The sequence below is a fragment of the Lepidochelys kempii genome, chromosome 20 (assembly GCF_965140265.1).
Source record: "Lepidochelys kempii isolate rLepKem1 chromosome 20, rLepKem1.hap2, whole genome shotgun sequence".
Classification (NCBI taxonomy): Eukaryota; Metazoa; Chordata; order Testudines; family Cheloniidae; genus Lepidochelys; species Lepidochelys kempii.
Genome location: NC_133275.1, coordinates 3,434,757 through 3,664,756, shown reverse-complemented (window position 1 = coordinate 3,664,756; position 230,000 = coordinate 3,434,757). Strand labels below are relative to the sequence as shown.

Here is a 230,000-nt window from a genome sequence, read left to right as displayed (position 1 = left end):
ACTCCTGACCTGCAGCCCTTGCTAGCCCAGCCCTGGGTTCCCTCCACCCGCCAGCCCTGCCCCCGCCCCCCCCAAGCTCTGCCGGTGCCCCTCACTCCCGACACGCAGCCCCTGCTAGCCCAGCCCTGGGCTCCCTCTACCCCCCAGCCCTGCCCCCCTGAGCTCTCCCAGTGCCCCTCACTCCCGACCTGCAGCCCCTGCTAGCCCAGCCCTGGGCTCCCTCCACCCCCCAGCCCTGCCCCCTGAGCTCTCTCAGAGCCCCTCACTCCCGACCTGCAGCCCCTGCTAGCCCAACCCTGGGCTCCCTCCACCCCCCAGCCCTGCCCCTCTCTGCCAGCTCTGCCCGCCCCCATCCCTCTGCCTCCCGGGGTGAAGCTTGAGGGCATTTTTCCCTCAATTGTGAGCATTTTTCCAGATGGCGCAGCCCCGCCACGACAGGGTTAAGGGCCCCCCCCCAGCCCCACTGCTGGGGGACCTGACGTCAGGCTGGATTAGGCCAAGATCCCAGGGCCTAGACGGCTGCTGGCCCGGCAGCCACAGCCCCCCCCCCCCACCCAGCAGCCGCTCAGTGACCCGGGGTCGGCCAAGTGCCCGATTGGTTTAACCCTGCGCGGCCTTAGGGAAACCACTGCTCCGGCTCCTGCATGGATCGGCCTCCCCCCGCCCACGGAGAGCCAGCCCCAGGGCTACCCCCCACTCCGCAGGGCGTGCCCCAGGCATGGCACCGCCCGGCCTGCCAGCCGCACGCATCCAGTGCCACTCCCCAGCCACGCTGCTTGCATAAGGGACGGGAAGATGGGGGCAGCCCCTGGAGAACGAGCTTCCCCGGGCCCCCCCCATGGGTTTCCCGCGCCCAGAAGTCACTGAACGACCGGCCAGGGGCCAGATGGGAGCCAGAGCCCCCTAGAGGGGAAAGGTCCCATTTCCCACCCTCCTGAGCCAGCCCCTGCCCCGGCGGCAGACCCCCCCCTCCCTCCCCCACATGCTGATACAGGCTGGGGCTGGGTCACGGAGAAAAACGAAATCACCAGTGAGCTGGGGCTGGGGGACACTATGGCCAAAAGCCTCCGAGGTTCCCCGGGAAGGGCCACGCCGGCCCCTACTCTCCCTGCCCCGAAAGAGGCCTTGTGTCTCTGTCCCAGCACCCCCCCCCCCGCGCCTGACCCCTCCGTGGGGCCGCCCGCCTCATTCAATCCACGCTGCTAATCTGCCCAGGCCAGACAGCTGCCTCAAAGCCCCTTGCTTCAGGTTCAGGGGCTCTGAAAGGAGCTTGATCCCCATGCCGGGGGAGGGCCGGGCACCGGTTCCAAGGTGGTCCGCTGGCCCGGAGGCTGGGAGAGTCGAGGATGGGGCTGGGGCCGGGTCAGCCAGGCCAGCGCCGGGCCCCGGTGTCTGCAGGCACCTTCCCCTGGACTCCCCTCCAGCAAAGCCTCTGGGGCTCCCCACTGCTTTCATAGGAGACGCCCCCTCCCCCACCGCCCTCCTTGCTGACCTGCAGAGCTGTCGGGGGGACCGCCAGCATCCCACACGCTGGCTGGGACAGGGCCGCCCATGAGTCTGTCCCCGCCCCAGCTGCGGAGCCCAGCTGCTTGAATGGGGAGACTCAGGCCCCTGCTCCAGAGACCCTGGTTCAGTTCCCAGGCGCCGGGCACGCACCCCGCTGTCCTAGCGACGCCCTGCACTGGGGGCTGGGGCCCCCGCGGCTCTGAGGGGCTTTGCCCCTGGCCCTTCACCCCTCCATTATCCTCCTGGGCAAGCCGGTAAACCCACGTGGGGCCGGCCAGCTGAGCTCCCGGCAGTGCCCAGTAAGGGGGCCTGGGTGGGCTGGTACCGAGCTGGGGGGCGGCGCCCCTCCCTCCCCCCGGGCCACCTGACAGCTGGAACATCTGGCTTTGCACCCACATGCAGCGACACATGGGCACGTGGCAGACGAGACCTGCGCACGCGGAGAACTGCACACACCCAGAGACCTGCACGCCCCCCCCTACACACCCAGAGACCTGCACGCCCCCCCTGCACACCCCCCTACACACACCCAGAGACCTGCACGCCCCCCCTGCACACCCCCCTACACACACCCAGACCTGCACACCCCCCCTGCACGCCCCCCCTACACACCCAGAGACCTGCACGCCCCCCCTGCACGCCCCCCCTACACACCCAGAGACCTGCACGCCCCCCCTGCACACCCCCCTACACACACCCAGAGACCTGCACGCCCCCCCTGCACGCCCCCCTACACACCCAGAGACCTGCACACCCCCCTACACACACCCAGACCTGCACACCCCCCCTGCACGCCCCCCCTACACACCCAGAGACCTGCACGCCCCCCCTGCACGCCCCCCCTACACACCCAGAGACCTGCACGCCCCCCCTGCACGCCCCCCTACACACCCAGAGACCTGCACGCCCCCCCTGCACACCCCCCTACACACACCCAGACCTGCACACCCCCCCTGCACGCCCCCCTACACACCCAGAGACCTGCACGCCCCCCCTGCACACCCCCCTACACACACCCAGAGACCTGCACGCCCCCCTGCACGCCCCCCTACACACCCAGAGACCTGCACGCCCCCCCTGCACACCCCCCTACACACACCCAGACCTGCACACCCCCCCTGCACGCCCCCCCTACACACCCAGAGACCTGCACGCCCCCCCTGCACGCCCCCCCTACACACCCAGAGACCTGCACGCCCCCCCCTACACACCCAGAGACCTGCACGCCCCCCCTGCACACCCCCCTACACACACCCAGAGACCTGCACGCCCCCCCTGCACGCCCCCCTACACACCCAGAGACCTGCACGCCCCCCCTGCACACCCCCCTACACACACCCAGACCTGCACACCCCCCCTGCACGCCCCCCCTACACACCCAGAGACCTGCACGCCCCCCCTGCACGCCCCCCCTACACACCCAGAGACCTGCACGCCCCCCCTGCACACCCCCCTACACACACCCAGAGACCTGCACGCCCCCCCTGCACGCCCCCCCTACACACCCAGAGACCTGCACGCCCCCCCTGCACACCCCCCTACACACACCCAGAGACCTGCACGCCCCCCCTGCACGCCCCCCTACACACCCAGAGACCTGCACGCCCCCCCTGCACACCCCCCTACACACACCCAGAGACCTGCACGCCCCCCCTACACACTCAGAGACCTGCACACACCCACACCTGCCTACACACACACACACACAGACATACACACACACACACCTACACTCGCACAGATGTGACGGGCGCCGGCCGAGCTGGGGGGGCAGAGCCCAGGGCTGGGCTGGCAGGGGCTGCGGGTCGGGAGTGAGGGGCACCGGCCGAGCTGGGGGGGCAGAGCCCAGGGCTGGGCTGGCAGGGGCTGTGGGTCGGGAGTGAGGGGCACCGGCCGAGCTGGGGGGGCAGAGCCCAGGGCTGGGCTGGCAGGGGCTGCGGGTTGGGAGTGAGGGGCACCGGCCGAGCTGGGGGGGAGCCCAGGGCTGGGCTGGCAGGGGCTGCGGGTTGGGAGTGAGGGGCGCCGGCTGAGCTGCGTGCAGAGGACCCCGGGACCATCACCTGCCCTGTCTGGTCTCCGCTCCTGCCCACCCAGCCGCCCGGCTCAGCCCAGGACCGGCCCGTTGCAGGGCCGGGAGCCCTCAGGCCGGGTGTGCCAGCCGGCAGGGCCGCCTGCTCTTGCTCGGTGGTCCGGGGGCTGCGGGGGGACAGCCACGCTGCACATGTGGGGCTAAGCATCCGCCTGGCTGGGAGTCCACCCGCCGGGAGCCCCTGCTGGCCCAGCTCCCTCCCACGCGGCCACGGGGGCGGGACCTCGCTCAGCGTTGCCCCTCCCCTTGCCCCAGACCCTCACGGGCGAGGGGCCTGGCTCGCAACAGGCCGGCAAGCCAGGAAGTCCCGCCTTGCTGAAGGCAGGACATCCAGGTAGGGTCACACAGCAACCAATCAGCCTTGCCGGGGCAGTGACAACACCTCAGGTCTCGTGGGATGATGGCCAAGGGGTGGGTGTCTCCCCCCACAGGGAAGACAAGGGGGTGGGGATCAAACCCCGAAATCTCAGCGCCCCCTATGACGGATCACCATAAATATCCCAGTTTCTCTGTGGTCAGCAGCTCCTCCGCCCCCGCTCCGAGAGGCGCCTGTCACTGACGCTAACGAGCACCAATCTCGGGAGCTCCAGACCACATCCTCCTCAGAGCCAGAGAATGGGGAGAGACTCTTGGGGTTTGTGGTCTGTTGGACCGGTCCAAGTCCCCGACTCTTACTGTCCGCATCTAATTCACAACGACTTCCCCCGTTAGCTTGTGGAACTCATTGCCACAAGAGTGGGATGCAACCGAGGATGGGGAAGGACAGCGTGATGCTGGGAAGGGGGAGGGGGAGCATGGGGGAGGGATCAAACCCCTCCTGCTTCGGGGCAGGAAGCCTCCTATCGGCAGTTCACCCCACAAGCGCCTCCTGCAGGAAGCCACTGGAGGAGACAAGAAACTGGGCTTGAAGCCCCTGGGTCTGAGCCAGGAAACACTGCCTGGCCGTTCCTACGTCCCTAGACACCAGCCTCCCGGCCATGCCCCAAGCCCGGGTCCCACGAGATCCGTACCAAGGAGCCCGCAGAACCAAGCAAACTGGCATCGCCATCACAGCCGCTCGGCTCCGGAACGCCCGGCACCGAGGGATGATAGTGGGTCGCTGGGTGTAGTCCTGGCCTGAGTCTTGAGATCCTGGGAGGGGGGAGCCCCAAACCCCCCCTGACTCCGCCTCATCCCCGGATGTGGAGCGGCCAAAACCCGGTTCTGTTTTCGCTGCTTCTTCCCCCTCCTCTCAGCTGCTCCTCTCGTTACTCTGCAGCTGGGTGGGGGTAGATGGTGAGGCGACACCCCCTTGCTGGGTGCCCTGCGGGGGGCTCTGCAGCCCCTCACCTCCGCCAGGAAGCCATCGCTGCAGCCTTCTGGCACTGGGGAAACTGAGGCAGAGCGCAGGCAAGTGACTTCAGACCCACAGACACGCCACATGTCCGAGTCAGCAAGAGAACCCAGCTGCCCCCACAGGAAGGAGCTGGGCAGAGACGCTCATAAAGCCAACTTGGAGGGGATATTCCCCCTCCTTCCCGGCTGATTCAGGGGGAGACGCGCCAGCTGGGATGCCTCAATGAGGCCCCAGAGCAAGAACAGGGCTGGAGAGACGCCCTCAAGGGGATGGCGGGGGGGACGACGACTGTGATTTAGGGACAGTTGCTCCCATGCGGCTGCCCTCTGCATGGGAGCCCACGGCACAATGGGGCTGGGCCCCTTAGAATGTAAAAGGTCACCCAGCTGCCACCAGGTGTGGGCTGTTCCCAGCCCCCACCCACCCTCCCAGCGGGCATCGAGTTACGGGATTCTCCAGCTCCGGGCTCAGCTCCAGCTCCCAGCCTCTCCCTTCGTGCCCCATGGCCCCGACATGTTGCAAGGTGTCTACAATGAATCACTGCACGGGACGGAGGCTTCTCTGAAGCGGGCAGCCTCGCCTGGCTCGGCGTGCCACATTACCAGCGGGCCAGGTGCCCGCCTCTGCCAGCGCCCCTCATTCCTGACCCGTAGCCCCCGACAGCCCAGCCCTGGGCTCCCCCACAGCTCTGCCGTTGCCCCTCACTCCCGACCTGAACCTAACTGTACCAAGCATGTGATGGAAATACCCCGCCCGGTTGAGCCACGGCCAGTTCACGGGCTGTGAACCAGCAGCCGCCCTGAGTGCATGTCTGAGACACCGGGAAGGGCTGTGATCAGAGGCAGCCTCCCCCATAGCTCTGGAGCTGAAGACCCCACGCGGCCTGGGGTCCCCGGGCCCAGCGGCCCCCCGCTCGCGGAGGGCTGGCGCAGAGCTGACGGGAGCCTGCGCTGGGCCGGGGCCGAGGGCTGAGCCGCATGGAGCCAGATGCACAAATAAACAAGGAGCAAATGCAGATGGACGGCGGGTGGGGGCTGTGGGGCCCCAGCCTGAAGCCCTCACCCCTCATCGGGCAGGGTCCTCGCACCCCATTGGGCGCACCCGGCACCCAGGGCGCAGCACCGAGATCAGCTGGATCCGATGGGGCCGGGCCCCCTGCCCTGTGCCCAGCCTGGGACCCACCCCGGCTCCCACTTCTTCAGCAGCCAAAGACCTGCAGGGACCAACCAGGGATTAAGTGAAGCCTGAGTCACTGGCTCAGTGTCATTACCCCAGAGGGGCGAAGGGACTTGTCCTAATTCACACCCAGAGTCAGTGGTGAAGGCGTGAGCAGAACCCAGGCGTCCTGGGGCTCCCCTTCCCCCCGGCTCAAACCCACTAGTCCCCACTGGCCTCCAGACCTGGTGATAGGACCCAGGCATCCTGGCTCCCAGCCCACCCTCCCCACGCCGCCCCGCTCTACTTTTCCACCCCCCCAGCTCTTACTGCACTGTCAGAATAGCTACAGGTTTCTCAGTCCAAACGATGAGATTATTTTAAATTGACATTTTACCTTAAAAAACCCAGCCACCCTCAGCCAAGCCCTGCCCAGCCATCCTGCCCAGAACCCCAGGCCCCCCAGGACAGCCGTGACCCCCCCCACAAAGCAATAACTGCCCCATCCCTGCAGGTAGCTGGGGCAGGCCCCACCGGCTCCTGGATGCCATGGGACAGACCCTTCAGCCCGGATTCTCCAAAGGGCGCAGCGCAGATGCGTTACTTGGGGAGTGCCCGAGCAGGGGGCCCACGTCGGGCCCCAGAAAATGAGGCCCATGGAGCCGAGCCCGGTGGCAGTTACGCCCAGGGAGCCGGGAGCCAAGCGGGGGCCTGGGTGCGTTCCTGTCCGGACATGAACTCGCACTGGGTTAGTTAAATGGGAGCAAACCCATTCCTCAGCGACTTTAGCTCAGAGGGTCTAAACTGGTTTAACAAGGGTCTTGTCTACATGACTTAATTTCAAGCCATTTCAGAGTTGCTGCCCTGCTTTGGGTTTCAGCAGCGGCAGTTCGCATCCCCCCGGTTCCCAGTCGAAGTGGGTGCGAAGCTGGACAAAGCTGCTCCTCCGCACCAGGTCCCTCTGTGTTCACCTCTTAGGGGGTCCCAGCCCAGTTTCCCCATGGAGATGGGGCCTCGCGAGGTTTGGTGAAACGGGGGCAAATGGAGGGGTCAGCCAGCATCAGCTCAATCGAAATAAGGCAGGTACAGGCTGAAATCAGAGCATCCGCACCGCACCCCAGCGTTGGCTGCTGTGTCCGAGGCCTTAGACCCAAATGGATCAGCTGCCCAGTGTTACCTCCCCCGGACCCTTCTCCCTGGAGAGACAACGACCCGCGTGGGAGCTGGCTCCCCTCCACTGAAGCTTTGCTGCCCGCCTGCAGTGCGTCAGCGGGGCCTGCCCGGTTCCTAGCAGATCGGTGTCTGCAGTGCCAAGGCCGCCCGTGCCCCTGGCCCTGTGGCAGAAGGCTTAGCAGAGAGGCCGAGGACTGGGTGGGCTACGGTGTGTGAGCTCCCATCAGGGTGGAGACGCTTGGGCAGTGTTTGTAGGTAGTGATCTCGGGTGGGGTCTGTGCAGCGCCCGGCCCGGCGGGGCCCTGATCTCGGGTGGGGTCTGTGCAGCGCCCGGTCCGGCGGGGCCCTGATCTCGGGTGGGGTCTGTGCAGCGCCCGGCCCGGCGGGGCCCTGATCTCGGGTGGGGTCTGTGCAGCACGTGGCCCGGCGGGGCCCTGATCTTGGGTGGGGTCTGTGCAGCGCCCAGTCCGGCGGGGCCCTGATCTCGGGTGGGGTCTGTGCAGCGCCCGGCCCGGCGGGGCCCTGATCTCGGGTGGGGTCTGTGCAGCGCCCGGTCCGGCGGGGCCCTGATCTCGGGTGGGGTCTGTGCAGTGTCTGGCCCGGCGGGGCCCTGATCTCAGGTGGGGTCTGTGCAGCGCCCGGCCCGGCGGGGCCCTGATCTCGGGTGGGGTCTGTGCAGCGCCCGGCCCGGCGGGGCCCTGATCTCGGGTAGGGTCTGTGCAGCGCCCGGCCCGGCGGGGCCCTGATCTCGGGTGGGGTCTGTGCAGTGCCCGGCACATTGGGGCCTGGATCATGGGTGGCACCTCCAGGCGTTACCATAACACACCTCCTGATGAGCCACAACAGAGGGATTCTCCCCTCCCCGCCCAGTCACGTCACAACTCTGTGGCAAGCCCAGGAATTGCTGATGCAGCAAAGTGGGGCTCAGGACCCCTGGGCTAGGTAGCAGGATTCCCCGGGTGGGGCAATGGTTGGGCACCTCCCGGCCTCCGGGAATGCTTCCCGGTGGCTTCTGGGAAGCTCATCCAGGGAGAGCGAAATCCTCGGCCTAACCCTGAACGGGCAGTGCCAGCCTGACCGGCAGCCAGCCAAGGGAGCCGTGTCCCAGGGGTGCGGCTGGTTTGCGCCCGGGATCCACCTCCCACTGCCCAGGGAGTTCAGGCTCTGGCCGTCACGCTGGAGATGGGCCTGCAAAGACCCTCGGGCAGGGCATGGGCCGTGGGCAGCGGCAGGGGGGCCCCGCGTCTCTCCAGGTGCCACCCGGCTATGGATGGGGTGGGGAGAGGCTGGGCCTTGCCCAGTGGAACCGATGGGGGCTAGATGGCACCTGGGTGGGGCTCCTGGCAGGGCCTGGGGCTCTGCTGGGGCTGGGCAGGACACAGGGTGCCACGAACGAGCGGGATGGCGCCCTCCTGGCACCAGGCGCATCGGGGCTTGCCACTGGCGACAGACGGGCTGCCCCAAGGGTGCCCGCTTATCACCCCGGCCCCATTGCCCGATCCGCCCCAGACGTGTGTCCCAATCTGGACGCAGCGCCGGATCCGTTGCTCCCACGCGGCCTCGGCAGCCACCCCGCTCCCTTCTCCTGGACCTCGGGCTGGAGAACGGGGGCCTCCCCACCCACCCCCAGGGCCCAGCACAGCCTTTGCCTTCGCTTGCTGCCTGCACCTGTCCCTGGAGGCTCCACCCCCCACCCCCTTCCTCCATCAGGTCGGTCCCCGCGCCGCCCACCCACCCAGCCAGCTCCAGCGCCAGGGTCTCCCTGGGTGATCTCGGCCCAGCCACCAGGCGTGCGTGCGGGTCTCTCCACATCACAATAAAGAAACGCGCGATGTCACTTCCCTTGCGCGGAGCCCTCCACCGGCCCCTTCCCCCCCGGGATTTTCTGAACCTAATCTGAGCCCCCAGCCAGCTGCAGGAACGGGGCTCTCTGGGCCGCTCAGTACATCAGCACCGCTGGGTGAGCCGGGAGCGGGACGGACGGATGTGTCAGCCAGTCAATCCGGGCCTGCTGGGGGTGGGAGTGCCCCAAACAAACCCTCAGCCAAGCTCCACGGACTGGCACCCACTGGAGACCTGGCCCGACTTGTGGCGAAGAAGGAGGGGGAGGCCGCCCCCAGCCCAGGAATTGTTTCGCCCAGTTCACAAAGCAAAGCAAATTGCAGTGGTGCGAAAAGCAAACGCAGTAAAAGCCGGGGGGAAAAGCACCTACTTGGGCTGCGTAATCCCTGCCTGACAAATTGCAATTTGGCAGAGTAATTTCCCCCCTTCCCCCCACTCCCATCTGATTTAATTGGATCTGATCCGATTCCAGAAGTTGGGAGCCTCCTGGATTGTTTTGCCAAAAGGAGAGGGAGGGAGGAGGGGAAAAAAGCAACTTGGTAACTTTGCAAAATTAGACTTGGATGAAGGGAAATTTACTGTCAAGTCAGCTGGGTTTTGTTGGCCATGGGGCACTCGGGAATTCTAGCTACGGTTGTGTTTTCCCCGTAGGCGCAGAAGTTTGGTGTCACAGAATAGCTACTCCCGCATCTTGTGGAGTCGAGAAAGGATCAAGTCTTTCTAAAGGTGTGTGTGGTTTTAAAAACACCAAAATTAAAGTCATTCCAGCAGGTCCTGAGACAAAGCGTCCCATAAGCAAAACCATCCCCTTGAACCAGAAACCGTTCAGCTGGGCAAAATTCCTGCTCCCCCTCAAAACTGCAGTTAATATTTTTTTAAAGAATTATTTTTTTAAAATGCAGCGTACCTTTGGGAGCCGGAATGGGCTGGTGACTTGCGCTCCAAGGGAAGGATCCTTTTCTTTTCCTTTTTGATGTTTTCTCCCCCAAAATCGCACCCTTTGGTGCCTCGACGCTGAAATTCCACTTTTCGGGGCACTTCGCTTCTTTCCAGGAGAAAAACGTAACATCCAGAGAAACGATTAAAAACAAAATCCCAAACCAGCGGCGACAAAGATCATTCGTCTTCCCCTTCACAAAACTTTCCCCATCTTTCTTTTCCCTTGAAATCCACCAAAAGAAAAAAAAATGGTTAAAAAAAAAGTGATTTTTGTCTGCCCGACGCAGGCCGGGTTATAAATATTCCATTCTCAGACTGGAGCCCAGGACCACCTTGGAGAAGGAAGTCTTGTTTTTCTTTAAGAAACTTTCCCGATGATTTCTTGAGTCTTTCCACATGGGAGAGCGACTCAGTGTTAGGCTGCTGGGCTTTGATGCAGCGCTGGGGATTTGGGGGAAGTGTCAGGACAGACAGACACACACACAAAATTCTCTTTCTTTGCCCCTTTCAAGTTGTGGAGCAGTTTTTTCGAAGCTTTTTTTTTTTTTTTTTTAAAGAAAAACTTTTAAGGCTGAATGTGGAGGAGGGCTGAGCTCTGTGTGAGGCTGTGTGAGGGAAGACCCTGGGACTGAATTCACACAGCATGCTGTCTACAATTTCAGAGACACTTTGAAAACCTGGGATGGATCTGTGCACACACACACACACACACACACACACACACACACACGCACACGCACAAGGCAGCAGGAAGCCAAACCCTGCGGCAAACTCACAACTTTCCCCACCCAAGTGCCATCTCCGGGGGGGGGGGGGGGGGGTTTCACGCCCACCGCCTGCCCGCCTGGCCCTAGAAGGCCGTTTGCGGTGCTAGGTGTTGCGCTTTGGACCCATCCAGCTCCCTGGGGCTGTACAGGAGCAGAGGAGTTCATGGGAAGAGGAAAGCGGGAGGGGGCATCAGGGCCACGCAGAAGTTTTGGGGAGGCCCAAGGCAAAATCTGAACCTGAGGCCTCCCACCCCTCCAAAAAAATACCCTGGAGAGGAAGAGGCCAGGGCAGGGCACTGGGCCTGGCTCCCAGTTCTGGGCAATGCCCCTGGCGCACATGGTCACAGCGCCACTTGGGTTTGGGGGCAAACGGGGGTCTCTTCTCCCCGCCGTGGGAGAAGTTGGCATGTGGAGGGGAGCTGTGGGTTGGAGCCAGTTCTCGAAGGACTGGGGTGCCCCCCCCAAGCGTCACGGCAAAGGGCATCCCCAGCGAGTGGTTCGCAAAATCGGGGTCTGGAATGAAACATCTCCAGGGGCCGAGGTTTTCCAAAGCCTCAGGTTTGGGCAGATTTTCAGGGGGGGCATCCCTGGAGCAATGAGTCGGGGCAGCGACAGGAAAACCTCTGTCCACCCCCAATGCCCCAGCCCTGCCATCTGGGGGGACGGGGAGCCGGGGGGGTGCACCTTCCCTCTCTGGCCTCTCCTCTGGGGCTGCCAGCAAAGGGTCCCCGGGAAATGGTGTCGCATTTGAAGTTTAAACTCCCTGTTTCTTTGGGGGTCTCGGAGTGGGGAGGAGACTACAGCTGGGGGGGACCTCCCTTTGGTTGGCTGTCAGTCTGACAGTGACGCGTGTCATTTGGGACATGCCCGTGGCGTGAGCCGGCTCTGGATCGTGCCCATCCCAGGCCTCGGCAGGGCTCCAAGTGGCTGGGCCTGGCAGAGCAACTAGGGAGCCACGAATCCAGCCCAGGCTGCAAGGGCGAGGTGATGTCACCCCACAGCGGGATGACCTCACAGGGCCCACAATGATGTCAGGCCACAGGGAAATGATGTCACGCTCTGGGGGGTGGGAGCCAAGAGCCCATGTGATGACATCATGCCCTCAATGAGTGAGGTCACCTCATGGGGTGGGGTCATGCTGCGGTGCCCTGTCGCTGCGGGATGTCACGCGGTGACATCATGCTGGTGTCAACTCATCATGTGATGTCATGCGGTGATGTCACGCCGTTGTCACCTCGTAGTGTGATGTCACGCTGCGATGACGCAATCTCATTGCGTGCTGGGGATGTAAACGCCGGGCTGGTGTCAGCTGAGGGGCCGGACACACAAAGGCCAGTGACCCCAACCGACCGCTGGGCCTGGCCTGACCCCACATCCCCATGAGAGCTGGGGCACAGCTCTCCCCGCCCCCAAGGCTCCCCCCCGCACTGCGTGCCCCCCCAAGACTCACCCTCCCACAGCTCTCCCCCCGCCCAAGGCTCACCCCCCTCCAGCTTTCCCCCCCAGCTCTCCCCCCCACAAGGCTCACACCCCCCAGCTCTCCACCCCCCCAGCTCCCCACCCCACAAGGCTCACCCCCCCAGCACCCCCCAAAGGCTCACCCTCCCACAGCTCTCCACACCCCCCCACAGCTCACCCCCCCAGGCTCACCCCCCATAGCTCTCCACCTCCCCAAGTCTCAGCCCCCCCATAGCTCTCCGCCCCCCCAAGGCTCACCCCCCACGGTTTCCATGCCTCCATCCCTTCTCATGTTCTCTCCCATCTCCCCACAACCCTCCTCATACAGGTCCCCTGCCCCCCACACTCCCAGCTCCACCACTCTTAGGGCCCAGCCTGCCCTCCCGGGGGTAACTCCACTCACCGCAGTGGGGGGTTGCTGGATTCCCGCTGGGATCCGGGGGGTGGTTTGCCCGGCGGGGCTCCTGGCCTGTGGGAGATGGGCTGGCTGAGCCAACATGGCTCCTTTAGGGCTTGTGATGGGATCGGGAGCCTGAGTCCTGGTACAAGTGGAACGGCCTGGAGCAGGGACCGTGGTGGGGTCAGTGAGGCCAGGGATAGAACCCAGGAGTCCTGACTCCCAGCCCTGCCCCCGCTCCCACCATGAGACCCCTCCCCCCATCCCCCAGCCAGGGATAGGACCCAGGAGTCCTGACTCCCAGCCCTGCCCCCGCTCCCACCACGAGACCCCTCCCCCCATCCCCCAGCCAGGGATAGGACCCAGGAGTCCTGACTCCCAGCCCTGCCCCCGCTCCCACCACGAGACCCCTCCCCCCATCCCCCAGCCAGGGATAGAACCCAGGAGTCCTGACTCCCAGCCCTGCCCCCGCTCCCACCATGAGACCCCTCCCCCCATCCCCCAGCCAGGGATAGGACCCAGGAGTCCTGACTCCCAGCCCTGCCCCCGCTCCCACCACAAGACCCCTCCCCCCATCCCCCAGCCAGGGATAGGACCCAGGAGTCCTGACTCCCAGCCCTGCCCCGGCTCCAACCACGAGACCCCTCCCCCCATCCCCCAGCCAGGGATAGAACCCAGGAGTCCTGACTCCCAGCCCTGCCCCGGCTCCAACCACGAGACCCCTCCCCCCATCCCCCAGCCAGGGATAGAACCCAGGAGTCCTGACTCCCAGCCCTGCCCCCGCTCCCACCACGAGACCCCTCCCCCCATCCCCCAGCCAGGGATAGGACCCAGGAGTCCTGACTCCCAGCCCTGCCCCCGCTCCAACCACGAGACCCCTCCCCCCATCCCCCAGCCAGGGATAGAACCCAGGAGTCCTGACTCCCAGCCCTGCCCCGGCTCCAACCACGAGACCCCTCCCCCCATCCCCCAGCCAGGGATAGAACCCAGGAGTCCTGACTCCCAGCCCTGCCCCCGCTCCCACCACGAGACCCCTCCCCCCATCCCCCAGCCAGGGATAGAACCCAGGAGTCCTGACTCCCAGCCCTGCCCCCGCTCCCACCACGAGACCCCTCCCCCCATCCCCCAGCCAGGGATAGGACCCAGGAGTCCTGATTCCCAGCCCCTCCCCCTGCCCTCCGGCCAGGGATAGAACCTAGGAGTCCTGACTCCCAGCCCTGCCCCTGCTCCCACCACTAGACCCCTCCCCCCATCCCCCAGCCAGGGATAGAACCCAGGAGTCCTGGTTCCCAACCTGCCCTTCTTTGACCACTAGACCCCACACCCCTCCCAGAGCTGGGAGACTTTCACCTGCCAGGGCCCAAGTACAGGCTCATGCAGGTTCCCGGACACAGGGTACTCTCCCCGTATGGCGGGGGCGGGGGGGGAGAGGGGCAGAATTGCAGCAGGTGGGGTGTGTTGGGGACAGGAAGGGGGGGGTCTAGTGGGATAGAGCGGGGACTGGGAACCGGGACTCCTGGGTTCTCTCCCAGCTCTGGGAGGGGCATGGGGTCTAGTGGTCAGAGCAGGGCGGGTTGGCAGCCAGGACTCCTGGGTTCTGGAAGGGGCATGGGGACCCCTAGAGCATATGCACACGCAGCCCCCAGTGCTGCCCATATCAGAGATTCCCGGCACGGGGGATTTTAGAGGCTGCCAATCCAACCTCGCTAGCATCCTCCCTCTCCAGAAGCTGCAGTACAACTGGGCCTTGAATCAGTGTCCCTGGATTGTGCCAGGCGATAGTTTGGCTCGGGAACAGGGCCGGGTCTTGTCTACACTACTCATTGCAACTGGGTGGAAACGGGTCTGGCTAATGGGCCAGGCAGGGCCTGAGAGCTCGGATCTAGGACCCAGCTCCTGTAAAGTGAGGTGGGACATTTCCTCTCCCCTCCTGCGGACCCTGCCCTCATCCCGCGCACACCCAGATCCCAGCTGCTCCATCAGGGCTGGGCTTGGACCAGAACCCCTGGCCCAAACAGCCCTGCCGTGCCAGCCCCACCCCGCTTCCTCCCAGACTCAGGGCATTAGGGGGTCGTGCCCATGGCGGCTACGCTGCCGGGATCCGGCTGGTCCCTTTGCCGAGACGAGCCCAGGATGGAACGAAAGCCCCCAAGTGCAGGGATGTTCCCGCTGGGCACTGGGCACACCGGGCTGAGGCCGCGCTGTCTGGCATCACCGCCGGGCATGGGTCTCCTATTCCCCTCCTGCCGCCGAACCGTCGTCCCCCTTGCTGGTGCCCCCCACTGGAAGGGACTGCCCCCCCCGTCACTCCCCTGCACGGCTCCGCCCTGGCTCACTGCTTCCCCCACAGCCCCCGCGCCTCCCTCTTGGCAGGAGCCCTGGGCTCTGCTCCCGGCGCCTCCATGGGTGGGCGGGGTCGCTGCTCTGTGCCTCAGTTTCCCTATCTGCTGGCTGGCTGTTGCACGTTGAGGGGGCAGGACTCTCCCTCTCTGTTCAGATAGCAGAGCCAGGCCCAGCCTGCTGGTGGATTTACCGGAGTGGGGGGAGCCTGGGCCAAGGATGTGGCTGGGGGTGGCAGATGCCCCACAGGCTGTCTGAGGGGGGCGTTTCCCCACAGGGGACCCCTGGATTGGGACATCCCTGGAGGGAAGCACAGAGCCTATAAAGCATGCAGAGGCCAGGGGTGCAGGGGCCCCTGCTCCGGGGGCATTGGACTGAGCAGCAGAAAGGGTGCCCCACCCCCCAGTTCTGCTGCCCCCCAAATCCATCCCCCACCCCCCAAGTTCTGCTGCCCCCCCACCCAATCCACCAGGGGTATGTGATGGGGCCTCCGGCTCCAGGGGGCTCGGGGGGCTAGGGGCTGTTTGGGCGCCAGGGCGCCCGGCCCGGTGTGCAGGCCGGCCGCGTGGCCGGCCAGGGCCCCAGGAGGGCGCTAGCGGCCACTGCCCAAGCCAGCCCCTGCCAAAGTCGAGCGCCACGTTGCGGGTTGCTGGGTGAAGGGTGAGCAAACAGCAGGTGCCGGGGTCAGGCTCCCACGGTGCTGGGGGCGGATTCGGGGCCAGCTGCCGCTTGGGTAACTCCGGCAGGGGATTGCAATTCCCATCACCTCCAGACCTGCCAGTCCGGCCAAGGCCAAACAGTCTGTTCCCAGCAACAGGGCCATGCCCCATCCAGCCCCCCCACTCCACTGCCCCATGGGAGCTAGGGCACTGCTCACTTACCTGTGGGGCTGGACCAAGCAGCTCCCCTCCCCCCCAGCTGCCAGGCAAACGGGACGGCCTGAGGCGGGAGGGAAACGGCCACAGGGACAGGTGGGGAAACTGAGGCAGAATGAGGCCATCCAAGGAGCCCGCGTCCAAACTGGGACTGGAACCCAGGAGTCCTGGCTCCCAGTCCTACAATCAGCCCCCCACTCCTCTAGGGCTGGGAAGAGAACCCAGGAGTCCTGGCATCAGGGTAATCACCCACCCTCACGGGGTTTATTTTTAGCCCACAGTGGCCCCGCCCCCACTGGACTGTTGCTGTAGCGACCGAATGCGGGACAAAGGGCCGTCCTGGTGGGCGGGGGGCACGCGGCTTTCGCCTGGCGGGTGACATCATGGGCCAGAGCCAGTGTGGGGCAGGATTCCCGGCGGGGCCCTTCCAGCACCTCTGGTGGGGCACCGGCCCCATGCTGTGCTGCGGGGGAGGGTCTGCTTGGGCGCCAGACCCCAGAGCTTGGACTGACCCTGCCCCATTCACCCCCCCAGAGGAGACCCCCACCCCCCGATTTCATAAATTCAGTTCAGTGAAACTTTCCCAACACCACGAGCGGGGCCAGAGGGTAAGAGAGGCCGACCCCAGCGGTGTGTTGGGGGTAGCATGACCCCCCCCAGCCCCCTCCGGGATGGGATCACATGCTGCATTTGGGGGTCTGACCCGCGGTGTCTGTTTGTAGCATGAATTGTCTGCAAATCCCTGCTATCCACCCCCCCCAACTCTGCTGGGGCCCCTCACTCCCGACCCACAGCCCCCTGCCAGCCCAGCCCTGGGCTCCCCCCAGCCCAGCTCTGCTGGGGCCCCTCACTCCCGACCCACAGCCCCCTGCCTGCCCAGCCCTGGCTCCCCCCAACCCAGCTCTGCTGGGGCCCCTCACTCCCGACCCACAGCCCCCTGCCTGCCCAGCCCTGGGCTCCCCCCAGCCCAGCTCTGCTGGGGCCCCTCACTCCCAACCCGCAGCCCCCTGCCTGCCCAGCCCTGGGCTCCCCCCACCCAGCTCTGCTGGGGCCCCTCGCTCCCGACCCACAGCCCCCTGCCTGCCCAGCCCTGGCTCCCCCCAACCCAGCTCTGCTGGGGCCCCTCGCTCCCGACCCACAGCCCCCTGCCTGCCCAGCCCTGGGCTCCCCCCAGCCCAGCTATGCTGGGGCCCCTCACTCCCAACCCGCAGCCCCCTGCCTGCCCAGCCCTGGGCTCCCCCCAACTCTCACTCCCGACCCGCAGCCCCCTGCCAACGCAGCCCTGGGCTCCCCTCCACCCCCCCAACTCTGCTGGGGCCCCTCACTCCCGACCCGCAGCCCCCTGCCTGCCCAGCCCTGGGCTCCCCCCACCTCTCACTCCCGACCCGCAGCCCCCTGCCAACGCAGCCCTGGGCTCCCCTCCACCCCCCCAACTCTGCTGGGGCCCCTCACTCCCGACCCGCAGCCCCCTGCCTGCCCAGCCCTGGGCTCCCCCCACCTCTCACTCCCGACCCGCAGCCCCCTGCCAACGCAGCCCTGGGCTCCCCTCCACCCCCCCCAACTCTGCTGGGGCCCCTCACTCCCGACCCGCAGCCCCCTGCCTGCCCAGCCCTGGGCTCCCCCCACCCAGCTCTGCCCCTACTGCCAGAGGAGTGATGTGCAGACGCCCCCTTGTGGTCCCCAACTGAACGTGCACCGGGCGGAGGGCCGAGTGTGTTTGGATCAGCACCGTCCGTCTGCCCTGGTGCTGGGGCTGGGCCAATGGGAACCTGGAGGGGGCAGTGGTGCAAACACGCGCGCGTGCACACACACGGACGCACGCACACGCTCCTGTGAGCCCCGGCGCGTGAGGGCCCAATCCTGCCCCCCGAGGTGACACCACGGAGGCCACCTGGGAGCAGCCCGAAGCTGGGGGAGGCCCCCTGGTCCAACCTCCCTCCCTGCCCACAGGCGTCGGGGGCAGGCTGCCGTCGGGAGCGGCGGGCAGGGGGCTGCTGTCTCGCCCCCACAGCCCCCTGGAATCAGGAGGGGGCAAAGGCAGCCTGGAGGCTTCCCCTCTCCCCAGGCCCTTCCCCTCCACCCCCAGGCAGCAGCGGGGTCCTTGAGCCTGTGAGGAGGGGGGCAGAGCCCAGCCTCCCTCCCCCCTGGAGCCCCCCCCCCGATGAGACTGCGGCGCGGCTGGGACGAGTCAGCCGCTCGGCACCGGAGCCCAGCACCCCGACCGGGCCAGGCGTTGGCTGCACTAACCCCGGTTCCTGCCTTTGGTCCCCCCACTTGCCCCTTTGCTCCCAGCCTTGCCCCTCTCCAGGTAGCCTGGCTCTGAGCCCGGGCTCCTAGCCCTGGCCACTGACCCCTGCTCCCGGGTGGCTGCCCACGGGACCCTGAGCGCTGAGGCAGGCCCAGGTGAGCCTAGATCAGCCCGGGCGGGGATGCCCAGCCTCCCCCCGGGGCCCGTTCCAGAGCTTCAGCCACTCGGAGGCCAGCAGCTTTTGCCGTTGTTCTTGTCCTGCCACCGGTGGCCAGGGAGAACAATCGATCACCAGCCCCTTTGTCACAGCCTGTAGCGGACCGAGGACACACCGGCACGGCGCCTCCCGCTGGTCGTCTTGGGAATTCGCTCTTCAGCCTCAGAGCGCCCCCTGCTGGCCGGTGTCTCATCTGCCTCAGGCCCCCCGAGGTCCCTCCCGGACCCCGGTGCCCTTTACCTCCGGGTTCTGCCCCAGGAGTACCCCCGCTCTCTGGGTCCCCCCTCCCAGGGGAACTCCCTCCCCCTATGCCCACCTTGCCTCAGGGTACTGCCAGTCGTCATCTAGCCCCCGCTCACTGGGGCAGTCTGCAGTGTAATGGCCACTCGTCACAGGCAAGGGGGTCGGACCAGCGGCCTCTGCCTATCCCCAGTCTGCCCCTCTGCAGCCCCAGGGCCTCCAGCTCCCCCACCCCTCCTGCCCTTCCCCAGCCCTGCGCTGCTCCAGGTACCCTGCGCTCCCAGGCAGCCAGGTGCCTCCCACCTCTGTCTCCTGGCCCCCAGCCCTCTTATCAGGGCCAGCTGGGCCCTGACTGAGCCGGCCACACCTGTGGCCAGCTACTCCCTCAGCTGCTCTCTCGGCTTTTCCTACTGCAGCCCTCTCCAGGGCTGCTTTAAACCCTGCCTCGGGAGTGGGGCAGCCGCCCCACTACACAGCCCCTGTTCTCCAGCCCCCCTCCAGCTTCTCTTCTCAGGACTAAGCCTGCCTCGGGGTTTAACCTTCCCGCACGGCTCCGGGATCGTCTTCGTCGCTCTCCTCTGGACTCTCTCTAATTTATCCACCTCTCTCGTCACGTGCGGGCCCAGAACCGGACCCAGACTCCAGCCGAGGCCTCCCCAGGGCCGAGTCGAGCAGGATAGTTACCCCCCGGGTCTGACGCACGACGCTCCCATCCACACACCCTGGGATGACACCAGCCTTTTTCGCAACCGCTGCGCACGGCTGACTTCGCACGGCTGACTCGGGTTCGATTTGTGAGCCGCTCTGCCCCCCGACTCCTTCGCAGCAGTGCGACCCCCTCGCCAGATAGTCCCCCGTGTGGAGCTGGGCGCTTGGTTTTTCCTTCCCGAGGGTCGCACTTTGCACTTGGCTTTATTGCATTTCCTCTTGTTGATGGCAGCCCAGGTCTCCAATTCGTCCAGCCCATTGTGACTCCTAACCCTGGCCTCCCCAGCGCTTCCAACCCCTCCCTGTGTGGGGGCCTCTGCACATTGTATATGCGCCCTGCCCACCTCATTATCCAAGTCATTGATAAAATATTGACTAGTACCAGACCCAGGGTGGACCCCCAGTCAATACACCCTCCCTGCTTGACTAGTACCAGACCTGGGGCTGACCCCTAGAATCATAGACTATCAGGACTGGAAGGGCCCTCAGGAGGTCATCTAGTCCAACCCCCTGCTCAAAGCAGGACCAATCCCCAATTTTTGCCCCAGATCCCTAAATGGCCCCCTCAAGGATTGAACTCACAAGGATTGAGCAGGCCAATGCTCAAATCACTGAGCTATCCCTCTCCCACGAATACACCCTCCCTGACCTGGGGCTGACCCCAGTCAATACACTCTCCCTGCTTGACTAGTGTGACGAAGTGGGCCTGTTCTTAATGTTTCCTCCGAATATTGTGGGGGTGCCTCAGTTTCCCCTATGCAGTTCTTAAGTATCTAGGGGGTGGGGTAAGGGGGTATGATCATTGCAGAGCCCTAGAGGGCCGGTGTGTGCAGGACTCTGGACACAGAGAATGGCCGACACCCTGTTTCCTGGCAACTGATGGCCTGGGCCCTTCCCCCCTGCGAGGTGAGAGCTAAAGGGTTGGAGAACAAAGGAATCAGGTGACCACCTGGCCCGGGAAAGGAACAAAGCCCAGAGGAGGAGGGGCTGGAGAGAGTGTCAGTTTGGGGCTGGCTGGGACATGGAGTGAAGGGCAGACGTGGTTGTCTGGCTCACGGCCCCCCAAAATGGACCCAGCTGAGGGGTCCCGTTCTCTGCACCTGCAAGCTCTGTGTTAGACCATGTTCCTGTCGTCTAATAAACCTTCTGTTTTACTGGCTGGCTGAGAGTCACGTCTGACTGCGAAGTTGGGGTGCAGGACCCTCTGGCTTCCCCAGGAGCCCTGCCTGAGCGGACTCGCTGGGGGGAAGCGCACGGAGGGGCAGAGGATGCTGAATGCTCCGAGGTCAGACCCAGGAAGGTGGAGCCGGGTGAGCTGTGTGTCCTGAAGACAGGCTGCTCACAGAAAGGCGACTACCCCAGAGTCCTGACTGGCTTCATGGGGAGCAGTTCCAGAGCATCGCCCGGGGACTCCGTGACAACTAGTACCAGACCTGGGGCTGACCCCCGCTGGACCCTGGTCAATACACCCTCCCAGTTTGATAGCGAACTTGTCTGGATGGTCTTTCAGCCAGTATGCATCCACCTGAGAGTAACTTCATCTAGCCCACATCTCCCTAGTCTGCTTGTGCACCTGTCATGTGGGACTGTGTCAGAAACCTCCCCAAAATCGAGCTGTCTCATGTCTGTAGCTTCCCCCATCCATGAGGCCAGGAGGGAAGTGAGGTTGGTTTGGCAACTCCTTACAACCTGTTATCTCTGGATGCCCGCGAACTGCTTGTTATAATGGCTCCTGGTATCTTTCCAGGTGTCCAAGTTAGGCTGCTGGTCTGTAATTCCTCCGGTCCTCCACTCACCCCCTCGCGCCTCCGTGCCTCAGTTTCCCCTCCCAGCCCTTGTGAGCTCTTGGGGGCGGGGCCTGTCTCTCACTCTGAGTCTGTGGGGCAGCAGGGCTGGGCTAGGACTAATCCTCTCGAAATGCTGCCCCCCAGCTCTCGCCCCTTCCACCTGCAGCTCCACGTACACCTGAGATGCAGGAACGAAGGTCCCAGCCGCTGGAAAAGGAGCAGGGTGGGTGGGAGACCTGAGCTAAGGAAGCCCAGCTGGCCCTGGTGCTCTTCCTGGCCAGGGTAGCCCAAGTCCGAGAGCCCCTGGGTGCACGGGGGCTCCCGGCTGAGGGTGTCTCCCTGCCCCAGCAGGGTCGGGCCCTGGTCTGGTACTAGTCAATATTCTCTCAATGACTTGGCTCATTGATGAAATATCGGCTCCAGCTGGGGAGGTTCTGTGCCGGGCCAGGGCTCAGCCTCTTAGCCTGGTTTGGCTCCGGCGTGACCCTGGCCAAGCTGCCGGGCCGCGCCTGCCCCAGAACGGCTCCCGCAACCCCTTCCCCTGGCACAGACCCCAACCCCGGCTCCATGCCGCCGTCTCCACAGCGCGGCACGGGCTGGGCCCGCGAGACCCCCAGAACCGGTCCCGCCATGGGGCGTCTCCTGCAGGAGCCTCTGCGGGTGAAGCGCGAACCGGCCAGACGGCAGGAAGGACAGAGACACAGACGGACACCCAGTGCCCCCCCCCCTCCCCCAGCCTCCTGCTCCTTCTCCCCCAGCGGGGAAGCTCCCCCCGCCCCTGCTAGCGGCCCCTCCCCCCCAGCTCACGCTGTCTCTTTAAGAAAGTGAAAGCGGCTCAGACAGGGTGGGTGAGGAAGTGGATTAAAGTCTCAGGGGCAGCCCCCCTCCCTGCCCACACACAGCACCAGGCTGGGGGTGGGTTAGTGTGTCAGCATGTTGCTGAGTCACTGTGTCACACACTCACACACGCGGGGGGGGGGCACCCTCCAGGCCTGTGCCACTAATCACCAGGGGCACCAGCAGAGCTGGGGGGGGGGAGCCCAGGGCTGGGGGCTGGCAGGGGGCTGTGGGTCGGGAGGGAGGGGCACCGGCAGAGCTGGGTGGGGGGAGCCCCGGGCTGGGCTGGCAGGGGCTGCGGGTCGGGAGTGAGGGGCACCGGCAGAGCTGGGGGGGGCGGGGGGGAGCCCAGGGCTGGGCTGGCAGGGGCTGTGGGTCGGGAGTGCGGGGCACCGGCAGAGCTGGGTGGGGGGAGCCCCGGGCTGGGCTAGCAGGGGCTGTGGGTCGGGAGCGTGGGGCACCGGGGGGCACCTGGGATAACACTCTGGGGCAGCCTGGCCTTTCCCAGTGGGGAGGGCTGGGGGGAGGGGTGGCTGCATCCCCAGCTGATCCCCGCGTGTTCAGGCCGCCCGGAGCTGATGAAAGTCGCCCTTTGCCCGCGGTGCCGGGCGCGGGGCCAAGAGAGCGGCCAGGGCTTGGCCCCAGATAACGCGGCCCTGAGCCAGCGCTTACACCAGAGCCGGGGGGGGGGGGGTCTGACGCTACGCAGCTCCCCCGAACCCCAGCCCCCAACCCACAGCTCCCCCGAACCCCAGCCCCCAACCCCCAGTAACCCCAATGCGCAGCTCCCCCAACCCCCGACCCCCCTGAGCCCCAGCTCCCCCGACCCCCAGCAACCCCCAGCGCCCAGCTCCCCCAACTCCCAACCCCTGCCCCCCAACCTCCAGCAACCCCCAGCGCCCAGCTCCCCGACCCCAGCTCCCCCAATGCCCAGCTCCCCCGACCCCCAGCCCCCAGCAACCCCCAATGCACAGCTCCCCCAACTCCCAACAACCCCCAATGCCCAGCTCTCCTGACCCCCAAATCCCCAGTGACCCCCAATGCACAGCTCCCCCAACTCCCAACAACCCCCAATGCCCAGCAACCCTGACCCCCAACCCCGAACAACCCCCCAAGCCCAGCTCCCTCGACCCTCATCTCCCAACGACCCCCAACGCCCAGCTGCCCCAACCCCCAACCCCCAGTGACCCCCAATGCCCCTGACCCCCAACGATCAGCGACTTCCTTCCCCCGCCAGCCATGGAAAGACGAGCTCAATCCCCTGGGCTGGTCCTGGTTTTGGCCTCCCCGCTGGGGCTGGCGGCGTGGGTCCAGACGGGGGCCAGTGTCTGGGGGACTTGCTGGGATACAGGGACCTGCCCTGGACGCCGGGCTGAGGCCTGACAAACTCGTTCTGTGCACAGGCTGCCGAGCAACCTCCAGCTGGGAGCAACTCAGTGCTGCCCCCTGGGGGCGGGGGCTGGGACCCAGCGCACACAAGTCCTGCTTTACCCCCCAGGACCGGCCCAGGGACATCCCAGCTTCTCATTCCCACCTGCCCCCACCCGGGGTAGCGTTACCCCCGGCAAAGGCCCTGCTCTCCCCTCAGCCGCAGGGCGCCCTGCTGCAGATCTGGGGGGCTGCTAAACACAGGGTGGGCCGCTTGAGTCACTGGGAATCTGCTCTGGAGTAGCCCTGAACCCCTCACCTCAGGCCGCCTGTGTGGTGCTTAAAGCCCTTGGGCCAAGATGACTAGACTGGACCATCGCTATGGGCTGCAGGTCAGGAGTGAGGGGCACCGGCAAAGCTATGCGGGGAACCCCAGGGCTGGGCTAGCAGGGGGCTGTGGCTCAGGACTGAGGGGCACTGGCTGGGCTGTACCATCAGCCTGTCTCATCCCGGTGTCTCTGATCCGCAGAGAATTTCAGGACACACACGCTGTGTTTTCACCCGTTTATTGGAGATGTCGCTCGAAATAATAAAATAAAATAAAATAAAATATATTTTTTTTTTACATTAGTGCGAAAAGAAAATACAAAAAGGCAAACTCGGCGCCAGGCTTCTTGGCAGGGCGGGGTGGGGAGTCAGGGGGCGGGTTCCCCCTCCCCGGCCACCCCGTGCCCTGCTCCGACCGTGGCACCTCCCCGAGGTGCCCTACAGTAAACACTCCCCCAATGCATTGACCGTGTCCGTCCCACGGCGTGAAACATGAAAAATACCACGAGCGAATCTGCACCCGAGCGGGTCCCAGCTCCGTCAGCAGGGCTGGTGCCCGGTGCCCAGTGCCCGGTGCCGGAGAAGAACTGGCTGGACCCCAGCCAGGAGAGCAGAGACCTGCTCAGCGGTTGGCCGCGGCCCCCCAGAAAGGGGTGAAAGGACCAGAGACCATTTTCCACGGGAAACTTCTGGGGGATGAGAAACTGGGGCTTTCAAAGCCCTGACAGTTCCTAGGGGGCCGTTCCCAGCTGTGCCCAGCTTGTCTGGCCTCCTCCTGCAGGGGGGTCTTGCCACCCCCTAGACGGTGGAGCACGGGCGGCTTGGGTAGGAAACCAACCCGGCTTGATTGGGCCGGGTTTGGAAGATCCACCGTGGCCCTTGGGAAGCACCCGAGGAAAATGTTGGAAAAAGGAAAATCTCAACACTGGACATTTCGGGCCCGAAGGTTTCCTTTTCTCGGCTGGAAATCGCTGGTTTTCTGCCCAATCCCCCTAAAATCAAAACATCCTCGGTGAGACGAACCCACCCGCTTTGTCTGGCAAAATTTTCCACCCAGCTCTGGAAATACCCGACTGGGGCGGCCGAGCTGTGTGCCGTGGGGCGTTGGCCCCCAGCTGGCCCGGAGACCTTTCCTCCAGTTGGCACCTGGCCCAGTTTCCTCCTTGCACACTTGTACTTGAAATGTGTGTGCGCAGGGGGGGCGGGAGGGTGTAGCCAGCTGCCTGCTCCCCCTCCCCCCCCGACACACACACACCAAGAGATGTTTCACGTTAACCACTCCCAGCCTCCTCCTGGGTCCCGGGAGTGAGAGTCCAGAACAATCCCGGACCTGGCATCTCCCGAACGGCGCCCTAGGGCATTGGGACAGTGCCATGGCGGGCACGCGACAGAGAAGACTCCATCTGTCTGCGCCAACCCCGCTGAACAGCACCGGGAGATTCCCCACAACGCCCCCGCCCCCCACCTCTCCGGGGGCGGCTGGGCCCCCCCCCCCGTCCAGGCCCCCCATGCTGTCCCCTAGCTGCAGCCGCAGGCCTCGACGATCATGTCCGGGATGTCGGTCTTGAGGATGTTGCTGTTGCGGTCGAAGTAGAGGATGGAGAGGGGCCGGCGGTGCGTGGGCACACAGCAGGACTGCCCGCCCGGCTGGAGGTTGTGGGCCCGGATCAGGTTGAGCACGGCCGTGTGGGAGGAGGAGGCCATGCCCGGGCTGCTGGCCACGTGGGTCGGGCACTGGCCCATGCAGTAGTTGATCTGGTAGCCCTCTGGCTTGATGATCCAGTCGTTCCACCCGATGTCCCGGAAGTCCACGTAATAGTCCTTGCGGCAACATAGGTCGGAGGTCTGGTCGCAGCGAAGGCTGCGTTTGGCCACCTGCTGCCCTGGCTTCCGCACTGTGGCCTTGGCCACCAGGAAGGGCTGGTGGGAGCTGCCGGCGTCGCTCCCGGCCGTGGCATTGGCCTGGCACCCGCGGCACTCCAGCTCGAGCCTCAGTGTCTTCTCCTGCCCCCGGAAGAAGGCCTGGAGCGCGGGCAGGAGGGCGACAGTGTGCCAGCCGCCGGCCCGGGCCTCCAGCTGCCTCTCGCTCAGCAGCACCCCGGCCTGGGAGACCCGCAGCGTGACCGGGGACAGCCCGCTCCGGGGGGTCCGGACGTAAAGCCACAGTTGGGCCTGCAGGATGTGGACATCCCGGCCCATGCCCTGGCTGAACTGGAAATGCAGCCCCATGCTGGAGGGAGAGGAGAACTCTGTGGGGAGAGAGGGGCTGTGAGAACGGGGGGCGGTGCCAGGCGGGGAACGCCCGTCTTCGCAGCTGGCACCAGCCTCCCTGCTCCCTGGCTCACTGCCCCCCCAGGGGCTCCAGCCTCGGGCCCCTGCCCAGCCAAGTCCTCCGAGATCCAGGGCGGCTTTGCCCCCACCCAAGACAGGGCACCCCTGGGAGGCCCATCCACGGGGTGGGGCCCTGTCTCTGACCCGCTGCCCCCACCAAGCTCTGGCATGTCCCTTCCCTGGAGGTGGAGTCCTAGCACCCCGCACAGGAGAACCCTGGCAGCAAGGAGCCAAGGATGCCCTCACCCCCTCACCGCCCACCAGCTCAGCTCCGGGGCCAAAAGCCAATGGGCTGGGGGCCCCAGGACGGGAGACAGTGCTGGGGACCTCCCGTGTGGGGATGGGCAGCAGTGGCCCACAGGGGGACGGGTTTGCAGATGACTCCAGCCACCTATACATGGGGCTGGGGGAGGGGGGCTGATACCCTGGGAAATAGATTCCAGTGGGGGGCTGTTTGTCCCCCAGCCATCCCCAGAGGCCCCCTCCCCTGCGTGTCAGGAGCGGTGGGATGCCGGCAGTTCTGCCAGTGCCGGGGTGGGGGCAGAGCCCAGATCTCTCCCTTACTCCCCCAGCTGCCAGCCTGGTGCTGCTGGGCCCTTGGCATGGCCATGATGTACCCTGGTCCAGAGACCTCCCTCCCTCAGAGATCCACAGACCATCCCAGCTGGGAAACCAGCAGGAATCACACTCTTGGGGAGCCAGTTCCACCACGGGGGAAAGTGACTCACCGAAGAGCTGAGCTTAGAACCCAGGAGTCCCGGCTCCCAGCCCTGCCCCCCGCCCTTTAACCACTAGACCCCACTCCCCTCCCCTGGCTGGGACAGAACCCAGGATTTCTGACGCCCAGCCTTGCTCTTAACCCACTAGACCCCGTTCCACTCTAAGAACAGGGGACAGAACCCAGGAGTCCTGGCGCCCAGCCACCCCCTCAACCACTAGACCCCGTTCCCCTCCCATAGCTGGGAATAGAACCCAGGAGTCCTGGCTCCCAGCCTCCCCTGCTCTAACCGCTACACCCTACTTCCCTCCCAGAACTGGGGATAGAACCCAGGAGTCCTGACGCTCAGCCTTGCACTTAACCCACTAGACCTCATTCCCTTCCAAAAACTGAGGACAGAACCCAGGAGTCCTGGCTCCCAGCCGCCCCCCGACTATAACCACTCGACCCCACTCCCCTCCCAGAGGTGGGGGCAGAACCCAGGAGTGATCCTGTGGCACTATCCAGCCCTTGGGAAGGGCTCGGTAATTCTGTGGGGTCCTCATAGCTGGGGAAGGGGTGGCTCTGCGCCCCCCCCGCTCTCTGTCCTGAGAGCAGCCTGGGCCTCCCCCCAGGCCCTCTTCCTCCCCACTCACCCCCCTTCTCTGCTCTCCGGACCCCAGGTTTTCCCACCTGCAATCGGCGAAGTTCCCTTTGGTGGGGCCGAGCCGCTGGCTCTGTCCCGCTCCCCGTCGCAGCCTGTTCCCGGCTGACCCCCCAGCCCTGTCCCTGCCCCCCTGCCAGCCTCGGGTCCCCGTCTGCGGCACCCACCTGTCTTGGCAAAACTGATGATCTCGTAGCCCAGCTCGTTGGCCTCGGGGCCGTCCCAGGGGGCGAAGGGCCCCGGCTGCCTGTCCCGCTGGGCTTGGCCCACATGCAGACGCCGCAGGGCGTTGGTGACGGCCAGGCGGGGCACCGGCTGGGTGACATTGGGCCTCTCCATCAGGTGCAGCTTCTCCAGGACCTGCCGCTTGGCCAGCTCGAGCAGGAAGCGCCTCTCCGTGCCTGGCTCCAGGGTGGGCATCCTGCACGCCGGGCACCCCGGCTTCCCTCCTCCCTGGACCGAGGATCCCCACAGCAGGGCCAGGGCAGCCAGGGCTAGCCAACCCCCTGGGGGCTGCCCGCTCCTCTCCAGGCACGTGCCGGAGCCAGGAGCCATCTAGAGCTGAGTGGGGCAGGGGGGTAGGGACGGTGCCAGGCTCTCAGGATCTGTCTCCGAGCTCTGCCCGGCCAGCCTGCCTCCTGCCGTCACGCCCGGGCTGCCCCGCGTCTGCCTGCCATGCGAGGAGCCGCTCGCCACGGCCACTGCCCGGGTGCCAGGGGCGGAGACGGGTGCTGCTCACCCGAGGGAGCCTGACTCAGGGCTCGGCTTGAGGTGTTGACTGTCCAGGCTCCAGGCACCTGTCAGTCATGGGGGCAGGCCCTGCCCTCCTGCCTGCTGCGATTGGCCGGCACCTGGGGCCCCGGGGGCGGGTGCTGCCGGGGCCGGGGGGGGGGGGGGGGGGGATTGGGGGGTGCTGCCTCCCCCGGCCAGGAACAGGTGCTGAGGGCTCCCGGGAAGGGGCATGATGCAAGAAGGGAGAGGGTTGCGCTGCCCAGGAAGTCGGGAGGTGCTGGGGGGCACACAGCAGGAACCCTCCCCCACGATGCCCCTTGGTGTTTCCTCCGGGGGCCGGGGGCATTGCCCGGTGCCAGCTGGGGCCGCCCTTCTTTGCGCAGCATGCCCAGGCACCGCGGGGGCAGAGGGAACAGGGGGAGGGGGCACCGGGGTTAACGTTCCTTTGCCAGCCTTCTCCCTTCTCCGCCTGCCTCCTGCGGCCTGGGGGGGCCAGCAGTGGCCACTGCTCACTAGCCAGCCCCCACCCCTCCATCCACGGGCCCCCCGCCACAGTTGACGAAGTGGGGGGCAGAGGAGGGAGCAGGGCGAGGGAGCTGGGGCTCAGGCCCTGCCCACCCCCACGGCAGGATTGCCTCCCTCCTGAATGCGAGCACCCTTATCACCAAAGGGCTATCAGTCCCAGATAAGCGGCCCCATTAGCGGTAAGGTTCCCTCTTGGATGCTGGCACCGGGGCCTGACACCAGGAGCCCTGGGCTGTTCTCAGCAGCCAAGGCCACCTGCAGCCACGGCCACTGGCCCTGCTGTGAGGATCCTGCCATGTGGCCTTTGCTTGGTCCTGACACCATGGAGAGCTGGGGGGCAGCTGTCCGGCGTGGGGGGCAGCCGGGCCAGGATGCTGCCAGTGCATGAAAGCTGCAGGGAATGACTGCACCAGCCGGGGCCAGGCCGCTGACTCTCGCTCAGCCCCGCCGCGCCTGGCCGAGGGGGAGCGAGTCCTGGCCCAGCCCGGCTCAGCGCGGGCCCGGCTGGGGTTTGGAGTCCATTTCTGCTCCCCAAGGCGGGCTGCTCAGCCTGGGAAGTAGCAGGTACAGTACCCCGTTCCTGCCGGGGTGCTGCAGAGCGTGATCACGTCCTTCGCCACTTGGTGCCAATTGGGGGGGGTATCCCAAGTGCCAGGAGCCTGGGGGAGGAGGGGCAGGCAGCGCAGTGTCTGGAGGGGAGCTCCCCTGGCCCGGGAGAGCCTGGCACACTGACCCGGACTGGGACGCGCTGGCATCCAAAGTCTCGGAAACTGAGCTCTGGGGGCCGAGGGTAAACACGGCCGGTTCACCAGGCCGTCTGGGAAAAAGCCCCCAGGAGGCATGATGCAACCGCGGGGCCGGGGCCAAAGTCTGTGGCACTCCCAGAATAACCCAGGAATGTCAACAGCGAGGCAGGAGCCCTGGCATGGTGCTGTCGCCGGGGCCTGCGAGCTGCACTTGGCACCGGGCTGCTGGTGCTGCCCGGCTCCTGCGGGGACGGGGTGTCTCGTAACTGGTGCCACACACACGGATGCACGCCCGCCCCGGTGCACACAGGGGGACGCACAGAGTTGGTGCTGTGGGGGGCTCCAGCCACCAGGAAAACGCCATTTGCACGCGTGCGCTGTCCCAGTGCGAGGGGGCGACTCCCAGGGGCAGCAAAGACCCCCAAGCTGGGACAATCACGGCCTCCTGCACGAGGCGGGAGCGAGGTGGTATCGGGGGGGCAGTGAGCAGCGGGCTGGGCAGGGCGCTGCCAGGCTGTCATTAAGCTCAGCCAGTGCTAACGAGCTACCGATGGGGGCCAGCCAAAGTGCGGGACCTTGCTCCCGAGGGGGCTGGGTCTGAAGCCTGGGTTGGCACCCAAGCAGGCATGTGGGGAAACCTGCCTTGGCACAGAGCGCGGTAGGGGATGGATGGGCGCGGTGCCGGGCTGTGAATTGGCAGGCCGGGCGGGGCGCCATAGGCTGCAGCTGGCTCTGGGCTCTCCCCAGGCACAGTCTGAGGAAGGAGGAAGTGGGAGTTTCTTGGTGAGCTCCGAGGCCAGGCCCGGAGCCCGGCAGCCAGCAGCCCGGGGACCCGGCAGGTGGCAGCAGTTACAGGCTGACCCGGGAGAGTTTCGCACCCTCTGTGCACCAGAGCTGGGGGCTGCGGGAAATCTCACGACACCCGCCCCGCAGGGTGCCCCCTGCAGCCTTCCCCCCCTCACTGCAGGGTGAGAACGGGACTCTGCTGCGGGTGAAAGCTCCCTGCCCTCTCTGATTGGCAAGGCCAGGGCCAGTCTCCCCGTTTCCGCTCCCTGTCTGGCTAATGCCAGGGGGTCCCAGGCTCTAGGCGCTAGCCCCGTCCCATGCCTCGGGACTCCAGCGCCATCAAGCCCTTGGGCTGCCAGTTTGCACCAGGCACACCTCCAGGGGCGCCCCCCCCCGCCCCACAGCCCTGCCTTGCCAAAGGGCCGGGGGGGAATGTAGGGCAAGGGTCGGTACAGTATTTTGAGAGCCGCGGCTCGCGTTGCATAAGGGTTGTTGTTTATTAAACTGTTCCAAGAAAGCAAAGCCTGAAGCCCCGCCTGGCACCACGATGGCCCCCAGCCAGGGGCATGCAGGGCACAGGCCGCCCCTTGTGGCTCCCGGCCCTCGGGACCACGTCCTGCAGGTGCGGGAGGCGGGGAGCTGGCTAAAACACACCACAGCAGCCAGGCCAAGGAGTGAGCGGGGATCCTTTCTGTGCCCCCTGTCACGGGGTCCCCAGGCGATGCTCTGGGACGACTCCCTACGAAGCCAGGCAGGACTCTGGGGAAGTTTCCTCTCTGGGAGCAGCCTGTCTGCAGGACACACAGCTCCCCCGGCTCCACCTTCCTGGGTCTGACCTCGGAGCATTCAGCATCCTCTGCCCCTCCGTGCGCTTCCCCCAGCGAGTCCGCCCAGGTGGGGTCCTGGGGGGGCCAGAGGGTCCTGCCCCCCAACTCCGCAGTCAGACGGGACTCTCAGCCAGCCAGGAAAACAGAAGGTTTATTAGACGACAGGAACATGGTCTAACACAGAGCTTGTAGGTACAGAGAACAGGACCCCTCAGCTGGGTCCATTTTGGGGGACAGTGAGCCAGACAACCACGTCTGCACTTCACTCCTCGTCCCCAGCCAGCCCCAAACTTCCTCTCCCTCCAGCCCCCCTCCTCTGGGCTTTGTCCCTTTCCCGGGCCAGGAGGTCACCGGATTCCTTTGTTCTCCAACCCTTTAGCTCTCACCTTGCAGGGGGGAAGGGCCCAGGCCATCAGTGGCCAGGAAACAGGGTGTCGGCCATTCTCTGCATCCAGACCCCTGCACACACCTGCCCTCTAGGGCTCTGCAATGATCATACACCCTTACCCCACCCCCTAGATACTTAAGAACTGCCTGGGGAAACTGAGACACCCCTACAATATTCAGAGGAAACATTAAGAACGGTCCTGCTTTGTCACATCTCTCCCCCCTTTGAGACTGAACTGAGCAGGGTCACTTTAGCCGGTGACCCGGGGAAGTTCGAAGCCACCAATGTTCCCATGGATGCCCCAGCATCTCTCCCGTTCCTTGGTGGGAGTTACACCAGGCCCTTCTAGTTTTACGCCCTTCCAGTTTCACGCTCTCCCTTAGGTCGGGGGCGGTCGATAGCACTCGCAGGCCGCACGTGGGAAGGTTTATGCGGCCTTTGCCCTTTGGCCACCCCCAAAACCCCAGGGGGTCAAACTAGGATTGGGTCTTCTCCCCAACAAGCTGGCCAAACACAGCCACTTGGATTTCGGACTGTTTAACTTTCTTAACAGCTTTCACTCCCTTGGAGACCTTCTCAAAGCTATCCACACTGGATCCTTCAACAGGAAAGTCAGTGGATCCATTCAGAACAGAAAATTTCTGGCTGTTAGGAATTGAAACTTTCTTGATTAAATCACTTTCACACCCTTCAGTGGCAGTAAACTGCTTGCAAAGACTCCATGAGGATTCCTTTCCCTAGGGCTTTTCTATGCAACAATTCACCCTTCACGGAAATTCTGCTCTTACCCTCTTTACCTAGGGCTTGCTCTAGAGGAACACTTTCCTGAGCAACAACAGACTCTTTCTGGGTCTCCCTTACATCCAAAATTACCTCTGGCCCATCTGGCGGATTCCTACACAATCCCCTTTCAGGCAAACTTACAGACTTCCTAGATAAAAGGTTAGAAGCCTTCTCCTTCCCTTTGCCACACACAAGTTCAGGAATCTTTTCCTTCTTGCTGCAGGTTTCCACATCCTCAGTCGGTAACACAATCAAATCACCTTTCTGCTCTCCTTGTGCCCTGGCTAGGATCTCACCCTGATCAGACAGAGTTGTGACACCCTTTCCCAACAACACTAGCTACGGGCAAAATACAAGCACCAGAATTGTCTGGGCTCTGGGATTTTGCATAGACGCTAACTGGATGTGACCTAGTTACAGGGCCATTCTCCCGAGCAGACACAAACTTAGGACCCTTCCCTTCCTGGGCTTTAGTTGAATCCAGAACCAACTCTGAGACAACTGCATGATCCTCAGTCATCACAGGCTGAAAGGCTCCTTTAAGAGCCGGACACACTTTCTCCTTTCCCAGACCCACAGCTTGGGATCTCATTCCCCTTGTCCCAGCACACAAGGCTGGTCACAGACAACTGCTTGGAGACCAGGGTAGCTCCCTCCATAGGCAAGTCAATACCCCTGACAGACACAGGCACGTTTCCTTCCCTGTCACACTTCTCCACCCAGCTAACAGGTAAGGTCCAGGGACACTCATCTTCCACCCTCCTCGCCTTCCCACCCTGCTGACTGGACACAGCCATCAGCTCACAAGGCTGCCTAGACTCATCCAAACTTTCCTTACCAAGCACCTTGCCACTCCCCACAGATCCCCTGCCCTGCCTGTGTCTCCCCCCACTCAGCTGGGGTCTCAGCTCCCACTATGCTCAGCACTGCCCTTGCTGTCCCAGTGGGGTAGGCAGCGAGCTCGCTGCTTTCCTCACTGCATCAGAGCCAGCGTGAGCCCCCTCTCTGGTATGCAAGGGGGCAGGGAGCATCTCTCTGTCCCACCCAGCCCCAGGGGTCTGCTTGCAGGCAGGCAGGTAGCCTGAGCCTAGCAGCTCCTCCCCGCTGCCAACCAGGTCATCTGCATTTTCACTGACCATTTCCCTCTCTGCCGATTGGTTCCCTGGATTCAAATTCAAACCCTTGGCTGTTACAGGAGCAAGGCCTGGATCCTGTCCCAAAGAGACACAGTCACCCCACAACAGGGTCTCAAAGCTGGTATCCTAGAGAACCCCAACGGCCAGCCAGTCCCATCCCTCCTGGGTCTGCACAGGGATCTGGGCCATAGGCAGGGTGAGGGGCTTTCGTCCCTGGGACCCTCACCCAGCTCACACAGCCCCTCAGCATCTGAGGCTGCACCACCCAGGGCCTGACAACAGTTCTCTCTGTCCCAGGATCTCACCACCCCAGGAATGTCTCCCCATTGACCATCCCCTTCCGCTCCCACTGGAGGGCCGAGGGGCCCGACCCCAGGAAACTCCACACAGACATATAGGTTGGGACCAGGAGTGGGAGCCTGTTCACCTCCCCACCCACCTGGCTGACAGAGTCTATGGCCTTGGGACCCAGCAAGGGAGCTAGACACCGGGGCTTTTCCGCAGGGTCCCCCTGGTTCAAATCTCCAGCCTGCTCAAAGGCAGTGAGGTGGCATCCACATCCCCCCCTCCTCAACCAGGGGCAGCAATTTACTTTCGAGGTTCCCTGCGGAACTGGCCCCCCGGGGTCTATCCCCACTCACCCCTGAGGGGTCCCCTAGGCCTCTCCGCTCCCCCACCGCCAGTTCATGCTGCTGCTGCTTCTGCAGCTTTTTCTCGGGCTCTCGCTGTCTCCCACGGTCCTCTCGCTCTCTCGGACTCAGCTCCAATCCCGTCCGTCTCCGATCCCCCGATGGGGAACCCGATCGTGAAGACCCTCGTCTGGTCGGGGACAGGAGTCTTGGCTACTACTCCAGCTGCTCCCTGATCCTGCTATAGCCCCATTTGGGGTCAGGAATCTGCTTCTTAGAGCGGTCATCCTCCTCCAGCTGCACGATGAACTGTGCCTTGGTGAACTTTCCAATGCGTAGCCCTCTCTTTCTGCACAGGGTTACAATGTCCTTCTTAAGGAGACGGTGACAGGCCACCACTCCGCTCTTCCCAAGTTGTTGTGGACTCACAGGCCTGTGCGCTCTCAGCTCCCCACGGTTTTCAAGGAGAACCCCTAGTGTGCCAGCCCTTCTCGAGGTCACCACCTCTTTGCCAGGGTCCAGCTGCAGACTCCTCTGCCCCTGGGACCGCTCGCTACAATCCCCAGGGGAACCCTGTTACTGCAAAAGTCCTTCTCTCTCCCAGGGCCAAGCACAGGCTCCTCCGCCCCTGAGACTGCTCCCCGCAGTCCCCACGGGGACCCCATTACTGCACAGTCCTACTTGCCGGTCACACACTCCCAGGGGTTAACCGCCCCCCCGAAAGCGCTCCTCTCTGAGCCTTCAGCACGCCTGGTCCTTGTCAATCCCCCTTCGTTTTACTGCTCCCCAGTCACTTACTGCCGGAAGAGCCATCCGCGGGGTGCAGTACATCCCACCGCTGACACCAGTTGTCATGGAGTCCCTGGGCGATGCTCTGGAACTGCTCCCTACGAAGCCAGGCAGGACTCTGGGGAAGTCTCCTTTCTGTGAGCAGCCTGTCTTCAGGACACAAAGCTCACACAGCTTCCACCTTCCTGGCTCTGACCTCAGAGCATTCAGCATCCTCTGCCCCTGCGTGCGCTTCCCACAGCGAGTCCGCTGAGGCGGGGTCCTATGAAAGCCAGAGGGTCCTGCCCCCCAACTTCGCAGTCAGACGGGACTCTCAGCCAGCCAGTAAACCAGAAGTTTTTTTAGACGACAGGAACATGGTCTAACAGAGCTTGTAGGTGCAGAGAACAGGACCCCTCAGCTGGGTCCATTTTGGGGGGGCAGTGAGCCAGACAACCACGTCTGCCCTTCATTCCTCATCCCCAGCCAGCCCCAAACTGCCTTTCCCTCCAGCCCCCCCCCCGCCCCGTGCTTTGTTCCTTTCCCGGGCCAGGAGGTCACCGGATTCCTTTGTTCTCCCACCCTTTAGCTCTCACCTTGCAGGGGGAAGGGCCCAGGCCATCAGTGGCCAGGAAATAGGGTGTCGGCCATTCTCTAAAAAATAAAAGGAGTACTAGGAGCACCTTAGAGACTAACCAATTTATCTGAGCATCAGCTTTCATGAGCTACAGCTCACTTCCAGACCCCTGCACACACCTGCACTCTAGGGCTCTGCAATGATCATACACTCTTAACCCACCCCCTAGATACTTAAGAACTGCCTGGGGAAACCGACAGGTTTCAGAGTAACAGCCGTGTTAGTCTGTATTCGCAAAAAGAAAAGGAGTACTTGTGGCACCTTAGAGACTTACCTATTTATTTGAGCATGAGTTTTACTGAGCTACAGCTCACTTCATCGGATGCATGCTGTGGAAACTGCAGAAGACATTATATACACAGAGACCATGAACCAATACCTCCTCCCACCCCACTCTCCTGCTGGTAATAGCTTATCTAAAGTGATCACTCTCCTTACAATGTGTATGATAATCAAGGTGGGCCATTTCCAGCACAAATCCAGGTTTTCTCACCCCCCCCCCCCTTTTCCAAAAACCACACACACAAACTCACTCTCCTGCTGGTAATAGCTTATCCAAAGTGATCACTCTCCCTACAATGTGCATTATAATCAAGGTGGGCCATTTCCAGCACAAATCCAGGTTTTCTCACCCTCCCACACAGACTCACTCTCCTGCTGGCAATAGCTCATCCAAACTGACCACTCTCCTTACAATGTGTATGATAATCAAGGTGGGCCATTTCCAGCATAAATCCAAGTTTAACCAGAACGTCGGGGGGGGGGGGGTAGGAAAAAACAAGGGGAAATAGGCTACCTTGCATAATGACTTAGCCACTCCCAGTCTCTATTTAAGCCTAAATTAATAGTATCCAATTTGCAAATGAATTCCAATTCAGCAGTTTCTCGCTGGAGTCTGGATTTGAAGTTGTTTTGTTGTAAGATAGCGACCTTCATGTCTGTAATTGCGTGACCAGAGAGATTGAAGTGTTCTCCGACTGGTTTTTGAATGTTATAATTCTTGACATCTGATTTGTGTCCATTTATTCTTTTACGTAGACACTGTCCAGTTTGACCAATGTACATGGCAGAGGGGCATTGCTGGCACATGATGGCATATATCACATTGGTGGATGTGCAGGTGAACGAGCCTCTGATAGTGTGGCTGATGTTATTAGGCCCCTGTGATGGTGTCCCCTGAATAAATATCTGGACACAGTTGGCAACGGGCTTTGTTGCAAGGATAGGTTCCTGGATTAGTGGTTCTGTTGTGTGGTGTGTGGTTGTTGGTGAGTATATACCACACAACAGAACCACTAACCATTGTAGGGAGAGTGGTCACTTTGGATGAGCTATTACCAGCAGGAGAGTGAGTTTGTGTGTGTATGGGGGTGGGGGGGGTGAGAAAACCTGGGTTTGTGCTGGAAATGGCCCAACTTGATTATCATACACATTGTAAGGAGAGTGATCACTTTAGATAAGCTATTACCAGCAGGAGAGTGGGGTGGGAGGAGGTATTGTTTCATGGTCTCTGTGTATATAATGTCTTTTGCAGTTTCCACAGCATGCATCCGATGAAGTGAAAGCTTATGCTCAAATAAATTGGTTAGTCTCTAAGGTGCCACAAGTACTCCTTTTCTTTTTAGGGGAAACTGAGGCACCCCCACAATATTCAGAGGAAATATTAAGAACAGTCCCGCTTTGTCAAAGCCCCGCCCGGCCCTGACGGGCACACGCAGGTCCCATCCAGAGGTGATGCTACTGTGGGCCCCATGTTGCTCAAACGAGGGAGACCGGCTGCGCCCTCGCCAGCTGGTCTTGTTAGCTCTGATGTGCCCATCCCCATGGCGTCGTGGCAGCGAGCACAGCAGGGCATTTTCCCTTCTGGGCGCATGCGGCTTTGTAGGGAGTCTGTCCCTGCAAGATGCTCCTAGCCCCCCCGCACGTTCCCTGGAGATCCCTCAGAGCTCAGTGGCCCCCCCATCGCTGCTGGGCTGGGGTGGGACAGGGCTGGCAGCTTTCTCTGATGGCAAATGCACAGCTGGCTTCTCCCCATTCGGGGCCCCCCAGGGCAGCTTTCTCTGATGGCAAATGCACAGCTGGCTTCTCTGCATTCGGGGCCCTGTGGGAGCCTCTGGCAGGCTGGGATTTGCCTGCAAGAGCAGAGGGCACAGAGGGTGCTGCCAACCAGGGCCACTCTCTGCCTCCCAGGGCACCCAGCACAGAGCGCCAGACCTGCCAGGAGCTCCGGGCACAGGGTGGGGACGCAGGCCCAGCTTGTGGGCAGCCGTTCGGGGCAGGGGGCTGCAGCACAGCTCATGGCGGGAGGGGAGGTGCCCCCGGAAACTGGGCAAGGGGTGGGGAGCTCCCGGGCCCGAGTCCTGCTCCATTCTGGGGGGTCCTGGTGCTAACCCCCCCCAGAGCCTTGGGGCCTGGTTCTGTGAACGAACGAGCCCAAGAACCGTTCGATCTGGCCATAGACCAGCTGCTGCTTCTCCAAATCTTGGGCCTGGCCCAGCCTCAGTGCAGCCGATGCCCCCGTCCCGGGGAGCGGAGTGGGGAGCCGGCCCAGGGCCAGAGCAGATAAACCCAGCAAGGTCAGTGCCTCTTCTTCCTTTGCCCTCCTGGTCGCTGCAAGAGGAGACCACCCGCCACCAGGACGTCCCGCTCCGGCCCCCGTCCAGGCTGCGATGGCTCCGGAATAGGAGACGCTCCCACGTTTCCCTGCAGCCTGCGCCCCACGTCTGGCACCCAGGGGGCATGAGCCACGCAGGGTCACCCCGAGCCCCTCGTCCACTTGCACCAGGACGGAGCCCCCGGCCTCTGGCTCCGCACGCTCTCCTGCCCCCCGTGCCCCAGGGCTGGGTCAGAGGTACCGTAACGCCCGGCTACTTAGGGCCCAAGACTGGGGGCCTGCCTATCGCCTGGGACTCTAGTGCCACCTAGCAGTAGTGAGGGGTGTCGCACGTGCTGGGACCCACTGTGTGGTTTTGCCCCCACAGGGTCCAAGCTGCAGCAGCTTGTGAGTCTAACTCTGCCGATCCCCGGTGCGATCCCCGGCGTAGCCTCCTAGAGCCCAGCCCTAGGGAAACCTCTGCCTGCCGTGCCCCCTGGTGCAAACCATGCTGCCCCCTCTCTCTAGCTGGCCCCCAGCACGTCTAGCGCCCACAGGAGCTGCTGTACCCTCGGAGGGACCCCATGGGTGTGGGTCTTGCCCAGCATTACAGGCAGGGCAGTGGCCTGGGGCCTTAGCCATCACCTGGGGAGCCTCCCCAGCCCTGGGCAAAGCTCTCTGCTCTGGGCCTCATGTCCCGTGCGGGTCTCTGCCCCCCTCCTCTGGGGCTTTACCGGCTGCCCCTCCCCCGCCCCATTCTGCTCCCTTGGGGTCCCTCCTATTGCACCCCCTGCTGGAGGCCACGTCCCGGCAGCCCACGGAGTGTTGGCTCAGTGTCCCCCTCTAGTGGCTGCGCCGTGCGTGGCTTTGGGTCTGTGCAGCCGTCGTGCTAACGAGCTAGGTCTGAAGGATCCCAACGACTTGCCCTGGGGGAGGGAGAGGTATCACGTGACACCCCATTTTACTGACCTGCCTCCCCATTGCTGGATTTGGCAAGGAGCCACACCCCGCGCCTGGCAGGGCACCTCCGGCCGCCGGCGCCGGGTCTCTGGGGCAGCTGGTCCCGGACTGGGAGCCACTGGGGAACCTGAGCCTGCTGGATCAAGCCCATCGGAGAACCCCGCTTTGCCTCCTCTGTGTCCCCAGCTTGCCAGGCTCCGGCCCCGGCAGCTCCCACGCTGGGCACCCCATGGGGTGGGTGCCCAGAGCCCCGGCTGCACCCTGATAGCCCACCAGTGTTGCAACGCAGCCACTCCCTCCCCCCCCCCCCCGAAGGCGGCAGGGCCGAGAAGATCGCTGCTAAAAGGATGCTAATTGGAGCCCCTCCCCCATTAGGCAGACCCCCACCTGAGGAAGGGAGTGGAGTCTGGAGGGGAGGGGTCCGGGAGTCAGGACTTCTGGGTTCTATTCCCAGGCCTGCCGTTTGCTCCCTCTGGCTTGATACCCCCATGACATGATCTCCCAGCCCATGAGGATTTTTACCAGCAAGCCAGTGGGAAGCACCCAGCTGGCCCCAATGCTCAGGGGCGCCAGCCAAACTCCCCTTGTGATGGGTTAGACCAGCTCCGCACTGGAGAGGAAGGGGTTAAAGAGCAACTCTGGGCCCACTTAGCCCCAACCCGCTACACCTGTGCTGAGAGCAGCAAGCCCAGCGGACAGCAGCTGTGTGGGACGGAGAGCAGACGGGGGAGGCGGGGGCGCCCGTGTGGGGCAAAGAGCCCAGCTTGGACCAAGGTGTGACAAAGTGGGACTGTTCTTAATGTTTCCTCTGAATAGTGTGGGGGTGCCTCAGTTTCCCCTAGGCAGTTCTCAAGTGTCTAGGGGGTGGGATAAGGGGGTATGATCGTTGCAGAGCCCGAGAGGGCAGGTGTGTGCAGGGGTCTGGACACAGAGAATGGCCGACACCCTGTTTCCTGGCAACTGATGGCCTGGGCCCTTCTCCCCTGCAAGGTGAGAGCTGAAGGGTTGGAGAACAAAGGAATCCAGTGACCTCCTGGCCTGGGAAAAGGACAAAGCCCAGAGGAGGGGGGACTGGAGGGAGAGGAAGTTTGGGGCTGGCTGGGACATGGAGTGAAGGGCAGACGTGGTTGTCTGGCTCACTGCCCCCAGAATGGACCCAGCTGAGGGGTCCTGTTCTCTGCACCTGCAAGCTCTGTTTCAGACCATGTTCCTGTCGTCTAATAAACCTTCTGTTTTCCTGGCTGGCTGAGAGTCCCGTCTGACTGCGGAGTTGGGGGGAAGGACCCTCTGGCCCCCCCTCCGATCCCACCTGAGCGGACTCGCTATGGGAAGCGCAGGGAGGGGCAGAGGATGCTGAATGCTCCAAGGTCAGACCCAGGAAGGTGGAGCCGGGGGAGCTGTGTGTCCTGAAGACAGGCTGCTCACAGGAAGGCGACTGCCCCCGAGTCCTGACTGGCTTCATGGGGAGCAGTCCCAGAGCATCACCCGGGGACTCCGTGACACAAGGACCGTAGGAGAACTGGGGCCTGCTGGACAGCTTGAGTGGAGGAGAGGCGTGGCCTGGCCGTGGAGCCCTGGAGCCAGCTGGGAGGCAGAGGACAAGCTGGGAGGGGGCTGGAGACCAAGCCCAGCCGGACCGAGGAGTCTTTTGCTTGGTGTGTTGATTAGCTCTTACCCCAGAAGGCTCGGCCAGAGGGCCCGATCACCTCTATGCTGGAGCAGGCCAAAGATGGTGGTGGGGAAACTGAGGCAGAGCGGCCGCATTGTCGCATCCAGGCACAAGGGGGCCTGCGGGGACAGTCTCTGTGCCACCCTTCTAACGCAAAGCTGGTTCTTGGCGTCCAAGGCTTTGAACTCCAGGGCAGCCCATGACATCGCCCCAGACGGCACGTCCTCCCTGTCCCCACCTGGCCATCCCACCCCCAGGGGTGGGCAGGAGCAGAGGAGGGGAGATTTTGGCTGAGAACTCTGCCCCTCCCCGCTTCCTCGGAAAATCCCCCCAGGGCCAGGAATGTCCCTGCGGAGCCGAGGGGGCCTCGTCTGAAAGGCCCAACTCTCGGAGGGCTGGGAGCTGGGCTCCGGTGATTATCCTCACCGGGTGTAACGGCTCCAGCTCCCGGTCACGCTGCCTCTTGGGCCAGGGCCGCCCCCACCGCCCATGGTGAGAAATCGCCCTGAGACAGCAGCCAAGAGCCGAGCCCTTTTCCTGGTAGAAACCGGCCCCTGGGAGGAATTCCCACCCTACGCCCTGACCTCAGAGCTGCCTGGAGACCCCGCTCCAGCCGCTGGCAACGGGCGCCCTTGGACCTTCGCAGTGCGGCTGTTGACCTTGGCATGGTCTCCTTCGGGAGCGATGGGCAGCGTCAAGATCCCGGCCGAGGGGAGAGGCCAGTGGCAGCCCCAAGCGCAGAGTCCAGGGGGACCTTTGGCCCCAGCCTGGTTTATTCTCCACCCCACCCCGGAGCCATATCGGCCCTGCAGCCTCCTCTGGGTCTTGCTCTGGGTCGGAGGCTGGATCAGCCGAGGCGCTGGAGTGAAGGGACCTCACTGACAGCAGGGTCTCCTGTCGCAGTTTGGCTCGTTGACTCAGGGCTGGGCCAGTAGAAGCCGGGCTGAGCCAGGAGTCTCCCCGCAGGGAGGGGGTGCAGGCTGGGGCAGGGGGTTGGGGTGCAGGCTCCGGGACGGAGTTAGGGTGCGGGAGGGGGTTCTGACCTGGGGCAGGCAGCTGGGGTGTGGGAGGAGGCTCAGGGCGCAGGCTCCAGCCGGGCGGCGGCACAGTGGGGCTAAGGCAGGCTCCCTGCCTGCCCTGCCCCCACGCGGCTCCCGGAAGTGGCGCCATGTCCGCCTCCTCGGCGCAGGGGCCAGGGGGCTCTGCACGCTGCCCGCCCCCGCAGGCGCCGCCCCCGCAGCTCCCATTGGCCACGGTTCCCGGCCAGTGGGAGCTGCGGAGCCAGCACTGGGGGGGGGGGGGGGGCAGCGCACGGAGCTTCCCTGATCACCCCTGTGCCGAGGGGCCGCAGGGACATGCCGGCCGCTTCCGGGAGCTGCATGGAGCCAGGGCAGGGAGCCTGGCTCAGCCGTGCTGTGCTGCCGACCGGACTTTTAACAGCGCTCTAGGAACATTGCGCACAGGAAATTGCTGCTGAGAACCCAATGAAAACGGGCTTAAAATAGAGCACTTCCCGCCACATAGAGTCAGCATGGAGCGCGCTGCCCCTAGGGGGCGCTCCGCACGTGCCGAATGGCAGAGAAGAGGGAATAACCTTTGGCTATTAGAGACCCTGGGGTCCTGTTGGCAGAGAGGAGCTCTGGCTGCCGCACCTTACCCGCCGCTGCTGGAGATGGGGATTTCCTTCACTTCTTATCCAAAGCCGTTGTAGGGTGGTGGGGTCTGGCTTTTAAACGGCTGCTGTACCCCACCCCAGAGGCAGCTGCATGTCAGTGATGAATGGAACGATCTATAAACAGCTGCTGTGTCTCACCCCAGAGGTGGCCGCATCTCAGCGCTGGGCGAGGGATCCCTGTGCAAACAGCTGCCAGGCCCAGCCCCAGAGGTGGCTGCCTTTTGGAGCCCGGTTTGTGAAACACCTCAGGATCGCTCTCCAGAAGCAGAGATGGCTGCTGCGGCTGTTATTGATTCTGCCCGTGCAGAACAGCCCTGTGCCCTGCTGGCTTTCAGCTTCCTTTCTAGCCCCTCGTTCACACGTAAAGCCAAACGCAGCCCCTTTGGTTCTGAATCACTCTGCACGGGAAGCGCGTGAGGGCTATAAATACTCCAGCCATATGCCTCGCCTGCTGGTAGAGTGCCCCCTCCCAGCATCCATGCTACACTACGCAGCCCTTCCGGCTCAGGTCTGCGGCTTGTGCTGCGTCCGCACTGCAGAGCGAGAGGGCTTGGACCCACCCCCCAGCAGGGTCCTACGACCTGGATCCTGAGTGCACAGACTGATTTGTGTGCGGACGAAGGGGGGCTTGGCACACCTGCATCAAATCCCAGCCTTTGTGTGCGATGTAGACGCCGCCAGGGGGGCTACAAGGCACATGCTGGCTTCGAGTCGGTGAGCAGAAGACGAAAGAGCGACACGCACAGACTGAAGGCTGGAGAACGCACCCAGCACGGAGGGACTCCGGCGCATCCCGTAGAGAGAAGGCACAGCTGGGCCTCAATCGATGCCTCCATGGGGTGAATGCTCCTGCCAGGACGGGGCTCTCGGATGCCAGACAGGGCAGGATAAGCGCCCATGGCTGGAAGCTAGAACCATTACAGCCCAGGGCCCAGGAGTCCTCTGTCACTGAGCCACTGTAGGGCCTGGGGCAAGTCACTTGCCCACTCCATGCCTCAGTTTCCCCTCCCAACCTTTGTCTGCTTAGCCTGTGAGCCCTTTGGCACCCAGCACAATGGAGGTTAGAGGTGCTACTGCAATAATAATCATTCCCCAAGAGGTCAGACAAGATGATCATAATGCACCAGCCCGGCTTTTAACCTTACGGACTCCTTCTGCCACGCAGAGCCGCTGCCCAGTTGAGGCAGGATAGAGGGTCCATGTTGTCCACCCGCAGGGCTCCGGGCGACTCGGCATGGGATCCTTCCCAGCATCCCTGGCCGCAGAGAAGCTGTTTGTTGAACAAACACAGACAGGGAGGGATAAATAAAAACACAACATCCCTTCGGCTTTGCGCAAACCCGGCCTTGGGCCCCAGATGGCATCGATCCCCTGACGTACAGGACCGGCCTCGGGCCCCTGGACGCTGCCCCCCCCCGCGATGGGCAGGGCTGAGGCCTGGCTGGGCCAGGAGCTTTCCAGCCAGGCCATGGAGCGATAGGGTCACCAGGGGCCCGCTCCAGGTGCCTTTGCAAGGGGCAGGTGCCCGCTTGGCCGACGCAGCAGGGATTGAACTGGGGACTTCCAGAGCTGCAAGGCTGAGCAAATGCTGCACAGCTAGGGCTGTGATGGACTCGGGGAGCCGTGCCGCGCGCTGCGTGGGCATAAGGAACAGTCTGTTCCAGGGGCCGCTGCGGGGCCAGATCCCCCCAGTCAGGGAGGAGTTGGAGCTCTCTGGGCACAATCGGCCTCAACCCGGTGCCCCTGGGAGGTGGGTCAAGCCAGGAGACGGGCGAGTCCTCGAAGGGGACGCGGGGCCCTGGCCAGTGCAGGGCTGTACCCGGAGGAGCGGGATTGCAACTCCGAGCGAAGCCGGGGGTTGCCAGCCGGAAGCCTGGGCCAGCCAGGCCCTCTGAGATGGGAGCCGGGCTGCTGCTTTGCTCTTCTCTTGGCAGCTTCCCCCGACGCAGGCCTCTGCTTAGGGTGGGCGTGCAGAAGGCTGCTGACTTGGTCTGGACTCCCTTTAACTTCCCCCCTGCCAGAGGGCAGGTGCCCAGTGGCACAGCGTAGCCGCAGGCCTGGACCGTGGCCTCCAACACAGGAGCAGGGCTCCCATTCTCGCCTCGGTGCCGCCGGCTACAGGCCCAGTGCCGCTCCCAGGACCTTTGCATCGGGGCGTCTGCGGGGGGGGAGGGGGGCCTCAAAGCTATAGCTTCCTCCCTGCACAGGGACCGGCTTGTGCCTTGCTCATTCAGGGGCTGGTGTGGCCCCAGCACTGGCCAACTTCGCCCTAAAGTGTGGCCCCTGGTTGGGGTGCAGGTCCAGTCACGCCCCCTCCTGCCCTTGCCCCCAGCACTTCCTGCTGTGGAGGCAGGGCAGGGCCTTCTGCGTGGGGGTTTTCCTGGGGGCACGGGGGACACCTCCTCCCCTAGCACCTTTGCACCAGGTTAGCTGCTGTATGGTGTCCTCAGGGCAGGGGCCCCTTGCGCCCAGGTGTAAGTGACAGCCAAGCTGTGAGGACGGACGCCCGTAAGATTACATAATGGGTCCCGGGTGTTGGACTGGCCAGAATAACCTTTGCCTCCCTCCCCCTGCCACACACAGACACATCCCCCCCTTATCTAGTCAGCCTGCCCCTGGTCCAGTGAGATAAGCGGGGAAACATTGTGGAATCTGGCTTCGATTCGCTGCCATGGGCCGCGGGCGCAGCTGGCCGCGGCTCTTGTTAGGGAACTGAACTGCGGAACATTGGCCTGGCCTGGGGGCTGGGGGGCTGCAGAGATGGGGGTCTGTGTGAACCGATACTGGTGGCCGGGATGGGTCAGAAGCCATGAGGTCCAACATCCGAAATGAGGTTTCGGCCCGAATGGGGATGAAGAGTTGAAATGTCCATGGAGTGGAAATTCGGGGGGGGATGGAGGTTTGGAACGTTTTGTGACGGTGAACCCAGGAAAGTGGGAAGGAAACACTCCACTTCGAGAGTGCTCCGTCCACAGGGGCACGTCCCCCAGAGACGACTTTTCCCTGAGCCAGCCAGGCCTGCGACATTTCCCACCTCTTTAGACCCCGGGCAGAGACCCCAGCCCGCTTGTGAAGGGCTGGAAGCTGCCTCCGGCCGCAGCTGGGAACTCGGCTTTCTTGGGCTCGCTCAGCCGCACGTGGCCCAAAGGAGCACCCCAGCGGAGAGGCTTGGGACTGAAGGGGTCATGGGGACGGCCCTCCCCTCTCCCCGTCCAGGGGACACGTGTCTGCACACCAAGTGTTCTGGATCTTCCATTTTTTTACAAAGCTGAGCCTTGCAGCTTCACTGCCCGGGGATGGGGCCCTCGGGCTCTCGCACCTGGGGTTCCCGGCTCTCCAGGGAGCCCAGATGGGCCCAGCCCCAGGGCAGAGACTGCAGCTGGTCAGCTGGAATCCAGCCTTTGGGGGCTCTCTGGTCAGAGCAGAGCTGGGCCGAGAGTCTGCTCTGGGAGCATCACCGGCCCCGCGAGCCAAAGCTCCAGCATTCATCTCCTTCTCGGTGCTGCAGGGAGAGATCTTAACCCCTGTCCTTCCTCACCTCTCAGTCCTTGCTTTCCAGGTGCTGCTTCCGCAACTTCTCTGGCCTTTGATGTAGAGTTGCCAGGCGTCCGGTTTTCGACCATAAAGCCCGGTTGAAAAGGGACCCTGGTGGCTCTGGACAGCGCTGCGGACTGGGCCATGAGAAGTCTGGTTGGCGCGGGGCTGGCAGGCTCCCTAGCTGGCTCCATGCAGCTCCAAGAAGCAGCAACATCTCCCTCTGGCTCCTAGGCACAGGTGCGATCAGTGAGCTCTGCGTGCTGCCCCTGCCCCAGGTGCCGGCTCTGCAGCTCCCATTGGCCGGGAACTGCAGACAATGGGAGCTGTGGGGGCGGTGCCTGCAGGTGCGAGCACTGCACAGAGTCGCCTGGCCTCACCTCCACCTAGGGGCCGCAGGGACATGCCGGCCGCTTCTGGGAGCAGCGTGGAGCCAGGGTAGGCAGGGAGCCTGCCTTAGCCCCACTGTGCCACCAACCGGGAGCTGCCTGAAGTAAGCACCGCCTGGCTGGAGACCACACCCCGAACCGCCTGTCCCAGGTCGGAACCCGTTCCTGCACCCTAACTCCCTCCCAGACCCCACACCCCCACCCGAACCCCATGCCCAGGTCGGACCCCGTCCTGCACCCTAACTTCCTCCCAGATCCCATACCCCAACCCCCTGCCCCAGCTCTGTGCCCCCTCCCAGAGCCCGCACCCTCTCCCACATCCTAACCCGCTGCCCCAGCCCAGAGCCCCCTCCCGCAACCTGAACCCCTCATTTCTGGCCCCACCCAAGAGCCCTCACCCCCTTCCACATTCCAACCCCCTGCCCCAGCATAGTGAAAGTGAGTGAGGGTGGAGGAGAGCGAGCGATGGAGGGAGGGGGGTGGGGCCCCTGAGAAGGGGCGGGGCCTCATGGTAGCCGCGGGGCAAGGGTGTTTTGTGCAATTAGAAAGTTAGCAACCCTACCTTATTGTCCAGGCCACCATGCACATGGGGCCAGTTCTCCTTCAGTCAGCCCAGCCCAGCCAGCCACCTGGACTAGCAGCCCAACCCTTCCCATCCAGGCTGTGAGGAGGAATTAACCCCTTCCTTCCCTAGGGTTGACAATCCAAAGGGAATGGGGAAACTGAGTCATGCATCTCCCCCTTCCCCCCGTAATAATAATAAAGAAATGTCCATGTTCTCCATCCTGGCCTTGCAGGGCTCTCTGGATAAACAGGGATGTTAGCGGGAGCTGCCAGTCTAGCCCCTTTTGCCAGGATGAATTGCTACACTGATAACATCTTATTTACACTGGTGCAAATCTGGAGTGACTCCAGTACAGCCAGGAGTCTGGATTCTCCATTGTATCCAGGAACCTTTGTCCCGCTCCAGCACTCTAAAGGGGCCCTAACACAGGGGAAATGGCCCCTAGGAATTGCCCCTGCATGGGAGCCTCCCTGACCAGTGTGGAGCTTGCGTAAGATCCCGGCACCAACCTTGTCCCTGGTGTATGGGGTGGATCAGGGGCATGGCTGCAATGCACTGAATTATGGGTATTCTTTGTTCCGGGGGCGGGGGGGGGCAGAGCAGAAATCAGAGCCCTGAGGCTGCTGTAATTTATGCCTAGGGATGAGCAGGGTCTGGACTAGGTGAAGCTGGGAGGTGGCTTATATCCTAGCCCTGTGCCAAGCACAGGAGTAGGGTAATGGAGAAGTCGCGTTGAAACCTGCAGGGGAGAGCAGAACCCAGCCCAGTACTCCCGTGTCAGCCCCGCGGGGCCGCCCTCCAACCCTTCCTCCCTAGCTGCATCTGCTGGCCTGAGGGGGAGCCTGGGGCCTGCGGTCCAGGTGGCAGCGAGGCACTCCGCATGGAGCCCAGCCTTGGGTCACCCCAGGTTTCCCAGCAGGAGGAACGGCCCCATTTCAACACCCGATCTGCCGGTTGTCCTGCCCCCTCCCCTCCAAGCAGGGCAGGCATGGGGCAGCTCATTCCCGGGGCTGGAGGGTCTCCGGTAAGGAGCCCAAGCAGAGAGGGAAACACCCCCTACCCCGGGAGTGGTGCTGGGCCCCAGTCAGGGGAAGGCCCATCCCACTGAGAGCTGGGGGCCGAGGCGAGGAGCCCGGAGCCAAGCCACGCTGAGAGGGCCCCAAGCCGGAAGCTCTGCAGGGGACCAGTCTGGTTGTCCCCACTTGGGGACCGTGTGCGAGTGTCAGACCCAGAGCCGAGCGTCCCTGAACCAGCTGCGTGCTGTCCTCAGGACCCCTGAAACCCCGTCTCGCCAAAAAAAAAAAAAAAAAAAAAATCTGATCGACGGAGCATGTTTGCCCAGCTGCGGGAGGACTTTTGCCCCCCGGGTGGCTTGGCACCCCTTGGTGTGCTGTTTGGGTGCGTGGATGCACGCTGAGCAAGCGGCAATTGGCAATAGCTCTGACCATCCCCGCTACGCCCCCTCTCCGCCCCCAGTGGCCCAGCTGCAGAGAGCCAGGATCCACAGTCTCAAGCCCCCGAGCGCTGCCCCTCTGGACGTGTCCCCCAGGAGACTTGCCCCAGAAGCAGACAGCAAGAGCCTGCTGCAGGAGCTAGCAGGTCCCCGGCCACCTGAGGCTTTGGGAGCTCTCAGCAGCCTCTTGAGTAGCCCCTGGAATCAGGGCAGGCCCTGGCGTGTGAGGCCGAGCCTGCCTGGCCCGATGGGGAATGGCTGGCAGGTGGGGGTTGCCACAGTGGGTTAGTGGGCCCCTTGCGGCAGGCCTGCCCCAAGCTCAGCTCCCGGTGCCCGCTGGGCGCTGCGCGGTGGCTCCTGGCACCGGCTGGATTTTGGAACCGGTCGCCAGTTTGCAGGGGACCGCACTAGGCAGAAGGTCTGGCAGCCAGGCTGGTAGCTGAGGGCAGCAAAGCTGCCTTGGGCTGGCCCATGCCACCTGCCCACTGTGCACGTGCGGCCAACGGAACTGGGGGCTTCCTTCAACTCTCGCTCATGGGCATGAGCCCCAGAGAATCCCGCTGAGAATGCCCTAGGCACGTGTGACGAAGCGGGACTGTTCTTAATGTTTCCTCTGAATACTGTGGGGGTGCCTCAGTTTCCCCTATGCATTTCTTAAGTCTCTAGGTGGTGGGATAAGGGGGTGTGATTGTTGCAGATTTGTTGCAGATCTGATTTGTTTGCAGAGCAAAAAACCAGGGTACATAAATGGTGACACTCTATCTCCTGGCAACTGATGGCCTGGGCCCTTCCCCTCTGCAAGGTGAGAGCTGAAGGGTTGGAGAATAAAGGAATCCGGTGACCTCCTGGCCCAGGAAAGGGACAAAGCCCAGAGGAGGAGGGCCTGGAGAGAGTTTCAGTTTTGGGGCTGGCTGGGACATGGAGTGACGTGCAGACGTGGTTGTCTGGCTCACTGCCCCCCAAAATGGACCCGGCTGAGGGGTCCTGTTCTATGCACCTACAAGCTCTGTGTTAAACCATGTTCCTGTCGTCTAATAAACCTTCTGTTTTACTGGCTGGCTGAGAGTCACATCTGCCTGTGGAGTTGGGGGGCAGGATCCTCTGGCTTCCCCAGGACCCTGCCTGGGCGGACTCGCTATGGGAAGCGCACGGAGGGGCAGAGGATGCTGAATGCTCCGAGGTCAGACCCAGGAAGGTGGAAGCTGTGTGAGCTGTGTGTCCTGCAGACAGGCTGCTCAAAGAGAGGAGACTTCCCCAGAGTCCTGCCTGACTTCGTAGGGAGCCGTCCCAGAGCATCGCCTGGGGACGCCGTGACAGCTGGTGTCAGCGGTGGGATGTACTGCACCCCGCGGATGGCGCTTCCTGCAGTAAGTGACTGGAGATCAGTAAAACGAAGGGGGATTGACGAGGACCAGGCGTGCTGAAGGCTCAGAGAGGACCGGTTTTGGGGGGCGGTTAACCCCTGGGAGTGTGTGACCAGCGAGAAGGACTGTGCAGTAATGGGGTGACCTTGAGAAGGGCTGGCACACTAGGGGTTCTCCCTGGAAACCGTGGGGAGCTGAGAGCACACAGGCCTGTGAGTCCACAACAACTTGGGAAGAGCGGAGTGGTGGCCTGTCACTGTCTCCTTAAGAAGGACATTGTAACCCTGTGCAGAAAGAGAGGGTTGAGCATTGGAAAGTTCATTAAAGCACAGTTCATTGTGCAGCTAGAGTGACCGCCCTAAGGAGCAGATTCCTGACCCCAAATGGGGCTATAGCAGGATCTGGGAGCAGCTGGAGTGGGAGCCAGGCACCCCCAAGACTCCTGTCCCCGACCAGACGGGGGTCTTCACAATCGGGCTCCCCATCAGGGGATCCGAGACGGACGGGATTGGAGCTGAGTCCCAGAGAGCGAGAGAACCGTGAGAGCCAGCGAGAGCCCGAGAAAGAGCTGCAGAAGCAGCAGCAGCATGAGTTGGCGGTGGGGGAGCGGAGAGGCCTAGGGGACCCCTCAGGGGTGAGTGGGGATAGACCCCGGGGGGCCAGTTCCGCAGGGAACCTCGAGACTAAATTGCTGCCCCTGGTTGAGGAGGGGGGGATGTGGATGCCACCTCACTGCCTTTGAGCAGGCTGGCGATTTGAACCAGGGGGACCCTGCGGAAAAGCCCCGGTGTCTAGCTCCCTTGCTGGGTCCCAAGGCCGTAGACTCCATCAGCCAGATGGGTGGGGAGGTGGACAGGCTCCCACTCCTGACCCCAACCTATATGTCTGTGTGGAAGGTGACGGTCAATGGGGAGACATTCCTGGGGTGGCGAGATCCTGGGACAGAGAGAACTGTTGTCAGGCCCTGGGTGGTGCAGCCTCAGATGCTGAGGGGCTGTGTGAGCTGGGTGAGGGTCCCAGGGATGAAGCCCCTCGCCCTGCCTATGGCCCAGATCCCTGTGCAGACCCAGGAGGGGTGGGGCTGGCTGGTCGTTGGGGTTCTCCAGGATACCAGCTGTGAGACCCTGTTGTGGGGTGACTGTGTCTCTTTGGGACAGGATCCAGGCCCTGCTCCTGTAACGGCCGAGGGTTTGAATTTGAATCCAGGGAACCAATCGGTGGAGAGGGAAATGGTCAGTGAAAATGCAGATGACCTGGCTGGCAGGGCGGGGAGCTGCTAGGCTCAGGCTACCTGCCTGCCTGTAACCAGAGCCCTGGACTCTGTGACAGCACGTCCCCACCCCAAGCCCCTACCCCAGGGCTGTGCCAGATCTGTGCCACCTGGGAACACCTTCACGTTGAAGGCATCCTTGGCTAGCCAGGTCAGTTGTCTTGCACCATGGCAGCCCCCCAAAGGGGCGGGGGCAGGACTGGGATCCGCGTGTGGGGATGGGGAGTGACTTGCTAGCTGATGAGGAGGTCACGCACACACAGATACAGCATTTTATTGAGTGCACAGGACAGAGGCTGCTCAGGGCGGGAGGAACAGATATCTTAAAGGGCTGCGGGCGCCTTACGGACAGAGAAGCCGGGCTGCGTCCCTCCCGTCGGGACCAGCTCACCCCTCACCCCAGAGCGCTCTCCTGGTTCCACAGAACTCGGTGCACGCCAGCTGGCATCCCAGGCTGCAGCTCCGATTCAGTGCCAAGTGACGTGGTGTGGCCCTCTGTTCCCTGCCCCACTCAGCCACAGATCAGAGATCCCAAGGCCAGAAGGGCCCCTTGTGACCGTCTCATCTGAGCCCCTGGATAGCATCCCTACCCATCGTTCCTAGAGCAAAGCTTTTGGAAAATCATCCAGTCCCCATTTCAAAATGGCAAATCTGCCACGGCCCTCGGCAAATTGTGCCAGTGGCTTGTTACTCGCCCCATGAAGAATTTACGCCTGCTTTCCTCCTGTCTGAATTTGTCTAGGCAGCACTGAGCTCCTCTCTGACCCTGCCCGGCATTCCCCCCACGGCGGTCTCTGAGGACGGGGGGCTTGGTCCAAATTCCCTACAGGGCGGGTCTTCACATTGCAGAACCCATGGCTGCAAAGGGCCCCTGGCTGGCGTCCGCTCAGAGCTCTCTCCTCTTCCCTGGGGAAGGGTGGAGGGAGGCCGTTGGATGGGGGGTGAGATTGCTGTACCTGTCCTCCGGAGAGACTTGACACGGCACGGTTCACCAGCACAATCAGTCCCGTATGTGAAGGACGTGAATTCCAACAGCAGGACCAGTGGGAACAGGACCTCGGCGGGGGAATCTCTGTCCAGTCCCGGTTCGAGGGAAGACTCGCTCAGTGCAAAGGCAGCTGTGTGTGCGCTGGGCAGAGGGTTAGGTGCAGCCGCAGGCGTCCACGATCATGTCGGGGATGTCGGTCTTGATGACGTTGCTGTCCTGGTTGTAGTAGAGCAGGGAGAGGGGCCGGCGGCTCGTGGGGACGCAGCAGGAGCTGACGGTGGCGTGCGCGTCGTTGGCCTTCATGAGATTCAGGATGGCTGTGTGGAAGGAGGAGGCCAGGCCGGGCATGCTGGCCACGTGAATGGGGCACTGCCCCGTGCAGTAGTTCATGTGGTAGCCCTCCGGCTGGATGATCCAGCCCTCCCAGCCGATCTCCTTGAAGTCAATGAAGAACTGCTTCCTGCAGCATGTCCGGGACTTGCTATTGCACTCGATGGCCCGGCGGCGAATCCGGTGTCGGGGACTGGCCCGGGCCGTGGCCACCATGAACGGCCAGTGAGACTCGCTGTTGCTGAGAAGCAGGGCAGGCTCCAGGCTTCCTTCAAGCTCCAGCTCTGCGGTTAGCCTCTGGCCGCCTTTGCTGAAGAAGCTCTGGACAGCTGCCCTCACCTCCACCGCGGCCCAGCCTCCCCGCTTCACCTCCAGCGGCCTCCTGCCAACCAGCGTCGGGTTTGCATCGCCCGGCTCGGACAACAGCAGCTTCGCCGTGAGCCTGCGCCCGGGGCCGCCGGGGGCTGCCAGGAACACGTACATGTTGGCGTGGAGGATTTGCACGCTTCTGCCGGCATCCTGGGTGAAGTGGAAGTGCAGACGCGTCCTGTTGGGAGCGGAGGGCCCTGCAGACAAAGCAGCAAGGGGGGGGGGCATTAGGAAATGAAGCCCATGAGGTCTCCACGTTTACGCCGGGCTAGGCTGGCGTTAGAGGGGGGGCAGGAGTGCCCTTTCTATTGAGGATGGGGGGAACTGGACTAGAGGGAACAGGAGACCACTGCATTAATGTGAAACACAGCCCTGGGGCCATGGTGCGGGACTCCACCAACCGTGATATGCCACAGCTGGGGTGACCCTACGTTTTCCTTTGCCTCCAGACTTACCCCAGTGGTGAGCAGCAGAATCTAGGCTAGGCTGGTAATTCTGGTGTCCTGGTCAAATTCCTTTCCTAAATTCCCTTTGCTGGTCAAGCTGGAGAAAGATATGGGGCCAGATCCTCAGCTGGTGCCAAACCTCATTGACTTTAATGAAGCTACACTGACACCAGCTGAGGATCTGACCCATTTTCCACGTCCTGCTGCCTAAATCGCTGTGCTTTGTTACTGTGCTCTTTTATCCCACCCCAGAGGCAGCTGCATTTCAGCAGAGGATGATGTGATCCTTGTGTATGGCTGCTATTCCGAGATCCCCAGGAGACGCCGCCTAGAAATGGAAGATCATTGTTCTCCCGGCATTGCGGATCTAAATACAAAAAGAAAAATCCCTTTCTTTGCCTCTGGATCTAATCCAGAGGTGGGAAAACTATGGCCCGCGGGCCACATCTGGCCCGCGGGACTGTCCTGCCTGGCCCTTGAGCTCCCGGCCGGGGAGGCTCGCCCCCGGCCCCTCCCCTGCAGCCTCAGCTCACTGTGTCGCCAGAGCTCCGGGTGACGGGGCTGCGAGCTCCTGCCGGGCAGCGCGGTGGCGTGGCTGGCTCTGGCTGGGCGGGGCGGCTGCCAGTCCTGCTGCTCTGAGCAGCCTGGTAAGGGGGTGGGGGGGTTGGATAAGGGGCAGGGAGTCCTGGGGGGCAGTCAGGGGACAGGGAGCAGGGGGCGGTTGGATGGGGCAGAGGTTCTGGGCGGGGGCGGTCAGGGGACGGGGAACAGGGGGGGTTGGATAGGTGTGGGAGTCCGGGGGGGGGGGCTGTCAGGGGGCAGGGATGTGGATAGGGGGTGGGGCTGTCAGGGGGCAGGAAGCGGGGGGGTTGGATAGGAGGTGGGGCCCGGGGAGGGTGGTTCGGGGCGGGGGGTCCCGGGAGGGGGCGGTCAGGGGACAAGAAGCAGGGGGGATTGGATGGGTGGGGAGTTCTGAGGGGGTCAGTCAGGGGGTGGGAAGTGGGAGGGGGCAGATAGGGGGTGGGGGCCAGGCTGTTTGGGGAGGCACAGCCTTCCCTACCTGGCCCTCCATACAGTTTTGGAACCCCGATGGGGCCCTGAGGCCAAAAAGTTTGCCCCCCCCCCCGGGCCGCTCTAGAGGATGGATTGAGGGGCTGGGCCATGGTGCATGTTCATTGCCTCCCTGCAGCCACATCTTTGTGCTAGGAGATTTTCTGGCCTGGCCTGGATCAGGCTACAACGGATTGCGGAGGAGCACCGTTCTGGGCCGTTTTCCTAACGCAGCGTGTCATTCCTTTGGCCAGCGGGCTTGCCTATCCCACACAGGCACGGGGCGTCCAGACCTGCCTCTGTGGGTGCACAGACACAATACCGCCGAGGCTCCCTGGCCAACAGCTCCTTCCACAGGCAAAGTGACATCCATGGAAAAATAGACACAAGGGCCGGGCCCGGCAGCCGTCTTGCTGGCTGCACTTCAGACACCTCTGTGCCCAGCCAAAACCATTACCAAGAGACTTCTGCGCCGGCCGTGGGCGGCCCGCTGGTGAGCTAAGCCGGCAGGTGCGAGTGAGTCTGTGGGTTGGAGCCTGCCAAGGAAAGCCCAGGGCTTTGGTGGTCTTCTCAGTCTGGGCCAAGCGAGCACTTGGCAGAGGGCTAGGGGGCACGGTGCTGGCTTTCACCGGACACACAGTCTTCATCTATAGGTGCTAAAGAGCTGATGGTGTTTTGAGTATATAATGGAAGGAGGCCGGGGGTGTCAGCCCCCGGGGCGCTGGCTAAATTCCCCATTGGAAAGTCGCTTGTTATTCCAAGCGCCTGGTATTTCAGCTGGATACATTGATCTTCACCTCCTCCACCTAAGAACCCTGTGGGTTAGTGCTGCTGAGGGAGAGTCTGGGCTGTGTTCCACCCCAAAAGTGGCTGAATTTCCATGGAAGGAGAAATTAATCCTGTTTTATACTGGGATATTGAAGGATAGGATCCCATAGCACTTTACAATCTACTCAGCAATGCCCTCTGAAAATGGAGCTGCATCTGGGGTGGAACACGGCAGCTGTTGGACAGCGGCACTCCCCAGCCATCTAGCGCCCCCTGTGCTCTCTCCACAGAGTTACATTAGATCCTCTCCCGTCTAGCTTTGAGCTACCGGGTCAGAGGGATTTTCAAGTAGTTAATTTGTGACCCATTCCACCCCTCGATCCTTTTGAGCAGTACAATTGCCTCGCCAGTTCCCCGTGTAGTTGTGCGTTTGATTTTTCCTTCCTTAGTGAAGTACTTTGCCCTCTGGCCTTATCATAGAATCATAGAATGTGAGGGTTGGAAGGGACCTCGGGAGGTCATCTAGTCCAACCCCCTGCTCAAAGCAGGACCAATCCCCAATTTTTGCCCCAGATCCCTAAATGGCCCCCTCAAGGATTGAACTCACAACCCTGGGTTTAGCAGGCCAATGCTCAAACCACTGAGCTATCCCTCCCCCCTCAAATTGCATCTTGTTGATTTCAGATCAATCCTCTGATTTGTCAAGGTCATTTTGAATTCGAAACCCGAACGCCAAAGCTTGCAACCCCTCCCACAGTGATGTCATCCGCAAGTTGTAGGAGCATTCCCTCCGCTCCGTTACCGAAGTCACTGATGAAAATATTGACTAGCGCCAGACCAAGGGCTGAGCCCTGCAGGACCCTGCTAGATACTCTCCCCCAGTTTGACAGTGAACTACTATTATGTGTTTGTGGATGTAAGTGCTCGGGGGACTGATTTTTGTTCCTGCGCCCTTTTGGGGTTGCAATGGGGTAAAATGCCCTCATGCAGAGGCCCTTCTTGGCGGATGTCTCTGTCCCTCGCTATGCCCCTGCCGCACCCCTTGAGACACCCCGGGAGACCTTACAGACCTGGCTCAGCAAAGCTGAGAATCTCATACTCTTGCACATCAGTCTTGGGGCTCCGGTTTGGCATCTCCAACGTGATGCTCGGGTTCGTGCACCTGACACGTAGCCTCGCCAGAGCTGTCAGCAGGCCAGCGCTGGAGACCGGCTGGGTCACATTGGGTCGCTCCTTCAAATGCAGCTTGGAAAGAATCCTCTGCTTTGCTAGCTCAATGAGGAACGACTTCTGCACCTCTGGGTCCAGGGCTGCCATCTCGCAGGCAGGGCATCGACCTGCCCCGGGCTCGGCTACTCCGATGAGCATTAAAAGCAGGAGGGCTTGCACGGCGGCCATCTCCTTCTGATCCCCACAGGCAAAGAGCATCGGGAGCCAGCAAGCTGATTTCCTCGAACAGGGCAAGGCCTGGTACCACCACGGCAACGGAGCTGGGTTCCCGTCCGGAAAAGGAGCCCCACAAAGTCAGTGCCGGGAGGGTAAAAGCCACCGTGGAGGCTGCACTTCTGTGAGCTGATTTCACAGCTCCACTCCTGGATTACTGGGAAGCCGGTTCACTGCCTCTGACGCAAATATTGGCTGATCCCAGTGCAGATAAACTGTCCCTCTGATCCCACAAGAACGTTCCCACAGGACACAGATTTTGGAGATGTTAAGGTAGACCTGGGGGAGAGGTGCGTTTGGGGTCCTGCTGGATCTGGCTGGGTTTTGTGACTTAGTAGCCAAGATCAATTTAAAAAAAAAAAAAAAGGCTGAAAGCGTGGCTGATTTGGGACCGAACACAGGAGTCGGTGCGTAACTATTACATTTGTATCGGGATAGCGACTACAGGTGCCAGTCAGGTCAGGGCCCCATTGGGCCGGGCACTGCACAAATGCACATAGCCAGCGTCTGCCCCGAAGAGCTTGCAGTCTGGGTATGGCAAAGAGTAATTGGCAGGCAGCAGCTCCCAGCATAGGAGAGCGAGGGGCTGTAGCTCGAGGAGAGGTTTCCCACATCTCAGGCTGGGTCTGCTTTGCAGTCTGTTGCTGGCACGACTACCGCGGTCGGGGGCGGGATGGGGTTGTGATCTGCGGCCGACAGAGCTGTGTTGCCAAAAGCCCCTAGTGCAGACGCAGGTGGCTAGACTGACAAGGGTACAAGCCGCATCCACACTAGGAGCGCTCTGCCAGGGCAGCATGCTGGTGTAGATACACTAGTGGAGCACGCCGAGCGCGGGGCCGTATCTACGCATCTCTGGCGCGGGTAGACGCTTCCTGCAACGATGCAGCAGGTCTTTCTGTCGCAGGCACCACCGACCTGGCTACGTCTACGCTGGGGCTTAGAGTCGCCTGGCTCCGGCACTCAGGGCTGTAAAGCTTTCACCCCCGGAGCGCTGGAGCTGTGTGGTAAACCAGGCCGAGGCCTCGGGCTGCGGCCGCCGGGACCGGCAGGGCAGAGGATTTCAGGTGGATGCCAACAACTACCTTTTGATTGGGGGGTGTGTGTGTGTGTGTGGGTGGGGATCAACCAGTTTTACCCAGCTGGCCTGGGGGCGGGGCAGGGCCTCCTCAGAGCTGGCGTAGTTTTTTCCATTGAAACACACTTCTGATAAAACACATTTTTCGTTTTGGTCAAAAATGCTCTTGGGTTTTTTTGTTGAAAAAATAAAAATGGAAACGGGGGCTGGGGCAGCAGGTGGTGTGGAGCAGGGGGGACTGGAGTAGTGGGGGTCAGGAAGTGGGGGCAAGAGTAGTGGTGGGGAGAGCTGGATGGATTGAACAGTGAGGGGCTGGATCAGAGGGCATGGGGGGCACTGGAGGCGGAACAGTGGGGGGGCTGCAGTGGGGGCTAAGAGCAGGGGGGTGGAACAGCGGGGGCTGAGAGAGCGGGGGGGCTGGAGCGGGGGGGTAGTAGGGTGGGGGGGCTGGAGCGGGGAGCTAAGAGAGCAGTGGATGGTGGAACAGTGGGGGCTGGAGCGCGGGCTGGGGGCTAAGAGAGTGGGGGGTGGAACAGTGGGGGGCTGGAGCGGGGGGACAGTGGGGGGCTGGAGAAGAGAGGTGGGGCAGGGGGTAGTGGGTTGGGGGGCTGCAGTGGGGGGCTAAGAGAGCGGGGGGGGAACAGTGTGGGGCTGGAGGGGGGCAGTGGGGGGCTGGAGAAGAGAGGTGGGGCAGGGGGTAGTGGGTTGGGGGGCTGCAGTGGGGGGCTAAGAGAGCAGGGGGAACAGTGTGGGTCTGGAGGGGGGCAGTGGGGGGCTGGAGAAGAGAGGTGGGGCAGGGGGTAGTGGGTTGGGGGGCTGCAGTGGGGGGCTAAGAGAGCAGGGGGAACAGTGTGGGTCTGGAGGGGGGCAGTGGGGGGCTGGAGAAGAGAGGTGGGGCAGGGGGTAGTGGGTTGGGGGGCTGCAGTGGGGGGCTAAGAGAGCAGGGGGAACAGTGTGGGGCTGGAGGGGGGCAGTGGGGGGCTGGAGAAGAGAGGTGGGGCAGGGGGTAGTGGGTTGGGGGGCTGCAGTGGGGGGCTAAGAGAGCGGGGGGGGAACAGTGGGGGGCTGGAGGGGGGCAGTGGGGGGCTGGAGAAGAGAGGTGGGGCAGGGGGACCCGGGGCGGGGGATAGTGGGCGGGACCGGAACACGTGTCGGGTCTGGCCTTGGGGGTGGGGCCCGGCTCGGGGGCGGAGCCACCCCCGCGCATGGGCACTGCGGGCGCTCAGCGGGACTGGGCCGCTCCCCCGCCCCCTCCCTTTAAGGTGGTGCGGGGCCGGCGGGCTCCGCCCCTCCGGGCCGGCAGGGGCCGCTGTGGGGCGCGTCTCGCGGTTGCCCCTGGCAACGCGGCCCGGGGTAGGCGGGCGGGGCCCCTGGGGCGCGGCGCGTTGACGCGGGGCCGCACGTAGCGGTGACGCAGCGCGCACGCCGGCTGGGGGAGGGGCCAGCAGCTTCTTTCCTTTTTTTTTTCTTTCTTTTTTTTTCTTTTCCTCCTTTTCGGTTTTTTTCCTTCTTTTCTTTTCTCCGCCCGCCCCCGGCCCCCCCCGGCCCGGCCCCCCCCGGCCCCTGGACCCCCCCCCCGCTTCGACCCCCCCCCGCCTCGAGGAGGGGCCCGGCCCCGCTCGGCAGAACCCCCCCCGGCGGCAGCGGAGACCCGAGACGGAGGGGGGGGGACAGACCCCCAGGGTAAGTAAGGCTCTTCCCCTCCCCCATCTTCTGCCCCGCGGGGGGGTCTCTTGGGAGGGGGTTTATTACCCGCCCCCTCAGGGGGTGGGAAGGGGCTAGACCCCCCCTCCCCCAGGTGGGGGGCGGGGCGGGGGCGGGGCTTAGCAGCCCCCTAAGTTTGGCGCTTGGAAGGGAGGTGAGGGGCTTTATCCCCCCCCCCTTTGGAGTTGAGAAGTTTGGACCCAGATGGGGAGGTGGCCAGGAATTGCCCCAGCCCCCTTCCCTGGCTGGGGACGGAGGGCAAAGCCCCCCCACTTCCCCCGCTCGGGGGGGGCCCAGCCTGGGACAAGGGGCAGGTGAGACCACAGGTGCGGGGTCGGAGCCGGACTCGTTCTGCTGCCTTCCAGGCCCTTGGCCCTCCCTGCGGTCCGGCTGCTTCGCCTCTCTGCCCCTCGGCTTGCGGGGAGCCCGGAGGGGCCCCCGGGGGCTGCGCTGTTTCTTGGCTGAGGTTCTTGTCGGGGGGCGAATTGGGGGCGGGGGGTGTCTCTCGTCTGCCAGCTTCCTGAGGGTCCCCCGTTGTTCCGAACGTCCCAGGCGCGGGCCCGGCGGGTGGGTCTCCGGCTTCGCTGGCCACTGGCAACTTCTGCAGGAGCCAGGAGCCAGCAGGAGGCTTGAAAGGCCTCATGTGGTGCCAGCGTGTTGGGGAGCTTGTCACTGGCCACCTGCATATGCCAGTCTGCCGGCGGTATTGTGTGACCAGCGTCCCTGGGAGTCCGAGGTAAAGGGACGTGTCCAGGTGAGATCTGAGAGCTTCTGCAAGGCCCAAAGTTTGTAATAACGCGTGCGTGTGGGGGGGTGTGTGTGGGGGGCCTCTTTCATCTCAAAGAGAGAGATGAAAGATTGTGAAGTGTGATGAGATCTACTGATGAAAAGCGCTCTGTAAGAGATAGGAATTATTGTTATTTATTGTTACTCACAAACTACCTGCATGCAGCACTTACAAAAGGCAGCCAGCAGCCACCTCTGGACTGGAGGGCGGCAGCTGGCGATATGGGGAGAGGAATTCTGGGCCTGGAAATGGGAGCAAACACCTGCTCTTCTGAAAAGCATGACGGGATCTTTTATATCCTTACAGAACAGGGCCTTTGCTTTTAAGAGCTCCTCTGAAAAACACAAATACAGTAAACTTCCTGGGACGTGGTTTGTTTGCCATAAGGCTGAAGAGCAGGAGGGGCCCGTGGGCTACGTTCTATAGTTCATCGTCCTCTGTCTGACCATCTCCGGATGCTTCAGGGAAAGTTGCAAGAAGTCCCTTAATTATGGAATAAGGTGCTCAAAAGGGATGTTTCATCCAAACCACTATCAGTTAGCCATTGTCTTATGCCCTGAGTCAGCTTTTTATCCCTTACAGTATTTGTTTAATATCGTGTTTAATGTAACTTGCTATTTTCACTATCCATATCCAGTCCTCCTTTGAATCCTGCTATGAAGATCTTTTGGCAGTGAGTTTTGCAGGTGGCATATACAAATTTTCATTTGATCAGTCTGAAATTCATTGCCTTTCAATTTCATTGGATATGTCCCAGTGATCTCGTGTTAGGAGAGGGTAGACAGGAGCCCCTGTATCATGAGTTATTTTATGAACCTCTATCACACCCTCTTCTGTCCTGTCATCTCTTGAACAGTCCCCATCTTCTGGGGAAGTCTTCCCAGGCATCTGGTTGTTTTTGAGGCCTCTCTCTGAACTGCTTCCATGCCAATTTTGAGATAGGGTGACCAGAACTGAGCCTGGGGATCTGAGGCCCAAACCACTGAGCCAGTCTCTATGGTTTTATGTGGGTCTCGGCAATCCCCAAGCTTGCAGAAACTTCTTGTAGAAGGCCAGTTGCCCTGGGCTGTCCAAAGAGTGTCCACGCTCCATTTACGGTGAGTGTCATGCTGGCTGCTGGAATGATGGGCCAGGCTCTAGTGATATCATGGGTGGACTATTGCCACAGGATTGCAGTCTCTTCATGATACGGGGTAAATTTGATTTATGCCCCCTCCTTTCCTTTATTTCTCCTGTATTGTACCTTAATGTGGTTTGCCTAGGCGCCTAGCTGCAGCGAGAACACCTTGTGCTGGCATTCCCTCATGGCTTGCAAGCAAAATAGGGCCTGGCCAGTGCGTGGGAGAAGCTGCAGGGGCTTGCAGATAGTAGATTTGGTGATTGTTAGATGTACTTTTCCCTCCGAATTTGGTCCTGAACCAGTGCCTCTGCCTGGTGCTGGGGAGCTGCTGAAGGGGCTATGAAACTAATACCAAAATTTTCAAAAGTGACTAATATTTTTGGCTGTCTGGCTTGAGACAGGCACTTCAAAGGGGCCTGACTGCCATGGAATGGGTGCTCAGGACTTTCCAATAATCAGCACTCTTTACGGTGTTTCAAGTTGGGCTTCCAGAAATTAAGGCCGTAATCATTGTAACTCGCTTCTGAAAAGCTTGGCCACAGCCATTTGTGGCCTTCAAAACTCCTGTGGATGGTATGGCACTCCCCCTACCCCCTGAATATGGGATGTTGAGCTCTGCGTCTTGACCAGATTCCAGTGCAGGTAATTAGACTTGATTCTCGTTCACTTCCTGGCCTAAACGGTCTTGTACCATTGCTGTGGGCTGTTAAATGGGTGCTGTGTTTGGTTCCCAAGATGGCTGCATTTCAGTGGGGAGTGACGTGTGATCCCTTTGTTATACCAGCATGCAAACCACCTATCTGATCTCAAGGCCTTCTGTAGCGTGCTCCCATTTCTGTAGGTGTTTATGCTTAGCTTAGTGTTTGATCTAAGGGCTGGTCTATAGTGAAAACTGACCTTGGCAGACCTCAGTGTCTCAGGGGTGTGAAGAATCCATGTGCCTTACAGACGTAGCTACTGCCCCTTGGGAAGGTGGATTAACTACAGTGACGAGGGAACCCCTCCCATCGCTGTAGTGAGTGTCTACACCAGTGGTTCTCAACCTGTTTACCATTGGGGACCGCATAAGCAGCGCTCTGTGTTATGTGGGCCGCATCCACATATACTACCTGTATGGCCCTGAGCAGGTCACGTGAGCCGCAGCCGTGTGCTGATTGGGTGGCGGGTTGAGAACCACTGGTCTACACGGAAGCTCTATGGCTGTACTGTTTTAAGTGGAGATGTAGCCTCAGTGTATGAAAGGAAGTATGTAAATGTAAATTTGCTGCTTTTCTCATTAATTTAAATGTTAAATGCCTGAGTTCAGAGCATTCCTTTGAGCTGGCTGCTCCCTAACTCCTTCGGGGGGGATTGGAAAAATGCCATCATTTCTAAGGAAGTTGCATGAGAATGGGATCCCCCCAGCACTCTTCGCGTAGCTGTCAGCTCTTTGAGGCTGTATCTGGGCTGGTTTGTAGCATCTTGCAGTCCCATCCTCTCCCCTCATTCTAGTGTTCTTGGACTGCTCGGTGCTGTCTCTTTCTTGCTTCATCTTTCCCCTGTCTGCCTCCCAAGGAAGGGTCCAAGGTCATGACCTCCTTGGCAGGCAGGGTGACTCAACTGCACTTTGTGTGAATCTTTTGGCGGTGGGGGCAGGAGCAGTGTCTTCCACCGTGGGCTGTGCCACAGACCTGGGTTCTTTCCTCCTCCACATGGCTGGTTGCAACTCTTCCTACGAGCTTGCTGGGAAGCAGGAGCAATACAAGACTCATGGCCCTGTGAGTTATCTCGTTCCTCCAAAGGAAGCTTCCATTGTTCTTAAGACCTCTGATCCCCAGGGCTTACTGAGTGGTCTGGTATTGGGGGACAGGGGAATTCTTTGAAGGAGCAGGATCTTTAGGATCTTTCCTTGGGATCCAAGGAGCAACCACCACCGGGGACATATTTCCCTGTAGACTGACTCTGGTGTACCTAGAAGGGGAGCAGCACCTGGGAGACAAGGGGGAGAATTAAATAAAGGCTGCAGAACTAAAGATTTAGTACTCACCCCCAGGTTGCTCCCATGTTTGGGAGAATGTAACTTTTTTCCTGCCTACGCCATTCTTTGGTGAAGATCCCATACGCGACTGATGCACCTGGGAATTCTTCTCTTTTGTCGCTCTGGGGAGCAGTGTTGGTGTGTTTCAGTCCCCAGCCCATCTGCCAGAAATGAAACGGATGAGCACACGTCTGTGTCTGCAAATCAAAACACAGCTGGCCGAGCTACTTTTAGGCCTCCCAGCCTTCATGCTCCTTTAACCGTTCTCCGTGTAAAGAAATTCCACCAGTGGTTGGCCTTGGTTCAATCCTCCTTGTCTCTGACGCCAGCTGAAGTGGTCTTGTTGCACCTGTTGCCTTCACGGCTGGGAATTCAGCCTACATTTTCAGTCTCTCTCTAAAAATTCAGGCCTGCTTTCTCTAATCATTTAGAATAGTTAAGATCCCTCACTGCTTTATTCACTCCCCCCAGATCCATTCTGCTTTTTCTGCCTAAGTTCTGTCAAGTATGAATGACATAACTTCCCTGCCTCTCCTCTTAAATTCATGTTGGCAATCCTTAATTAAGTCATAGCTGTGAGTGTCCCCAGTACCCTCCTTCAGAGCTAAGCTAGCAATTTGGTAGTTTGCAGCCTATTTGCCTAAATCCTTTGTTAAATAGAGATGTTCTCTCAGGGTCTCAGCACTCTGTCTGCGCCTCCTGTATTTTCAAAGAGCTGTTAAATGTATTTGCTGAAGATTTCCCATCTCTTCAACAGCCTCCTTTGGAATGCAAGGGTGGATTCCATCTGGATCTAAAGTCCGGGCAGCTTTCAACTGTTCTCTCTTCCATTAAAAAAAGAGAGTTTAGATGCTGATGAAAGGTGCTAGGTTGACAGCTCTGAGTTACTCTGGCTACTGAACTGGCACAGCCTTGGTGTATTTGAGTAGCAGCTTCACCCACCAACAAACCAGGACTCCAGATTTAGGGGGCCTGTCGGAGCTAAGGGGTCAGTCTCTTGGCCAGTTCAGCCACTGGCTTATCTGAGGCTGCTAGCTGTGATGGTAGATTTCTGTGGTGGGGGCACCTGTCCCTAGGAGCTGCATTGAAATTCTCTAGCTCCTTCCGTGCAGGCCACCACATGGCCATTAGAAAAGAAAACATGCCACTCCTTGGATTTGGTTCCCCAGAGGTGAAAAGGGCTGTATCCCATTTCCTGACTCCTTCCGCTCCCCAGCCAAGACCTGGGGCTGGATTGGAACCAGGTGCCCTAGAGGTGAGTAGCATATGGAGCTTATCCCTATCGGCCGTCTGTCCCCTCATCATCAGATGTTGCTGTTGTATTCGTCAATTCCGTTTGCTGCATGAACACTGAGACAAAATGCCAAGCTATTTAGTAACCTAGGACAATAGTTCAGTAAACTGCTGTCCTCCCATCTGGGGTCTTAGTAAGTATTGTTCACTAAGATCTCTGAGGTCTGAAGGTTGGAATGAATGGCTGGAATCCTGCGTCCACCCCAGCCTATCCCGCAGCGTTCCTGTGTTATCCCAGTGGAATATCCAGTCCCATTTCCCCCTTATCGATTGATCACCTGGCTGATTATCAGATGCACGGTGTGCTCACTGGCTGAGTCTTCGAGGATGTCTCTGTCCTTCGTCCCCGGGAGACATTCTTGACTCTTGCCTGGTGGGCAAAGATGGACGTGATTAAAGATACACCAGCCCAGTTCTGCCATCTCACTCTTGGGCCCTGCCCAGGTACTGGCAATCCTTGCAGGGGAATGAGGCAGCGAAGAAACCAGTTCAGGACCAGAAAGGTCAACAATATTTTTTTTTTAAAAATTCTGATAATCAGATAAAATTGGGTCAGTCTACCTGCATTTACTCAGGAGGCCCTCCCCTGTTATGAATGATTTATTTGTTCGGTAGTAACATCCAGGAGCTCCGTTTGCATGGCGGTGGAGGGGTGTCACGCTCTTCCAAGCTCCCCCTCCGGGGAGGTGCCGCTCACAGCAGATTGTGCAGAGCATGCAGCTCTCGGCTGGGCTCCTCGGTGGGCTGGAGTGTGTCTGTCGGGTTGCTGTGTTCCTTGTGCGTGGCTCCTTCTTGAGTGTGGAAGAGAAATAAGTGGTGGATGCAAATGGAGTAGCTGAGGAGTCTCCCTTGTCTTGCTTACATGAGGAATGAAAGAGCTCCCTGTGTTGGCAATGAAATGGTCTTCACTGGGCATCTTGAGTTTATCCCTCACTGTGCTGAATGGGGGGCCCTTCCTACCTCGCCAAGCTGTCACCCAGGCTCTCTGCAGACCTCTCTGGTGCAGCGTTTCTGGATTGGTTACACTTGGCTCTTATTTTTGACCTGTCCTTTGCTGCCATTCCAGCAGAGATGCATGTGCATTTGTACCAGTTTAGCTGGAGGTGTGATGTTGCACCCGATTTAGTTAAACCAGCGCTGTCTGCGGCCGACATTGACTTAAACCTGTCTCACTTCACCTTAAGAGATGGGAGCTAACCCTGTGTAAAGGGAGACATCTACACAGCAGTTAAACACCAGCAGCTGGCCTGGGTCAGCTGTCTTCGGCTCAGGCTGTGGGGCTGTAATATTGCCATGTAGACATTCAGGCTCAGGTGGGGGTCCCAGAGTTTGGGCTCCAGCCCAGGCCTGAATGTCTATACAGCAATTTTTAGCCCTGCAGCCCGAGCGCTGCGAGCCCAACTCAGCTGGCCCAGGCCAGCTGCAGCTGTGCAGTGGGTGTTTATTCCAGTGTAGATGTACCCAGGGGGGCTTGTCCCTTTAAGGGCCAGGAGGCCTGGGGCTAGCCAGCTCTGTTCAGTCCGCCCACTTATGCTGTCAGTAACTGCATCTTAGCTAGAGGGGGCGGAACAGACTGGGGCTGGGTGACAGCCTGAAACACCTGGGCCTCACGAAAGGCCTGAGAAGAATCAGAGAAGATCAGGGTTGGAAGGGACCTCAGGAGGTATCGAGTCCAGCTCCCTGCTCAAAGCAGGACCAACCCCAACTAAATCATCCCAGCCAGGGCTTTGTCAAGGCCGACCTTAAAAACCTCTAAGGAAGGAGATTCCACCACCTCCCTAGGGAACCCATTCCAGTGCTTCACCCCCCTCCTAGTGAAAGTGTTTCCTAATATCCAACTGTAAACCTCCCCCACTGCAACTTGAGACCATTGCTGCTTGGTCTGTCAAGACTGTTGCAGGAGTAGCTCCAGGAAGCAAGCGTGGCTCCTGTGGAAGGGTCTGGAGAGGGGCTGAGACAGGGAAGGAGCCTGGGAAGTCAAGGCTCTATCCCCGAGCCAGAGAGCGAGATTGAAAGGCAGCCCGGAAGGTGATGGGTGGGCTGGCTGGAGAGGAGCCCAAGTATGACAGAACCATCTTTTTTGTGTGAACTTTTATTTGGACTTTTGTTACCCTGTAAGGCGTCCGAACTTGACGTAACTTAGGCAGAGGGCGAAGTCCTGGACAGAGACAGGACATCGCAGGGTCAGAGGGGCGATCTCCAGGGGGTGCTGAGGCGAAGAGTGGAACACTAGGTTTAAGCGGATGCAGTGCCAATCCTGGTTTAGCTAACAGGGGTGTGATCCCACCCCTTTAGTTCAGCTGGTGCGGGTTTGCAGGTCTTGCTCTTTTACTGGAGAAGAGGGGGGTGTTGTATGTTGTGTAAATAAAGCAAGTGACACTGAGGATGTACCTAAACCTGGCATGGCCGATTTCTCCTCCTTGGGCAGCCGACGCGCAAGGCTCTGGAATTCTGCTGCCGGTCGTCAGCATGGCGGGTTCGGGGAGGGCTGGGCTGGGCTGGGCTGTCTGAAGAAGGAACAACAGTATTGCTTAAAATTCAGTATAAATTAAACAAATGTCTGTTGTTGGTGGCACTCCAATCGAGCTACCATGAGTTGGCCGATGTTCTCAAGGCTCCCCACCCAACATTGCAGTGACTAAAGAGGGATGTGTCCTGCCCCTAGGCAGTGGGGCATCTGGGGAAGGGAGGTTGAGTGCTGGAGGCCCTGGGGGGTTGCAGAGTGAGCCCACCCCATGCTCTCCCTACAATGATGGCTGTGTTGGATCTTAAGGCTCCTGTCCTGTGGGGCTGGCTGGGCTCTACTCCCCACTCTGCAGGCTGCAGCCTGGCACACAGGGTCACAGTGCCACTCAGGTTTGGCCCATCTCCCCAGTGCAGGGTGAGGGTGGCCAGGCCAAATGTGACTGAGTGATACTGTGATCCTGTGTGCAAGGTGGCAACACCACTTACTCAGATTTGATCTGGCTGCCCCCCTGTCAAGGGGGGCTGGGCCAAACCTGAGCAGTACTGTGAGCCTGGGGCGCTGGTGAGCAGATTACAGCAGTGGGAACAGGGAGCCCAGCCCAGCCAGCCCCGGGCAACAGGAGCGACTTCAGCTGAGATAGGGGGTTTGGGGATCATAGCGGGACAGTCCTGTGAGATTTGGGACTGTTGACAGGTACGCCAAGGTGCCGCAGCAGCAGTGTCTTGAGGAGGGATTGGGAGGAGTAGAGGCCAACAGACCTATGGGGTCAGTTCAGGGAGTAAGGGCAATGCACAAGAGAGTGTGGAGAGGCTTGTGGGAGAAGCAGACAAACCTGGTTGGGGCTGGCCTTGCTGGCAAAGCAGAGGGATGGTGGATCAGAGACCGTCTCTCTCTGTCTTTAGCCTGCACTGACTGTCACGTTCCCCACCGCCTCTGGCTTCTCTCCATGATATCCAAATCCCCTCGTCTGCCTGCACATGCTTTGAGTTCCCCTTATAATAGCGATGCCATTTGTGCTGCTATATTTAAGGTTGTGTCATCACTTCCATTATAAGACCCTCTTTTCAGGGGGAGGTTTATAATTCAACCATTAACAGAAATCTGGCTGTGGAGTTGTAGTCAGCCTGGGAGCGTACGTTCAGCTCTGAAGTTTGTTTTTATATTATTTTACAAGTGTGATGGGTGAAATCCTGGCCACTCTGATGGCAGCTTTGCCATTGTCTTCAGTAGAGTCAGCATTTCACCTAGCGCCTTTTAAAATTCTGTTCCCTTTTCTAATATTTATGGCTCTCTTAATACGATGGGCCAGGGACTCGCAGGTCAAGGGAAGAGTCATTTGAGAATTACAGACCAAAGTCATTTGGGCACCATCTATTTTCACCTAGTGGCAGGGGAAGAATCTAGGACACTTTCATGCAACAATTTTGGGGGTCAGTTTGACTTAGGTAGAGAATTTGGGGGATAGTGTGGGCATAGATACTGTGTGTGCGATTACACATGTACGCTATATGTGTGCTTGCTTGTGTGTGTGCGTGCGTGCAGTATTTAATGACCTAATTCTCATTATTTAATCATGAACTTTGAATAGCTCAATATGCATTTTAAGAAACTGTAATTTTTTTTTTTTTTTGAACATCAGAATTCCTTTTTTTTTGGCTTCCTTCTCTTTGCTCGTTCTTACACCTACTCTGGGCATGTCTATGCATGAAAGATGCATACATTTTAACGTGATTTTATACCTGTTTAGTTAAACTAATGCAAAGGGCTGGACATTCATTTTACTTTAAGCCAGGCTTATTGCTGTTTAGCTTAAGTCAGTTAGGAAGGGGGCTTCAGATAAACTGAAATAAGGGATTTTGCCACCAGTTTAACTAAGGGCTTGTTAACATGAGATAATTGCTCTGATTTAATGTATGTTGTTTTTTAAACCAGTGTAGTTAATCTGGTGCAGAAGGCTGTGTGGATGTTCCCAATTAGTGTAAGAGTGTCTTATTTGGCTTAGTTAAACCTGTTCCTAATTGGTCAAGGCTCTGTCTTCACTGTAAAAAAAACTCACGTTTTTACATTGAGATTGCTAACTTGCTGTAAAATCCCACTGAAGGCAAGGCACGGGTAGTTTTTACCTTGATGTAGCTAGTTAAGGTCAATGTAAAACATGCCTGTTTTGTTCCAGTGAAGACCTTGACAAAAACGAAACTGAAATAAGCCACTCATACTGAAATCAGTGTCCACACAGCCTCTTCTGCTGGTTAAATTCAAACCGTAAGTTCAACCCATGCAACATCTTCATGTAAACCGGACTTCTGTCTCTTTCTCCCTTTCACTACTCACAGTTTCTGTACTGATGTAGCTATATTGGTAGAAAAACTCTATAAACAAGCCTTTCTGTTCTCTGCTCTGCCTTTCTCTCTTTCCCCCAACTCTCCCTCCCCACCTGGTGGTCCCCCCCCACCATTCCCCTTCTCGCTGTATTCTGTTTCCTCTAACAGCAAAGTAAAATGTGATAAGATTATGATCTCCAAACAAGCAGCTTCTGAGTTTGTGGTCCGTGTCAATTTTCATTGCTATCCACAATGCAGAGAGGTCTAACAGAAATTAAACTGGCTGAAGCATCCTGTGCAGGAGGTTTCAGAGGTCAAGATTTCTTGTAAATTTCAATTTGCAAATGGGGAGCCACTGCGACATAAAATTTTAAATGTTACCTGGCACTACTAACAGTGGGCAAGAGGTTCCATAGAACCGTAACTGAGTATTTACTGAATAAGAGGATATGCATTAAAAATGGTGTCTCGGAAGAGTTTCTAGAACTACCTGCCATTTTTTTGAATACCTCCTTCAGTGCGACTGGCTGTGAGAGCCTCTATTTTCATGGTATTTCCCCTCAGGAAGTCCCATCCGGTGATGCAGTTTTAGAGGCAGGAGATGCAGATTGGCATTTGAATGCAGGAACCTTTTCAGTTTTTTTTAATTAGCTAAAAATAATCTCTAATTAATATAAAACAAATATTGCCAGCATCATAAGACTCTGGTCTTTTCCACACATGCAGATGTTGAGCTGCATTTCCTGCCACTGATGATTAGTATTTATTTGTCCTAGTGCCTAGAGGCCCCTGCAGAGATCGGGGCACTGTTATGCTAGGTACTGGTCAGACATGTGGTGCCAGAGTCCTTGCCCCAAAGATTTTACAGTCTAAACAGAGAGAGGATGAGAGGAGGATTTGTTTCCCTTATGTTACAAAAGGGAAACTGAGGCCAGGAAAGACTAAATGAGTTGCCCGTATTCATACAGGAATTTGTGGCAGAGCCATGATTTGAATCCAGATCCCATGAGTTTCAGTCCAGTGCTGTAACGACACGACAGTGCGATCAGATTGCTGAGACAGGTACCCGCTCGATAATTAATCTTACTTCTGTTGGACACATCCAGGTTGTTTTTAGTGATCTGTAGTTAGATGCAGTGACTAGAATTTCTTTTACAAGATACTGGGGTTACTCCATTAACACCATGCCTGGAGTGTCGCCTGTTGATGTGAAATTTCATCTTCCAGCTTCATCCTTTCTGTCTGATACACCTCCCAGCTTCAGGCACCTGGGACCTGTTCACCTGGTCCAGAAGCACAGAAAAGCTCTTACTGCAAAGTCCCATACGATATGTTTGCGTTCTCGCATTAGCATAAAACTGTGCACTGTTTGTTGAAAGCTTGCTAGAAAACATTTACATTTTGTAGTCTAAAGACAGAGAGCAAGAAGGATTCTTAGGGAGGCAATCTGTAGGCACAACCACTGGGGAGGATGTGGAGAGTGTGTTCCCCCCCCTTTCTACTCTCCTGATGCCATCATCCCTTTGGCCCAGGCACCCCCGTTCTACCTTTCCCTCTCCATCACTTTTTTTTAAGAGGTATCAAGTTGGGCTCTCAAAATAACTAGTCTCTTTTGTAAATCTTGGCCTAGTGCTTTATGTTTTGAGTAGCAGTCTGGGCATGTTTGCTGAGAACAGCCGTGGTAACGGATAACTCCGCTGATTCTGAATGTGGTCGCTCAGTAGGGGAAGTTGCTGTCGTTAGATTTTGGGGCTGTATTCAATATTTTATATTGGTCCAAAAGAAGAGTAGAAAATATTAATGAACACTGTATACAGTAATATGGTCATTTTTACCTGTTTATTATCGAATATGTTAATTGCACCCATCAGTGAAAGGGCAGCTCCTGGAGTTCTATTTTAGTTTAAATCCATTTCTGAAATGGCGCTAATTCACTTGGTGCAGTGTCCCTGTCAAAACCGGGAAGAGTAGAGAATTCTTCGTTCTACTTTTTTTTTTGAATGACCCTGGCTATTGATCCATGTTAGAGTTCCCTAGCTAGGCAGATCATTGGTTTCCGGGGGAGCTAAAATCTTGAGCTAGAAATGATTCTACCAAAGAAGGGTTTATTTTTGTTCTCTGGGGGCTGAAGCTTTAATAAGCATGGGTCTGATCCGGTGCCTGTTGAAATCAAGACAAAGCTCCCCAGTGGCCGCAGGGTCAGACCCTATAACCTGTTCTTCAGAGCCCAAAGCTAATAAAAAGACAGAAGGCATTCAGATTTCTTTGCTTGCTAGCACAGTCCCAGAAGTGGATTTGCAACTTGGCTGGAAGTAAGCTCTGGCAATGCCAGCGGTGTTTAACCTTTGTGGCAGCCCAGGCCTTTTTAAAAATAAAAATTAAGAGGTGCATGGGTGACGTGGAGAGCGGCATTGCAGCGGCTTGGTGTGGAGTGCTGAAGGTTTGCATTGTATTGGGAATGAAATGGGAGCACCAGGCCTCTGATGTGGCGGCATTAAGGTCTGCAGAGGGAGAAGGGACCTTGGATCACACTTTCCACCTGTCGCAAAGAGGTTTAAGCTTGACTGTTTATGCATAATTCATGAAGAATAAAGTAGTTACTTCTGTCTTAAAGCGCTTTCCATTCTGCGTAATGCTAGTTTCTAATCCTAGAAATGCAGGGCTGGAAGAGACCCGGAGAGGTCGTCTACTCCAGTCCCTGCCCTGAGGCGGGACCACGTATACCTAGACCACCCCTGGCAGGTGTTCGTCAAACCTGTTCTGAAAAATCTCCAATAGTAACAGGGCATTCTCCTCTTTCCTCTGCGGATCTCAAAGCTCTTAAGGGCAATGAATCTCCTAGTAGGCCTGTGAGGTAAGGAGGCAGCAACCGTATATCACAGCAGAGAGTCTGAAGCCCCTAGAGAAGAAGGGACTTTGCCAAAGTGCCAAGAGGCAGAGCTGGGAAAAGAACCTGGGAGTCCTGCCTCTCAGTGTCCTGCTCTGACAGTTAGACTTGGTGTTAGGATCTCTTATTTCTGGTGTCCGCATTGACTTAGATAAGCCTGGCATGTCCAGTATGGTTTTAGAGGGCAAGTGCTGTTTCCTGTATAAACTTTGACAAACAAGCGGTGAGCAAAAAAGAGGGGAGCTGTTTTGACAAGACGCTAACTGCTTTAATTTTATACCCTAGATGATTTATTGTGACCCCTTCGCTGGCAGGTGCTATAGGGCCTCCGTACTTTGCGCTTTGCTATACTTTGGACTTTGCCGTGCATTGCACCCTGGCATTAGAGCACACTGCAGGAAGGGGCACCATGTAAGTGCCTGCCGTTATTGTTTGGAGTTGCCAGATTCTGCAGTCTTCATGTTTCCCATCAGTGTTGCTTGCTCTGATGAGGAAGGAAGAGGGAGGGAGTTACTTTAGTTTGGCCCTTGGACACTTCAAAATAAAATACAACCACATCACAAAAGACTTGACGCTGTGGCATCAAACTGGCAGACTCTGAAGTACCGTGGGGTGGTGATTATTGACTGCCTTTCTGGCACCTGACTGCAAGATGCTGATGAACTGCAGAGCCTTTTGGGAGGTATGTCTGTAACCTCTTATTACATGTGTGTTGTAGTGGTGCTTAAGAGCCCTAGTCACAGGCCAGGATCCTGTTGCGCTAGGCGCTGTACAAACACAGAACAAAACGAGGGTCCTTGCCTTAAAGAGCTTCCAGTCAAAGTCGAGATTTTGCTGGGCCCTTTTCAGAGAGTCTGACAGCCTTGTGTTTCAGCAGTGGGTTATTAGAGTGAGCTTTTCCTTTAATAGCTGGAGTCTAATGAAGAGCCAAGCAGTCCCCCTGGATGTGACTTGGAAGAGCCCTTCTTGCCTTTCCTGCTCCGTGCTGTTGCCCTCCTGTGAATTGGGTCTGGTTACCAGTCAGGTGAGAGGAGCAATGATCTCTATGGGTGTTTTCACTTCCGTGCTGAAAGGCCATCTATTTTGGGGTCCGTATGTTGCATGTGATGAAAGTTAAGAGAACTGTTTTGTGTATAACTTTGGTGGACCAAGAGTTCGGAGGGAGTCAGGCAGGTTAACCCAGTGGTAATGACTGGACCAGTTGATTCTTTCTTTGAGAAACCTGCCACGTGACTTCCCAATATATTGCCAGTGTCTATAAGGAACCCAAATAAACGTGATTCTCAGTGTAACTTTACTTTGCCTGATGTGTGAAAACGCTGGCAGAATAGCTGCTGTTACAGTCTCGCTCCATAATTTAACACCAGGATATTAAAATGTCCTGAACGCTGCCGTTTTCCTGACACGCTTTGGCATGCAAGCATTTTTTTCAAAGACTTGGCCATTGTAGGCTCTTGAAGTGAGTATCGTAATTGGGATCATTAGCATCTGTATCAACTGATAATCTAGTGTGTATCCTGATTATTTTTCTCTTTCTGCATGACTGCTTTATGTTGCCAGGCAGCTAATTTCTGAGTGATTTTAAAGGTGCAGATATTAAAATGAATTGCCTGCCTTCCAACTCTTTCCATTACCTTGCTAAATTTAGACTAGCTAGTGCTGCAGCAGAATTGAGATCTCTGGGGATTTTAATAAGAGTCAAGGCAGATAATATCCAGGCTCCTGGAGCAGTGGAGAAGAAAAGTAGCCTCAAATTAGCTTTTTGCATCTGTCATCACAGTTACTTTATTAAGCTCAGGTCCTACGGAAAGTCAGAGCAACATGCATGCTCATTCACAAAGCTGACAATGCAACCCTCATGATAGCTGTGTCTTGGGGACAGATTGGAATAATGATCCAGCCTGACTTCCCTGTCCTAAATCATGTCCTGTCACAATTGCTCAGCATCCTAGGCTCTCTGTCCACTCACCCTCCTTGCTCTGCTTTCAGGTCTCTGGGGGATGATGACTGGCTGCTCAGCAGGTGAGTTTTGCACTTGGCAGCTTGTTTGATTAGACTTTAGAGCTGTTGAGTTTTGCATCCTTGCCGTGTCTTGCTGCTGTCTGCTGCGTGTCTTTAAGCCAAAGTGGTGGTCGGTACAGTTTAGAGAGGGGAACGGGAGCCTGGACACCTGTCTTCTAGTCTTACCTCTGTTAATGATTTGTAGGGTAACTTTGGGCAAGTCACTTCACCTGTCTCTTCAGTTACGCAATCTGTGCTATGGGTGTAATAAAATGTTCCTCTTTCACAAGGGAGTTTGGAGGCTTAATGACAGGTTTCAGAATAGCAGCCGTGTTAGTCTGTATTCGCAAAAAGAAAAGGAGGACTTGTGGCACCTTAGAGACTAACCAATTTATTTGAGCATGAGCTTTCATGAGCTACAGCTCACTTCAAGGCTTAATGTTTGTACAGAAGCTGTGAGATCCTACCGTGAAAGGTGCTATAGAAGTGCTATGTATCTTGTTATTTGAGCTACTTTGCCTGTATCAAACTGAACTAAAATTTAATTTTAAAGGGTAAAGCTTTCAAAAGGGACTTTGGACCAGATTTCCAAGGTATTTAGGGGTCTAAAGATGCAGCTAGGCACTTAGTGGGCGTGTCAGAAACAGCTCCCCCTGAAATCAATGGGGATTTGGGTGCTTGGACAATCCTACTAGGCACTGATCTGCATCTTTGGGCACCTGGGGCCACAGTTATTAGGGTGTTTAAATCCCTTGTGAAAATGGGACGTGGCATTTTGAAAACTTACCCAAAATGGCCCCGTTTTAATTTTAAATCCGGAAGAAAATGTGGTGGCGTTAGAGTGGGTTACAGCTCCAGATCTGTACCAGGCCCTTCCCAACCCCAGCTAACGGCAGGCTGAAAGAGCCCCGGCTCTGAGTGAGACCAGGCAACCAAGCCCAGGGTGAGACTCAGGGCAGCAGGGAAATGAACGGCTAAGAGGAGAAGGAACGGAAAGGATGTGTCCCAGGAGAAGCAGAGGTAGCACCCACGCAGCGTCCTCTTTGACCTCATGACTTGGCTTCTGAGGAGGTGTCTCCCATCGACCCCCTGGCTGTTCCTTTTGAAATGTCTCGTTGGCTGCATTTGTCCCTGGAAACGAAGCAATGGCCAAACCCAGTGTTCAGTTGGAGAAAATAGATCAAGAGCGAACTCGCCGGCGGCATATGTTCCACAGTCTGTACAGCAGTGAATTAGGCCTTGTCTGTTACCTAGCAGCCCCAGCTGCGGGTCAGGACCCTGGGGTGCTAGGTGCTGTACAAACACAGGGTGAAAAGACTATTTCTGCCCCAAAGGGCTCACGGTATTGTGTACACAGGGAATTTTTTTTTAGCAGTTATACAAGGGGAGGGAGGGATAGCTCAGTGGTTTGAGCACTGGCCTGCTAAACCCAGGGTTGTGAGTTCAATCCTTGAGGGGGCCATTTAGGGATTTGGGGCAAAAATTGGGAATTGGTCCTGCTTTGAGCAGGGGGTTGGACTAGATGACCTCCTGAGGTCCCTTCCAACCCTGATATTCTATGATTCTAAGTATAAACACCCCTATGGACATTCTTATACTGGAATAAGTGTGTCCACAAGGGAGGCGTGGGTGGGAGATCATACCTGGATAACAAATCTAACATTCCCATGTAGCCAAAGTCTTCGAAGCTCGTTGTTTTCAGGCAGCTCCTCAAGCGTATTGCTGCTCCGAGAGAGTTCCTGATTTGTGCAGTGTGGCGGGTAGCGCTCCGAACCCTACAGATGCTGAAGCCCCCGGCTGGGGTCTTGATGGGCGAAGCTGGTTTTAAAGCACTAAAACTTGGAGATGGGGAGCCAGCTTGGGTCACAGCAGCCTGTGGTGCAGTGGCTGTTGCGGGGAATGATAATAATACTTTCCTCTTTTCAGGCACCTTTCATTGAAGGATTTAAAAAGGGCTTTTGCAGCATTAATGTACTAATCCTCCTAGCCCCACTGTAAAAGGTGAGCGTTATCCCTGTTTTAGAGGTGGATAATCTGAGATACAGAGAGGGGAAGTGGCTTGCCCAAGGTCACGCAGTGAGGCTGTGGATAGAACCCAGGTGTCCAGCTTCTCCCTGACAGGCTGATGCCCTGCGCTGAGCCGAAGCATTGCCAGCCTGAAGGAGGTGGCTGCTACTAGAAAAGTTACAACCAAAGGTGCCAAAGGGGGCTCTGATTCCAGGAGCCCTGTTTGAGGTGCCTAATTTTTTCAGAATTGCTGAGCACCCAAAGTTCCCGCTGCCATCAATTGGAGTTGGGGGTGCTCAGCACCTCTGAGAGCCAGCCTTGGGGTATCAAAGTTGGGAACCCCAAACTAGAGGCTGTGGTTGGAACTTTGATTTGAGGGAACTTCGTGTTCGGTACGTGTAATGAAAGCTCAGGTATGGGAGCAAACAGTGCAATCTGTAGCAAATTCCTAATTGCAATTTCCTGCTGTGGTTGGGGGGGAATTACATCAATTACGTACAGTCGCCATGAAGTGTTGTGCTGGAAACATGATTAATCTGCCCTGGGTAGGTCGCAGTTTAATAGAGACATGCATAGATTTCATTTTCTGCCATAGAGCAGGGGGTGGAATAGACACTTGCCTTCCACCCAGTGTGGCATTTAAAGGGACAATGGCATGTAGGTTGGATTAGAATTTAGAGTTAAGTGATTATAAAATCTAAGATAAATACAAGTGTCTGCATGAACTTTTAAAGTTCCAAGTGAGAAGTTGTTGCTGTTTGGCTGTAACCGTTCTCTGGCAATTTCAGCCCAAACATTGTCACCCTAGTGAAATGAACTATTAAAAGCCCTGCTTTAAAGTGGCCCGAAAAAAAGCATTTCTGAGGGGATGGGGTGCTATCAGAATCTGGGAGCAGCAGCTTTGGTAATCAGTGCTTAAAGTGTGTTCCTTGGTGACTTCTCTCAATTTTGAATTATGTTTCTCTGCGTGGGTCTGTGGCCCGCTCCTCTCACACACTTTAAGCACTAATTAAAAGAGAGGAATTATTTATTTCTGCAGTGTTGTCATGTGCGCAGTGCTTATCCGACACACACAACGTGATAAAATGGGGCCCTGTCCTCGGCTAGTCCTTAGGCACCATCGTGATAAACACGATGGCTATTAATAATGACTCATCTAGGTTCATTGTCTAAGCCGAGGGAGGTGCAGAAAACAAAACTTGTCCAGTTTCAATGCGCTAAGGTTATGTTGGTAAGGAACCCTTTTTTTAAAAAAAACAAGATTTTCCTCTGAGGGTGATTTTAACAAAAAAAGAAAAAAGTCTAGCTGCCGGTAATCTACAGTGTGTGTAGTCATCAGAACCTCACTGTAGCCTTCTGGCTCGCAGGACTGATGGGTTTTCTGTGTTTATCCCCAGCCTGGGAATCAGGACGTCGAGATGCAATTCCCAGCTCTGCCCTTTAGGAAAGACGCAGACAAATTGGAGAGAGTCCAGAGGAGAGCAACACAAATTGTCAAAGGTTGAGAAAACCTGGCCTATGAGGAAAGGCTAAAATTTTGAGAAAGAAGACTGACGTGATAAGTCCTCACATATGTTAAGGGCTGTTATAAAGAGGACGGGGATCAATTGTTCTCAGTGTCCACTGAAGGTGGGACAAGACATGATGGGCTTCATCTGCAGCAAGGGAGATTTAGGTTAGCCATTAGGAAAAACTTGCTAACTCTAAGGGGAGTTAAGTACTCGAATAGGCTTCCGAGGGAGGTTGTGTGATCCCCATTGTTGGAGGTTTTTAGGAGCAGGTTGGAGAAACACCTGTCAGGACTTGTCTAGGTTTACTTGGTCCAGCCTCAGCAAAGGGGGCTAGACTGGATAAACTCTCGAGGCCCTTCCAGCCGGACATTTCTGTGATTCTATGGGCAAATCACTTCCCCTCTCTTTGCTCGTTTCCTCATCTGCATAAGTGGGAACATGCTACTGACTCATCTTAGGGGGGAGTTGATCTTGTTAATGTTTGTAATGTGCTCAGATGCTGCAGTGAATGGGGTGGAGGAGTCTATAAATTCCTAGATAGAACTTGAGGTTTCCCAATCGTTAGCGCCTGGTTCAGTAACATCAAAAACACAGAGAGAGAGACAGCCCCCCCGAGCAGTGGGAGACAGGCACCTCACCATGCTCCTGAAGAACTTGTCTGTGGGGTTTTGTGGCGGTAGATCTATTGTGACATAAGAAGGTGTAAATGAAAGTAACCCCCTCTGTAACACAGGAGAAGCAGGAGACGACCAGGTGGTCTCTCGGGATAGTGCCTCATTGGCAGGATGGCACCTCCTAGGCCCTGCGTCAGGACACCACTGCAGTATGTCTGGGGCAGAAGTCCCGGTGAGGGACTTGAATGCAGAACCTCCCCCAAATTAGAGCCCTCCCGACTGAGTTATATACTGATGTGTCTCAGGTAGCTCTCCCCTTGAATGTTGGCTAAGGAGGGTTTCTTCCTCTATCTGGAGGAAAGAAACCATGTCAGATGCCTTTCAATGTGATGTTGGGGTTGCTATTTACCATAAAAAGAAAAGGAGTACTTGTGGCACCTTAGAGACTAACAAATTTTTATGTCTATCTGTTTGCATTTGGAAAGGAAGATGATGTCTGTCTGTATCTATATGAGTTTTTTCATGAAGTTGATAGATTTCCACTCCATACCGCTAAATTCAGTGCCTTGCACAATGGCAGGTTTCAGAGTAGCAGCCGTGTTAGTCTGGGTATTCGCAAAAAGGAGATTAAGGTGCCACAAGTACTCCTTTTCTTTTTGCGACTACAGGCTAACACGGCTGCTGCTCTGAAACCCATTTACCATACGTAACTCGGCATTCTCCTTGGAAACCTCCCATCTGTGAACTGACTTATCTAACTGTGCCTGAGAGAGGTGGGGGGAAGGAATCTCTTAAAACAATCCCCTGCGCCTTCTCCTGTTCTTTAAGCCCTAGTGAACCTGATTAAAAGACAACCTGACCTACTTCTGGCTTTTGAGTTTGTAAGCAAAGGTGAGGATTTCTCCTGCTGAACCTTGTTTGCATATTCCTGAGTGTGGGTAGCCACCGCAGAAGGATTGATCAGATTTCCAAGACAGTTACAGTGTCAGAGTGCTGGGATTCCCTTGCATACATCTTGTCAATAGGGCACGTGCTGATGTGTTATTCTGTAGAAAGCCCCATTTCATTATGTATTGGGAGCGCATACTGGGTTTGTGCACTGCAGACTGAGTCACTGCCAACTCCCATTCAATTTCTCTCAGATGATTATTGAGTGTGGCAGATGCAGCCTACTCATTAGACCAGCCCTCTTATATAGTTTGTAATGAAGTTTTAAAATGTTTCTATTGCTTTGACATCGTTTTCTTTGAAAGCCTTATTTCTTTTGAGCTAAGTTTAGACACAGAGCCCCTTTATTATGGGAGATGTCTCCTTGTGACTTGGAAACTTACCTGGTTTGAAAGACTTCATGCTTCTGATCCTGCTTGGAAGTGTGGCTTGTCTTTATTCCCCCCCCACCCCAAAACAAATTGGGTGAGTGCATCAAACCTGGCAACATCCAGAATGATTTGGTATTGCGGGACAAACTCGGTGACCCATGTAAGGCTACGTCTACACAGCAAAAGCTGCACAGAATTGCGTCCACGCTATCGTGGTAAAAATTCACGCCCCTCACTGTTCTAGTTAAACTAGGTAAAAAGATATTTGCAGGCTGCCTTTAAAGTGCTTTGAGGCTCTTGTTTGGAAGTGGCTGTAAGATCCTCCTTCCTATTTGACATGTCATAAAATGAATGATTTAGACATAATGGCTGGGGGGATTGCAATGTAAACTTCGGTCAGAATCTTTAAGGCTTGTCCTGCAGGCAACTAGAGGCATTTCCCCACTTTTGCAGCCCAATGTAATTAGTTGTCTGGGGTTGCAGACAGGTGGATTTGTAAAATAACCCCTCCCCTGAAACCAACGCTGGTTCCTGCCTTATCTGTAGGTCTGTCTAGTGATGGTGCTAAAAGAGGTAGGTGAGCTGGAATGTTATTGGAAGTGATCAAACAGAAACAGGATTTGTATCCATTCCAGGGGCATCTGGTGGTTTATTGTAAGGGTGCTGAGCTGCTTGGATTGCTAGAATGGCTGAGTATTCCCAGGCCTAGTGAATAGGGCTGCCTTGTGCTGCTGAACGAAGCCGTCTTATTTAAACGGTAAAGCAAGTGAGGGGAACTAAACATTCTTAGTTTAGTTCAGGTTTCCTGGCTTTGCAGCCATCTCCTCTTCAGGGCAGGGATATTGGCTTCCTCCTGGGCTTGTCTGCAAAATGCCTAGCCCATCGGCAGTGCTAGAGACATAATCCATATTTCATTACTTTATATATAGCATGTCTCCAGGGCTCCGAGCAAGCCAAGCGTCTCCCCCTGGCACAGCTCTGCCTGTGAAATCTATCATTGTTCCCGCTTAACATTTTTCTTTTTTTAATGACTTGCCAAAAAAAGCCCCAACTTTTTAATGTAAAATAGGAGGCTATTTTAAAATTACAGTAGCACAAAAAAAGGACCCGTCCCCCAAACCACAAAACTTGAACTCCTCTCCCCACAATGTGGGCCACTGGTGATTTTTGTTGTATTTAAATTGTCAGTTGTCCCTCTCAGTGCAATCTAAGGTTAAGCTCAGTTAGGTCAGGCCATCCTGTAGTGCCTTCCAAGATGCTTTGGCAATGCAGGAGCGGTGGGAGTTCTACCTGTACGGCTGCCGTTGTCTCCTGCTTTTGGGTACAGAAGAGTAGTCTCTCCATTCTCATACAGTGGGTCCCTGCTTCTTCCTGCATTGTTGAAAAGAGGGGTGGTCCCAGTATCAAGGTTTCTAGACTCACAGCTAAACGTTAAACAATTGCCTTCAGATGAAATATACACAGCTGTATTGTGTCGCATGCTGCAGGATATTCATGCCTAAGAGATAGGTCTCAATCTGTGGCTTGAACTGCTGGAAGGACTAGGTGGAGCAGATGCAGTGTGTCTCAGGAGTGTCTAGATTTGCCAGTTTGATACTTAAAAGCAGACTTGAGTCAGTGTACAATAATACACAAGAAAACAGTGAAAAATCCAAGGGCTCCCAAATGGGAGGGTGCAAAAGACAAAACCCTAAGAGCAAAAATGTTTTTTTAAAAACTAAATCAGAAGCCGGAAGCCTGCCAAACAATCAGTGGGATGATCAAGGTGCTAAAGGAGCACTCAAGGAAGACAAGGCTGTTGCGGAGAAGCTAAATTAATTCATTTGATCAGTCTTCACTGCAGAGGATGTGAGGGAGATTCCCACACCTGAGTCATTCCTTTTAGGTGACAAATCTGAGGAACTGTCCCAGATTGAGGTGTCAGTAGAGGAGGTTTTGGAACAAATTGAGAAATTAAACATTATTAAGTCACCAGGACCAGATGATATTCACTCAAGAATTCTTCAGGAACTCAAATATGAAATTGCAGAGCTACTCACTGTGCTATATGACTTTTTGTTTAAATGAGCCTGTATCAGCTGACTGTAGGATAGTTAAAGTAATGCTGATTTTTTTAAAAAGGCTCCAAAGGTGATTGTGGCAATTACAGGCAGATAAGACTATCTTCAGTACCAGGCAAATTGGTTGAAACTACAGTAAAGAACAGAATTATCTGACACGCAGATGAACGTGATATGTTGAGGAAAAGCCAATATGGCTTTTGTAAAGGGAACTCATGCCTCACCAACCTATTAGAATTCTTTGAGGGTGTCAAAGAACATGTGGAAAAGAGGGATTCAATCGATATAGAGTACTTGGACTTTTAGAAAGCCTTTGAGAAGGTCCCTCCCTGGAGGCTCTTAAGCAAAGTAAGGAATCATGGATAAGAGGGAAGGTCCTCACATGGATCAGTAACTGGTTAAAAGACAGGAAACAAAGAGTAAGAATAAATGGTCAGTTTTCACACTGGAGAGAGGTAAGATCCTCCAAGGATCTGTACTGGGACACGTGCTGTTCAACATATTTACAAATGATCTGGGAAAAGGTGTAAACAGTGAGGTGGCAAAGTTGCAGACAATACACAGTTACTCAAGGTAATTAAGTCCAAAGCTGGCTGCAAAAAGTTACAAAGGGATTTCTCAAAACTGGGTGACTGGGCAAAAAACAGCAGATTCAATTCAGTGTTGATATATGCAAAGTAATGGACATTTGGAAAATATTATCCCAACTACACATACAAAATGATGGGGTCTGAATTAGTTGTTACCACTCAGGAAAGAGATCTTGGAGTAATTGTGGATCGTTCTCTGAAAACAGGCTCAGTGTGTAGTGGGCAGTCTAAAAAGCTAACAATGTTAGGAACCATTAGGAAAGGGATAGATAATAAGACAGAAAATATTATAATGCTACTATATAAATCCATGGTATGCCTTTATCTTGAATACTGTGTGCTTTTCTGGTCGCCTCATCTCAAATAAGATCTATTAGAATTGGAAAAAGTACAGAGAAGGGCAAAAAACTAATTAGGGGTATATAACAACTTTCATATGAGAAGAGATTAAATAGACATGGATTTCAGAGTAGCAGCCGTGTTAGTCTGTATTTGCAAAAAGAAAAGGAGGACTTGTGGCACCTTTAGAGACTAACAGATTTATTTGAGCATAAACGTGGATTTAGACATGGATTGTTCAACTTGGAAAAGAGACGACTAAGGGGGGATACGACTGAGGTCTATAAAATCAGGAATGGTTTGGAGAAAGTGAATAAGGAAGTGTTATTTACTCCTTCACATGACACAAGAACCAGGGATCAGCCAATGAAATTAACAGGCGGCAGGTTTAAAACAAACAAAAGCAAGTACTTCTTCCCAGAACGCACAGTCAACTTGTGGAACTTGTTGCCAGGTGACGACATGAAGGCCAAAAGTAGAGCTGGGTTCAATAAAGAATATAAGTTCATGGAGAACAGGTCCATCAATGGCTATTAGCCAGGATGGTCAGGCATGCAAGCCCATGCTCTGGGTGTCCCTAAACCTCTGGCTGCCAGAAGCTGGGAATAAGTGACAGGGGAGGAATCACTTGATAATTGCCCTGTTCTTTTCATTCTCTCTGGGGCACCTGGCACTGGCCACTGTCGGAAGACCGGATACTGGGCTAGATGGATCATTGGTCTGACTCAGTATGGCCATTCTTACGATTTCTCTCTTAATTGTAGTCTCCAACAGTCTCATGTTCTTTGCAAAGGAGACTCAAGGTGGTTTCCCTCATAGTATTCTCAGCTGTAAGCTGGCTGTCTGGCAACATTATAATGCTCAAACTCTTTACCAGGGCCACGACCCATTTCTCCTACCACCTCTGTCACCGGTGACCCTTGATCTTTACGTTTGACAGAAGGCTGCCCCGTTGTGGCCTTGATGTAGTGAATCTGGATGGAAAATGGGAGAGGGACGGGAGAAGCGAAAGCTCAAACCAAAAAGTACCATCAGCCTCTTCTTGGCCTCGATTAAAGCCTGGCTATTTCTAGAAGTTTGCAAATCAATTTGAAACAGGCTCAGCTAGAGAAACGGGTCAGTTACAGTGGTGGGAAACTCTTGCTCTTGCTGCTTCCCCATGGATAATGTGCCCTCGCTCTGCTTCTGTCCCTTAATGATGCCACTCCAGCCTCTGGCTAAATGAACCCAGCTTTTTTTTTTCCACCTCCTCTGACTCATCTGAGCGTAGGATTTTCCTGAAGAGATGGGTCCATGAATAGAACACGGGCTTCATGTGTAAGAACCACTTAGGTGCTCAGATACCAAGGGTGAAGGTGGTGGTATTTGGTTTGTATTATAGTGCACTTGGAGGCACCAACCAGGAGCGAGGTCCCATTGTGCCAGGCATTACACAAACACCTGAGATGGTCCCTGCTCCAAAGAGCTTACAGCATTATTTGGCAAGACAGAGAAAGGCTGAAGGAAAAGAAGGGATCTCCAACTAATCTATGTCCCCCATCGCTGTAACACCTCACAACCTTTAATGCATTTATCCTCACAACACCCTAATTAGAGCAATGCTGTTATCCCGGTTTACAGATGGGGATCTGAGGCACAGAGAGGGTAAGTGACGATCCAGGAATTGAACCCAGGCTCCCAGACTGCGGTAACCACCACACCGCCCTTTCTGAACAGAGCAGAGAATTATCCCAGTCCATTAGCAGCTCTCGCTTTGTGACCTATCTTTTAGAAATGCCGAGCAACCCCAGCTCCAGTCAGTCAGTGGGAGAAAAGGGTGCTCAGGGTCTTTGAAAGCAGGACGTTTATTATCATTTCCCCTCCCTCCCCCAACTTGACAGATAACCTTTTCCTCCTATAAAACAATTCATGAGTTGCAGAGCAATTTTCATCCTCCCAGAGTTAGTGGTGAGCACCCTTTGCCCCGTAGAGAAAGTCTGCCCATCTTTTTAGTTTAACGTTTTGTGTCTCCGGTCTCTGTCAAAACTCCAACAGCTAAAGGCCTCAAATCTGGCCATACCCATGGGCTGAGCCAAGCAGAGAAAATGTTGACTCCAAGGGAGGATGCTTGTGAACACATGTGAACCCCTGTGGCCACAATCAAGTCTGAAGTCGGTTTAGCATAGTCATTGAACTCTCTCCAAGTCAGTGCCATTATGACATGGATGCAGTTGAGCTGCCCTGTGAAACACTCAGCTCCTTTCCAAACCAAAGTCTGTGTGGGGCTTGGTGGATGCCAGCTGTGTTCTTAGCTGCCAACTCTTGCGGTAGCTGGTGATATTCTCAAAGCCCCTGCTCCTGAAGTCAGGTGGTGATGGGAGAATTTCACCTTTCTTTAAGGGGGAAAAAACGTGTCTAGCCCTTGGTGGCTGCAGAGAAAAGCTTGAAAATAAAGTCTCCAGAACCAGAAGGCAAATAAATAGAACCAAAATCTTTCTTCTTCTTCTATTTTAATCTCCATGATTTTTTAGGTGAGCTTATGATTTTTGAACACTCAGGGGTGGCGACTGTGTAGGGGGTGCAGTGGGGCCTGGACATCAGCATGTTTGCAGCGGCTTTGGCAGCCAGCTGGCTGGGGATGCTGGAAAGATTTTCTGTTTTGTTGTGCACCAAAGGGTAGTTCTCTTGTGCAGAAGTACTTTGGCCAGGCGGGGAAAGGTGCCCCTCTCTTGCCTCACCTTGTAAAATCATGCTGCCATTTGAGTTGCAGGTTAAGTGCTGTTCTTCCACCTAATAAATTTGTTTTACAGCTTTGCTGAGGTTCCGTGGGAGGAGTGGTCCGGTTAATTGCATGTTACTGGTACTGGCAAATTTAACTGTTTAAATAAAACTATGGGGGGTGGGGCTGTGTCACACTTTTAAATTAAAGTGAGTTGCTATTTTTCCTGTTTAAAACTAAAACTTGCTACTGTTATAAACCAGTATCCCATGTCACTTTCTTCACTGGTAGACCTACTAGCTCCTCCCACTTAAAGCCTCTTGAGACCTGCACTGGATGTGTGGCTGGTGGGGAACTCGTTAGAAGTAAGGCACAGTTTTGTTTTGTTTTTTTCTTCGCACAACGCACAGTCAACCTGTGGAACTCTTTGCCTGAGGACATTGTGAAGGCCAAGACTATAACAGGGTTCAAAAAAGAACTAGATAGGTTCATGCCGAGCAACACCAGTTCCAGTCAGTCAGTGGGAGAAAAGGGTGCACTTAAAGTCTGTAAATCCAGACTGGGTTTTCTAAAAGATCTGCTCTTGCTCAAACAGTAGTTACGGGCTTGGTGCACAGATTAGTCTTGGTTGAGGTCCTCTGGCCTGTGTGAGGCCGGAGGTCAGATTAGATGATGATAATGGTCCCTTCTAACCTTAAAATTGATGGATCGGTTGACACAGATCTGCCCCAGAGGCATTTAAAAACATTTAGCTTTTGTCTAGAGCAGGATGAGTTATAGTTTGTCTGCTCGTGTCAAGTCTTTTGTTTTAATGGAAGTGGTAGGACTGTCACGTGGGTTCTTTGGTTATGGGACTCAATCCAGGCATGAGGATAAAGTTTATCAGCCAGAGAATAATAATGGCTTGTTCTTCTCTAGCCCCTTTTGTCTGAACATCTCAGAGCCTTTTACAAAGATGAATGGTGGCGTCCATGTTTTAAAGACTGGGAAACTGAGGCACAGAGCAATGAAATTACTTGGCCAAAAGTCACATACAAGTCAGTGGAACAGAACCCAGAAATCTTGATGCTCTGGTTCCCTTTTCTCATGACTATCCCACACTCCTCTTCCATGGCTTAGAATAGAACCCAGGAGTCCTGGGTTTCAGCCTCCTGCTTTGCGTGATTAGATCGCAGAGTCAAGGTTGAAGGACAGACTACACTGACACACTCACTCCTCATTGAGCTGGGAGTTGCTGAATATTGTTTGTAAATAATATCTGTTGTGGTTATAATATATTAATATGGGGCAGAAGCAACCAATATTTTAACATTTGTGAGACTGACTCGTTTGAATTTCATGGAGATTGATGGAGAAGTGTCATGAAATTTAGCTGAGAAGAGGCCTTAAGATTTTGGCTAAACGTCAGGAATACAAACTTAGTTGGCACGAATGACTGGAACTTGAGTGGCTAATTACTCACTTTTATGGCCTTTTCCATTTTCCTGGTGTGGTTCACATTGAGAAGTCATTAATCCTGTTCTTTCTGACCACACAGCCTATTACTCTGGCAAGAACTCCTTGTCCCAAATGCGGCTTATCCCATTAGGGGACAGAAGTAATCCCCTCCTCCTTAGCCAGAAGGGTGAAGGATGTGGTAAACCTGTTCAGAACACAGAAACCAACCAGTACAATGAATGGGTCCACAGTGTTCTCTGCTGAGCGCAGGCAGGCATTTAGAGCACATGCTTTGTGCAATATTTATTATTTCACCTGGGAGCCCTAGTTTTACTGCGTTTTCTGTTGGGCCCGGTCTGCACTTGAAACTTATATTGGCATAGCTATGTCTAGATAATACCGTGGTCTAGAAAGTACGTAATCCTGCCTTGAGTGCAAGGGATTGGATTAGAAGACCTCTCGAAGTCTCTTCCTGTCTTATGATTCTATGATACCCGTGATGATACCTGTGATGTCCGTCAGGGATGTGAAAAAACACAGCCCTAGTGACCTAGCTATGCCAGCAAACCCCCCAGTATGGAAGCAGCTACGCCGACAGACAAGCGCTTATGTCGGCATAGCTAGCGTTGTTTAAGGAGGCGGTGTTCCTATCCCAGCAGAAAAATTCCCCCTGGCAGTGTGAGCTGCATCTGCCCTAGCGGGTTATGCCGGCATAGGCTCTGTAGCGTGGACCTAGCCTTAATGACGCCAGGCTCTTCGCTGAGACCTTGACCTCTGGCAATGCAGGTTCACCGCACCATGTTCTTGGGGCATTGTGTGACTCTTACCAGAGCATACCGGTTGGGCTACCTCTCCCAGTGAGGGGTTGTGTCTCTGGTTCACTTCTGTGGGGGGCCTGGGTGGGGGTTATTGCACTTGGCTGAATGGCTTTTTAACCCATCTTTGCATTTGAACTGCTCCCCAGCCTGGCTTAATCCTCCTAGGTCATTGTGGCTCATGTAATGCCAAAGCCTGCTGTTGAGGTAGGTCCATCATCCTTTCTGCAGCCCTATAGAGAGGCAATCTGTCTCCTCCGCTCTGCTCTCCTACAGGACTGCAAGCATTTGTGGGTCTGTAGCCAGAGATAGTCCAAAGGCAGGATGTGATTCGACAGTCGTCACCCTTCACTGACGGTGAGCCTGATCGTTAGGCTTCCTCGAATGTCTTTGCTAATTATTTGAATATAAATAATGAAGACTCTCCAATGAAGGCTCCATGGCATTCAAAGCTGACACATACTATCTTGGTACCTAGCAGAGGTCACCCAAGTTTGGGACCTTTAGTATTCTGCTCTGAATTGGTCCTACTCAGTACAAGCTCCCAATGTTCCAATCAGGCTGAGGATGGAATCCCCAGAAAGGAGACTTGGGCTTGTTTACATAAGGAAATTGACCGGAATGCCTATTCTGCAATGGGGATTCCAAAGTGGATTAAGCTAAACTGTAAAATAGGCACTCTTATTCCAGATTGAGTGTCCACACAGGGTGTTATTGCAGAATAATTTTTGTGCTTTAAATTCCCAATCTACTTTATTCCAGAATAATTTTCCCATGTAGACAAGCTCTTATTCCATGTGTTGGGGCATGCCTAAAGTTAAAAAGCTAGTGGAATGGCATGGTAAAACTTATACCTGTAGTAATGCAATCCACATCAACCCCAGGAAGCCCAAGGTCTGTTTTCTACAGTTATTATCTGTTGTAATTTTAGATATTTATTCAGCACGTTTTGTGCACCTAGCGTCTCTGCTTAAAAAACACAGAATGATCTTACTAGGAAGACTTCCGGAATGACTGACATGGGGATAAAGGGTAGATATGATGGTGATAGAGATTCAAGATTAAAAGGTTGCTGTCTATAAATCAAAGAGGAGAGGCTGCTGGCAATCAGATTTCATAGACTCATAGAGGATTAGGGTTAGAAGAGACCTCAGGAGATCATCTAGTCCAGCCCCCTGCTCAAAGCAGACCTACACCAATTAAATCATCCCAGCCAGGGCTTTGTCAAGCTGGGCCTTAAAAACCTCTAAGGATGGAGATTCCACCACCTCCCTATGTAACCCATTCCAGTGCTTCACCCCCCTCCTAGTGGAATAATGTTTCCTAATATCCAACCTAGACCTCCCCCATTGCAACTTGAATCATAGACTATCAGGGTTGGAAGGGACCTCAGGAGGTCATCTAGTCCAACCCCCTGCTCAAAGCAGGACCAATCCCCAATTTTTGCCCCATATCCCTATATGGCCCCCTCAAGGATTGAACTCACAACCCTGGGTTTAGCAGGCCAAAGCTCAAACCACTGAGCTATCCCTCCCCCTCATTGCTCCTTGTTCTGTCATCTGCCACCACTGAGAACAGCTGAGCTCCAGCCTCTTTGGAACCCCCCTTCAGGTAGGTGAAGGCTGCTATCAAATCCCCCCTCACTCTTCTCTTCTGCAGACTAAATAAGTCCAGTTCCCTCAGATTTGGCTCCCTTCATTGAGTATCTGAAAGAGAATTACTCAAATTGGGGATGGAGATCCACCTGGCTTTTTAACAGTTGAGAATCCATTAGAGGATGAATCTATAAGCAAATATCCTTGTTCATAACTGTAAATGCCTACTGTGTGCTTTCAATAGATATTTACAGTACAGCTTGGTCTCTGTTACGTTTGGAAAATTTGGGGGCTGTTCTCATTAATGTTCCATTCTTTAAAATTCCAGTAAATAGTTTAAATAACAAACAAACAAAAACCACACCCCAGTTCACTGGACTCAGGTTATTTCCATGATCTTTGCCTACAGTAAAGTAATGTTACTTGCAATTCTGAAATAGCAGCCGGCAGCAAAGCAGTATCAGCATCACTATAGATAATTCACATTCACTCTGTGCCTGGCTTTTATATCTTCTTTACGCTGCGGTGTCAGATAGCAGCCCAGTGCTTGCCATGGGTAGCCCCTAGTCGTAGGAGATGTAAACAATACCATGAAAATCTCTAGTCTGGTTGAGGCCAGGCAGGGAAAGACCTAAAATTAGATGCTCAGCAGCTGTGTTTTGGTTTGCAGGCGGATGAGCATGCATCCCAACGTCCCTTTTGCTCAGCCTCGCTGCTCTGGCACTGAAATATACAAACCACTTTGCTCTCCGAAGCATTGGGTGAGCAGGATTCCTGGCTCTCTTGCTGCTCTGCTCCCCTCACAGGAACAGAAGGCAGGGGCAGTCTGGCAAGCAGGAGACAGCGGTGGGTGTTTTGTTACAGACTAACTTTTCAAGAACAAGTAGATTTTCCTAAGATCATGAGGGCATTTCAAAATGAAATATTGATCGAATCGCGGGCCTCTCAATTGTAATACTGGGTCCATTTATTTTTGTATGTATTTTTTCTTTATTTAAAGTCTTCCATATATTAGCAGTTCACATGTCAGGTTAAAAATGTGATTATTTTTCATTAAAACTGCATTAAGGGTTGAGCAAGATAGCCGAGGGGACTCCATTGTGAAGGAGAGAGGCAATAGGCCGGGTTGCAATGGAGAGTTCCCAGAATATTGAATTCCTGAGAAGTGGACTTTTTTCACTTCCACGGAGAGGCCTTTGAAGTTGCCTTCCCTAGTAATTTTTTATTTTTTGTACTAAACCATGGGCTATTTGGGAAAACGAAATGTTTACTGACCGTCTCTTTCCCTCCATCACACAAATGGACGTGTTAGTTATTGGGTCACTTTTGCATAACAGCCACATGTGCGAGCATGGGGCTAGCTAAAAAGGTCACAAGAAAGGAGGTTTTGCTTTCAGGAGTGTTCCTTCCCCCGCCCCCCCCCCCCGCCCCCCGGATATACTTGCCTGGACAATACAGTTCTTCTTCTGAAAAAGATAGGACAAATGTTGATGCCTTTTTAAGTATCAACCCACAGTCCTGGTCCAGGACTCTGGTTCTTAGATGCTACCACAATCCAAATCGTGGTTGTATTGTTGAGTTCCTAATAAATCAATAAGCCGAGTTTTGGGTGGCTTGGTTGCAGTGTCTCGTCGATGCAGATCCATTTTCTGTACAGCTTTTCCCTCTTCCCCGTTCCCCTGACTTCAGTGTATGTTCTATTTTTAAACCCTGCTGCGCTCTGTATTGCGGCATTTCTCTTCCTGAATTATTTATCATTGTTTGGAGCTGAATGGAGCAGTACGTTCTTTCCACTGCTCCTTGGTGCCCACGTGTCTGTCTTGAGCCGTTGACAGATTTGGTTCATGTCAAATCACGCTAGCCCCAGCTCAGAAGGGGCTGCAAGGGATGATGGGAGTTTGGCCACAACCTGCGATAATGGGTGATCATTCCGATTTTTTTGTAGTTAATATTGGCTTTGCCCGGGCGGCAGGGAGGGGAGAACTGCTGTGCTGCCCTAGTCCCTCGTTTGCGTTCACAATGGAGTTCCGTTTCGCTGTTTTGGCTGCTGACAACTTGCCCTTTGCTCTGGCTGCAGCTCAGGGAGAGAGGGAGAAGCAGGAGTCTCTCCCTTGGTCAAGTACCCCACTAGGTTGGGATGCAGATGGGTGTGACGGCTAAAGCTTGCTTTGGGCTCCCTTGTGTGTGTGTGAGATTTCATTTGTTTTGGGGTGGGTGGCAATTTTTTCTCTATATTTCTCCTCTTCCCCAATACAGACCCTTATCCAAAGGAGAAGGGAATGTCACTGTTTAAAAGGAGTGGGTGGGAAGGACTTTATTTCTGAGGAATTTTTGAGCTGCCTGCTGAAATTGATCAGTTCCTCTGCACTCTTTCCCTGAGCGTGTCTCATCACTTCATTTCTTCTCCTTCTGTCTCTCCTCCTCCTGTCCCTTTACTCTCCTTCTGCACCTATTCCCTGCTGGGGTTGGCTTCCCTTTATCATGATCCCTTCTCCCCCATCCCTTCTTATTTACTTCTGGCCTCCCCCGCAAGGTGGCAGGGGGTTGTCCCTTAGTGGGAGGGAAGGAGCTGCACAACACAGGCTCTCTCCTCTGCTAGGGGAGGCGTTGGTGGAGGAGAGACAGCAGCAGCTGTCCTTCCTCCCTGCGTCCCCAGCAGGAGCGTGGAATGTGCTGTGCTGCTGGCTGGAACTGCATGTGAGAGGAGCCGCTGCACACAGGTGGTGTCCCAGCTGCAGGGTTGTCCGCCAGGAGTATTTCGTAACCTTGGTGCTGCGCACAGCCCCTGCCTTGCTCCTCCCCAGCTGTTACGGTTAGCTGTTACCACTCAAGAAAGAGACCTTGGAGTCACTGTGGATAGTTCTCTGAAACCATCCACACAACGTGCAGTCAAAAAAGCAAACAGAATGCTGGGAATCATTAAGAAAGGGGTAGATAATAGGACAGAAAATATCATGTTGCCTCGATATAAATCCATGGTACGACCACATCTTGAATACTGCGTGCAGATGTGGTCGCCCCATCTCAAAAAAGATATATTGGAATTGGCAAAGGTTCAGAAAAGGGCAGCAAAAATTATTAAGGGTATGGAACGGCTTCCGTATGAGGAGAGATTAATAAGACTGGGTCTTTTCAGCTTGGAAAAGAGACTACTAAGGGGAGATATGATTGAGGTCTATAAAATCATGACTGGTGTAGAGAAAGTAGATAAGGAATTGTTTTTTACTACTTCTCATAACACAAGAACTAAATGGGGTCACCAAATGAAATTAACAGGCAGCAGGTTTAAAACAAACACAAGGAAGTATTTCTTCACACCATGCACAGTCAACCTGTGGAACTCCTTGCTAGAGGATGTTGTGAAGGCCAAGACCATAACAGGGTTCAAAAAAGAACTAGATAAATTCATGGAGAGAAGCCTACTGAGCAAGGTTGGGCAGCGCCTCAGGGAAAGCTGGGATTTCCACACTGAGTCTCTAATCCCTGCTCGGTGCCCCATGGCCTGGAGTCGGCGCAAAAGGTAGAAGAGGAGTAATGCAATGGAGGTAGAACATGCATCAAGTGCAGCATTGCTTCTGGCCTGCCTGCCAGGAGGCGAAGCTGTATGACGTGTGCTCCTGGGGATTAATCTGTGAGCTGTTCCCATCCAAGGAGGATCCCCCACTGGCTCTAATGGTGCAGGGTCCATCCCCTAATGCGTGTCATGGATTGTGGGTGTAGTCGGTAATAGAAAACCAGGGCAGCTCCTTCATTTACACCAGTCCTCTGTGTCTGGCCGAGATTGGATCCCCACCTCTCGCGCTGGGAGTCCATCCAGAAACGTTTACGAACCAGAAAGCTGCTTAGCATCATGTTCTTGTTGGCTTGGGACAGGCATATCCCTACCAATGTGCTTGGTCGTTTGCGGCCCTCCCGTCGTCGTTATGCCTTGGAAATCTTGGTGGGAGGTGAGCTGGAAGAGCAGGCTGGCCCCATTAATAGTTAAGCGAGATAAGCGGCAGCACGCGATTTGAAATGCCAAAATGCAGCCGGCGCAGCCTGCCATTAATATCAAGTCTCTGAGCAGCAGACAACTGCGATGCCTTGCAGTGCTTTCCATATGATGCTTCTGTGATTCACAGGGAGCTGATACTTTTGCTCACTGGAACGCAAATCTAGGGCAAAACACTTTCTTATAGGATTCTAACTAGCAAAGTGCTAATTCTCGCTATGGCCTAATTTTAGCCTTCTCCTCTCCCACTCTCCGTGGCCAACCCAGCCTCCTTAGGGCTGGCTTACATTTGATAGCTAAGCTACGGGGTGCGGGCTCTAGCAGTGTCCTGGCATGGCCCTGGGCTGCCTTGCTCCGCAGAGGTGGCAAGGGAGGCTTGCAGCTTGTTCTGGGTTTGTGCAGCACAGCAGCGGCCCGGTGTTTCCTGGTGGCGGGGGTGAGGTGAGGGCAGCAGCCGCGGCTCTGGAGTTCTTGAGCTGAAGTGTGCAAATTGAACTCCCTGCTTATGTTAGTGCACGTGAAGGCTGCTGAGCAAGAGTCCTGGATGGCCCCGAGATTTGGAACCCTCTCATTTCCCATGCACCCCATGTGGCTCCTCTTCGGGGCTTTGTCCCTGTTCTTTTGTGTCCTCGTACCAGCCTGCTCTGCGGGAAGCACGTAGCGGCCGGCAGGTGGCATTGGCACAGGCCCACTGATTTGTGGGGGACTCCGTCCCAGGCCTCGGGGTGTTGGCCCCCTCCCTCCCTGGAGATTTGCCCTATCAGGGTTGTTGTACCTGGATAACCACTTGGAGTAGGTAGTTGTAAACAGCTATAAGCTGCAGTGTGCAGTACAGCAAAACTCTCCCCGTGCAAATAATGACTTTGCCCGTCTGCACAGGGGCACCTACCCCCATGGCTGGAATTGGGGCAAATCCCCAAAGTAGCTACATGCTGTTTGGAGTCCAGCGGCCCCCTCTGCCTCTTTCCCTCCCACTGATTATACATTTGCTGTAACGGGAATGTGGCTGGCAATGCCCAAGAGAGCACAGGCCGCAGCTCGCTCGGCCATAGCTGCACAGTTGATGCAATTCCCCAGCCCCACGGCATCCACGGGCCGTTCCCCACCAGGACTCTGGGGTATCAGTTGAGATGTTTATCTAAAGCACCTCACCCAGTTAGCAGCACGGTCTCGCTAGGGAGATTTCCTAGATCCCTGCTGATGGCAAATCCATGGGCTTTTGGTCCAACGGCAACAGGGGCCCGAGAAACACCTGCCTTTGGGAACCCACAGCAGGGAGAGGATGCTTCCTACTTGGATCATGTTTGCTTCCCTTTATTGACTATATGGAAGAAAACTACCTGGATTAGGAGTGAGCCCACAGTGTTAATAACCCAAGGGGCAGGTGTCTGATCAAATAAGTGTGGGCCACTGGGTCCTCCTTCCCCATTCAAAGCCCGAGAGAGTACAGGGAACTAAAGAGATTGAGGGACAGAATTCCTCCTGCAGGCATAGGGCTCCACCACAGCTCTGTAGTACCTGCCACTGGGGGGGTGAGGAGGGGTGTCACTGCATTGATGTAAGCGTGGATCTGATGGCCCCTCCCTCCGCCAGCCCTCTGGCCCAAGTAGCTATTCTCCTCATCCCCGCTGTCCCTCCCACTCTTTGCTACACAGATCCATGTCTCTGTGTCCAGGGCCTGTGGTTGCAAAGGAGACCTAGTGAGTTTGGCGCCCTATTCACCTAGCTCCCCTCAGCCCCATCGGGAACCCAGGCTGAATGACTACGATGTGCTTGGAAATGGCTGCTGGGCATACTCTGCTGACCCCCTGGCTGAGCAGTGTTTCTGCCAGCAGCACCTTCTCCTTGCACACCGGGATTTACGCAGGCTTCCAGCGCATTGCTGAATGCAATTGAAGGAGCTGGTTTCAACCCAAGCATCCTTACACAGGTGCGGTGCTGCCTGCATACTACTCGGCCTCTCCTAGTACGATGCTGCAGTTGCTGAGGTCGGCTGCGATGCTCACGCGAAATGGGAGGGACCTGGCAGCTGAAGTGCTGTCAGCAAGGATCCTCAACTCTGGAACTCAGAGCCCAGATTGATAGTCTTTCCCAGCCCCTTTCTGGGCTGGAGGGGGAGGGGTTGATTAATAACTGTGACACATGGGTGCCCTTTAAATATTGAAATCCATAGATAAGCACTGCCCCTCACCCAACCTCCTGCAGGGTTTCAGTGGTACGAGCTAGCCTTGTACATACAGACTCACCGTGCTGCGGCAGCTTCACGCTGGGAGGACGTGGCTGCATGACGGGGGTTTCCATCAGTGCCGTCCCACCGGTTCAGTGCCATGAAGTGTGTACTTCGTGAGCTCTAGTGCAGACGAGGCTAGAAACTACACTCCAGGGAGCACCTTGTATTGTAGCTCTTGGGATACGCCCAATAACCAGGTGACCCCTTCGGCAACAAGCGGGGAGAGCTGCAAGGGCTTCATCTGCATTTGCTTGGGAGGGAAGGTTCAGCCTGGGGGTGCTCTTCACACCTGTGCTGCTGGCCTGTTCCCCGGTATTCCCATGCAGCCTCCTTGCAAGTCTGGAGCACAAACAATACCCTTTGCTTCAGCATCTCTCCTGCGCTTCCCTGTCTCTGACCTAGTTTTCATTGCACGCACACGGGGTCTGAGCAAATGGTGCTCAGCTGTGAAAAGCGGGAGCTGTGCAAGTTACATGCGGGACTTACCCGGCCCCCTGCTGCAATCCAGACGGTCTGGGGGGGGGCTGACTCACTGTCACTTCCTCCCACCCAGGATTTGTTGCCTCCCAGCTGGGGGACAGATGCAGCTGAGGAAAGCCTCACACATGTTTGTTTAATGAAGGTGAAATGCCGCTGGCTCGGAAATGAGACATGTATTTAGGCTGCCATCTTTAAAAGGGCCTGATTAGTCTGTACTCATGCACCCGTTCCTCCCAGTGCAGCGCTCTGAAAGGTCCCTGGGGAGAAGCTGTGAACCCTGCCCCTGCTGAGCCTCCTGCAGGTGGCTATGCTGTGAGGGAGGAAGTTGCGTTGGTCCGGCCCTGCAGCACTTTCCTCTCTGCTTCAAGTCTGGCTTAATAACCAGCTGTGGTGTTTAAACCAAAGGGCCCCTGCAGCTTTGCACACTCCTCTTGGATATGTGCCAGGCCTGCTTGGCCACACGCTGTCACACCCTCTGAAGCATGAGGTTCCTTGAGGGTAGGAAGGCCAGGCAGCACAGTAGGGGCTGGAGCATGCTACGGATTTCCTTTTACGCCACTGCTAATTTTGATGCTGCACAGCTCCCGTACACCAGGGGCTGATCTCAGCTACCCCGAGTCTGAGCGGGGACGGGTTGGAGAGACTCACTGGAATGGCAAAGGAGCCTTTGGCCTGCAGAGTGCATGGTGGGCCAGTTAGCTGGGTCTTCTCTGTGCTGGGCTAAGATCCCTGGCACGCGCAAGGCTTGCCGGTAGTTTGCCAAGTACTTAATCCTTTGTGCAAGTCTGTAGCTACTCCATGCACGGAGGAGCTTGACAGGTTTCAGAGTAACAGCCGTGTTAGTCTGTCTTCGCAAAAAGTAAAGGAGTGCTTGTGGCACCTTAGAGACTAACCAATTTATTTGAGCATGAGCTTTCGTGAGCTACAGCTGGATGCATCCGATGAAGTGAGTTGTAGCTGACGAAAGCTCATGCTCAAATAAATTGGTTAGTCTCTAAGGTGCCACAAGTCCTCCTTTTCTTTTTGGAGGAGCTTGAGAATCTGGACCTTGTGCAGCCCTGTGAAGTCCTGCTGGCCTGAAGAGCAAAACCAGAGTGCAGAGCTCCAGGGCTAATCACTGAGAGCCCTGCCGCTTAGCTGGGCTCACTTGCCACAGGGAGTCACTCTGAGCACACGCTCTCTGCCACTGAGCATGCGCAGCCTGCATAGAGCTGCTGCAGAGCCAGCCAGTCACTGCCTCCCTTCGCTTCTGACTCCTCAGCTTTGCTGAGAGCCCACCTCTAGGACAGAGAGAAATAGACAGCCCCTGCCGCGCCAGTCTTGCAGCCTCAGGCCCTGATTCTGCAAGGAGGAATTCCAGTCCATTCCGTTCAAGGGGATGGTGTGTGTATGGAGTTATTCCCTTGGGCGTTTGCAGGATCAGGGCCCACGTTAGGCAGTCAGGGCACACTCCCGACACGTAGGTAGGCTTGGCAGAATGATTGTTTGGACTGATAATCTTGATATTTATTTTCAAGCGCTTTTTTTCACTTTCTATCAATTTGACATTTGCACCGTGGTGGGAAGTTCTGGGGGATCAGACAGTGGGGGGTGTCAGACAGTGATTATTTAAAGACAATAGATGTGGAGATTCAAAAAGTTAAGATTTATAACCGTTTAAAACACAAGCTGTCAACATCACGTGTCAGGATAGACACCGTAAATATCCTTAAAGCAAACGCCAAGAAGTTCTCAAGAAGCATTTTTCTTACTTCGCCTCCCTGTACATTTTGATGATCATGGATGGAAATATGTTTTTTGTTGGTTTGTGTGTGTACGGGAACATCAACAGTCATGGATAAAAATCGAATCCTTCCAAGTCTACACATAGGGTCCCGTTTCAGAAGAGCTGGGACCGCGGGACCTGGGTTCATTTCCCTGCTCCGCTTCAGACTCCCTGTGTGACTGTGAGCAAGCCTTTTAGTCTTGTGTGTGCTGGTCAGGCATGGAGGAAAGATCTTGTAGTGATGGGGGCGGGATTTAAGGAACTCTTACGCTATGGATCTGTGTCTTTCCATTTTGCAGCTTCTGATGTAAATGTTTCCTTGGGCAGAGAGTGTGAGGAGACTATTTGCAATTACCAACATCTCGAAAGGTTTTAGAGGGAAGAATGGCTGGTTAAGAATATTCGTGTGTTGTTCCCGTGGGCTCTAAGATACGTCTACACTGCAGAGGAAAACCTGTGGCACCGAGTCTCAGAGCCCGGGTCGGTTGACTCTGGCTGTGGGGCTAACAAATGTTTAGATGTTTGGGCTTGGGCTGGAGCCTGGACTCCGAGACCTGACCCCCCATTGCTGGTTTCAGAGACCGGACTCCAACCGAATGTCAACACTGCTGTTCTGAGGCCCACAGTCCAAGCCCTGTGAGCTTGTCAGTTGACCCACGCTCTGAGAGACACTGTCGTGGGTCTTTAACTGCAGTGTAGACGTACCATAAGGCGCTGATTCAGGAAAGCACTTTAAACATCTTAAGTTGCATGGGGCTTAAAGCATGTGTTTAAATTTAAGCACCGACTTGAGTGCTTTTCTGAACAGGGCTGCCTTCCCAAATCAGACCGTACGTTTGTTGTATTGTTCAAGAGGGTTGGGCTTCTAATGTTTGTTTTACTTTAAGAAATAGGGTTACTGTTGCACTGTATTTGGGTAGAGCCGAAGAATACAAAGGATTACGTTAACTTTGCAACCATTGTAAAGGCAGATCAGAAGGACAGTCTGCCAGACATGACACAAGTCTATTTTTTAATGATTCTAAAATAATTAAAAAGATTTCTTTGTAGCTTAAGACAGTCATTCATCATGCTACTCCAAGTATGTTGGAATATAAGAACATAATAGTGGCCATACTGGGTCAGACCAAAGATCCATCTAGCCCCGTGTCCTGTCTTCTGATAGTGGCCAATGCCAGAGGGAATGAACAGAACAAGTAATCATCAAGTGATCCAGTGTGGAATATATGTCAAGCAGCATCAGGAACCAAACAAAACACACGTCTTGAGGGACTCAGGACACCTGGGTTCCAGTCCTGACTGACACAGACTTGCAGCAAGTCACTTAGGGTAACGTTTTCAAAAGTGACACCGCACTTAGGACCTTATTTCTCATTGAAAGTCAATGGGACATAGGTTCCTAAGAGTTCAAGTTACTTTTGAAAATAGGACTTAGGCTCCTAAGTCGCTTAGATGTTTTGGAAAGTTTTACCCTTAATCTCTGTGCTGGACTGGGACACAAGATGTGGGCTTTGTTCCGAGGTCTGCCCCTTGTCTGCGGGCGACCTTGGGCAAGTCTCTTCCTTCTGAGTCTCAGTTTCCCCATCCGTAGAATGGGGGTGATGATTACTGACCTGCTGAGATCGATGGATGCAAAGTGCTAGCTAAGCCCTAGGTGGTGGTGGTGATGGTATCTGTAAATCAGGGATGGTGATCCTCCTTTTCTCTCCCCCTCTCTCTGTCTTGTCTGTTTCGGTTGTAAGCGCTTTGTAGGTTGGACCCTCTCTAACGATGGGCCTGGAACACTGCTGCAGCGCTTCAGTGTAGACGCTATGTGCGCCGACTGGAGGGGCTCTCCTGTCGGCGGAGGTAATCCGCCTCCCCGAGAGGCACTAGCTAAGTCGATGGAAGAATTCTTCTGCAGCCTAGCACTGTCTGCACCCCGCGGATGTGGATTTTTCATGCCCTGAGCAATACAGTTCAGCTGACCTAATTTTCTAGTGTAGACCCAGCCTTTGTGTTTGTGCACCACTTCGTGCAGTTCGGCATGACTTCGAAGATCCTCTTCACTGGCGAAAGTGAAGTAAGAGAGCGGCTTAAAATCTCCTCACGGCGGTCTATGGGTTGTGCATTCTAGGGAGTGCAAGAATTGTCAGCATTGAACCAATAATAAATGCTAAAAAAAAAAAAAAAGATTAAAATGGAGCTGTTAGAAATGCAAGCCTCCCACTGGCTTGGAGATGATGGTGAGAGAGCAAAGTGATAATCATCTGAACCTGTCCCTAACCTACCTCAGCTTTTACACGGCACTCTTCACAGCACTATCCGAACGCTTCCATTCCCTTCGAAGAAGATGCTTCTGTTTATTGGGTGATCTTTTCGACAGTAGTTTTAGTGCCTGGCAGTAGAAAGGATGCTGTATCTTTAAAGCCTTCTCTGAGCCTTGCGGAGGCAGCTCCATTGAAGTATTTGAATGAGAAGGAGAGGGGGTGTGTATGTGCCTATTGGCAGAGCTCTGTGACATCCTTCCAAACAGCTGGGCTCTGCTTTGCTTCAGAGTGGCTTATCAGAGCAATTAGCTTGCTATACCAGCAGCAAAGATAGCTAGCATTTCATTCAGGGGTGGGGGCTGGGGGGGGTGGGGGGGGAGCAGGCTTCCAAGAAGCAAAAATCTCCTGGCAAAATTCCTCTAGAACCGGTCCTGGCGATGAAGTCTCGGTTGAGAACGGGAAATAGATGACTTGCGGTGAGTGCAGAACCACGGGGGTGAGTTTATTTTTAGAATAAAGTCTCCGGTGAATTTGAGCTAGAGAGATCACCGGAGATTCGTTTCTCTAGATACAGAATATGATATTGATAGCGTTTTAAATGATGGCGGTTTCTGTACCACTCCAGTATGGTGAATGAGTGTCAGGGTTTCTGTTGGTTGAATGGGATTAATTAAAGAAATGTTCAGTGCTCCGGTTAGTGCAAGAGTCTCTCTAGTCTCTCCCCCTTTGATGTCCGGATTTTGTTCAGGGGGTTGTGAGCTGGAGCTGAGGCTTTTGTGATGCTGTGGATGCAGCTACAGGAAACAAGGGAATCCCCCATATACATACTGCGTTCCTCCATGTCATTAAGGAGTTCCCCACGCCGGGCTATCAAGCTTTGTTGCATTTTGGCTGCGCGTTTGTGCACCTTGCTCCTGGCAATTTCTTCTCAAGTTAAAAAGAGAAGCCCCCTTCCCCCCCCCGCTTTGCCAAATTAAATTTCGGGGCGGGAGAGAGGGGGTTGTTTGGATTAAAGCTGCATGTTGACTATTCGGATGTGAGCAATTGACTAGCTGGCTGGCCGCGTGCCATTTGAGATATTCAGGCTAAGTTATGCAGTTAGATTTCCTACAGGGCTGTTTCTCCCTCTCCCCACCTCTTCTGGCTAAGATTTTTCTCATCATGAATGTCCTGCTGTGTTGGGCTGGATATTAACAGACTCATGAGGTGTTCTTCTGCACCTCCAAACCTCCCCACCCCTCTTCCAAAGAGTTGCTTTATAATACAGGAGAAAATCCCATTCGAAATGGCATTCTCTCCACTTTAGAGCCAGTGTTGGGAACTGGTTCTGCTGAATATGATGGGAGGGCTGGTAGCTGAATGGACCTCTTTCCTTCTCCCCCTGAAAATGAGGCTAGTTTGTTTGTTTATTTTGGAAAAAGCCCCAGAATCTAGATTTGTGAGCATCACCTGGAGCGGGAGGGTCTGAAAATAACAGCAGCATCTGCTGCTTTGAATGGTGACACTTCAGCAATCCCTTAGGTTTTCAGCAAGGAGGTGGGGGACTGGGATTCTTTATCCCCTCCCCAAGTCCCCTTCCATTTTCAAACCCAGCTCCCGGAGCTGGCATTTCAAAGTTGCAGCTGTTTTTCCCCCCCTCTCATCATCTCAGCATTGGATTTTATTCCTTGATCTATTCCATTTCTGCCTCTTCCTTTGAAAACATCCATGGCTTGGTCATTCGTAGTTGCTGCGATACCTGATGGCTGCGTAAAATGTCCAGTGGCTAAGAGCTATCTTCTGCTACAGCGTGATGACGTAGGAGCAGGAGCCCTAGAAGGGGAGAGGTTTGAGGATGAGCAAGTGCTGGCATGTAGACCCTTTTTTCAACAAAAGTTCACCAGTGGCTGGCACACTTCAGATGATGCTTAAACCATGTGAAGGTTTTAACAACTGTGCTTAACTCAACCCCGATCCTATTGTTCCGGTATAATCCCCTAATTGAAAGCTATCCAGGCATCTTCTGCAGTGTAGCTGCTGTGTAGTTTGGCCTTCAGTCTGTGTATGTGTCTGTCATTTTGCATCTTCCCATTCAGAAGCTGATAAGAAGTCAGTGAACTTTTGATCAGAATCAGTGCTCTCCAAGTACTGGTACTTAGCAGCTTGGCTGGTGCTTTCTGCCGGTTGTCTTTACCTTGCTGAGCTTACAGTTCCAATTGGCACCGACATGGCACCTGAAAGCCTGCTCGATTCTCAAGGAAGAAGGGGTTAAAAGCTGTATTTACTCTTAGACACCCTTCTCCCTTTCCCGAAACAAGCTGCCAACCTGGCGTTTGCAAGTGTCTTTCTAGCTGGCATAGTCTGTTTCTGTTGTTGGTTCAGATGGAGGGAATTCTGCAGAGATAGGACGCTTTGGCGGAGGGAACTGTGCCAGGGGTTAACATTCCAGCCTTGGAAGGGTTAAAGAAATCCCAAGGCAGAGCCGAGCTGGCTTAGTGAATCTTGACACTGTAGAAAGAAGGTGGATAATTTCTTGCTAGCTTTTCAGGAAACCCCTGTGGTGGACAACCCTCATTAATCGCTGACGTCAGGGATGGCAGTTCCCCTGTCTGTGAGCAAGCACAGTAATAGCCAGTGATGGGGAAGGAAAATTGGTGTGATATGGAGAGACAAGGTACTCTCTTTAAAGAGATCTATCTTGTGTGGCAACCTGGTGAGGAGCTGGCTACGGATATTTACAGCTTCCACAGTTAGAGGAAACCTCGGTCCTTCCTCATCGATGTCCACCTTCTCCCTCCCTCGCCCCCCCCATCCAAGACTTTAGATCAGGCGGAGGGGGGAAGCTCTGACCCCAAAATCCCTGTGAGCTTTAGGAGGAGACCTTGTAACCCCACTAATAGAATATGATTTAAATACCTCTTTCTGGCATCATTTAAACCCATCTTCTTTTGGCAAACCATCCCCTTGTTGCTTCTGCTTGCTTAATACTGTTCCCTTCACTTTGTCTGTCTGGTCTATTTAGATCGTAAGGTCTTTTGGGGCAGGGACTGCGTGTGTCGCTCTATTTGTGCAGGGTCTAGTGCAGTGAGGTCCTCGATCTTGCATAGTCACGCCCACCATAACAATCATGTTTTCTAAGTAAATCAGCCTTAAGCTTGAGTGGCTACTGACTAGAGCCAGGGACTCTGTCTGCCCCCCTGTGCGATCCTCTCCACCTGTGTAAAAGGAGGGTATGCATTACCCATCCACTGGTTTGTATAGTGCCTAGCACACTGGGTTAGTGGTCCATGACTAGGGCTCTCAGGTGCTCCTATGGTATTACAAATAATTGCCAAGTGCTTTGAGATCCTTGTGTGAAAAGTGCTATAGATGGCAAAGAATGTATTAAATCCCAGACAAATCTGGCCTCTCAGAGGGGAGAAAAAATTCAAAGCACCTGAGACATTAGGAGTTTAAAATGAATCGAAAGTGTCATGTAGACCTAGTGCCGGACAGTCTCGTGGTGGGTGCAGTATAAGGAGCTACTGCGGTTTGCTGTGTTATGACCTGGGGAGTAGAATTGTCTTCTCTCAAGTGTCTCCGCTTTAACAGCAAGTGAAATCTATGTTGTGTCACTGGCTAACAGGTACCTTTTGGGAATGGATTTTCAGCAGGGTCAGGCTTATGCATAGCTGTGACCCCCACCCCATCATGTTAAGTTTCTCATGGTTTGTGGTGCTAAAGACAAAATGCACGTGGGGGACCCAGTGGGAGAGGTTATCAAAGACACCAGCGGGAGTCAGGTTTCAGAGTAACAGCCGTGTTAGTCTGTATTCGCAAAAAGAAAAGGAGTACTTGTGGCACCTTAGTGACTAACCAATTTATTTGAGCATAAGCTTTCGTGAGCTACAGCCGATGAAGTGAGCTTCAGTGGGAGTCAAGCACCCAAATCATATTGGCTTTTATTGGGCGTGAGATGCTTGACTGATCTGTTGTCCTTGTGAAAATCTCATCCGTGCCACAGTTTAGTGAGTCTAACCATTTTGAGCAATAAAAGTGAGGGGAGCGCTGTATTTGTGTGAAGCACGGGTAACTTTGGGACTAACACGAGGGGCGTTTGAGAGGCCGGTCCGTGGGTAGCTCAGGGAATTTGGAGCCTGGAGAGCTGGGCACTCGGAATGCATCACAGCTGATCCTGTATCCCCGCTACCTTTCGTGTGCGAATCTTCCTGCCACTCATGCTATAAATCAAAGATTCGTGTTTGAAAATGGGCTTTCCCTATCTGCTTATCCCCTCCCTTTGATCTCACAGCCAGATTCAGTGACGACAGCCATTTCCATGGAAGCAGGCTGTGATGTCCTCGGGACGGGATTGCCCAGTGGGCTGAGCTCGACTGTGGCAGTAGTGGGAAAGGGAGCACAGAAATGAAGGGACGAGTAAATTGCTTTGTATGTGCCAGGTTGTTTTATTCCCTCTATGAGCCTATTCCCTGAGCTCCGTCCATCCTGCTGCGAGGGAACCAACAGGGTCTGCTAAGAGGGAGTTTGTGTCTGGCTCTGCTTTTTGAGGAGCCTCTGGGTTTAAAGTCGGGTTTGATGATAAGATTCTGGATGATTATTTCTTGTTGTTGCTCAGAACTTAGTAAAGGAAGGTGTTTCACGGCTCTGGAAGAATCCAGGTGCTTTGAAATCTGTGACCGAGCCAGTTCAAGCTGCCGTGCTTTGGTAGAAGAGCTCTGTTGTTGCAGTGGCCTATATTTAAATGGCACTTTGTCAAGCTAAATACTGTGTTCACACTTGAGACCATTTTAGGCATCAGAAGATTTGTGTTATCCCTGCATTATTCAGGGAGGTTTATAAAGTACAAATTCAGCCTGGAGATAAGTCGCTTCCCCGCCCCACCCCAAGACATTGTGGGGCAAAACAAGCCAGACTGCGGTTAGGCTTAAAATGTGCACCAGTCCCATTTCCCTAGACCCAGCAATGCAAGGCCAGATCCTGACCTGGCTTTTGGGATGTAAGTCGTCATGTTGCACCTTCTGAAATGAACAAGAAAGGCAGTGCAATGGATCAGCGTTTGCAGGACGGCCCAGACGATGCTGGGGTGGGAGAGCAGCACCACTCCTTCCTTAAGGGAGGAAACAGAGGGACACCCCCACCCTGGCCACCGCAGGAGCTGCAAACTTCTCAGTGGGGACCGCCTGCCAGCCCTAGCCTTCCATCTGAGGCTGTGGGAAGAAAAATGGAGGATTCTGGCTGACCTTCTCCCCCCTACACATGAGCAGAGTTGCAGGGGTGTCGTTTTATCATGAGTTTGGCTGAGTTTTCATCTGCTAAAAGCCCAGCTCAGGCTTTGTGGCTGTGGTTCTGGGGCATGGAAATGGCTCGAGTCCCTGCCTGTCATTGTCAGCCATCTCTGCCTGGCTGCAAATATCCTTTCCTCTCTCACAGGCGGGTTAGCACGGCAATGGCTATTTTCAGGCATGCTGCAGGATGGTTAGTACACTTCTTAATCCCATCGAAATTATAATCTCGCACTGATGTGGCACCTTCTCCCATCCAGCAGGATCTCCAAAACACTGCGAGATCAGAACATAAGAATGGCCATAGTGTGTCCGACCAATGGTCCATCTCGCCCAGTATCCTGTCTCTGGCCATGGCCTGTGCCAGATGCTTAAGAGGGAGTGAACAGAACAAGGCAATTTATCAAGTGATCCAGCCACGGTCATTCAGTCCCAACTTCTAGCAGTCAGAGGTTTAGGGACACCCAGGGCATGGGGTTGCGTCCCTGACCATCTTGGCTATTAGCCATTGATAGACCTATCCTCCATGAACTGATCTAATTCTTTTTTGAAATCACTTATACTTTTGGCCTTCACAATGTCCCTCAGCAATGAGTTCCACAGGTTGACACTGCATTGTGTGAAGAAGGACTTCCTTATGTTTATTTAAAACCTGCTGCCTATTAATTTCTTTGGCTGACCCCTGGTTCCTAAGTTGTTTGAAAGGATAAATAATGCTACCTTATACATTTCCTCCACAGCATTCATGATTTTATAGACCTCTGTCGTATCCCCCTTACTTGTATCTCTTCTACTAGGAAGAGTTCCTGTCTTTTTTTTAATCTCTCTTCATATGGAAGCTGTTCCGTACCCCAATCGTTTTTGCTGCCCTTCTCTGTACTTTTTCCAGTTCTAATATGTCTTTTTTGAGATGGGTTGACCAGAACTGCACACAATATTCAAGGTGCGGGATTTATATAGCGGCATTGTGATATTTTCCGTCTTATTCCCTGCCCCTTTCCTAATGGTTCCTAGCATTCTGTTAGATTGTTTTTATTGCAGTTGCACATTGAGGAGATGTTTTCAGAGAAATACCCACAATTACTCCAAGATCTCTTTCTTGACTGATAACTCATTTAGACCCCATCATTTTGTATGTGTATTGAGATAATATTCTCCAATGTGCATTACTTTGCACTTATCAACACTGAATTTCATCTGCCATTGAGGTGCCCAGTCACCCAGTTTTGTGGATCCCTTTGTAACTCTTCGCAGTCTGCTTTGGGCTTAACTATCTTGAGTAATTTTGTATCATCTGCAAATTTTGCCACCTCACTGTTTACCCCTTTTTCCTGATCATTTATGAATATGCTGAATAGCACATGTCCCAGTACAGATCCTTGGAGGACCCTGCTATTTACCTCTCTCCACTGTGAAAACTGATCTTTTATTCCTACCCTTTGTTTCCTATCTTTTAACCAGTTACTGATCCATGAGAGGACCTCCCCAATATCTCATGATTCCTTACTTTGCTTAAGAGCCTTTGGGCAGGACCTTGTCAAAGGCTTTCTGATAGTCCAAGTACTCTATATCCATTGGATCCCCCTTTCCCACGTGTTTGTTTGATACTCTCAAAGAATTTGAATAGGTTGGTGAGGCGTGAGTTCCCTTTACAAAAGCCGTATTGGCTCTTCCTCAACGTATCACGTTCATCTGTGGGGCGGATAATTCTGTTCTTTACTGTAGTTTCAACCAGTTTGCCTGGTACTGAAGGTAGTCTTACCTGCCTGTAATTGCCACAATCACCTCTTTTACATTTTTAAAAAAAATCACATCACATTAGCTATCTGCCAAAGGTTGATTTAAGCAATAGATCACTTAGCATCCGATGAAGTGAGCTGTAGCTCATGAAAGCTTAAGCTCAAATAAATTGGTTAGTCTCTAAGGTGCCACAAGTACTCCTTTTCTTTTTGTGAATTTCACATTTGAGTTCTTGCAGAACTCTCGGGTGAATACCATCTGGTCCTGGTGACTTATTACTGTTTAATGTATCAGTCTGTTCCAAAACCGCCTCTATTGACACCTCAATCTGGGACAGTTCCTCAGATTTGTCACCTAAAAGGAATGGCTCAGGTGTGGGAATCTCCCTCACATCCTCAGCCTTGAAGACCCATCAAATTAATTCGTTGAGTTTCTCCTCAACAGCCTTGTCTTCCTTGAGTACCTTGATTGTCCCACTGATTGTTTGGCAGGCTTCCTGCTTCTGATGTACTTTAAAAAAAACCTTTTGCTCTTAGTTTGTGTGTATTTTGCTAGTTGCTCTTCAGATTTGTTTTTGGCCTCCCTAATTATACTTTTACAATTGAGTTTGAGTTTAAGATCAGAGCTTAAGATCCCTTCTATTTTCCTCAGTAGGATTTGACTTCCAGTATTTAAAAGATGTCTTTTTGTCTCTAACCACCTCTTTCACTCTGTTGTGCCATAATGACATTTTTAGGTTCCATGCAGCTTGCAGGTATTTCGCTCTTGTGACTGCTCCTTTTAATTTCTCTGTAACTGGCTTCCTCTTTTTTGTGCAGTTCCCCTTTTTGAAGTGAAATGCTGCTGTGGTGAGCTCTTCTGGTATACGCCCCTCCCCCTTACAAGCATGTTAAACTGAATTACGGTATGGTCGCTATCACTGAGCGGTTCTGCCATAGTCACCTCTTGGATCTGATCCTGTATGCCACTTAGGACTAAACCAAGAACTGCTGCTCCCCTTGCGGGTTCCAGGAGTGGCTGCTCCAAGGAGCAGTGTCTAGAAATTCTCTCTCTGCATCTTGTTCTGGGGTGACATTTTCCCAGGCAATGGGTGACAGTTGAAATCTCCCATTACTACTGATTGGCTGTTTTTGTAGCCTCTCTAATCTCCCTGAGCATTTCAGAATCGCTGTCACCGTCCTGGTCAGGTGGTCCGTAGTACACTCCTATTGCCACACTTGAATTATTCAAGCAGGAGATTTCTGTCCATCGAGGTTCTGTGGCACAGTTTGATCCATTTACGGTTTTCACTATGTTTTACTCTGTGCTTTCTTTCACAGGTCAAAGTGCCACTTCCACGCCAGAGCAACCTGCTCGGTCATTCCTCTATATTTTGTACTCTGGTGTTACCGTCTCCCATTGATTATCATGGTACCACCACGTTTCTGTGAAGCCTGTTTTATCAATAGCCTCGTTTAACTCGGGTTCACCCATCTTAGTGTTTTGACTTCTTGCATTTGTATACAAGCATTTAGAAAAGTTGTCAATATTTAGTTATCTGCCTTGATGTGACGTAATTGAATGGGACTCTTGTTTGATTGTTTCTCTTCCGTTCCTACCTGTACTTTATCAACCTCTATCCTTCCCTATTTACTAGGCTGTAGAGTATCCCCTTGAATAAATCCTTCCCTAAAGGATGTGTCTGTCCAAACCGTGTGCTCTGCCTGTCAGCTTTTCTCCAGCCCTTAGTTTAAAAACGAAGATATTCAAGGGAATTGTCTTCCTTGCCACTGAAATGCAGCCCCCTCTGGAACGTAAGCTGGCTGCTGTATGCAGATGTACAGGAATACTACAATTACCGTTCGGGACAGGAAGTGACAAAAGAACCAGCACTGAGTTGAAAACTGCAGGGGAATTAGAGGAACAAGAATGGAGTTGCAGAATTTGGAATTTTACACCTTGTGACAAGCACCATGGGAACTCCTTTGACTGCATGCGCTCAGATCCCCGAGTCTGTCTTAGCGTTCAGATACCACAGTGATAGGCACAAGAGAAAAACTTGGATTGATATCTGAAGGTCAACAGCCCCAACCATGTGGGGTCCTGCAGTTTGCACCTTTACACTGTTATCAGTGATAAAATGGATAATGCTGACCCAAAGGGAGGAGCACCTCCACCTCTCCCTACAGAGCTTATACTGGCCTAAGGAGGGGGTGGGGTCCCATCCACGTGCTGTCCAAGCTTACCGCTGCTTGTCTTGTGAAGTCTGATGAGTTTGCAGCTTGAGATGGCTTTTCTGCATGCTCCCTGTATGCCTTGCATTTTTATGAGTTGACAGTGAAATGAACAGCAGCGGTAACTCGTGTGGAAGGGTACGTCTACACTGCTATTTTTAGCCCTGTAGCATGAGTCTGAGTCAGCTGACCCAGGCTCTGAGATTCACTGATGTGGATCTTTTTTTTTGCGTTGTAATCGTACTTTAAATAGCTTTCTAAAATATTTATTTCGGGGCAGTGAATGTAACAGTTCAGTACATGCATTGTATACTTCTGCTGTCTGTTTTCCAGCAAGGGAATAATAGTTGTTGTATATTTATACAGCTCCTAAGAGGGTAAGGTATTTTGCACACCTGTGAGACTCGATCCCTGCTCTGGGGAGTTTGCAATCTGCTGTTTAACTCAGGCAGCTCATCCCTGTATTAAAAAACTTCCTTTTGAAAACACGTGTAGGTCCAGAAGCCATGGTTTGTGCCAAGCTCCCCAGCCACGTCCTCAGAAGCTTTTACAATTCACAGGATGACAGACTCTGAACAAGTGCAACAGATAGTAAGTTGGTTAAACTATTGTTCCATCCGATCTGTGGTTGGCTGTGAATTGATGGGCTACCAAAAGTTGACTTTCATTAGCCCAGAGGACAACTATGCTCTATATTTATTGGTTCCCCCTTGTGCTCAAGTACTAATGCATGTGGCGAACACCTCTGTTGTTGTGGCCCAGTTGATGTCTTTGTATCACAAGGTTCTTTTAGGAGTCTTGATGCTGGAAATGTCAGAGTATGGATTACATGAGCGGCCAGTTGACATCTGTCCTGATTCTTAGTGCTTGCATTGGTCCAGGTAACAGAAATAGTTTATTTTCACAAAATTACAACACTTGAGTTATTCCAAGTAATACAAATCCATGTGTTTAACACCTAACCGGGACGACCCATCCTGGCAATAATTTTGGCACTTCCCATAATGCGCCTCATCACCGGTTCTCGTGCTAATTAGCTAAGTAAGTGGTTTGCACCTGTGGAAGAGGACCGCCCTGTGGGGCATAGTTGGACTATCGGCGTGCGCATGCTAGCATCAGGAAGAGTTACTGCTCTGCTCTGTCCTGTCTCCCCAGCGTAACGTTATCAGAGCTCACCTCTTCTGCCTCAGTACATAATCTGTACAAAGATGGATTCAAGATGTGCCCCAGCTTGCTCGATGAAAGGAAGCAGGGCTCTGCTTAATGCAACTGTGCAGCTGTAACATTTTTGTAGGGGCTAGGAGGTTCAGAGTCTTGTGCGTTCTGTCAGCCAGTCACTTCAGATTAACTCTTCATGGGTGGAAAGATGCTGAATTTCCTGGTACAGCATGAACTCCTGGGAGGGGAGACTGCTGACAATCCTGGGTATTGAAGGGTTAAATGCTGGTGAGCATTCCTAGATAGGGGGGCCCAGCCACTGCGCAGTTGGCTGGAGGCTGGTATCTTTGTTACCCATGCAGCGTGTAGTGGCTTCGTGGCCATCCAGTAATTTCGGGAGCCGGATGTCCTACGTGTTGCACAAAGGAACATCGCCATTAGAAATGAATATGACCTCTCGGGTCACATCTAGCTCCCCATTGTCTCCTTCCCCCTCCGCAGCTAAAGCAGCAAATGTAGGGTCTGTAGAAAGGCCAGTGTGGCTGCTTTGCGCTAAGGAGGAGCAAGGCCGATATTGTGTAAATTAGGCTGATTTCCCCAGCGTTTTCCCCATCCACGGTAGCATCATTTGTGAGAAAGATGGAACATTGGAGCTAGGGATATGTGAAATCTTGTGAGTGCTACCCTTTGATGAAGGGGATGCAGAAACTGCAGGTGGGGAATAGGAAATGTGATCCCCAACACACACTCATAATATCTAACTTCTGGGTCCCCTCAGTGGATGTTGGAAACCTATTGACTTCTCATGGAAAGCTTAAATCTCTTCCTAGATGTCTTAGATCAGATGCATTTCCCATCCCTCATTTGTGATTTCTATAGGCACAAGCTGTCCTCCACCCCCGCTGCTCATTCTGCCACCTGAAGCCGTAACCCTCTGTAGTGTAATTTCCAAAGTATCCACCTGTGTCGTCACGAGGGACATTAAGACTTCAAGCAATGATTAAGTAACAGGAGCCTGGGCTGTGGAGGACATCTGGTCTCCACCTTTTTACCGAGCACACGAGCTCTTAAAGAAGGAGCTCGTTTTCAAACATCTATAAAAGAACAAGGAGACAGGTTCAGAAGATCTGGAGAGGAAGAGGTGGAGAAAATCCTGGCTATGTCACCAAATAGGTCATTTTCCCAAGGCTTTGCACTGAGACAACCTGGGCGTTTGCCTTCTTTCAGAATGAAGCTCCGAAGCTTTCTAATGCAGTAGGATATTCTTCCTTCATCCAGCTCTGCTCCCTGTTGGTGGAAACTCTCCTTTCTTTTTAAGGAAGGAAGACAGGCGGATGGGAGAGAAAAGGCGTCTTATAAGGGCACTTCTCTCATTAGCTTTCAAGCTCTTGCTTCAGAAGTTTCCTGGTGTGTTGTGCTGCCCAAATAAGGCTCGATTTGTACAGAGGGCTGGGGGGCAGCCCTTTACGATCAGGTGCCACAGTCGTCTGAACACAGCGGTTCTCCAGAACAGCCTCTTGATGCACGTTCTAGTTGAATTTGACCACAGTGAAAGCTTTACCAGTGGCTGCAATGTGGGAAACTGAAAATTCCCATATGCAGTGAAATATTGCTCATACTGCTGTGGCTAAACCCAGCTTTCAGCGGCAGGCAGCGCATTCCCCAGTGGAACAGATGCTTTTCCAGTGCCTCAGATTTGCAGCGTCTTGTGTCTCTCTCTGCTGCCTGCCCCCTTCCTGTGCAAACTGTTACATGACAGACATTTGCAGCAGTTTTTGGTTTTTGTTTTGTTTTTAAAAACCGCTAAATAAAAAAAAAAAACTTATCGAGTTGCTCATGGTGATAGAGCCTGTTGCCATGGAGCCGTGATTCAGATTGGCCGACCCGGAGGCCAATGAGCAAACAGAACGGGAGAATGTCGTCATTTAACCTTGCAGGGTGTGTTTATTCAGTGATATGGACATTAATACCAAAGCCTTATATAGAGCCATGAAATGACATACTGGGGCAAAGGATTTTTTTCTCTCTCTCTCTCGTCTCTCTCAAGGTTTGTTGGAGGTTTTTTTCGTTTTTTTTTTTTTTTTTTTCCATTGCAGTTGGGCATCAGTTTCCCTAGCAAAGCTGCCTTTGGATGAACAAATTCTTACAGCCTGGCTGGTCAGGCTTCAGACCCAACTTTTTGATTGCCTACTTGGTTGGCTGGCATGTATACAGTCTGCCCAGCACTGAGGCTGTAGGAGATAAGCTGCTGGCACATGGGTTGCATATTTCTGAGCATTTTTGCTCTTCCAAAGGGATGGCTGGCTCTGTTTTATTTCCAAGTGTCCCGTTTTAAAGGGATGTGCGTTTTATTTCCTGGTTAGCCAAAGCAGCTGTTCTTCCAGAAGTACCAGGCTTTCTCCTTGGCATTTGGTGGCTACAGTCCTGTCTGTCCTGGAAACAACATTTTCCTCCACACAGCCAGCAGCATAGGCTAGGTCTGGGTGTGAAGAATGGTCTCTGCTGTTCTGTAATGGGCCTGAGAAGGCAAAAAATAATGACAAGAGTAACACAGAAGAGAAATGAGAGTTAAAAGCCCTGGAATGATCCCTCCACCCCCTGCCACCACATGTTAAGGTCCACTTGATCCTTTGAAAATAATAACTGGCTAATCTTGTGTGCATGAGTTTAGCTTTTGAAACCTGGTTGAGCATGGCTTTGAAACTGTGCATGCAGGAGAAGTGTGCTGAGTGGCCTGGCCAACTAACTGCGTTGGCCCTAAAGCAATGGAGACTCCAAGGTGCCACACTCGAGAAGCAGAGGGACATTCCACGGTTAAGGGGACAGGCCCTACTTTCCGTTGGCCTTCTTATCTTCTTGCAGTGGAGTCCCTGCTGTCCAGCAGGTGCAGAATGCTGCCAGCTTTCCTTTCTCGTACACCCAGAAAGCACGAACACCTTCCTCTCAGACAACTTCACTGTCTTCCCATTCGTTTCAGGATCCTGTCAAAGCGGTCTTGTTTTAAACATACCTCCCTGGGGCCTTTCCCAGCCAGTCCCATGGCTCCCATCTCTGGTCCTGTATCCGACATCTGGCAGCAAGCCATCTCTCTCTTCCTTTCTGCAGCCTCACCATGGCTGGCATGAGAGCCTTCTCCTTTGCAGCCTCCTGCTGTGTCTCTGCCTGAACTGTTCTCTGCCTTTTTTCCCTTCTCCTTTGACTGTGTTTCCTCCCTACAGCTCTTGATTCCTCTTTGCGTTTACTCTGGAAAGAGTTGACGGCTGTTGGACAGACGCAACACGCAGAAGCTGGATTGCACTGAACGGTTCAATATTCGATGCTGTAAACTGAAATCTGCAGAGATATCAGAGTTCCCTAAGATCCCCCTAACACCACGTTCTTGGCCTGGGATAAGGAAACAAGTCAAGTTTCAGCCATGAAGTAACTTGCAGGATCTGATGTGAACCCATCACTGTAAATCCAGTAAGAAACAAGTCTAACTGATCCCATTTATATGTGATCTCCTGCCACTCCCTGCGAACTGGGCCCCTCCAAACTAGTAAATGCTGAAGTACTCAATTTTGGATCACATCCTTTCCCTCCGGGTTTAGTGTTCAGAGCAAGGGGCTGGGAGAGCCTGGCTCTGTCACTGACTGGCTGTGTGACAATGTGAGGGAAGTCACGTGACTTCTGTGCCTTGGTTTCCCCAAGTATTAAATGAGAATCAGACTGGGCCTTTCTCCCATGGGAGGGGGTTCTTTGGCATGGATTGAATGTCATTTATTGGCGTGCTCAGAGAACCCCTGGTGAGCAGCAGCAGGGACCGGCAGGACATTACTAACTGTAAGAGGGGATGGAGTTTATTGCTGCCTTAGGGAGTGGGACAGTGTCTGTAAATGTGCACCTACCCCCACACCAAACAGGCAAGAATGAAGGACCGTGCTACTGCCTTAGCTGGCCTGTTTACCCTGCCAGCTCCCAAAACCAAACTGAAAAATTTGACAGCAGCTCCCTCTCCTCCTGCTGCTCATTGTTTTCTCTCCTGACCCAGATTTTGTGGTTTCCCTGATGCTGTATCTACGTAAACATTTCATCTCCCTTGTGAGGAGCAGCTCAGCACTGCCCCTCCCATTCCCCCGGCTCCCCATCCCGTTTCCCCCGCTCCCCATCCCACCCCCGTGCATCCACCCAGCCCTGCGAACTTTCACTTTCTCCTTGAGTCGCTGGTTGTCACAGTGGATCATGTCAGCCACCTCCTACGCTGCCTCCCACGCATGTCCTGGGGGAGCGTGGCTGATTCATTCACACAGAAAGGAAACCTCTTCTAGAAGAGCCTTTAAAGAGAAGCACCAGGGGAACACAATGTCTCTGCTTTTAATCTGCATGCAGAGGAGAGATGCTAGAGGACTCGGGTTTTGGGGTGGGGGGTTGGTATATTTAATGGCTATAAACATTCTGATCTTTTGTGAATGAGACATATGTAGCAGACTCCCTCTTCCCTCTGATACAAATGGGCCAAGATTCCACCCCCTTGTCCTTTACCTGTATACGGTGCTGGTGAGGGTTTCTGTCGCAGTGGGGTGGCTTTTGCAGAATATTTGCTTGCGTATTTAAGTGCAGATGTTTTTTCTCTTGGAAATAAAATGCCAGGCTACAGAATATCCAGCCAAGCTTCCTGGGAGGTCTCCTTTTGCCACTGCAGGGTCCTGACCTCTGAACTGCCCCTACGGATCAAAGAGCCACCCTCTCCCCGTGTTTTTTCCAGATCAAGAAAGCGAAGGGGCTGAGTTCCTGGCTGTGCAGCCCAGTGCTCCTGAGGTGCTGTGCTTGGTTCCTAGGTGCATGTGACCCCAGCAGGATTCCAGCTCCCGCGGAAGGATATTGAACTTCGAAATCAAATAACATCTCCCTCTCAGGAGCCAGCCCCGGTTGGAGGCATAGTTGGTGAAAGGAGGGGCTTTGGCCCCTCCAACAATATGTCCGTTATCAAGCCTTGGCTGTGATGGTGCCGCTCTCTTGTCATAGCCATCACTTTGGACGCTGATTCTGTTCTTTTGAGCAAATACCCTTGCTCTGTTGGAACCTTCCAGCCGGAGGAAAACTCCTGAGGGAATCCCCTCCCCCCACCTGCCCCACCCTCCTCAGATCTCCTCCAGGTGACACCTGCCAAAGGAAACTGGTGTCAGACTGCTGTAGTCCTTGTTGTGATTGGCTGGGGAGTGTTACTGATCCATGCTATGCAAAAAGGTGTCTCTTTAACACTAGTAAACAACAGCAGGCTTGGGCAGCCCTCACCTCCAGCCTGTGCCCCTCATGAGAAAGTCAGACCTGAACTGCTCCTCATGGACCCATTTGAGTTGTGTGCAACTAGAGGGCAGGGTAGTTTGCAGGTCCCTCAGCTGGGAGCCTGTAGTATGTTTTCCAGATTGCTTTCAGACCCTCTTCTGCACTGGCCTTCGGTAGTGGCAGTTCGCTGGCCGGAACGATTGAGCCCGAGAGCTTTGCACCAGGCTGAAAATTGATAGCCTGGGCTGTGCAGAACTGGTGCCAGCTAGCCCGCTGCAGGGGGCATGGCATTAGACATGTGCTGGGATCTCTGTTAGTGACTTATTCCACTGCTGCCTCTCAGTGAGGGGAGAACCTTAGCTGAACTTGTGAATCCTCACTTTGCCATTCTTTGGCACGCTGCCTAGAAAGTTGCTTATGGGATTGCTGGTGGGTTTTTGTAGCCTTCCTGCTTCGAAATGAAACCTACCACAACAAGGCAGTGGCCTCTGGGATTATCTACTTTCTCGGCAATAACAGGTGCCTTGGCTCTCCCCTCAGCATCCCCTTAGTGCCCATCTTAACACCCAAAGCCACAGATGGAGATGTCAGCCATGTAACATAACTGGTGATACTGTGCAGGCAACAGTCAGGAAGGTTCAGTCCCTTCTGCAGCAGCCTGCCTCTCCTCTGCTACCTCCTTTTGTTTTCCCAACAAGACACTCCAGTGGAGGGGTGGGGTATGGCGGGGACAGATCTGTGCATGGGCAATTCTGCACTCTTGCAAAAGGCTGCCAGGGGCCAGTGAAAAGGGGGCAATTTATAGTCACTGGAAGTTTGCAACATAACCCGACTTCTTTCTTCAAATTCAGAATTGTAACACACAAGAACCCAGAAACAGTGTGTGACAAAGCAGACTGCTCCCTAAAACAGAGAGCCATTCCCCTTTGCTTTAGGCTGGCTCTTTGCAGACTGACTGTGCAAGCTCCTGAGGCTGCAAAGGGGATCAGGAAAATCCTGGAATGTAAAGTGGTAGCTTACAGTTTTCAGCACACCCCAGTTTTGGTCATGCCATTTCACTTTTGCTCCAGTACATAGAAACTTTGATTCTGAAATTGACATGGGTACAAATCAAGGACCAGGTTGAAACTGGGACTTGGGACCCAACTGGAGCACTTTTGCCTGTTGTTACTTGTGGCTCACTTTGGTTCTTGCTTTGGTCCAGCCAGAGAGCTTGGCTCTGTTCCCTTGCGGCTTTCTTGCCTTGGAGTGCTACAGAGCTCATGGCACATGGAGGTTTTTCCTGGAATTACACGGTCTGGAAACTACTACACTGGCAGCCAACTGGATCAAGCTGACATTTAAATCCCATATCTTTAAAAAAATAAATAAATAAATAAATCCTGCAATCCTAATTCTTCCTTTAGCCCACCCTTTGTATCTCTGCTGCAGTCCCAGCTGATTGCCTGTAAACATACCCAACCTAGCTTTATCGGGCTAAAAATGGCAGTGTAGATGTGGTGCTGTAGGAGCCCATCCAGACCCTAGGTATGCACTTGTGCTGCTGATCAGTGCAGAAGCCCAGGCTGCCTCATCTACGCCACTGTTTTTAGCCATGCTAGCGCAGGTATGTCTATCCACGCTGTACTGACCCCTCAGGTTGCAGCAGAGACAAACCCTGTGTGTACAGTGCCTAGCACAATGTGGCCTCGACGTCAATTGGGCGGTCTGCGTGCTACTATTGTACAAATAATTAATAATAAATGATACCCCTAGTTTTGCATGCAAGCCTTGAGTTTCTCTGCCAAAGTTCTAGCTTGCAATTGCATTGGAAAACCATTCCCAGCGAGTAGTTATCAGTGGTTCACAGTCAGGCTGGAAGGGCATAACGAGTGGGGTCCCCCAGGGATCGGTTCTGATTCTGTTCAATATCTTCATCACTGATTTAGAGAATACATTTATAAAGTTTGTGGACAATACCAAGCTGGGAGGGGCTGCAAGTGCTTTGTAGGATAGGATTAAAATTCAAAATGATCTGGACAAACTGGAGAAAGGGTCAATAAGGACAAATGCAAAGTACTCCACTTAGGGAGAACAGTCAGTTGCACACATACAAAATGGGAGATGACTGCCTAGGAAGGAGTACTGCGGAAAGGGGTTGGGGGTCATAGTGCATCACAAGCTAAATATGAGTGAAGACTTGCAAAAAATAGTGAACATCATTCTAGGCCATGAGAAATAATTCTTCCGCTCTACTCTGCGTTGATTAGGCCTCAACTGGAATATTGCATCCAGTTCTGGGCGCCACATTTCAGGAAAGATGTGGACAAACTGGAGAAAGTCCAGAGAAGAGCAACAAAAATGATTAAAGGTCTAGAAAACATGATCTATGAGGGAAGATTGAAAACCTTGGGTTTGTTTAGTCTGGAGAAGAGAAGACTGTGTGGGGGTGGGGGGCATGATAACAGTTTCCAAGGACATAAAAGCTTATTTCAAAGAAAAGGACACAATTTTTTTCCTTAACCTCTGAGGAAAGGACAAGAAGCAATGGACTTTAATTGCAGCGAGGGAGGTTTAGGCTGGATGTTAGGAAAAACTTCCAAACTGTCGGTGGTTAAGCCCTGGAACAAATTGCCCAGGGAGGCTGTGGAATCTCCGTCATTGGAGGTTTTTAAGAACAGGTGAGACAAACACCTGTCAGGAATGGTCTAGTTATTACATAATCCTGCCTTGAGCACAGGGGACTGGACTAAATGACTGATGAGGTCCCTTCCAGTTCTACACTTCTATGGTTCACAGAGCGCTTCCATTGCATATGAATTCCTGAAACCTTTGCCTCTGGATTTCCGGCCTGCATTTGCCAGAAGGATCAGCAGTTATCTTTCAGCGTTTTCACCCAGCGCCAAACTCAACGGGAGCCTGTGTATAAAATGACCGTTGTCCTGATGGCCAGATTCCTTTCCCTAATATCTCCCAGAATGAATATGAACCAGTAACTGTGACTTTAGTGGGGCAGGATGGCTGTGAAATGGAAGATGTATTAGCATGTTCATTTAGAACCTTCCCCATCTCCTGCAAAAATAAATAACAGGAGTAAAACACTCTCCCTCTTGGGTTTGGGACGCAGAAATTGTTCCTGGACTCAGACTAGTGATTCGTATTTAAATGTTTGGTATTGCCAGGCCAGTAGCTGCAATAAAAGTGAAACACCGGTTTTGTGTTCAGCAGTGCTACAAATTAAAGTGCAATGAGGCTGAATTAGCCAGTGAATATTAGCAATTCCCATGCCGAGCCAAGAGTCAATAAATCTTTGTTGTATTTGACTCTTTTTTAGCCACGTTCTGCCAAAGCGATTATTAAAGCAAGTGGATAAACGTCAGCTGTGCATCCAGTTTCTAAGCTTACATTCTTTTAGCTTCTTGCAGTGGTGGTGTAGCCATGTTGGTCCCAGGATATTCGAGAGACAAAGTGGGTGAGGTCATATCTTTTCTTGGACCAACTTCTGTTGGTGAGGGAGACCACCTTTCGAGCGATACAGAGCTCTTCTTTAACTTTTAAATGTAGGCTTTTTGTATTCAAGTGCAGACATGTCCTGTGCCTTTTAAGCCAGCATTCCCATTTATATATCCCCTTCCGGTATATCAGTAGGACAGATATCAGGCTGTATTCTGCAAATGCAGCCACAGTATTTCAGAAGCGTCGTCGTCCTTCGTGGGTGATTTATCCACCCCCAAATTTAGAAGAAGCCTGTTTTGAGTTACTGGCTCTGAAGCTTCATTACCTACCCATTCAGCAAAGTTGACTTAATTGTCGTTACTGTGTTTCAGAGTTAGCCTCTATTTTGATGACTGGAAGCATTACACTCTTCCATCAGATCTGTGGCTTCAGGCTGTCTGCAGTCTCAGGCAGATGTCACCGCATCAAGTTTAGATTCTGTTCAACTCTGAAAGGGTTTCTTTGCAACCATATGGGCTAGAAACTGTAGTTGTAAATCAAAAGCTTCTGTAGCAAATTCTGCAGGAAAGGGGGCGACGTGGCTTTGGAATACACTGGGCCCTGCCCATGCGGCCTCTGATCTCTTCCAAACTGCAAGTTCAGAGACGACTTTCTGAACTGATCTCTTGAGAAAGTTTAAGCAGGCAGGGAAATTAAATCTACACCTAACGATATATTAATACTAATAGTCGTACCTGCCTCTTTTGGTCCATAGCTCTCAAAGCACTTTACAAAGAAGGTGAGTATCGTCCCTATTTTACAGATGGAGAAACTGAGGCACGGGAGAGGAAGTGATTTTTAAGTGACTCACCCAAGGTCAATCAACAGGCCAGTGGCAGAGTCAGGAAATGAATCGAGGTCTCCTGCTCCCTATCCACTAGGCCGCAGTGCTCCATGGGCTATGCTTTGCATTAGCGGCATTTCAGTTTACCCTTAATGCACCTTGTGATGTTGCCAGCAAAATGCCATGTGTGTCAAAAGTGTGTTTGCGCCTTCATGGAATCGCTGCAGCAACTGGCGATGAGTGAAAGAAAGCCTGTTTGCCTAGCGCCCATCCGTACCGATTACCGCGTTCTACAGCATAGGTGGTGCGTGTCTGGGTGGACTGAGCTGGGTTGTGTGTATCGACGGCCCTCTAAGGGTGGCCCTCTGGATGTCAAGGGATTCATGCCTCCAGTCAGTGCTGGATAAGGTATAAACACTACAGGCCCAGCCACCTGGAATCATGTGGTTCCATCAGCAGCTTAGCTTTCATTCAAACCCGCTGCTCTGGGGGACGCTCCCGCAGCAGATGAGGCTCTGGAGGGGGGGACGCCTTCTCTGCCATCACCCCATCGGAGCTCTGCTGGCTGGTGTCGGCAGGGATCCTGGCCACACAGCACTCTGCTTGGACGGGTGGAGGTGGAGTCCTTCCTCGGGGGCAGAGTCTAGTCTGCCTAGAGGTCTGGAGTGGTGGGATTGGGCTCCTTACCAGTTTAGAAGACAACAGATGTGTGTCTGGCCCCTGCTGCTGCTGTTACACAATGGAGAGGTGGGGGATGGGGTGAGGGGGCAGAGCCACAGAATAGGGGTTGGGCTTTGAAGTGCTCCTAGGCATGCCCTGGATTGTCTTAATTCGAGCCTGCCTCCAGCTTCTCAGTTACAGAGAGAACCCCCACGCTTCTGCTCTATAGCAGTTGGGAAACTTGGCTTGAGCGTGCTGTTGGCAAAATGGGACTCAATCCGAGAGGAGGGTGGGGGTATGGAACCAGCTGGCGACAGGAAGTTGGGCATGAATCCCAGGTGCTCTAACTTGCACCAGGGAAATCACTGCATGGGAAGCATCACAGGGATATCCCTGTGGGCATTTGAGTTAAGGAGGGAGCAGGGCCATCCCACGGGGCAAATTGTGAGCGAATTGTGCAGGAGGCCAAGCTGTGAATTGGATCTCTCCCGTCATCCTGACTCCCTTCTCTCTGCCCTATCTCCTCTCTTCCTGCAGGTGCCCATCGCTACACTGCATTGCACTGAAGATGTCTAACAGCAACACGACGCAAGAGACCCTGGAAATAATGAAAGAGTCGGAAAAAAAGCTGGTGGAGGAATCTGTGAACAAAAACAAATTTGTATCCAGGTCACCAAGCAAGGAAGAAGTTGAGAAGGATGGGGAGGAGACCAACGTACGGCAGGAATCTCAGGTAAGCCCATGGCACCTTTTCATCCTCCAGTCCCAATGTTACCATTACGAGAGGCAATGGCAAACTGGCCCAATTTGTGGAGGTTCCCATTGCACCCTGCTAGCCACCCCAACCATTTGATGCTTTTGCAAAGGCTAGAAATGTTTGCATGAAACACCCACCTAGTTAGCGGGGAGATCCTGCCTGGAAAGGGTTATGGATCTATACTGTTCTCAGTGGTAGCAGATGACAGAACAAGGAGTAATGGTCTCAAGTTGCAGTGGGGGAGGTTTAGGTTGGATATAAGGAAAAACTTTTTCCCTAGGAGGGTGGTAAAGCACTGGAATGCGTTACGTAGGGAGGTGGTGGAATCTCCTTCCTTCGGGGTTTTTAAGGTCAGGCTTGACAAAGCCCTGGCTGGGATGATTTAGTTAGGGATTGGTCCTGCTTTGAGCAGGGGGTTGGACTAGATACCTCCTGAGGTCCCTTCCAACCCTGATATTCTATGATTCTATGCGGGTTTTGCTGGCTCGCCGAGGTGGGTGGTTCAGTATCCTACCCAGATGGACATAAGGAAAGCGAGAGTGGTTCTGTAGAGAGACAGTGAGGATATTGTGTGTGGGCTGAGCGGTCCTCAGGAAGGAACCCAAGTTTTGAGCTGAATTGAATCATCTTGTGGTTTTCTTGAACAAGCCAGCCCTCTTGCAGGAAGTGGGTGAGTTTGGAATTAAGGTCGGGGGTCAGCTCCTCAGCTTGTGGAAATCAGCAGAGCTCCAGCGAAGTCACTGGAGTAGCCACCAAGTCACATCCCCTCTCTGTGCCTCTCTTTCTTCTGTCTGTTATGTCTGTTTCGCCTGTAAGCTCTTCGGGGCAGGTCGTGGGTGCCCATACGATGCCTCGCACAATGGGGCCTGATCACAGTTGTGGTCTCTAGGCGCTCCTGAGAAATAGACCATGCTGATACCGACTGGCACCAGCTGGCCTCGAGTGTGGACTTGGCTTGTCAAGCACGTTGAGAAAGGCACCAGTGTGCAGACTCCTGCTTTCTCAGAACAGGCTCGCGAGGCTGGCACGGAAGGGAAAGTTTGGAAATATTCCTAAATGGATCTTGCTGAAGCTGCAGCCATCTCTGCGCAAAGCACAGAGATTTGTGGTAACGTACCACTTAAAAGGTGCTTCCATTGTACTTCGGCTGAAGAGGGGGAAATGGGCCTTGCTGCTGGACGGTAGTCGCTGTGATCGGAACGTGTTCTGGATGATACACGGTGCGATGCTGCGCTTGAAATCCAGTGGCTGGCGCTAGGTTGCCTATGGAAACTGGCATACAAGCGCCATCGCTGTGCAGACATAGGACGCTGCCACTTTAAGATGAATGGGGTAGGAGGGGGTTTGTCCAGCTCCAAATGAGACAGGAGCAATTGCCACCCCGCTGCTGTGATTCATGTTCCCCTTGATCGCTACGGCAGCAGGCGCTGCTGAGTCCTTGCCTATCTTCGGACCCTGCTCAGAGCTCACCTGGCCCTCCGCTTGCCCCACTGCTTCCACTAACCCTGTCCCAACCTCAGGTACCCCCTCAAACCCCTCTGCTCCCTGTGCCCTTGTAGCTTCCCCTTATCCAGCAAGGCAGAGACAGCTTGGGCCTCGCTAGCAACAGTGGCTAAGCGGGGTTGTGGCATCTCTGATGGGATCAGCAGCAGGGTAGCCCCCCAGTTCTAGGGGTCCATCTGTGGAAAGGGTGCTGAGCGTCTGACGCTCGTTGCCTTTGGCCTTTCCCTTCACCTCTGGGTTTAGCCTGCGTTTGCTCGGTAAATGACTAGTTAGCTTTTCTAGGCTTGGACTTTGGCTGAGAGGACAGAGCTCCTTGCAGAGCGGGGTCTCTTCTCGCAGCTCCCAGCCAGCTCATTTTGAAAGGAATTCGGCTGTCTTGTGCATTCAGGGAAAGTCCCCACTCCGCCTGGCGGTTTCATTCACTCAACACAGCTCCCCCTCAAGGCCAGCGGCCCGGCTGAGCTGCGTGGTCCTGCCAAGCTGCGACGAGGTGCTGTTTATAAGCAGGCCCTGCGAGCCTGGTCATGAGCTCCGCTGCAAGGCTTCTGGCACAGAGATGGACGCGTCAGTACACGTGTCAGATGGCACTTGCCGAGCGGAGAAGGTTTCTGCCTCCAGGAGCCATCACAACTGAACACGCTCCGCCAGCTCCCGCGACTTGGGAGCACCCAGCGCCAGGCAGATGGTAGGCTTCTTTATGAGACCTCATCGCCGAGCTGCTGTGCAAGCCCATGGTGGGGAGGACTTCGGCTGCTTCAGATCGCAGGAGGGTACTGTAAAGAGAAGCCACGGCTGCAGCTGATTTAAAGGGAGGAAAAGTAAGACAGCCAAATAAAATACCACCGTCTGGAAACGAGGCCTGCAAAAGGAGAAGTGTGCGAGAGTGTGACCTCGGGGCAGGGCTGATTTGCAGAGGGGCTGAGTGCTCCTACTGAGGACACTCTGACCGTCGAGCTCCGAGCCTTCCCTCAGAGGGCCAGTGACTGCAGTGGAGGTGGTGATATTTCCTCACTGCTTCCCGGGGGGTCACGAGGCTTCCTGCAGGTTTGCAAAGCACTGAGACATCGCCCCGTGATCCAGCTGGAGAAGTGCAGAGGGGGCTGCTTGTGACAGCGGGCACTGCTGAAACTTGTCTTAAAGGGATCTCTCCAGCATAGATGATGATAGGGCATCCTTTCTCTGATACCTTCAGTAAGAAGGCTCATGGTAAGTGAATCTCTACTGCAGACATGGTCTGTGTGCCCCCCCGTGCTGACAACCTGATTTACTGCATGTATCGGAGTCCTTAGGAGCCCCAGGCATGGCCCACGACCCGACTGTTCCAGGCGCTGTACAAACACAGGGCAAAAAACCAGTCTCTGCCCCAAAGAGCTGACAATCTACCTGTAAGACAAGACGGACAACAGATGGATGCAGACAGACGGGAGTACAAGAAAATGACGAAACAGTGTCTGAGCTCCTGAAGTCTTGTTCTTTGCACCACCTAAAGACATTGGTTCTAAAGCGTGCTGGGCTCTGCATTTCATGCTACCCCGTGTGATGCTCTGGAAGGCTGGGCTGGCCAGGGTAAAGCCCTTTCTCCTGGATTTCCCAGCTTGTCCCTCCCCAGCAACTGCTCCCGAGTCACCGTTTGCACATTTCCATGGATGATGTGAAGGGTTTTCATGGTTACCTTTTGGACTCAGGATCTTTCTCTGTAGGACAGACTCTGTGCTGTGCTCTGGCGAAAGCCCGAGGAGGTAAATTGCCAGACTTTTGATCCCAACCACAGCCCTGGCTGCTAAATGGTGGATGGAACAGGAGTGTCACCAGAAAGCAACATGGAGAGTCGACACCAGAAGGGTCCTCTCCTGAGGCCAGACAATTTCGGTCTGCCCGAGACTCCAGACTCGACTCCTCGCTGTGGAAGCCAGAAAGGGAGTGAGAGCTCCCTGGCTTCCCTGAAGAGGTGGTGCGTGAAGTGAAGCAGCACTAAGTGATCCCTCTCCAGAGAATCTTCTTGCAAGAAGTTCTGTAGCAGTTCTCTCGTGGCCTGTGATCTGAGTCCGGGAGTAGTTTGGATAGCATTTGCTAGACCCCACCTCTCTCTGTCCCAGTGGCCTGCAGTCCTCTTATTGCTCTGCAGCTGTTCTCCTTCAAGCTGGCATCGGACAGAAGCAGTACGGTGCCGAAGCAGAATGAGGGGTGTCGACTTTTATCGGAGATTCAGGTTGTTACTGTGAGATAAGCTCCTCTAGAAAGGAAACCTTCCCAGGCAGACTTAGGTGGTACGTCCCCATTTAACTGTCCTGGCTTAGCGAGGTAGAGGCCGGAATCCTCTCGCTGGCTTCTCAGACCTGCGTCATTTCAATGACAAATCAATCCGGGCACTTCCTGGGAACTTGTTGTGCATACGATGGGGAAATGTTAACATCCGCTTCTTGCACCTCTCTTCTGTGTGTGCGTCTGCTTCCAAGGGCTTGAAACCACAAAGAGGGCTGCTGCAGGTGGCAGGTTCTGAAAGGCTAGTTCTTCATAGTGCTTTCCCAGGCCTAGAAGGCAGATTCTGAACACGCTGTGGCTGGACTTCACATCTGTTGAGGGTGAACTATAAAGAGGGTATGGTTTCCACTCCAGCCGGCCCCATCACATATGCATATCTACTCCCCATCGCGAGTAAATAACGTTTCATTATTATGCTGGGAAGACAAGGTGGGAGAGGGAATATATTTTATTGGGCCGATCTGTTGGTGAATGAGCTGTTGGTCCAATAAAAAAAATTACTTCTCCCACCTTGTGTCTTTCATATCCTGCAACGCTGGATTGGGCTGGATTTACGACCTTTCATTTCGTGCTCCTGTTCAGTCTTTGGCTGGGGCCTTGTCACAGGCCTGGTGATCAGGCCTACCCAGGTCCCAGAGAGCTGGCCTGGCTTCGATTGGCTTTATAATTCATGGTGACAAGTTTGTGAAGGGAGATTAACCTCGTGCTTCAGGGTTTAAAATAGTCTCTAATTACTGGAGACCAGGATTAGACCTGAAGTGGGGGCAGATTATCCCACAGCTGCTACTGGGGGGGTTTTGCACCTTCCTCTGAAGCACCAGGTGCCGTGCACTGGCAGAGTTGGGCGTACTGCGCTAGATGGACTGGGGTCTGCTGATTCGTCTGCAAAGTTTGCCTCTTTGGGTCTGACAGGCAGCTGTGGGCGGCCATCTGTGCTGCCTCCTGTTGGATCCGCTTGCTCCTGCTGGCACCAGAGAGGGTTGGCCTGGAACGTGCTGTGTACGCGGTGGGGTTTGGGCGGCCCTGCGATGTGTCACTCTAGCAAACCGGTTTATACAGCATGGCGTAGGTTCAGATTAAACCTCCCACGTTCTCTTTCCTCTCTCCACAGAGGCGGACTTCAAATCATGGACACGCCAGAAAAAGAGCCAAGGTAGGAGACACTCTCCCCGTCCCCCCCTCCCTCCCCCCCGGCCTTCTGCAGGAGCGCTGAGCTACTCGGGGAAGAGGGTTTGAGTCCCACACTGACCCCAGAACTCCACAATCCTCCAGTTAGTGCTTCTGAAAACAGCCATTAAACCAGCTCCCCAGCTATCATCTCCTCGAGCCAAGTGCCGCAGCCGTTTGGACACCTCGCTGGCTTGTTTTGCTCTCTCTTATTACACTGACAGCCTGCGTAGTCAGGGACCCTGACAAGTCACTGTGCTAGGTCTGTGCCCTCCACAGCGTCCCGTGGCTGTGAAACTCCAGAAGGGAATTCACTTGTCCAATTAGTTGCATCGTGGCTGTTTACCTGGATGCATCTGTTTTCTGCCCAACTAAGGACATTCACCCACCAATGGACCCAGCGGAAGAGTGAATTTTCACCCAGTTAAACTAAAAGTGAAAAATATAAGTGGGAAATAATGTTTCGCAGCCATCTAGTTACGCTTATTTTTCCCTCCTCTTCAGAGGATATTGTGGCACAAGCCGGCCGATCGCATACGATTTTAATCTGTTTCCTGCTGCGCTCCCTTTATTTAGCAGACAAAGACCTAACACAATCCAGTGGCTGGAATTTGAAGCTAAACAAATTCAGACTGGAAACAAGGCGTCGGTTTTTAGCAGTGAGGGTAACGAACCGTTGGAATGACTTCCCCAGGGCTGTGGCAGATTCTCAGTCACTGGCGATTTTCCCATAAAGATTGAATGTTTTTCTAGAAGAGATGCTGTAGCAAGCGGGTGATTTCAGGGAGGTCCCAGGGCCCATGTTACAGAGGGAGTCACACTAAATGATCAGGGTGGTCCCGTCTGGCCTTAGGATGGCTGACTCAGGGCTGGAATAATCTGCCCAATGGCACCTCTTTCTTCCTTAGTACTCTGTGTGGCAGTCAGATGACACAATCTAATGGTCCCATCTGGCCTTAATCTGGGAGTGTATCCAGCAGCCAGGAAGGCTGGCATGCCAGTGACCCCCCTGCCATGGTGTGGGAGAGCACATGCTATGCTCAGCCCTGCTGCCCAGAGCCGGAGCTCCCCCGGATCTCGGGTGGTTGGGTGACACATTTTGGGCTGAGAGTCCTGAAGCGTTATAAAAGCGTTACTTTGAACCTGAAGCACCCGAAGTTGTCGAGCAGGCAGGTGTGGTGGAAACGGGATGGCAGCCATTAAACCAAGGGAAGCAGCAACATCACCTCCTGCTTCGAAAGACTTAGTCAGTTTCAGGGTTGCCCCTTATTGAGGGTTTAAGACTTGGCAGGTTATTGAGTGTGCGGGCTTGCAGAGGCAGGAGCAGGCTGTGTAACTGCTCGGCACGATTTCATGCTAACAGAGGCTAAGTGGTCCGGTAGATTAGCACAATAGCCTTTCTCCTCAAATATGGTGGGGTCAGTCTCAATTAAGCTCTCTAGAAAAGAAGAATTAATTTGTTGCCCTCACACCGACAAACCTCTGCTTTTGCCTGTGTTACTGCCGGCTCCAAGAATTTGCATTTTAGCCGCCATCTCGTTGTGACGGCAGCAGTTTAATTGGCACCGATGAAGTGAGCGGCTTGGTCGCACGTCAAAGTGCGTGTGAGATGTATGTGGTGGTTCTTTGTATTTCAGTCTAATTCGAAGCTCAAGCTGGTCAGGAGCCTGGCAGTGTGTGAAGAATCCTCCAGCCCCTTTGTGGATGGGCCCTTGGAAGCCCAGGTAGGCCAAGATTTAGCCAGGTCATAAAATGTGAGTGCTTCTTTTCCGTGCTGGTCCAAGGGAGAACTGCTTCCAGCAATGGCTCCGTTTCCTAGGTCTCATCCACAGTGCGAGCGAGGGGTGTGATCCCCTTGCTCGTCTGCGCATTCTTGCACTTGCTGGTATAAATAGCAGTGTAGCCACGGCAGCATGGGAAGTGCCAAATTCAAAGCCACCTGAAATCCGGGCGCCGGGCTTTCACTGCTGCTACGCATGCTACCATGACTATCCTGCTATTTCTACTCACGTTAGCTCGCTGGTCGAGACGAGCCATTTGCTTTGTGTACAAAGGCATCGTAATTAACAACTTAACTGCCTTCCCCAAACAAACATGAATCCGAGCACAGCATATCCAGTGGGGTCCCCCAGGGATCAGTGCTGGGTCCGGTTCTGTTCAATATCTTCTTCAATGATTTAGATAATGGCCTAGACAGTACACTTATCGCGGATGTGGATGATACCAAGCTGGGAGAGGTTGTAAGTGCTTTGGAGGATAGGATTAAAATTCAGAATGATCTGGATAAACTGGAGAAAGGGTCTGAGGTAAATAGGATGAAATTCAATAAGGATAAATGCAAAGTACTCCACTTAGGAAGGAACAATCAGTTGCACACATACAAAATGGGAAATGACTGCCTAGGAAGGAGTACTGCAGAAAGGGATCTGGGGGACAGCTAAATATGAGCGAACAGTGTAACACTGTTGCAAAAAGAGCAAATGTTGTGGGATGTATTAGCAGGAGTGTCATAAGCAAGACAAGTAATTCTTCCACTCTACTCCGCGCTGATCAGGCCTCAGTGGGAGTCTTGTGTCCAGTTCTGGGTGCCACATTTTAGGAAAGACGTGGAAAAATTGGAGAGAGTCCAGAGGAGAGCAGCAAAAATGATGAAAGGTCTAGAAAACATGACCTACGAGGGAAGATTGAAAAAGTTGGATTTGTTTAGTCTGGAGAAGAGAAGACTGAGAGGGGATGTAACAGTTTTCAAGTGCATAAAAGGTCATTACAAGGAGGAGGGAGAAGAATTGTTCTCCATAACCTCTGGGGATAGGGCAAGAAGCAATGGGCTTAAATTGCAGGAAGGGAGTTTTAGGTTGGACATTATGAAAAACTGCCTGACTGTCCGGGTGGTTAAACCCTGGAATAAATTGCCCAGGGAGGTTGTGGAATCTCCGTCATTGGAGATTTTTAGAGCAGATTGGACAAACCCCTGTCAGGGATGGTCTAGGTAATATTTAGTCCTGCCATGAGTCCAGGGGACGGGACTAGATGACCATCAAGGTCCCCTCCAGTCCTGTGATTCTGTGACTTAGCTATCAAGTGCATGGTCCCTGATGCTGCTCACGCCAGCCGCTGTGCGTGGAATCTGAAGAGCCACAAGGACACGTTTGGAGTGTTGAGCTCAACAAAGGGCTGTTTTGCTTATTTCTAGGACATTATTCAGTTGCATGTCAGCTGCCCCTCGGACAAGGAAGAGGAGAAGTCTACAAAAGATGGGCCCGAGAAAGAGGAAAAAGACAAGAATAAGGAGAAGGCACCAAGGAAAATGCTCTCTAGAGGTCAGTGCACTGGCGTGGGGCTGCAGGAGCCTGCTTCCTGGGTTCTGACAGCCGGGACTCAGCCGTTAGTGCAGGGAGGCAGATCTCCGTTAACTGGCACGGTCCTTTGGAGTTTTGTTGCAGGGGGAGCATTCCTGTGACCTGGAATGTGCTCTACCGGACACCCCAGTGCTGGATGGTCTAGGTGTAGTAAATCCTGCTTCAGCACGGAGGGCTGGACTAGCTGACCCCTCAAGGTCCCGTCCAGACGACATTTCTATTACTCTGACATGTGGCTTCCTTTTATGGTCTTGGAGATCTGGATGTTTTTGAATGATACAGCTACAAACAATACCACCCCGGAGAAGTTCCTGCTTTCAGTTTCTCTTTGTGAAACTCACCAATAGAGACGGGGCTGTAGAGGGGTTTGGGAGACGTCCAACTCAGAGGCTTTATACGAATCCCTTTTTAAAAATTTCGGAACATAAAAGTGGTTGAAAGAGCAAAGTTTAAAATTTGCATCCAGAATGCAAATCATACCTGAAATCCTGCCGCTGAGAGTCACTCTTCTGCCAGCTCCACTGTGCTGGGGCAGGTGGAATGTCCCATACAGCTTTTCTACTACCACTTAAAGAAGGATGTTCATGGTGAAGAGATCTCTGAGGTCTAGGATACAAAAGTAATTCAAGTGCAAGGCTTCTAAGCGTTCACTTTTGGCCACTAGAGGGCATCCCACAAGCACTGCCGGGGGCGGGGGGGGGGTGACCTGTTTAACAGTGTAGTGGGGGGGAGGCACTGAGAACATCGGGCTCTTGCAGATTTCTTTTCAGCCTCCTTAACTTTTGCATGAAGATTTTTACTTCTCTGAATGTTAAATAGATTTTTAAAATGAAAACGTTCCCTTCTAGGAGGTGGTAGAATCTCCTTCCTTAGAAGTTTTTAAGGTCAGGCTTGACAAAGCCCTGGCTGGGATGATTTAATTGGGGATTGGTCCTGCTTTGAGCAGGGGGTTGGACTAGATGACCTCCTGAGGTCCCTTCCAACCCTGATATTCTATGATTCTCTAATTGTTGTTTGCAATGCTTCGCAAACTGTTTTATTCTGGATCTTTGTGGGTTCTTATAGGGCCCCGGTGACCAGATCATCTGATATGTATTCATGTTTTAATCTTCCCTCTGCCCCTGGGGGTTTAAGGAACTATCACTCCCTCCATGTTACAGCTAGGGAAACTGAGGAACAGAGCAATTCTCTGACTTGCTCACGATCGTGGAAGGAGTGTGTGGCAGAGCCAGGAATTGAACCCAGGTATTCTGGGTCCCTGTCAAGCGTCGTAATCACAAGAAAAGGAGTACTTGTGGCACCTTAGAGACTAACCAGTTTATTTGAGCATAAGCTTTCGTGAGCTAAGCTGTAGCTCACGAAAGCTTATGCTCAAATAAATTGGTTAGTCTCTAAGGTGCCACAAGTACTCCTTTTCTTTTTGCAAATACAGACTAACACGGCTGTTACTCTGAAACCTGTAATCACAAGAGCAGTCTCCCTTCCTTTTGAATGGCTGTGACAAAGTGGGAATGTTCTTAATGTTTCCTCTGAATACTGTGTGGGTGCCTCAGTTTCCCCTATGCGTTTCTTAAGTATCTAGGTGGTGGGATAAAGGCATATGATTGTTGCAGAACCCTAGAGGGCAGGGGTGATGGTGTCTGCACAGAGAATGGCCGACACCCTGTCTCCTGGCAATTGATGGTCTGGGCCCTTCCCCCCTGCAAGGTGAGAGCTGAAGGTGTTGGAGAACAAAGAGATCAGGTGGCCTCCTTGCCCGAGAAAGTGACAAAGGCCAGAGGAGGGGCTGGAGGAGGTTTCAGTTTGGAGCTGGCTGGGGAGACTGGGGGGAGGCCCAGAACTGGGGTCTGGGCTCCCTACCCCCCAAGATGGACCTGACTGAGACGTCCTGTTTTCTGTACCTACAAGCTCTGTTTTGGACTTGGTTCCTGTCGTCTAATAAACCTTCTGTTTTACTGGCTGGCTGAGAGTCACGGTGAATCTCAGGAAGTGGGGGGTGCAGGGCCTTGACTCCCCCACACTCTGTGACCATGGCTAGTAGTAAGAATCTTTCAACTGCTAATCTAGGGCTAATTTCTCTATCTCTAAGCAGAGTCAGCTCCATTGCTTCGTACGCACTCATGCTGGCAGTGACTTTGAGCCCTAGAGAGTGACTCTAGGAATCCCGTCACTTTCCCTTTGTGCTGCCTGTGTGATGGGTAATTGTGTTTCCATAGCATTTAGAAGCCCCAGTACTGGATCAGGACCCATAGCGCTAGGCCCTGAATACACTTTGAACAAAAAGACAGGACGCTTCCTTTAATCTGTTCTGTTGTTGTTGTTTCAGATTCCAGCCAAGAATACACAGACTCCACTGGAATAGATTTGCATGAATTTTTAGTAAATACACTGAAAAAAAATCCAAGGTAGGTCGCAAGATGGCAAAACCACCAGTTGATTGAGCGGAGGGAGGAAGATGCTGTTAACCGGTGCTCCACACTCCAGGGATTAAGGGAAGGGCTTGCATGACTGCAGACAAAATGTGGGTGGGGGGGGAGGGGCAGAAGGGGGCTGTCAGAAATCGCAAACCCCCCTGGCGGTGGGTTTCACATCTTGGAGTTCAGGGGGACTTGGCCCAGAGTAGGTGGTTGATAAACCCAGGCAGGAGGAGCAGTAATTTCATTATTGCAGGTTAGTGAAACAGACATGCTTGTGCATTATGGATTCAAACCGAGGGAGGGAAAATAATTGGTTTGAATACAGGCAGGAAGGGAGCCTTAATTGCTCTAAAATCCTTCCTCTGAATAGCTATCAAAGACCTGTCTGGAGAGTGCCTGCCACAATATCAGTAATAAATAATATCAAACTGAATTCCAAGCACTGGTTAGGCATAAAAATAACTAGCTTGTGTTTCTATCCATATGGCCACCACCGGCGCAAGGATCCCAGAAACACAGTCGTCATACAGCAATGGATCGCCTTGAATGGAAAAACTTGACTCATCATTGATTATGTATTTTTTTTATACTCTGCAGCTGAGGGAGGGCGAAGCCTGTATGTTTAACAGCCTGGAGCTTTGCTAATGCCAGGCACTTTCTGTTTCTCAGAGGTAGAGGGGTGTTCATCTGCAATTATGGAAGCGAGCTGCATTCTTCTCTCCTCTTCGAAACGTGATTTATTTATTCATTCCTTCTTTTCCTCCCCACTTTTTCTGGACAGGGATCGAATGATGCTGCTAAAGTTAGAACAGGAGATTCTGGAATTTATTAGCGATAACAAGTAAGTGGCCAGCAGAGTTTGCATGAAGCGAAGCTGGCTGGTGGCTTGGGAAGTAGGAGGCGCTCTCACTCTGCCGGGGGACGAGAACAAGGCTCACGCATATCTGCTAAGAGAGCTGTTTGAAAACAGCCTGCTCCATCTGCCATGCTCTACGGTTCCCATTGCCACCAATCTGAGCACTGGACAATATTGAATGTGTCTGTTTATCCTCCCACAGCCCTGGGCTGCAGGGCAGAGCTGTTCCCCCGTTTCACAGATAGACTTCAGGATGTGTCTTCCCTGCACAGTTCACCTGGGTGTCTGGCCTCCTGGTCAGCCTAGGCTGCATGTCAGCCTCCCCACAGCAAAGCCCTCTCCGCATTGCTGGGTCCTTATTGGTTCTGCATTTGCTTGGGTGTGGCTTGGGGCATAGCCAATGGGTCTTTGTGCTGAGATGCTCTAGGATTCTTTCCCAGTCACTTGTGTCAATTCCAGGGTAACTTGTCTGTCCTTTGGGGGAGGCTCCCTGGGGGCATTGGAGGACTATCCACACTTGAGAGACTTGGCCAGTGTCCTCACTGTAAAATGGGCGGGTTCCTGCCCGAGTTAAAGTACACTCAAACTCTAACCCACCCTCCTAGCCGTGTAAGCTCGCCTGGGCTTGAAACACCTGGAAAACCCAGGTCAGAGGTTTGGCTGGACGATGGGTGGGTTGGGGTTAGTGACTTGCCCAGGGTCACACAGGAACTCTGTGGCAGAGCAGGGAATTGAGCACAGATCTGCAGGCCAGCCCCTGGCCCATGGGAGACTGGCTCGTTCCTGGGCCTGGGAAGACTTTCGCTGTCTAGCTGCTGTTCGAATCCAGACCAGGTCGTAGTGACTGAAAGCGCCAACCGTGTGAAATGAGTTTGGGTCCCAGGCCGGTTCGCAGGGCCTATGTCACAAAGGCTGGCTCAGCTGTTGGCAGGAGCTTATGAGCAGAGAAGCCTGGGGGCAAGGCAAACCCATTGCCCTCTCTCCCCCAGAGGTGCTCCTTGCAGGGCAGAGCTGGGGCAAAGTGGCAGGGGCAGGCGTCTGGTGCTGGTGCCCCCCCACATCTGGAGGTCAGAGCGAGAGCTCACTGCCCAGGCCTGGATGTGTCCAAAAGTGACCCTTTCTGCTTTGTTTGTTTGAAGGATGCATTTTAAAGATGCTCCTGTTTTGTAAGGCCCCCTCTAAACAAGGGGCTTGAGATTTGAAATAACAGGGATTTTCGAAGGGTTTTCCTCTTGCTCTGCAGCAGCTCAAAACACAAAGTGCTTTTCGACCTGTCCTACTCCCCTCTCGTTCCTGCCCAGAGCCCTTGAGAGCACCCGTCCCTCCACGGGTGCTCCCACCCTTCACACAGCCTGTGGGTATGGTTGGGAGCTGTCATTGGGAGCTCTCAAATGGCTTTACACGGGAGATAGGGTGAAAGAACTCCATGCTTGACCCAGCTCCCATTGGAACCAGCTTCTGACCTGAGGCCCCAATCCAGCGAAGCCGCAAAGCACGGGATTAAAGTTAAGCGGCATCTTGGAGAATCGGGACCGGGGCTCATAGCTGGTCTTTCTTCCCTGGGTCCCGGCTCAGCAGCGTTAAGCCCGTGAGCCACCCCACCCCGGCTTTGGCGCATGGAGTCGCCGAGACCCGAGCACGTGTTAAAATGCTTTGTTGAATCAGGCCCCTGATCCTTCTGGGCTGAGCCCTGTTTGCGCCAGGTTAATCTGGTCTGTTTAACGCCGTCTGAATACGCCTCTGTTCTCAGCAGTCAGGTCAAGAAGTTCCCTCAGATGACCTCATATCACAGGATGCTCTTGCACAGGGTAGCTGCCTACTTCGGCATGGACCATAACGTTGACCAAACTGGGAAAGCCGTCATTATCAACAAGACCAGTAACACCAGGATGTAAGGAGAGCCCTGGGGAGGGCTGGGAAACCCCTCCCAAGCAACCCCTTCCCTTCCCCATCCCCAAAGCACTCCTGGGATATTTCACAGCCTCATCCCAACAGGCCTTAAAGGGGTGTGGGTGTGGGGAGGAGGGAATGAAGGAGGAGGGAAGCCTAGAGACCCACCCTCCCAAATCCAAGTGCAGACATGAGTGGCAGCTTTCTCTTTCCTTGAATGCACTGACTCCCCAGCCTGCCTGCACCAGGCTGGGCGATCTGACAGCAGCTTGAGTCACCCAGTGGCTTGCAGCCTCGAACCTCTGCCCCGACCTCCTCTGCCTCGCACGCCCGGCCTGCCTGGCAGCAGAGTAACACAGGGAAGGTTCCTGTTCACCTTTGCCTACCCCTCGTGACAACGTCTTTCCTCCCCACAGCCCCGAGCAAAGGTTCTCTGAGCACATCAAAGACGAGAAGAACGTGGACTTTCCACAGAGGTTCATCCTAAAGCGAGACGACGCCAGCATGGACCGGGACGATAATCAGGTGGGTTTGGGTGAGACGTATCCAGGTCCTTCCCGAAAGCCGAGCTTTGCTCTGTGTTCTTGGCGTCTTGGTCATCCGGGAATGGGACCCACCGGGGTTTTGATCAGTGAGTTTGGGGATGTTCCTGCTTGCATGGGAGCAGCTTTGCACTTGGGAGGTGTAATTTCCGGCTCCAGTAGACATACACGCCCTAGTTTTCATCCGGCAAGATCTATAAAAATAGCAGGATGGACTAGCCACCCGAGCGTAACCCTGTCTGAGATCCTAGAAGGGTGGTTGGGGCCGTTGCAGAGGGCCTGCTATTTTTAGCACACTAGCTTGATCAGAGCTCGCACGTGTCTGTGTTGCTGAACTGGAGATTTTACACCTCCCAGCAGCTGTGCAGACGTTCCCTTAGAAATGGAGGTGTGCGCATTCCAGCCACAAATGGCATCTGCAGCTGTGACCTCTCTCCAGTCAGCTGATCCAAAGCAGAGCTGGGACACGTGCCAATTAAGACCCCTGAGCGTTTCCTGCCAGCAGCAGTCGTTTGGGGCAGAGCCCTTGCCCGGTTATCAGAGCACCGTGCAGACCTCGGGCGCCGCATTGTGATCAGTGTGCCACATGGCCTTCCCCTGCTGCTACACTCAGGGTGCGTGGAGCCAACGTTTAACCAGCCGAATTCTGCTTGTCACTCTAGATCAGGATCCCATTGCAGGATGGGAGGAGGAGCAAATCAATAGAAGAGAGAGAAGAGGAGTATCAGAGGGTCAGAGAGCGGATATTTGCACGAGAGGTAAGGCTGGCTGCTAGCAGAGCTTCCCCCCTTCTTGGTTCTCAAGGTGCTTTTTCTTTGGAGCCCCTCCACTCCCTAGTCAGCTGCCCCTCTGCCCCACTCCGCACTTGTTATAGTTTTGGCATATGAATAGATGTATGGGCTCAGGGGGTTGGATCCGGCAGTGGGTTTGCCATTTCACTGACCTGTCGTTCTTGAGCGCTGGATCAGTGTCGCTAGGTTAGAAACGGGGGTGTGACAGGTTCTCCCCAGGGTGCCATCTGGAACTGGGGTACCACTAAGCCCCCTGGCCCACCAGCCTGGGCTCCTTCTCACATTGTACTGCGGTGACAAGCTGCAAAGCCCTCCAGCCTGCACTTTCACCAGCATTCACACAGGTAGGGACACACCCAGATACCATTACACACAGGCTTTCTAACCACCAGCTTCCCAGCTTGGGACCCCAGAGCAGTACCGTCCTGCCCTGGTCAAATCTGGCCAGTATACGGGTTTAATACCCGATCTGCCTCTCCCTCAACGTGAAGAGAACAATGAACACTTGTAGTAACTAAGCAGAGATTTTCCCCAAGCACTCCAGTCAAAGCTCATTAGTTTAGATTAAAACAAAATCAAGTTTATTAACTACAAAAGATAGATTTTAAGTGATTATAAGGACTAGCAAACAGATCAAAGTAGATTACCTGGCAAATTAAAAACACAAACTAAGCTTAATATACTAAAGAGATTGGATATGAATTAGCAGATTCTCACCCTAAGAGATGATACCAGCAGGCTGCAGATCCTTAAGGGCCAAACTGCACTTGCTTTACAGCTTGGATTCAAGTGATTCATTCACAGGCTAGAAATCTCTTTAGCTTGGGTCCAGCACTTCCCCCAGTTCAGTCCTTATTCCTCAGGTGTTTCCAGGTGTCTTGTGTGGGGAGTGAAGAGTCCCAGATGATGTCACTCCCCGCTTTATATAGCTTTTGCATATGGCAGGAACCCATTGTTTCGAAGCTTGGTTCCCAGACTAGTCTGTGGGAAAATATTGACATCCCAAGATGGAGTCCAGCATCATGTGGTCTGGTCACATGTCCTTGTAGAGTCATGGCAGCCATTACTCACAGGCTGTTTGGAGTGTTCTCAGGAAGGCTCACCAGGTGGGAGATAAGCTTTTCCTGAGGCCTGTTGTTCTTCTTAATAGCCCATTGCTGAGTGGGCGTTACCCAGGTGTAACTACATTTGAAGTACTGATTCATAGTCAATATCCATAACTTCAGAGACAAAAACGATCATATTCCGCAAACCATAACTTTTCCAGTGACACCTCACAGGACTTGTCTTGCATGAAATGCATCATAATTATGTTATAACCGTATCATAATAACATGAATACGAGCTGCAGTGTCACGGGGCAGGGCACCAAGATTTTTTGAAAGCTGCTGGTGATTCCGGGGGCCCCGCTTGAGACACTTGCTTTTCAGGAAGGGTAGAGCACCCTCCCTCTGGGAATCCAGCCCTTTTCAGTCGGCTCCAGTTAGGTACCCAAAAATTTCCTGGCCCCCGTTTCTAATTTAGCCATGCTGAGCTGGCACATGAGGGAATACTGACCACACCCGTGTGTCTGCGCCTTCCAGATGTTAGCGGTTGTATTTCTTCCTTTTGCTAAGTGGCCAGCTGACGTGGAAGTTGCTCAAGGAATTTGCTCCCTGGAGGCAGCTGGTGGAGGTAGCAATCCGGACCCCTGTGGGAGGTTACGGGATGGAAGTGGGGTGAGAGCGGGGTCAGTGGTGTGATAGAGGCCGTGCTGAGCCATTCCTGTTTGCAGCCTGCTCTGGGCAGGATTGTTGTGCCAGGACAAACGGGAGGGGTTGGATTTAGTGACCGTTCCAAATGCTAATCTGCATCTCGGCTGGTTAATAGCCTGCCTGCTCACCAGCTACACGCAGCAGCGAAAACCTCCTGGCTTTACCTGCCATGCCCCCCACTCCCTCCGAGGGGTCCCGGAACACTGAAAAGACCCCTGCTCCAAGCCCTGCCGGGAGTTGCCATGCTTCTGGCCAAGGGGAGAGTCCGGATACAGCGCCCCGGGAGCTAGTCAGTGCTACTGGCCGGTGGCCCGGGGGAGTCATTGTCTAGTGACCCTTGGGAGACAACCATGTAGCCTCTGGCAGGTGGGGCTGCATCTGAGCAGCGTGTAGGAAACTGAGCACACAGTGTTCATCGTGCCTTGTTGGGAGCCACGTGCTGAACTCCGGCAACACTGCCGGGTGTGAGCCACTGACGTGCTCGGAAATGTGGGAACTATGAAAGCAGAGCTGCATTGCCTAGTGGTTGGAGCAGGGCTAGGGAGTCATCAGGACTCCTGGGTTCTCTTCCGTGTGTGACGGTGAGCAAGTCCCTTCTTCTCTCCATGCCGTGTGAGCTACTTTATAGACCAGCATGCTCTAGCACTGGGGAGAGTTGTGGGCTAAGATCTGTGAAGTGCTGGGACATCGTGGGGAGGAAGGAGCTAGAAAAGGTACCTGATGCTCCAGTGATGGGCCTGGAATAAGGGCAGTCCCGTCCTGAGCCCAGCCCTGTCTAGCCCACTCCGTGTTCAGACGCCCCTTTGTTTGTAATGTGCCAAGACTGCTGCCTTATGAATTATTTCCCATTTTCTTTCCCGCTCCTCGTCTCCACCCTGCCACTAGACCGGTCAGAACGGATATCTGAACGACAGCAGGTTAGTACCATCCAGCATGCTTCACGGCCACACCTGTCGCTTTCTCAGGGGAGGCCACGGTAACCCTGTAACCATGCTTTTCTCTGATGTTAACCAACAGACTCTCCAAGGAAGGCTTTTCTTCTAGCTCTCACAAAAGGAGGCAGATTTTTAGGTACCTCTGTGTGGTTTCTTGCGTACGTTGTTCTGCAGAGTGAGCTCGCCCCATGCATGGCTGCTTGTGGAGTCCTTTGAGTCGTATCTTTTGCAACATCCGTTGGTTTTTTTTGTCTCCCAAACTAAATGGCTGCGGAGTCGTATTTGCTGATTCATTCCAAACGAGGGCTGAAGGGTCATGGGGGAAGGTGGGGAGGCAAAAGGCTCATAGGATCATAACTCTTCAGGAGCCACGCGGCCCCACCTGCGTTCTCAGGGTGATAAACCCCAGCTGTCTAAACAGTGATCAAAGTCGCATCTCATCACACATGTATCCGTGTTTCGTCCTCGTGGGGGTGGTTGGACGGCTGAGCCCTGGCTGTACACGTTCCCCAGGCATTGCTGCAGGGAGCCCAGGGAATCCACTTCAGCCCCATTTTTGGTTGATTTCTTTTAACGGATGGACGGTTCCGTCTGATGAAAGGGGCCAGATTAAGAGCCCTAAGGGCTCTCTGCACCTGCAGAGCAGACAGGCTAGGCCAGGGCTGTGGGCGCTTGGTGCACCGTTCCCCGTTTTTGAAGGTGGTAAGTGAACCAGGAACATTTGGGAGCTGCTGGCCTAGGCAAACACAGAGCTACGTTTCCCCCAGCAGCCGGAGGGTGGCAGGAGGGGACCTCTAGGCAACAGCTGAGTCTGCATGGCCCATTCGCACCCCCTCCCCGTCCCTGGGAGGCTGCAGGTGTGAGTCCTTCTTGCGGCGGGGGCTTTTCAGAGAGGGGGGTACAAAGTTTCAGAAGGGCCTACGGACTTTGGGGCCTACGTCCTCAGTCCCGCAGGCCATGGCCCTTGTCTGCGGGGAGCTGGACTGACCCGGCGCCTGGTGGTTCAGTGCCCGGCTCTGTCTCGCTCACTCCCCTCCACCAGACCTCAGGGCCCCTGGGGCACAGAAGCCGAGCCCACCCGACATGTGGCGCCGTGGTGGCATCTCGGGCTGCTGCGCTTGCAGCAGGCTCAAAAAAGCCAATGGCGAGAAGCCGAACAGCTGCTTGGGATTAATCTTTATCCCTCCCACGTTGTGTTTCCTGTAATCTCGGCTTTCCGGCACCACCACCAGGGCAGTGGCATTGGGGGAGGGGGCGGGGCTGGAGCAGCAGGGCAGCGGCAAGTCCCCCTGCTCCTTAATGAGCCCCGCGGCCGTTCCAGAACGTTCTCTCCGTGCTGTTAAAGAACAAGATTCACCGCGAAGAGCTCGGCGCTAACGAATGCCCTTGGAGCACTAGCTGTAGTGCGACTAGCTCGGGGCGCGGCTTGAGACGGCACTGACGGGCAGTTGCTGTGTGGCAGGGTTTGGATGTGGGCGCTGCGGAATTGCTCAGGGTGTTAGCAAGGGAGAATGTGGGGCCTATCCACCTGGAGGTCATCGGGGGCAGGTCTGGGATGGCTGGCAGGTGTTCTCAGCCGGCCAGAGGAATCGGCCGGGGGTGGGGCATTGCGACAGAGGATTGAATGGAGACTCAACTCCCTCCTCCATAGCTCCGAAAGCGTTCCCCTGTCCCGAATGGGATGTGAGGGATGCCGATAGGAGAGTGGGGGTGTTGGACGTCCGACCCCGGCCCTTGCTGTAATGGGACAGTTCTGCCTCCCACCAGCACGATACTCAGCCGTTAGAAGCAAAGCAACACTCCAGTTGCCCGGCTGTCGGCCAAGCGAGGGCCGTGGAGGGCACCGGGTGTGGTTTCCAGAAGCTACGTCTGCTTTGCTTAGCTGGTTATTTGCCCCCACTGTCCTCCGAGGTGCTGCGGCTTCACCAGTCCGCCCTCTCTGCGGTAGACGTCGAGCTCCCACTCGGACCAGTGGGTCGTGTGCAATATATATTATCGCCCCATGGCTGGGAGCGGGGTAGAGGAGGCGGGCTCTGCTCTGAACACCAGCATGGGGAGCAGCTGCAGCTCGGGGAGGTGTCCCGATCAGCTGGAGCCGGTGTTCTAACGGATCACAAAACTCAACGGAAGCCCCACCCATCCCGCAGCATGGCCTCATGGCACCCATTCATGCCCTCCTGGTTTTGCACAACTCTCCCTCTTTGCATCTTGGGTCCGGGCTCCCAGCCCAGAGGCCAAGGTGATGCCCATTAGTTCAGCTCTGATTGTGCGTCGGAGCGAGCCCCCAAAGCCTCTCTCTCCAGCTGGATGGCGTTTGTGACAATTCCCCAGAGATTGTTTCTGGTTCTGCTGCCCCACACGTTCACGGCACCCCTTCCTGTGGGGGCGGGAGGGCTGGGCATTGGTCCCGCTGAAGCCCACCAGCACGCCTGGCACTGGGCAGAGCAAGCCACTCATGCTGCACTAAGTTACATCTGCCACCATTTAATGGGCTTCCTCTGCCATGGCTCCCTCCTAACATCCAGCCCCCACCCTAGGGGGAATCTGGCCCCATCCCCTGTCAGCTGGGAGCACGCTACAAATAGCGGTGTGGACGGAACAGCACCAGCAGAGGCTCGGGCTGGCCACCCGAGGTCAGACCCAGGGAGCAGCATGGCCTTGAACTTGGGTGGGCAGCCTGAGCCTCCATCAGTGCCACATCCACCCAGCTCTTTTCAGTGCGCCAGCAGGAGTCCGTCTGCCCGGGCGGGGAGGCTCGCCCCCAGCTGCAGTGTAAACGTCCCCTTCAGCTCTTGGTGTGGGGTGGGGGTCAGCCAGGTGCATGGATCTCTGGCCAGAGCCAGCCCAGTCCTGCTGTCGGGGCGGCTTCTCAGTGGATCTGCGGGCTCCAGGATGTTCGTTCCCACGCAGCCGTGTGAGCGAGGCCATTGGGAAAGTCCTGGGGACTCCTGCAGCCCCATTTCCCTTCATGCAGGCATGTCTGGTGCCGGCGTGCTGGGCTCCAGAGCTCCCTGCTGCCGCTCGCTCTCGTTCGTGTACTCCCCTCTGCTGGGAGAGACCGTGTAACCGCTGTGGTCTCTGCAGGGGGAACCGGGACGCTCTGAACCGGGCCTCGGGCAGCCGTCAGAGCAGCACAGAGAGTGAGCTGAAGTCTCTGGAGCCCCGGCCCTGGAGCAGCACAGACTCGGACAGCTCCATCCGCAACCTGCGCCCGCCCGTCACTAAAGCCAGCAGCTTCAGCGGCATCTCCATTCTCACGCGAGGGGACAGCATTGGGAGCAGCGTCAGCAGGACGGCCAGGCCAGGTACCGCGCAGAGCTGGTGATTCCGGTGTCGTGCAATTGTGAGCTCGGGGGGGCTCGTGTATCTCTGGGTAGCTACCAGACACTGGGGGCCCTATCTAACATGTCACTCTGGGGGGACTGGAACTGGTGACCTCCTGGCCCAGCAACGTGTGTGTTCCCTGCAGTGCCACGCTCCCATCCTGTGGGCCTGCAGCTGCTGTGCGCCCATTCCTCCCGGTCCGCGGGCTCTCGCTGCTGGAAGGGGACTTTGCCCGGGCAAGACAAACCGTCCTGCCCTTTTCTTGCTCTCAGGGGGAAGGAGCCAATAATTAGCTGATCTCGTCAGACTTAGCCTAAGAGCAGGGTCAGATGCTGCCAATTCTTAGAGCACCACTAAATGCAGGCTAGAGTTTCAGACGCACCATAACGGATTTCAACCCCCACGCCTTGGTGACCAGGCCAGAACTGACACCGGTCCCTGGCCCAGGGAGAATGCCGGTTAAGGGCATTTCGGGGGGGGTTACTAGCACTCCGACTGGTTCCTTGTTCGGGAGACCAGCTGTACGTCACAGGCAGAAAAAGCAGTGTGCTGAATTTCGAGGTGTCCTCAGGCGTTTTCAGGGGAGAACGCCTGTGGTTCCATCATCACTTGAACGCAGTGGTGACGGCTGAGTAGCCACATGTCAAGTGACAAAAATCTTAGCCAGAGGAGAATGAAATCCTGCTTCCCCCTTCGCTCTAACGCTCCCTCCAAAGAGCGGCCGTCACCGTGCTGTGCTGAGAAACTCCTAGATGAGCTTAGATTCATTAGTTAGTTTAGGTTAGTAGGGTTTTACATCGTTTGGCTTCATCGCAACAACTTGATCCAGTGAAGGAGTAAAGAACTGACCTTGGAATCTGCCGGGTGTTATTTCAGAGCATAGACTGGCTCTTACAACAGAGCTTTTACCTTGTAACTCCAGGGCTGGGCACATCCCATTGTGAGACCAGGTTTTCTTAAGAATTTGGGGCTAGATTTTCACATGCCCAGCACCCACAACCGGGGCTAGATTTTTCAAATGGTGGGAGCTGAGCTCTTTTGAAAATATGGCCCCAACTGTGTAATTAGCGGCACGGCAGAGGACCTGTTCTCGCTATTTCTGATTGCAGGGAGGTGTGCGTACTCTTTCCCGCGGCTATCTCTTGGGTGCATGGTCTGATTTGGATTCAGACTTCATACGTTGGCTAACCAATTGAAAGTACCTTTTCTTTTTGCTCAGAAAAAAGGTAACCTGCAATTAAAGAAACCAACGTTCTCCAAACCTGCTATTGACAAACGTGCGGGCGTGCTAGGCCCATGCAGGGGTTAGGCAATTATTCTGCAGATTTACGACTCATCAAATTGCCGCTTTTTCTATAGGAACCACTTTGTGCTGGGCTGTGGAGACCTGGGAGTCTAATGCGAATATTTTCCTCTGCCTGGCACCAGAATCTGCTTCAATTCCCCAGGTCTGCTGCTCCTGTTTACCCTGGCTCCTTCCCCTAGCTATGCAGCAGGCACATGGTGCAGGACCTCGCTCCTGGCTCTGGGCATGGTTTTGCACCCGGTAGGAGCAGGAGAGTTGGGGAATTGAACCAGATTCTGGTGCCAGGCAGAGCAAAATATTCGCATTCGCTCCCCCAAGCGTGTCAAGCACTTCACACCCCTGGAATGTGAGATCCCAGCCAAGCTGCAGTTAGTGAACAGACCAAAGGGAGCCAGGAAACTCATCAGTGCAGCATCTGAGCACCGCAGAAAGCCATGAGGGCGGGCGCTGGGTGCGCCTACCCTGCACTCCAGAGGCGTGACTGCAGTGCTGCGCCAGCCGTACATAAAGCCGCCGTAGCACCGGCCCGAGGACGCAGTCAGGGTTGCACTTGGGTGGCTAGCCAGGGCTGCTAGTGGTAGCGAGCTAGCTTGATGAAAGCTAGCTCAGGCATGCCCACGTGTCGCACCTCCTGCTTGCAGTGCCGGCAGGGAGAGGGGAAGTGCTGGGTTGGTAGCCCTCCTGGCTTTCCCACCGAGCCGCTAGTGATGTGTTAGAACAAGCGACCTGCCACCTCGATGGCTGCCGAGGACCCCGAGACCCCTCCGAAGAGCAGCACCAGCTCCTCATCTGCTGTGACCTAGGAGCACGTTGGTCCCAGTGCGGCTCCCAGAGCGGAAGCTTTCTCAGGGGAAGGTTTCCATTGGGCAGGCAGACGCAAATGTCTTTACACAGATGAATGAGCCCAGGGGAAGCAGCCGGGGGTGGACGGGGAGCCGGGCCATCTCCTGGGTCCATCTCCCAGGTACCAACACTGCCTCCTGTCTCTCCATTCAAGGTCTGTCGCTAGCCCCGGAAGCATGCAGCCAAGTCGCCTCGTCCCAGCCTGGCCGAGGGAGCTTCTTGCCATGCCCTGTGCAGCAGCAGCCGCAGCAGCACCAAGCACTCCCACCCGCTCCCCAGCAGCAGCCGGCGATGAGCAATCACCTGATCTCCCCGGTGAGTCACAGCTCTGCGTCCTCAGGCTCTCTCCTGCCGGCTCCGGAAGTGCAGTAGCGTTCGCGCTCCCAGCTCCAGAGGCTGAGAATCGGGCTTTGTTGGCAGCAGGTTGGCTTCAGCCTCCTGGTTGCAGAGGTTTCGGGGGGGGACCCTCCCTTCCCCCTTCCCTGCCACCTGCACAGTTGCGGTTGCCTCGCTGTGTCTTAGCTTGGTGCTGTGCAAAGCGTCGGCTAACGGGGCGCCTGTGGGAAAAGGCAGCCCGCACCGCTAGTTCGGCCCCCGGATCAGGCCCTCGAGTTCGACTTCTAAAGGGGCTTAGGTGCCCAGATCCTATTGCCTTTCAGTAAGTCAGGCCCCCAACGCCCGTAGGCTCCTCAGGAGGGAGACGGAGTGTGCATTCCGGTTCTTTGGGCAGGGCTGTGATTTCCCAGCGTGCCCTGGAGCCAGAGGGCTCACTGCAGAGTGTTTGTGGGCTGCGCTGCCCAGCAATCCCATGCCCGTTGCCCTGCCTGCCCTGGCACTGCCAGGTCTGTGGGCGCCTGGCCTCATGGCTGGGTGGGTTCACGCCAGCTGCTCTAGCTGGACACTGGGTGCAGATGTAGGGCTCTGCCTTCCTGGCGTAGCTGCGCCCCCAGACCTCGCTGTGTTGCTCTGTCACCGTGACTTCCCCGTGAGTCATGGGTCACACCTGCAGAAGTCACCCGAAGAGGATAAGTGGAGCTGGTGTCCTGAGCTTTCTATCTGCAAAGTGCCGCCAGAACCACCAGCCCTCCGTCTGCCCCAGGAAGCGGGTGGCCGAGGCAGAGGGGTAGAGCGCCTTGCCGCAGGCCGCAGAGCCAGTGTTGGGAGCCAGGATTCCAACCGGGGGCTCCTGGCTCTCTGGCCTGGGCTCTGCTCTGGCTCTCTGAAAGCTCTCCATCTGAAGACGCGGACTCCAGAGCCATTCCCCTGCCGTGGAGTGGGAGCTGGAAGGTCCCCGGGTGAAATTTTCCCTTCTTAGCTTGAGCGTTTCCTTCCTTTGGCTGGCACTAGCCTGGTGCTTACCCCTCCTGAGGACGGGGTCTGAGATTGGCAGGGTTGAGCAGCCCAGCAGGGGGATCAAGGAACCCGGCAGCTGTTGTCTGACCTCAGGCCGGGCCGCTTGTCTTGTCACCTCTAAGCAAACACTTCTGTGCAAACACCAGCAAAGGCTGCGCCATGCCCAGCCTGCCCACACTGCCACCTGTCTGTGCCTCTGCAGGGCACATGGCGTTGCCTGGATCCTCGTTCCTGTGGCTCAGGGGAAGCAGGAATGCCCTGGAGCTCTGGGCAGGTCCATACCCCCTCCTCTGAGAATCCCACCAATGCTCAGCTGATGGCCTGAGTAGGCCGTGTTGCCTGAGCTTCGTGATGCAGAGGGCTGCCTTGGCAACTTGCATCTGGCCTGCCTGTAAACTGACATGAAAACAAAGCCTCATACGCCAGCTCCTTGTTCCTCTGCGTGTTCGGACCTGCAGCCCTTCGGGCTGCTGCTTGTCTGAATTCTCCCGCCCTGCAATCCTGCAGCCGGTTAGCTTTGTCTCCCAGCTGCAGTCAGAGGAGCAGGAGGCCTGGGATTGAGCCCTGGGGCTGGAGTTTGGTCTCCCGTGTTTTAAAAGGCCCAGGTTCATCTCCCCATCATCCTTGCCCTGGGTCAAGCCCAGGGGATGCTCCACCAGTCTGGAGTGCCAGATGCGGACCCACGGCCCTTTAGAGAGCACCCGTGTTTGATGTTTCTCCTGACACAGCTCCATTCTCGGAGTCTGCAGGAACCGTGTCTCCGCGGCTGCCTCTTGCTGTAGTTCGTTGGCCACCCGCCACCCCTAAATGACGAGGTGAGGGTCAGTGGCTGTGGTGGTAGCCGGTCCCAGCCGCTGGCAGGGGAGCTCTGCATTGCTGCCTGCGTACGGTGCCGGCTTTCGCTCCCGCTTGCCGATCGGAATGTCTCACTCCGGTCTGTTCTGAGTTCTCTGTGGATCGCTTCCAAAGCTGTGTTTCTCTACGTGGAGTTTTCTCAATGTCCCCTTTCCCGCTCTCCCCGCAGCAGGTTCCCCAAAGGAGCAAGGGGACCGTTGCGGGGCCTCAGAATGGGTTCAGTGCCACACGCTGGACTTGGTGGGCCCCCGGCGTGTGGATCGGCTCAGAGGAATGGCCGGCCACAGGCCACGCGACATGTCGTCTGTGCTGGTGCAGCTCCCCGGGGGACTGGCGCTGATCGGAAAGCTTGTTGGTGTCTGCTCAGCGGCAGGAAGTCTTGTGGGAATTGTAACCTCTCTTGGGACCAAGTCCCAAGGTTTTGTTGCAGGGGATTGTGGGAAGCTCCGTGTTTGCCTTTCCACCCAGCTAAAAATCAGCTCCCCAGTGACCTCTGTGCTCTTCCCTCGCTGTGTCAGCTCCGGTTCCCTGCAGCCACAGCAACGAGCTGAAGTGCGTCACCACCAGCCTTTGCCCCAGGGCTGCCAGGGAGCTGCCCGGGGGAAGGGGCAGATGGGGTAGCCCGGGGGGAAGCTGGAGACAGAAGGGGCTCCCAAGCAATGAGACTGGTGGTAGGTTTGAGGGCGTGGAAGGGTCCTGTGAACACCAGGGTTGACCATTGGAGACTCCTTGTCTTCCATCTAGTACAGCCCCGCTCCCAGCCCCAGCTCCTCGAGGCCCCTCTGCCCCTAGGTGGGTTGGGAACTTGCTAATTTCTGAAGAGCCAGTGGAGCTCGTGCACTGGGGAGCGGCAGGAGGGCACGAGCCGGAGCTGCTTGTAAGACCAGAATAAATGGATAGAAACTGGCCAGCAACAAATGTAGGCTTGAAATATGGGGAAGGTTTCTAACCGTCAGCGGAGTGACCCTCTGGAACAGGCTTCCCAGGGGAGCAGTGGGGTCAGAAACCCTAACCGGCTTCCAGCCTGAGCTTGGTTAGTCTATGGAGGGGATGGTGTGATGGGACTGCCTACGATGGTATGTAGCCGATCTGTGACTGCGGAGGGCTCTGAGTTACGACAGAGAATTCTTCCCGGGAGTCTGTCTGTCGGGTCTTGCCCACATGCTCAGGCTCTAATTGGTGGCTGTATTTGGGGTCAGGAAGGAATTTCCCCCCAGGTCAGGTTGGCAGAGACCCTGGGGAGGTTTCACCTTCCTCTTCAGCGTGGGGCACGGGTCACTTGCAGGTTTAAACTAGTGTCGGTGGTGGATTCTCTGTACCATGATCTGTCATGGCTCAGCCGGAGGCTAGGGGCTGTTATAGGAGTGGGTGGGCGAGGTTCTGTGGCCTGCAACGTGAGGGAGGCCAGACTAGCTGATCAGGATGGTCCCTTCCGACCTTAGAGTCTGTGAGTCGAAGCTCTGGGGTGCTGAGCAAACTGGCATTGGCACAACACGCGCTGCTGGGCGCCGCGACGAGAGGCCCCGGCCAGGGCCCGTTACTGGGCCCCAGCGTAACACGCCCAGAGCCGTTTGTCTTCACCCCAGAGCTCCATTCCCTTCCGTCTGACTTCCGCTCCATATCCCATAAGGCACAGAGCTCCGCAAGGAAGCAAAGCACCGTGGGATGCCCACCCAGAATGCCATGCGCTTACTCCACACGCAGCCCTAGCCATGTAGACGGGCTGATAGTGTGTATGCAGTCAGTGCCCACAGCATCCTCCGGACAGTTCGCCTGCCAAAACTCGGTGCGAATGAAACCCCTCGGTGTAGACAAGGGTGGAGACTGTCTGCGTGTTGTGTGGCTGGCTCCCCGCCCGACCTTGCCCTTATCCAGGGAGGGTCGCCACTGATCCAAGGCTTGCAGGGAGAGTTTGTCCGTGGGTTGGGGGGTGGGAGTTAACCCCCCAGCGAGAATCCCTTGGGAAAGCAGCTCAGCAGAACCACAGAAGCCAAGCAGGGCAACTTCACACACCCCTCGCACCCCCGGGCAGCTATAACTCACCAGGGGTGACATGGTGCCAGGCTGGGGTTCAGAGCTGTCCGAGTTCCATCCACAACTGAATGGAAAGCAGCAGATGTGGCTTGGGATGGCAGGGGCCTTGGGGTGCTGAATTGCGCCAGCTGCCCCAAAAGCTGGGGGGAGCCCTGCTCCATCCCTCCCCCCGCCATGGCCAGTTCTCTCCAGTGGTGGTTGATTTCCCCGTTGCTTTGTCCGAGATCTGGTGGGAGTTTGGGTGTGAGCCACGGGGTGTTGGCAAAGGCTTTGGAGGTGCAGTGTTGCCATGTCGTCACATGTCTCAGCTAAAGCCTCAGCTCCTGGAGTCCTGTGATTACAGGAGAATCTTGGCCCTGAAAAGCTTGGAACCAGGAGGTGAACGGGAAGAACACGGCACTTCCCAGGGTTTCAATTCTCATGGGTTTATAGCTGATCTCATGGCAGGTTGGATCACGTGGAGTTAGCAGCGTTAAACTACAGTGCGGTCAGTGATGAGAAAAATCTGCCCAAGTCCAAGAGCCGGCAGGCAGCTGAACAGTCCCTTAAAGGCTAAAATGGGGGTGGGGAGCAGTGGGGGGCAACCCCAGGGGTGGCATGAGAGGAATGCGGGATCTCTGTCCCTCTGCGCCCAGCAAAGGTGCCTGCGTGGGGGAGGAGTTTCTGAAAGAGCAGAAAGTGTCAGCGTTTGTGTGAGGGGGTGAGAGCTCCCCCCCCCCCGGTTCCTCTTCCACCCACCCCCTTCCAGCCCCCCACGGAGACAGGCTTCCCCAGCTCCCCAGAGCAGCCTGCTCTCTGACCTCTGCAGCCCCGTCCTCTGTGTGTCTGGAATGAGCTCAGATGACTAACCTTGCCCTTCCTTCTTTCTCTCCCCTCCTCCCCCCGAACCTCTCTCTTCTCTCCCCTTCTCCGCTGGTCTCAGCCGGTCCCAGCTCTGCAGCCTGTTCAGTACTCTGCCAGCTCCTGTCCCCAGGTCCTCCTGCCCGTGTCTCCGCCCCAGCAGTACAACATGGTATAACCCGTTCTCGCCCGTGTCTGTCCCGTGTGTGCCGTGTCTGTGTTGTGCGAGCTTTGCTAACCCGGGCTGTTCTGCAGGGCCCGACTCTCCGGGTGGGGGCTAGAGCCAGGGCAGGCGGGCGGAGGGGCAGGGCTGCTGTGGGGGTGCAGGTAGTGGCCCCAGTGGCTTGTGTTAAACCCGCCTTGAGAAGCAGGTGTGGACTCCCAGTCGGCGCCGGACTGAGCATGCTCACCCGCCGTCCCATCACCCGGTGCTTTGGCCCCGGGACCCCCGGCCTTCGGTGGTTTGCTGTGGCCCATTTTCATCCCCTGGAGCTATCCCGCAGGGCGTGCTGGGAAAGGCAGAGCACTGCGTGCTGGGAGTGGGGGACCGCGTTCCCTTACGCAGCAGTGAGCAGACGGGGCTCAAGCTGACAGCAAGGGAAAGAGGATGGAGGGGCTGCACCAGCATTTGGGGGTCATTTTGCAAACGCCTGATGTCTGGATTCCCAAAGCAGCCAGCAGGAGCTGCCTATTAAGCTACTGACTGACTGCACAAGGAGCATCGGACCGGTGCCCGGTCGCCTCCGTCCACTCACTCCGGCCCTGTCCCTGGAGGTCTTTGCAGGTGCTCAGCTAGGAACAGCTCTGGTTGCAGGATTGCAGGCTGCCCGATGGCTCTGCAGTGTGCTACGTGAGCCTGGAGTGGACTGTGACTGCCAGGGCAAAATCCCGGGAGGGGTTCGCACTTTAGGGCAGGCCCCGAGGCCATAAGAACTTGGGGGCAAAGGCTGGCTGGCCCGGCATGTTCCCCAGCTGGGCTGGGGCACAAGGGGACCACATTACTCTTTATTTAGTGACTCCATCCTCCCAACCCCTGCCACAGACCCACAGGCTCCTTGCTTCCAGCCCCGAAGACAGGTTCCTGACCTTGCGAACGTGATCTGCCCAAGCGCCATGCTCACAACTGGGGGCTTCTCCGGAGGCAGCTCTGAGTGGTGGGGGGTAGAAGCTTCTCGTCCTCGCTGTTGGCATGACCCAGAGACACCGGTGCCCATGCTCTGTTCTCCTTCTCCCTCCGCCCGCAGGCTGATGAGCTCAGCTCCCCCTTTGGGCAGATCAGCCTCAGCCGTCAGGGCTCCACGGAAGCTCCAGACCCGTCCTCAGCCATGTTCCAGCCGCCCCTCATCTCCCAGCATCCTCAGCAGACGGGATTCATCATGACGTCCCCGGGACAGCCCATCCCTTCCTCCAGCTACTCCACCTCGGGACACACGACTCCCGCTCAGCAAGTCCTGCAGCCCCAGGGCTACCTGCAGCCTCCCCAGCAAGTAAGCAACAAGGGCTGGGACAGTGTGGGTGGCCTGGGGCGAGACAAGCCATGAGGGAGGCTAGTGCCAAGTGTTGGGGTGAAGGGGGGGCAGCCCCTGGGAACGGAGCATCTAGTCCACGGAACTCAGCCTGCACCCTTTGCGCTGGCTACCAGGGGTATTGCAGTGACACGGAGGGGCCTGAGTCGTGGATCAGCACTGCAGACACCCCAGAAAGAGACAGTCCCTGCCCCACCCTGCTTGGTGTCATGGGGCTTGTCTGCACGGGAAGGCTAGACCAGTAGGAATTACGGTCTGAATGTGGCCAGGGGGACGTTCTCGGGCCAGGTCTGCACTGCGGTTGGTCAGGGCTGGGATGAGGGGTGGTTCCTAACCAGCAAAGCCCCAGTGTAGACCCAGTTATACCCGCAAAACCCGCTTTTGCCACTATCGCTAATTTCACTCACGGGGCTTGAATAAGCCCTATCGCTATAAAGCTCAGTTCTGCCTCTATCCGCTGCGTCCACACGTGGCGGGTTTTGCCAGGATAGCTCTGCCAGCAAAACCTTCAAGCATAGACCCGGCCTTACTCCGGAATATGAGGGGCCTTTTCTGGGCTTAGTTTATGCCCCTTGGGAAGCGGGTTAAGGAAAACCCCCACTTTTACTCCCGAATAAAAGTGTTTGCCTGGCGAATTCGAACTGCACCATAACCAGTCAGACTTTCGAGTATAGGCCAAGCCCTAAAGATAGGTCTGCGGGTACTTGCATGGACAACAAAAATTTGGTGGCGGGCTCTTGTATCTAGTTCTAACATGACCAAGCAGCTGGAAGTTGAAGCTAGGCACATTCAGACTGGAAATAGGACATTTTGACCAGTGATGAGAGTGAACCATCGGGACAACTGGCCGAGGGCTGTGGTGGGTTCTCTGGCACTGGCGGTTTTAAATCAAGATCCATGAATGGTTTTTCTACAAGAGCAGCCGTAGTTCAACCAGGAATTCTTTCGGGGAAGTCCCAGGGCCTCTGTTATCGGGCGGTGGGACTAGCCCATGAAAGACGAGAGACATTGGGGTGGAGCATAAGAAAACACACTGGTCAGCGTCCATTGGGAAGGAGATTCTCCTTCACTTCCTGTCCTACACTCTTGCCCAGCTTGGTGCTGTGCAGTATATCACCCCCAGAGATGGCTGCAATCTGAGGGGGCGCTGACGGGATCCCTGTGTCCAGATCAGAGAAAATCCCAGGTACTGCTGGGCTCTTGAACCTAGCGGAGGAAGGTGGAACACGAACCGGTGGCTGGAAGGTGAAACCAGCCCCGTTCCGGTTGGTAGAAAGGCCCCACTGGTTAGCAGGGCAGGTGATGAACTCTTGGAAGTGATGTCCAAGGGGAGCGGTCGGGTCTCCCACTCTGGATGGCTCCAAATCCAGCCTGGCTGGAAGATGCTTTAGTCGAACACATTGCACAGGGTAACTGGGTGACGCGCTGGCCTGGGATCTATACACTGATGCTCTAACGGTCATGTCTAACCTTAAGCTCTAGGGATCTATAAAGAAACCGTGTAAGGCCCCGATCCTGCAGCTTGTCCTCACGTCGGTAGGGTTCCCCCACGGCCCCACAGTGCTGTCATTGGGGCCCGGCGTGGGTGGGAGTTGGGACCTCCTGAACCTCGACTGCTACGTCACCGTGTCCCCCTTCCCTTCCCCTGCTGTGCTGGCATGAATCCAAAGACACCCCCCAATGCCCATCACACGCCCACAGGCTGCTGCCCCGGCTCTGGTTCCCGGCCCTGTAGGGGCGGCTTTGTGAGCTTGCAGGGCGGGGGCTCGTTCCTCTCTCGCAGCAGCCCCAGCGTGAGTCCTGGCTGGTCTGGGGAGGGCAGAAGGCCTGGGACCTCCATTTTCTCACCCGTTGCTCGGAGCGGCTCGATTTCTCCACAGACTTTCTTTGTTCTGCTAGATTCAGGTTTCCTACTACCCGCCCGGGCAGTATCCGAACTCCAGCCAGCAATACAGACCTCTCAGTCACCCGGTGGCCTTCAGCCCCCAGCGCAGTCAGCAGCTCCCACAGCCTGCACAGCAGCCTGGTAAGGGGCTCGGGCAGGCGCCGGCCAGGGCTGGGCGGCGGGAGGGGTCTGCGGCGATCTGCCCTTTTTTGGAGCTGCTCCCACCCGATGACAGGTTAATAGTCTGTGAGCAGGGCTTGTGCCCCCCCAGGCCTTGTCTATTTGCCCACCAGCTGCAGTTACTCGTAACTTGCTCCAAAATGTTTCTCTGGCTTAGAGACGGCGTCACAGCAAATCCTCTTTCTCACTGCCAGGCCGGTGGGCTTTGTTCACACCCTCAGGATCCCTCCGCCAGCCAGATTTGGGGTTGGGGAGGGATTTCCCCCCCAGCTCGGATTGGCAGGGGGAGTGGGGTGGGGGCGGTTCCGGCAGTGTGGGATGCGCTTTGCTGGGATTTCTTGGCAAGTCTCACCTATCCAGTTCCCTGTGATGTCCAAGGCCTCAGGCATCGGTGGTACCTGGGTCTCCCCTGTTCTAAGCCTGGGGCTCACAGCTTAGTTTCCTGGGGGCTGAAATGCATTAGTCTGACTAAATGCTTTGGCTTTGACAGGAGTCCAGGGTGAGCTATGCAGGAGGTCAGACGGGCGAGCTAATGGTCCCATCTGGCCTTTAAGGCTATGAAACCAGGAGGAGTTTCTACCCTCTGTCTCAGCCCAGAAGCCTTGTATCCCCGTCTCCCCGCTCCCACCCCCGCTGACAGTTAACCTTTCCACCAGAGTGCAGGAAAGAACTTTAAACCCCGTTTGTTAATGCATAAGAAGAACACTTAAAACTGGCTGAATTTTTATAGCTGGAGCTTTTCCATCCAGCCTGCGGGACTCTCTGCCGCAAGATATCATGGAGGGCAAGAGCTTTTCAAACCTTTCCTGCTTCCAGGCATAAACCAACTGGAAGAGATGGTGTGACCTATTGGGAAGAGCACTGGACTTGGGAGTCAGGAGCCCTGGGTTCTATTCCCAGCTCCGTCACTGACCAGCTGGGTGTCTGTGGTCAAGTCGCAGCCCCTCCCTGTGCCTCAGTTTCCCCATCTGTCGAATAGGGAGAATCATACTGACTCCCTCTGTAGAGTGCACTGATGGAAGAGGCTAGAGAACAGCGAGAGATACTGACCGGGGTGGTGGGGGGGTTGGAACTTTCCCTGGGGTCGGGGTAGACCTGCTGTGGTGCCTGTCATAGGGGTCCGTCCTGGTCGAGCGGCCTCCTCGCTGCAGAGCCTTCCCAGCTGCCGCTGGGGTGCGGAACGTGAACGAAGGGACCCGAGCTGCATCACTGGAGTTGCGCGGTGCCCCAGAGACGCGCTTACGTCCCGCCCCTGTCCCGCAGCAGGTTTACAGCCAATGATGTCCAACCAGCAGCAGACGTACCAGGGCATGCTGGGAGTCCAGCCGTCCCAGACCCCCGGCCTCCTCAGCAATCAGAGGAGCAACATGGGGAGCCAGATGCAAAGCATGCTGGGAGTCCAGCCGTCCCAGACCTCCGGCCTCCTCAGCAATCAAAGAGGCAACATGGGGAGCCAGATGCAAGGCCTGATGGTCCAGTACACGGCACTGCCCTCGTATCAGGTGGGCAGCGGGGCCACGTGACATAACTCGGGGGCGACGCCAGCCCAGCTGAGATAAGGCTGCTGTATACCAGCTTCGGCCTGGGCTCCCGGGCGAGGGAACCCCCCTGCGTGTCGCTCCCGGCACTCCCAAAAGCCAGGCCGGTGTGTGAGCCCTGACGTCTGCATGCTGCCCCCGCGCCAGTTTCCAGGGTAACTGGGTATTGATAGTCACAGCGGGCGCAGCTAGATTCGTCTAGCTCCTGACATAATCCAGAGCAGAGGGTGTGAACCGGAGGCCGGGCGCATAATGCTGGCTGCACAGACGGGGTCCCCCAGAAGCCTGCTCCTCCTGCCTTGCTTCTCACACCCATGGGTGTTCTCATTCCCCGGCAGTGGCGTGAACCCGTCACTCCCTCCCCGTGCTGGGCTGGGGGAGAGGCCGCGGTGCGAAAGGGTCTGACGCTGGGAGCTTGGGGGTGTGGGCAGAGCCAGTCCCAGCCCACAATGCCCTGGGCTCTCTGCCCTGGGCCTTCCACCCCTTCCCTAGCAAGGCTGCCCCCAGCCTGGTGTGGACTCCCTCACGTTCCTCCTTTGGTTCCGGTCACACCTCGGGTGGGAGCGCCGCTTCCTCCAGTGCCGCTCTCCATGGCTCCCCTCCGCTTCTCGACGCAGGTCCCGGTGGCTAGCGAGTCGCAGGGGGTGGTCCAGCAGCCGTTCCAGCAGCCGGTGCTGGTGCCCGCCAGCCAGTCGGTTCAGGGAGGGCTGCAGTCCGGCGGGATGCCGGTCTATTACAGCGTCATCCCCACGGCCCAGCAGAACGGCACCAGGTAAGGTGAGCGGCATCTCCAGCCCACCTCCGCTCGGAGAGCGAGGGGCCACGGTGCCTGGGGGGGGCCGTGCGGCGGGTGGTTGCTGGCTGAGCTGGCCTTGGTCAAAGGGGAGAGGATCAGCAAGGCAGAGTCGCAGGGGCCGGGGGGGCCTTTGCTGCTGGGCTGGCAAGATTCTGGGCAGTGGGGGATAACCAGGGGGCACGTAGGGGGCTGTGTTTGGAGCCTCTCCTGCTCCAGGGTCTTAGGCACAGCTGCTGAGGAGCAGAGGGTTTAGCTCCTTCCAAGGCAGGCCTGTCGCCCACATGCCCAAGCTGTGATGTCCTCGGGCATCAGGGCAGGAAGGTGCGGGGCAGGTGATGCGCTGGGGTCCCCCATCCGTTCCTTCCCAGTTGGGCCGTGCCGTTCCACCACATTCCTACTTGCAGCAGCAGCCCTGAGCTTGCAGCTGGAGCCCCCTGCTCGCCCCGCTGGCCTTCCCTGCCCAACCAAAGAGTCGGGGCATCAGCATCGCCAGAGTTCCCTTTCTCCCAGCCGTAGTGTGGCACTCCTCCCCAGAACCGGCTGCACTGCAGCAGTCCTGTGAGCCAGGAGCCAGCACGGGGAGGGCTGCCCCAAGTCCCCGTGCGTCTGCAGAGCGGGGAGGTGACCCCAGCACAAACGGGTGTGGTCGCCCAGCCCCTGGGTTGGGGAGAAGCTGCCTCTCAAAGGCGGGGTCTGGGGAAATGCAGCTCTGACGCCTCACTGCAGCTCTCTCCTCCTGGCAGCCCCTCGGTCGGGTACCTGCAGCCTCCCGGCTCCGAGCAGTATCAGATGCCCCAGTCTCCCTCGCCCTGCAGCCCGCCACAGATGCAGCAGCCGTATTCGGGTAAGGAGAGACCGCTGGTTCCCAGGCTCACCCTGCCCCCTGCTGGGGCGCTGGGAAGTACCTTGGCGTCCTAGCCCAGGAGGGGCTGGCTCTCTGGGGGGGGTTGGTAACACACAGCTGAGCCACCTGCTCCGACCCAGGCCGACAGAAGCGGTTGGTGGCTTCTGTGAACTGAGTCGGGTGGGTCTCAGCCCAGTTCCCTGCCCCCCACGGTCATCAGCAGACAAGCCAAGGCCGGGCTGGGGCCAGGCAGAGCCTGGTGTGGGGCAGCCAGCCCTGCTGCCCTGCCTCCTCTGGGAGAGACACTGGGCGGCCAGGCTGCCCCGCCACCAGGGCTCTGTAGGGAAATTGGAGAAAGAGACGGAGGCAGCTCAGCGTTCGGACACTCTGGGACGGCCGGTGCGTTCACCTAGCGATCCAGGTCCCTGGGGGGAGAACTGGGGCAGGGCTGCTCTGCTCACACAGCCCAGCTCTGCACCTCCCCCGCAGTGGCTGTGAGTGGTGCCCAGGGGCCCGGCCCCTCTGCCCGTGGGCTAGCCAGGCATTTCAGCCAGGGCCAACGGGGCTCTTCCCAGCCTTGTGTTGGCTGGGCCTCACATGCCATCTGCTGGGGGCACCGGGTATGGCAGCGGGCTCTGGGCGTTCTCAGACTCGACAGCCTTGAATTGGCTGGAATCAAGCTTTTAAAACTGTGGTGACAGGCAGGGGGCTAGGAGCTAGGACTCCTGGGTTCTATCCCCAGCTCTGGAGGGGAGTGGGGTCTAGATGTTAGCACAGGGGGGGCTGGGAGCCAGGACTCCTGGCATGCGCTGGGCCTGGGCACCCAGGGCAGAGTGGTGTGGGCATTTGGGGGCACTGGTGCTGCTGGGGATGTTGAACTGGGCCCCCCGTGCATATCTGGGGGGCAGCAGGCCATGCAGGAGAGGCAGGTGTTAGGGGAGGGGTCGGGCGGGTACACAGGAAGTACGAGGGAGCGCGTCTCTAGGCTCCCGGGGGAGGGTGACAGGGTTTTCGCACCAACACCTCTCTGTAGTCGACCGGCATTAGCCAAACCCCTGGGGCTGCCTGGCATTGCGAGCAGGCGGCCAGGACGGATCAGCTAGGTCAGGAGTGACCCTGCAACAGCTGCGCGGCCCGTGATGTCACCCTTCCCCTCTCCAGCTGGCTGGGGGGCCGGGGGTCAGCAGCCAGGCCAAGGCCAGAGCAGAACATCTGTACCAGCCCAGCTATGGCTGCTTTCTTGAGCTGCCCCCCGCCCCTTCCCCCGTCGGCCGGAGCAGGGTTTAGCGCTGGTAAATTTCCCTCATCCTCCTGCCAGCACCGAGGGGGGCGAACACGGCCCCGCCTGGCACTGCCCCGGTCCCGTCCCAGCGCAGTGCAACCCCAGTGTGGTCAGCCGGCTGGGCTGGGCCGCAGAGAGCACGGAGCCCAGTTCCAGGTGGCACTAGCAGGCGCTGCTCCCACTAGGCTGCACTGCCTCCCCTGAGGAGCAAGGCTGGGGCTGCGGGGAGAAAGGAGGTGCGGGAGAGCGGAGTCGTTGGTGGCCAGGCCGGGGCACTGCTTTGCTCTCAGCTCCCTGTTTCTTCCCCTGGGGGAGCCTGGCATGGTCTGGATCAGACCCCCCGAGAAGGACAGGAAAGGAATGCTCCCTGGGGTCCCTGTGCCCTGGAGCCACCCGCTCTGCCATCCTCGCCGCAGCCCCACGGGGTCACCCAAGTGCAGGCTGGGGCCCCGGGAGCTCCTGGCTTCCACTGCAGGTGGACACAGCGGGAGTGATGGGGGTGCAGTGCCAGGCATGGGGAGACAAGGAATAGGAGGTGCCATGCCAGACACAGTGCCAGGCATGGAGATGCAGTGCCAGGCACAGGGAAGGATTGGGGGGCAGTGCCAGGCATGGAGATGCAGTGCCAGGCACAGGGAAGGATTGGGGTGCAGTGCCAGGCATGGAGATGTAATGCCAGGCACGGGGAAGGATTGGAGTGCCGTGCCAGGCACAGGGAAGGATTGGGGTGCAGTGCCGGGCATGGAGATGCAGTGACAGGCACCGGGAAGGATTGGGGTGCAGTGCCGGGCACGGAGATGCAGTGCCAGGCACAGGGAAGGATTGGAATGCAGTGTCGGGCATGGAGATGCAGTGCCAGACACAGGGAAGGATTGGGGTGCAGTGCCAGGCATGGAGATGTAATGCCAGGCATAGGGAAGGATTGGAGTGCAGTGACGGGCATGGAGATGCAGTGCCTGGCACAGGGAAGGGTTGGGGTGCAGTGCCGGGCATGGAGGTGCAGTGCCTGGCACAGGGAAGGATTGGAGTGCAGTGCCAGGCATGGAGATGCAGTGCCAGGCACAGGGAAGGATTGGAGTGCAGTGACGGGCATGGAGATGCAGTGCCTGGCACAGGGAAGGGTTGGGGTGCAGTGCCGGGCATGGAGGTGCAGTGCCTGGCACAGGGAAGGATTGGAGTGCAGTGCCTGGCACAGGGAAGAATTGGGGTGCAGTGCCAGGCATGGAGATGCTGTGCCAGGCACAGGGAAGGATTGGGGTGCTGTGCCAGGCACAGGGAAGGATTGGGGTGCAGTGCCGGGCATGGAGATGCAATGCCAGGCACAGGGAAGGATTGGAGTGCAGTGCCGGGCATGGAGATGCAGTGCCTGGCACAGGGAAGGATTGTGGTGCAGTGCCGGGCATGGAGATGCTGTGCCAGACACAGGAAAGGATTGGGGTGCAGTGCCGGGCATGGAGATGCAATGCCAGGCACAGGGAAGGATTGGAGTGCACTGCCGGGCATGGAGATGCAGTGCCAGGCACAGGGAAGGATTGGAGTGCAGTGACGGGCATGGAGATGCAGTGCCTGGCACAGGGAAGGGTTGGGGTGCAGTGCCGGGCATGGAGGTGCAGTGCCTGGCACAGGGAAGGGTTGGAGTGCAGTGCCGGGCATGGAGGTGCAGTGCCTGGCACAGGGAAGGATTGGGGTGCAGTTCCAGGCACAGGGAAGGATTGGGGTGCAGTGCCAGGCATGGAGATGCAGTGCCTGGCACAGGGAAGGATTGGAGTGCAGTGCCTGGCACAGGGAAGGATTGGGGTGCAGTGCCAGGCATGGAGATGCTGTGCCAGGCACAGGGAAGGATTGGGGTGCTGTGCCAGGCACAGGGAAGGATTGGGGTGCTGTGCCAGGCATGGAGATGCAATGCCAGGCACAGGGAAGGATTGGAGTGCAGTGCCGGGCATGGAGATGCAGTGCCTGGCACAGGGAAGGATTGGAGTGCACTGCCGGGCATGGAGATGCTGTGCCAGACACAGGAAAGGATTGGGGTGCAGTGCCGGGCATGGAGATGCAATGCCAGGCACAGGGAAGGATTGGGGTGCAGTTCCAGGCACAGGGAAGGATTGGGGTGCAGTGCCAGGCATGGAGATGCAGTGCCTGGCACAGGGAAGGATTGGGGTGCAGTGCCAGGCATGGAGATGCTGTGCCAGGCACAGGGAAGGTTTGGGGTGCTGTGCCAGGCACAGGGAAGGTTTGGGGTGCAGTGCCTGGCACAGGGAAGGTTTGGGGTGCAGTGCCGGGCATGGAGATGCAATGCCAGGCACAGGGAAGGATTGGAGTGCAGTGCCGTGCCAGGCACAGGGAAGGATTGGAGTGCAGTGCCGGGCATGGAGATGCAGTGCCTGGCACAGGGAAGGATTGGGGTGCAGTGCCGGGCATGGAGATGCTGTGCCAGACACAGGGAAGGATTGGAGTGCAGTGCCGGGCATGGAGATGCAGTGCCTGGCACAGGGAAGGATTGGGGTGCAGTTCCAGGCACAGGGAAGGATTGGGGTGCAGTGCCAGGCATGGAGATGCAGTGCCTGACACAGGGAAGGATTGGGGTGCAGTGCCGGGCATGGAGATGCTGTGCCAGACACAGGGAAGGATTGGGGTGCAGTGCCAGGCATGGAGATGCAATGCCAGGCACAGGGAAGGATTGGAGTGCAGTGCCAGGCATAGGGAAGGATTGGGGTGCAGTACCAGGCACAGGGAAGGATTGGGGTGCAGTGCCAGGCATGGTCCCCCCAGAAAGCCCCTGCACCACCGAGTGGAGGTTTCTGTAGCCAGGGGAGCCGCTCCCAGCCCCCGCTCCCCAGGCTCTGATGTGAGCACCCCTCGCCTGGCTGGGGGCAGGGGGTGCCCGTCCCGGCGTTGTGACCCTGGGAGCTCCCGTCCCAGCCGCCGTCTCCTCTTGGCAGGGGTGTCTCCGCCGGGGCCCGGCGTGGTCGTGATGCAGCTGAACGTGCCCAGCGGCCCCCAGCCCCCGCAGAACCCTCCCGTGGTGCAGTGGAGCCACTGTAAATACTATGGCCTGGACCAGCGGGGGCAGAAGCCGGGGGACCTGTACCACCCAGACACCAGCGCCCAGGTACAGGGCGGGGGGGCCACTGCAGCCTGGGCGGGACCCCGGCCTGAGCCTGATGCGGTCAGAGAAGGGCCCCAGGCACTAGCCCAAGGCCAGGGGGGCTGGGGGTCGGATTCAGCCCCTTGCAGAGAGCCAGCTCAGCACGTCCCCGTGGGGTGGTGGTAGGGGGCGCGGGGCCTGATCCGTGCCTCTAACCCTTTCCCCCGTCTCCAGGCCAGCACCCAGCTAACCAGCCCCATCACGTCCCCCACTCAGTCCCCGACGCCCTCTCCCGTGACCAACCTCAGCAGCGTCTGCACAGGGCTCGGCCCGCTCCCGGTCCTCACTCAGTTTCCCCGGCCCGTGGGCCCAGCACAAGGTGAGAAGGGCGCCAAGGGTGAGACGGGGTGCGGGGAGCCTTGGAACCAGAAGAGCCTCTATGGTGAAACTGGCCAAGCTCAGAGCTCCGAGGAGCCCGGGCCCAAGGCATGGGGTGGTCTTGACGGGGTGCATTGTGGGAGTTTGCATCCGGACAATGGGCCCTTGGCCTGGTCCCCTGGGGAGGCACCGGTGGCCAGAGAGTGAACCCTGACTTGCCGAGGCAGCCTTCGAACCTGCAAAGCAGTCGCTGGGTAGAGCCTGGCGCTCCAGGGAGCTGAGGCCTCTCAGCCAGCTGTTGCAGGGGGCGGAGCCTAGTGCCCCGTGGGGCGGGGCCTGCTGGCCAGGTGTTACAGGACCCACCAGATGGGTTATTTCCATAGCGTCGGTTGCCTTGAAAACCCGAACTCAAGGCCTGCGAGCGTCCCATATAACCACTCACCCTGCTACTGTCACGTCCTCCCCGCCTTTCCGGCCCGTGCCAGTGAGACTGGTGCCCAGAGAGGAGGCCTCACCCCCTTGCTGCCCCCCCCCCCCGCTCCCGGGAATGGCTGTGGCCGAGCTGACGCGCACGTCCCTGGCAGGAGCAGGGAGCGTGGAGGGAAGGACCATCTCCTGTGGGGTTCTGCAGCGCTGCACCCCCCCGCCCCAGCACCCCCAAATCTCTGCTTCTGCTTTCCAGGCGACGGGCGCTACTCTCTACTGGGCCAGCCACTGCAGTACAATCTCTCCATCTGCCCTGCTCCTCTGCTGCCCAGCCAGTCCACCTACAGCACACACCAGGTAGGGAGAGTGCGGCCGCCAGCCCGGAGGCAGGCTGGAGTCCCCCATCACAGCCAGTCCTCCTCCTGGCCCCCGACTTCGGATGGAAACATTGGCATAGCTGGGGCTGGAGGAGTGGGGGGCTCGTGACTGGTCTTCCCTGTTCGGATTCGAGGGCTCTTTGGGGGATGCAGAGATTGGGGGGCTCCCAAAGAGGAAGCTGCTCCCTCAGCATGGGTCTGTCTGCGGCACTAGCCCACCCTAGGTGCAGGGACTCACTGGCCTGACGTCTCTGATGCTGTAGCCCTGCTCCTGTCCCCCATCCCCCAGAATTGGACAAGGGAAGCCAGACCTGAGTCCCAAGGTGGGAAAACAGGAGACTTTTTTCCTTAATGGTGGGTTTTCGACCAAAAACTCTGTTTTTGACAAACTCAAAACATAGAGAAAAAGTCCTGCACACCACACACAATTAACCTGTGGAACTCATTGCCAGGGGACGTTGTAAAGGCCAAGAGTATAACTGGGTTCAAAGTCATGGCGGACAGGTCCATCAATGGCTGTTAGCCGAGATGGTCAGGGATGAACCCTCAGGCTCTCTGTCCCCCAAGCCTCTGACGGCCAGAAGCTGGGACTAGAGGGCAGGGGATGGATCACTCGGTAATTGCCCTCTTGTGTTCAGTCTCTCGGAAGCATCTGGCATTTGGATTTGGAAAAGGAACAAGCTTTGAAACTGCGGAATTTCTCCCCTGCCTTCTGTATAAAAGCCCAACAAACAATGCCCCCCCTTCAAACTCCAGCCAGTCACCTTTGTCCCCCAGAAAGAAGCAAAATGTGGGGGGTGAGCCCCAGTTTCCCCTCCCTCAGGCCAGGCAAAAATTACAATAGAGTCAGTCCCAAAGAGTGCCCTCCCCCCTGCCCCGGAGCGTGGCCCTTTGCAGACCTAGGCCCTGGTTGGTGCAGAGGGACGCTCGGGCTCCACCAGGACATGCCCTGCGCTGCAGGATCGGGGCCCTAGCCCAGTGCCCGCAGCCCGTCTCTGAGCAGGCTGACAGCAGGCCGGCTGAGTTCCCATGTAAATAGTCCCTGGGCTGAAACGTCACTCTGCCCCAGCCTCGCCCAAGCCGGACGTCCGCACCGAGCGTCCTGCAGCATCTCCCCCGAGATGGAGACGGGCGCAGGGAGCAAGCTGCTTCCTTGCTCCCTGGCCTGGGAGTGCAGGCTGGAAACGGCCCTTGCCTGTCCCCGCTCGGCTGCACCAGGGGCTGGGCTAACCTCTGTGCTCTGGGCACGCTGGCCAAGGGGCTCCCAGCCGGCTCTGCGGGACGGGGCGGCTTCTCCGGGTGACTCTGTTTTCGCTCTTCCAGGGCCAGACAGGGATGAAACACGGAAACCGAGGCAAGAGACAGGCCCTCAAGTCAGCGTCCACCGACCTCGGCACAAGCGACGTAGGCGAGTGACCTCGGGGGCTGCTCACGCCCACCCGTGCCTGGCCTCGGCTGGCAAACGCCCCAGCCAGCCCAGCCTCCCGGGTGCCTCCCTCGCCAGTCACCTGCCGAGGGGGCAGTTTGAGCCCTTGTCACTGGGCAGCAGGGACCGATCCTGGACGGGACCTGCTGGGGACTAGAGAGGAGAGACCCATGGTCCTCGGAAGAGCTGCCCGCAAGCCCCCTTAGAGAGTGTGCGCGGTGGCAGCAGAGAGGCCCCCGGGCCTCCCCCTCTGCCCCTCTCTGCCCCCGCCACACATGGCACAAAGCGCAGGGCCCTGTGCTCCCCCGGCTGAGCTGCGTCCAGCGGCTGGAGGCGTGTGTGCCAGGAGACGCACACACTGTGCTGTGGGGTGTGATCTAATGGTGAGGGGGGGCTGAGAGCCAGGACTCCTGGGTTCTACCCCCACTTTTGGGGGGCAGTGGGGTCTATTGGTTAAAGTGGGGGGCGGGGCTGGGAGCCAGGTTCTGTGCCCAGCTCAGGGAGGGCAGTCTAGTGGGTAGAGCAGAGCTTGGTGTCCAGACTTGTGGGCTGTTCCTGTCGCTGACTCCCTCTCTCTGCCTGTTTCCCCACCGAGATAGTAGCGGGGTGGCGTCTGCGAAGTGCTTTGAGATCCCCCAGCCGAAGCTGCTCAGCTGGGGTTCTCTCCAAACGCCGGGCTCGGCAGCCGGCAGAGGGCTCTCTGCCGCCCGCCCGGGGAGCATGCTCAGCGCTTGCTAATTGGGGACAGGCTGCAAGGCAATGTCCTGCCACGGGTCTCGGGGGAGGCTTAAAATCCCTCCCCCTTCCCCGCCCCGGATAAACAGCTGCAGCAGGGAGACCCCCTCACTCGGGCAGTGGAGCAGGCAGGGGCCGGGGGATCTGTTACACGCTGGTTTAATATTAGCACAGAATTCGGTCTGCCAGGGCCCTGGAACTGCCGCTCACCCCCGCCTGGCTCCCGGAGCCCGAGCCGCGGCCGCGACGCACTCTGTGCCCTGACAGCTGCAGAGTACGGGCAGCTCGGCCTGCGGGCACGGCCTGGCTCTGCCCCCTGTGTGGGGCTGGCACAGGCGGGTGTGGTTCCGTTCTGGGCCAGGTCAGAAATTAACCACGACCCCTTGGCATCAGCTGCCTCTGCCCTCCGCCGGGAGCTGGGTTTGCCCTGAGTTCAGAGGCACCGGTGTCTGGGACTGGCCGTGCTGCCCAGAGAGGCTCCCCAAGGTGCCCCCCAAGGAGCCCTGAGCGCTCGGCCCCCCTCAGCTCTCCCCACCCATGTCCCCGGGCCCGAGTCTGGCTCCAGGGTGGGCTGATAGAGGGGAGGCAAACTCTCCTGCCAGGGAACGTCCTGTGCCCCGGGACAGGCTCTGCAGGGCTGCATGGGACGTGCATTGGCCCACCCACCACAGGGAGAAGGGGGTGCCCTGGGGCATGAACTGCAGGGACATCCCAGCTCCCGCCTCTGGGATTCAAGCAGGGACCCCTCCCCTCCCAGAGCAAAACCCAGGCATCCTGGCTCCCAGCCCCCCCACGCTAACCTCTAAGCCCTACTCCCTCCCAGAGCCAGGTATGGAACCCAGGAGTCCTGGCTGCCCTCTCCCCCTGCTCTAACCTGTAGACCCCATTCCCCTCCCAAAGCCAGGGAGAGAACCCAGGAGTCCTGGCTCCCAACCCCCTCCCTCCCTCCCTGCTGTCACTGGTTCCCAGTCGCTGGTTCCCAGCCGCTGACCTGGCCTTGTCTCCCCGCAGTGCTGGGCCGGGTGCTGGAGGTGACGGACCTGCCCGAGGGCATCACGCGCACCGAGGCCGACAAGCTCTTCACCCAGCTCGCCATGGCCGGGGCCAAAATCCAGTGGCTGAAGGAGACTCAGGGGCGGCGCGGGGCCGGGGGCGGCGCAGGCGACCACCACGGGCCGGCGGAGAACGGCCGGCACCCGGACCTCGCTGCCTTGTACACCGTGGTGGCCGTGTTCCCCAGCCCGCTGGCCGCCCAGAACGCCTCGCTGCACCTCAACAACTCGCTCAGCCGCTTCCGGCTGCGCGGGGCCAAGAAGAACTACGACCTGCGGGTGCTGGAGCGGGCCAGCTCCCAGTAGGCCCCCGCCGGCCCGGCCCCACCGCCCCCCCGCCGGCCGCGCGCCCGGCCTCTATTTATATGGACACAATGAAGAGATGAGAAATTGATGATGATTGGGGTATTTTTTTTTTTTTTTTTGGAGTGGAAGAACATTTCCCCCCCCTCGCCCCCCGGTAACGTGCCCCCCACTGCCCCCCCCGGACACGTGTCTCGTTTCGCCCCGCGTTGTGCCGTGGCGGGCACCGCGTTCAGTTGCACACGCAGGTGTTGGCTGGGTCTGGTCGCTGTACAGTCTATTTAATCCGGGGGGGCGGGGGCGGCAGGGGTTTGGTTTTGTTTTTAAATATAAAAAAAAAAAAAAAAAATCGTCCATCACTTTAAAGCTGCTTCCGGTTTCTGTGCCCAGCGCGAGGGGTTAACGCGAGACGTGCCCCGCTCATCTCTGAGACCGCCACCTCTTCCCCCCCGCACTGTACCCCTCCTGGGGTGGCACCAGTGGGGGAGGGGTGCTCACGGGGGGTGGGTGTCGTCCCCACTCATCAGCAGGGCTAAGGAGCAGGCCTAGACACCTAGTAGGGTAGGGCCGAGCCCCCCCCAGTCCCCCTCCATTGGGATGGCAGTGTGGGGCAGTCCGGTGGCCCTGGAGAGGATCGAAGGGAGGGATGGCTCCCCGCTGAGCCCCATAGCCATCCGTGCCCAAACTGGAGCCTCCAGGAACTGGCACCAGCGGACCAGAGCCCCTGCCCGCGGCATCGGCCCTGCGGCGCTGAGCCGGGCCCCTGGGGGTGGAGCTGATCCCGGGCCCTGCACCCCCACGGCACAGAGAGAGCAGGCCAAGCTTCGTGGCCTGTGGGCTACTGCTACCGGCCCTGGCTCGCTGCTCCGCCAGGCCAGGCTACGCTCGCCGTGGGAGAGGAGCGAGGCCCGGCACAGACCTCACGGCAGGCCCAGCGTCGGCCTGCAGCGCTCCAGCCTCCCGGGGGCCGGGCCAGCCCCTGCGGTGACGGGCAGAACGCACCAGAGAGGTAAGAGCCGAGTGGAGGGGGCAGGTGGGGGATTCTCAGACCAGCCTGCAGCAAATCGCTCTGCCCCTGGGCTGTACCGCGGGGGCAGCAGCCCTGGGGCTGAGCAGGAGGGGGGTGTCCCTGGGAGGGGCCGTGCCCACCTGCGCCCCCCAGGGACGATAGAGTCTCAGGCTGGAGACCAGCGCTGCCCGCCGCAGAGCATCCAGGGCCCCAGCCCTCCCCCTCTGTGGGGACTCTGGTGTTCGGGGTCAGCCTGGCAGAAGGGATTTCGGATCCACATGCACCAGAGCCTGACAGATTCTGGGGCAAACAGCCAACTCCTGGACGTAGCCCCCAGGCCTGAGCTCCCCACCCCGGGCGGCCTGGGTTGGGCCGAGTTCAGCAGCAGCTGGCCTCCCTGTCCCATCGCCCAGTTGCTGGGGGGCAAGGGGCGCCCCGGCTGCACATCTCCCAGGCCAGTGCGGGGGTAGGACCCAGTAACCCTGGAGCAGCCCTGCCAGGGGTTTGTCCAACTTGCCCCCCCAAAACTCCCAATACTGGGGATGCCAAAATGTCCCTGGGAGTCTGGCCCGGAGCCTCCCTGCCCGGGGCATTTAGCCAATTGCTCCTTGTCCCCCGGGCAGGAGGAGGAGTCGGGCGAAGGCCTGGCCATGGGGCCTGGAGCCTGCTACAGAGCGGCTGCCCCAGTCCCCGAGGACAGAGGGTGTTCCCCACATGCGGGGGTACACGGACACAGCCCCCCATATGGTTTAAGCTTCCGCAGGAAGGGACAGGGTGGGAGCAATCCAGGGACAGGGCCTGTGATGGCAGCTCAAGGCGGAGAAGCTGGTGGGGGGCAGGAAAAGGGGGTGCAAGCGGCCCCCTGAGAACTGCCCCGCCAGGGCCTCCCCAGCGGGCATCAGAGCGGCTTGGGGCATGCCCCGTGTGCGCTGCGTTATGGGTATTGTCTGCAGCCCAGGGCCATGGGGAACAGAACACAAGCTGGAGCAGCCCTGAGGCTGCTCTGACTTGGGCCGGGCAGGGCCCCCCAACTAGAAGGACACAGAAGTGGCTTTACCCTGTCCCAGCCCGGTGACCGAACCTCAGGCCCTGCATGGGGGGGTTCAGGCAGGTCTGGGGGGCTCGCCCCAACGTCTGCCGGAGCCCGATGCCTGCAGGGAGAGAGAGCCTGCCAATATCTTGCTCCTCAGCCGCTGGGTCTCCCTGTTCCCAGGCAGAATCCTCAGAGCGCGGCTCCTTGGCCGGTGGCCATGGCCCGGTGCATCCCAGGGGCAGAACGCCCTTTCCTGTCCCCGTGGGGACATGGGAACCGAACACCTGCAGCCAGGGTGCCCGTCCCACCTGTGGCTGGGCTGGCTACCCTGTGCCCGCGTCCACCGGCGCCCGGACCCTCCAGGCAACCAGCCAGTGGCTCCCGCCGGCCAGGCCCGCTCGTGTGCAGGCTCCAATTTCTCGGCGTCAGCTTCCCGCATGGGGCTCAGCTGTTCGCTCCCCTCTCGCCCTGTCACTCCGTCCCCGGCCGGCAGCCGAGCGCCCCTGTGCAGCCAGGCCTGGGGGTCGGCGCTGGCTACTCTGGGGCAGCCGGGGCCCGTCGGCACTGCTCCTGGGGAGGATTTACCCAGCTGGGAGGGAGCCCGAAGCTCAGAGGTGAGTCTCCCCCCGCCCCTCCCCCGCCCCCGGCCTGCTGTCTTTCTCCTTTCCCCGGCTGTGCACCCATTTCAGACGCCCCCTTCCCTTCCAAACTGGGGCAGGGGGTCCGGCAGCCTGGGCCCCCAAAGCGCCCCCGGCCTCCGCTCTCAAGCGTTACACACACACCACGACAGACGTTCCTGCTGTAACATGCACCCCCGTCGCACACACACACACATGCTCGCACACGCCCCTGCGACAGGCTCGCACACGCGACAGACAGACGTCCCTGCTGTAACATGCACCCGTCGCGCACACACACACCCCCGCGGCAGATACACATCCCTGCTGTTACACACACACGTGACAGGCATGCGTGCACACAACAGACACGTTCCTGCTGCAATACACACCCCTGTGACACACCCAGACACACGCATACACACCCCTGCGGCCGACACACGTCCCTGCTGTGACACACGCCCGTGACACACACCCACGTCCCTGCTGTAACATGCACCCCTGTGAGACACACTCACACACGCACGCCCCTGTGACAGACACCCCCTGCAAGCTGGGGGAGCAAGGGCTCGTATGATGCCGGGAGCTTAAAATAGCACCTGGGCCGGACGTGTGGGGAGCTGCGGGCGTGGCACTGCTGGGCACAGCAGAAAGGGGGCGATCGGTAGGCCCAGCAGTCGTGGGGCTGGGACTGTCTCCTCTGGGGGGCGCGGTAAGGCCTTGGCAGAGAAGCAGGGCCCTTGCCGTGACGCCGACCGGTGCTGTGTAAACCCCCGGGCAGGTCGTTCGTCTGGCACCGTGGGCAGGAGCGTGGGCCTCCTCTGTGCCCATGGATGCCCCGTGCTGGGCCCTGGCGGGCGCTGCTGTGGGGCAGAGACGGGCACCGAGCTGGCTCATCCCGCGGCGCCCTCAATTGGCTGCAGGTTAGCGGGTGTTGCCAGGGGAGCCCCCGGGGCCCCGTGACGCCTCTGCTCCCCCTTGCAGCATGACTGAGAGGGAGTCCCTGGCGCCGCCAGCCTCGCCCGCGCCCGGGGGGAAGCCAGCGAGCAGGGTAAGTGCTGCCAGGGGATTGGCCTCGGGATGGGGGGGCTGGGAGGTTCCCCCCGCCAGCGCTGCCTGGCCCTCTTGGGGGGGCTCCTTTCCGGCCCCACTGGCTGCCAGTCGGGGGGACGCAGGTCCCTGTGTCCCAGCGGCTGGAACCCCCCCCCAAGTCCCGGGGATGTCATGAGTTGGGGGTGTCGGTGGGGACGTGGCCTGCTGCCCGCGTGCCCCCCACCTCCCCGTGCCCAGGTCTCCGCGGCCGGCACGCCCAGCCCGTTACGCCTGTGCAACGGGCGCCCTGCGCTCACTCCTGCAGGGAGGGGGCTGGGGGTCCTCTGCCAACGCTGCCCCCCCCGGCGCAGCAGGCCCCAGAGAGTGGGGGGCCTAGCGAGGGGGCCTGAGTGAGCTGGGGGGGCAGGGGGCAGTCGTGGGCAGCAGAGGAGGTGGCTCTGGCACCCACAGCAGCCTGGGGTGTGCAAAGGAGACGAGGGGGGGCGTCGCCAGCCCCCCCCCCGGCTGCCCCCAGCCGTTCCCTCTGGAGCCAGGGCACCGTCTGGGCTCCTGCTGCATCCATCCGGGGCAGCAGCCTGGCCACCAACCCGCCATCAGGGCGGCCTCGCCTGGCCCGTGGGGCATGAGCCCGGATCCGGGGCTCCGTGCTGGGATGGGGGAACCCCAGGCCAGGTGCCCTGCTGAGGGCGGGGGGGGGACCGAGCGAGGGGCTGGGGGGCAGGACTCCTGGGTTCTCTCCTGGCTGTGCCACTGACTCCCCGTGGGACCCTGGGGCAAGCCCCCGTTTCCCTCCCATGCCTCAGTTTCCCCCGGGGGGGGGCGTCAGTGTCTCCGAGGTGCCCAGTGTCTCCCCCCCCCCCCCGGCCCCCCAGCTCCAGGCGCTGAAGCAGCTGTTCCTGCGGAGGCCCAAGGAGGAGCCACCGGCAGAACCGCAGCCCAATGGGGAGCTGGTCAGCCCCACGGGGGGGCCCCTCTACTACTTCTACGAGGAGGAGGAGGAGGAGGAGGAGCCTGAGCCGCCCCCCGAGCCCCAGAAGCCCGTCAACGACAAGCCCCACAAGTTCAAGGATCAGTACTTCAAAAAGCCCAAGTTCTGTGATGTCTGCGCCCGCATGATTGTCCGTGAGTGGGGGGCGGGGGGGGGCTGGTTAGCCCTGGGGGGAGGGGTTGGGGCGAGGGGGCATGGCTGGGGAGGGGGGCGGTCCGGTGGGGGGGGATAGGACGTGGGTGGGGGGGGACGTGGCTAGGGCAGGGGGCACTAGGTGCAGGAGGGGGGCATGGCTGGGGAGGGGGGCACAGGCAAGGAGGAGGGAGGGGGTATTTAGGCCAGAGAGGTAGGGAGCATGGATGAGGAGTGGGTGGGGGGCACTGGCCCAAGGGGGCAGGGGACAGGGTGGGTGGGGGGGGACACACCTTACTGGGGGGTCAGCGACCCACACAGAGGCAGCCCACTGGGACTCCGCCCCTCCTCCCCGTGGCACTTTGGCCAGTCCTGGGGGACAGTAACGTGGCCCCTGCTGCCCGGCTCGGTGGGGCACATGGGGGTTGAAGGGGCCCGATGGCCGCCCCCTCCCCAAGGAGATATCCATTCCCACGGCTCTGTGAAGCCAGTCACGGAGGGCGGGACACACTGCCCCTGTGCCAGCCCTGATCCCTGCTGGGGGGGTCCCTGTCCAGCCTCCCGTCCCCTCTCCCGTTCCATGGCTGGGAAGTTTAATCGACCCGTCTTTGTCCCCCCCGCCCCAGTGAACAACAAGTTTGGCCTGAGATGCAAGAACTGCAAAACCAGCATCCACCAGCACTGCCAGTCCTACGTGGAGATGCAGCGCTGCTTCGGGAAGATCGTGAGTCCGGCCCAGCCCCACTTGCACCAGTGGGGAAACTGAGGCACAGGGAGGGGAAATGAGGTCACTGAGGTCCCACAGGTTTAGAGGGTAGAGCTGGGGTAGAACCCAGGAGTCCTGGCACCCAGCCCTGTCCCGCTCTAACCACCAGACCCCACTTCCTTCCAGAGCTGGGGTAGAACCCAGGAGTCCTGGCTCCCAGCCCTGTCCCGCTCTAACCACAAGACCCCACTTCCTTCCAGAGCTGGGGTAGAACCCAGGAGTCCTGGCTCCCCTGCTCTAACCCATTGCCCCACCGCTCCAACAGCCAGGGATAGAACCCAGGAGTCCTGGCTCCCAGCCCCTGCTCTAACCACTAGACACGCCCCGCCCCCGAGCTGGGCTAGAACCCAGGCGTCCTGGCTATGCAGGCATCTGTCCTGCCCCGGTAACTCCCCCGTTCTCTCTCTCTCGCTCCCAGCCCCCCGGGTTCCGCCGGGCGTACAGCTCCCCCCTCTACAGCAACCAACAATATGCCTGCGTCAGGGAGCTGCTCTGTAAGTACCAGCCCCTCCCCTGTGGGGGGCCACAGACCCCCCCTCCTGCCCCATAAGTGGAACAACCTCCCCCCCTCCCCCCCCCGGAACTCACCGCCCCCTTGTGGTGTCTGACTCAGCGGCAGCCAATCGCAGCGACCCCGTGTTCGAGACCCTCCGGACGGGCGTCATCATGGCCAACAAGGAGCGAAAGAAAGGGCAGGACGATAAGAAGAATGTGAGCTGGAGGGACAGGGGGGCCACGCTGGCTGGTGAAGGGGGTCCCCAGGGTGGGCGCTGATGGGGGGAGGAAGTGCCCCAAAGCCGAGGCCTGTGGGGGGCAGGGGTGGAACGTCTGGCGCAGGCTGGGGGCGATGCCAGGCTGCCCTGGCATGGGGTGCTCTGGCGAGGGACCAGAATCTCCCTGCTGCGTCTTGGGGACCCGTCCACGGGCCGGGAGGTGAGGATCTGCGCCCCAAATGTTATGGCAGCCACTGGCATCCCGGCAGCCACACACAGCGGGTGGTTCCCGGGCTCCCACTGAGCCCCACTGCCCCGTTCCCTGCCCCCCACAATCCACCAGGACCTGCCCAGCCTCAGCGCCCCATTCCCTGCCCCCCGCAATCCACCAGGACCCTGCCCAGCCGCAGTGTCCCATTCCCTGTTAACCACAACCCAATAGGGCCCAGCCCGACCCCAGCGCCCCGTACCTGCCCCCCATTATCCGCCAGGGCCTTGCCCAGCCCCAGTGCCCCATTCCCTGCCCCCACCATCCCCTGGGCCCTGCCCAGCCCCTCGTTCTCTGCCCCCCACAGTCTGCCAGGGCCCTGCCCAGCCCCAGCGCCCCGTTCCCTGCAACCCACAATCCAATGGGGCCCGGCCCAGCCCCCCCGTTCTCTGCCCCCCACCATCCCCAGTGTCCTGCCCCAATCCCTGTTCCCTGCCCCCCTCAGTCTCCTGGGACCTAGCCCAGCCCCAACGCCCCATTCCCTGCCCCCCCCATCCCCAGGGTCCTGCCCTCCCCCTGTTCCCTGCCACCTACATTCCTGCGGCGCCCGGCCGGCGCCCCCTCTCTAACTTGCTTCCCCGTCTCTCTTCCAGCCCTTGGCCACCATGATGGACGAGGATTCAGAGCCTGGGAAGCACGAACTGGGCAAACTCGAGGCAGGTGCGAGCTGTGGGGGTCTGGCGGGGGCCTGCCCAGCTCTGTGCCCCGTGATGCCAGGCAGGGCGTCCGGCCCAATTGTTTTCCTGCCACCCCCGCACCTGCCCTGGGGTCTCAGCAGCAGGGTGGAATTTGTGGGGTGTTGCCCACAGCCTGGGCCCTGGGTGCTTGGGGGGGGACCCATCTGTTAACTTGGTAAATGAAACTGAACCCCCCTTTCTCCTCTTCCTTCCTGTGCTTCCAGGCAACCCAGACGGGGACAAGAAGGCAGAGAAAAGCACCCCCGACGACAAGGTACCCCCTCCTGGACCCCCCTTGCACCTCACTGCCCCTGCCCCCTACTCCTGGGGTCACAGTCCCCTGACAAGGTACCCCCTTTCTGTACCCCACTGCGACCCCTCCCCCTGGGGTCACAGCGCCCCTACTGACAAGTCCTCTCCCATCCTCCCCCATGGGCGGGGCCCGGCTGCAGCCAAGCTCTGGGGTAGGAAGAGGCCGTGGGGCGCAGCCAGGGCAGGGCGGTTCCTGCTAAGAGCGCTCAGGGCCTGGCAGCCAGATGGTGCCCATAGTCCCTGCCCCACCTGCCGCTGCTCTGACCCCGTTCTCCCGGCCCCCGCAGAACAAGAAGCCCCAGCCCGGCTTCCTGCAGACTCATTACTTCGTGGCGCTTTATCGCTTCAAAGCCCTGGAGAAGGACGACCTGGATTTCCAGTGAGTTTGGGGGGCTGTGTGTGACGAGCGCCCCGGGCCTGGCATGTGGCATTAGCCCCCGAGGGATGAAATTGTCCTTGGAGGCGCATCGGTCGCAGGGTCTGTCTCCGCCGGTTGGCATCCACATTATGCAGCTCGGCTGCCCCCCGGGCGCAGAACTTGCGAGCCCGGCTTCCAAACACCGCTGGGTTCAGACAGATGAAGAAATGCCAGGGGTGGGGGTCGTTCTGTGCCGTCAGCTCCTGAGCCGTTCGCACACGCTTGGGTCCCGTCCTCACGCCTGCCTGGGCCACGGGGAGAAACAGCCTCCCTTTTCCAGACGAGATCTCCCCTCGTCACAGGGCTCCGGGAGCTGGAGCTTTCAAAAGCTGCCATGGCCGCACTGCTTACAGCCAGGAGAACCACAGCTGAGATCAGGGCCCCCTGGTGCCGGACACTGGAGAGAGACCCTGCCCCCACTGAGATCAGGGCCCCAGGGTGCCGGGCGCTGCACAGACAGACCCTGCCCTGCCTGAGATCGGGGCCCCCTGGTGCCGGGCGCTGCACAGACAGACCCTGCCCTGAGCTCTCAATCCAGACACACAGGGGAAGGGGGGATTCCCCCAGGTTCATAGTCGGGGGGGTTCACTCCAGGTCACACAGGGAGTCGCGCCGAGCGGGGGATTGATCCTCAATCTCCGGGGGCCCAGCGCAGGCCCCATGAGCCCACGGAGGAGCGAATGCAGCGGCCAGCGGTTGAGGCATCTGTGGGGCTGGGGAGAGGCTGCCCCACCCAGCTGGCTGCCCCAGGGCCGTGGCGTTCTCGCTGGGGCTGGTGTCCGAGATCCCAGGGCCCCGCGGTGTCAAGGATGGGCCCTGCCCCGCAGTGCTTAGCCCGAGTCCCTTCCCTTGCAGCCCGGGGGAGAAGATCACGGTGGTGGATGACTCCAACGAGGAGTGGTGGCGGGTAAGGAGGGGTCTTCCCAGTCAGCTGGGGAGGGCTCCGGGGTCTCGGCAGCAGCGGGGCACACGGTGGGGGCAGCGACTGGGGGGATAGAGCTTAAAGCCGGTGGATCTTCAGCACTCACGAGGGTGAGGGGCTGCCTCGAGCTTCTCCCCAATCCCAGCCCGCAGCCCCCTGCTAGCCCAGCCCTGGGTTCACCCCCCAGCCCTGCTGGGGCCCCTCACTCCTGATCCCCAGCCCCTGCTAGCCCAGCCCGGGGCTCCCCCCATGCAAACAGCTTTGCCAATGTCCGCACCCCACAATCCCAACCCGCCGCTTGCACTGTTCCAGGCCCAGCATGTTGGGGGAGGGGTGGTGTCCTTGCAGGCTGGGCTGCTCCCAGTGACCCCCCCGCCCCCCTCCCCGGTGTGACTCCTTGCAGGGGAAGATCAATGAGAAAATTGGCTACTTCCCCCCGAACTTCATCGTCCGGGTGCGAGCGGGCGAGCGGGTTCACAAGGTCACCAGGTCCTTCGTGGGTAACAAGGAGATCGGGCAGATCACGCTGAAGAAGGATCAGGTGAGCACAGAGCCAGCTCCCCGGGGGGGCCTCACCCCTCCCCGACACGCCCCCCCAGCCCGGTCCTTCTGCTGCACAGCCAAGAAACACGCCATCCACCTCGGGCACCAGCAGCTCAGGGCATGGGTGCCCGGCCCTGAATCCCTGACGCCTCCGTGTTCTCCCCTCCCAGGGCAGGGGAGCCCAGCCCTGCACCCTCAGACTGCATGAGGCCCAATCCTGCACCCCGATCCATCCCTCCCCCCTTCCATTCCCCAGCGGTCCTCACTGCCTCTCTGCCCCTGTTCCCCTCCACCTGCATGGATGCCCAGCCCTACGTCTCTGCCCCCGCGCTCCCTCTGTCTCCTGCTCTGCATCCATGTGCCCCACTGCATCTCCAACCCCAGCCCCACCACTGCCCTATGGGCAGCCTGCTCTGTATCTGGTTCCCAGTGGCGTCTAACCTGCCGCCCCTCTGGGGCACCCTCCTTCCTTCCCCCCAGATCGTGGTGCAGAAGGGGGAGGAAGTGAACGGGTACGTCAAGGTCTACACCGGCCGCAAGATGGGGCTCTTCCCCGTCGACTTCCTGGAGGAGATCTGAGCCCGGGCCGGCGCCGGCAGCAGTCTTTAGCCAAGGGGCGAGCGGGCTGGGCCTGGAGCCGCGCCTCATGCCCGAACACGGCCCCCGGGGGGGCATTTCCTTAGAGATCGCTCCTGGGGGCAGCTGCAGATGGAGCCCCCCTCCTGGGATAAATGCCCCGCGTCGCTGCAGGGAGCGGATCCTCAGCGGGGATATCGGTGCTGGGGTGCCAACTAGGCCATGATCCGTCAGCCGCCTTGGCCCGGGACGCGTGGCGGGCTGGGGCAAGCAGCAGATCCCTTGTTTGCTTTCTCCGGAGGATGGAAGCGGGGTGGTGGGGCCAAGGGGGGCAGAGAGGAGCTCCCCCAGGACATTTCTCTCCTGGCACGCTCACCGACGGGCAGAGGCGGGTGTGTGTGTGTTTGCACTTAGGGCTGGGGTACCTTGAGGTGTCTCCCTTCCCCGGGGGGGGGGGGTGTGTGTGTGTGTGGTGGTGGGGGGGTTACCCCGGCTGTTGCTGGGGGTTTGCAATCTTGCTACATGTTGTCAATATACCCATGTTTCCCCTCCCAGTTTGTTCTCTCTGGGGACCCGGGGCGTGGGGGTGTCGGGGCTGTGCTCTGGGGAAGGGGCTGCACGGCTGGGGCTTGGTTGGAGATGCAGGGGTGGTGGCCTGGTGGCTTGGAGGTTTGCATGGGGCACTGCCTGGGGGCAGGGGTTGGTTTGAGCCACGGGGGGTTCAGAAGGGCATGCACGTGCGTGGGGGGAGAAGGGTTTGCTGGCTTATGCCCCCTCCCTCTCTGTGCCCTGGCATCCTCTGGCACCAAGGCCTGGGGGGGCGATGCAGCTGTGCAGCCAGCAGGGGGCACTCCTGGCACAGCAATTGGCCTTTCTCTGCAGCTCTCTCCTTTCGGGCTCTCGGCTGGGCTCCTCCATTTGAACAGGGCAGGGTTTTGCATCAGTAAAACTCCCACAGCCTGGCTACTTGGTGTCCCGTTGTGGCCCAGGGAGAGGGAGGACTGGGCAGCGGGCCGGGGTGGGGGCTGGCTTGGATCTAGCCCTGGGCATGAACTTGCTTCCCGTCCCTGGTTGCTCAGGGTGACCTGAGTTTGCTGGGTCTCAGCTGGGGCCGGTGTGTGGGGTGAGCCAGCCCGGGGAGACCTAGGGTCCTCAATCCACCGTGAAACTGTCTCCTGTCGTATTAACCCTTGTCGTCAAATTCCCGAGTGAGCATTTCTTGCTGCCAGCAATCCGGGGGCCCCAGCGGGGTGGCTCACGCTCGTATCCCCGCCCCCGCGTGTCCATTGCGGGGTTTCCTGCACGACGCTTTAGCGCCGCTCCCCCTGCCCAGGGAGATTTCCTGCCCTCCCTCGAGGCTGCTTTCCCGGCCCACGGCCCCGGCCTCGGCTGCCTGCAGGACGGGCAGCTCCCACCACAGCACCGGGAAGTGGCCGCCCCGTGCAGCTCGGAGCTGAGCCCCATCTGGGCCTTGTCTCCACTGGGGAATCATGAGCACGTGTTGGTGACCCACATTAGCCAATGAGTGGGAAGCTGGGGCTTTTTCGGGGAGATCCAGGTGCCGAAGCTGGGATTGCAACTCCTGGGTAGCCGAGAGAGGCAGGTGGGGGCAGTGGTGAGAGTGGGAGAATGGGGCAAAGCCAGCTGGGACTTCTGGCTCTGCCACAACCATTCTGTGCAACCCTGGGCAAGTCACTTACTCTCTGCTGTATTCATCCTCACAGCCCCTGTGGGACACGAGACTATGAGGGGCTCTGGCTTGAGGCTTTATTGGGGCTGGGAGGGAGGGGGGCCACCCCAACACCCCAGAGCCAGCAGTTCAAATCCCAGCTCGAGCAGCCATCTCCATGCAGGTCCTGCCAAGCTGGGGTCCTGCCTGGAGTCAGGGGGAATGGGATTCCTTCCCTAGTTGCGCTTGGTGCTGTGTGCCAGGTTGGGTGCCCGCTCTGCCCCAGAGACAGCCGCATTGACAGGGGGAGTGACTCGGGAAATGGAAATGACCTGCCCGGTGAACCAGGCAGGAGCTGGGGGTACCCAGCAAGGGCGAAGAGCAGAGATCCTTCCCTCTGGCACCGGATCTATTTACAGCAGAACGAGTCCCTGAGGGGCTGAGCCAGGGACCGGGCATCTTGTCCAGAATCCACAGCCACCCCGCCGGGGGGCCTGAAAGCCCAGAGCTGGGCTGCGTGCCGTCCAGCCCAGAACTGGAGCCCAGCCCGGACGGCGCCATGTATGGGTGCCAGGGGACAGGTGCGGCCGCCCTAGGCCTCTCCTGCCCTAGAGTTTGTTTGGTCATTGGAAAATTCAGGGCTTGGCTGGGGGAGGCATGCGGGGGCGAGGAAACAGGTGCTTCCCTGCAGGGCGTCTGATCCGGTGCCGAGGTCAGGGCCAGCACTGGGACAAGGCGCAGAACCCAGCCCCCTGCACTGGGGGCAGGGGGGTATCTTCAGAGCCAGCTCCTGGGGCTCGTTGATGCTCTTGCCCCCCGCCCCGGGAGGCCGTGGGGCAATACAGGGGGCTGAGGGACATGTCCCCTCTAAGGATCCGGCCCGCTGGCCCTGAGTTGACAGGGGGTTGCCCCTGGAGCCTGGTGTTCACAAACTGGGGGGTCGATCTCCCTTGTGGCCAGTAGGTGGCACCTGGGCCCTGCCCGTTGCTCTTCCCCAGCTGTAACTTGGCAAGTCCAGGTTCGGGGCTGGGTATGGGGCGAAGGAGGGGAGACGTTGTGTGGGAAGGCAGCATGGGGGGAGCGGGTTCATGGCTCCCAGGGGTGGAGCCTGCAGAAAGGGATCCCTGCCCCCCCGCCCCCCGAGATGAGGGGTGTCCAACCAATCCCTGGGGAGATGGGCCCCCTTGTCACTTCCTGTCCCAAACTGCGCTGGGGCTGGGTTAAGAGCAGCTGCTCGGCCAATCCCATGCCTCCGGCCGCACCACCTGGCCAATGGAGAAACTGCCTCAGCTGCCTTCCCGACCACCGGCCCCGGGGACCAACCCACCCCCCGCAGTCGTTGGCCTCCCTGGGATGGGACCCTGCGAACGTGGGGAGGCTGCAGGCTCCCCGGGGGGCCCCTGCTGACAGCTGCTGTCTGCTGGGGTGCGCTCAGTCCCTGGGGCCCGTCCAGCCCTCACCCGAGTACTGCCCCATGGGATGGTCATGCTGTCGGGGGCTGGGCTGAGACCCCCCCCCAAACTCATGTCACGTGGGCCCCCAGGCAGCACTCAGTGGCGGTGACTTTCCTCCCCTTTTGATCTGTGCCCTGAAGGGAAAAGCCCCCGTGTCCCATTCCCTGTCCCCCTGAGCCAACCAGTCCTCAGCCCTGGGGCCAGATGGGAGCCGGTGCCCTCTAGATGGGACAGGCCCCTCTCCCCCTGAGCCAACCAATCCCCTGCCCTGGGGCCAGGCCTAGATCAGAACCCGAGCCCCCTAAAGGGGAAAGCCCCATAGCCCATCCCTGCCCCCTTGAGCCAGCCAGTGGGGGGACCTCGTGGTGGGGACCAGCAGGTTGGATCGGAACCGGCGCCTCTAGAAGCCAAATTCTCCCCGAGCCAGCCAGCCCGCCCCGGCTCTAGTTTTCAGGCTGGGGCTGGATTTTTCCCCCCTCCTCCCCAAAGCGTTATGGGGCCGCGCCTCTGTCACGTCTTTAATCTCACTGCCATTGGGAAGCTAATTCAATTAGCCGGCTTTGTTCTGCCGCCTTGTAATCCCGGTGCTGGCAAATCGCAGCCCTCGCGGCATCACCGAGCAGGCCCCACGGGTGACGCAGGGTCGTTTCCTCGCCTGGCACAGGCCCACGTGGGGACACCCTCCACGGCCTCTCTCCTCCCAGGGGGGCAGCCCCATGGGCCGCCGTGGCTGGTGCAGGGAGGTCACCCGTTAAGCCCTGGCTTTGCCAGCTAGCCTGGGACAATCCAGCACTCGCTGCCTCTGGGAAAAGGCACCAGCTTTGCCCTGTCCCTGTTCAGCGCTGGGGGCGTTTGCAGGAAGGCAACAGTGGTCTGGGGTCAGAGCGGGGGAAATCAGGACTCCTGGGTTCCTTTCCTGAGCTGGGGAGACCAGGGTGAGGGGGCCCTGGGGGTTAGAGCAGGGGACTGGATCAGGACTCCTGGGTCCAAGTCTGGGCCTGGAAGAGAGTTGGTTTAGTGGCGGAGCAGTGGGGCTGACTCGGAGCCAGGACTCCTGGGTTCTGTCCCTGGCTCTGGGAGTGGAGTGAGGTCTAGTGGTTCGAGCAGTGGGGGGCTGGGAGCCAGGACGCCTGGGTTCTATCCCTGGCTCTGCCACTGTGCTGCTGGCTGATCTTTGGCGGGTCACCTCTCTCCCCTAGGGTGTTGCCCGGTTGAGCGGTGACTCCCCCCATTGGTGATCGTCCGGGACCTGAGGTCAGAATCCTGCTCTTGGTGACATCACGACGCGTGGCTATGGTCACAGCGATGAGGTCACTAGGATGTGAAAGGCCCTGGGCAGCCAGCCCAGTTTGGAGGGGGTAGCGCTGGTGCCCCCTGCTGGCATCCCAACCCCTCTGCGCTGTTCTGTCGGGGGGCCTATGGCCGCTCTAGCCCGCTCCCCGTGCCCCGATCAGGCTGCAAGCGGGTGGATCCCCAAGCTTAGCAGCGGCTGATGACTGTGGGAGCCAGCACGGAACCGTGCACGTGGCTTTATCTGAAGGCCCCGCATCCCGTTTCCAAACTGCCCCCCTCACTGGAGTTTTATTGTCCCCCCCTGGCTCCACTCCCCACCCCCAGGCCCTGATGGCTTGCTGGAGCTCGTTAGCGCCGGGTGGTGCTGAACCCGCCGCGGCCCGTCTCCCTCTCCCTTCTCCTCGGTGCTCCTCCTTCCCTCGCTCGCCTCTCTAATGAAAAGAAAAGCCCAACATCAGACAGCCTGAAGTGTCCATAAAGCATCTTTAAGTCCAAGTAATTAAGGCAATTTCACAGCCTGCGAGCGCCGTGCCGGAGGGACCCCGAGCCGGCTTCTGCCTTTGCATTTTAAACCATCTGGAAGAAACGGCTCCCCAGCCGGGTGCCAATTAACCCGTGTCGCTCTGGGGGGTGGAGAGGAGGAGCGACGGGGGGAGAAGGGGATGGCGGGGTGCCCGCAGGGGCCGGCAGAGGGAACTGGGGAGGAAAGGGGTTGCTATCCTGGTTCCCCACCCCGTGTCCATAGGGCGCCTCCATTTGCTCTAACCCAGCCCTGGCTGCAGGGAGCCCAGAATACGGGGAGCCCCAGGTCCTAAGGGGCTTAGAACGTGGCCTGCAGGCGCTGCCAGGAAGGTGGGAACCCACTAGCCCCAGGAGCCAGCGTTGGGATGGGGAAGGTCAGTGCCACGCCGCCTGCCCGCGGCTGAAACGCCGGCAGCCAAGGGGTCTGCCGGCCACATGCCACCAGCTGAGGCTACCCACGGGATGAAGGGGGAGGCAGGGGGGGATGGTCCGGGGTTATGCACGCAGCGTGGGGAGAAGGTGCTGGTGTCGCCTGGAATCAGTGCAGAGAGTCTCCTTCCAAATCCTCTGCCCAAAGTTACCCTCCCTGCAACATGGGGAGCGGGCGGTTCTGGTTCTGAAGGGTTAACGGGAACTGATCTGCTCCCAGGGGAGATTAGTGGGGTGAGGCTCCTGCCTGTGGCTGGAGGGCACGAGAAATCCCTGGTCTGGCTATTGCCCCCCCGACACACACACACACACTCTCTCTCTCTACGCGGGTGCCCATGCCCGTGGGTGGGGCCACTCTGGGATGCCCAGCAGGGTGGGGGGCAGGGGAGGTTGGCAGTTCCTATGTGGAATGAGTTGGGAGGGTCTCAGGCTGGCTGGTTGCTTGACAGCAGGGAGTCAGCGCAGCTGGGGGGTTCTGGGTTCTTGCGGGGCCATGGGGCTGGATCTTAGCACTGCAGGGGGGGACCCTGTTAATGGGTTTGGTGCTGTGCGCCCTGCCCCATTGGAGGGAGAGCTCAGCCCTTGGCCTTTCTGGTGTCGTTTGCAAGCTGAGCCCTCAAACTCATTGCACCCCAAGTCCATTGGCCCAGGCTCTGCGACTCGGTGCCCAATCAGATCTGGGTTTTCAGACAAGCCCATAGGAGGCCCTAAGCATTTTGGGAAATCTTTCTGCAAAGCAATTTGGCAAATGTGGCGCTGAGCGGCGGCAACGCATCCCCTTTCCCTCTCAGCTGAACGGCGCCCCCCCTCCTCGAGGCCCCCCCTCCCCACTTAGACACAGGCCAGGGGCTTCCCATGGCAGGGTCCCTGCCCTACAGAGCTTCCAGTCAGACGCGGTGGGATTCAAACGGGGCTGATCTCTTCTCCCCGAAGCCATCCACCCCGCCAAAGGTCGGATCTGCTTTCCAGCCGCTCAATAGAAACCCTGGATGCTCCCCCCGACCTTCACTTTGATACGAGCCCGAGAGAAGCTCACTCCCCGGCTGGGTTCCTCGCCGCAGCGCCGGCTTCCCTTTCAACTCCACTTCGTCTTCAGGGATTGATCTCTACGCTCTCTGCTTGATCAAAGGTTGACACGCGGGTTTGCGCTCAATGCTGCCCTGTCACCTCCTTTGCTTTATGGCTGAAATTATTCATCACAGACGCCGCGTGGCAGAGCCCAGCCGGCCCAGGGCCACTCAGCCGGGGTGGAGGCCGGCTGTATGGAGAGAAAGTGCCAGGTGCACCCAGCCATCAGCGACTTCTTCTCCAGGAAGGCCTGGACAAGGGACCTGTTTTGTGTCCCTTTCTATTTCTCTTTTCTCCCTCTCTTTCCCCTTGGTTAATTAGGGTGGATTTCTGTTAATTCTCATTTACCCCTGGCTTTTCTACAGGACTGCTTAGACAGGCAGGCGGACTTTTTTGGCTTTTGTCCATCCATCCCCATACACAGCCCTCTGTCCATCAGTCCATCCATTGGTTTACCGCCACCCATACCATCTCTCTGCCCATCCCATCTATCCACCCATCCACGTACCCCCATCCCTCGCTATACCGACCCCTTCTAATCTTTCTGTCTCACACTTCTTTGCATGCCTGGCCCTAAGAAAGCCCTCAGATGCCTGCCCCCCACCCTAAGCCTAGTCCCCCGTGACAAATGGGGTGGGGTTCTTGTTTTTTTTCAATGGTTTGCATGCAGAGGGCGTGGGACTCAGTTTTCCTGGGTGTTACTGGTTTAACGAGGTGGGGGGAGAGGGAGTTTGTGGTTACAGAGGGTCAGCAGAGGGACTGGAGAATGGAGACCCCAGCAATGGGTGACCAGGAGGCCCCAGCTCGGGAGTCACAGCCAGGTCTGGCCAGTGGGAGGACCATGGGCTGCGGAGAGAGGACCCCGGTGACCTGACCCGCCGGGTCCAGCCGGAGGGGGACAGAGGAGAATGAGAGGAGAGGCTGAGAGGGGGACAGAAGACAAAGGACAGAGGTGGGGTTTGGGGGACGGTGGTATCAGATGCCCACCTGGATGCAGGCGAGACCTAGGGGGCCCTACAGCCGTGCCGCTAGAAGATGCACCGTGTAGCTGCTGGTTGTCGGCCGGAGAGAGCGCTCCTGGTAAAACTTTTGTCTTTCGGGGGGGGGGGAGTATTTTTAACACCCTGAATGACAAAAGTTGTGCCCACAAAGTGTAGACAAAGCCCTAGATGTGCTGTGCGAAGGGAGGCCAGGCCTGAGGGCCCCCCCGGAGAGTTTCCTGTGCTGGGTTTAGATGCCCAATAACCCCTCCTGTTTTAGGCTGGCTGACAGTCGCTCCGGTCTAGAGATCGGGGGACCTGATTCCCGCTGGGAGTGGAGCCCCCGTGAGTCCAGAGTGAGGGGACTCCCTGAGGGGGCCCCCGGCAGAGACAGGCGTGCTGAGGCTCAGAGAGGTGCGGTTCTGGGAGGCGGAGAGGCCCACGGCTTAACCCCCTAGAAAGTGGACCCCTGAGAAGGGCTGTCACACTGAAGCGGGTTCCCCCCAGGGACCGTACGGCGCCGAGAGAGAGCGGGAGTCCGGGACAGCCCCGTTATGCTGGGCGCTGCCCGTCTGTCTCTGGTGATACCCAGCAGAGAGGCAGGTTGACTCTTGCTGCAGATCGCTCCCCCTGCCCTGCTCGGGGAGGGGAGTTAGACCTGGGGGCTTTGCCAGGGACCTGGGAGGCCGATCCCCGGCAGCCGGGCTGCTCCGGAGGTGGGGGACCCCAGAACGCCCAGCGCAGACCCTTGTCAATGACCATGTGTAATCCAGTAACTAACTTCATGCTGGGGTGGGGGGGAGTCAGCGTCAGTGGCTACAAGGTGGCAACGGGGGTTGGGTTGCAGGGAGGGGGCACCCAGAAAAGGGGGGGGCCCGTTTTCTCCCAGACCTCGTCCCTTGAGTTAGGTCCCTCATATCCCCCCCTCCCCTGCAGTTGGCCGTCTGTCCCCATCCGCCCCTTGCTGTCCACCTGCCCCCCAGCCAGGAGTCTGCGCCCCCCTCTGTTGGAAGGGGCCGTGCGGGCGGGGGGGGCTGGCTGGAGCAGATGAATGGAAGACGGAGCGAAGCTGCCTCGGTCTCCCTGGGTCTCTGAAGCAATTTCAGGGCTGAGGCTGGGCCTGCCGCCTCGCTCATTAACCGCCCTCCTCGGGGGGCACCTGCCAAGCTGCTGACAGCTCCCAGCGCTGCCCCCCCCCGCCATTAGGTGCTGGGCCTGAGACCCTCCCGCTGCGGGCTCAGGACCTGGGGTTGGGGGGTGGGAGACCAGGCAGGTGCCCCGTTCCCCCCACGCTGCCAGGGCCATGCGGGGGGGGCGCGCGACTGGTTCGGGGCCCTGGGGTTCACCCTGCCCCTGGGGGGACAGGGACACCAGTGAAAGGAGGGGGAGAAAAACAGGCCCGGGGTCACCCCGAGATCTCCGCTCCCGCCCAGCGGCGCAGCCCCTCCAGCCCTGGGCCGTGAGGGCTTTGGGCAAGGCAGACGGGGCTCTGGGGGTGCCCCCCCCCAGACGCTAGATCCAGCTCCAGCCTTCCCGCACGTCGGCGGGTCTGGTCCGATCGGTCTGTGCTGACGAGTCGGGGCGCCCTATCCCGGGGGTCTTCTCAGGGCACCCTGTGTTAGCGTAATGCCGGGAGCCAAGCCCAGGACCCCCCCCAAACACTGGGCAATAGCTGATGGGGCAATTGGGCCTGGAGCCTGTGACCCCCCCCCCCCCCGCCCAACCACACACCCTGGGTCGCCATGGCAATGCCAGAAAGGGTGACTAGGCCCAAAGCTTGTGAACCCCCAAATGCTGGGTAGCCATGGCAACGCCAGAGGGGACGGCTAGGCCCGAAGCCTGCGACCCTTTGGGAGGGTGTGAAGCTGGGAGGCCATAATGCACCACTTGGATTTCCTGCTGCCTTTGAATCCTCCTGGCCCCACTAATTAGAGGCGAGAGACACTTTCAAGGGCTCCCTGCCAGGGGCGCTGGCTGCATAAATTAAGCAGGGGGCCTGTCTCCCTTCCTTAGCTCCAGCGCCTGGGCCCAAGGGGAGCCTGGCAGCCCCACGGCCCGGGGCCCATGCCCCATGGGCTCTGACCTGCCCCAGGATCGCTCCCTGCCGGCAGGCGTCTGGTCTTGGTTGGCGATCCGGGCCTGGGACTGCAGGGAGGGGACCCCCCCCCTCGCTGGATCCACCCCCCCACCCCTGGCACAGAGCCACCTGCCCCACTCCCTGCAGCACGGGGCCCCCCGGCACGGAGCCGCCCTCCATGGCTGTGTCCGCCTCTGGGGAGCTGGGGGGAGCCATGGCTAAGGTCGGGGCCAGGGGGGCATGAAGAGCATTTTCCCCATAGCCCCGGCTGGCTTCACGCCCGAGCAGCTCTTCGTTGCAAGGGATTCCCGTGGCAGCCTGCTCCCTGAGTCTCTCCAGCGCCCCCCTGGCACCTGCGTTCTCCCCCCCCCCCGCCCACCACCCTCAGTGACAGCTCCCCGCTTTCTAGCCTCTGGGGTGTTTGCCCCCCTGCCCTGGCTTGGTGCGGGGAGCTGGGGATGGGTGGGCGTTTGCCAAGCCACGGACGCAGCGGTCCGCAGGAACGGGGGGGGGGGGGCGCGAAGGGCACTGGGCGCCACGGCAACAGATGCCACTGGCAACCAGGCGGCACGGCAGAGTAGCGCCCTGTGCGAGCCCCGCTGGAAACCACGGTAACCGTGTGGCATTGCCATGGGAAACCATAGCCATGCCGCCGGTAACTATGGTAACCGGAGGCCACTGCGTGGTACCTCTGGGCAGCCCTAGGGGCATCTGTCCCAGCCCCAGGCCAACCCGCCCAGGCCCCCTCCCCGCCTTTGCTGAGCCCAGCCCGGACCCCCAGCTCCTCTGGGCCGCAGCCGCCATGGGTCCGACACCCAGCCGAGAAGCTGCCAGAGCCCCGATGGCAGGTGGGGAGGGGAGACGGCGCGTGGGGCAGGTGGATCCCCGAGGAGCAGCCCTGCCAGGTCCCTGCGCGGGGCAGGAGGGGGTGCTCCAGCCTTCGGGGGCAGCAGGAGCCCCCCAGGCAGCGCCGGGCGCCCCGTGACGGACAGGCGGGCAGGGGACTGGACGAGGCAGGTTGGAAACAGACTCAAGGTCGATCAGTTCTTTCCTGACGTGGGCTCCCCCCCCCCGCGCCAGCTCTGCCGGTGCCCCTCCCTCCCGACCCACAGCCCCTGCCAGCCCCCAGCCCTGGGCTCCCCCCACACCCAGCTCTGCCGGTGCCCCTCCCTCCCGACCCACAGCCCCCTGCCAGCCCCCAGCCCTGGGCTCCCCCCACACCCAGCTCTGCCGGTGCCCCTCCCTCCCGACCCACAGCCCCCTGCCAGCCCCCAGCCCTGGGCTCCCCCCACACCCAGCTCTGCCGGTGCCCCTCCCTCCCGACCCACAGCCCCTGCCAGCCCAGCCCTGGGCTCCCCCCCCCCAGCTCTGCCGGTGCCCCTCCCTCCCGACCCACAGCCCCTGCCAGCCCCCAGCCCTGGGCTCCCCCCCCCCAGCTCTGCCGGTGCCCCTCCCTCCCGACCCACAGCCCCTGCCAGCCCCCAGCCCTGGGCTCCCCCACAGCTCTGCCGGTGCCCCTCCCTCCCGACCCACAGCCCCTGCCAGCCCCCAGCCCTGGGCTCCCCCCACACCCAGCTCTGCCGGTGCCCCTCCCTCCCGACCCACAGCCCCTGCCAGCCCCCAGCCCTGGGCTCCCCCACAGCTCTGCCGGTGCCCCTCACTCCCGACCCACAGCCCCCTGCCAGCCCCCAGCCCTGGGCTCCCCCCCCCCAGCTCTGCCGGTGCCCCTCCCTCCCGACCCACAGCCCCCTGCCAGCCCAGCCCTGGGCTCCCCCCCCCAGCTCTGCCGGTGCCCCTCCCTCCCGACCCACAGCCCCCTGCCAGCCCCCAGCCCTGGGCTCCCCCCCCCAGCTCTGCCGGTGCCCCTCCCGACCCACAGCCCCCAGCCCTGGGCTCCCCCCCAGCTCTGCCGGTGCCCCTCCCTCCCGACCCACAGCCCCCTGCCAGCCCAGCCCTGGGCTCCCCCCCCCAGCTCTGCCGGTGCCCCTCCCTCCCGACCCACAGCCCCTGCCAGCCCCCAGCCCTGGGCTCCCCCCACACCCAGCTCTGCCGGTGCCCCTCCCTCCCGACCCACAGCCCCTGCCAGCCCCCAGCCCTGGGCTCCCCCCACACCCAGCTCTGCCGGTGCCCCTCCCTCCCGACCCACAGCCCCCTGCCAGCCCCCAGCCCTGGGCTCCCCCCACACCCAGCTCTGCCGGTGCCCCTCCCTCCTGACCCACAGCCCCCTGCCAGCCCCCAGCCCTGGGCTCCCCCCCCCCAGCTCTGCCGGTGCCCCTCCCTCCCGACCCACAGCCCCCTGCCAGCCCAGCCCAGCCCAGCTCTGTCCCCGACCCACAGCTCGCCCTCCCCACCCCGCACTGCTTGGTGGTGTGTGGGGCACAGATGCTGCTCTCTGAGCTGGGGGGAGCCGGGGGGGGGGGAGCCGACGTCATTGCTGTGGATGGAAGATGGATGTGAAAAGCAGCGATTGTAACATTACCTCACCCCTCAAACCGGCCTGCACCCCCCCCACAAGCCACCCCCCCCTGCACCTCATGGGCCCAGCCTGCCCTGCCTCCTCCTCCCCCTGCTGGATCATAATTTGCATATGTAAATATGCAAATCAGACCACTCGCTGCAGCGGTGCGGGGGGGGGTTGGCGGCACTGGTGCCAACCTGGCCGCTGCGTGAAACGCGCCCCCTGGCAAGCTGTGGGGGCGTCGCACTGGGCAGGGCAGATCAGCGCCCGCACCCCCATCAACGGGGGGGGTGGGGGGAAGCAGCCAGGCAGCCCCCCCTCCCGCCCCCCGGCCCTGGGTGAGCAAACAGTGCACCTGCCTCGTGGCGGGAGGGGGCAGAGCCGGGAGTCTGGGCCTGCTGCCCCCCCAGAACCCCTCCCAGCGTGTCCCCTCCCCGCTTGCCCTTCGCCCCGCTGGCCGGCGGCTCAGACTGCCCCACCTCGCGCACCCCGAAGTCCCTGGGAATAAACAGGGAATAAACCCTGACGCAAGCAAATGGGGGGAGGCCCCGCTCCCCACCACCATTCCCTGCCAAGCACCTGCTACCAGCTGTCCCGAAACAGCCCCAGGGAGGAAGGTCATGCCAGCTCCCACATGGCATGGCTCTTGGCCCTCCCCATCCAGTCCAACGGCTCCTGGCCCCACGCATGCCAGCCCCCCCTCACAGCCTGGCTCCTGTCCCTGCTATCGGAGCCCCCCCCCCAATCCCAGTGTTGTTTCTGGTCCCCTCTGCCCCTCATCTCTGCTCCTGCCCCCCATCCCAGTGCCCCCACCGCAGCCTGGCTCCTGCCCCCGTCAGTCCCCGCTCCCCGCCCAGCGTAGCCGGGGTGGGCTCTGGGCCCTGGCAGGCGTGCCAGCCGCTGAGGAGTGGGGGGCGGAGGAGGGCGCGCGGTTCGGCAGGGATTGACACCTGCAGGGGACTAGCCTGTTTTAGATGCAGCCGGCACCGTCCCGGAGCCTGTCCTTGTCGCCGCCAATTAAGATCAGGGCGGGCAGCGCTGCGAGAGGCCGGGGGCCCCGCGCCAGCCCAGGCCCGGTAGCTCCCCCGTGCCCCAGCAGATGAATATTAACAGCCCTGGCAACCCGCGCCGCAAGTCATTGGAGATTGTCAGTGTCCTCTTGGTGGGGGGGGGCGACGGGGCAAACGCCCCCTCCCCCAGCACGACCGGGGTGAGCCATTACCTATGGGGCGGCCTCAAGGGTAACCCCTGCCATGCTCGGCTCCCGGCAGCCACATCACGATTGAGGGGGATCCGCAAACATGGGGGGGCAGGGCTGGGCTAGCCAGGGGCTGTAGGTCAGGAGTGAGGGGCACCAGCGGAGCTGGGGTGGGGGGTCCAGGGCTGGGTTAGCAGGGGCTGCGGATCGGGAGTGAGGGGCATTGAGGAGTCAAGGGGGATCGATCTAATTATTGACAAACTAATTGGAGCTTTGTTTGAGCCAGTGACCCCTCGGAGCATTCAGCATCCTCTGCCCCTTCTGCGCTTCCCACAGCCAGTCCGCCCAGGTGGGGCCCGGGGGCGGCCAGAGGGTCCTGCCCCCCAACTCCGCAGTCAGACGGGACTCTCAGCCAGCCAGTAAAACAGAAGGTTTATTAGACGACAGGAACATGGTCTAAAACGGAGCTTGTAGGTACAAAGACCAGGACCCCTCAGTCAGGTCCATCTTGGGGGGCAGGGAGGCCAGAGCCCCGTCTGGGCCTCCCCCATTTCCCAAGCCAGCTCCAAACTGAAACTCTCCAGCCCCTTCTCCGGCCTTTGTCTTTGTTCCCCAACCCCTTCAGTTGGCACCTTTGCAGGGGGGAAGGGCCCAGGCCATCAGTCCCCAGGAGACAGGGGGTCGGCCATTCTCTGTGCAGACACCATCCCACTGGCCCCCTAGGGTGCCGCCACAATCACACCCCGTTATCCCACCACCTAGAGACGTAAGAAATGCCTAGGGGAAACTGAGGCACCCACACCATATTCAGAGAAAACACTAAGAACATTCCCACTTCATCACAGGGGGTGGACTGGAGGAGGCCAGCAGGGCTGATGGTGCTGGTTCAGATGGGGGTCGGGGTGTCAGACTGGAGGGGAAGCTGAGGTGGAGTTTGGGGTGACATTTGGGGAGGAGGGATAGCTCAGTGGTTTGAGCATTGGCCTGCTAAACCCAGGGTTGTGAGTTCAATCCTTGAGGGGGCCATTTAGGGATCTGGGGCAAAAATTGGGGATTGGTCCTGCTTTGAGCAGGGGGGTGGGACTAGATGACCTCCTGAGATTCTAGGATTTCGAGGGGTTGGAGGCCCCAGCTCAGAAGGGGTTTGGGGCGACTCAGATTCCAAGGCCAGAAGGAACCACTGTGATCACGGGGCCGCACCCCCTGGATCACACAGGCCGCCCGGCCCTGGACTCGGCCTGAGAGCGGATCTGTGGGAGACCCGGCTCAGGAAACGAGGCCCTGGGGAATTCCCCTCCCCGGGGAAACCTGCCTCCTGCCGGCCTGGGGCAGGGCTGAGCTTGGGGGCGACAGGTCGGTTCACGATTCGGTCGCCCCGGCCGGGGGCTCCTCTGGCCGGCGTGTGTCCGTCTGCGGCTCAGTCCGCGCGTCCAGCCGCGTTTCCATGGTAGCGCTGCCTGTGGGGCCAGGGCCCCCCTCTCCCACCCCCTCGTTAGTCCTTCCCGAGCCGATTCCACGCCGGAGCCATTGCCCGTCCGGATCGTGCCTGGTGGCTGCTGGCCAGCTCCTGGAGCCTTGCGTTAGCATCTGTTAGCACTAATGGAGCCGGGGGGCGGACGTGCTCAGAGCCGGTGGGAGCCTGTTACCATCGGGCGAGGGGGCTGGACCCGCACGTGCCTGGCAGGCCTGGGGAGCCGTGCGCCGAGCCCTCCTGGAGAGCGCCAGGCACCATTAACCCCTCTCTGCCCGGCCCCTTCCCGGCCCCCCAGTTCTGAGCACCCCAGGCCATGCCCCCCGCAGCCTGGCTGGCACATCTGCTTATACCCACAGAGCGGTACTGTGGGCAGGTCCTGCCCTCTAAGCCAGGCACTGGGGGTGGGGTGGGGGTACTGGAGCAGGGCCAGGGCGATTGCCCCATTTCCCACCTCCAGGACAGCCCCGAGCGCCCTGGGCAGCCCCATCGCGCCACCCTGCTTGATCACCCTCCCATCCAGACGAGCTTCCTTGCCCAGGTGCCACGGTGCCAGTAACCATCCCTTCGTATCGCCAGGGGCCGTGGGGGCCCAGCTGATGCTGATCATCCTTCTGCATGGGGGGGACAGGGGAGGATTCCCAGGCCTGCGCTCACAGTGTGAACTGGAGCCAAGCTGCCCAAGGCCTCCCCCGTCATTAGCCCCGGCCACTTGTCTGGCCGCCCAGACAGGAATCCAATAGCCATTTCACCCTGATCGGCAGGGCTGTTCCCGGGCAGGCTGGAGCGGCGCCCAGGCGGGCGGGGTGCGTGGCCCTGGTTACAGGGCTCCAGGATGGGGCCGAGGAGGACCCAGGAGGGGGGCAATGGGGCACAGACCCTGGGGTCGCAACCCCCAGCCTGCGTGTGCCTCGCTCTCTGGAGTTTGCTTGGAGTTTGGTTTTCAGTTGAACCCCCCCAAGTGAAACAGACGAGGGTTCCCAGCGCGCATCAGTCCCTCGGCTCCCCCCAGAGTGACACCCCAAACTGGGCACGGGTTCATTTGGGTGGGCCGTGATAGGGGGCGCCCAGGGCTGGGCTAGCAGGGCGCTGCGGGTCGGGACTGAGGGGCACCGACAGAGCTGTGGGGTGGAGAACCTGGACTCCCTTTGCCAATTTCCCTCAATGGCACAAAGTCTTGCCCCACACCCGGGGGCTCCTGGGGCGAAGGCCTGTGTAAATACCCCAGCCACGGGCTGGGGGAGGCGATCCACAGCCCCTCAGGGCTTTGGCTGTGGGGGTGAAGGCAGGTTGGCCAAGATGGGGATCGGGGAGCCCCCCTCCCCGCCGTGGTTCATCAGGGCGCCTCATCTCTTTAGCAGGAGCCCTTCCCCGGGCCGCGTTCCCCCTCTGCCTCCGAAATAATCAGGAGATATAAATGCATCAACCCGGCAGAATAACCTGATTGCAGCGGCGAGGGTGCGCGGCATGTCCTTGAAGTGAGCGATGAGGCCTCGGAAAGAGAGAGCGAGAGAAAGATTTGAAGGAGAGGAAAAAAATCTTGTGTCCCCCCCCACCCCCCGCAGTTCCCAGCTCCGGGGGGGGGTGAGGGGGGAGGAATTCAGTGATGGGGCTCAGGGCTCAGAGCAGCTGGGGGACAGGGACTAGGGCACAATCTGGGGGGAGTAGGGGCGGGGTGGGGGGGCCTCGTCCTTCCACTCCCTCGGCTTCGGGCAACTTTCTCAGGAAATAAAACAACCCGTCAGCCCACCCCCGCCTGCTGCTGGGCATGGGATGAATGTCTCGGGGGGGGGGGGGAATTGGCCATGCTGGGGGTGGGGTGGGGGGGAGAAGGGGCTGTACAAGCTTCCTCACCCAACCTCCGCTGGTGCCCCTCACTCCCGACCCGCAGCCCCCTGCTTGGGTCGGGGGAGCCCAGCGCTGGGACACCAGGGGGCTGCGGGTCGGGAGTGAGGGGCACTAGCAGAGCCATGAGGGGTGGGGGGCCCAGGGCGGGACACCAGGGGGCTGGCATGTGTCTGTCTGAGGGGGCTGGTGTGTGGGTCTGGCAGGGGCTGGGGTGTGGGGCTGGGGTGGTGGTGTGTGTCTGTCTGGGAGAGCTGGTGTGTGTCTGTCCAGGGGAGCTGGTGTCTGTCTGGGGGGGTGGTGCGTGTCTGTCTCGGGGGGCTGGTGTGTGTCTGGGGGGGCTGGAGTGTGGGTCTGGGGGAAGCTGGCGCATGTCTGTCTGGGGGGGCTGGGGTGTGGGGCTGGGGTCCTGGTGTGTGTCTGCCTGGGGGGGTGGTGTGTGTCTGTCTGGGAGGGCTGGTATGTGTCTGTCTGGGGGAGCTGGTGTCTGTCTGGGGGGGTGGTGTGTGTCTGGGGGGGCTGGTGTGTGGGTCTGGGGGAAGCTGGCGCATGTCTGTCTGGGGGGGCTGGGGTGTGGGGCTGGGGTCGTGGTGTGTGTCTGTCTGGGAGGGCTGGTGTGTGGGTCTGGGGGGGACTGGTGTGTGTCTGGGATGGTGGTGTCTGTCTGGGGGGGGCTGGTGTGTGGGTCTGGGGGAAGCTGGCGCGTGTCTGTCTGGGGGGGCTGGTGTGTGTCTGTCCGGGGGAGCTGGTGTCTGTCTGGGGGGGCTGGTGTGTGTCTGGGGAGGCTGGTGTGTGGGTCTGGGGGAAGCTGGCGTGTGTCTGTCTGGGGGGGCTGGTGTGTGGGTCTGGGGGGGACTGGTGTGGGTCTGTCCGGGGGAGCTGGTGTTTGTCTGGGGAGGCTGGTGTGTGGGTCTGGGGGAAGCTGGCGCGTGTCTGTCTGGGGGGGCTGGTGTGTGGGTCTGGGGGGCTGGTGTGTGGGGGCCGGGCCCGGTCACTAAACCCACTTCACTCCGGCTTCCTGGCCCGCCGATTGCAGAGTCACCCGCCGTGCCCGTCTCCGAGTGGGAGCGGAAAAGGCCAGAGGATCGGCGCAGCTCCACCGGCCCGACCCGGAGGGTCCGGAGCGGCCAGGCCGGCTCTCCCAGGCCTTTTGAGTGGTGGGACGTCCCCCCGACCCGTGCCTGGCGGGACGCCGGGTTGTCCCTCCACGGAGCGGGGGGATAACCAAGGAGAGAAACGAAAATCCAGGGGACGGCACCTCCTCTGCACCCCCAACGAGGGCCAGACCCACACGCCAGGTGAGCTCAGCCCTCCCCCTCCCCCTCTCCAGCTCCGTCAGGCAGCTTTTAAATGGGAAACCATTAAAATTTTCCACCTCATTTGCTGCCTCTTACACGGTTAATTTTCCCGGGCCTGTATATTTCTGTATTTGCACCGCTCCAGAAGCCAATTCAGTGCAGCTGGAAGGGAAGCACAGCTGGGGGGGGGGGGAGGAGAGCGTGAAGGGAGGGGGGGCTCCGTCTTTCATTTAACAAACGAAGAGAACAACTTAATTAGAGTCATCTGGAAAATCACAGCCTCCATTATGGCTGTTACCAGAGGAGGCCGGCGCTGGGCGTCTGTTCGCGGCAGGCCGGCGCAGGGAGGGTAAACGGGCCGCTGGGGCTCCTGGAGCTGCTTCGCCTTCCCGGGTAGGACCGAACAGCTGTCTCTAATTATACAGAGGGGCTAATTGGATTTATCAGCAGTTAATAGGAAAGTAAGCACCCGGCAGTGTCCCCGACAGGGGCGGTTATTGGGGTCGCCTGGGGAGAGCAGCAGGGGGCTCCTGGCCGTGCTCCTGACCCACCTGTTTCCACGAGGGACCGTGCACGGGAGGGAGCTGCAATGTCGCGGCTCCTTCTTAAAGCGACGGCACCGGCTCAAACGCTCCCCAGGCCTGTTTGCAAATTCTCTGGACCTGTGAGCAGGGCAGAGTCGACAGGAGCAATCCCATGCGTTAATTATTAGGTGTATTACGGTATCCCCAGGGGTTTCGACCGAGATCAGGGGTCCGTCCTGCCGGCGCTGCCCAGACCCTGCCTGAGATCAGGGCCCCGTCGTGCCGGGCGCTGCCCAGACACATGATGGGGGAGGATAATCCTAACTCCAAAGACCTCACAATCTAAACGCACAAACAGATAAATGATGAGAGGGGAAACTGAGGCACGGCGCATGGTGGCAACCTTCCTCTGCTCCCAGCTCTTTTACCTCGTGCGTATCAATTTCACGGCCTAGGCCGGTCAGTTTCCCCTCTTGTTTCCTTTGGGTCTTTTTCCCCAGTGGCAGGGCGGGGAGCCCAGTGCTTCTGAAACACAGCTCTCTCCAGCTGCAGGCACCGGGCATTGCCTGGATTTCCTGCTCGGACGGATCCCAGCAGGCAGATTCCCTGCAACGCCTGGAGCGAGAAGGTGCATGTGATGGGTGGAGGGGGCTCAGGGTTCTGACCACGGGGCGCTGAAGATGCTGGACACGGACCGGCCCCTCTCTAGCGCCCAGCCTGCATCGCCGACACTCCCCAGAGGGGAGCGCCCTCCATCCTGGCTTGAGGACGGGGCACGGGTCGCATGGGGGCCCGTGTGATCTTCGCCACATGCCGTGCGACGCAAAGCGGCCAGCGCTGCCAGGCGGGTTACAAGCTGGGGTAAGGAATGGGAGCTGCTGGGCCGAGTCCCGCTCTGGTGCTGGCCGGGGCAGGGCCCCCAACCCCACCCCGACTCCCCTAATGTTGTTCCAACTTTAAAAAACAAACCAACCGGCGTTAAAAATGTCAGCAGCACAGAGGAGCCCTGACCTGCTAGATTAATCGCCCCGATTTCTCTTTGCATCTCAGCGAAAGGTCAGAAGCCGTTGCCGAGGATCTGGAATTAATTGGAAATCCCACGCTGGAACCAGGCCCATACATCATTGCTGGGACAATTACCACCTGCACTTTGAAAAGGGGGTGTGTGTGGAGGGGGCCCTGGCCCACTCCAGGATTTCACTCCGGGGAAAAGCTGGCACGTTTTCGGGGGCGCCCAGACCCTGGAAGCAACTCACCTTCCTGCTCACGCGCCGGCCATCTGCACGCCCAGGCAAAGGGCCCCTGTGACGAAGTGGGACTGTTCTTAATGTTTCCTCTGAATAGTGTGGGGGTGCCTCAGTTTCCCCGAGGCAGTTCTTAAGTCTCTAGGGGGTGGGATAAGGGGGTATGATCGTTGCAGAGCCCTAGAGGGCAGGTGTGTGCAGGGGTCTGGACACAGAGAATGGCCGACACCCTGTTTCCTGGCCACTGATGGCCTGGGCCCTTCCCCCCTGCGAGGTGAGAGCTAAAGGGTTGGAGAACAAAGGAATCCAGTGACCTCCTGGCCTGGGAAAGGGACAAAGCCCAGAGGAGTGGGGGCTGGAGGGAGTTTCAGTTTGGGGCTGGCTGGGGACAAGGAGTGAAGTGCAGACGTGGTTGTCTGGCTCACTGCCCCCCAAAATGGACCCAGCTGAGGGGTCCTGTTCTCTGCACCTACAAGCTCTGTGTTAGACCATGTTCCTGTCGTCTAATAAACCTTCTCTTTTCCTGGCTGGCTGAGAGTCCCGTCTGACTGCGGAGTTGGGGGACAGGACTCTCTGGTTTCCGCAGGACCCCACCTGGGCGGACTCGCTGTGGGAAGCGCAGGGAGGGGCAGAGGAGGCTGAATGCTCCGAGGTCAGACCCAGGAAGGTGGAGCCGGGGGAGCTGTGTGTCCTGCAGACAGGCTGCTCAGAGAGGAGACTTCCCCAGAGTCCTGCCTGGCTTCGTAGGGAGCAGTCCCAGAGCATCGCCCGGGGACCCCGTGACAGCCCCCCATGGCTCGTGAGCGCTCCCATCACCCACCAGTTCACACCGCTGTGCTCAGGGCCTCGTGCAAGTTGTGAGGTTCACAGACCCCATCAGCAGGGAAGCCGAGGGGCGAATGACCCCAGAAAGCAAACTCCCTTTAGCTCCGGGCCGGCGGGTTGGCATACTCGGGATGGGGGTGACACCGTGGGAGCTGGCCCTGGTGCTGCCCAAGCGGTACCCGCTCTGGGGTCAGGCGCATCAGATGCCGGTCAACCCCCTGAGAACGCCCTCCATATCCCTTGACCCTCTGCACCCTGCTGCCCGTCCCATGCAATCCCTGCCCGTCCCCTGGCCTTGCCCGGGGCCACATTAACCCCCTGGCCTGCCCAGGGCCTGCGTCCTTCTCAAAGTCCTGCCCTCTCCTCACTCCACACCGGCCTCGCCAGGTCCTGTCGTGGGAGCGACACGGAAACGCCTGGCAAGGAACTCGCCAGCGGAGAATCCAGGGACGGGAGGTGGTTCGGCTGGGGCTTTCTCGCTCATCGCGCCCAAAGGGGAAATAACAAGCTACAGAAACCGGCGCGCATCCCCACCCCCCTCAAAAATCAGCATAAATTCAATTTGCATATTCATGATATTTATCCAATAACTGTCCCCTCGTCCCAGATTAAAGACCCCCCAGGGAGCTGTAGGGCTCCTTAGCTGTGCTGGGGGGGGGAGGGAAGCGACATTGGGGGGTATTGGGTGGCTGGCATTCTGGGGGGGGCGGGCGGTGTTGTGTGTTTGTGGCCCTCCCGCTCCTGCACTTCAGAATCGAATGAGCCAAAGGAGAAACGGTTCTGAGCCAGAATCAGTCGCATCCTCCCAGCCGGGCCGATGGGGCAGGGAGTTCCCCAGGGCCTGGTGTGTTTTGTGTCAGTCTGGGGCTATCAGACCTGCCTCCCCTCAGGTCATTTCTCCCCCTTCCCGCCCCCCCCCGGCCGTGAGCCCCTGGGAGCCACACCACTGCTTGGAGGGGGACCCCGGGACCCTGCACCCAGAGGCCAGGACCCTGCATTCTGCTCTGCCCCGCTTCTGGCTCAGGGAGGTTCTGAAACACGTGGGGTGCCCCCACATCTCCACCGGCTCTAACCTCCTGCCTGGGGCAAGAAGTTGCGCTAGACCCCACGGCGGGGGCAGGGGGCACTTGGCTGCCGATTCCCCAGAGGAAGCCGCAAACTCAGGAAATTTCCCTCTTCCCCGGGCCTGCCGGTGCCCCTCACTCCCGACCCGCAGCCCCCTGCTAGCTCAGCCCTGGGCCCTCCCCACCCGGCAGCTCTGCCCCCCAGCGAGTTGCCCCCTCTGTGCCCCCCGCCCCAGGTCCCCGCCTTGGGTCCCAGCCTGGTAACGCACTGGGGGGCGCTGTTCCCGTAATGGGGCTGGGAGCTCGGCGGGGGAGCAGTGTTTAGGCGCGCGGGGGGGGGGGGGGCAATACAAATCTCAACCCCCCGGCACTTAACTCTCCATCCATGAAAGGCCCCATTAGTCTAATCGCGTCCCGCCCCTGCCTTCGCTCAGCTAGGTGCTCGCCCTGACAGATCAACGCAGCAGGGTAATAAATATGCCCAGGCCACTTGTGTGCAAATTTAATTTCCATTACAGGGCCCGAGGAAAGCGATGATCCTGATCTGGGGCTTTGCCAGGGAAGGGGCCCACGGACGTGGCTCCGATTCTCCAGCTCGGTCGTGCACCCCTGAGCGCTTTGGGCGGGGGTGGGGGGTGGGGTATTTTACTCTCTTTTTTTCTTCTTCTTTATCTTCCCTTCGCCGTCTCTATTTGATGAAAGGCAGGGAGGGCTGGAGGCTGAGGTGGTTTAAAGAGCACATGGCTGTGGCGGTGCCCCTCACTCCCGACCCGCAGCCCCCTGCTAGCCTGGGCTCCCCCCAGCTCTGCCGGTGCCCCTCAATCCCGACCCGCAGCCCCCTGTTAGCCCAGCCCTGGGCTCCCCCCAGCTCTGCCGGTGCCCCTCACTCCCAACCCGCAGCCCCCTGCCCACCCAGCCCTGGGCTCCCCCCAGCTCTGCCGGTGCCCCTCACTCCCGACCCGCAGCCCCCTGCTAGCCCAGCCCTGAGCTCCCCCCAGCTCTGCCAGTGCCCCTCAATCCCGACCCGCAGCCCCCTGTTAGCCCAGCCCTGGGCTCCCCCCAGCTCTGCCGGTGCCCCTCACTCCCGACCTGCAGCCCCTGCTAGCCCAGCCCTGGGCTCCCCCCAGCTCTGCCGGTGCCCCTCGCTCCATGATCATGGGGGACTTCAGTCTGAGTGACGCGCTGGAGGTCTCACGCTGCCAGCCGTCAAACGTCCTTGGAACGGCTCCGTATTATAGATGAGAATTTCCGAGCTCAGCGAGTTTGCATCCAGCACAGGGGAGTTCCAGGCTCGCCCTCGTCTTGACAGATGAAGAGGAACTGATCCCAGAACCACGAATTAATGGTAACTTAGTGTCATGGAGCGTGGGGGAGTCCGGGCCCTGCACCCCTCTTCCTGGGATTCACCGTGACTCTCAGCCAGCCGGTAAAACAGAAGGTTTATTGGACCACAGGGACACAGTCTCAAACAGAGCTTGTGGGTACAACCAGGACCCCCCAGTCAAGTCCTTCTGGGGGGCAGGGAGCTTAGACCCCAGCCCTGGGGTTCCCTGCGTTGGACCACCCAGCCCAAAACTGAAACCAAAACCTGCCCCCCCAGTCTCACTCCTCCTCCCCTAGCTCCTCCTCCAGCCTTTGTCCAGTTTCCAGGCAAAGGTGTCACCTGGGTCCAACCCCCCCCTCCACGCCCCCAGCTCAGGTGACAGGCTCAGGTCTCCTCACTCCAGGGGAGTCACCCCCCCTGCCCCCGTTTCCCATCCCCGTGCAGACAGTCCCAGCAGAACTAGACGTCATCCCCCAGTGAGTCCACCCCCCCTCCCTGCTGCGTCCCATCTCTCCCCCTTCGAGACTGAACTGAGCGGGGTCACTCTGACCCGTGACCTGGGGAAGTTCGGGGCCCCCTCTCCGGGACAGCGCGTCCGCTATCAGGTTGCCACTTCCCTTCACGTGGACCACGTCCATGTCGTAATCCTGCAGGAGCAGGCTCCATCTCAGGAGCTTGGCGTTGGCTCCTTTCATCCGGTGCAGCCAGGTCAGGGGAGAGTGGTCGGTGTAGACGGTGAAGTGTCGCCCGAAGAGATAGGGCTCTAGTTTCTTGAGGGCCCACACCATGGCCAGGCACTCCTTCTCGATGACCGCGTAGTGTTGCTCCCGGGGTAGCAGCTTCTTGCTCAGGTACACGATGGGGTGTCTCTCCCCCTTTCCATCCTCCTGCATTAACCCTGCCCCCAGCCCCGTGTCGGAGGCGTCGGTGAACACCACAAAGGGCTTGTCAAAGTCTGGGTTTGCCAGAACTGGGCCACTGACCAGAGCCTCCTTCAGCGCCCGGAAAGCCTCCTGGCACTGCTCGGTCCAGACCACCTTGTCTGGATCCCCTTCTTGCATAGCTCGGTGATGGGGGTGGCTATGGCGCTAAAGTGGGGCACAAATCTTCGGTAGTATCCTGCCATCCCAATAAAGGCTTGGACCTGCTTTTTGGTGTCGGGAGCGGGCCAGTCTCTGATCACCTCCACCTTGGCTGGTTCCGGCTTTAGACGGCCTCTCCCCACCCGATGGCCCAGGTAAGATACTTCCGCCATCCCCACCTTGCACTTCTCCGCTTTTACAGTCAGCCCAGCCCCCTGGAGTCAGTCCAGCAGTTGTCTAACTTGGGACACGTGGTCCTCCCAGGCCTGGCTAAAGACACAGATGTTGTCAATCTACGCCACGGCAAAACTCTCCGTCCCCCTCCGTCAATCCACCCGCTCCCTGCTGCGTCACACTCAGGTACAAGTGATCCTGACTTGATTCACGTTTATTATGGGCCAACAGACTAAAGCCCAGACCCATGTTAAATATATACTTGGCGGTTTAAAAGCACCAGCGTCACAAAGTGTAAACAATTGGGAGCCAGATCAGCTGGGAGGCAGTAATTTAATTAGAAAAATGTGAATGATAATTGGCAACACTTAACTAGATGCCTAAAAATCCTTAATCCGACAATGGCGGAAGAAGGCCCTGTTGGTTAAAAAGAGGGTCTGGTTAAGAGGGGAGGGAAGCTATAACAATTTAAAAAATCACATGTAACAAAAGAAGAAAGGGGAAGTTGGTAAGGAATATAAAAATCAGAAGCTGAGAATTGTAGAAAACTGATAAGGGAAACAAAAGGACACAAGGCGACATCTGCATCCAGCAGAGTTAAGGACAATAATAAGGAGGGTTTTCAAGTGTATCAGGAATAAAAAGAATCCTGACAATGGTACAGGTCCATTAGTAGATGGAAGTGGTGAAATTATCAGTAATAATGCGAAAAGGCGAAGGAGTGCCATTCATATTTCTGTTCTGTATTTGGAAAAAAACCAGAAGCTGTAGTCACACCCTATGATCACACTCTTTTCATTCCACCAGTATCCCAGGAGGATGTTAAACAGTAGCTACTAAAGCTGGACATTTTAAAATCAGCAGGAGCAGAGAACCTGCATCCAAGAGTTTTAAAAGAGCTGGCTGAGAAGCGCGCTAGATTGTTAATGTTGGTTTTCAATAAGTCTTGGAACACAGGGGAAGTTCCAGAAGACTAGAGGAAAGCTAATGTCGTGCCAGTATTTTAAAAGGGTAAATGGCATGACCAGGGTAATTATAGGCCTGTCAGTTTGAAATCAATCCTGGGCAAGATAATGGAGCAGCTGATATGGGACTCAATTAATCAAGAATTACAGAAGGATAATATAGTTAATGTCAATCACTGTGGGTTTATGGAAAATAGATCCTGTCACACTAACTTGAGAATTTTTTTAAGTTTGGTTGACATAATATACTTAGGCATCTGACTTGGTACCTCAGGACAGAAAGACATCAAATGAACAGGGCACACATTAAATAGATTAAAAACTGGCTAACTGATAGATCTCCAAATGTAATTGTAAACAGGGAATCCTCAAGGAACGGGTGTTTCCAGTGGGATCCTGCCCAGACCTGCTCTTGGCCCTTCACTATTTATCATTTTTATGAGTGACTTGAAAGAAAACAAAAATCTTCACTGATAAAGTTTGCAGATGACACAAAAATTGGCGTGTAGAAGGGCTGGTAAAATAATGAAGAAGACAGGTCAGTGAAACAGAGCGAGCTGGATCGCTTAGGAAGCTGTGCCCAGGCAAACAACATGCATTTTAATAGTGCTAAATGTCTCTGTAGAAGTGTAGGAACAAAGGATGGCAGCTATTGTGACGGGGTGTCCACCCCACCCCAGTTAAATTAAGTTAATTAACCCAATGGGCCGCACCTCGGGGCGAGCCAGGGATTGACAGGCTGATGGATGATGGCGCCCAGCTGAGAAGGAACTGACGGGGCTACTACAAAGGCAGGAAGCTGGCAGCAGAAGGGGGCTGCAGGGGAAGTCGGTGGCAGTCGCTCCCTGGCAGGAAGGAATTTAGGCTGGAAACCAAGAGATGGGGGGAGAAACAAGAGGGTCTGGGAACAAGCAGACCATAGTTGCTAGGCACCGGGTCCCCTGCCAGCTTCCGGAGGCGCGGCACTGGCCAGGCAGCGAGGGGAAGGCTGACAGTTTGGATGGGGAGACTTTGCGACCCTGGAAGGGGAGGACTCCAGTGAGCTGGCTGGGGGGCCATGCCCTGAAGAAAGAGGCAGCCGGACATGTAGGACCTGGAAGAAGCCAACCCCCAGAGCAGCCAGGAGGAGGCGTCTCAGCAGCGGTGCAACCGTGGCTGGGATCCTGGGTCCAGCTCCGGTGGCCACGGGTCAAGGGCGATGCCGACAAATCGGAGAGGGGCCAGAGAAGAGCCACGAGAATGATTGAAGGATTCGAAACCTGCCGGAGAGCGAGAGCCTCCAGCAGCTCAAACGATTTAGTTCAACAAAGAGACGGTTTGGGGGAGACTCGATCCCGCCTGTCAGTATCTCCAGGGGAACGAATTCGGAATCCTGGGCTCTGCCCTCGGATATCCTTGGGGGCCCCTGTGACGAAGTGGGACTGTTCTCAATGTTTCCTCTGAATAGTGTGGGGGTGCCTCAGTTTCCCCTAGGCAGTTCTTAAGTATCTAGGTGGTGGGGTGAGGGTGTATGATCATTGCAGAGCCCTAGAGGGCAGGTGTGTGCAGGGGTCTGGACACAGGGAATGGCCGACACCCTGTTTCCTGGCAACTGATGGCCTGGCCCTTCCCCCCTGCAAGGTGAGCGCTGAAGGGTTGGAGAACAAAGGAATCCGGTGACCTCCTGGCCCGGGAAAGGAACAAAGCCCAGAGGAGGGGGGGCTGGAGAGAGTTTCAGTTTGGAGGCTGGCTGGGACACAGAGTGAAGGGGAGTGAAGGGCAGACGTGGTTGTCTGGCTCACTGCCCCCCAAAATGGACCCAGCTGAGGGGTCCCGTTCTCTGCACCTGCAAGCTCTGTGTTAGACCATGTTCCTGTCGTCTAATAAACCTTCTGTGTTACTGGCTGGCTGAGAGTCCCGTCTGACTGCGGAGTTGGGGGGCAGGACCCTCTGGCTTCCCCAGGACCCCGCCTGAGCGGACTGGCTGGGGGGAAGCGCAGGGAGGGGCAGAGGATGCTGAATGCTCCGAGGTCAGACCCAGGAAGGTGGAGCCGGGGGAGCTGTGTGTCCTGCAGACAGGCTGCTCCCACAGAGGAGACTCCCCAGAGTCCTGCCTGGCTTCATGGGGAGCCGTCCCAGAGCATCGCCCGGGGACTCCGTGACAACCCCCTGCTAGCCCAGCCCTGGGCTCCCCCGACCCAGCTCTGCCGGTGCCCCTCACTCCCGACCCGCAGACCCTGCTAGCCCAGCTGGGGGTAAGAGACCGAACCTGCCCTGGGCAAGGCCCTGGCTGCTCCCTTGGGCTACTGCGTCTCCCCTGCCGAGGGAGGTGGGGGGGAGCCGCGGTGGGTCCTGCTCTGACAGCCCGTCAGCAATAATGACCAGCGGGGAGCCCAGGCCCCAGGGCAGCGCTGAGCTCGTTAGGCGATTTAATGAGGGAGGCAGACGCTGCTTCTGGCTGTTTGCTCCCCGGCCCTGCTGCATTACTGAGGGTGTGGGGGTGCCACGCAGCGCCTTCCCCCCCCCCCGGCTCTCCCCAGACAGTGCCCCGCTCACCTGCCCCATCGCAGGGCCCAGCCCCCTTCCCTGGATGCTCCCCCCACCAGCCCAGGTCTCAGCCAGGCAGGCCCAGACCCACGCAGACTCCCCGCCCCACTAGGCTCCTGTCACGGGGTCCCCGGGCAATGCTCTGGGACTGCTCCTTCCCCCCAGCCAGTCCGCTCAGGCGGGGTCCTGGGGAAGCCAGAGGGTCCTGCCCCCCAACTCCGCAGTCAGACGGGACTCTCAGCCAGCCAGGAAAACAGAGGTTTATTAGACGACAGGAACATGGTCTAACACAGAGCTTGCAGGTGCAGAGAACAGGACCCCTCAGCTGGGTCCATTTTGGGGGTCAGTGAGCCAGACAACCACGTCTGCCCTTCACTCCATGTCCCAGCCAGCCCCAAACTGAAACTCCCTCCAGCCCCCACTCCTCTGGGCTTTGTCCCTTTCCCGGGCCAGGAGGTCACCGGATTCCTTTGTTCTCCAACCCTTCAGCTCTCACCTTGCAGGGGGGAAGGGCCCAGGCCATCAGCTGCCAGGAGACAGAGTGTCGCCATTTATGGACCCTGGCCCTTTGCTCTGCAAAAATCACACCCCCTTATCCCACCATCTAGAGACTTAAGAACTGCCGAGGGGAAACTGAGGCACCCCTACGGTATTCAGAGGAAACATTAAGAACAGTCCCGCTTTGTCACACGCCCTGCTCTGAGTCCCATCCTCCCGAGGGGGCCCGAGTCTCCCATCCCCACCCCACCCCCCTGGCCCTGGGGGGGCTCGTCTCCAGGCTGGGCTGGCCCGCAACAGGGACGCCCCTAGTGGGGGGCGGGAATGGGGGGGCCCCTCGGGGCTTCCAAAAGACCCGCCCCCCCAGTGTAGGAGGGGCCCAATCCTGTGTTGTTCTGGGGCCTGTGCGTTGGAGACCATTCACACGGGGGAGGGGGAATGGGGGGGCTGTATCCCCTCCACGGGGTGAAGGAATTTGCATGTGTTATCGGCTCCCCAAAGGGATTTTGCATAAGCTAGTGGGGGCATCGGCCCTGCGGGGCACCAGCCGATAAGCGACTTGCTGGAGATAAAACCCAGACGATTCGGGGGCGGAGGGGGAGATGCTGCCGGGTGCTCCCCCAGGCACCCTCTGTGCCGCAGGGGTGCGGGGAGAAATTGGCTGAGGACAGGGGGTGGGGGGACCCCTCTCTCCCAGCCAGCCGGCGTCAGGGCAGGAACGGCCCCGTCTGCTCCCTAGATCTCAGGAACCCCAGATCTGGGGGGGCCCACTGGAGACCAGGGGCGGGGGAGGAAAGAGATGCCCATGGAGGCAAAGAGACTCGGCCAAGTTCACCTGGCAGATCAGTGGCAGAGGCAGGAAAAGAACCCAGGAGTCCTGACCCCCCCCCCGCCCCCCGCTTTCCCCTGACCTCCGCTCTGACTACTAGACTCCCCTCCCGGAGCTGGGCCAGAGAACCCAGGAGTCCTGATGCCTGCTCCAGGGCCCGATTCGCTAAACCGTGCTGGGGTGTGTTTAAGGGAGGGTTGAGAAAACCGAAAGATCTCGCACAAATGCACCACAACTGCTCCGTGCGAGAGGACCCCCCCCCCGTGCGAGAGGACAAGCCCCCCACCCCTCTGCTAACGGGAATACACACACCCCCCCCCCAAAACTCCCTCCAGCTCATGCAAACTTGGCCCCCGAATCCTTCATCATCAGCAAATCAGGGTCTAATCTAATCGGAGTGGGGCACTGGGGGGTGCTGGGGGGGCAGAGGGGGGGCAAGCCGAATGTAATTGTTCCTGTCCAGAGGGGCCGACGCGCGAAAACCGTCCGAGCTGGGCACGGCAGCCGGCGGGTTATTTTCATGGTGATGTCTGGGGGGGTCCATGCGTGAAGGTCCGGCCCCGACTGCTCAATAATGTGCCCCCCAATTACTGCTCCAACCGCCCTGTCGGGTCCAATCGTTTCACAGGGACCTTCACGGTGGGTGGGGGCGTGGGTGGCGTTTTCTCCCAACGGGGCCAAAGTTGGGGGGGCAGGCTGTGGGGGACATTGGGGGACAGGCTGTGGGGGTGAGTTGAGGAGGGGCAGGCTGTGGGGGTGAGTTGAGGGGGGCAGGCTGTGGGAGACGTTGGGGGACAGGCTGTGGGGGTGAGTTGAGGAGGGGCAGGCTGTGGGGGTGAGTTGAGGGGGGCAGGCTGTGGGAGACGTTGGGGGACAGGCTGTGGGGGTGAGTTGAGGGGGGCAGGCTGTGGGGGACGTTGGGGGACAGGCTGTGGGGGTGAGTTGAGGGGGGCAGGCTGTGGGGGACGTTGGGGGACAGGCTGTGGGGGTGAGTTGAGGGGGGCAGGCTGTGGGGGGCGTTGGGGGCAGGCTGTGGGGGTGAGTTGAGGGGGGCAGGCTGTGGGGGGCGTTGGGGGCAGGCTGTGGGGGTGAGTTGAGGGGGGCAGGCTGTGGGGGGCGTTGGGGGCAGGCTGTGGGGGTGAGTTGAAGGGGGCAGGCTGTGGGGGGCGTTGGGGGCAGGCTGTGGGGGTGAGTTGAGGGGGGCAGGCTGTGGGGGGCGTTGGGGGCAGGCTGTGGGGGTGAGTTGAGGGGGGCAGGCTGTGGGGGGCGTTGGGGGCAGGCTGTGGGGGTGAGTTGAAGGGGGCAGGCTGTGGGGGGCGTTGGGGGCAGGCTGTGGGGGTGAGTTGAGGGGGGCAGGCTGTGGGGGGCGTTGGGGGCAGGCTGTGGGGGTGAGTTGAGGGGGGCAGGCTGTGGGGGGCGTTGGGGGACAGGCTGTGGGGGTGAGTTGAGGGGGGCAGGCTGTGGGGGGCGTTGGGGGCAGGCTGTGGGGGTGAGTTGAAGGGGGCAGGCTGTGGGGGGCGTTGGGGGCAGGCTGTGGGGGTGAGTTGAGGGGGGCAGGCTGTGGGGGGCGTTGGGGGCAGGCTGTGGGGGTGAGTTGAAGGGGGCAGGCTGTGGGGGGCGTTGGGGGCAGGCTGTGGGGGTGAGTTGAAGGGGGCAGGCTGTGGGGGGCGTTGGGGGCAGGCTGTGGGGGTGAGTTGAGGGGGGCAGGCTGTGGGGGGCGTTGGGGGCAGGCTGTGGGGGTGAGTTGAAGGGGGCAGGCTGTGGGGGGCGTTGGGGGCAGGCTGTGGGGGTGAGTTGAGGGGGGCAGGCTGTGGGGGGCGTTGGGGGCAGGCTGTGGGGGTGAGTTGAGGGGGGCAGGCTGTGGGGGGCGTTGGGGGCAGGCTGTGGGGGTGAGTTGAGGGGGGCAGGCTGTGGGGGGCGTTGGGGGACAGGCTGTGGGGGTGAGTTGAGGGGGGCAGGCTGTGGGGGGCGTTGGGGGCAGGCTGTGGGGGTGAGTTGAAGGGGGCAGGCTGTGGGGGGCGTTGGGGGCAGGCTGTGGGGGTGAGTTGAAGGGGGCAGGCTGTGGGGGGCGTTGGGGGCAGGCTGTGGGGGTGAGTTGAAGGGGGCAGGCTGTGGGGGGCGTTGGGGGCAGGCTGTGGGGGTGAGTTGAAGGGGGCAGGCTGTGGGGGGCGTTGGGGGCAGGCTGTGGGGGTGAGTTGAGGGGGGCAGGCTGTGGGGGTGAGTTGAAGGGGGCAGGCTGTGGGGGGCGTTGGGGGCAGGCTGTGGGGGTGAGTTGAAGGGGGCAGGCTGTGGGGGGCGTTGGGGGCAGGCTGTGGGGGTGAGTTGAGGGGGCAGGCTGTGGGGGGCGTTGGGGGCAGGCTGTGGGGGTGAGTTGAAGGGGGCAGGCTGTGGGGGGCGTTGGGGGCAGGCTGTGGGGGTGAGTTGAGGGGGGCAGGCTGTGGGGGGCGTTGGGGGACAGGCTGTGGGGGTGAGTTGAGGGGGGCAGGCTGTGGGGGGCGTTGGGGGCAGGCTGTGGGGGTGAGTTGAAGGGGGCAGGCTGTGGGGGGCGTTGGGGGTAGGCTGTGGGGGTGAGTTGAGGGGGGCAGGCTGTGGGGGGCAGGCTGGGGGGCTGTGTTGGGCGGGGCGAGGAATGGAAAGACACCGAGGCCCGAGGGATCTGCTGAGCAGCCGTGGGTGGGGAATTGAGAAGAGCGGGATTTGCACAAGGCAGATGGCAGGGAAGGAAATGAACCCCCCCCCCCACACACACACACAGCCGCCCCCCCCGCCCACACACACACACACAGCCCCCCCCCCCCCCCGCCTGGCTGCCGAGCCTGGTGCCTCGGGACCCAGCTCCTACCTTGCATTGCAGGCCCGGCTCGTGTGGGGAGCCGGGTGCTGGGGAAAGCGGGGGCGGGGGCCGGTGTGGCAGCTCTGATCAGTCTCTTTCCGTGGGGAGCCAAGGTGGGGCTAACCCCTGTGGGGGGCTGGGAGGCCATGCTCCAGGGGTATAAGCGAGCTCATCATTGGTGTGATTCTACAGAGAGGTAAACTGAGGCACGAGGGGTGACGTCAGCATTCCCAGCAAGCCGGCAGAGTGGAGGAATAGAACCCAGGAGTCCTGGCTCCCAGCCCACCTGGGCTCTAACCACTAGACCCTCCCCCTCCCCGAGCTGGGGTTAGAACCCAGGAGTCCGGAGTTCAGATCTTCCAGACACCCTGGTTTCTATGAAGATTTCAGTGGCCTGAGAAACCCAGGGCTGGGGGTCCGGAGTGAGGGGCACCGGCAGGGCTGGGGGGGGGCAGAGCTGGGCTGGCAGGGGCTGCGGGGCAGGGGAGAGGGGCACCGGCAGAGCTGCGGGGGGCAGGACTGGGCTGGCAGGGGCTGTGGGGCGGGGGGGAGGGGCACCGGCAGAGCTGGGGGGGGCAGGGCTGGGCTGGCAGGGGCTGCGGGACGGGAGTGAGGGGCACCGGCAGGGCTGGGGGGGGCAGGGCTGGGCTGGCAGGGGCTGCGAGGCGGGAGGGAGGGGCACCGGCGGAGCTGGGGGGGGCAGGGCTGGGCTGGCAGGGGCTGTGGGGCGGGGGGGAGGGGCACCGGCGGCACCGCACTGTGGGAAACTCGCCGGCATCTGCTCCGTCTCTCACTTGTGCAGACAGGGCGGTGACACCCCGGCGCGGTGAGGATTTGTCGGTGTTTTTAAAACCGCCATCGTCAGCACAGGGGCCGCTCGCGCCCGTCCCGGCGGGGGGCGGGCGGGGGGGGCAGCCAGCGCCAGGCCCCGCCAGGGTCCCTGCAGGCCCGTTCCCAGGCAGGACGCCCTGAGTCCACCCGGCGGCTGCGTCCCCGGTCCAGCCAGCGATTAGCACCGGAGCCCTGGGCCTGGCGGGACCCTGCAGCGAGGCCCATCCGGCCGGGCGCGGCCGTGGCAGCCCCGTGGCGGGCAGAGAGGGGTGGGGGCAGGCCGGGCAGCAGTCACCGGGGGGAGCTGATCCTGGCTCTGCCCAAGAGCATGGCTCTGCCAGGGTGCCCCAGCCGGGCTGCCCGGTAGAGGGCGACGGGGAAGGGGCTGGGCTGGGTACCAGGAGACCCAGTCAACACCTGCCTCTGATCTCGGGCGGGGTCTGGGCAGCGCCCGGCACGACGGGGGGGGGGGGGGGGGCTGAGCTGGGGGGGACAGGGCTGGGCTAGCAGGGGGCTGCGGGTCGGGAGTGAGGGGCACTGGGGTGGGGCAGGGCTGGGCTGGCAGGGGGCTGCGGGTCGGGAGTGAGGGGCACTGGGGTGGGGCAGGGCTGGGCTAGCAGGGGGCTGCGGGTCGGGAGTGAGGGGCACTGGGGTGGGGCAGGGCTGGGCTGGCAGGGGGCTGCGGGTCGGGAGTGAGGGGCACTGGGGTGGGGCAGGGCTGGGCTGGCAGGGGGCTGCGGGTCGGGAGTGAGGGGCACTGGGGTGGGGCAGGGCTGGGCTGGCAGGGGGCTGCGGGTCGGTTGTGAGGGGCACTGGGGTGGGGCAGGGCTGGGCTGGCAGGGGGCTGCGGGTCCGGAGTGAGGGGCACCGGGCAGAGCTCGGGGGTGTGGCTGAAGTTGGTATATTCCCTGCCTGCCCTCTGCCCAGCAGCCCCCCCCCCGCTCCTGTTCCGAGTTCCCTCCCCCTGTGCGATCACACAGGCACCTGGGGGGGCCTCCTTCCCCCAGATTCATTATCACAGGATTAAGCCCAAGCCCCCTCCAGGGGCGACAGCAGCAGCCCCGCGATTGTCACCGCAGCCCATGTGATGTGAACTAAATCCATGCTAATTAGCGCTGATTTGCATAGGGGGAAACACAACCGACTCCGTCCTGGACGCTGCCAATTAATGATTCTAACCAGGCGCAAGGACAGGGGGAGCCCTGCTGGGCTCGAGCACTCCCTGCGGCAGGCGTATGGCTCGGACACCTGGCTTCTATTTCCGGCTCCGCCGGCTCACCAGCATGGGCCAAACACGCTGTCCCCCCCCGTGCCTCAGTTTCCCCACTTTTGACTCCCTTGCCCGGTTCGCTCCCAAGGCCTTGGGATTTCATAGTGTCTAAGACCAGACGGGCCCAGGCCGGCTCTCTGGTCTGACCCCCCCGTGCCCGGCACAGAGCCCCCCCGGTTTGTGGGGATGACCCAGCGTCTTTGTTTCAGATCCTTGGCAGGTCCGAGTCGCCGGCACTTGGTGCGGCCCATGGCGCAGTGCGGGTTTGACCCAGCCGAGGATCTGGGCTTTACCCCCAAAACTTTTCCGAGGGCCCCCAAAGTCGCCTGGGTCCCTGACTCCACCGGGACGCTGCTGGCAGCCCCAGCTCCGGACAGCGGCTCCGCATCCTCTCCGCCTTCTCCGTCCTCTTTCTCGGGCCTGGGCTTTTCTCTGGCGGTCGGACGCTCAGCGCAGGAGGGAGGGAGGGAATGTGCCCCGGTTCCTGCCACGGGGCGAAGCGGGGCTCGGGGAGAGACGGGGGGGCACAAGGCAGACACTCACTCTGCATGCCAAGCCGGTGCCGGCAATGCCAGTCTCCTTGCGGAGCCGACCGGGCCGGGGGGGGGACGGCTCAGCCCAGGTCGCGCCCCCTTCGGAGACCTCTGCTGGCTTCCAATCTCTTCACTCCGGCGATTCACGGCCCCCCCCGCCGGGGGGGCTGGCGGCGGTTCATTGGTATGGGGACGCGGCTGCTTTGCCAGCCCGGCTTGGGATGTTTATTATCATAAAGCCTCATGAAAAATTAACCAGGAGAAAACAGCGTGGCGGGCCGGGGGGCTTTGATCTGGGCCGTGCCGGGGAAGGGATGGGGCCGCCCGGTGGGCAGGGACCCAGCCGGATGGGACCCCCCCACGAGGACCTGCCCGGCGGGCGCCCCAGATGCCGGCAGGGGGGACGACGCAGCAGGGGAGCCGGTCTGGGTTCCCCCGGGGGTCGGAGCCAAGCAGGACGGGGTGGGAGGCGCCCGGCGCCCTCTGGGGCATGTGGGGGGCAAGGCCGGCTGCCTGCGGGGTGGGCGTGCGGCTGCCAGTGGGGGTGAGAACTGTCAGCCCTGCGAGTGTGTGGGGGGGGTCTGAGTGCCAGGCCCTCTGTGCGTGCTTGGGGGGGAGGGAAGCTGTGACTGCGGGGGGGGGTTTCGGGGTGTACAAGGGCTGCGGGGGCGTTGGGGATGTTTGTGGGTGCATGAGGAGCTGCGGGGGTGTCCACCTGCGGGGGTGTTTGTGTAGCGAGGTCCCTGCAGGAAGGTGGAGGGGGGGGGGGTGTAGCCGTGTGTCTGTTCAGGGCCTCGAAGGAGGGTGTGTGGCGGGTGTTGTGTAGCTGGGTGTGGTGTGGTGTGGTGGCCGAGCTGGCCCTTTAAGGGGCTGGGCCCCCAGCACCACCTGAGCCAGGTGTAACCCCCCCCCAGGAAAAGGGAGGGCCAGCCCGAGGGTCATGTGACCAGGAGCCAGGCCTGCTGGGAGGATGTGGGGCACTGGGGCTGTTGTGGGGTTCCGGGGCCAGGCTGGGAGCCCAGGGGATGGGGGCTGAGCCCCCGGGAAGGGCTGGGCTGGGCTCCTGGGACCTGGCCGGGGCTGAGACCTGCGCTGAGCTGCCTGTGTTGGGAGCGGCAGAGCTGCTGGAGGGAAACTGAGGCAGCAGAAGGGCCTAAAGCCAGACTAGGTAGGTCCCTGTTTCGGGGGCCGTGACCCTGGTGGGCTGGCACGTGGGGGGGGGCGGGGTCTGAGCTCTGCTTTCACCTGGGCCCCTCTGGCTGCCAGGGCAGCGCTCGATGGGCCTGATTTCACAGGCAGCCCCCAGCTCCGCCGGTGCCCCTCACTCCTGACCTGCAGCCCCCTGCTAGCCCCGTCCTGGGCTCCCCCCAGCTCCGCCGGTGCCCCTCACTCCTGACCCGCAGCCCCTTTGCTAGCCCCGTCCTGGGCTCCCCCCAGCTCCGCCGGTGCCCCTCACTCCCGACCCGCAGCCCCCTGCTAGCCCAGCCCGGGGCTCCCCCCAGCTCCGCCGGTGCCCCTCACTCCCGACCTGCAGCCCCCTGCTAGCCCAGCCCTGCCCCTCCACTCGCCCCCCTCCCACTCTCTCCTGAGTCTAGGCCCTGTGCACTAACTGCCAAGGCTCTCACTGCCCCCCCAGCCCCCCCCCCCCCCGGCTCGGAGGCTGCTTCTCCCTTGATCTCTGGCACATGTCTGCTCTCTGGGCACCGGCTCCTTTCATCCCTCCTCGTTTCCGGAGCTGCAGGACCGGCAGCGGGGGCCGGTGTGTGGCTGTCGTTCCCCAGGCGGGCAAGGTGGGGGGGGTGGGAGAGGTGGCTGGGGGTGGGAATGGGCGTGAGAAGGCAGCTGAGGTGCCCTCGGCCCTGGGGCGGGCGACCCTTCATCCTGGGGGTCAGTGGCTGGCTGCGCCTACCGGGCATTTGGCCGAGTCCGCCCCGGCCCTGACGCCCCACTCCTGGAAAGGGGCAGAAAACGGATCTCCCCGGTGCTGGCAGGGCTGGGGCTGCTGCTTCTCCTGCACTGGGGACAGGCTGAAGAGGCAGGTGGGGAAACCGAGGCACGAGGCAGGTCACGTTTCTCACCCCAGGTGCGAGAGAGTGAGCCAGAGAACTGGGTGTAGAAGCCAGGGTTAGCCACGCCACACACCAGTGGGCCAGGAGCCTGGGGGTTGGCACCCAGGCCCCATGGATGCCCTGATCATCTCCTGATGTGCCCGAGCCCTCCAAAGCTCCATGACCCACCCCCCTACACCAGTGCTCCATGGTAAGCCCCCTACCCGTCCAAGCCCAAACTTCCCACCCCCCTCCAGGCCTGTCCTGGGGTTGAGAAGAAACAACATAATAGAGGGAAATAAATCCCCAAATAACAATAAACTCCCCACACACCCCACTGCCCCGTCCTGGCCTCCCCGTCAGACCCGTCCACACCTGCCTGTCTCCTGTGCAACTGGGGGTCTGAGCCATACGGGCAGGGGGCGGGATTCAGGATTGGATGGACCGGTGGGTCTGAACCATACGGGCAGGGGGCGGGATACGGAATTGGATGGACTGGTGGGTCTGAGCCGTATGGGCAGGGGGCAGGATATGGGATTGGATGGACCGGTGGGTCTGAGCCGTATGGGCAGGGGGCAGGATATGGGATTGGATGGACCGGTGGGTCCGACCCATACGGGCAGGGGGCGGGATATGGGATTGGATGGACCGGTAGGTATGACCCATACGGGCAGGGGGCAGGATATGGGATTGGATGGACCGGTGGGTCTGAGCCGTATGGGCAGGGGCAGGATATGGGATTGGATGGACCGGTGGGTCTGACCCAGATGGGCAGGGGGCGGGATATGGGATTGGATGGACCACTGAGTCCGATTGAATACAGCCAGAGGGCTGGATATTCCAGACAAATGCCTGCACCCGTCTCTTCTAACAACCCCTGCCTCCCTCGGTAACTGAACCAGGCCCCCAGATCCCTCCTCTAAAGACCCTGAAAACAACAAACCAGCCCCCCACCTCCACCCCCAGGGGCCTGATCCAGCTCTGTGTGGACGGATCCTGCAGGTTCCGCTCCCCCCCCACCCCGCTCCCCAAGCCCCGAAAATGTCAAATGTGCAATTAGGCAGCTGATGTGCGCGGCGCTCTGTGGGCGAGAGGGGGGAGCTTTGTGGGTTTTATTTTCCCCTTGCCTGTGTACAGCCCGTAAACACTCAATTAGGCCCGCGCGACTGTACCTGGCTCCTGGCACTGCCGGTAATTATGTGGGTTTCGGTGGCAGCCCAGTGGGGAAGAGCGGTTCCAGCTAATTGACGCTTCGCCTGGGCTCGCCGCACCTGCAGCTGGAGCTGGCGGCATTTGGGGAACAGCTGCGAGACGCTGGGATGTGCCAGGGCTTCGCTTCCTCGCCCTCCCCCGCGGCCCCCTCACTCAGGTGGCGCAAAGCGGCTTGAGGACCTTGCAAAACAAGGGGGGGGCGGCTAGCGGCTGCCTGCAGCACCGGTGATTAATATCCCAGAGACACCTCGGTGGCCCAGGGCCCTGCTGCGCCAGGTGCTGTACAGCTGAGTAACCAAAAAGCCGGACAGGTGGATGGTCTCATTGTAAACTTGTGAGAAACCTTCTGGAGCCCGCACTCCTGGGTCCCATTCCTACTGATTTGCTTTGGCCAAGTCCCTTCATCTTTCCCTGCCTCAGTTTCCCCACCTGTCCCTGTCAGATAAGGCTCCGTACCTGCCTGGCAGGACTCCTTAACGCTTCTCAGACAGCTGGGGTTTTGTTTGTTTTTGATGGAGGGAAGCAGGTAAGTCTCACTCTTCCAGCCTGGGTTTTGGAATGGACCTGAATTAAAATAAATGTAAAAACCCAGCTCTTTTCCTGTGCGTTTCACGGTGTATTCCCGGCTGCTTGGCCGCCCGCTCACGGATCTGCCAGGCTGCTGGAGTGGGAAGGACTCTTTTACCTTTCGAAAGCGTCTTGGGACGGCCGCTCTCTGAATTGTCTGCCATGGTGTCGGTGGGTTCTTGATAAACCGCCCCTGCTCCGTTGCTGTGGGATTGAAACGAGACAACAGAAGCCGCGCTGGGTCTGGATGGTCTTGAATGGTTTTGCCGTTGGAGGGGAGGTTTTAACTCTCTCTGCATTTGTCACCGGTGCAACCGCTGCTGGAATCCTGGCCCCGGTTCAAGGCGGAGGCTGATAAATTGGAGAGGGTTCAGAGAAGAGCCACAAGAATGATTAAAGGAAGGGAGAAGTTGCCTTGGCGTGATTGGGCTCCTGCGGGCTGCCAGCTGAGCTTATCCAAAGGAAGGTGAAGGGGTGACATGCTCACAACCCGTCGTGGGGAAGAGAAATTGGATAATGAGTTCTTCAATCCAGCAGACAAAGGTCTAACAGGAGCTGAGGGCTGGGAGCTGAAGCGAGAGAAATCCAGACTGGAAATAAAGTGTGAAATCTTAACGCTGAGGGTAACTAGCCATTGGGCTGACGTATCCAGGGCTGATCTTCGAGATCTGCTCTAGTTAAAACAGAAACGCTGGAGCCTGATTCTCAGTCAAGGGGTCTTTACACCACTTCTTAGTCTCAGCCCGACCCAGCCTCTGGTGCACAGTAGAGCAACCCTCGGGCTGCTCTAACTTATGCTCTAGACACAGCGAATACCCACGCAGTGCATTGTGGTCTAGCTGCGCCCCGATCCCTCCCCCCACTCTAGGAGCCAGAAGTGGGGTGTGGAGCCTGTACCCCGCTCCACGCCAGCCAGTGAAGCCCCCCTGTGTGGAGAATCCCCCCAGGGCTGTTTACACAGACCCCAGGCCCTGACTGCAAAGCGGGGGCCCCATTTACGATGCGTGGCTGGGGCCGAGATACGAAGGGAACAAACAGGCACCAGCCGCCGCGTTCGTTTCAAGTTTCCCGAGGAAAATCCATCTGTTCCGGTGGTGACAGAACCGGGGCTGCACACTGCTGGGCGGGGTTGCCAACAACCGAGGGCTGCAACAAAATCCACACACACCAGGCGCTGTTTGTACGTGTGCGGAAAAAAACCCCGGCTTTGGCTGCTGGCCCTTTAAGATACCAATTAATTGGCATGAACTCTCAGCTGGGGTGGGACAGCCCCAGGTAGTGACAAAAAAGGCACTTTAAAAAGGAATCTGCATTTAACAGGCTAATTGGCCCATAATTATTGCCCGTCACTTGAACTAATCGGAAGGAAAAGGAAGGATTTTTGGAAGGAGCTTTGCCGAGAGTGCGGACAAAACGCGACCGACTTAGGAAAGACCTTGGTTTATTTAAATTTTTTTTTTTTGGTCCCTCCCCTGCCTCTTCTTCGCACCGCTGGAGCTGTGCGCACGCCGCACAACCAGCTGGGGTGTGACACAAGGTCGCACAACAATGCCACGCCGTGTGCCACAATGCCACCCAACCTGCCATCCGCACCCGAGCCTCGTACAGCCAGAGAAATGCAACCCGCCCCGGTGCGGAGCGGCCCCGAAAGGCGAGGCAGGGCAGGACCGTGCGACGCAATGTGGCGTGACGGCGAGGGGCCGCACGCAGCCGAATGCAGCGCAGCGTGACGCCGACCCCCAGGCACTGTAATGCAAAGCAACATAGGATGATGTAGCACAAACCAGGGCGACGCCATGCAGGGAAATCGAAGGTTGCACTGGGATGTAACACAACACACGCTCGTGCCGTTCAGGGCAATGCAACATCACGGCACGAAGCAGCCGTCCCGTTATAACACAACACCCTACGATGCCGTTCAGTGAAACGCAGCACAATGCGACGTGCGAGCACGCACGACCCTTAGCCAGGGCCACACAAATCTGGCGGCACCGTAACGCAATGCGATGCAGTGCGACAGTTTGTTAGCTGCATTGCAACCCCCTGCGAGGCCCTCCGCAGCTCAGGGCGCAATGCAACACGGGGCGATTCACGGAACCAGCCGGGTCTCTGCAACGCAGAGCGCCGGCCCGCTGCAGCCCGGCAGAACGGCAGAGAGGGACTTGGTGTGAGTGCAAAAGGAGCCGGGCGCAGGGTGAGAAGACAAGGGTGTGAGCGGAGACGTCTCGGTGTCTGGAGCCGTGGGGCGAGGGAGGGCACAGCTGGGGCTGAAATAAGGGGGGAGAGCTGGGCCTTGGGGGGCTGGGCTGGCTCCCGGAGGGAGGGATGAGCTAGGAGCACACGATCTGCCATTGATTTCCCATTATGAAGTTCAGTAAGAAAAATGGCTGGTTTTGGAGCCGCAGCCCTGATTGGCCACGTTCCCTTCGTGTCCTGGCTGGGCTGGGAATTGATTTTGCAGCCGCTAGTCCCTGCATTCGTCACCGGGGTGGGGGCCGAGGACAGCATCACCTGCTGGGCTTTGCTTCTCCTTAATGGGGACCCGGCATGACCCCCGGTGAAGCGAAGCGCCAGGGCTGCGTGCCAGGGGCTGCCCGGGCATGTGAGCTCAGCAGGCTTGGCCCTGGTGGGGAGCGGGGGGGGGCAGGGAGCGGGGGAGCTGCTGGAAGGTCAGACACGCGGCCGGCCCCGGGAGCAGGCACTGGCTGGGCTATAAGTACCTGTACGGCCCACGCTGGGACCAGCTGGGAAAGGCTGAAGTGGTTTTAGGCTGACATTACCCCAGCCAGCTGTAAGGGAGCTGGGAGGGGCTCCCTGGGCACAGAGGACCCAGGGTGTGGGCTGAGCAGCCCCAAAGGAGGAGGCATTGGCTGGATTTCGAGCCTGTCTTGGGATGAAGGCCAGGCAGGGGGAGCTTGTGCCAACCTGGGTACTGACTGGGGCAGCATAGAGAGTTAACCAAGTGCCGGCCTGGCTGGTGCCTGCTCCTTGAGGCAGGGACAGACGGCCAGTGCTGCCCTCTTCCGACGCATTGCAGGTGCATGAGCGCCCCATAACTTCTAATATAGCGATCCTCACACGTTAGGTAGGGGGAAAGTTAAGTGACTTGCCAGAGGTCAAACAAGCAGCCTGTGGCAGAGCAGGGATTTGAATCCAGGTCTCCTAAATCCTAGACTGGCATGCTAACCACTAGGCAACCCTTCCCCTCTGCCTGCTAGGAGAAGCAGGAGTGGTGCTACTGTAATACACCTAATAAACACCACCCCTGAATCTCCTCTAGACGTCACCAGTTCAAATCTGCCTCAGGTCCAGTAAGTCCAAAAATTCACCCTCTTCGCAGTTGAATCACAATCGCTGTGAACAGAGTTTCGTTTCCTAGTGAAGTCCCCAGATCCTCCCTCCCGCAGCACGGCCCGTCCTGCCATCAGGACCCCACGGCAGTGACGCCCAAAGGGTCCCAGTCCTCGGCCGAAAGCTAGGAGGCGCTAAATGTGACTCCCCAGGTCTTTGGCAATGACAGGCCGGCTTGGCGGCGCTGATGCCTGGGGAGGAATGAAATCAAAGGCCAAGCCGCCAAGAAATTCAGAAACTTTTCCCTGCAAGGGGCTTCACACGGGGGTTTTTTTTGTTTTTTTTTCCCCTCTCGCCTTTTGTTGCGTGACATATAAAGACTGTCAAAATAAGTAATTAACAGGCGGGGAAGGCTGAGATTTCTTTGCATGGCTGTAATTGCTGAGGATAATAATGCTTTGCTGTCAGAGCCGGGTCCCCGGCGCCGGGCTGATGAGGAGTTCATTGTTTAGCAATAAGCACCTCTGGAAAAGGCCTAATTGGCAAGGCAGCTGAAGGTCAGCTGAAGGGCGAGCCGGCATCCCATCTCTCCAGGGTACTTTGTCGAGAGGAGGAATTGTGCTTTGACAAGTCCGGGTTTCTTTCTCGCTGGCTCTCACCTGCCGTTTGGAAGGGACCGGGGGCTTGTAGCGCTGGCAGCTCGGCTAGTGTGGGTCCTGCAAGCTGTATAGGGCCCCCCGGGCCGGAAGGTGATGTCTTTATCCTCCTTGGGAGCCAGACGGGGAAACGGAGGCACGCAGGGGTGGCCGGGTCCTGCTGGGGGGCTTGTTCGCAAACCGGTCCCTTAGTCTCTGTGGGCCTCAGTTTCCCCAGCTGTGAAATGTGGCTAATTAGAGCCTGGGGCAGTGACCTGGTTGTAGCCACCAGGAATGGGGTGGCCAGTTGTCACGAACTCACAGCTCCATCCTCCCACTGGCCAGAACCGGCTGACTTCCAAGCTGGGCTGGGCCTCTCGGTCACCAGTCGCTAGGGTCCCCCATCTCCAGGCCGTTGTCTGGGGTCCTGGCTACTAAGCGAGGTCACACCTGGTCCTCCGCAACTGCAAACCCTCTCCCGCCACCTTGTTAAACATGCAGAACCCAGGGAAACTGAGGCGCGCACACACTATTCATGCAAAGCACTAAGATTGGGCCTGGATTCAGATTCATGATCCTGGAAGTGGCTTCTGACGCTGGGGCCCTTTGGCGTCTCCTTCCTTGGCTCCATTTGTGGGTTGGGTGACGTCACCATGCGAGAGGCAGGAGTTGGCTGACAAATCGCAGGCAGGGATGTCTGATCTGCTGGGGGGCCACATGTGGGCTGAGCCGAGGGAAGGGGCCGTATGGAGACAGGGGCAGGGCAGGGGTGGATGCTAGAGCATCAGAAAACTCGAGAGGGACCTCAAGAGGACAAGCTCAGCCCCCCCACCCCCCCACGCTGAGGCAGGACCCAATAAATCCAGCCCAGCCCTGACTGGTTTGTCCAACCTGCTCTTAAACCCTCTGCTGATGGGGATTCCCTGGGGCCGAGTCCAGAGCTGAACTGCCCTGAGAGTTAGAAAGTTTTGCCTAATATCCAACCGGACTCTCCCTCGCTACGGGTGAAGCCCAGTGTTCTTGTCCTGCTGCCAGTGGCCACGGAGAACAATCGATCACCAGCCCCTAACACAGCCCCTGTTCTCCGGCCCCCCTCCGGCTTCTCTTCTCAGGACTAAGCCTGCCTTGGGGTTGAGCCTTCCCGCATGGCTCCGGGATCGTCTTCGTCGCTCTCCTCTGGACTCTCTCTAATTTATCCACCTCTCTCGTCACGTGCGGGCCCAGAACCGGACCCAGACTCCAGCCGAGGCCTCCCCAGGGCCGAGTCGAGCAGGATAGTTACCCCTCGGGTCTGACGCACGACGCTCCCATCCACACACCCTGGGATGACACCAGCCTTTTTCGCAACCGCTGCGCACGGCTGATTTCGCACGGCTGACTCGGGTTCGATTTGTGAGCCGCTCTGCCCCCCGACTCCTTCGCAGCAGTGCGACCCCCTCGCCAGATAGTCCCCCGTGTGGAGCTGGGCGCTTGGTTTTTCCTTCCCGAGGGTCGCACTTTGCACTTGGCTTTATTGCATTTCCTCTTGTTGATGGCAGCCCAGGTCTCCAATTCGTCCAGCCCATTGTGACTCCTAACCCTGGCCTCCCCAGCGCTTCCAACCCCTCCCTGTGTGGGGGCCTCTGCACATTGTATATGCGCCCTGCCCACCTCATTATCCAAGTCATTGATAAAATATTGACTAGTACCAGACCCAGGGCGGACCCCCAGTCAATACACCCTCCCTGCTTGACTAGTACCAGACCCGGGCGGACCCCTGCGGGACCCCGACCTCCTGAGGTCTCTTCCAACCCTAATCGTCTATGAGTCTATGATGCCGGCTGGGGGGATGGATAATTTAATGCAGTTCATGGTCTAAGGCCCATACTATGTCAGGCAGAGCAGAGACTCAAAGCAGCCCCCCCACACACACAGACAGTGAGGGGGTGTCTGGGATAGGAACCCCCCCCCAGCATTTTCCCAGCCTGTCCATTGCTATGCAGGGACCTGCAAACTGCGTTCAGCTCTGGGGGTTCGTGCGTCTGCAGCCGGCCCAGCCATACACACGCTTGCCACTAGAGGCCGCCGTGCACCTGAAACAAGCTGGCCGCCCTGGCAAAGCCCTGCTTTGGGGGGGACCCCCGCCCCAGGCAGGGGGCTGCAGGGGGAGCTCTCCTGGCTGTTGCCCGTTGCCCAGGATTCCTTGTGAGCTGGGCTGGGTATTTCCCCCTCAATCCCTGAAGACCCCCTGTGACGAAGTGGGACTGTTCTTAATGTTTCCTCTGAATAGTGTGGGGGTGCCTCAGTTTCCCCTAGGCAGTTCTTAAGTCTCTAGGGGGTGGGGTAAGGGTGTATGATGATTGCAGAGCCCTAGAGGGCCGGTGTGTGCAGGGGTCTGGACACAGAGAATGGCCGACACCCTGTTTCCTGGCAACTGATGGTCTGGGCCCTTCCCCCCTGCGAGGTGAGAGCTGAACGGTTGGAGAACAAAGGAATCAGGTGATCTCCTGGCCCGGGAAAGGGACAAAGCCCAGAGGAGGAGGGGCTGGAGGGAGTTTCAGTTTGGGGCTGGCTGGGACATGGAGTGAAGTGCAGACGTGGTTGTCTGGCTCACTGCCCCCCAAAATGGACCCAGCTGAGGGGTCCCGTTCTCTGCACCTGCAAGCTCTGTGTTAGACCATGTTCCTGTCGTCTAATAAACCTTCTGTTTTACTGGCTGGCTGAGAGTCCCGTCTGACTGCGAAGTTGGGGTGCAAGACCCTCTGGCTTCCCCAGGAGCCCCGCCTGAGCGGACTCGCTGGGGGAAGCACACGGAGGGGCAGAGGATGCTGAATGCTCTGAGGTCAGACCCAGGAAGGTGGAAGCTGTGTGAGCTGTGTGTCCTGAAGACAGGCTGCTCACAGAAAGGCGACTGCCCCAGAGTCCTGACTGGCTTCATGGGGAGCAGTTCCAGAGCATCGCCCAGGGACTCCGTGACACCCCCCTCCGGGACAGGGCAGGGGCTGCTTGCTGCTCTGCGGTCCGTCCTGGGGTGGGGCCCATCTAGCCCAGTATCCCACCTCCCAGCAGTGGTGGATCAGAGCCCCAGCGCCCCGCCTCCCTGCCATCCCGGCTCTGTCTCCTTTCTCCTCGCCTGATCGGACCCGAGGCCCACCCTGCCCTTGATTCCCCCCTCCCTCGGTGGCGGATGAGACCCGCCACCCGTCGTCCCCCAGCCGCAATGGAGCAGATCATGGCTCCGTCTGTCCCTGCCGTCGTCACGTCAACCCCGGGGTCCAGCCACCGCTGCATCCCCATCCCTGCCCGGCTCAGCCCAACGGCTCAGCCCTGCCCTGCCTCCAAGCATGAGCTACGCTGGCTCGCCGAGCCCTCCCCACGCCCGTCACTCCCTGCATCCCCCTTCTGCGGACCCTCCGGGCCTGGGTCCCGGCGGTAACTGCGCCATTCACCTGGGCCGTTTGGAGGCTGTTCTCCAGGCTCCGGGACATCGGTGTCTTTCCTGGCTCTCCCGCTGGGTCTTTGGAGTCTGGTTTACCCATCTCTGCCTTGCAGCCGAGTTTGCAGGCCCTGCCAGGCTGGGCAGAAGGGGGCCTGTTGTCTCCAGCCGCACCCTCCCCCTGGGCTTTGCGTCCCGGGCAGTTCAGGACAAGGTCTGGCTTGCTCCGAGGGCCGGGGGCTGTTTGGGATCTAGCTTTGCCTTTTGCATAAGGACAATGACACCTGGACCCCCCGGTCTTTGCAAAGTAGGGGTGTGACTGAGCGCTTGCCCCACGGGCCACCCAGGGATGGGAAGGGTGGGTCCCTGCTGCGTCTCCCCTCTTTGAGCGTGCGCGTGTGTTCATGAGTGTGTGAGTTCACATGCGTGTGCAGGCGTCGGGGCGTGCGTGCACATTGGTGGATGCACGTCGGGGAGTGCCCTGATGCACACGCACGCCAGCGTGGGTTCGGGCGTGCGAGCTGCCAGGACGGGGGCCCAGAAACACCGGGCCAGAGGCAGGAGCCTGCAAACCTTTTAGCGAACGGGTCCCTTTGGGGATTGGGAGACGACTCTGCCGAGGGAAGTCGATCCTGAGCCCCCCCGTCCCAGCCCCTCCTGGGCCCCGCGCCAGGCCAATGTGCCATTTACATATGCTAACAAACGCTCGTTCTTTAGCAAGAGTCGGCGCCCACCGTGATCAGAGCGTTGGTAACAGATTTAATTAACACACGGTATCAGCCTGGCAAGTACAATCAATGCGTGTAACTATGGGCCGTGTCTTGTAATTGACTCAACGGTACTAATGACTAATAATGGATTTCCAGTGGTAACAGGATTAATATCAGAATGTAGCTTCTTAGCCCAGGAACTGCTCCCAGACCACGAGGGCCGGGGCGTGCATCTACAAAGATTGGGGGGGGCGTCAGAGTGTGTCTGTGTGTTTGTGTGAATGCGTGTGTGTGCACACATAGTGTATGTCAGAGTGTATCTGCATGTGTGTGTGTCTCTGCCAGGGTGTATCTGCGTGTCAGGGGGTGCGTGTGTCGGGGGGTATCTCTGCGCGTGTCAGGGGGTATCTGTGCGCGTGTCGGGGTATCTCGCTGCGTGTGACGGGGTATCTCGCTGCGTGTGACAGGGGGTATCTCGCTGCGTGTGTCGGGGGGTATCTGTGTGCGTGTCAGGGGGTATCTCGCTGCGTGTGTCAGGGGGTATCTCGCTGCATGTGTCGGGGGTATCTGTGCGTGTCGGGGGGTATCTGTGTGCGTGTGTCAGGTGGTATCTCGCTGCGTGTGACGGGGTATCTGTGTGCGTGTCGGGGTATCTCGCTGCGTGTGTCAGGGGGTATCTCGCTGCGTGTGTCGGGGGGTATCTCGCTGCGTGTGTCGGGGGGTATCTCGCTGCGTGTGACAGGGGGTATCTCGCTGCGTGTGTCAGGTGGTATCTCGCTGCGTGTGTCAGGGGGTATCTCGCTGCATGTGACAGGGGGTATCTCGCTGCGTGTGTCGGGGGGTATCTCGCTGCGTGTGTCGGGGGTATCTCGCTGCGTGTGTCAGGGGGTATCTGTGCGTGTGTCGGGGGGTATCTGTGCGTGTGTCGGGGTATCTTGCTGCGTGTGACGGGGTATCTCGCTGCGTGTGTCGGGGGTATCTCGCTGCATGTGTTGGGGGTATCTGTGTGCGTGTGACAGGGGGTATCTCGCTGCATGCGACAGGGGGTATCTCGCTGCGTGTGTCGGGGGTATCTCGCTGCGTGTGACGGGGTATCTCGCTGCGTGTGTCGGGGGTATCTGTGCGTGTCGGGGGGTATCTGTGTGCATGTGTCAGGGGGTATCTTGCTGCGTGTGTCGGGGGTATCTGTGCATGTCGGGGGGTATCTGTGCGTGTGTCGGGGTATCTCTCTGCATGTGACAGGGGGTATCTCGCTGCGTGTGTCGGGGGTATCTGCGTGTCGGGGGGTATCTGTGTGCATGTGTCAGGGGGTATCTTGCTGCGTGTGTCGGGGGTATCTGTGCATGTCGGGGGGTATCTGTGCGTGTGTCGGGGTATCTCTCTGCATGTGACAGGGGGTATCTCGCTGCATGTGTCGGGGGGTATCTGTGTGCGTGTGACAGGGGGTATCTCTCTGCGCGTGTCGGGGGGTATCTGTGTGCGTGTCGGGGGTATCTGTGTGCGTGTGACAGGGGGTATCTCTCTGCGCGTGTCGGGGGGTATCCGTGTGCGTGTGACAGGGGGTATCTCGCTGCGTGTGTCGGGGGTATCTGTGCGTGTCGGGGGGTATCTCGCTGCGTGTGACGGGGTATCTCTCTGCGTGTGTCGGGGGTATCTGTGCGTGTGACAGGGGGTATCTCTCTGTGCGTGTGACAGGGGGTATCTGTGTGCGTGTGTCGGGCTCTATCAGCCAGCGGGCGTGTTCCACTCCGCTCAGCCGTCTCGCGGCTCGTCTCTTTGTCACAGCGACGGAAGCCCCCGTCACGTTTATTCCATTGCACGAGGCTGCATTCAAGCAATTGGCAGCTGGTGACCCGGGTTATTTATAAAAGGCGCTTTCGAAACCGCAGCTTCCAGGGCCTGGATCTCACTCCGGGGGGATCGATGGTGCGGAACGGGGGCCAGGCTGGTGTTAATTATGCAGTCGCGGACAGAAAATGCCCCCTGCTCTTTCTGCTCGATCGCAACAACCGCACTGAATAAAGGAACCAGCCCCTGCCCGCCCGGCCTGCCCCCCCCTTTAGTCTGGATCCGAAGACCCCCCCACCACACCCAGCCCTGCCGGTGCCCCTCACTCCCGACCCGCAGCCCCTGCCAGCCCAGCCCAGGGCTCCCCCCACCCAGCTCTGCCGGTGCCCCTCACTCCCGACCCGCAGCCCCTGGGCTCTGCCCCCCCAGCTCTGCCAGTGCCCCTCACTCCCGACCCGCAGCCCCTGCCAGCCCAGCCCTGGGCTCCCCGCACCCAGCTCTGCCGGTGCCCCTCACTCCCGACCCGCAGCCCCCTGGTAGCCCGGTCTCCTTTCCACCCACATCCCTGATCCGGGAGGAAGCAAGCCCACTGAAGCGAGGCAGCTGGGCCCCCGGGTGCTGGCAGGGTGAGAGACGAGGGGAGGGAAGACTCAGGCATGCAGAGATGCAGCACATCAGGTGATGCGACCCCCCCTCCCCGTCATCCTGGGGTGCAGCCAGGGGGCTCTGCTGAGGGGCTGGAGCCCGGATCGTGCCCAGTCTCCCCTCCCTGTGTTGCTCACTCCATCTGTGGTTTCCGGGGTGCTGGGGGGGGCACTCCCAGCACTTGCCAGGCTGAGCCCCATTGGTTAATGGGCGGGATTACGCGGATAACAGGCTTTAAATGAAGGTGCGCCCAGGGGCTGAGGGGTGGCGGTGGGCCCCTCCCCTCGGCGCTGGCGGCCAGGTGTGCTCACCCACGCGGCAGCCGGCGGGGGGCGAGGGGAGCAATTCCAGGCCCCCGGCTCCTCTTTGGGCCCCGAGAGGGTCGCTGGCCGCTTGCGGCGACGCTGTGATGGGCAAAGGTCTGACCTCACGGATGCGCAGGGTATGAGGTCGTTGCCCCGGGGTGTGACGTCAGCGGGGTGCGTGAGACGCCCCCGGGGCGCCCTCGCCGACCGACGCGGGCAGGACGACACATGTGACCTCACTGACGCGAGCGTGACATCACTCACGTGTGTCGGACACAGCGGTGACATCGCAGGCCTCCGGCCCTGGAGCAGTCCAGGAGAATCACGAAACGTCGACCATCTCGGAGCAGATGCCGAGACCCCTGCCTTTGATCCCACAATGCAATTCAGAGACACCCCAAAGCCAGATCTCGGCTCTCGGGGTCCATCTGCCTCATCCCACTTACATCAGACAGCCAAGGCTAATAAGATGCACCCCTCATTTGCCTGGCCCCGGGACCCCTCGAAGGCAGGGGGGGTGGGTTTGAATTGGTTTCCAGATGCAGGTGGCAATTAATCCTGGGCCCCTGCTCCCAGGCCTGGGGCCCCTTGTGCCCATCCGCAGGAGGGGCTAAGCTAGCTGGATTTGGAATGGCGCCCTGCCCCCCTCCCCGAAAGCCGGGGGAGAGCCGCGGCGAATCCAATTTGATGCGGTATCTCTCCTTCCACCCGATGTGTCACCGGCGATTGGAATAAAGAATCCATTAAAATAACAAAGCGAAGAGAGGGGGGAAAAAACCCCTCTGCAGCACAAACAAGAGGGAAATTGGATTTGAGATAGTAGCAGCCCCCGCGCGAACCCCTGTGCCGCCGCGCATGGGCACCAGGGCTGCGGGGGAGGGCGAGCTGCCCTGGGCGACCGGCTTGGCAATGAGACAAAGGCAAGGAGAGCAGTGTTGTGGAGTGGCTAGAGCAATGGGCGGAGGCTCGCGAGACCTGGGTTCCAGTCCCGCCTCTGCCGCGTGACCTCGGGCAAACCACCCCCCCACCGTGCCTCAGTTTCCCCCTTCCACCCTCAGACTGTTTAATCCGTGAGCCCTCGTGTGTCTGTGCAGCACAATGGCACCCCACAATGCAAATAAAGGAGGGGCGGGTGCGAAATAAACACGCTAAGACTTGCTTGGCCTTTAGGGTGCATGGATATGGCCTCCTCTGGGCAGGGACCATCCTAGGTGGTGTCTGGGCTCTGCCCCCTGCAGAGGCTGGCTGGAGGGCGCCCTGCTCTGTGCACGCGAAGGGTGAATGCGGCGAGCAGGAGGAGAAGCTGACGCGGATGGTAAAGCGAGGAGCGAGCCCAGGTCTGCGGCTGGGCCGGGAATGGGCTTTTCGCAAACGGGGAGGTGCCCAGAGATTTGGGACGGAAACTCTTCTCCAGCCGGAGACTCGAACGCTTTTCCTTCTCCTAGGGCTTCTCCATCAAACCGATCCCCTCAGCCCCACCCGGCTTCGCCCAGCTTCACCGGTGTCGTCGACGCTGCGTCTTTCTTTCGCACGCACCCCAAAGCGCAATGCAAAAAGTGTCCCCTGGAGCAACCCTGGCGCCCTGCTTCCCCCCCGCTCCCAGAGCTGTCTGCGGGGCGGGGGGCGAAGGGAAAAGGGGGGCCGACCCGGGGAGACAGGCCCCGGGCTCTGGTGAGCTTTGCAGGGAATGAGTGGAGCTTGCACCTGTCCTGAGCTCATTTTTCTCGCAGGGAGCTGGTGACAGCTTGGGAATGAAGCGCAATTGCTTGGTGAGGATTGTAGCACCGGGGGGGAGGGAATCAAAAAATATTATCCCCGTATAATAGCCAATACCTAACGTGAAACAGGAGCCGGGGAGGGCAGCTTTACGAGCTGCCGACTGCAGAAAAACAACTGGAGGCGAGTGCTCAGAGAGATGCTGCATCTCCATCTTCTGGATGAGACAGAAACCAGAGGCCTCATTATTGGAATTCATCAGAGATGCTGTAGGTGCTGATTGCAAGTCAGTGCTGTTAACCCCGGCCTCCCAGCCGCCTCCCGGCCGCCCTGCTCCTCCGCATTGACAGCTGGGTGCCTTAGTCCTTCCCGCTGTGGCTGCGTTGCGGGGGGACTGTTAACCGCGGGCCGGGCGCTGCCCCAGAAGTGGCCGCAGTTTTGGGGCCGGGTGAAGCAGCCTTGTGCAGGGTTGTCACTGCGTTGTTAACCCGCCCCCGAAACAGCTGCAGCCCAGCCCTGGCTGAGGGATCTCCGGGCAGCTCTCCCAAGCAGCTTCTAAGCCGCTGCCCCACCCCAGAAGGGGCTGCATTTCAGCACCAGGCGAAGCACCTGCTGCGTATCCCATACCGCCCCGTGTAGTGACAAACCGCCCCGTTCGACGCGCTCATCCCTCAGCAGAACGCTGCCGAGGCATGAAATATCCCCCGTTAATTCACCATTTAATTATGGGCTGTTTGTTTATTGTTTGTTTGCTTGGGATGGAATGAATTTTTTATGATTGCTAGATCCACACACACACACACGGAAAGACCCGAAGATTTGTGGCGCCGGGCTCTGATCCGATATGAGCCGACCCATATAACACCAGGAGACAATCGGAGATTCATTAAGAAGGAAAAGAATAAATAATGGAGAAAAATGTCCTGACAGTCCCAAATAAAACACGGCAATGGAGACGCAGAAATGCCAGGCTTGGGCGCGGGGGTCTGGACCAAGCAGTCTGTGCAGCTGAATTCGGATGCTTGGCCTTCTGCGGGCCTGGCTTTGCCAAAGCGGATCGGACCAGCGGCCCGTTCGATGCAGCCCTCCGCTCTGATCGATAGCCGATGGCTAGAAACGGCAGCTCTGTTCCCCCATGGTCAGGGGTGTGACTGATTGTGCTGGCATGTGGCTCCTTCCTGGCCCCCTGAGCCTGGAAACGTGAGAACAGACAAACCAGATGGTACTGCAGATATCCTCTTCTTGAGTCAGTTACTCAGAGTCGTGGGGGGACCCACAGCTGGACTAGCAGGAAGCTGCAGGTCGGGAGTGAGGGGCACCAGCCGAGCTGGATGGGGGGAACCCGGGGGTGGGATAGCAGGGGGCTACGGGTCAGGTTTGAGGGGCACCGGCAAAGCTGTTAGTGATATAGAGGTGGTCTGTCAGGGGGCACCAGGGGAGCCCTTCGTTCCTGGCCACGGGGCAGTATCGCTCTCCCTGTTCTACATAGAGGGAAACTGAGGCAGGGAGGCGACCTCTGGCGTTAGGCCGCAGGAACTGGGCTAGGCCAAGCTGCCTCCATAGAAAGCCCCAAAGCCCCAGGCAGCTCCCCGGGAAACACCTTCCTCTGTGGCAGGCTCCAGACAGAACAGCTTGCGCCCACGGGGCCACCTAGAAAGCAGAGATGAGAGCAGGGGAGGGTGGGTGGGAGCCAGGATGCCTGGATTCTATCCTAGTGCTGGGAGGGGAGTGGGGTCTAGTGGCTAGAGCGGGGGGAGGCAGGACTCCTGGGTTCTCTCTCCTGGGGAGTGGGGTCTAATGGTCAGAGCAGGGGGGGCCGGGAGCCTAGATCTGGGTTCTAATCCCAGCTCTGTCATGGCTTCGGGGAAATCCTGGTAGCTCAATTTCCCCGATTTGACGTGGGGATGAGAATCTCACGGTTGGGGCTCATCTGTTTTTTGCCTTTCTCCCACCCCACCCCCACCCCCCCGAATCCGTCTGAATCATCATCGCCTGACTATGGGGGCCCTGCAGCACCGGAGACCCCGGCGGGTGGAAATCCCCAGCTAGGACCAGGGAGAAGAGCCCAGGTGCGTGGCCAGCGTAGGCCTGGCGCTACCCGCCCTCCCCTGGCCTGTGCGCGGGAGGTGCAGCCTTTAGGAGGGTGGGTGACGTGCTGGGCTGGCCTGGGACTCGACTTCTACCCCCGCTGCTCCCCTCCTGCGGGACCGGGGCCAAGTCCCTGCCTCGGCACTGGCCTGAGAATCACCTGGCTGGCTGTCTGCACGGCGAGGCAGGGGCCGTCAGTCTGTCTGTCCGTCTGCATGGCGAGGCAGGGGCTGTCTGTCCATCTGTCTGCGCGGCGAGACAGGGGCTGTCCGTCCATCTGTCTGCGCGGCGAGGCAGGGGCCGTCAGTCTGTCTGTCCGTCTGCGCGGCGAGGCAGGGGCTGTCTGTCCATCTGTCTGCATGGCGAGACAGGGGCTGTCCGTCCATCTGTCTGCACGGCGAGGCAGGGGCTGTCCGTCTGTCTGTCTGCATGGTGAGGCAGAGGCTGTCTGTCTCTCTGCGTGTCAAGGCAGGGGCTGTCCATCTGTTTGTCTGCACGGCGAGGCAGGGTCTGTCTGTCTGTCTGCATGTCCAGGCAGGGCCTGTCTGTCTGTCTGGACAGTGCCTGGTGCAATGGGGTCCTGATCGGGGCTGGGTGGCCTAGTGGATAGAGCACGTCTGGCTCTTGGGAGCCCTGGGTTCTACTCCCTGCTCTGTGCCTCGGTATCCCCATCCGGAAAAGGGGGTGAGTGATGCTGCTCGTGGCCTTCTGCAGGCAGAGGGACACGTTCTGATTGGTAGCAATGACCCAGGTCAGGCCCCGATCCCGGCACCCTCCTCCCTGCCGAGCTGGGGCCTGCGAAGTCTCCACAGGGCTGTCAGGCGTGGGAGACGCCGGCCTATCCGCTCCCCTGGGCACGGCAGCCGAGATGCCGCATCTCCCGTTAATGAAGCACTTCATCACGGGGAGGGGGAGAGGGAAAAACCCACTTCGCAATGATAAATCCGCCGCGCCGACCCCTCGCTCCTCTGAGCGCCGATCCTCCCTCATCTTGACTAATATTTTTGGAGTGGTTGTAAAACACCCGGCTCGGCAGCTGCCGTGTGAGGAGCCTGCCAGGCCAGCGTCCCTGGCTGGCTCCCAGCAGGGCGATCCAGGGGGCGGCTGGTGAGGGCCCCACCCTGGCCGCTCGGGGGGCTTGGGGGAGCTGAGGGCTCGCAAGCTCCCTGTCCATCATCTGCCCTCCTAGAAGATGTTGATCCAAGGACTGCCTGGATATGGAGCCCCCTCCCCACATCACCACCTGGCTTTCCTCTTGGGGACCCTCCCTCCCTGCTGCAGATGGGGGTCCCCCAGCAGCACCCATCACCGGAGCCTGGGGGAGGCCAAGCCCTGAGCCGGGCTGCTAAATGCAACAGGATGCAAAGTTAATTGTTGCACAGAAGATGGGGGGTGGTCAGGTCTGCTGGGGGATAGAGGGGGGAGGGGGGGATTGCATCGCTGGGGGACTTCACAGGGGCCTGGAGGAAAATCTGTTTTCATAACCCCCCCTTTAGCTGTCTGACCCCCTGCCCCGGCTGTCTCCCTGCGTCCGGGCTGTTTATAGCTGGTCCCAAATGCATTCTTAGCAGCTATCACGCTGCTAATTGGTCTCTTCCCATCTCTAATTTCTCTGCTGTCCATAATTTATTAGGATTATTAATAATCAACCTCTCTCCTTCCAGCCGAGGGGCTCCGAGAGCCGCAGGATGGGAGGCAGAAGGAGCTTCCTCACCATTTTGCAGATGGGGAAACTGAGGCTCTGTGGTGGGGGGAGGATGGGACCCACCTGGGGTCCTGCAGTGAGTTGGCTGTGAACAGAACCCAGGAGTCCTGGCTCCCAGCACACCCGCTCTATGCACCAGGCCGCACGCTTATCCCCAGGAGCAGGGAAAGAACCCAGGAGTCCTTTGCCACTGGTTTTCTGGGTCCCCCAAATCCATGCGCCTGTTTTATTCATGTGCCTGTCACGGGGTCCCCAGGCAATGCTCCAGGACGGCTCCCTACGAAGCCAGGCAGGACTCTGGGGGACCCTCCTGTCTGAGCAGCCTGTCCCCAGGGCGAGAAGCTCACACGGCTTCCACCTTCCTGGGTCTGACCCCGGAGCCTTCAGCATCCTCTGCCCCTCCCTGCGCTTCCCACAGTGAGTCTGCTCAGGTGGGGTCCTGGGGCAGCCAGAGGGTCCTGCCCCCCAACTTCGCAGTCAGATGGGACTCTCAGCCAGCCAGTAAAACAGAAGGTTTATTAGACGACAGGAACACGGCCTAGAACAGAGCTTGTAGGTGCAGAGAACAGGACCCCTCAGCTGGGTCCATTTAGGGGGGCAATGAGCCAGACAACCACGTCTGCCCTTCACTCCCCTTCACTCTGTGTCCCAGCCAGCCTCCAAACTGAAACTCTCTCCAGCCCCCCCTCCTCTGGGCTTTGTCCCTTTCCTGGGCCAGGAGGTCACCGGATTCCTTTGTTCTCCCGCCCTTCAGCTCTCACCTCGCAGGGGGGAAGGGCCCAGGTCACCAGGTGCCAGGAAACAGGGTGTCGGCCATTCTCTGTGTCCAGACCCCTGCACACACCTGCCCCCTAGGGCTCTGCAATGATCACACACTCTTATCCCACCACCT

The 230,000-nt window shown here is 58.1% G+C and overlaps 5 protein-coding genes and 1 long non-coding RNA gene across 27 annotated transcripts in view; 3 read left to right on the top strand and 3 right to left on the bottom strand.

The window, feature by feature from the left end:
• Positions 1-16,123, bottom strand: part of GLI1 (GLI family zinc finger 1) — a 45,867-nt gene extending 29,744 nt beyond the window's left edge. For both annotated transcript variants that reach the window (XM_073318775.1, XM_073318776.1), the window contains exons 1-4: positions 15,884-16,123; positions 12,669-12,823; positions 11,927-12,086; positions 10,009-10,262 (exon numbers count right to left, since the gene is read on the bottom strand). In XM_073318775.1, the coding sequence (XP_073174876.1) occupies positions 10,009-10,262; positions 11,927-11,931 (259 nt within the window). In that variant the 5' untranslated portion in view covers positions 11,932-12,086; positions 12,669-12,823; positions 15,884-16,123. The remainder of the gene's footprint in view (positions 1-10,008; positions 10,263-11,926; positions 12,087-12,668; positions 12,824-15,883) is intronic.
• A 9,004-nt stretch (positions 16,124-25,127) lies between these two features.
• LOC140900923 (inhibin beta C chain-like) lies at positions 25,128-28,045 on the bottom strand. Its single transcript, XM_073318925.1, has 2 exons — positions 27,469-28,045; positions 25,128-25,858 (listed from the first exon to the last, which is right to left on the bottom strand). Exons 1-2 carry the CDS (start codon positions 27,854-27,856, stop codon positions 25,128-25,130), a joined length of 1,119 nt encoding a protein of 372 aa, XP_073175026.1. The 5' UTR covers positions 27,857-28,045.
• A 9,257-nt stretch (positions 28,046-37,302) lies between these two features.
• R3HDM2 (R3H domain containing 2) lies at positions 37,303-165,038 on the top strand. 18 transcript variants are annotated; one of them, XM_073319345.1, is made up of 27 exons: positions 58,805-58,882; positions 72,705-72,819; positions 73,785-73,817; positions 120,589-120,784; positions 125,685-125,726; positions 127,378-127,464; positions 128,934-129,060; positions 131,426-131,504; positions 132,298-132,357; positions 134,123-134,263; positions 134,679-134,787; positions 135,467-135,562; positions 138,235-138,266; positions 138,367-138,420; positions 141,369-141,589; positions 143,912-144,072; positions 148,922-149,011; positions 150,084-150,326; positions 152,265-152,391; positions 153,694-153,932; positions 154,586-154,740; positions 155,508-155,608; positions 159,830-159,999; positions 160,210-160,354; positions 161,036-161,136; positions 162,480-162,564; positions 164,329-164,761. In XM_073319345.1, the coding sequence occupies exons 4-27, from the start codon at positions 120,620-120,622 to the stop codon at positions 164,673-164,675; spliced, it is 3,177 nt and encodes a 1,058-aa protein (XP_073175446.1). In that variant the 5' UTR covers positions 58,805-58,882; positions 72,705-72,819; positions 73,785-73,817; positions 120,589-120,619; the 3' UTR covers positions 164,676-164,761. The 18 variants fall into 18 exon arrangements, with proteins under 18 accessions (XP_073175449.1, XP_073175455.1, XP_073175445.1 ...); XM_073319354.1 differs by lacking the exon at positions 72,705-72,819 and having other exon boundaries at positions 58,615-58,882; XM_073319344.1 differs by lacking the exons at positions 72,705-72,819; positions 73,785-73,817 and adding an exon at positions 109,206-109,301 and having other exon boundaries at positions 58,797-58,882.
• Positions 50,980-56,291, bottom strand: LOC140900792 (inhibin beta C chain-like). Its single transcript, XM_073318623.1, has 2 exons — positions 55,752-56,291; positions 50,980-52,614 (listed from the first exon to the last, which is right to left on the bottom strand). The coding sequence occupies exons 1-2, from the start codon at positions 56,107-56,109 to the stop codon at positions 51,872-51,874; spliced, it is 1,101 nt and encodes a 366-aa protein (XP_073174724.1). The 5' UTR covers positions 56,110-56,291; the 3' UTR covers positions 50,980-51,871.
• A 542-nt stretch (positions 165,039-165,580) lies between the features above and the next one.
• STAC3 (SH3 and cysteine rich domain 3) lies at positions 165,581-175,153 on the top strand. Of its 4 annotated transcripts, none has more exons than XM_073318645.1 (12): positions 165,581-165,681; positions 168,316-168,382; positions 169,257-169,506; positions 170,131-170,228; positions 170,689-170,764; positions 170,884-170,981; positions 171,845-171,911; positions 172,153-172,202; positions 172,528-172,619; positions 173,514-173,565; positions 173,984-174,121; positions 174,604-175,153. In XM_073318645.1, the coding sequence occupies exons 2-12, from the start codon at positions 168,317-168,319 to the stop codon at positions 174,700-174,702; spliced, it is 1,086 nt and encodes a 361-aa protein (XP_073174746.1). In that variant the 5' UTR covers positions 165,581-165,681; position 168,316; the 3' UTR covers positions 174,703-175,153. The 4 variants fall into 4 exon arrangements, with proteins under 4 accessions (XP_073174746.1, XP_073174745.1, XP_073174747.1 ...); XM_073318644.1 differs by lacking the exon at positions 165,581-165,681 and adding an exon at positions 167,164-167,328; XM_073318646.1 differs by lacking the exons at positions 165,581-165,681; positions 169,257-169,506; positions 170,131-170,228 and adding an exon at positions 167,164-167,328.
• A 17,069-nt stretch (positions 175,154-192,222) lies between these two features.
• On the top strand, positions 192,223-194,714 carry LOC140900909 (uncharacterized). The gene is made up of 3 exons (XR_012155742.1): positions 192,223-192,461; positions 193,486-193,846; positions 194,036-194,714. It is a non-coding gene; the product is annotated as an uncharacterized lncRNA (long non-coding RNA).
• The last annotated feature ends 35,286 nt before the right edge of the window (positions 194,715-230,000 follow it).

Bases quoted from the DNA above. Each gene is read 5' to 3' on its own strand.
- R3HDM2 (XM_073319348.1), top strand. From the start codon at position 120,620: ATGTCTAACAGCAACACGACGCAAGAGACCCTGGAAATAATGAAAGAG. The intron at 134,264-134,678 runs GTAAGGAGAGCC...TCCTCCCCACAG, and splicing joins AAGACCAGTAACACCAGGAT to CCCCGAGCAAAGGTTCTCTG. The intron at 160,355-161,035 runs GTGAGAAGGGCG...TCTGCTTTCCAG, and splicing joins GCCCGTGGGCCCAGCACAAG to GCGACGGGCGCTACTCTCTA.
- LOC140900792 (XM_073318623.1), bottom strand. From the start codon at position 56,109: ATGCTCTTTGCCTGTGGGGATCAGAAGGAGATGGCCGCCGTGCAAGCC. The intron at 52,615-55,751 runs GTCTGTAAGGTC...CTTTGTCTGCAG, and splicing joins TCTCAGCTTTGCTGAGCCAG to GGCCCTCCGCTCCCAACAGG.
- LOC140900923 (XM_073318925.1), bottom strand. From the start codon at position 27,856: ATGGCTCCTGGCTCCGGCACGTGCCTGGAGAGGAGCGGGCAGCCCCCA. The intron at 25,859-27,468 runs GTGGGTGCCGCA...CTCTCCCCACAG, and splicing joins CATCAGTTTTGCCAAGACAG to AGTTCTCCTCTCCCTCCAGC.
- STAC3 (XM_073318643.1), top strand. From the start codon at position 169,179: ATGCCTCAGTTTCCCCCGGGGGGGGGCGTCAGTGTCTCCGAGGTGCCC. The intron at 169,507-170,130 runs GTGAGTGGGGGG...CCCCCGCCCCAG, and splicing joins CTGCGCCCGCATGATTGTCC to TGAACAACAAGTTTGGCCTG. The intron at 173,566-173,983 runs GTAAGGAGGGGT...GACTCCTTGCAG, and splicing joins CCAACGAGGAGTGGTGGCGG to GGGAAGATCAATGAGAAAAT.